This window comes from Mastacembelus armatus, chromosome 2, assembly GCF_900324485.2.
Source record: "Mastacembelus armatus chromosome 2, fMasArm1.2, whole genome shotgun sequence".
NCBI lineage: Eukaryota > Metazoa > Chordata > Actinopteri > Synbranchiformes > Mastacembelidae > Mastacembelus > Mastacembelus armatus.
In genome coordinates, this window is record NC_046634.1 from 651,175 (window position 1) to 862,150 (window position 210,976).

General features: G+C 42.8%; 20 protein-coding genes across 29 annotated transcripts in view; 9 read left to right on the forward strand and 11 right to left on the reverse strand.

Moving 5' to 3' along the window:
* Positions 1 to 10,197, forward strand: part of chrm4a (cholinergic receptor, muscarinic 4a) — a 13,286-nt gene extending 3,089 nt beyond the window's left edge. The window contains exons 2-7 of the mRNA XM_026301700.1: positions 6,664 to 7,262; positions 7,483 to 7,637; positions 7,789 to 7,990; positions 8,096 to 8,185; positions 8,289 to 8,558; positions 9,952 to 10,197. Of these exons, the coding sequence (XP_026157485.1) occupies positions 6,664 to 7,262; positions 7,483 to 7,637; positions 7,789 to 7,990; positions 8,096 to 8,185; positions 8,289 to 8,558; positions 9,952 to 10,197 (1,562 nt within the window). The remainder of the gene's footprint in view (positions 1 to 6,663; positions 7,263 to 7,482; positions 7,638 to 7,788; positions 7,991 to 8,095; positions 8,186 to 8,288; positions 8,559 to 9,951) is intronic.
* Positions 10,198 to 18,140: 7,943 nt separating this feature from the next.
* Positions 18,141 to 23,170, reverse strand: LOC113127270 (midkine-B-like). Its single transcript, XM_026301701.1, has 5 exons — positions 23,087 to 23,170; positions 19,714 to 19,793; positions 19,255 to 19,422; positions 18,722 to 18,904; positions 18,141 to 18,402 (listed from the first exon to the last, which is right to left on the reverse strand). The coding sequence occupies exons 2-5, from the start codon at positions 19,790 to 19,792 to the stop codon at positions 18,374 to 18,376; spliced, it is 459 nt and encodes a 152-aa protein (XP_026157486.1). The 5' UTR covers position 19,793; positions 23,087 to 23,170; the 3' UTR covers positions 18,141 to 18,373.
* A 2,108-nt stretch (positions 23,171 to 25,278) lies between these two features.
* LOC113127572 (diacylglycerol kinase zeta-like) lies at positions 25,279 to 59,039 on the reverse strand. Of its 4 annotated transcripts, XM_026302265.1 has the most exons (37): positions 56,231 to 56,372; positions 50,944 to 52,174; positions 49,356 to 49,464; positions 49,112 to 49,207; positions 48,431 to 48,508; positions 47,997 to 48,059; positions 46,844 to 46,900; positions 46,688 to 46,756; positions 46,503 to 46,574; positions 46,285 to 46,401; positions 46,102 to 46,173; positions 45,859 to 45,957; positions 45,625 to 45,707; positions 45,487 to 45,547; positions 45,216 to 45,330; positions 44,954 to 45,090; positions 44,757 to 44,835; positions 44,519 to 44,574; positions 44,337 to 44,399; positions 44,182 to 44,255; positions 43,656 to 43,767; positions 43,271 to 43,357; positions 43,064 to 43,176; positions 42,870 to 42,970; positions 42,021 to 42,100; positions 36,479 to 36,545; positions 35,139 to 35,179; positions 34,408 to 34,550; positions 33,725 to 33,808; positions 31,376 to 31,465; positions 31,124 to 31,180; positions 30,562 to 30,611; positions 28,370 to 28,410; positions 28,140 to 28,260; positions 28,015 to 28,051; positions 27,802 to 27,901; positions 25,279 to 26,658 (listed from the first exon to the last, which is right to left on the reverse strand). In XM_026302265.1, exons 2-37 carry the CDS (start codon positions 51,927 to 51,929, stop codon positions 26,542 to 26,544), a joined length of 3,927 nt encoding a protein of 1,308 aa, XP_026158050.1. In that variant the 5' UTR covers positions 51,930 to 52,174; positions 56,231 to 56,372; the 3' UTR covers positions 25,279 to 26,541. The 4 variants fall into 4 exon arrangements, with proteins under 4 accessions (XP_026158050.1, XP_026158053.1, XP_026158052.1 ...); XM_026302268.1 differs by lacking the exon at positions 33,725 to 33,808 and having other exon boundaries at positions 56,231 to 56,373; XM_026302267.1 differs by lacking the exon at positions 47,997 to 48,059.
* Positions 59,040 to 69,900: 10,861 nt separating this feature from the next.
* Positions 69,901 to 70,926, forward strand: cryaa (crystallin, alpha A). The gene is made up of 3 exons (XM_026301928.1): positions 69,901 to 70,098; positions 70,317 to 70,439; positions 70,717 to 70,926. The coding sequence occupies exons 1-3, from the start codon at positions 69,901 to 69,903 to the stop codon at positions 70,924 to 70,926; spliced, it is 531 nt and encodes a 176-aa protein (XP_026157713.1).
* A 769-nt stretch (positions 70,927 to 71,695) lies between these two features.
* Positions 71,696 to 74,957, reverse strand: hsf2bp (heat shock transcription factor 2 binding protein). The gene is made up of 9 exons (XM_026301950.1): positions 74,822 to 74,957; positions 74,547 to 74,629; positions 73,829 to 73,964; positions 73,497 to 73,600; positions 73,220 to 73,369; positions 72,922 to 73,066; positions 72,669 to 72,786; positions 72,363 to 72,466; positions 71,696 to 72,227 (listed from the first exon to the last, which is right to left on the reverse strand). Exons 2-9 carry the CDS (start codon positions 74,604 to 74,606, stop codon positions 71,992 to 71,994), a joined length of 1,053 nt encoding a protein of 350 aa, XP_026157735.1. The 5' UTR covers positions 74,607 to 74,629; positions 74,822 to 74,957; the 3' UTR covers positions 71,696 to 71,991.
* A 45-nt stretch (positions 74,958 to 75,002) lies between these two features.
* Positions 75,003 to 79,568, forward strand: ankrd10a (ankyrin repeat domain 10a). 2 transcript variants are annotated; one of them, XM_026301989.1, is made up of 6 exons: positions 75,003 to 75,270; positions 76,285 to 76,437; positions 76,537 to 76,628; positions 78,431 to 78,651; positions 78,779 to 78,859; positions 78,966 to 79,568. In XM_026301989.1, the coding sequence occupies exons 1-6, from the start codon at positions 75,073 to 75,075 to the stop codon at positions 79,349 to 79,351; spliced, it is 1,131 nt and encodes a 376-aa protein (XP_026157774.1). In that variant the 5' UTR covers positions 75,003 to 75,072; the 3' UTR covers positions 79,352 to 79,568. The 2 variants fall into 2 exon arrangements, with proteins under 2 accessions (XP_026157774.1, XP_026157775.1); XM_026301990.1 differs by having other exon boundaries at positions 78,969 to 79,568.
* A 602-nt stretch (positions 79,569 to 80,170) lies between these two features.
* Positions 80,171 to 83,266, reverse strand: ccdc14 (coiled-coil domain containing 14). Its single transcript, XM_026301988.1, has 9 exons — positions 83,156 to 83,266; positions 82,502 to 82,557; positions 82,328 to 82,403; positions 82,145 to 82,217; positions 81,957 to 82,061; positions 81,419 to 81,883; positions 81,003 to 81,299; positions 80,825 to 80,927; positions 80,171 to 80,679 (listed from the first exon to the last, which is right to left on the reverse strand). Exons 1-9 carry the CDS (start codon positions 83,177 to 83,179, stop codon positions 80,292 to 80,294), a joined length of 1,587 nt encoding a protein of 528 aa, XP_026157773.1. The 5' UTR covers positions 83,180 to 83,266; the 3' UTR covers positions 80,171 to 80,291.
* Positions 83,267 to 84,187: 921 nt separating this feature from the next.
* Positions 84,188 to 89,576, reverse strand: ddx4 (DEAD (Asp-Glu-Ala-Asp) box polypeptide 4). Its single transcript, XM_033325500.1, has 22 exons — positions 89,517 to 89,576; positions 88,715 to 88,745; positions 88,540 to 88,588; positions 88,360 to 88,407; positions 88,225 to 88,281; positions 87,839 to 87,898; positions 87,648 to 87,697; positions 87,546 to 87,564; positions 87,417 to 87,470; positions 87,265 to 87,303; positions 87,154 to 87,189; positions 87,017 to 87,055; positions 86,793 to 86,935; positions 86,381 to 86,533; positions 86,150 to 86,304; positions 85,864 to 85,993; positions 85,605 to 85,771; positions 85,359 to 85,504; positions 84,965 to 85,064; positions 84,617 to 84,887; positions 84,360 to 84,455; positions 84,188 to 84,265 (listed from the first exon to the last, which is right to left on the reverse strand). Exons 2-22 carry the CDS (start codon positions 88,733 to 88,735, stop codon positions 84,188 to 84,190), a joined length of 1,911 nt encoding a protein of 636 aa, XP_033181391.1. The 5' UTR covers positions 88,736 to 88,745; positions 89,517 to 89,576.
* Positions 89,577 to 91,784: 2,208 nt separating this feature from the next.
* On the forward strand, positions 91,785 to 98,333 carry ube3a (ubiquitin protein ligase E3A). The gene is made up of 11 exons (XM_026301479.1): positions 91,785 to 92,072; positions 92,690 to 92,734; positions 94,099 to 94,403; positions 94,518 to 95,770; positions 95,860 to 96,004; positions 96,087 to 96,292; positions 96,399 to 96,563; positions 96,686 to 96,841; positions 96,937 to 97,010; positions 97,099 to 97,242; positions 97,343 to 98,333. Exons 1-11 carry the CDS (start codon positions 91,996 to 91,998, stop codon positions 97,461 to 97,463), a joined length of 2,691 nt encoding a protein of 896 aa, XP_026157264.1. The 5' UTR covers positions 91,785 to 91,995; the 3' UTR covers positions 97,464 to 98,333.
* Positions 98,334 to 101,729: 3,396 nt separating this feature from the next.
* On the reverse strand, positions 101,730 to 104,663 carry LOC113127581 (cyclic nucleotide-gated channel cone photoreceptor subunit alpha-like). Its single transcript, XM_026302283.1, has 6 exons — positions 104,578 to 104,663; positions 104,289 to 104,345; positions 103,763 to 103,981; positions 103,578 to 103,679; positions 103,387 to 103,493; positions 101,730 to 103,311 (listed from the first exon to the last, which is right to left on the reverse strand). The coding sequence occupies exons 1-6, from the start codon at positions 104,661 to 104,663 to the stop codon at positions 101,954 to 101,956; spliced, it is 1,929 nt and encodes a 642-aa protein (XP_026158068.1). The 3' UTR covers positions 101,730 to 101,953.
* A 2,345-nt stretch (positions 104,664 to 107,008) lies between these two features.
* On the reverse strand, positions 107,009 to 112,619 carry atp1b1b (ATPase Na+/K+ transporting subunit beta 1b). Its single transcript, XM_026301994.2, has 6 exons — positions 112,352 to 112,619; positions 110,214 to 110,342; positions 109,311 to 109,466; positions 109,017 to 109,201; positions 108,786 to 108,869; positions 107,009 to 108,688 (listed from the first exon to the last, which is right to left on the reverse strand). The coding sequence occupies exons 1-6, from the start codon at positions 112,440 to 112,442 to the stop codon at positions 108,428 to 108,430; spliced, it is 906 nt and encodes a 301-aa protein (XP_026157779.1). The 5' UTR covers positions 112,443 to 112,619; the 3' UTR covers positions 107,009 to 108,427.
* Positions 112,620 to 124,753: 12,134 nt separating this feature from the next.
* ddrgk1 (DDRGK domain containing 1) lies at positions 124,754 to 128,101 on the forward strand. The gene is made up of 8 exons (XM_026301619.1): positions 124,754 to 124,942; positions 126,249 to 126,401; positions 126,660 to 126,781; positions 126,865 to 126,966; positions 127,058 to 127,180; positions 127,275 to 127,313; positions 127,389 to 127,494; positions 127,677 to 128,101. The coding sequence occupies exons 1-8, from the start codon at positions 124,855 to 124,857 to the stop codon at positions 127,835 to 127,837; spliced, it is 894 nt and encodes a 297-aa protein (XP_026157404.1). The 5' UTR covers positions 124,754 to 124,854; the 3' UTR covers positions 127,838 to 128,101.
* Positions 127,565 to 131,616, reverse strand: cars2 (cysteinyl-tRNA synthetase 2, mitochondrial). The gene is made up of 15 exons (XM_026301611.2): positions 131,328 to 131,616; positions 131,179 to 131,229; positions 130,976 to 131,093; positions 130,821 to 130,892; positions 130,627 to 130,732; positions 130,449 to 130,529; positions 130,208 to 130,337; positions 129,967 to 130,100; positions 129,775 to 129,842; positions 129,587 to 129,653; positions 129,364 to 129,502; positions 129,054 to 129,177; positions 128,806 to 128,904; positions 128,501 to 128,719; positions 127,565 to 128,418 (listed from the first exon to the last, which is right to left on the reverse strand). Exons 1-15 carry the CDS (start codon positions 131,582 to 131,584, stop codon positions 128,323 to 128,325), a joined length of 1,761 nt encoding a protein of 586 aa, XP_026157396.1. The 5' UTR covers positions 131,585 to 131,616; the 3' UTR covers positions 127,565 to 128,322.
* On the forward strand, positions 131,594 to 135,797 carry atg3 (autophagy related 3). Its single transcript, XM_026301618.1, has 13 exons — positions 131,594 to 131,725; positions 131,819 to 131,917; positions 132,043 to 132,084; positions 132,161 to 132,210; positions 132,391 to 132,461; positions 132,635 to 132,742; positions 132,915 to 132,967; positions 133,499 to 133,583; positions 133,685 to 133,719; positions 133,808 to 133,960; positions 134,051 to 134,178; positions 134,371 to 134,439; positions 134,575 to 135,797. Exons 2-13 carry the CDS (start codon positions 131,846 to 131,848, stop codon positions 134,654 to 134,656), a joined length of 948 nt encoding a protein of 315 aa, XP_026157403.1. The 5' UTR covers positions 131,594 to 131,725; positions 131,819 to 131,845; the 3' UTR covers positions 134,657 to 135,797.
* A 121-nt stretch (positions 135,798 to 135,918) lies between these two features.
* slc19a2 (solute carrier family 19 member 2) lies at positions 135,919 to 140,197 on the forward strand. Of its 2 annotated transcripts, none has more exons than XM_026301614.1 (6): positions 135,919 to 136,220; positions 137,453 to 137,857; positions 137,935 to 138,181; positions 138,282 to 138,474; positions 139,370 to 139,511; positions 139,609 to 140,197. In XM_026301614.1, the coding sequence occupies exons 1-6, from the start codon at positions 136,098 to 136,100 to the stop codon at positions 139,768 to 139,770; spliced, it is 1,272 nt and encodes a 423-aa protein (XP_026157399.1). In that variant the 5' UTR covers positions 135,919 to 136,097; the 3' UTR covers positions 139,771 to 140,197. The 2 variants fall into 2 exon arrangements, with proteins under 2 accessions (XP_026157399.1, XP_026157398.1); XM_026301613.1 differs by having other exon boundaries at positions 135,921 to 136,220; positions 137,300 to 137,857.
* Positions 140,198 to 140,804: 607 nt separating this feature from the next.
* Positions 140,805 to 142,524, reverse strand: arl6ip6 (ADP-ribosylation factor-like 6 interacting protein 6). The gene is made up of 4 exons (XM_026301622.2): positions 142,155 to 142,524; positions 141,881 to 141,934; positions 141,627 to 141,759; positions 140,805 to 141,497 (listed from the first exon to the last, which is right to left on the reverse strand). The coding sequence occupies exons 1-4, from the start codon at positions 142,384 to 142,386 to the stop codon at positions 141,404 to 141,406; spliced, it is 513 nt and encodes a 170-aa protein (XP_026157407.1). The 5' UTR covers positions 142,387 to 142,524; the 3' UTR covers positions 140,805 to 141,403.
* Positions 142,525 to 142,858: 334 nt separating this feature from the next.
* On the forward strand, positions 142,859 to 151,957 carry arhgap1 (Rho GTPase activating protein 1). Of its 3 annotated transcripts, none has more exons than XM_026301617.2 (13): positions 142,859 to 143,098; positions 145,901 to 146,147; positions 146,373 to 146,465; positions 146,667 to 146,754; positions 147,110 to 147,241; positions 147,914 to 148,000; positions 148,465 to 148,563; positions 148,694 to 148,801; positions 148,932 to 149,008; positions 149,691 to 149,768; positions 149,886 to 150,014; positions 150,164 to 150,267; positions 150,392 to 151,957. In XM_026301617.2, exons 2-13 carry the CDS (start codon positions 146,024 to 146,026, stop codon positions 150,557 to 150,559), a joined length of 1,287 nt encoding a protein of 428 aa, XP_026157402.1. In that variant the 5' UTR covers positions 142,859 to 143,098; positions 145,901 to 146,023; the 3' UTR covers positions 150,560 to 151,957. The 3 variants fall into 3 exon arrangements, with proteins under 3 accessions (XP_026157402.1, XP_026157400.1, XP_026157401.1); XM_026301615.2 differs by having other exon boundaries at positions 142,868 to 143,098; positions 146,367 to 146,465; XM_026301616.2 differs by lacking the exon at positions 142,859 to 143,098 and adding an exon at positions 143,244 to 145,795 and having other exon boundaries at positions 146,367 to 146,465.
* A 2,322-nt stretch (positions 151,958 to 154,279) lies between these two features.
* On the reverse strand, positions 154,280 to 159,730 carry LOC113127222 (chloride intracellular channel protein 4). Of its 2 annotated transcripts, none has more exons than XM_026301609.1 (6): positions 158,593 to 159,730; positions 156,426 to 156,535; positions 156,054 to 156,179; positions 155,847 to 155,953; positions 155,284 to 155,465; positions 154,280 to 155,156 (listed from the first exon to the last, which is right to left on the reverse strand). In XM_026301609.1, exons 1-6 carry the CDS (start codon positions 159,694 to 159,696, stop codon positions 154,995 to 154,997), a joined length of 1,791 nt encoding a protein of 596 aa, XP_026157394.1. In that variant the 5' UTR covers positions 159,697 to 159,730; the 3' UTR covers positions 154,280 to 154,994. The 2 variants fall into 2 exon arrangements, with proteins under 2 accessions (XP_026157394.1, XP_026157395.1); XM_026301610.1 differs by lacking the exon at positions 158,593 to 159,730 and adding an exon at positions 156,686 to 156,904.
* A 2,634-nt stretch (positions 159,731 to 162,364) lies between these two features.
* On the forward strand, positions 162,365 to 170,253 carry rcan1b (regulator of calcineurin 1b). Of its 2 annotated transcripts, none has more exons than XM_026301620.2 (4): positions 162,365 to 162,930; positions 168,862 to 169,035; positions 169,151 to 169,310; positions 169,504 to 170,252. In XM_026301620.2, exons 1-4 carry the CDS (start codon positions 162,805 to 162,807, stop codon positions 169,686 to 169,688), a joined length of 645 nt encoding a protein of 214 aa, XP_026157405.1. In that variant the 5' UTR covers positions 162,365 to 162,804; the 3' UTR covers positions 169,689 to 170,252. The 2 variants fall into 2 exon arrangements, with proteins under 2 accessions (XP_026157405.1, XP_026157406.1); XM_026301621.1 differs by lacking the exon at positions 162,365 to 162,930 and adding an exon at positions 167,069 to 167,701 and having other exon boundaries at positions 169,504 to 170,253.
* A 2,876-nt stretch (positions 170,254 to 173,129) lies between these two features.
* Positions 173,130 to 176,314, reverse strand: urp2 (urotensin II-related peptide). The gene is made up of 5 exons (XM_026302284.1): positions 176,218 to 176,314; positions 175,038 to 175,316; positions 174,804 to 174,838; positions 173,463 to 173,622; positions 173,130 to 173,257 (listed from the first exon to the last, which is right to left on the reverse strand). The coding sequence occupies exons 1-5, from the start codon at positions 176,312 to 176,314 to the stop codon at positions 173,226 to 173,228; spliced, it is 603 nt and encodes a 200-aa protein (XP_026158069.1). The 3' UTR covers positions 173,130 to 173,225.
* Positions 176,315 to 210,976: the final 34,662 nt, after the last annotated feature.

Consider the following 210,976-nt stretch of genomic DNA (forward strand, 5'->3'; position numbering starts at 1 on the left):
TGTACTTCTGTTGTCATCTTCTAGCCTGTAATGGCCTAATTTTTGATGATGCTGCAGCTGCCATATTGCCTGCGAGCTGGCATCAAAATGGGCACGGAGGGATACAAAGTTGGAGAGAGAGGGTAGAATGTACGGGACTTAAAAGGGGGGCTGGGGTTGTGACAAGAGACAGAGGAGGATTTCTGCCAGTAGATAGGACAGCTAGTCTGGTGGGATTAGAGCTGATTGTGCAAACACCGCAAATGTTTTTGTATATTCCCTCATCGGACATGTTGTGTTATGTTACATTACGTTGCCAGGCAACCTGTTTAATTGAATCAAATATCCTGTGAATTTAAAATATCCTGTGTCTGGTACTTACACTTGGTATGTAGCAATTCTTATATGAAGCCTGAAAATTGACGTTGCACTGCTGCACTCATTAGATTAAAAGTTTCTAATCTAGATATGGGGGATATTAGTAGCTAATAACTTCCATTGTACGCTGCCCAGACACACAGAAATATGCACTAATGGAGACAGAAATTCGTTTTTTTGTTGTTTTTTTTTGGTACTGGACTGATGAACTGTAGATAAGGTTAGCTTCAGTGGAAGTGCACCCATCACAGATCTCTGATGCGACACAGGGCAGGAAATGCAACTAAAGTCATCTCATCCTCTTCCATTAGACCTTATGTTGCTGGAATTGCGCGGATGGTAATCACAAATCAACATTTATATGGCATTAAGTGCTTCTTGTTCAAATGGCTTAAGATTACACAAAGTGCTACAAACAACTATTTACCTAGTAAGAGTTATAACCATTAGGCATTTCCAGGCTGTGGTAAAATCATTATTATGTCATAGTGCCTGACAGGACAAACATAAACCCAGTTTTTAACAATGCTGGCTCACAGCTACCGACCCTCTCCAGGGCTGGCTTGTGTTATTGTTTTGTCGGTTAAACCCGTACACAATGAAACACAGAGCCAGGGTTTTAAGATTTATACACTCTGGAGGCCATTTTGGAATGGGAACGGCTTAATGTGGATGGACTCAGGGAGGTGATGCTGAATCGGTGCATAGAATATGATACGACAACCACATTTATTATTACATTCCTTTATTTATTTACTGTTTTGGTTTTATTTAGACTCAACTTAAACTCAATTTTTTAGTCAAACGTGGTTTAACCCTCTAAATCTCCACCTAATACCTAAAAACATTTATTTTACCTAACTTTCCTTATTACCTAAGGAAAGTCTCTTGCCAGTGCTGCGTCTGCCAACAAATCTGCTGCTATGAATGATACTCACACGAGGCCCATTGTTTTTCGACACAGCACGTAACCAAAACATTCACGCACAATATCAGCTGTCTCTTTAGCTGAAGTTCAGTTTGACACATGTGGGGGAAAAAAACAGCAAAGGCAGAAGAGGAGTGGTGTGTCTGAAATGAGATGATATTTTGAAATTTCTGTTTTGGAGACAATTGGTTTTGTGCCCGGGTCCCCGATTGCTGAATTGATGATGACTCAGCTGTACGGTGGCAGCGCAGGCTGAGCTCTATACACTATCCGTTCCGTACGCCCGCCCGATGACAGCTTTGTGCTGAACATCGCGCTTGAATAATGTGTTGACTCTTTCGGTAACAGTGGGGACACACATTAGGAATGTGCCTTGGGGCGAGACCAGCGATGGGAACAAGTTGAACCAAATCTGTTGCTCTCTGAGTCAACAGTGTTGACAGATGACATTTGAAGATCCTAATTTAAAAGGATAAGTCTGGTGATTTTCTGTTTTTCTAGCACTTGTTAGGGGTTAGGGGGTCAGGGCTAGGGTTAGGGGGTTAGGTGTTAGGGTAAGGGGATTAGGGGTTAGTGTCGTCTCAAATGTAGTCTAATGCCCCCTTGTGGAGCTGGGCCAAAATAACAGGGAAGGGCAGAAAAAGGTTAAGCATATGGAGCAGAGAAAGAGGGGCTGGTGGTAGAAAGGGAGAGAAGCTCCATTACGCTGTGAAGGTGTCAAATAGAATAGCTAATGTTGCTAGCACACACACTCTTGCACACAGAGCCGTACTCACACAGGGCGCTGCTGGCGCAGCACTGTGAAGTATGGATTGGCAATGCTATGATGTGCTTGGAGGGGGGGTGCAAAACAAACACTTTTCCCTCCCTCACCCCCTTTTCTCTCTCTCTCTCTCTCACTCACACACTTTACAGTTTCAAAGTGGAACGAGAACAAACCAGTGGCTTGACCAGAGGGGGGGACAAAAAAAAAAAAATAAGAGAGGGATGTCAAGAGAAAAGGAGAGATGATCGCAGACCAAAAGAGGAATGGAGCGAGGGTGGGGGAGAGCGCAGATTCCTGATCACAGATTTATCAGACTTTCCTCTGACCCTCAGTCAGATTTTGTCTGATTGGATTTTATTGTTCCATCAGCTGAGAAGTGTAAGAGCCAGTGCTAAACAAAATCCAAGACTTTCTTCGCTGAGCCTAACCGGTTAAACTGTGGGCTGTAAAACTAAACCGAAAGAGGCTGCGAACCTGCAAAACTGCAGCGGGGTGATAAATATTTGCTGCTTTGCCATTGCTATTTGGACCCAGTGTTAATACAAAAATGTATTATTGCAGCTTTAAAACACCCTTCTTTGACAAGATTGTTCTTTAAACCAGATGTAAAATCCAATAGGCTTCCTTAATTGGCTACTTCAATCATAAGGGTGTTTATCCGTCCTAGCTATGAGTCGTAAAATGGAGAAAGCAAGAAGGTCATAAAAACTGCGTGAAAAATGTGATAGAATTGCATTTCTGGTCGAATGTGAACATCTCTTGCACTTTAAGAGATAGAGATGTTCATGGGTCTAGTCAACAAATCCATGAGCTTTAACCAGCTCAGTTATTTGACCGTTTTTGGTATAAAACTGATGGTGCATTCTTGCCCATGGCTCCTCACAGATCCCTCCTAGATCCATGCTCCTCAGAGCAGAAATGAGAGTTCTGGGATGGAGACCTGGAGGAAGCAGGAAACAGGAAACTTTCTTTCACAAAGTCTAGTTACAAGATGACGTGTAAACGCCATATTTCTGCCGTTTTACCCCGAGATCATCGCAGACTGTACAGTCCTGTTTGAGTATTTCAGACTTCTGAGCTGTGTTTTGACATTTAATAAGCTTTAAACACATAAATCAGTCCCCCCAAACTGAACTTAGTCTTTCATGAAACAACACACCCCTTGGACTCAATCCCCACGAGAAGGGCCTGAAAGCGCTTGTGGGCCGCTGTACCTTAAAAGAAATTCAGAACGGTGTGTGGGAGATGTTGGCAGCCTGTGGGATGAATGAACAAGCACTGGATCAAAGTGGCGGAAGCCAGAAGGAAAAAAATACTGCTTGGCTTACTGCTTTCTGTTGGAGGGCTTCGGATGATGGGACCTCCAGCAGAATCTCAAACTCGAGACCAGATTCTGTATCTATGTTTAAAACTGAATCACTTGGGAATCGTTCAGGGAATTGATATCTGCCACTGAAGCATAAATCAGCAAGATCCTCCTCAGTGACTACTGCCAGGATAAAAACTAACTTGAACCTGTGCCAAACAAAGTGAAAAATGAAATGAAAAATGCTCTGCATCTGTGATAAGAAGTGGCCTGAGTAGGTTTTAATGCAAAACGGATTTTGGTCCAAAACGAGCACCAACATTTACCTGTGCCGGTTAATCTACGCAAAAACACACTGCTGTTTGCGGCTTAGGCGTGTGTGTTTCCTTTGTAAAAAAGGAGTATTATCCTCTTACAATGTGGCCATATGAAGACCTTCTATCTTATAATTCTTTTACAGCAATGAATCTTGTTTTACTTTTCTGCTTTAAAATACCATTGATGTTTGGTTTTCTTGTACCGACAGAATAATAATTTGCTGGTGATTCTGAGAAAACAGGCCTTGTTTGCACTAATGGGCTTCAAGGCTTTCTGCCCACAAAATCAGCACGGAGGGCCGATAATTAGGTAGATACCACAGACTGTGTAATAATGGGACCTTTAGTAGACCGTTAGTGTGGGTTTGTGGCCCCACAGGAGCCTGTTTGCTGAAAACTTCTGCCCTCCCTGAAGACCATTTTGCATTTCTTCCGCTTCCTGACCCTTCTTTTTAAAATGTAACATGTATATTTTGCAGTCGTCCATCGAGAAAACGAGAGGATGTTCACCTCAGTGTGAAAACCCGACAAGGAGCTGTGTGGAATGAAACAGCTACAGTCGTATGATTGGATATAATGGCTGTTTGAGATGTGTGCTGGCTACTGTGTTGTACTGTAGATACACAGTAAATGTTCTAACAGTGTGCTGGCCCCAGCTGCTGGAATTCTATTCCTGTATAAATGAGTGTGTGAGATGATGCTGATGAAATCAATGGAAATGTGCCTCTCGTCTGCCTGTGTTGTATATTTTATAGAAAATCTAAGCCAATTCTTCTGAGTCCATGGGTGGGTCTTTGAGATAAAATTAAAATGTCTGTTTCATCTTTTTATTTTTGGAAAGAGACATGTTGCACAGGAAATCTACAGACGAAATGTGTAAACACCTACTGCAGGCTGATAAGGATAAGGAGAATATTGTTTTTCGATAGTGTGAGCAGCCTGTGATTAGTGTCAAACACACAGTTCTACAGAAATCAGTTGGTTCGGTCATGGGAACTCAGTTCATTTTAGCTACAGTATGAATGGATTAAGGCAGCACGGTGGAAAAGTGGTTAGTACCCTTGCCTCAGAGCAAGAAGTTCCTGGGTTTTCAACCCATCAGGGCCCTTTCTGTGTGGAGTTTCGCATGATCTCCTTCCACAGTCCAAAAACATGTATGTCAGGTTGATTGGTGACTCTAAATTGCCCATAGGAGTGAGTGTGAGTGTGTGAGGTTGTTTGTCTCTATGTGGCCCTGTGATGGACTGGGGACCTGTCCAGGGTGTACCCCTGCCTTTCACCCAGAGAGAGCTGGGATAGGCTCCAGCAGATCCCTGTGACCCTGGTTAGGAATAAGCGGGTATAGATAATGGATGGATGGATAAATGGATTAATGAAAAGTTCCTGAATAACTCCAAATTGAGGACTACATAATATATAATGAGAGTGGGACACTGAATCAGTAGCATATGTGGAAGAGAGTAACAATCACTTTCATCATATAGTACAACTGACTCAACTGTAGTACTAATTAAAGGTGCAATAACGAGTGTCCGTTGGATGAGAATGGTGGAGCAGGATGACGGCTGTGGCAGTCTGCAATTATGTTATACCGTATTTTCGGGACTGTAAGTCGCACTGGAATATGAGTCGCTTTTAGCTAAAACAGCCTAAACATCCCAAAAACATATATAAGTTGCTTCGCGTATCTAATTAGCTGTATATTATTAGCACGACAAGCCAGAGAACTAAAAAAAAAAAGCATGACTTATAGTCTGGAAAAAACGGTAATTATCAAGTTCTGCGTGTATAGCTGTGAGGGCTGTCTGGAGGGGCGATAGGAGTCGGAGAGAACTAAGGAAGTGATTGGTGATTATTATTATAAGAAACTGCCATTTTAAAGCTAGTAAGAGAAACAGGAGGTGGTTGTTCAAATTAGTATATGGAGTAAAAAACTGGCAACCCGGTGCCTAATTATAAGGTACTTTTGAGCAGCTTTTATATAGTTTACATTCTGCCTCCATTTAGAAACACATGCCACAAGCTACTATGCCTCAACACAAAAATTAATATAGCAGAAATTGTTTCTTAACAGATGGTCAGACAAGACAGAGCAGCGATAAATTATATAACAAGCGATAAAATTATATAACAAGCCCACCCTGCTGGTGACAGGGTTCTTTGTGGTTACCACCACCACTAGCTGTTATTTTTTTTTACTAATTTATGCCTGTTCTCAGTCCTTTAGGTTCAAATTTCAAGCGTTAGCCTGATGTTAATATAGTGAGTGTTTCCCACAATGCTTGTGGGTGAATGAAAAAAAGGCTTGCAGCAATGTCATTAAAAGGTTGCAAATGTTTGAAAAATGAAGCCTGTGTGCGCAGCATCTCTACAGCGTGTGTTTTCTTCCTACACTGCAATGCTATCAGAGCCTGCTCGTCCCCGTTAAATGAGTTTGCATATCAACGGTGGATAACGGCGTTGACTCAGCATTTCGTCGAAAAAAAAAAAAGCTGTATACTTAAACTGTGGCCTAAATTGAATTCACAGCTCAGACTGGCTAGAGGGCATGCATGAATTTTCAATACGCATGAAGCTTTGAAGTAGTGTTAGCAAAAACACACACACAAATATACCTGATTACCATTTTGTAGAAATGCATTAAAGCAGTTAATTTAGCTTCAGCTTGAGCATTTAATTCAAGCATTAGACTGGTTGATGTTATTCTAGCCAAAAACAAACAAACAAAAAAAAAAAAAAAACAGATCCAATCCATCGCGATGACCGGTTCCAATTCTGTTCCAAATTGGTTTTTTTTTTATTATGTAAGACTATTATTGATATTTCATTATATATTGTAACTTTGTTTGATGCTCCGTTTTCTTGCATCAGTTATTTCAAAGTTTGAATTAGATTAATTTGAACAGTAGCTGCTATAACAAAGATGATTACTGCCGTTGTATTTGCTGTATTTCTCTGTGCCTTCTAATTGATTTATTTCTGTCTTCAGGGTCATCAGTCAACCAATCAGCCGACCTGTTCTCCAACAACACATGCAACGTGTCCTCCAACGATTCAGCATCCTGCTCTCCTGTGGACGATGAAGTCGGGACAGGAAGTCCATACAAAGCTTTGGAGATGTTTTTTATCGCCCTGGTTACAGGATCACTCAGTTTTGTGACTGTCACCGGAAATATTTTAGTCATGCTCTCCATCAAAGTGAACCGCCACCTCCAGACTGTCAACAACTACTTCTTATTTTCATTAGCATGTGCGGACTTGATCATCGGCGTGTTCAGCATGAATTTGTACACGGTCTACATCATTGTTGGCTACTGGCCACTGGGGCCGGTGGTCTGTGACTTGTGGCTAGCTTTAGATTATGTTGTCTCAAATGCCTCGGTGATGAATTTATTGATCATCAGCTTCGATCGCTATTTTTGCGTGACCAAACCCCTCACCTATCCAACGAGAAGGACGACTAAGATGGCGGGCCTAATGATCGCTGCAGCATGGATCCTGTCCTTTATCCTGTGGGCTCCTGCCATCTTGTTCTGGCAGTTCATTGTTGGACAGCGAACAGTGCCACCTGGAGAGTGTTACATTCAGGTAGAGCATGTAAAAGTTTAGGCTGTCCACTGATATTGTGTTTCCCTATAGCTGTAATGTGATGTCATGCACCACACCATCATTTTGTCTCAAGTACTCATAGATTCCTTTAATAGAAAATGCACTAAGCAAAGACAGGATTTATTTCGTCTGTACAAGAGTACCTAAAAAAACAAATGACTGTTTAAACATCCTCTGACAGGTTTCTTTCTTTCCGCAGTTCCTATCTAACCCTGCGGTGACATTTGGGACGGCTATAGCAGCATTCTATCTTCCTGTCATTATTATGACAGTCCTGTACATCCACATCTCCCTGGCCTCCAGGAGCAGGGTCTCCAAACACAAACCAGAGAAGAAAGATAAGAAGGGAATCAAGTAAGAGCATCAAATAAAAGGAATTATAGCGAACCTGGTTCCTGAATGCAGATATGTAGTTTTTTTTTCATCATGTAAAGAAAAAAAATCAGTTCTTTGCTCCATTAATTTAAAAATGCTAGTGATTAAAAAAATGCCATGTTTTTCCCAGAACTCCCAGTTTGATGAAGAGTCACCTGCTAAAGCAGAACAATAACAACGAGACCAGTCCTCAGGCCAGTCCTCGCTCTACTCCCAAACTCAGTCTGGACTCAACTACCACTGCTCTGGAAGCGGTGAAGAACGGCAGAATGGATGAACCAAAACCCGTTCAGCTACAGCCTCCAGCACAGCCCAGTCCGGCACTCACACAGGTACTGCCTCAAGACATCAGTGTCCACTGGATACTTTGTACTCTGTGCTAGATGTATCTGATCGCTTTGTGTATTACCCTTCCAATGTGTAAATCCTTTTCCTAGGAGGAAAAAGAGAGCTCCAATGATTCGTCCACAGCTTTCATTCCCCCCACAGAACCAAAAGACAACACCAACAATGAGGTGATAACTGAGGTTGGTCCTTCAACTTTCTTTGTTCAGCCGTAGTTGCAAAGCTAAGGTGAGGTGAAGGTGAAGGTCAGAATTTCTAAAAAAAGCTTTTTTGGTTTTGTTACAGGTTGCAACAAATCCAAACCCAGTTGCCACAACAACAGCAAATCCCACCTTGTCTAAGAGCAGCACAACCTCCAGGTGGTCCAAGATAAAGATTGTAACAAAGCAGGCCGGGAACGAATGCATCACAGCTATAGAGATCGTCCCACCAGTGGAGGGCGCCGAGAGGCATTCGATCCCCATCAGCCGTCCTAGGACCGTGGCAAGAAAGTTTGCAAGCATTGCTAGAAGTCAAGTGAAGAGGAAAAGACAGATGGCAGCCAGAGAAAAGAAAGTACGTTATAGCCTGAGACATGGGTGTCACACCACAAAGTGTAGCATGGTCCAGATGACATCATTACTGATCACACACAGAAAACAGCTATACGGTTTCAAATGACTGTCTCTACGTTGACAACTAGCATTTCTGGTGACAGATCACCATCATCCAGACATGAATCGGTCAGTTAGTATACAATCAGCCAACCTGATGCGCATGAATTATTTGATAATGACTTTATTCTGTGTTTGTGCTAGGCTGGACCTGTTTTTTAACACTATCATTAATTTTTACATCAAACAGAATTTCCTCTTGCAGGCTCTACAGCCTTTAAAGAACCTGATGTGTTAAAACAGAAAGCCTTGTTTTTTAGAGAACTGAGACATGGGAGACCTCGCATATACAGTAATAACCTTTCCAAGTATATACTATGGAACATGAGTATTGTCCTGTATTGGTAAAATAAGTCAAATAAGTAGAAATGAAACATGAAGCAGCCTTTTATAGAGATGTTATACAGACAAACCTTTATGTAGCAAAACTCCATAGTCACCAGGATCTTGTGGAGTGAGCACAAACTACCACACTCCAGTGAATTCATGTGAGTTGCTGTGTCTAGGTTGGCTACGCTTTGCGAGCCCAGACGCTAAGGCTCAAGCTGGGGCGCCAATCTAGAGGAGGAAGCGCCAGAAGCAGAGTGAGAGGAACCGGAAATGGAGCAGGGATAACCAGAGGCAGAGTCCGAATGGGGGTCAGAGGGATACAAACAGTCAGCACAAAGCAATAAATCAAGAGGAGCAGGCGAAGCAATGTGAGGCTTCCATCCCTAATCCGCGTTCCCTCTCTGTCTCTGTAAACAAACACATAACTGTATGAATTAATAGAGGCTAGATATTTTTCAGTGAGAATTATAATCTGTCTCTTCTTAAGTCCTCAACTGTTGGCTTCTGAAACTATCCAGACCACTCAGGATATGTGCAGCAGCAAAACGGGCTTCCCAAAACACTGGAAAAAAAGAAGCAGGTTACCATCGGCCATACAGCACTAACTTATAATGGCGTTGGTGTAGATACAGCACAGAGGCCCTCAAACTTGAGAGCACTCTCCAAGAAGACATGACAGAAAGGGGGAGGACAAGGTCAGCAACCACTCCAACCATCATCAGCCCTTTCTGCATTCTGGTGCGGAAAGTGCAAAGTCTCTCACCGCAAGAAACTTCGCCCCCAAAATGACAAAAACCGTTCTGACAAAGTAAAATCAAAACAAGATTAGTCAAATCATAAATACATTAACACATCTTAAACAAATCAACAAATCAAAATCAAAGACAAACCAATGGCTGCTTGGAGATTTTCCTTTTGTAGGTTTAGCTCACGCTTCCTCTCGCTTTTCTTCCCATTCTCTACAGGTGACCAAGACTATCTTTGCCATCTTGCTGGCTTTCATCATTACCTGGACGCCGTATAACGTCATGGTGCTGATCTCAACCTTCTGCCAGTCCTGCGTCCCCGACACCGTGTGGGCTATTGGATACTGGCTGTGTTATGTCAACTCCACGATCAACCCAGCTTGTTACGCACTGTGCAACGCCACGTTCAAAAAGACGTTCAAGAACCTGCTGCTGTGCCAGTATAAAAATATAGGCACAAGATGAGATGGAAAAGGAGACTGGATGGGTGGGATGGATGGGGAAGGGGCATACCACTAAGAATCGGGGGCAGAGGAAGGCAGAGGAAATATCCCTGACAGGTGAGTGACATAGGGAAGTGTTCCTTGTGGACGACCTACTGGGGTTTATGCTGACTGAACGACGGTCAAACCTGCTGGTGCATACAGACTCAAAGTGAAATGTGAGTGTACACCAGGGATTCTTTAACTTGCCCAGCCTCCCTTATGATGCAACAAATCACAATCACAAATCACTGAGTGGAAACATGTTTTCATAGGCACAGGGAAAATAACAACAGCAGTGGCAGAACAGGCATTTATGTGAGCAGAGTAGTAGATGTTGAGGATAGAGATGATTAGAGGTACGGACTCATGAATGGGTGCATCTAACTGACAGCACTAATGACAATGTTTAACAATAGTGCATGGCCGAGGAAGGGGGCTTACTAGATAGCTGGGTGGATGTAAGGGTAGACACTGTAGCAGCCAGATCGGGGGGGTCTTTAGTGCATAGGATCCACCCATCCGTTATCTATACCCGCTTAGTCCTATTAGCCTATCCCAGCTCTCCTTGGGTGAAAGGCAGGGGCACACCCTGGACAGGTCACCAGTCCATCCCAGGGCCACATAGAGACAAACAACCTCACACACTCACACTCACTGCTATGGGCAATTTAGAGTCACCAATCAACCTGACATACATGTTTTTGGACTGTGGGAGGACTCCGGAGTACCCGCAGTAAGCTCATAGCAGCTCATTGTAAATAACATTGTGCTTCTATACATACAGCTTTACCACCTACATAAATGTAGCGGGACATTTTTGATTCCAGTTAATAAGGCGGTAAAATAAGTTTGACAACCATCGCTGTTCTGCTTTCAATGCAGTTCATTTGCATGTCATTAAAACAAAGCTGCGTGTCCTGAAAAAGCCTTTTTTTTTTTTTTACATCGCTTTACATCATTAGCCCGCATTTGGAAGCTAACTGTTTTTCTTGAAGTATGAATGAAAACAAGATGATTACTTTACACCAACGACATAGTTTTAAACCACCTTCTGACATCTTCACTGTTCTTTGAGCCTTACAAGCAGTGTAGCTGTAAATACTGCTCTGCGGGACCCAGCGGAAGAAAAACACAGCATGGGTTTATTAAAAACATTCATTCTAAATGCCCTAAGAAAGATTTGAGTTAGATCTGAAGCTATTTTCTGGTCTTGAGTTATGAGACCTGCAAATGCAGCGCTGATCCTACAGGGCTCGGCCAATCAGAGAGAAGGATCATTGATTTTCATGCATTTGTTCTGTCCAAATCCAATGTTTGCCCAGATGGTGGATTAAATAAAAGTAGAAAAGGTCTACATAATTAGGGCTGTGAGGTCCATGACTGTATGCAAATTTCATGAGAATTTATTTTCACAATAAAACCCAAATTCCAGTGGAATTATTAAGTCAGACTGCTCCTTAAAGCCTCTTTTAAATTCAAGAGGTTTGTGCACTTCGAAGACACTGAGAAAATCAATACTCTAAACTATTTTTAAAATTATTTTTTAATACGCATTAAAACACATCATATATATTTTATTTTTTACACATTTAATACATCAATACTTGGGGGGAAAAAAGGAGTGCAATGCCAGTTGTTGGTGTTTGTCTGGTGAGAACAGACAAATTCATATGGCGGGTTTCGTCCCCAGCTGCGTCGTGCTATGAAAACCTGCAGCGTGTGAACGCAGCACAACATGGAAATCTGCAGGCTGTGCCGCGTAAGAGCGCAGTGCCGTTACGCAAGACTGTATACACGTATACATTCAAACATAAACAGTTACGAATAACAGACACACATATTAACGTAGGCGCAAACACACAATATAACAGACGCAGAGCGATAATAAAAACAAATTTCCTAACCTTGTCAAGGGACTATAGCGACGTTTGTTGGAGCTGAATCTTTTTTGAATCATTTGAATCAATCATCTGAATCATTTTTAAAAAACTTGTTCCTCCCAGAACAGTGAAGTGGATAAGACTAGATTTGCGGACCTTGTTGTTGAAGCGTCCATGTGCCGTCCTGACACTTGTAACTGTCCTGATGGTTGTTTGAAAAGTTGTCAGGCTGTTTATTGTCCGCTTTTCTTTTCTTTCTTTCTTTTTTTTTTTTTTTTTTGCCCAGCCTTCCTTAGTTTTCCGCTTCCTCCCGGCTAAAGCTAACGTTAGCGTTAGCACCGGGACCTTCACCGGCGTTCAGCACCGGGTCTCAGAAGTGTCGGAACTAAAACAAACAAGAGTCCATTCCACATTTTTTTTCTGGTGGCAAGAAGCGAGTGGAGCTATTTCCTTATATATATTTTTTAGCGAGGCTAGGCTAGTTCGTGGCTAACACCATTAGCCGCCTTTGTTTACCGCCAAAACTACCGCCAAATTCAGAAACCAAAATGACTGCAAATTACACTTGTCTAAGGCTAGTGGTGGTGTTTGTTTGTTTGTTTGTTTTTCATTTTCATGTTTTGTTTTGTTTTGCCAAAAATATTATTTAATTTAAAAATGAAAGAAATTTAAAAATGTATGAGATGTTAGCCCCGCCCAAATAGTTCCAATGTAAAGTTTAGGAACTTTATGAAAGGCCTCACAAAATTCTTTCAATTTTACATTCAAAGCACAAGAAGCCCTTTTTGTCTTTTTTTGTTTGTTTGTTTTTTGGTTAAAAAAATAATAATTTAATTGAAAAATTAAATTAATATTAAAATGTGAGATATTAGCCCCGCCCACGACGACGGTTCTTAAACTTTATATTGCTTTTATGAAAGGCCTCACAATTCTTTCAATTTTAGATTCAAAGCACAAGAATCCCTTCAAAGCTATTGAAAACTACAGACAGGACTGATTGGTACTTCAGGGGCCAATTAGATTTCAGTAGGGCCCCCCCAGTGCGTGTATTTTGGACTGTCTATTGAGAAACCAGTGCGCAGTGTGTGGAAGGGCAAAGACAAGATGCCTAGAGGGTACCAGGGAGAAAAACATCAGGATTGGATGGAATTACAGAAGCAGAGGAAGGAATTAGGGAGACGAATGATGAGCTAGTAGGGCAGAAAAGTAGGGCATGGTGGGAGGAAATACAGGAATCCCATCTCTAATGCTCACACTGCAAATGCAGCAAAAAAAAAAAAAACACTTGAGCCCACAATAATTCACAATAATTAACTACATGAATGCTGTTTTTCTTGTATTTCAAAATGAGTGAACTGCGTTTTGGTTTCAAATGGTCGGAATATTGTGCAGGCTTTGGGTTTTCTTAAGGACACAGTCATTATTCGTGCCCAATGAGGATTTGCACCGGGTCCCTTTTAAACGCAGCTAACCCATCTGTGAAGTGAAACATCTACCAGTCAGCCAAAGGGCTGAAAAATCTTTCACGGCTCAGCAGGACTTGGGCTGGGCTTCTGTCTGCTTATGAGGTGACTGTCAGCTTAGCATGGCTCAGGATCCTGTCGAGGCCTAGTCAAGCAACTATTGCTCACACTAAAGAGAGAGAGAGAGAGACAGGATGCAGAAAGAAAATCATGTTCATCCACCCGGGGAATGTGGACGAATGACTAACACGGGGGACATTTATCAAACCTCACGGACTCCTCAGTGAGCGTGTCTTGTTCCCCAACGCCGACCGTTTAGAAAAGGACTATAATTCAGAATATAATCGTGCAGCTGTCACATTCTGAAAAGAGGAGATGAAGTGAATTCCAAAGAGGCGTTAGGAAGGGAAAATATTTCTCTTTATTGTCACTTGTTCCCAGTACGACAGACACCGGAGACCCCCGCAGGAAGGTTTTAGGAGCTTTGGCTAATTCATTCTGTTCCCTCCCTCCTGCAGTACCTCTTCATTTAGTCGTTATCCTTTACCACCTCGTCACATTTTCGTTCTCACTCCGCTTTTATCTCACTTTCGTCTGCTAAATCGTGGCTGTGCAAATTATGAAATGCAGATCTTTATCTTTTTGTTAGTTTTTCCCATAACCGTCTGCATTCTGCATTGTTTTCCCCCCTCATTAGGAACCGCGAGCTCGTTCCCGCTTTTTAAACTACTTCAAACTTTACATTTTATCGAGTTTGTGACAGCAATTTTTTTTCATTGTTCGTCTTCTCACAATGAGATTACAGAAATAACAACAACTTGGAAATGGCTGCTCAGTGTTGATGGGAAAGAGTGAGTAGATAGGAAAAAAAAGGGGGGGGTGGGGGGAGGATTGTACTTCATTGTTAGGACAACATCTGCAGGAAAGTGATTGGCAGGGAGAACCCCTGGTTGCTTATAGCTGACATGCTTAATTGACAAGACGTGCAAAATAAATGAATGACAGCAGCGTTTAAGGAAATTGGGCTGACCGCCTGACTGCTTTACTGACTGAAAGAATGAAAGCCTCACTAGGCACAATATTCATGTGCAAATCCATCCATTTTATTAAGCTAAATTAAAGAAAAATACCAGGCTGTAACAGAGAGGAGAAAATCAAATTCTTCTTCTTTGGTGAAACTGTCCCGAGCATAGATTCGGATCTTGGTGAAGGTGATGGGAAGAAGGAGCTGCTTGGTTGTGGTTCTGGGCAATAGCATGGTTTTAAAATCCAAACAGTGTTATCTTGGTGGACAGCAGCTTTGAGCCATTAGGTGTGTGTGTGTGTGTGGTGGTTTAGTAGTGAAGATCAGGGCAGTCTGACCCACAGGGAGCATGAAGCGCTTTGAGTCTGTGGGTGTCCAGTAGGTCTAATAAGTGTCATTGAGGTTTCACAGCGGAACAAATTGGCTCCCACTTCCAAGGAGCACTCTCCTGGATTGGTCTCTCATCCAAAACCCGGGACTCACGACTACAGGAGGAACATGACTTTGTGAGAAGTTTGAAAAAATATATATAGGTTTATTAGTGCCAAGGACGGAGGTGGGTGACATGAGCTGGAGTCACCACAGGCGAACAAACAAGCCTCTCTCTCCCCATCCATCCCTGGGTTTAAAAACACTGTGCCCAAAGAGCAGCCCCAACTGGGAAGGTCACTGTCCTTTATCCCTAAAATGCCTTAGTCCCTTCTTGTCAATGCCCCGGTAGTGTGAAACCAAAATATCTCACATACACTATCAGAACTCTGAAGTCTGTTATCTGATGATAGCTGGGAACAGGTTTTAGCTCCTAATCAGAATGTATTCTCCTTGACATGAACAACGTTGTGCCAAATTCTCCTCTTTTATTACTCGAATCCTGCGCGAACACCTGCGTACATCTACATTAGGCCTCAAAACCTTTGGTTTAATTTGGCACTTTACATGTAAACAGTTTTTAGGACCTATAACTAGCCACAATTTAATGTATAATACAAAAGTAGTAGCTGCTCACTAGTTGAAAACACACCACTGTATTGTCAAAAGTGCATAGCTGTAAATACACAACACGGTAAGATTAATTCCAAAGAGGAGTATTCTTTCAGAGTATACAAAATACTTTTACCTCCAAATGTACAGAGCATGTACTTTATAGTGATCTCAAGACATTGTGAATTGTAGTTTGTTTTACTTTTTTTGTCAGAATATTACTATTAAAAATTCAACTAAGTGGCATCAGTGACATTTTGAAAAGCAAAATTCATTTTTCATCCCTGCGTAAATATGTTTTATATTTGAAATAATGTAATATAAATGCCAAATTAAAGGAAACAACCACGTATTATGTCTTATGTAATGTTTCCTTTATGTTGGTAGCATCTGTATATGTACTGTTTATGCTTTAAATTTATACCCAAACGCTAAATATTGGGATTCTGGGTACTGTTGATTTACTCTTTTTAAACACTGAGTGCTATTACAGGTGTACGTCATCTGATGGTTTTTCATCGATTTGATTTTTTTGTCTGTATGCTGCTGTATGGCTCGATTTCTACTTTCTCTTCAACTTTTCAATGTGAAACGGTATTTAAATAGACTCATCGTTTTCAAATCTGGCAAACACAAAAAGCTACTATTACTTTTCGAATGAAATGTACTGAAAATATATGAGAAACAACTTTGTGTTGATACAGAAGTGTAATGCTATAATAAAGAAATACTGTTGAAGTATGGTATGTTGTGTGTTTTAAGGCATAAACATATAATATGATTTGATGTGACATATGATTTGCATTTATTCAAACTATGTCATGATTATTATTATTTCAGCATCAAGGTTTTGGAAACCAGAGACAGACAGGCCCCTACTGTAATCCCGTAGTCACACCGTAACCATGGCAACGCAGACGGAAACTACACACATCATTTATTCCAGTGTTGACACCATTGAATCGGAACGCAGAGATCAGAACATGAGAGCTGACCTAGATTGGGAGGAGCGGGTCGTTAAGGATCGGAGGGAAGAAACGCAGCGTGCAGCAAACACTCGCAAATCATCACGGGATAGAGAAGCAGCTGTAGTGATCGAAGCTGAGAGAAAACACAGAAACAGGACCCCCTGTCTGTGACATGAAACCTGTCTTATTACAGGACTTTTTTAAAGCCCCAAACCTGACTTCCTGTACACTGTGAGGAGCAGAATGAGCAAAGTAAAACCAAACCTCTGCCCCTCTCACACACAAGATACAACAAGCTTTTCCTCCCAGGTCTCTTAACAATCCAGCAATTAGTGTTATATTCTATATCACACCAGGCGCTCCCCATTGATTCAACTGCATATACGGTACATGCAGTTTGACATATATCAAATGTATTGAGTGAATTTTTTTTCCCCGCGGGTGAGGAGCAGACAGTAGGAGGTGATTACACATTGGCCTGTGTATTCAAATATTTACTGGATTTATGTCTGATTCGAGATAAATTACTATCTAGGTGTCAGTATCTATCTAATGAAATTGTTCAGTAGTCAAATGGGAACGTTAAAAAAAATCCCAATTGGTGGGATGTTTTTCTACCCTAGACTGGCAGGATTGATTTTTCAGAAAGTTTCACTTGCTTGTGCAGTCAGTGTGTAAACAGCCCTTTTTTTTTTTACTTTTAGTCACGTCCATTAGTCCCTTAGTGAGGAATCTGCAACACAGGCTTTTTTTTTTTTTAAATCACCAGCAAGGTCCTGCTCATTAGTAAATGAGATAAATTGTCCTTTGGGCTTCTAGCCTGTATTAGTCTGCGAACCCTGCCAGGCTTCGCCGTGGCCTTGTTGAAGAGGGACCACCTCATATACTCCAGGCATCTTCACTATTCACTTATTATGGTTCTGATCTTCTATTTTGCTCCTTTACCGCCCCTTTAAGTCCTGTTCTTACACTCTGCATGGGTTGTTGAATTGATTGTCGGTTAAATATTTTCTGAAAAAAACCCCCCAAAAAACAACTGGGGATCAAACACGTGGAAGTTTGCGGATGAGTCAGATCGTTCCTCATCATTAAAAAAAATAAAAACATAAAAGATTTCAGACGCCCCAGACTACATGTGTGGAACCTCAACCAAATGTAAATCAGTGGCTGAAATGAAAACGGCAGAAATAAAGTTGCTGCTGCAGGCAGCTGCTTATTTATTGATGAAAGCTTTCTTCTCCCACGTACATCAAAGGCAGTGACGTGCCGCTACAGTAGGTGTGTGCACGAGAAAGACTCGATGTGCAGATGGTGTATGAGTTTCACTGCGACAACGTACAGCGTACCCCTGTGCATCATCGACCCATCATTCCCACTGGTTACTGAGACCCGTCCAAGCATGTACTATAGAGAGTACTACAGGTGAACATGTCGTTATTCGACACTTCCTCTTAACAAGACTGGGAGGTATTTGGTCACAGTATTGGCAGCCTGGGGTCTATTATCGATCAAACCCTTTCAGACAAGGAATATAAAGCAACACTTGCAAGTCTAGACAGTCTAGTTTAAAAGTCTGACACACACACAAAAAAAACCAAAACACAATGTGAGAGTATGTAGTTAAACTTTAATAGGCAAAATAAAAATTGGAAATAATACCACAGCCACAAACCCACTACAGGAGAGAAAGAATAGCCGATCTAAAGTGGGGAGAAAGAAAAATCTAGAGTGAATTCTTATGCATATAACGTGAAGTCCACGTGTAGACTTCTCTTTTCGGTTTTAAGAGTCACGTTTGTTTTTGGGGCCACTGCTGGAGAGTCTTCTATGCAAACTGTACCTAGTTTGCCTTGCCTTTTCTCTTCTTTCCTGGAAAACACACACATACACACACAGATAAGCAGATATGTTACTCACAGCTAATAGGAATACGACATTCCTAGAAGATTTTGGTACATGTGGTTCTCAGTAAAATGTCTTGACAACTATCAGATGGATTGCCGTGACATTTAGCACAGACGTGAATTAACTTCTTTTGCAGAACTAAAATAGTAATAACTTAGGTGATCCTTTGACTGTTACCTCAATAGGTATGTTGCCAAAGCACAAAAAAACTAAAATATGGCTCTAAAGAGCAAAAACACATCACAGTTTGTTTTTTGTCCAGCGGTGATGTTGTCAGTCTAACCTTTAGTTTTCGTCTTTGTAGTTTCTGTTTTTGTCTTTGTCTTTCCAGGGCAAGGCTTGTTGTGAAAAACTGTCTCCTGACAATCTGCATTGTGCAGTGCCACCCTCAGCGTCCCTGTTCTGGTCCGCTGGCCGCTGCTTGGGTTACACTCTCCCCAGCTACCGAACCGATACTTACAGTCAGCTGAAAGAGAGAGATGGAACAAACAACTTCCTGTTTTACATTGAATTACATTTTCTGGTTTATTATTGTGTGTGTGTGTGTGTGTGTGTGTGTACACACGCCTTTCTATGGTTGTGTGGACACGTTTTACTTTGATGCCATTCTTGTGAGGACATTTTGGCCAGTCCTCACAACTTCAAATGGTTTTTTGATGGTTAAGACTTGGTTTTAGGGTTAGGGTTAGAATTAGGTTTAAACTAGGATTAGGGATCCCCAGACCCCCAGGTTTAGGGTCTGGGGAATGCATTATGTCTATGAGTGTCCTCACAGCTATAGTGAAACATGTCTGTGTGTGTATGTGTGTGTGTTACCTCCAAACTCTTTCTTCCAGTTGCAAGGTACTCTACACTTCATCCTCTTGGTCTGCTGGTCACATGACCCCTCTCTAAACCCCGCTCCGCAGTCCCCGTTGCTAGGGACACAGTTGCCATAGCGCCAGTCAGTGCATTCTGACCCAGACTGGGCGGGTTTGGTTTTGTCTGACAACAGAATAACAATTTATTAGGAAGTTATTTTTGATGTGCATGGTTTCAGTATTATTTCAACGTGCAATCCACCATTACGTCATCCATCTCTATAATTAATTTCTATATATTCATATTATATACTATATTATATAATATACTCATATTAGCTGCTGGTGTGAGAGTAAAACAAAATATATGTATAATAATAAAATAAAAATGAGATTTGGGCATTAATTTAGTATTTATTTTAACAAGAAAAGTTTGAAAAAGAGAAAGCAGGGAGGTAGAAAAAGAGAATCATACCTTTTTTGATTTTCCTTCCAGATACAGTTTTGATGGTGACAAGAGCGACAAACAGCAGCAACAGCAGGGCGGCCCTCATCCTACAACACACAGCCATGAGGGAAATCAACATGAAAAAGGCCGGGTATCATTGTTGACGTTTTGATCTGATCTAAGATCTGTTGATAGGATCTTCACTTTCAGGGTTTTGCTGGACTTTGTTGTCGGGGTTTAGGCCTTTCTCCAAACCAATTTATTTGGACATAAGATTAAAAAAAAAAAGGGCTAGCAGAAAGCTGTTTTTTCATTCCACAAAACTCTTTCATCTTCAAGTTAAGGCTTCAAACTTTCCAACAGGCATCATTAGCTATCATTTGCTTCGCCTCAGTAGCCTGCAGGACCAGACATCTACTGATCCACCCCAGGCCTTCCCTGTTGAGGTGATGGGATCAGTCATCCTGAAACTAACTAACCCCCCCTCCCCCTCTGAAACTTTTGTTTTAAAAAGTATGCCATAAAATCAACACACAAAAACAACGTGAGTGGACGTGATGAAAATTTTGTCTGTTATATCCTACTACATGCCCAATGTCTTCAAAATCCCAATATAATTCTGAGGGACCCGATGTCCTAATAAGAAGCTCAGAAGAATTGTGCTACAGGTTGTTTTTTTTTTCTTCTTCTTCTTCTTTTTAAGTCGGTGCAAGCAAAGCCGGTGGAGCATGGTGAAGTGGAGGTTTCTCTTTCTCACACACACACATACACACACATACACACCAGGCTGCAATTATGCGCTGCTGCTTTAATAACCTGTCCAGGGACTGGAGTTGAAACGCACCGCAACGGCATCCCTTGAGGAAACGCTTTTCCAGAATCAACCCAAGTAGCAGCAACAAATGGGAATATATATATATATATATATATATATATATATATATATTATGGCAATAAAGCTTACATCATCATAAAGACCAAGAGGAATGTTATGTATAGCTATATACTATATAATTATATTGTTAACCTGTTGCAGATTTAATTTTAAAAGGATAGAAGTGTTTTTAAATTCACTTCACATCCTTCGAATTCACTTTTTTGAGTAAGTGCCATTGGCCAGGCACTAAAGCATTTAACTGTGTCGGCAGGAGCAGTCGGGCGTAAAGATTTATTGGTCTAAGTCATATGAAATTACTCAGATATGCCTTAATTAGCAAAAGCAACAGCACCCGCTGCCCAGTCACACACAGCGGTTAAATGCCAGGCTTTGATTTTAGAATTACACAATAATAATGGGAAAAAAAAATGGCCAGACAGGAGATGTAGCTTCCTCTGTGTCTGTGTCTTGTCACTGCAATACAGAAGTCACACCAGAAAGAAAGAAAGCACCGCCTCGAGTGACTCTCTCCTCTCTGCTCCAAATAGCTCCGTCAGTGCCTAGAGGTCCATCTGCCATAAGACATAACGGGGGAAAAATGTGGAAAGTGGAATGAGTGAATCAGAGAGAGGAAAGGAACAAATGAGCAAAGTCCTAGTGGCCCTTTAGGAGTTAAGGAGTCTGATTTTTTTTTTGTAACTCCACTGGAATCATCAGGACAGAAAAAAAGAATCACTGATAAATTATATCTAAAGTTTGATATGTGATGGGTCCAGGAAATAACTATGTACTCTCAGTTGGTATGTTGGCATGGTGCACAGCGGTTTCCATGGATACCATGGCACTACAGTCCGATGCTGCCTTTGCTGTATAAAAAGAGGTGCTGGCATCAGCGTTCCAGAAATCCAGTGAGTAGAAGTAGGATCTCAATAAATAACCTTTAATTTGAACTTCTCCAAAGCTGGTATTTGAGAAGAGACACTGTTTTTATCTGACAGGAGCCAAAAATACACACAAACATTTGTGCGAACACGACACCTCATCATAAAAGGGTGATTTGGATTCTTTTTTCATCTGAAAAGACCACTTTTGCTCCCCAGCCACCGAACTTTGGAACCTGGGCTCTGGAGTCCGTAATTAGGGATTTTGAAAAGCAGCCGAGTGGAAATGTCTTCTCACTGGGCCCTGTGTGACCTACTAACTACACCGATGAGACAACAGGGAGAGACAGGAGGGAGGGAGTGGGGGGGGGTTAGTACAGGTTTTGTGCTGGACCAATATGGGCTGTTACGGCCTGTGAGGAGAACAATGCAGCAGCATCTGGAACGGGCTCGATATTTGCAACGGGACTCCAATCGCATCAGCCCTGGTAATTTAATTTACTGAGGCAATACCCGCTGGGACTCTCGAGTTTTTTCTCCTAGCAGCCACTTCTCTCTGATGTGGGAAGCTCGGATCCACCATGAGTCGACGCTTCCTCCAGATGTTGGGCAAAAGAAGTGGGCGACTTAGGCCAGGTCAGCATGTTTTCCGCACAGACAGGAGGGGGGATATGGGGTAGTTTTATTTTGCCTCTAAGGCCGTGTAGGTAAATGGGCATAAATGTGGAGGAAGGTTTCAAATTATTATGATAAAACCAAATAAAGACCTGGTTCCCCTGAGGGGTGAGGCCTCTATGTGAGAATTGGAAGTAGTCCTCTTAAATGTAATTCACAGTTGACTGGTTCATAAATATTCACTTTGGCGGCCGGGGGGGGTAGTAATTGCTACATTGCTCTCCACTCCGTCTTTCGGATGCTGCTGAACCTTCCTCCCATGTGGCTGCCCTCTCTCACACACTCACACACACACACACACACACACACACAGAGAGAGAGAGAGAGAGAGAGAGAGAGAGGAAATGTTCCACATACTTACACACCACAGCTACTTGTATCAGCAAGCAGGAAGCAAAAAAAAAAAAAGTGCTTTCAAACCGTAAAATATACTACAACAGCGCAGTTAATGCTGCGCCTGCACACCAACGGGTGTCCGGATTTCCATGCCCCCCGTCCGACAGTATAAGCACAACACGGTCACACAACCACACACAAAAAAAAAGCAATGTAGTTTATCAAAAAGCTGTCCTTGCAAGTATTTCAAAGTTAAAACGCAGGGGGTGGGGAGAGGCTGGGATCTGACAAAGATTCACAAAACCCAAGTAAAAAGAGCTTGGAGAAACAGGGTACAGTACTGCTTTATCCATCAATCCATCCATTAAACAGAGTAAACTGCTCAAACCTATAGTTTTATGCATTAAATACACCACATTTAATTGATGTACTGAATGACTTCAGGAAAAAAGTGTATTTGAGTAGTAGCAGAGGAAAAGAGTGTTGATCTAACATTTGGAAGAAAGAAAAAACTTAATGAAGATGCTCCAACAATTATCTTTTAGCTCTATAAAAGCACAAAGCAAATAAACTTTAAGGAATTCCGAAAAACCTCATGTAAAGAAGGAGCTGAAATGCAGAGAGCACTTACTTGTTTAGCAGTTGTCGGAAGAGTCACTGGGGAAAAAAAAGTTGTGGCTCACTCTTGTTTCCCTCCTGCCCACCCAGCCCCTTTGTCTGCCAAACCAGTTCATTCTGGTTGCTTTAGCCCCACTGACCCCACACCCTGGAAAAACACACACTCACTATCAACCACACACACACACAATTCACTGAGACAAAAGAAGTGACTCACAGGAGTCCACAGATGTAGGCACAGACCTGTGTAGTCCGCCAGGGCAAGAAAGCCACATATCTTCATCTCATTGCTTATGTGCTTAACGCTGTTTAAATCACTTTTACTTGCACTTGGTTGTTTGTTTGTGTGGATCCGCATCAGCGAACGGGAGAGGCAGTGGTTGCAGCACAGACGGAGCGATGGGGTGGGGGGGGGGGGCGGTTTCTTGCTTTTGTTCTTTCTTTTGATCAGCGTATATCTTGTCTTATGAGAAAAGACAGAAATCAATTCACGTCTCCGCTTTCATCTTATACCCAGAATGTGGAACTGATCTACATCAAGGGATAGCAGAGACACAAACAAAGAGGGAGAAAAGAAAAAAAAACTAATTCTGAGACTGTAATGTATGAGAAAACCCCTTTGACTTTAATTTCAATTGAAATAAATGTGAAACTGTTGAATGGCATGTAAAAAACCTATCACTCAAAGCAATCACCCCTGAACCGTGGGAATGTGTGGGAAAACGGGTTGTTATTGTTACTGTAGATATCCCACGCTGCATTGGAAATAATATTGTTGATCAGACTTTGTAAATGAGCGTTAACAGCGGCTGGCGGTGTGTCACAGCCCCTGATCAAAGTCACCAAAATATCCGTGGCGCTATAACGCTGGGGTTATTCATGGGGAATTAAGCTTGCACTTGTTGAAGGGGGAAATGAATGGCGATTTCACAGGAAAGCTAAATACTTTTGTAGGCTGCATCTGTAAACACATGCACAGCCAGTCAGCCGGAAGAAGGAGTCCTGCAACAGATGTTAGGGCCCCCACAGAGCCCTGATCTCAACATCAACACAGTCAGTCTGGGATTACATCACCTTCAAATCGGAATCTGGAGCCGCATGTTTAGACGTACCTATTGGTTTTAAAGCAGTACCAACATATATGGATATGTGGAGTCAAGTGTATCCACTCACCACATGTGTCCTGTGTTGTTCCAGATGTTTTTTTTCTTCCTTTTTGTTTTTGGTTATTCAGCCCTCTGGCCGTGCAGATGTGTCCCAGGACATCAGCACCACTCTGCGCAACACACATTCAGCATTAACACTATGTCTATGAGCATTTTTCAGTAAAGGTTCACACAGACACACACACACCCAGCTATCTTTGTGAGGGCACTCAAAAGACATAGACATAATGCTTTCCCTAGACTCTAACCCTAACCTAAACATAATTCTAACCCTAACCCTAAAACCATGTCTTAACCCTCAAACAGGAGTCTAAAAAAGTGAGGACCAGGAAAATGTCCTCACTTTGTCAAAATGTCCTCACTTTGATAGAAATATGCTAAAAATGGTACTCACAAAGATAACTATACAAGTACACACACAAACAAACACACACACTCCAGAATTAGCATACACCTCTCTGCAATGCAGTTTCCACAAAAATAATTATAAAAACAAGCTTAATATACATACTTTCTTGAAGGAGGACTTACTGCAGGGCTGTGAAATTAAGACTGCATTAGTCTGAGCTATGTGGGCCTAACAAAATCTAAAATTTAAAAAAGAACATTTCAATTTAAAAAGAGAACTACAGTACAGCAGTGGTGCAGAATACAGTGATATTTTCATGAATTCGCAATAATGTGACCATTTGAAGCCTACAAGGAGCTTTGTGTTCTGAAATAGCTTTGTACCAACACGGTAATCACTCCAGAGGATGAAACAGAAATAATTAAATGCGAAACTCAGCTTTGGTAGAGCATAATCCCATATTGACAAAAAAATAAATAAAAAAAAATCTCAAACACACGGCATGTCTTTATTGTCTTCATATTGATCTCAAAAACAAATCATAGAAAAGAACTTTAAAAAGTGCAGAAATAGAAAGAGGGGGAAAAGAAAAACAATTTCACTATTTCACACCGATGCAATAAACATGAAAGAATAAACACTACATTGGCCACAGGTAGAAAAAAAAAATTCAATGCAGACCAGGCAATGCACGAAACAAACACATTTAATATCCTAGAATTCACATGCAAAACAAAAACCATAACAATAATAATAATTAAAAAAAAGGCAGTGGGGTTAGTTAAGTTGAGACTTTTTGGTTGGAGCTGCTGTGCTGATTCAAAGTCAGAGCATGTTCTAATAATTCACCGTGCAAACCAGATGTCATTAAATCCTAAAAAAGAAAAAAATAATCTTGCCTGACTGAAACTTTTCCCCTTAACTATGATTAAAAACAGGTTGGAGATTGGTTCCCTTGCTGCACAGCAGTTGCTTTTCATCAAAGTGGCACGCAGATCTTGGTTATGTGTCTCGGAATCGGAATGGTTTCCGATCACACAGTGGAGGTCGGGATGTGGTCTCTCTGTGCCTGCTTGGACAGCACGCTGAGAGACCAAATACCGGGTGGGGGATGTAAAAGATGTTTTATCTTGTCAAAAACTCCTAGGGCAGTGCAAAATCTCTCGAAGAAAAAGCATCATTATCAGCTGAAGACACGAGACTGGGATGGAAAAGAGAGCTTTTGAGTTTAATGTTTGGCTTTGCTGCGGAATCCAAACGTTTTCCCCCAGCGTCGTCTCGCAGTTTCGAAACGATGGCAGAATAATTTGTGTATTTTTTTAAATTCACAGCAGACATTCAATCGGTACAGGCACAAGACAATCGTCACTTTGATTATTCCATATAAATTATCACTAGAATATGTTGATATAAGTCGTCAAAATACAGTATGCACAATACACCGATAATGTACGGGTGAGGTAAGATCAACCAAAAGGTTACTTCCAATTAACAAACAGCTAACGGTCACCAGGTATTTTTGGTCAGTCCAACACTTTGGTCCAAATGAGTTCTCTTCATCTTGACCCCTATGAAACCTGATACTGGTGTTTCCCTATTATTTCACCGTCCCCTGAACTTAACACCGTCATGTCATGTTTGGTCAGGTATTTTAGAAGCTAATGGTCTGATTTTTATGGATTCATTCATGGTCGCCAGAGGATGAATCTGATGTTTTATTTCTTTTTTCACCTCCCATCAGCACAATCACTGCCGTAATCATTGTTAAACATGTGTTCAGAGATCAGATTTGGCACAGTCTCGTTCTCAGTCTGCAAACTGGAATCTGCATAGCCGTTCCCCCATACCCCCTCTCTCCGCACAGGCATCAGACAGCTGCCGTCGGTCTCATCGTGACGAGGAAGGAGACAGAGGTTCTTCGCCCGTGTCCCATTCATAAAGAATTCAGGAGTCTCAGACAGCTGTCTCCTGATCTTCTCTCTGAATCATCTGGTAATGCTGCCTGTTCTCCAGATAGGCTGCCAGTTCAGCATCGTGAGCCTTCTCGGCCCTGTTCTTCGGAGTATCGCCCTGATGAATGAAGACAGACAAAGGATTACAGAGACATTTAGGTTTCAACTCCATCCTTCTTTTTCTTTTATTCTATTTGTAGCCCAGCTTCATTTCTCTCATCGCAATTTTCCCTGACCCGTGTATTATGTGTATTACGGTGCCTTCGGTTTATAAAAGATCGCCGCCACTTGTGGCCCCTCAACTTTACCAGGCTGAATCGCCAGCATGTTGTGATGGGCGCTGGGTTACCATCAAGTTTAAAAGTCTTTTAGATTTTGAGTATTAAAAAAAAACCAAAAAAAAACACGTTAATCCTCACTGGCTACAATGACCAAGCTCTGCGCAGCTGTTGGTGTTATCATTAAATTCTAAAAAGTGTGCAACAGCGTAGCTCCCGGGCCAGCTCAGCTGCATCCGTGATGAGTGCTGTTACTGTTACAAAACCAGCACGTGAAAAATAATAGCAATTTGAAGTGAAATAAACAACACGGGTCCTTGAGAGGAGACGCATACACAGCACATACTCTCCTCTAAGTGGCTGTTTATGGGATGAGGACCCCACTGAATCACTTCCAGACTTTAGAACAGACTCTAATTAGCTGAGTCCAGTGTTCATGTGTGTGTGTGTTTGTCTTTGGGGTTCTACCAGATTTTGGAAACATTCCCAGAGCAAGACAGTGAGAGAGATGAGCAGAGGGTAGCGTGCAACACAACTACTTTCTAAAGCCTCCGCTTTACATTAACCATCTAGACAGCGAGAGACCCTAAGTGGTGTGTGCAGAGAGATGTGTAGATGAAACAGAGTGCTTCAGAGCAAAAGTCCAAATCACAGTGTTCTCGTCTCGAGTCATTTGTCTCTGGCTGTGTTTCTCTCCTCACGCTCTCCGTCTCTCTTCCTCCTATCCTCTCTCTCCTTCTGTATCTAGGTCATTGCTGAGTCCAGACAGTTAGGAGCTTGAAGCCTCCGTGGAACAAAAATGAAAGAAGATGCATCACACACACACACACACACACACACACACACACCAAGAGACAGCCACAATGGTAGACTTCACCAGAAAACCTGACCTTTTACATAAACAAATCCAAAGCGCTATTGTATGTGGCGATCACTGCGGCATGACCAGAGAATCAACTGGCTGGTGGACTGGAAAAACCCACCTGTAGGTCTGTTTTCATGAGCGAGGCTCCTGCTTCCACCAGGTAATGGCAGATGGTTCGGTGACACAGAGACGCGGCTCGATGCAGGACCGTCTCCCCGCTGGTCAGGGGTACAGGGACAGAGGTAGAGAGATTGGGGGGGGGTTATTGTTTATTGTCCTTAAAATCTGGCACGCCTACAGCAAGTATGTTATTTAAATTGACTTTACTTACTGTAGTTTTTCTGTGACATCAAGCAGGTCATTTGGAGCTGGAAAACACACAGACCAGACCAGTTCACTCAAAACTTAACAGATTATAATATAGATCAATTGGGATCGGATGCTGGCGACAGTCACCATTGTCGAGGATGTAGCGAACCATCTCTTTGCTTCCTGTGCTGACAGCGTGGTGAAGCAAACTGCAGCCCGATTGGTCCAGAGCTGTGAGGTCGGCCCCCTTCAGGTGCAGGTCCTGCAGCTTTTAGTGAAACGGGAGGTTAAAACCAGAGCGCCAAGAGAACCATGACTAGCGACAGGAGAAATATCATAACGTCGACGACCGAGCAGTTAATGGAACTGTCGCTCACCTTCTTTATGTCTTTGTTCTTCACACACTCGATCAGCATCTCTAGCATGAGAGAGAGAGAAGGAAGGGGAGGATGTGACTTGAGCACATGGCACCGGGGCATTTTGTCTGTCCCACTGTAACTGATGTGAGGTATTTGCACTCTTTTGAGAAAAAAAATGAAGTCGGGAAGGAGGCGCTGACGCAGAGGATTAATGATCTCCACTAATCCCGACGTCTCCCACGTAACAGCAGGAGTTAAAACCATGTTTCCTACTATTCATATCATGCATTGACCAATCTGACTGGAACTAGTGTGGCTGCCGTGGATCAACACGCCTGCTCGTTCCTTTAGAAATGAAAAGGAATACATGTATACTGTGAAAGATCAGTTTTATCAGTTTATTAGATGCACCTAGGTAAAACTAACCCGGTCCAAATGGAGGCTAAAAACAAGTCCAACAAACCACAGTCGAGTCGACACAACAGCTCAGCCCTAAATGACCTCAGGGACGTTTATAATGTTCGGATTTTGTTGACATAGCTGGTAATTCAGTTTGATGTTCGCGTTTTTGATGAAAACCCTGAAAATATGCCAACAGCAAACAGCCATTATGGGATTACGAGTATATCCAGTACCAGCCGGCGAATAAGACATCGTCATAATACTGTCAACAAAACGCGCATTGCGTTGTTTATGTCACCGGGCCGCTTGGTCCAAACGCATGCTGCGCGTATGGCAGAGGCCGGGCCGAGATATGAGATGAATGTTTATTAGGCTGACCTCAATACTTGCTCCAGCTCCCCCTTCTCTCTAAATAGCCGAGTCCTAATCCAGTTATGTTTGGCTTAGTGAGACAGAGAGAGAGGGAAGAGAGAGAGGGAAGAGAGAGAGGGAGAGCAGAATTAAGAGCTTTTGTGGCTGCAAGACAAATCAAAAACAACGCACACGCGCCACGAACCCCAACACACACTCTGAATGTAGGAATTAAATAATTTAGCCCAGGGAGGGAATTAAGCATGAGAGCAAGAGAGTGAGAGTAAGAGAATATGAGAGACGGTCTTAAGACATGAGAGGAGGGAGGCGGGGGGGGTTTATGAAACCATAAGGGACTATGCATTGACCTGCCCCACTCTTCCTGTCTTTCACAGACATAAATTGGGCACAGCGTTCCCTCTCTCTCTCTCTCTCTCTCCTTCACACACACACACACACACACACACACACACACACGTCTCTTGCACCATTGAACTCGTCAGTTTGATGCCGTCAACCTGTCTGACCCTCACGGGAGCTGCCAGCGTGCGGATGAGAGGAAGAGGACGAGTGTTACAAACAAGGAGACGCACATACTGTCAACAGAAAGGAGCCAATTCAGGCGATGTCACGCCGGTATCTGCTTCTTTTCAAAACGACTTACGCAAACAAAGCGAAACGTCACCCTTCCCCCCCTCCCCTCCGGCTGTCTGTAACTTCGTCAACGAGCGCTCAGGTGCAGTCGCCGCGGCAACTTGTCAGCTCTTTCTGATTGGCTGCTTCAAAAAGCCCTGCTACCCCATTCATTTCAATGAGAAGTGGAGCAGCAAGGACTCAGCAAAATGTTTGAAGGATGGCCTTGGATTCTTTCAAGTTGCATTCAAACGTTCACCTGGGGAGGCTGGGCAGGCTTGGCTTAAATTCCTTTATTTCCATTTTAAGCATACTTGTGTTGTTGAGGCACATTTGCTTTAAGACAGAATAACTTTTAAAAGTGTCCATTTTTCAGCAGAACGAGATTGAATTTGATTGAATTTCCACAACTTTCATCACCGACACCGAGAACTCAAAAACTGAGTTCGCTTCGAAAATGCAAAAAAGCAGCACGCAAACTCAGCACCAAGAAAGAAGCGAAACGGATCCAGGTCGTGAAGCAAAAACAAGATGAGTCCCAAAGAGAATAGAACCACAACGAAGCTGACAGAAAGAAGAAAGCTGTGGGTTCCCACGCAGCCTCCCAGCACGCCACATTTGCGAGAGGAGACAAGAGGTTGAGGAATGTGTGTCTCCGTCTGGATACCCAGAAGGCATCTCGTTTCTCCTGTCAGCTCGTGCTGACATCATTTTATTTGGGGTGGTTAAGGTTAGGATAAGGAGTGAGGGAATGTCTTATAAATGAGGGTGCTCACAGGTATTGAAAGTGTATGTGTGTGTGTGTGGGGGGGGGGGGGTGTTACCTTGTTGGCTTTGCTTTTCTGTTTCACTCATCTTCTGACTATTTTCCTGTCTGGAGAGAGGCCAATATAGACAACCATTATTAGTCAAACAGATTGTAACTTATGCCTCTTTTGCATCACACAGTTTTAGTGCTACTCGACTCGGTTTTGGTGATTTTTCATTACATTTGAGTAGCAACTCAACATGAGCCGCGACCTCCTTTTTAGGTAGAACCACTGTGTTGTTCGGCGAGTAGCATTAGCCATTTCCCTCACTAAAGACTATAAAAATGGAAAAACAAACAGTTGCTGTTTTTCAAAAATTGCGGGTTTTTGACTTTTGTGTCAGACCATTGTCGGGCGTCGCGCTGATGACTCTTCTAGTGACGTTGTCACTCCTTGGCCAATCAGTGGCTCACAGTCTTTTGACGTAACATTTTAGTATCGGCTCGGCCGAGGAGGTACTGAAAAAGTACCCGCTTACCAGGTACTATCCCCTAATGGAAACCCTGAAAAAAACCGAACCGAGCCGAGTAGTGCTAGTGGAAAAGCCCCATTAGACATGTATTATAATCGCACTGACCTGGGTCTTTGTTTAAAATCGGCGCCAGTTGTGTTGGAACGATGTATGCAACCAGCCCTGCAAAACACAAGGCAGTAACAGCATGACGATAAAACGTTACAACACAGGGTTAAAACTGTAAAAAGACTGATAGGTCTCGTGGTAGTTAGCACTGAAATGCTATCACACATTCCCATCCTACTTATTGTACCTGATAAAGACAACAGCTTGAACATGTTAAAACAGCTACTATGGAGTGTGCTGCACACTAACCTGCTGAGTTTGCTCACCACAGGTGTCATGTCGTGTGTCAAAGCGTCGGACGCGGAGCTGTCGCTGTTCACTCGCGGCCTCGGGCAGGAACTACAGCCAAACATAGAAGAGACAAAGTCAATGAACGATATTTTCCTGTACCGAGCTCAGATATTCACTGAAGTTCTCAGCTTCCACGCAGCTCCAGGAGTGCATGCACGACGTAAATCTATATTCCTGAGAATCTTACTTTAATATCCCAGTTAGGTTCTTTAAAAAACATATATAAAATTGTGGAATGTGGAATTTTCACATAATGCACTTATGAAGGTGAAATGATGTAGCCTGGCCCTGTTCTCCCTTAGCGAAAGAACATGGGTCTGGAACCCCTGTCATAGAGAGTCTTTTCCTCCAGCTGAGCCGGGCCAATCACAGCCATTTATCTGCAACAGGGCGGGCTTTACGCTCCAGTCGTTCAACCAGATTTAAACAAGTCTTGCACATATGCACTGACTCGCTCATAACGTTTCTCAGTCCCAAGTCCGAAAATCTTTCTACAACAGTCACTTACTAACATCTCTACTCTACTGCATGCATCATATCCTTCATTTCTCTGATTGGTTTATTCTGCGTCCATTTCCCCTGCCCCCTGGAAATCGATCTCACCCGAAGAGATTCCAGACTAATTCTTTGTATACAACAGAAAAAGAGTTAGTCTGGCTGGCCAGGCTCTAAATGATCTTGTCTTGGTGTGTGTTTAAAATACTTTAGTGACACCTGCAGTGACGCATGTATATGTGATGTCTAAACTCACCCTAATGTCCAGTATCCTAAATCTCACAGAATTGGTCAAATTCACTACGTTATTTTTTACCTTCTCCCCCCCTAAAATATAGCTCAGTAATGTTCCAAAAAAATTTTCTGACCTGTTGGGGGGGGCTAATTGTGTCTGCTCAGATTTTCACCTGATGCTGAAGTGTAAACCGACGGTATGTGAACTCATCAGCTCTAGAATCAGTTTAAAAAAGCAAAATGTTTGGCGTGTAGGTGTCTCTCGCTGTGTTTTGTCAGATAGACAGAGGGATGGAGGGAAGCAGAATAGAGAGAGGTAATTATAGTGGGAGGAATAATGTCCACCTCTGGCCCTTGCGTGGGCGAGCTGCTGCACTGTTTGTGTGAGAGCACGCGTGTGTGCGTGTGTGTGTGTGCGTGTGCACGTGCATGCGCGCGTCCAAGTACAGTAGATTGGTATGACTTTCGAGTGCTCTGACATTCAATTTGTCTCTCCATCCACTGTTTTTCCGACACACTCTTTCTCCTAAACCCATCTCTCCCTCGCTCCTGCCCCTGCCTCCTGGTCTCATCTCTCCTCCTCATCCTCCCACTCGGTGCACTCAGCATTGCAAATCAGCCCGCCAACACACACACACACACACACACACACACACACGTGCACTCATGCTAACACACACACACTCACATAGCCAAAGGGAAGTGTTGTTAGGATCAGTAGGTTGTGTTGCTGTACCTGTTACTTTATATACTCCCTCCCTTGTATTCTGCATGCTAATCTTTATATGCTTTGTGTTTTACATCAGCATCGGCGCCACAATAAATATCCTTTACTTTTTGCTTTTATTTACCAGCAAACGTTTTGTCTGCATTGTCGTTTCAACAGCTGAAAAACAAAAGTTCTTCAGAAAAGCTTAAAGTCAGAGGGCAGTGAATCATCTATTCCAAATCAAACAACATATTTGTGAGGTATTCTGAAAGATTTTTCTCTTCAGTGGGAAGCAGCGCGGTCGAGTGCCATGGACGAACACGGGGGGGTGCACAGGGTGAGGAGGGCAGGGGGAATTCAGAAGTATTTAGCGATGCAAACATATTACTGGTACTAACTTTCCCCCCCTCCCGAATGTGTTTCCTGTACTGTACTGTCTTCTCGCGCTTAAAGAGCATCCACAGACAGCTGCTCCAACAGGCTGCGCTTAGCGAGAATTGAATCTGTGTGTGTAAATATGGTTAAAAGGATTTCATATTGGGTTAGGGCAAACAGAAATAATGTGTTATCCACAGGAGAGCACGCAACCGTAGCTCCTATTATAATAACACTTGGCTGTTTCTGAGCAGGAACAGAAAGTGTGAAAAAAAAAAAAAAAAAAAAAAAAAAAATTTGCATTCCTCTAGCAATGCAATTGCATTGCATTTAGAAAATATTATTTATGTATTAAAACACCTACGCAGGCATATACACAAGCGTGTGCACGCACATTCGGGGTTTGCGCATATTTGAGCCAAGGTGTTCCCATGGTACCAAGCATATGCACCGATGTCATAAAGCAACGACACACACAGACACAGTGTTTCTACCTGGGAGCAGTGGATGAAGGTGAAGGAGACGAGGAAACAGGGTAGACAAATACTTGGTTGGAGGTCTGATTAGAGGCACTTTCCCTGGGGATCACCAAAAAACAGTACATATTACGAAATGTAACATAGCACTTCCTCATTTCGTTTTTTTTTCCCTTTCTGAATTATAACAGCATAGAAGTGTTTGAAAGAAAACAGGGAGAGCCTTGTGATTGAAGGGAATGAAAGCAGTGAATGTGATTCGCCACGGTTGTCACATTGTCTAACATGCCCAGCTCTAGCATATGATAATGTATTCACTCTGAGCCCACCCTCCTCCTGCCAAGTTTTGCGCCAGGAGCTCCGGAAACACGCCCGACCACCGAAGTGGGCTTGGTCTCTACGTTTTCCAGCACCTTTATTTCGGATAAGAGGCATTTAAAAAATTAGTTCAATAATATCTTTCCTTAGGTTTCCAGAAGTTTGAGTATGGTGACATGTGGCCCACTTTCCTGCAGGTATCTGTCAAACACATTTGCAGACTGTGAAGGGAGGTGATTTTTTTTCCCCCATCTGTGTTTGCATGAAGATTATATGCCTCTGTGTGGAAGAGATAAACTCATTCTGGAAAGTCACAGCCGTCCACTGCTCTGTTTCCACTGTGGGGTTAGAAAATCAGCCAAGTGTTTTTGTTGCTGACCTACCTGCTGTTTACCAGGCTGGAGGCGGGGTTGACCAGGTCAGGCATGGCTGAAGGGGAAGTGCCTACTGTTGTCATAACAACGAGCTCAGGGTCCAGGATGAAGATCTCTTCCTGGGAGATTTCTGACACGTAGTTGAGATGTTCCTGGCAGAACACGAAACACGGGAGACTTTCAGACTAAGCACAGCGAAGTATTGTGGACTCAGTTCCTCAGTGTCTTATGTTTCTTTTTTAATTGCTACAATTTTAATTACAAAAAAAAACTGTATACACACTAAAGTAAAAATTATTCCATAACCGGTCGGCTCTGAAATAGTCCAAGCTAAACTAGGAGATGGATATAAACTACACACAGCATCCAGGTGCAATAGTAGAAGCCCCCTGTGGTGTAGGAACCACTCGTCAGCATAATATGCCAAATCGGCTTTCACCACTCTGACAGAAGGGATAATTAAAAAAAAACTAATTCTGCTCATGATCGTGAAACTGCGTACGTCTGCCAGATCACCAGGTGAGAATCAGCCAAAACCAGAGGAAGGATCTGGGCCAATGTTTTAAACACCCTGTACGTCTTTACGGTTTCAGTTTGATTCGTTCACTAAATGCTGTTCTCCTACTGCCAGAAATGTGCCCCCAAGAAGAAAAATTCCACGCACACACAAAAACTCAGGCGTCTTACATTTGAATGTGTAACTAAAAGCTTGAGTCCGGTTTGGTGGAAGATGAACATACCTGTGCTCTGTCTATCCTGTAGAATCGATCTGCTGTTGTAGCTGAAGAGACGAACAAAAACACAAGGTTAAATAGGCTGAAAACTTCGTCAGGGAAGATGCTGATGCTACTATAGGGTTGAAGTGTATTGTCACATGGTGTAGGTTCGCTGATGTCACCAGTTCACTGATGTCACCAGTACAGCATTGAGTGAAATTTTCCTTTAACCTCTCACTAAATGCGTCTCCCTTCTCTCTCTCTCTCTCCCCCTTTGTGAAGCTTCTGCATCTTTTTTGACTCTGGTTCTCGGCTAAATTCCACCAGGACTCAATCCAAGAGGATTGCAGTGTGTGTGTGTCTGTGTGTTGATCACTGCAATGTGCAATGCCTGTTCTTCCTCTGTGATATTTTTGGTAAGCCGCTGTATATCATTAATATTCATGACATTCAACCCATAAACGGGATCCGACAGAACCTTTGCTTTGTTTCACCACTTCTTCAAAAAGTCAGCTTTCACACGTGTACTCCTGAAGATCACTTGCTAACCGGCTGTGATACCCCCGCTTTGACCTTAGGATTTAAGGTGCTGCTTGATGAAGCCGCGAGTCCATCTCAGAATGTGTGTTAGTATCAGGAGGAGAAGGAACAATGGCGGTGCGGGCAAAGCTCACAGTTTAACAAGACTGAAAAGGTGGGGCTATGGAAAAATAATGAGCTGTGCAGGTTGTTCCTCTGCCAGCTGCCTAATATCACCAATGTCTCAGCTTCCACACAAACTGGTATTTACCACCAGCTGCTGACAGATATTGCGTTTTTCAAAAATGGATGTTTCTGCATTAGAGATGCATTGTACTGTAGTGGGAGAAATTCCCAGACAAATTAGTTAGTAATCAAACTACCGTACACCTCCTGGGGGCCACTAGTGGTCTGCCTTCTGGCAACACAAGCTGCTTTATTACACTATAAACTGACTTCCCTGCATATAAAAAAAAAAAAAAAACAGGATCTGTTTAAGATTTTGTACCCTGAAGGTGTAAGGTGGGGGTCATTTCAGGAAAAGTACTTTTGAATTCCTGCTAAAAATGTTACAGGTGACACCTGACTCCGCGGGGGGGTATGAAGTTATTATGGCATGTATTTTCTGATCTGTGTGACATTTTAATAGAGTCATGATAGATTCAATTAAGTACAGAAATACAACATCATCTTGGGTGTTCAGAGTTTTTACAAGCTGACAGCATAATAACAGTGAGTGAGCTGGCAGTGTGGGTGTTATTGCAGGGTTTAATCTGTTACTTCCATTTGACATTTAATTTAAAGATTTTTGGATTCATGGTGCAAAAACAATGCAATGTACTTACAGTCGAGGAAACACCACTTTGGAGATAACCTCTGTGAGGAAAGCATCTTCGGCTTGGCTGCTTCCTCCTGAACGACAGAAGAGGGAGATTACACTACTGCAATAACTAGTGATCCATCAATCTACAGAATAAAAGGGCAGACAAGCAAATAGGAAGGCTCAAAGAGAAGAAGAAATAGATGATTGGAACAGAGGTTTGACTTATTTGGGTAATATGTGGTCTGTGTAGGTCTGAATATGGCACACAAGACCTCTGTGGTTGCTTAGTATCTGGGTTCTGATTCAGCATTGAAGCTGATACAGATTCAGCTTTAATCAGCTTTGTAATGTTTATCTCAGGAATACACTTCAACAAAGTTGTCCACACCTATGTGTCACTTTTTACTCGCCTCATTACTGCATGTTTTTGGAATCTTTTTTCTTTTTAAGTTTCTAATTAGTTCAGAAAGCTGCAGCAAGATCAAAAAACAGGCACCGTATTAGCGAGATTCCTGCCTCCCTGCCTGGGCTGCCTGTTAGCTGTAGGCTGAAGTTTAAAACCTTTTTCTCTGTTTACAGAGCACTAAATGGTCTTAGCCCCGCTTCAGTCTGTGAAGTCCTGCCCCCGTACCACACTGTCAGACACCTCAGATCCTCCGCCCGTCTACTCCCATCTGTACACAGATCAAGGACTAAATGCCATGGTGATAGAGCTTTCTCACCAGACACCGCAAAACTGTGAACCTCTCCTCCTCCGTCAGTTTGTCTCGCTCCGCTGATGTTTTCAACTCAGACCGCCTGACCTGTCATTATTTTTGCACATGTCCATATGTTGTTGTTTTTTTTTGCTGTAAATTAAACATTAAGAAAGTAATGGTGCTGCACTGTAATGATGTTACATTTCCCAGTTTGGCCAGTATACACCAGTTGCAGTGTGTATTTCCCCTCATTCGCAAGTAAACTTCACCCCTTAGAGATGTGAGATGTCCAGGTTTCGCAGACCTGGAGGACATGATTAACAGAAACCATCATTTTTCCTTTGATTTGACAGAGTCACTGGGGTGAGTGAATCAGCTTCTGAATGATCCACTGTGGAGAGAAGTTCCAGTAGCTGCTTTTTCCATTAATATTACAATAGATGAGAATAAAACCTGTAACCATGGCAACTGGACAAAACAAAGATGGAAAAGCTGCGGCCTCAAAATGTTCAGAAGGCTTTGAAAACCAGTGTGACAAAAGCTAGACTAAAACTACTAGAACTATTGGAGTTCAGCTCTGCAGAGAAGTGACTGTAAAAAAAAAAAAAGTCAACTTCCAGTAGATGTGACAAGAGCCAAACAAAAGTTACTTTCCTTTCAGCTGCAAAACCTTTCCCGCACTCTATGACAGGAAAGGCTGGCTGAAGTAAACACCTCTCCCATTCGTCTGTCTGTACTCATCGGGTGCTGCTGTCGAGTCGAGCGGCAGCCTCGAGCCGAGCAAAACGCCCGCGGGCTTTTACAGCAAACCTACAAACAGAATCAAAAGCTGAACTCGTCTGACTGACTTCTCTCCTCTTCGCCTTCTTTCTTCTCCCATCTCTTCTCCATTCACTTGTTCTTCTAACACATAAAGTTGTTGAGTTACAGCTTCTCCGCTACAGGCAGACACTAGAAAGCCTTCTGGGGCCTTGGTCCTGATTTGTTCCGACACCCGGAGATGTGCGTGTTATTTATCAAATGGGAGCAACAACCCGGCAGAGCAGCTGACCGGTCTCTCCAAGTGTCAGTGCTAAGATTGTGCCTCTCTTTTCCTCAAATTTTCTCTAATAATCAACGGGCCGTGGCAGCTGGCTCCACTGGAGTCCATGCAATTTTCACAGGCCTCTTTCACACCTCCACGAACAAGGTACAAAAACACAGGTCAGGACTTTGGTGGAGGAAAGAAAAGCGAATTACATGGGCTGGGGCAGACCTTATCCTGATTAAAAGCCTGTATGTTTTCATGTTTTATGACGGAAAGTACTGAATATACCACAATAAATTTTTAAAAAGTCCAGTTTTTTTTATCTCCTACGCAATCCCAAACAGCACCAGCGAACATCATCAGTCACCAGAGAGCAGGGAGATCAAACGTTCAAACACACGTTACATCATTTCGGTTGCTACGCAACACAAAGCCTGACAAACAACTCGAATGTTGTCTTCTCAACGTTACTGATCTAATCTGTATAAAAAGAGTGTAGTTAAAAATATCATTGACAGAGTTAGTGTTGCTCTGCTTGCTGTGGAAGAGAAGCTCATTGGGAAATGAGAGAGTACATCAACAGAAACAGCTTCTGCCTAAAAGCCACACGTTCAAGAGCTACATGCACTTAAGTAATGGGATTACCTCTGCTTTTCAACAGTGTTCCGATATATGAAACACCACATAATTTAGACAGACATTTTTCTTTTGCAGGTTAAGGAATTAAGACCCAGAAAATAAAGCTCTGCTGGATTAAACCTGATTACACTGCCATGTATACCAGTGTTTCACCTGAGGCTTTTTTTCTTTCCCTGCAGTGCAGTGCTGTCGTGAGAACGGACTCGTATTTACACGCGTTGGCAGAGGAATAGCTAAAAACAACCTTAGAGTCGTTATTGATAGAGTTATTCATATTTCCATGTGTGTATGTGCGTGTTGTTTTTATTTTTTTGTTTTTTTTTTTAAACCAGGGGATTTTGATACTCAAAGGGCTCCAGAGCCAACCACATGGTTGTAGTAATAAATATCTCCTCTCTCCTGACCTACCTGAACCTGAATGCATCACAGATGAAGGCACAAACACAGTACATAACAGAAAAGTTATCTCACATTTATCTCAACAGCTCATAGCTGCCTTTCAGAGCCACATTTTCATGTCGGGGCAACAACCTAAAACAAATCAGGGGTCCTTTGGTGCGCTAAATCCATTACAGTGACACCTGGCAAGCATGAGAATGCCGCTAAATACAGTAAATAATAAATATGAAACTGCCAAGTGTAATGATCACAAGAAAGTCCGGATACCACAAAGGTTAATGGTGACAGCGTTTTATAATCGGGATTCGGTTTCAAAAGTAAAATGCTCTTTGAGTTTAATGTTTAGATTTAGGTTTTGTGCCTGTTCCTGTCCTCTGCTGACTGTACAACAAGTTACCTTGAACACAACACACAAAAAAAAAGACTTCAAACATTAGAACTGTACTGTGAAATGTCTTTTGTAAAGCCGTGTTTATGCTTTGAGAGCTACTCTGGGCTTATTAGGACCTCAAACAGTCTGCCTCATTAACCGTGTGTGTAAATAAAGGGACAGTGAAAAATAAAAGCCTACCTTTCAGTCGCTAAGCTCTTGTTTTAACCTCTCCAGACTCAACAGCCTCTGAACAGAGTAAGTCACCTCAAGTCGGTACATCTGCAACAGCTCACGATGCAAAAACCTCACTATTAAACTCAGGCTGCATGCACACAAAACAGAACATAGACGCCCGCTGACACACAACATGCAAAAACCTCCACAGACGACAGTACATGCATCATGCTGAGACAAAAAAGGGAAACTAATCTCCGTGGAAACAAAACTGGATGTGAGTTTATTTGTTTTGTACGAGATCAAAAACTGCTCAGATACATCGTGTCATCTCAAGCTGTGTTTGTTGCTTTGAGTCCGCTTAGGTCTGAGAGGATTTTTGTTCCTAGACTTGCAGCAATTTAAGAAGTGTTAGTGAAATGTAATGTGGTTCATTACAGATACCGGTAGGAATCGGTTCTGTGTTACTATGGGTTACCACTGATCTTTAAAGTGCCTGTAGGTGTCAGTGGTCGTCTGTCGCTATGTGTCAGCTCTGTGATAGACCTTTCCAGGGCGTACCCCGCCTCTGGGCCAGTGTCAGCTGGGATTGACTCCATCCTCTGCACAGATGCAAATGAGTGTACTCAGAATGGAAGGCAGCTTTGACAAGGAGGGGACCCCTTTAGAATTAGCTATAGCTTGGAAAAACTACATAGAAGTGGCTTCTAAGAAAAAGAGACCCAAGCACACAAACCTGACAGGCAAGTGCACGAGCCAGAGGCACAACAGGCACTCACTGAAGTACTTTGCAGGGCTTTAAAGTATCTCTGAGTCACAGGATTGCAAAGGGAGAACTCCATCATGACCATCGGAAACACAGCTGCAAAAAGGGGCATCAAAGAGGACTGTGGATCAAAAGGGGCAAATCCACAAACCACACATGGATTCAAGCTGGTTCCCGATCTTTTACAGCTGGACTGACAAGGTGAGACAGTCTGACACTAAAAGACCTGAAACGGTGGCAAGCAGGGAACTTTTCAAGGTGAGAAAAATACCAATATGTGGTGGTACATGTTCTAGTCTTTCCCGAAAAGGAAAAAGAAACATCACAGGCTGAACTAAGCAGACCGAATAGTTGGATGACTACAGATCTAAGAATTTATATATATATATATTTATTTTTTTAAATTAGTCCTGCACTCTATCTCTAAGGGTAGAGGCCCTATACCGCTCCAGCAGTGGCTGTTTTACTGACATTAATGACTATGCAGTATAGCGAGTGTAAAAGACAGACTGGAGTTGTTTCGCTTTTCTCCCAAGCCCGCTGTCTGGACTTAGTCTGGCTGAATATAGCCCCGTTCCGACACATAATCCATAACATCGCCGGCTTCGTTTTTCTCTTAAACTAATGGCCTTTTGTCCTTTCAAAACGTTCGTCTCCGTTTAAACAGATGCTCAGTAACGACTGAACATGAAAGGACCATGATGGATGGAGATGAAACTCTCATGTGATATTTAAAATCTGACACACAAGACAAAGTCCTTTTTTTTTTTTTGTTTTTTTGTTTTCAGAGCCTTGGTGACTTGGAAATGACTGATATCGTGATTATTATTTTGAAACTAAATAACTGGATAAACGGAAAATCTGTTATTTGTGGTTATAACTAACAGGTGGAACATTTAGAGCCCTGAGGAGCAGGCGTTTTCAGCTGTCAGTCACTATCAGCAGCACTGTTTTTTTCCCCCACAATCCACCACCGGATGCAGACAGGAAGCTTCACTCAGGAGCTTGACGGTCTGACTTAAAAAAATTGGCAAATCGGGAGCCTGTTTTGGAGTTTACAAGCTACCTGTTCAGACTGACTGTTACTGTCATGCGTGGGAATGTCAAAGGGTTAGTTTCCCGTGTGCCTCTGAGCCAAACAGATACCACACTGCAAAGTCCGTCCAGCTACCAACCTGCAGTCCCAAGCACTTAAGGGAGGGATGGACAGAGCAGAAGTCCTAGAGAGGAAGATGTGAGCATAGGAGAGTAGAAAGGTCCAGACATTAAGAGATTAGATACATGTACAAAAACACACACACGCACACACGCACGCACGCACGCACACACACACACACACACACACACAGTGCCTAATTAGTTTTGTTCCAGTTTAAATAGGTTTCTGCTTCTTCTCCCCTTTCTTTGCATCACTGCCTTTTTGTTCCTTTCGTGGCCTTATCATCCCTACATCCCTCCGTACCTTCTTGCCTCCCCTCTCCTTCTTACCTCTTGCAAACGCTGGATGTGTTCTCTGCAAGTTTCCAAGTCGCTGTCACCGGGAACCACGATCAGTCCCAGAGGAATCGCTGGGGATACAGAGGAACAGGACAATTATCCAACAGAACTGCGACAGCTCCTTAACTTCAGCCCTCGGGACCCCCGCGAGTCCTGCTAGTTTCGATCCCGGACGTCTAAAAGTAGCGGGGGCTGATGCAGATGTGGAAATCCACTAAGTACATGAATGCATGTGCAATACCAGGAACCAAAAAAGAAAAAAGAGCAACATGTTAACACATAGGTGTAACACATGGCTGCATCAAGACTGTAATTTACGATCCACATCTTTCTGAAATAATGTTATTATAAAATTATTAATATATTACACAAACACATCCACATCAGTGAGGGATAGGTCTCAGAATACTGCACTGTACATACAAATGACATGCAAATCATAGAAAGCAGAAAGGTTAGAGTATTATAAAATGTGCTGTCTCCAACATCATGAAAGGTAACAGTGCCACCCTGTGTCCAAACCCTGAACTACAGTGGTATGACTGCATTTGTGTAATTGTTCCTAATGAGAGAGAAACACAGAGGCAGGTAGAAGGGGGGAGCTTCCAGCTTCTGAGGAGAGGGATGTGGAGACAGCTGAAAATGATCTTGTTGACCTTCACGTCACTGCTCAGGAAATGAACAACAAAGAAGAGATGAGAGTAAAGACTACACCGACTCAAGACCTGACTGCAAACACTATTCAGCTCGTCAGAATACTTGGATCTCTTTCTGCATAGTCATTTAGGACTGGACAATTAGCAATGTCCAATACGTGTATCAGAATGTGTGTTTCCTTACACGCTTGTCGTAGTTTGTCCTTGTCATAGTGCAGAGCCTCGTAGTCAGTCATACTGATCCTGTTTACTCTGATCCTCAGCCTCTCTGGGACTGGCTGCTGACTATGACACAAACAGGAACAGACCACTTTTATCAAAGGGAATATTATAAGTCATACATGTTTGTGTGTGAGTGTGTGTGTGTGTGTAACTTACTCATTGAGGTGTGGTAGTGAGGTCCGTCGTTTGGTTTTCTGAACCATGTTGGCCTGGTTTCTGAGGCTGATCCGGATCACAGAGGGAGCGAGTCTGCACGGCTCGCCATCCACCTACCAAGAATACCAACCAATCAATCAATTCACCCTAACTGCTTCAGCTGACGTTTTTGGTACTCATCAGGTGTACATACAGTAGAGTACGTACCTGTACTGGCAGAGGTTTCGTAGTGGTGAGGGTGACTTCTCGACACTGGTTTAACCTCTCGCCATGGCCTCCAACCTGGAGAGTAGCCTGTGCGGGCACACACACACAAACATACACACAGAGTCATGTAACCTATACCTACCCCTAACCCTAAAACCAAGTCTTAACCCTCAAAACACCATTTGAGGTTGTGAGGACCTGCCAAAATGTCCACACAAGAATGGTATAAGAGTAAAACGTGTCCGCACAGTCAAATTGCAATTATACTAATTATCACACGTACTGAGGAAGGATTACATTTATATTAGTAATTAAGACAAAACAGACTATGAAACTTTCCTTCCCCAGTTACCATGGCTACCAGTATACACCGAGAGCTCCATACCAGTGAGGTCATGGTGAAGCCAATGACCTCGATGTATCCATCATCGTGACGCTGAGGTTCAAAGTCGTGATGTTCACTGGGGTTTCCCCAAGGTGTAGTGCCTGCACAGTACCTGTGGTACACATCATATACACACACACACACTGCATCATCGCAAGTATCGGTGCCTGAAATACACACAACACACACATACACTCTCTGACATTATCATTACCAGAAACAGCAATTACACTCATCATCATTTGATTTGATTAAAGCTCCTTATGAGTTTACAGTGACTGCACTCCACTGGGAGTTTACAGCACATCAGGGCCCCGACGCTACTCATGTTCACTCATTTAGCAACAACAATTAACAAGATTAAACAGACAATCTGTCAGAAATGATTTGCGTAATATCGAGCTCATGGCTGCAAAGAAGGCACCCATACACACAATTTAATATTCCACCAAAACCAATGCATGCCCCCTTCCCTCCAGCCTCCCGTTGCTAAGTAGTGTTATCACTGTTAGCGGTACTGACTAACCTGGGGATGTTGAGGAAGACCAGACACTGCAGCTTCAACTCCTGAACCTTTGATGTTAAATCTGTGCCGTCACACTGGAGACAGCGAGGGAGGAAGATGGAGTGACTCTGCATTTTTCACACCAATGACTGACTGTTTGATTGACAACTACTCACCACCACTTTGATGTGCTTAGACAGGTCTTTGGAGCTTCTCATCAAGAAATCTGAGAAGGCTGTCTGAATGAGAGATCCAGACAGACATGTAAGCTGGATTCGCTCATGAAACCGTAACAGGAAGGAACCATCTTCCACTGGTCAGGTTCACACACTGATCATTAACATGAATGCGCACTCACCCCAGCGTAGAACATCTTATTCCTGAAACGGCTGTTAAACTTCTCTGGGTTGGCCTCTAAAACAGTGACACACAGAAACAGTGTGTAATTAAACATTTCAAAACATATGTAGCGAAATAAAATAAGGGAAATAAGTTCCCAGATCCAACTATTAATGTGAACACAGTATAAAGCATAATGGGTGAGTATATGTGTGTATACCACTAGCGTTTGTTTTTCGTTTTTAATTTGCATGTACCTCTTGATTCGTGGAACTCTAGAGTCACATGGGCATCAAATCCAAGGCTGAAGTAATTGTTGAAAACATCTAGAGGAAGCTGAGAGAGCATGCAAACACAGCAGTTGAAGGGTTAAAGATGCAGGTGTGGCTAAAAGTGGGTGGGGCCAAAGGTGGGTGTTTTCACAATGTTCGATGCTTTTCGCATGTGAACTGACCTTATCGGTCTGTTGTTCGTCCGGTTCAGTCCCTGCACTGGGGTTTGGTTCAACCTGAAGATTCCACCTGTCTAGCTGAACCACAGCTCCATCCTCAACATGGGACAGGATCTTAGACAGAGGTTCATCTGTGTAGCCCTAGAACACAGGATTTTAACTATGAAGGGGAAAAGCCACTTCCTGCGGCAGCTAACTGGACTCTCTGCTTTATCACGCATTTCAGTTGTCTGTGGGTTGTGTGTTTGTCATTGTTTGTACACACCCCCCCCCCAGTTGAGCGTCCTGGCGAGGTCATTTCCCGTTCCAAGTGGTAACACGGCAACGGGAGGCTGAGGGTTTAACGCCAGTTCGTCGAGGCAAGATAGGATCCAGCCCACCTGTGGTCCAAACCAACAATACATGAAATCCCAGAGACAAAAGGCTGTGTCCATCCATGCATAAACATAAAGTTTTCATTGTCTATTAGTAAATATTTGTTGCTGCTTTTAGCCCTGTGTTTGTACTAATGCTGCGTGTCTGTGTGAATTCCTCACAGTGCCGTCTCCTCCACAGGCCAGGATCCTCAGGTTGTGGACTTTACGATACAGCTCCAGGCTAGAAGATATACACTGGTTAATGGTTGATGCATGGAGATGTTTCCTAGCGTCTGTTTGTGCGTGTGTGAGACCTACCCCTCTTTTGGTCCTCCTTGGGTCAGGTCAAACACCTGTCTGGGGTTCAGATACCACATGAGGGACTGCAGGATTTTGGTGCCCTGTCGGACAGAGAAACATGATAAGGGCCCCAAGCACCGGTCAGACAATAAAGTTATTTGTACTTTTAATGTTGTTACTGACTGAGTGGCTGATTAACCAACTGGCTTTAAAAGTTGTGGTTTTAGCGACACTATAACTGTTCCTGAATACCTGATTTCCTCCACTCTTGGGGTTGACAAACACCAGCAGCGGTTTCATCAGCGGCGAGGGGATGGGTCGGATTATGAACGGCTTCCACTGTCGTCCTTCCTGTCAGAGAAGAGGATGATGTGCTCAGATCCTCTACAGTAGAGCTTCAGTTATCCATTCTGGTTACCGGGTTTTCAAAAACTGCAGTTCCCATTTCCAAATAGGCAGATTATTCTGACTGCTGAGCGGCGTTTCCATACTCACCTCTGCTCCTTTCTTGCTGCTTTTCCTCTTGAACGACGCTCTCTTCTTCTTCTTGCTCGACTTCATGGACGACTGTCAGGGACACAGAACAAAGGCAGTGGCCGCAGATCGGCGCAGGTTGGCGGGTCACACGTGTTTAAAAAGACGGAAACCCAATTCAAGAGTGGCCGAAGGCGGCGTTACCTGGTTGCGTCGGACCCGAATGATCCATGTGGGCGGAACAATGAGGGTAGCGTGAGCTCCTATTGGACAAGCCTCCTCTATTTGCTGCAGCATAAAGCAGGACACCTTGTTGTGGTACTAAGGAGAGAAACACAGTATAGCAAATATTTACTGAGAACTATAAAACTGAAAGAATGTGGTTCATAAAAACAAAAAAAACAAAAAAAAAAAACACTCACAGCTTGTTTGCACCAGGAGCAGCTGATAGCAACAATCTCTTTACTGTGGAAAGCAAACTTTTGCTGGAAGCCCTACGCAGAAAAACAAGAACAGATGTTCTATGTATGAAAAAGAAGAACATTAAAAGGGGTCAATAAATTTAAAAAAAAAAAACAAAAAACAAACAAACAGAATTGTCACCCACCTTCCCGCATTGTTTACATTTGCCTTCTTGCCGTCTCCGATGCACCCAGTGGTGACGCACCACAACGGGCTGAGTACAGACAAATGACAGGGATTTTTAAACTCCGAATCGATGACCACTCACGAACACAACTGAAAAGAGATTTCCAGGACTCACCTCTCGGATGTTCCTGGAGCCTGATTCCCTGAAGGAAGGTTTACACCTGAAATTAATCTAGAGCATGGGAAGAGGGAGAGCAGAGAGGTATAAATACACAGATGATAACTGGGTATCTAAATCTGATACACGGATCACACTGGGTACTGGGAGAGGTTGTAAGGGAAAGAACGCGGTGCTCCAGAATAGACGGCTGGACATGGACACACCTGCAGAGCTGTGATTGGAATTCTTCAAAGCGATCAGATGGTATGTAAACAGGAAAAGAGGGCTCCACCCTCCAGGGGAAGCGGTGTGATTGCCCACAGAAAGGAAAAACCAGGAAGAGAACACCACTGGAGATCTGTGGATGCCAGGCTGAAACACTCTTACTGTTCTCTCTGGCTTTGGGAACAAACATAGTTCCGCTCATTCCTACAACATTTAGTTCTGCCTTGCATGTCACAGACCCCGGTGGTATTCACCTTATTATAATCAATAATATTTCATTATGGCCATTAGTTTCCCATAAGCAGTATTGATGAGCGATAAGGGTAACAGATTGAAGAAATTTAGGTTTATGGTGTCAAAAGAAACTTTGTTTTCTTTGGTTCTGAAACTCAAATCCACAAATACATTAATGGGTCCAGACTCATATTGTTCAAATCTCCAGAAATAATCTGAAAACTTTCAAAAATATCAAGTATGTCAGAGCAGATCCTGGAAAAATGTGTATGAAACGAAAATAAGGTGTTAGTATCACACCGTGCCCCAGATAGTTTATTACTCTTTAAAATCACCAGACCCGACCCGCTAGACCTGCCGGCCTTTATCGCACCACTCTGCGCATCAGCAAAATGAGATGAGGAGACGGAAGATTCTATGTGATTTAAGGAAGATGCAAGAACAAAATTGGGATTTTTTTTCTTTTTTCCCCAGAGGGTGCGTGTCAGGCCTGGATTAGAAAGTAGATTACCCACAAATCTGTTTGCCCTTAGAGAATACGAGCTCTCTCTGTCTCCCCGAGATTCTTTGTTTGGTTGGTTTTTGAGAGAAAACGGCAATATCATGTTAAGCAGTGGTGTCCAGACACCCCCTGCGGTCTATGTGTTTCTGTCGGATCGAGGGTTAGTGGTCAGAAGACAGGAAGCGGAAGGAGTTGTGTGTGTCTCACTCTAAAGCTGGGGTCATTGAGGTGCATGTCGGCTTCCAACGAAACGGCACTAGAGCTGGGAAACTGCAGGTTAGACAGGAGGGTTAAACAGTTAAACACAACTTGACGTCCTCTGCTACACAAACGAATCAAACGGAAACGAAGAATCAGCTGAAAAGCACCCATCCCTGGATTCATTCCTCAGGGTTTAAACTAATCCTCCTTTTCACTTGTCTCTGAAACTCATCCTCTAGGACTGAAAGTTTAATCCTTGCCTCTCTCTCACCTTTTGTCCCTCATGAAAAAGGGTTTAAACGTCCTTCTTTAATCCTATCTGTAAGGTTTTACACCTGCGTGTTTACGTTTCTTGTCTTCCCGAAGCAGATTTAAAAATTAGACATTTGGAATGCCTGGATCAGTCCAATCGGTAAAAAAAAAAAAAAAAAAAAAAGTACCTTTTCCAGTTGTTCTATACAGATGGTGTGGGCGACTATCTTACAGGCAGCACACTTTCTTCGATTCACTGACTTTTGCTGGAAAGAAAAGAAAAGAGAGGGGGAACAAGGAAAAACAACAGGAATTAGGAACAAAGGTGGTACAACTTGAATTATGACCACAAGTAAAATCTGGCAGCTTGGAGTGATTTTTTTTTTTTTTTTTGAAGGGGCAAAATCTGAGGTAATGACGCATCTCTGACCACTGGGGGTCACTCTTGAAAAAGGGAAATGCTGTTATGTGACACCACCGCAGACGCATATAAGACTGGACATCAGACTCAATGAACACCGGAAGCATCAGCTGCTCACAGCATCCACTGGGAATGGGTCAGAGGTTATTGATCGGGAGTCAGCGGATGACCGGAGACAGATCAGGGAGGAGTTTTGTAATTGGGATATACAGATCCTGTTTAGTTGCTGGAGATGGAGGATAATCTAACTGAAAAAAAAAAAAAAAAACTTGGCAGTGAAAATACAAACATACTGAAGAAAAACATAATGATTGCGAATTACACTTTACTGTAAACACTTGTAGGAATCTGTGTTCTTAAGAACGCAAAGAGGGAGAGAGAAGAGGGAGAGAGAAGAGGAGGGTGGGAGGAAGGGAAAGGGGGGAGATAATCAAAGGGCGATACTAACCAGAGCTCTGGCAATGCAGTGTTGCTCTCCGACATAACAATAATCTCCAGACGCATTCGTCTCAAACCAGATATGATCTCCATACACAGCTGACTCCTACAGAGACAGAGAGGAGGCTCAGAAGGCAGGCCTAGAAGGCTTCATTGTTTTGGTATTGATCAAATCGTATATGACCCACAAAACCATTCATTCAAAAAAAAAAAAAAAAACTATTAGTGCAGATGACATTTGTGCGTTTTCTCACAGTCCAGTCCACAGTGCTGCGGATATGTGCTTCTGGGTCTGTCCTGCTCAGAGATGATGTACTGGGTTCACAGGACAGATGGTGCAGGCTGGACTTGGCTATCGCTTTCCTGGAAAGACAAAGAGACAGAAGACTGTGAACGCACCAATCCTTAATATTCACAAATGCTCTGTATATGTGTGTACAGCTCAAATGCCCTGAGAATGGCACCTAAGCTAGATGGACCACTAGCTTAGTCCAAATTACCAAAAGCATAATAAAAAATACTCATTTAAAATATTGTGTGAATTCAAATGTCAAAATGCCATGACTCCAAATTGAGATGTGAGATTGATGTGAAAGGCGTCAAATGTGTCGCATTTCATGCGACACGGTCGTACATATGACACGGAGCAGAGTCACGCAAATCAGGCTCTCGGCTTTGCCATGAATAAATAAATGAGGCAAGGTCATCAGCATACAATGAAAAGAAATATACTTAGAAATAAATTACAAAGAACTATAAAATACAGTTAATAAATAAAATTGATAGAACACTAAATATGAAAGCCAGTCATCACTTCAATCTTGACTGCAGGTTGGAACATTATAGGATTTAGTAGGCCTACTAGATGGTGCAGAGGGTATACTGTAAAAAAGCAGCATCATATGACGTCAGATTAGCCACAGCACTGCCCGTAACAGACACCCTGCTGTAACACAGTGCTGTGTTGCAGAACAAATGCTCTACAGTCAGGCTGAAGGTGTGACTTTTACAGTGAGTTGTGGCATCCTGAAGGTCTGAAGACTGTAACAGCTGTGTAGAGGTTTTCCTGATTTAAAAACTAACTAAATGTGAACAGTAAAAAAAGGTTTCCAGTGATTCATCAAAAAAATAACAAAAAAAAAAAAAAAAATTTGTGTGCACTAAATTGAACAACAGCAAAGAGCCCAAGCAGAAGGAAGGAGTGTGCCAACAAAGCTTCCAGGTTACATATCTGTCTTACATTCTGACATATCCTGTGTGCTGCATGAAAGGTCAGAGTCACCACAAACACATGAATATCCCCAGTAGATATCACAGAAAACTGAGTATTAATTTTCAGGATACCTTGTAATACAGAATCTTATATACACTCTCTCTCTCTCTCTCTCTCTCTCTCTCTCTCTCTCTCTCTCTCTCTCTCTCTCTCTCTCTCTCTCTCTCTCTCTCTCTCTCTCTCTCTCTCTCTCCATACATACACACACACACACACACACACACACACACACACACACATATATATATATTAGCCCAAAATTATTCATACCCCTGGCAAATTCTGACTTACAGTTACTTTTATTCACATGCCACTTTTTGTTCAAATGTAAATAAAAAATGAGTAATAATTTTTTCCACAATTATGCCTCTTGTACATCATCTTATTTTCTTCTGGGAGACACCTGTGTCATTTCTAATCAAGAAAAAAAAAACTTGCTGGTTGAATAAAAGTAACTTTAAGTCAGAATTTGCCAGGGGTATGAATAATTTACCCATATATATATATATATATACAGACGTTGAATGTTTATGTGTGTGTGTGTGTGTGTGTGTGTGTGATCTACATACGACAGGAAGTTCTCCCATGTTTCCAGATTAGGATCATAGTATATGGTTCCCTCTGGTCCCCCAAGCGGTGATGAGCAGCTTTTACGGAGAGCTGACCCAGAGGAGTCCGGATCTGTATGAGCAGCACGATCGTAGCTCAGACTTGCCGAGGCCAGACTGGGGCTGGTTGTGGAAGTCTGGATTGGTTTAGTTAAAGAGTCGTGACCTTGACCTGAACTTCGACGGCTGTATCTGCCGTAAACTCCGCAACCTGCGTCGCTGCTCTGTAACACAACGTCTGCCTGAAAGAGGTGGGAGGAGTTTCGTCTCAGACATCGAGGAGGGCGGAGAAAGGGGCGGTGTTTGATGTTTTCTATAACCACTGCCTGGGTTAAGTGCATATGAGCCGTAAGCTCATCTTCTAAGACACCAGTTCTGTTCTCCATGTCTGTATCACTCCCATCCTCTCCATCTGACTCAGAACAGGAGTACTGGGAGACATCTAGTTCTTCCTCTTCCTGATCTTTCACATCGTTGCCCATCTGGACTACACTCGCAAGTAACATAGAGGATCCAAGCAAATGAGATTCGATGGATTTTACTCTAGATGGACGTCGGTGTCGCACTGCCAACCCACGATGTATACAGGAGATGGCACCAGAGGAGCGACGCTGAAATGCCCTTCTTCTTCTCTTAAAAGCTACATCTGCTCTCCCAGATCCTCTTCCAAAATCTCCCACTGTCTGACTGGAGTTTGTTATGGACTGTCGCTTCTTTCCACTGGACACTAGTGAGCCAACACTGGGGCGCCTGCGCTGGTCAGCACTAACCAGAGGTAAACCAACAGAGGAGCGTCTGGACTGGACTAACGCTACAGAGGGCAGGCCAACGCTAGATCGCCTCCTGGCTTTACTGGTCTGAACAGCAGGGCTAGGAGAGCGCATGGCGCATGGCTTCTGGCTTTTTCTGCAACGACGGAAATGACGCTGGAAGAACAAATCCATCATGGCTCAGTCCAGTATGGAAGGTGCTAAAATGATATGTTGCATATGATAAGATATGCTTAGGTCTTATCTGACCTCTCCAACACCTAAAGGTTAACATCAGACATATGTTCACGTGATGTTTTAACAAACACCTCACAGGAGATGGCATCCATGACAACTGGGTTTCCAGTATAAGACGATCCAGCTTTTGCAAGTCCTCTACGAGTCCACTTCCTCTCCTTCGCTGCAAACTTCCTTTAGAAATGCTGAAGGAGCAAATGGGTTGTTCTGTAAATTAAATCCATGTTGTTCCATAAATAATGACATCACCAGAGAGAACCTATATCTACAAACCTGTTTCCTTCCAAGGAAATAATAATGGATTACTACCAAACCCCCCAAAACAAAGTCTAATATTTCATCCAAATTAATTCAATTACTGGATTGACTCTATGACTAATGATCTAACCAGCTGATTAATTAGATTGCTGATGCAGTGCTGTCAAAACTGGTATGAACCAGTGGTCCCGTTCACATGTTCTTCTACACTGTTGCAGGCACAGTTAGAGAAGAGTTGGAAAACATATTGGAGCATTTAGCTGGTGGAGCCCAAAACTAGAGCTTTAAGAAACTCTCCTGAATAAACTCCCTTTTAGTATCAGTACAAGTGTTGTGTTTACATAGTCCACAGTGAGCAGAGCTGTGATCCTCAGGCCAAACCTTAAACTGCCTCATGTCACTCATGTCCCATTTTGACGGGGGAGGAGGGGTTTTTTTGCAGGAACTCAAAACAGTTTCCTGCAGTTAGACTGCAGGACACTCCAGTATTTTTAAATCATCCAGCATTCAGAATGCAATCCTGCGCCGCTTGGGTGTGATTTTTTTTTTTTTTTTGGCTCCTAACACACCGAAAGATGAGTGAAACACTGAGGTGAGATGGCGTGAGATAGAGAAGCTAGAAAAATGAAACTGCAGATATGAACACAGATAAAGTCATATGAGCCTGTGCTTCTAAACAACGTCAACGTAAAACAAATGCATTAGAACATTTTTTTTGTCTGTTGCTCTGAGGTATTTGATAAACCAATTTTTTGCTGAGTCTCAAAGTATCCCTTTATGCTGTGGCTGGCAGAAGCATTAGCTAAAAGGTGAACCGAGAAAGCACTTTTTCTGACTCCACCATGAAAACTAATCCGAACCCTGTAGCCTCATATCAGACCAAGGCCACAGAGTGAACTATAGAGCGAAGCTTGCTGATTTGCTACCAATGTTAGAATAAATGTTGTGTTACTGTTGTCACTGAGGCAATCTTTCATACAGAAATGAAATAAATTTGTGTTGGTGCTTTTGCATAGACTGAAAAATTTGGAGACACTATTTTTTTTTTTTTTTTTTAAAATGGGAAATAACTGTCATACCTCAGCCTTATGAAAAAATGTTTGATGTTTTGCAAGACCTAAATAGACTGACTTAGTTTAGGCAAAGTAGGTGAACTTGAAACTATATTTGGTCTCTCTCATACTTGTGAGAATATGAGCTTTTTTTTTTTTTTTTTTTATTTGCATGTGATACATCAAAGGGGCCTGAAAGTGCAACTGTGCTGCTGGCTGCAGATGCACAAATATAACTTATTCTTTTAACCGTCGCAGCTCTGTGTCAGTAATGCATCATGATGCAAAAATAGTTTACGATAAACATGACACATTAATTAAAACGCTGCAGACCGACAATGTCTTTAAATACAATGTAGTAGTAGAATCTATACTGCCTATAAATGTGATGAGAACAACAGAGCTTTGTGGTCATAATGAGTGGAAGGAAACAAACAGATGATCCGCTCCAAATTTGTTTCCATTGTCGGGGCCACACAACACACTGCTGCTGACCACACGACCACAAACTAACCGAACTCAGTGAAACGGCTGAGACTGTAGAGCAGAGCACGAGACAGCTGACGTGGCGTGATCAGTGCACAACAAAATATCACACAACGTACCAGGTGCCAGCAGAGGCGAGAACTCAGCTTCTGAAACCACCGCACATTCTGAGCGTGCAATCAGCCCTCTGACACCTCCGCTCTTCGCGTTAATCCCACCGCTGACATTAAACAGACGAGCGCTCGGTTTCCTAATACTCCTCTGTGTAAAGGTCAGGGGTCGCCACGTTGATGACTGGCTTTCATAAACTCATTTTGAGCAGTTTTAGGCATCGGAGCTGTTAGGACGAAAGCATGTGATGCAAGCTTAGCAGAGATTAACTTTCCTTACAGTTTAAAACTGCTTTTCTTCCCTGTGTAACCCTCCTCTTTGCCAAACACCTCTATTATAATTCTGTATTACCCCCCCCCACCCCACCGTGTTGGAGTTGTATAACAGCTGTCTTCTACAATGATAATCCCCTACCATAACAAGGAAGACTAAGGGACAGATGAGATGAGAGTACTAAGTAATGAAACACTACCCACCTGAGTGGGTATTTGCATGTCAACACAGCTTAACGCTGAGAAAACGCAGAGATATTTCAACCTGAGAATATGTTTTCAGATACAAAAAGGATCAGGCTCAGGGGGGACTGCCTGGATGAGCTTCATGGAAAGGATAAAAGCTTTTTTGTCAGTGCGTCTGCAAGTGTGTGAGGCTATCCAGTACTTCGTGGCAGTGGATTAAATATTTACATGAAAAATAGTAGCACCCCATGCAAATACAGATATGTGAAAGACCATTCCACGGCAATGTGGTTTTCCTCCATGAGGTGACACAAACCATGTCCCCTTGTGTACTGTAGCTCTCTAGAGATCTAGAGAGGAGCCTGAGCCTTTGCACCTCTGTCAGACTCTGACGTTAGGAAGGATGCATACGTACTTCACTTGTTCTTACTGTGACTGACGTGATGTTTGCCTCAACCTGATTCTTCCACTTAAGGTAGCGGTTACTTTTTCTTTCTTTTTTTTTTGTCCCAGAATGCCTTTCAACAATCTCTGAGGTTCTGTGAGCTTGGCTGACAAAGGGGGTGGTAGATGTATTAACACAGCTGGATACAGAACAGTGACTCATCAGCCTTGCTACCAATTTGACCCACTGGTCATTGCTCAGTACGGCTAAATAAAGAGTTCCCTGCAGCCACTAGGCCACCGTTATAAAAGAACCAATTCGGCATAAAATTGTGCCCTCAGAACATGTGTTACTCCCACAGAAGGGAATACAGATTGAACAGATACAGCTAGAAAAGAAACACTGAGCAGACGTCGTCTCTGCAGAACATTAACTGACAGCGGATTACATTTGCTTTCCCTACCATGAAGCCTCCATTTGCATTTTTATCTATTTACTCTGCTGAGGAAAGATAGGTTAAATACTGAAAAAGTCAACAGTGTCCTGAACGGCTTCTGTCCAAATGGCAATGTGCTGTCGACCTAATAAATAAAATTATAACAAGCACAGTCTTGATCAGCATAGGCCCCAGGAACTCTGTTTACAGGTATTTCCAGCACCAGAGTAGTTAAGACGATGTATGAGGACCTAAACGAGAATCTAAACCCTAATGAAATACCGTTGCAGCGATACTACAATGCACACGCGTACCTTAAAGTAATCATATCCCTTCACTGAACATTAATTGTCACTGTTCACCATCTGGCTTCCTTACAAATCCTAGAAACTATATAATTCTACTGCAAGAAGCCAGAAATCACTAAGTAAAACCAACATTGACAATAAACTAAGCAGCTGCTCCTTGCAAATTGCTTATCTTGGGCCCTTTCCAAAATAAGCTAATTACAAGGTTGGAAGACCACTCTGCTTTTTCACTCTGCTTTTAGTCTCCATTAAGTCCCTTGAGCTGCTGAACGTTCCACTATGTTCCTCTGTGGCCGTGTCTTATCCAGTGTTGTCATCTAGGCCTCTGCTTCAGTGGCTTCTGTAACTCCTTGGAATCCTGCATTTCTTCTTTCTGTGCCATTTCTGACAAGGTGGTCTGTACAATTTTGACATTTACTGACAAAAGATAAGTGATTCTTTCACTAATAAAGTTGTGGGAAAACACCAAGATAGGGTGACAGCATTGGCAAGGTTCCCTCTGATCGCACAGCACAGCACTGCATCAGCCCACTAACGTTGCTTAGGTTCACTTCCACAAAAGTTGCGGACTAAACTTATTTTTCCATAATCCAACTCGACGACGAACATCATTAATTGTAATCCCCCCCGCCCCCACATTTGAAATGAATCCTTGCTAAATGCAAACCCCCTCAGACTGCAGTCTGATAAATAAAGTACACGTAATCTTTATCCTAATAAATCAATGAGAATGAATGAGGAGCCGACCTGAAAAAGGAGAAGAAAGCTATCCATCCATGGTTCCACCCGTCTCACTCATCTATCTATCTGCCGAGCTCACACTAAACCCGGGTGAGCTGCTGGGGAGCAGAGAGGGGGAGAGGGAGAGAGAGAGAGAGAGAGAGAGAGGGAGAGGGAGTGGCCCAGAGACAGAGCGAGCCTGCAATGCCTGAGAGACGACTAAAATAACTTGGTGTACTTCCTTGACAAGCCGAGCGCAAAACTGTTTGATAAGCGTTACCACACATCACACGCTGTGAGAAAGAGGAAACAAAAAAGGCTCATGAAAGTTAGAGTGATATCACTCAATGAGCTGAGTTGCATCCCCCTCCATCTGCAGCACGCTGTTCACGTCTGATTCAGGAGTGAATTACAGGGATCCAAATACAATCACTGAAAATTACTAAGCATACTGCTTACAGAAATACTGTATCGTCTTTACCTTGTGTGCAACTTTCTTTAAAAATTTGTGTTTTTCCATCCATCATCTATACCTGCTTATTCCTAACCAGGGTCACAGGGATCTGCTGGAGTCTATCCCAGCTCTCTTTGGGTTAAAGGCAGGGGTACACCCTGGACAGGTCACCAGTCCATCACAGGGCCACATAGAGACAAACAACCTCACACACTCACACTCACTCCTATGGGCAATTTAGAGTCACCAATCAACCTGACATACATGTTTTTGGACTATGGGAGGAACCCAGAGTACCTGGAGAATACCCACATGCAAACTCCACACAGAAAGGTCCCTGACAGGTTTCAAACCAGGAACCTTCTTGTTGTGAGGCAAGCCACCATGCTGCCTACTGTTAACACCATTTTCTCCTGTTTTGCTTCCTAGCACTGCACCCTATATGTACCCAGTGCTTACCATTCCAGTGGACACCTGATTCATGCAGTAAGACTGCCCTATAAACAGTGGGTTGTAGTGTAAAGAGTCAAAGGAGAACAACGAGCAGTTGCGTCATTCAATCCGATTATTTTTCAGGAAGAAACAGGATAGTTTGTAATTTCACCGTGGTAACACCAGGGTCATTCATGCTGTATGCACATGCAAAGTCTGCACATGATATTCTGGCCTCTGAACAGGCACCAGCCTCTAGCGCTGCACCGTGATCCCTTGCTTCCCACCCATGAACGTTGACAACTGTTTATTGGAGTGTCCGGCCGAACTGGGAGGGGGCGGCCGTCATCGTTGCCGTTGGCATGACAGCTGCGCCCCCCACCCCATTGCCGTGGGAATTGTGTCCCTCCCATTTCGCATGATGGGTAGCGACCCACTGGCAAGGTTATACACACAATCAACACACACACACACACACACACACACACAAATCTAATCCTGCCCTGACTCACCGGTACATCAGGGAAATATCATTGTGGGAAAAACCCAAATGTGATAAGTAAACCTTGAACAAAACAGTGATCTAAAGTCTGCTATACTGGAAATGTGCAAAACCCCACAGGTGTCAGAGAAGGTGGGCAGTGTGTCTGAGGATGTTGATGTGTACTGTATGCGGGTGTATAGGTAAAATTCGGATGCTGGCACTGCGGTTGTCAGCCCCTGCCTCAGATCCACTTCTGAGTACCATACATCTTTTAATATCCTGTTTATTCAGGGCAAAAGGTGGAGAGTCAGCCACCAGCTCCACCTGCTGGTCAATTTTAGGTATTACTTTGGATCTTGTTTTCACTTATTCTGTCTTACCTCCTGGTGAAGAGCTTGAGCCCGGTAAAAGACTTGGAGCAGCCAGTCAGCATGTCTTTCTCTTCTTCCACGCAGACTGGTGGAGACAAGGAGGAGGATGGAGAGAAGCTGGAGGAGGAAGGTAGGGAGGAATTAGAGGAGGAGGATGCAGAGCTGAAATCTCGATCACCTCCTTTTACATTTAGTGACGCTGCTCCTTCTGTTTCCATTTCTGAGGTTTTGTCTTCAGCCGTGCCACCACGGGCCTCCAGTCCAGCTCCATATCCCACATCGGCGTCTGCTCCAGAGCTCGGATCCATGACAGACGAAATGGTCGGTTCCTGTGCTCTCATGCCCCGTCACATTTTGGCAGGACAACCTTGCAAAGACTGCAATATTCTCTGAAAAAAAGACTCCTTATATGACTCTGGGTATGGGTGTGTGTAGGTACGATTCGCAGAGTACTGCACCTAAAGTACCACACTGAGACCAGTTCCAACAGTATTGCAAGCTTTAGTATGAAGGTTAATTAAGAGTTATGTTTAAACAAAGTTAGGTACTAACCATTTTTAAAAGTACTTAAGTACTATCCTGAGTGATGAATGAGTTACTACTGCACAAACTATGCTAGGACTTCAAATATGGCTACAAAGCCAATAATCCATGTGCTAAACGTCTTTTACAAGGCACACAAGGGGTGTGTGTGTGTGTGTGCGTGTAGATAAGGATTAGTGTTGAGTCCTGAAAGAAAGATAATCCTTCCCAGCATTCCTCTCCACGTCTCCACTCAGCAGTAATACTGTCAGCAGCAGTAGTATCGGTGTCAGTCCAGAGGTAATCAAGTGTTCCTGTCAGTTAGAGTTCACTCTGTTCTGCTTGTTCTTCAGCTTTTCACTCTTCTTCTTCCTCCTCCCTTTCTTCTCCTCCTCCTCCCTCCTCCACTAACTTTAGATCCTTTCCTTGAGTCCTCCCCTTGCCCTCTCCTTTTCTTCAGTTTCTTCTTCACCTTAATTACGCTCCATATGAGCCGGACGTTGACACACACACGCACGCACGCACACTTGCACACTTTTTGTAAACAGACACTGATCCTCTGCTACCCGCCCGGCTAAAAACCAGGAAGTGGGTAATGACAACAACAAGGGACCTCTCTCATAGCTGCCCTGCCACATGCCTGACTGAAAAGCTCTCGCCGAATTAACTTTGGATAAGTCACTTCGCCTGAACGACAAAAACACGGAAACCAGTCGCTGTGCAGTTACAATGAATGAAAAAATAGCATCTCGATCAGAATCTCCAAAATCAGTATAAGCAGTGCAACAATTTGGAATGAGCCAAGAAGTGCAAATATAAACAAATATAGAATAGTAACAAAGATTTCTTTACAAATAAATAAAAAATAAACAAACAAAATATATAATAAACAAAATATAAAAAAACATACATAAACTAAAATGATCTAATTATTTTTAGTCATGTTGATCACACTGCATCCAAAAAATATATGTTCCGTTGTTTTTGCGGTTGGATTACGTATATAGCAATTATTTTGCCAAAGTCTAAATCTTATTCTAAGAAATTCATTGGATCCCATTGAATATTTTAAAATGTGTATTTCTTTGTGCTTAGGAGGAATTTTTTGAATTTTGTAGGTAATTACTGGAACTGTTAACAGGATGTCTCTGAGAAAAAAATGCTGGAGTTGGGTTAAAACGGACTTTGCTAGGGCTTCTGGACCTTCGTTGTCATGGTTAAAGTTAATAATTACAGTGAAATGCTCCCTCAAGGTTAGGGTCATGGTTAAAAGAAACCAACACAGACTATCAGCAGGAAACGGCGGCCTCCTGTGCTGAAGTCCCATATTTTGTTGAATCACCCCACCTGACCTCATCCCCACCCCATCAGCGTGCACTCTCTGTCACACTACTCTGGAGCAGTTCACTGTCACACTACTATCCCCCCCCTCGTGTCTCTGACAGAAAACACTCCTGTGGCCAGTAGAGGACACTCTCGCTTAAACACACGGACATGTTCTAAAGTACATTTCTGCCCTGATTAGGCGGCGTACGTCCCCACACACAAGCTCAAAGCTGGTTCCGGTGCTTTTTTAAATGTCCTGTTTTTACAGATATTTTACTGCAACATGCGGAGGTTGTGTGAACTGGTATTCCTTATGTGGCAGACTGACAAATTCCTGCAGGGAATACTAAAAATAGACTGCCTATGAAAAAACCTCTTTCGTGTATTTAGTGAAAACAACTTGTGTAATTAGAATCATACTTTATCCTGGATCCTTTATGAATTATCTGTATAGTGTAGAAAAAGAGGGCAGCCTGGACAGAAATCTCTTGTTGTTATTATGGTGCAATGTGATTATGGTTTCAGTCCCTCTGACAGACCCCATGCATATACATATACAGACACACACACACACACACGCACACCTGCTCCTCTTTGTTCTGTTATCACTGTTCCCTCTCATCCGTCGCCCACTCAGTATTTCCATGACAAATAAAATGCCACTCGACAGCACGACACAGAATTCAGAGAGATCCCTTTTAACTTCCCAGCACCCACAACTGACCTATTTTCTCGGTTTCAAGCTCAGATTTGAACATTAACTCTAAACCCGAGTCCAAAGAAAAACAATTTCCCTAATGAGTTTCAGAAACTGGTCCACAGCAATGAGCTCTTCCTAAGCTGACAGGGACGGACATTTTACGTGGGATAACAGTAAGTGGGAAATGTAGGACATGAACATCAGAAGCGTAGCGTTCATGGTCGTTTTTCCACTTTGAGCTGTGGTGATGGGAACTACGGATAAAAATGCATCCGTCCATCCATTAACCGTGCTGCTTATCCTGAAGGGGGTCACCGGGGTGACGCTGCCGATCCCAGCTGACGCTGGCCGTTCTAGATAAAGTAGTGTAAAAAATATAGAGAGTGCTACAAAAATCAAGCCTGTACATGGGATATTACCAAGCCTGGGGTGGAGCAGTGGTAGAGCTGCAACACCTACATTCAATGCTACCCTTTGTGCATACCGAAAACTATGCTGAGTCTGTGAACTCAAGGAGTTTTGGACGCGTTGGCTTCCATCTGGCGTACGGTTACGCAACTTTCTGGCAAGAGGGAAGAAGCGCATTGTTCCTGCCCTCCTACTCGGTAGGATCATGGGTGTATTGCACAAGGCTGAGGGGAAACCACCACAGATACTAAAGCATCAGATGGCAAACACAGACAGTAAAGAAGATTAAGAGGCTAAAAGCTGCTAAAAAGTTCATGGCAACTCACATGGTTTTACTATTTCCGGAGACTTATGAGCAGTTCAAGTGCACAGCTTATACTGTGGGTGGCACTAGAGGAAAGACCATGAGGTAATTTGAAAAAAAAACTTCATTCTCTGCAGATCACAATCAAAAATGCGATGGCCTCCACAAACGGGCTATTTTTATTACTTAATTTGTGGACGCAAAGTCTGTTCACTCATGGTCGTCTTGCAGACAGCACATCTGTCTACTTTCACAGAATCAACATCATCCATCATCTATACCCGCTTATTCCTAACCAGGGTCACAGGGATCTGCTGGAGCCTATCCCAGCTCTCTTTGGGTGAAAGGCAGGGGTACACCCTGGACAGGTCACCAGTCCATCACAGGGCCGCATAGAGACAAACAACCTCACACACTCACACTCACTCCTATGGGCAATTTAGAGTCACCAATCAACCTGACATACATGTTTTTGGACTGTGGGAGGAAACCGGAAACAAGCTCAGGGAGAACATGCAAACTCCACACAGAAAGGCCCCTGAATCAACATCATTTTATTCCAATTACTGGGATCATTGCCAGGAAACAAGCTTTTAATGTCCTTTTCTTATCAGCCTCTCTCAGTTGTAATGTTATTTCCTCCCAGGACACAAAACGCATCAGGGCACAATCACCAATACCCCCCCCCACCCCTCAGACTCGCCTGCTTCACATGTTGATCCAGCATGTTAGCCAAAATGTCATCGTGTTCCTTTAAAGCTCATAGTGATTCACTTTTCCATTTCTAACAGCGTGTGGTCGGGACAGATTGAAGCTTCTAAAAACCTCTGCTGATGATTTTTTTTTTTTTCAAACCATTCCAGCTGACGATAAATATATGAGAAAAAAAAAAGCCAGTTCCCTCTTGATCTCACACACACACACACACACACACACACACACACACACACAAGTGCTGCAGTGCCATAGATACAGCTGATCCTTACATAACTCCTCTAGTGAGTCAGGAGAATTGACAGCTGTGCCAGCTTGCCTCACCACCACCACTCACACACACACACAATCCCCATCTGGATTACTGATTATACTGAACTATGTTGAGATTATGCCCAGTGAAATAAGAAGCCATCTGATGTCTTACTATCTGACCTCCAACACAGCCATGGAAAATGGCCTTTTCTGAAAATGTTACAGCTGAAATGTGACACCAGCTGTGACATTTAAAAGACAGAAACCCAAAAAAGACAAAAAAAAAAAAAAAAAAACAGGAATCTGTCATCCGAAGTAGGGCAGGAGAAGATCCGCACTCATTATGTAATGTGACATTCAGTGCGTGATTCAGTTCAATATCACAGATGAAGCTCAAAACGAAATGTGCCACTGTGACACATGGATCAGGACAATTAAACAGTTCAGCGTTCAGCAGCAACAGTTTCCACTAGCTGCTAATTCGATCTGAATATTCATCATCATCTGCGTAAAAGTGTTAAGAAATGATAGGGAACGCATCTATAGCAGGCACAGAGACTCGAACTTCATTCAGGGGGTGTGTGCGGAGAGGTAGAGGGCAGAAGGAGAGGCCTGTTTACGACAAAGGACCACAATTCAATTAGAGGGGCCGAACACACCACCAGTTCCTAATGCTTCATTCACTTGGTGAGAGAGGGTTGTGTTGTGTGTGAGTGTCCTGAAACAATACAGCAGGAATTGTGACTTATACCCTTCCAGCTATACCTGCCAGTCCCAGACTGCTTCCGGTGAATGAAATGTTCAGAGTTAGAAGAGCTGGAACATATTTGGCTGGGATCCACTACAGAACCAGGAGATAATTCCCACCTCGGTTTGGAAACTCGTCCAATTTGTCATCTGAGCCTGCAGTAGAATTCATCTCTGTGTGCTCAACACACATATCTTCAGGCGGTGTTTAGGCTGGCTCGGCACAGATCAACAGCTCATATGTTCCCACACCCAGTTCCCATCCTCCCTAGCAGTATGAATGACATGTCATAGCTTGAGCTAAACTAAAACTGATCTTAATCTCTTCACCTCAGAAAAAAAGAACCAGGAACGTATAAGATGATGGTGACACAGTATCACGGGTGGCCGAACCTCCTGAGACAGTTTCTGGCAGAACAGGCTAGCAGGAAAGGTCACATTCCACATTTTTTTTTTGTTTGTTTCTGTCTAGTAACTGGATTTCATACCTGTAGGACACCTGCTTCCTGAGGTTCAGCTGGAGAAACTCTTCCTCCATCTGGGACACCGACAGCTCCTCCTTCTTCTCCTTCGCTGCGCCCACCATGTCCTTCTCTTCTGGTACCTAATATAAATGCAAAGATGAATTCCTGTTTTTCAAATACAGCTTTCCAAAGCAGGTTGACTGAGCCCAGCTAAATAAACAACACACGTGCACAGATTTTTAGGTGGGCTTGACAACAAAAAGGTGGTGGTGGTGGTGGGTGGGGGGGTATAATATTAGTATAATAATAGTATAATATTGTGTTACAGGTGGGGTAAGCAGCCCTTAGACGCACCCACCTGACACCTGCAGAGCTCCAGGGTGCGCTTGGAACTCTCCTCCGCGGCGAATGCGTCCTCCTCCTCGGCCACGTCCTCCAGCCCAGGCCGCTCCACCGCCGGAGGAGCGGAGTCTCTCATCATCCCTGCGGTCTCAACTCAAGTCCCCTCTGTGGTTTAACGATTAATAACGTTAATTAGTGGGAGAGCTGAGCTCTCCCACTTATGTTATCTTCGCTCTTTATTATTTTTTTTATTATTATTATTTCGCCCTTTTCTTCGGTCGCTATCTTCTTCCAGACGCTTTGGGCTAGAAACTCCGTTCAAACTTCAAAACGTGCATCTTTCAGAGGACTTTCCTGCTATTACTTTTCTTCTTTTTATCTTTTATACTTTTTCTTTTATTCAACTTTTTTCACCTTTTTTTTACAATGGTTTTCTATGGAGAAAACTATCAACTTCCATGAAACTTTCCTCTTTATTTGAGCTTCCCAAATCGTCATACTTTGGGCTAGAAACGTCATTTCAACTTTAAACCGGTCTAGACCCTTTAAACTTTTAGTCTTTAAGTCAGCTTCTTGATATCTTTTATACTTTTTGATTTCTGGCAGTTTATATTTTAGGGTGTTTTTGCTCATTTTTCAACTTTTCCATTGGTGTGTATTGCAGAATCCTCTAGCAGGCTAGAGCGTGTGACGTCACAGCTAGAGCGGGAGAAGCTGTTAACTTTATGGAAAATTTTTCTCTCTAACTCGCCGTCACGGCCACAATTTTGACTCTTCATACACCATTTTCTCAAAAGTAGTAGAGATTTTTGTCCTCTTTCAGGCAATGCTTTTCTTATTTTCATAGGACCTACGGTTTTTTCGCAACGTGGCCAAACAGACAGAGAGTGACTGCTCAATCTCTCATTCACTCCCATTCTAAAACCGTCGTAGGGTTTTGGGGGAAAACGCAAATGAAGGCTGTTTCTAACTCGCCACCAATCGTTCATTTTTTGGAATATCTTCACAAAAAGCAGATCAGTCTCTTCGTTGAAGCCCCCTGGCACTGTTAGTGAAAGAATTATTTCGATAGGTCTTATAGTTTTTCTGTAGTCCTCCGTTGTGTGAGGTGAAGTTTTGTTAGCGTCTCATTCACTCAGCGTGTGTAAAGCGCTGTGTCACTCCCCCTCCCACTCTGGGCTTAGGTCACCATAGCAACAGATCAAAACAAAGCATTAGCATAACAGCGGCTATCTGTGATTGCTAATTAGACTGACTGGCTGCTTAATGTCAAAGCCAGCTAGCCTAGCCCCGTTAGCTGGTGTGGAGCCACCGAGCTATATATATATATTGGCTGCTTAAACCCGACTGGCTGCTTAAAACCCTCTGGGGTCGACGCAAGCGCCGGCGCGTTTTGACGCATCGTTTCCTGATAAGGCCGAAACAAACTGAAATTACTCCGTCAATTCTGATCGTACAGATAAAAGAAATCTATCATTCAAATCTGGTTTTAGTGGTATACCATCATAATAACAGCAAAACGTTGTGCTTTTTTTAAATAAAGAAAGCCGACAGGGTGCGATCTCTGCCTTGTCTGTCTCTGCCATTTCTCTTCACAGACGCGTAAATAAAACAACCAGAATCTCAGCGAATACTTGGCTCCTAAAAATAAGAATTATATGGCTAGAAAGCTTGAAATGTTTTCTTTTGAGTGAAACAATTCAAGTCGAAAACAAATCATCACTTCTTATTTAATCCGTATGAACGTAAGGAGAAGTCCGTTTTTTCCCGTCTCACCTCATTATAGGTAATGCGACCCCCCCCCCCCCCTTGTACTCTGTTCACTGTTCACATGTAAATAATCTCAGGTGAACCAGGTAAATATGTGCACACCCCCGAGAAATGACATGAAACGTACTTCTTTCACTTCTTACCAAGCACTTGGCTCCTGGCAGATTGCCGTAGGCACCATTGTTGGCCTTGACGTCTTCACTAGGCAGGACATGTTCACACCCTTTATCCCCCTTTATTTGATTATTTTAGTTTGTTTATATTCCTTTTTTTATACACACATACATACACACACACACTCACCAACCCCCCAAACAAATAATTACTTTACTTTTCTACATGAAGGTTGATTGCTTTATTACTTTATTAATTACTTAATTAATTATTATCAATTTGTATAATTTAAATAATATTAAATGTAATAACTTTAATAAATGCTGTAACAATTTAATTTCCTCTTGGGGATTAATAAAGTACTTCTTGTTCTTCTTCTTCCTAGTTCTGTCTTTCCTCACCTTTCTTTCTTACCTTCATTGCCTTTCAACCAATTCTTATTCATCCTGTACTTTCTTATCTGTCTGTCTTTTTCTTCAGTGTCCCTCTTTTGAGTTCACTTGATAAAAAGCTTTGTTGATTGGTGTAACAACTGTCTAAAGCTCAATATTAAGAATACCAGAGAACTGGTGGTGGACTTTAGGAGGAGCAGGAAGACCCCAGTCCCTGTCTCCATCCTTGGAGACGAAGTAGAGATTGTGGACTCCTACAAATACCTTGGAGTCCACATTAACAACAAACTGGACTGGTCAAACAATACAGATGCACTCTTCAAGAAAGGACAGAGCAGACTGTTCTTCCTCAGGAGACTCTGTTCCTTTGACGTGTGCAACAAGCTACTGACTATCATCAAATACAACTAACAGGTTGGAGTATGTCCATCAACTGGACATTCTGAAGGCTGTGGCAGAGAGGAGGATGATGGACAAAATCAACTCCATACTGGACAATTCTGCCCACCCACTTCATGAGGATCTGTGGCGAACGGAAAGTTCATTCGGCCCCAGACTAATTCCTCCTAAAACCAAGACTGAGAGATTCAGGAAGTCTTTTGTGTCCACGGCCATAAGACTCTATAATTCCATAATATAAACAATAACACAGACACACACCACATACACACGCATGCATGCACGCACACACATACACGCACATGCACACACACATACACACTCCAACTCTCAAAAACAAATTACTTTACTTTTCTACATACACGTTGATTGCTTTATTAATTACTTTATTAATTACTTAATCAATTTGTATAATTTAAATAATATTACATTTAATAACTTTAGTAACTGCTGTAACAATTTAATTTCCCCTTGAGGATTAATAAAGTACGTCTTCTTCTTCTTTTCATGCTTACTTCCTGCCTTTTTTCTTTACTTTCAACTTCATTTTCCTTCCTTTTCGTTCAACTTCTTCTACTTGGTCAACTTCTTTGCTTCCTTGGCACTTTTTTCTTTCCTCACCTTTCTTTCTTACTTTCCTTGCCTTTCAACCCTTTCTTACTCATCCTGTACTTTCTTTTTTGTCTGTCTTTTTGTTCAGTGCCTCTCTTTTCATGCTTACTTCCTGCCTTTTTTCTTTACTTTCAACTTCATTTTCCTTCCTTTTCGTTCAACTTCTTCTACTTTGTCAACTTCTTTGCTTCCTTGGCACTTTTTTCTTTCATCACCTTTCTTTCTTACTTTCATTGCCTTTCAACCCTTTCTTACTCATCCTGTACTTTCTTCTTTGTCTGTCTTTTTTTTCAGTTCCTCTCTTTTCATGCTTACTTCTTGCCTTTTTTCTTTACTTTCAACTTCATTTTCCTTCCTTTTATTTCAACTTCTTCTACTTTGTCAACTTCTTTACTTCCTTGGCACTTTTTTCTTTCGTCTGCTTTTTTGACTTCAAATTACTCCTCGTATTTTTCGTCAGCGTATCAGCTCTCCCACGTAATTTCTTCCGAAATTACCTTTTCTAGTTAGACACTGCTGTTCCGTCGACCCGGCTCCCTTCTGCTGTGTTCTTGTATTTTTAGAACTTGCTATTTCGGTGCGTATTTAAAAGAAGCTCATCCCCATCGCACCACGCAGGAGGACACGTAAAACGCCGGAGTTGTGCCCGTGAATGTATGTGTGTGTATGTGTGTGTGTGTGTGTGTGTGTGTGCGCGCGCGCGTCTGTGTGTGTGGTGAGTCAGAACAGCTGATCAGAAATAAAGAAGCGAGCAACGAACTGTCTGCCCATGAAATCTGAAACACACTGATGAAAAGTTGTCGTCGGGTGAGCACTGTTCTGCCCCGTCATCCAACCAGGTGCTGCAGGAAACCACAATTCTCTCTCTCTCTCTCTCTCTCTCTCTCTCCTTCTGTCATCCACCGAATAATACAACCGTGACTCTAATAACGTGCAACGGACTCACACTCATGATGCGTTCACGTCTTCACTACGAGCTTGCTTGCAAGGTGTCTCCGTCATTCTGTCCCCGCCCCTCTGATGAAACAGGACAAACTTCCTGAAGTCCCCCTTTCTCGAAGATCGTTTAAATAAAATTTCCCAAGTGATGCTTGTCCTTGCTCTCCATCATCTGCAAAACAGCTGCAAGAGGTGCGTTTAAGTCTACAGACTTAAATCCATTTCTGGAGGTTGCGGGTTCATTTTGACACTAGAATCCAGTCTTTTGAAAGTTTAAAGGGAGGTGATATAATGTCCGTCCAGCAGGGGGCAGCAGAATACAGATTTTTGACAGCTATCATAGCTTGCAAATGAGTTTTTCCTCCAGTTTTCCTGCAGATCACTTCAATTGCCTGTGATGGACTGGTGACCTGTCCAGGGTGTACCACTGCCAAAGAGAGCTGGGATAGTCTCCAGCAGATCCCTGTGACCCCAAAACGTAATAAGTGGGTACAGACAATGGATGGATGGGTCACTTCAAGTGCAGTGGTATTTTTAAGGCCATCTTGCACAAACAGCATGATTAACCTTCATTTTTACCTGTACACTCCATCCCAGTACTTAACAGTTGTCGACAGCACAACTCTAGTTCCCCAGTTGACTTCTGTGATGAGGTTTGTTTCTGATGAATCAGGTGTCTACAAAAATATGAGTTTTTGACAGCACTCTCCATCAGCATCACGAAAAACCTTAGAATTTTCTTAGTGGCTTCACAAAGACAAAATAACTGAACAGAAAGGAGCATGTCCACAATGCGTGTTGCCAAGTCGTTGGCCAAAAACTGCTTTTTAGAGCCATTGTCTGGCCCCCCATTGAAAAAAAAAGCCACAGTGCTGACTGCGCTGAACCATAGCCAGCTGTACTGCTTCTCCATCCAGTTCGCAGCACTTAGCAAACCCCAAACCCCAACAACCTTCCCCTAAAACACCCCCAGCCCCAGCTGCCTGGCCCAGTTGCTCTTGGCCTGTGGCTGCATGGAGCAACTAAGCCCCTGTGCTAGCCGGCCAAAGCCTGGTGGGATTAGACTAATGCAGGCGGCGGGAAGTCAGTGTGGTGAAACAACAGGCATGAGAAGCCACCCTTCTCTTTACATTCGAATTCACTCCCTTTTTTTTCCACACTCAGCTCTCTCCATCCTCAATGTAATGTTTTTTTTTTCCTTTCCAAATCATTTGGTATAATTAGTCTGATGTGACACCTTAACCAAGGTGGTCCAATTTATTGCCCTACTTATTTTTTTCAGTTTAACATAAAACCTGAATGGCAATTTTTTGAATGTTGCTATTCTTTGACATGAGAACTCTCTACTAGTAAAATGTTTGCACCTCATGACATTTGTTCTCACTTCTGGTCCGCCGTTGTTGTTGCTGCCCTCTGTTCAGCCACACAGGCAGAACAATAGAGCGCCATTATGTCACCGACCGGCCGAACAGACGTGTGAGAAGCTGTCTGATGCATTGACACTTAGGTAAAATCTCTGTGTCTTTAGTTGGCTTCCTGATCTCATTGTCGCTGCCGTGCCCTCCTCCTCCCTCCTGTGCGTCCGCCAGGGTTTGTTTTGGCAGCCCTGGGTGTCTGGTGCATGGGTCGCACCAGGGTGTGAACCCTTCCATCCTCAACCCTGATTTTGCTGACGGGGCCCAACTCACCATGAGATAATGCCATTCAAGAGGGATCGTGGCTAAAGCCTCTCTTTCTGGCTCTCAGGTATATAAAGAGGAGGCAGCCTGGGAGCAGAGGACAAGGCACTCTGGAAACATACTTCACCCAACGCATTTCATCATCAGTCTGTTCTCTCCATCTTGCCTCTCGCCTCCCTTCGCCCACCTGCTGGACTCCAAGCTGAGCAGGTACATCCGCTAACCTGAGCCAAGCCAAGCCGAGCTAGACCAAACCGTCTCAAGTCACTATGGATATTGCCATCCAGCACCCCTGGTTCAGACGTAACCTGGGCTCTGTCTACCCTGGCAGGCTCTTTGACCAGTTCTTTGGAGAGGGCATGTTTGACTACGACCTCTTCCCCTACACCGCCTCCACCATTAGCCCCTATTACAGACAGTTTTTGTTCCGCAGCTTTTTGGATTCTTCCAACTCCGGCATCTCTGAGGTAATAAGAGCTTACTCGCTCCTGTAGTTTGGAGAAACATGTAGACACTTAAGTAGAAGTTAAGAATATGTATAAGAATTGTTTAATCTTAAAATATCTTAAAATTTCATTCAAGTGATCTTAATTTTTTTTAAATTCTACAACTAAGAGAGGTTCAAATTCTTCTTCTTCTTCTTCAAAAAAAGAATCTATATTTCGACAATGTATGTGTCCCCCAGGTGAGGTCTGACAGGGATAAGTTTACAGTCTACCTGGACGTCAAGCACTTCTCTCCTGATGAGCTCTGTGTGAAGGTCACTGATGACTGCGTGGAGATCCATGGCAAGCATGGAGAAAGACAGGTTCCTCTCTTATACACACATCACCTTTAAAATAAAGTTAATAAGGCGAGGGGTCAATGCATTGGGTATATACTATTTAAAGCGACTTAATCAAGAATGATGACTTAATCTGTAACAGCAGCTATGACACTTCAAGTGAAAGCTGTAAGTTCATGTTACCAATAGTTCTAGAACCTCAAGTGTTGTCTTTGAAAAGTATTTATGGCCATTAATTGAGTGAACTGTTCCTTTAAGGATAAGTAATATCCTTGCCTGGACTGACCCTGCTGTATTTCAGGACGACCATGGCTACATTGCTCGCGAGTTTCACCGCCGCTACCGCCTCCCCTCCAGCGTCGACCAATCAGCGATCACCTGCTCCCTGTCGACTGACGGTCTGCTGACTCTGACCGGGCCAAAGGTCTCCGGGGGCAGCGAGTCCAGCCACAGTGAACGCAGCATCCCCGTCACCCGCGACGACAAGCCCAACGCCGCTGCATCCTCCTAGAGGCCAAGCGCCGGGGGTTGACTGAGGGTGGTGGAAGGGGCTCTGCCCGCCCAGCAACCTGCGTCATAATTTTGCTTTCTCTTCTGTAGCTTCCTCTTAGCACATTCTTACAGTACTATTAGTATCACTGTTTTTAGTTTAACAAGAATATTCCCATGAGGGTGTTTAAGTGTGGGGCAGCTGGAGTCTTTAAGGTGAAAACCCATCTAAGGACAAGACATTCGCATGATCTGATGCTTCATCATGATGGTACACACGGTTGGGTTTAGGTTTGGAGGTATATGTCACACATGTCTTGTCCAAGATTTTCAATCAGTGAAATTCTCTTAGGCCCCGGCTGCTGCCATTCTTGTGCTGACTCTTTAAACCCTCTCTCGTCTTAAATATACCCTGTACCGTAGTCTAGGCCTTGTTCAACGGATACCTGCTCATTACTGAGAAGTCCATGGTAAAGAAACATATAATAAAAGTTGTACGATTAACAAAAGGCAACTCTGCTGCAGATTTATTCCATTGTTCTGCTAGTGGGGTGGAGGGTGTGGGTGGGTGGGGGGGGTCAGAGGTTTTAAAGCCAGAAAACAGAAAGAACATGCTCTGGAAGAATGCAAACATCATCTTTAATATGTATTTTTGTACAAACCTGTATTACATTAAGTTAGAAAAAACAGTGTAGACACAATAACGTGAACGAATCTGAAGCCCCAACAATGAACAGTGCAAATAAAGCAAATATTTGAAAAGTTTAGACATAAAATGTACTTTGCTTGAATTGACTCTTTAGGTTTAAGTGGAATGAAATGAATGAATGAAAACTTTCCTCACTACACTTTTTTTCCTCCTCACTTTGCACATAAAGCTAATGTGACAGGGAGGGAAGTTAACACAGGAGGAGAACTGGACTGAAGACACTGAATCCCCCTCAGAGGCTGTTCTGTTTAGATCCCAAACCCTGGAAACACACAAACACTCCCACACTAAGTCAAACTTAATTCATTATTTTAAATTTGATCCCCACAAGTCCATTTGTGTCTTTGACTCTAGCTTCTATAGACCTATCACAACCAGTCAGGACCAGCCTAAACTGGAACTGATTTTTACCTGTTGGAGGGCCTGTAGATCCTCCAGGGTCTGCTGGGCAGCCAGCCTCAGGCTTGCTTGCGCACTGGATGTGAGCTTGCTGACACGAGCCCGGACATCTGGATGCAGCAGAGATGAGCCCACAAGAAGCGGTGCCACCTCCTCCTCCAACAACACCGATTGCAGGAGACGCAGAGAGTGAAGGCACACTTCCCAGTCTCTGTCTTTCAGGGGAAACACAGATCAGTGTCAGTCTGGAGGCTCACATCTGAATTTTTTTTTTTTTATTACAGGGACACGGACTATATCACACTGTGACGTTTTTCACTGACAGCCAACTATCCTTGCCTTTTCCATACCATCCAGCAGTGTCCAGATGAGAGGCAGAAGTCCTGGATTCTCACTGATGTACTTCAGTCCTTTAACGCTAATGCTGACATTGTACAGAGCCATCAGCATCAGCCTGCAGCAAAACATCAGCATACTCAGTTTTAATAAAACTCTACTGTGTGTGGCAGAAGTACAGCACTGACACCTACTGGACATTTAGTTTCTAACTTTTCTTTGGTCAATAATCAGAATTCATTCAGCAGCTTTCGGTCCATGTTGCATGAGAATACAATGAACTATATGTTTCATGTTATTTGTCATATTCTACCACATACACTTTTAGTTTGGGGAAGGCACCAGGCTTCATCAGCTCCAGCATCTTCATTAGAGTGTCCAGCAGGACGTGGGCCGAGCCGGAGAGGACGTCCCGCCCACTTGCGACTGCCGCTATGTCTGATTGATGGGAAACATAGGAAGGGAGGATATGAGATCCACACCTGAAATCATATAAGCTGTTCTGACCCAGTGTCCAGTGTCCAATTAAGGGTCAGTGATATAAAAAAAAATGTTCACAAGCTTTTAACTCACTAGTGATGGTTCCAGCCAGAGCTAGCACAAACTGGTGCTCCTGGGAGTTGTGGTCCTCAATTTGAGTTTTCACCTCGTCATCCAGAGACTTGACAAAGCTCTCCAGGGTCTGAGCAGCTAGACCCAGGAAGGACTGCAGCTTGCCCTGCTCCGTCAGCGCAGGTGCATCCACACATATCAGACAATATGGCTCCACCAATCAGCTCAAATCACATTATGTCACAATTTAATATGAGAATGCATCCTGATCCTGATCATTATTTGGATGAGTTTATAAACACACACACTGGTGACTCACATCAGACAGCCATTGTGTGACTGTGTCCTCTCTGGCAGAGCAGCTCCACAGCAGGCCGCAGGCTGCAGACCCCAGACCAGAGCAGAAGTCTGCCTGTTGCTGTAGGTCTGCTCCACTCTGCCACAGCTGCTCACGTAACAGCAGCTTTTCCTGTAAACACACAGCAAGGAGATGTAGTAAAGTAATGAACCTGTTGGCTACGTAGAGCGGAATCTCCTTGACCTGTGATTTTCCAGACATGGGAGAAAAATGTATGCCATGGTTAAACATTTATCACCTCTTTCTCCTTCTGACACACATTCTGTGCTGCATCCAGTCGGGACTGAAGGTGCAGACACTCCTGTCGCAGCTGCTCCTGTTCCCGTGCATGATGTTCAGTCACTACACAATTAGATTTATCATAGAACAAAATTTACATGTGGATTTTACATGCAGACTGGAGAATATAAGGTGTCTGTATAGAGAAGAAATTAAATGATCTATCATGTGTTAGAATACCAATCCAGTTCGGTTATCAGTCAGTGTCTGTATAATAACTCTTGCTATTTTTGTCTTACAGTTACTAGATGACGCACACAGTTAACAAGGTTAGGTTCAATGGAAGCGTACTTGTCTGAGCTGTTCGACCTTTATGCAGCATTTGAATCAGGTCTCTGTTCAGAACTCTGGGCAGGAACTCTCTCAGCTGCATGACTTCTGTGGTTAACTTCTCTAAATCCCTTTTCCTCACTATGACAAAACCATCCTGAAAGAAAAAAACATGCACACATCAATCTGAAAACATGCAATATGTCCAGTTTATATTTTTTAGAAGTACAATCCCTATCCACCCACTAAACAACATACTGTACTGACATAATTTTTGTTTTATTTGTTTTTTTTTTTCAGGTTTTTAGTAATTTATACACTAGTTTAAAATTATCAAATAATTCTCTGGCAAATAATGGGTGATTTTAGACCTTTTTTATGGGTGCTCAAGCACCTACATTTTGTCTAAGCACCCCTAAAAAATAATAATAATAATTTATCGTTCAACCTATTATTACTAACGTTAGATTACTATACTCAATTAAAATACTGTAACACTATAAATCAATATGGGTCCATTTATACCTCTTTTTAGATCATAGATCTGTGATTGGATGCTAAGCTTGCTTTGTGTTTGACAGCACAAAGAGACAGAGAGCAGGATGGAGTCTGCAGAAAGAGCAATGTCTCGTTCTGCTGAGGGGCTGTGGCCCCCTAAAGGTCTAATCCTAGACTCACCCCTGGCAAATAATCACTGTGTTGTTTATCACCCTCTGAGGCCTGTGTAGCTGTTTCCTACCTCAACCTTTGCTCCTTTCCTCCCAACCGACGACTTCCCGCCTAATGAGCCCGCCGCCATTATCCCCCTGATTCTGTTTTTTCCTGTGGGATTGTTAGCATTATATGTTTCTGTCAAAAAAAAAAAAACTGTAATAAAAGTACACCGACAAAATGAACCAGAAAGCCTAGCGTCCTGACACAGTTAACGCTAGCTGAAAACTATTTCCATGTTTAACGCAACGGACGAGCCAAAGTAATGTTTAAAAACCATTAAATACACATTAGTTGACTTACTTACAAGTGAAGTCGCCCTCCGACCTATAGAGGGCACAGCGGGAAGATAGTCCCGTCCGGTTTTAAGTCTAAACCGTTTTAAGCTAATGAAATATCAACTCCAGTCCGGGTTTTACAACCCTCCAGTCGAGCTCAGGCTCCTTATCCTCTCTGTTCTTTTTTTTTTTTTTTTTTTTTTTTTTTGAACCTCAGTCTGTTCTGTGTTGGGGGGGCCGGGAACAGTGAGGAGTAAACGCTTTCACAGTTCACTCATGTCTGTGGGACTAGAAGAGGACTTCTCCAGCGACGAGGTGTTTATCAGCCGGTTTCCGATCCACCGCGCCTGTCGAGATGGAGACATTGGAGCTTTGGTTTCCCTGTTCGAGCAGCTCTCAAACCAGGCTCCTCTGACCGCCGAGGACTCCTGCTACGGATGGACTCCCATACACTGGGCTGCTCACTACGGACAGGTAAGGATTTAGTTACTACATATATATATGTTAATATCTGGAAGAAAGAAAGTTAAACTCTGCTTTTGTTGCTGGTTTTTCTCGTCCTTTATAACTCTATAACCACAGTAACGTTATACCATACACTAAAATATTTTCTGCGTGTTATATGTTGCCCTAATAAAGTTATGTCCGATTGTTACCTTACAATAAAGTTTTATAGGAAGAAAACAAAAAAAAGACAATAATAATAATAATAATGTCATCGTTTCTCGAGTTTCATTGGCTCCTGCGCAGCCAATGGCTATTCAGGCGCCAAAACGGTTATAGGAAACAGGAAATCGTAATGTGTTTGTTTATTACGTTATATTGTTGCATATGTTAGCTAGGAATTCATTTGTATTGACAATAATACATTATTGCCTGTATTAGTACTCACAATACATACATAACTGTAGCCCTTCAGTTCTTGTTATCATGATATTAGTGTCCTTACATATAAAAACAACATCCACTACGCTTTATGTATGTATATATGTACAAAAATTTATATTTCATGTGTTTGTTACAGGGCAGCACTGTGGATTAGTGGTTAACACTGTTGCTTCACAGCAAGAAGGTTTTGGGTTCACAACCCATCAGGGGTCTTTCTATGTGGAGTTTGCATGTCCTCCCTGTGCTTGTGTGGGTTTTCTCCAGGTACTCTGGTTTCCTCCCACAGTCCAAAAACATGTATGTCAGGTTGATTGGTGACTCTAAATTGCCCATAGGAGTGAGTGTGAGTGTGTGAGGTTGTTTGTCTCTATGTGGCCCTGTGATGGACTGGTGACCGGTCCAGGGTGTACCCCTGCCTTTCACCCAAAGAGAGCTGGGATAGGCTCCAGCAGATCCCTGTGACCCTGATTAGGAATAAGCGGGTATAGATAATGAATGGATGTGTGTTACAATGGTTGGTGGTGAATTATTTGTTTATTTGTTTACCAACAGATGTTTTAACCATTCATTGCCCCTTATTGTGTGTTTCTGTGGTTACAGCTAGAGTGTGTGGTTCGCCTGGTGCAGATGGGCTGCGAGGTGAACACGTCGACCAGCCGCTTCAATCAGACGCCGACACACACCGCAGCGTTTGGAGGACGTCCCCACTGTGTGGTGTGGCTGACTCAGGCCGGAGCTGACGTTAACAGGCAGGTCGGTCCTCCGACACCACATTTAAATTGTAAATTGCAGTGCTGTATTGGTGGTATCCTTCTTTATTAGCTTCATAAATGGACATTTTAACGTCTTCAGGACTTCGTAGGGGAGGCTCCCATCCACAAGGCAGCTCGGTCAGGTAGCTTGGAGTGTATCCAGGCCCTGCTGATAGCAGGCGCTAAACCACAGTAAGTTTCCCTGCAATCTGATCTGCGTGCAGCAACACAGCAGCTCTGTCTTGCTGAATGTGAACCACAGCAGCACCTACCACACTCCTGGTAACAATAATTCACATTTTTACTACTGAAAGATCCACTCAGTGATCTTGATGGAAAACCTTCACAGCTCTCCGTCGGCATCTGCAAGCAGTTTCATTTCTGCGTTTTCTGTATTTTTGACATAGTTTGATCAAATCTAACATAAATCACACAAATCTGACATTTATATATCCTGATTAACCACGAGTCCTCTGCATTTCTCTACTTTCTACAAACGCAGACATATTTCTTAACATAGTAGAGGCTGTGCTGCTGTGGTGTTTTTGTCTGTTTTCTAGTACCATATTTTCTGGACTATAAGATACACCTTTTTTTTTTTTTTTACTCCTCTGGCTTGTAGTGCGACTTATCTGTCTATATTTACAGTAATTTTGTAAAGTAGTCACTAGCGTTAGATGGCACTCTTGGCTCAACTGAAGATAATGCTGAATGGCTGTAAATCCTAGTGTAACACAAGTGAAAATGCAGCCCAAAGGAAAGAGCTATTCTACAGAATTTAAAGTGAAGGTAATAAAGTCTGCAGCTGAAAAACTTTGGAGTGAGTGTCAGCATTCAGACAACCTGAGAGAGGAGGAGGACATGTGGCTTTATTTATTATTATTAACGTTATTTAACGTTACTTGACATGTATGACTGAATTTTGGAATGCACTTCTCTTTGTTTTATCTTTATAGGCTAATTTATACTATAATTGGTATAATTAGAAACGCAACTTATACAATCAACTTATATATGTTTTTTCTTTTCAACAAAGTTGTTTTTCCTAAAAGCGATTAATATTCTGTTTGCAGCTTATAGTCCAGAAAATACGGTAAGAACTAATGTATTGCTAAAGTCACATCAGTCACAGTTAATGATTAATGTAATGTGAATTGTGTTTAGAATTTGCAAAAGCAGAAAAGCTCATGTGTCTCTGTTTACATGTGGTACGCTGACAACAAGGCGCTGGGTTCAATTTGTGACATTTATACAATTAAAAACTGGTATTGCATCAAACTTAAAGAGAAATCAAATGAGCAGGCAGTGGATTTTGGACGTGGAATCAGTGTCAGTAAATACGCATCATGAGCTTTTCGGCCTCTGGGACTTTTAACATTCAGTGACAGTCTTTAATGTGACACCGTTTACATTTGCTTTTGGATCATGTGCTGTATGTTAGAGACAAACGCCCTGCACATTCTGATGTTTTGCAGCTATTGAATTTGAACATGATTTTTCTCAAGTAATCCCAGAAAGAGGGTGCAATCCAAATAGGCACTGCAGAATCTGGCACGCGTGCATCAACGAGCGTCTTACAGTTGTGGCAATGAGTGTTCACTATCGCTTCCTACAGTTTCTGCAGCTGGCAAACTGGCGAGGTATTTCCTGCAGTGATTGGTTTCAATGCTAAGACAGCTCTGAAGATAGTCATTAGTCATGTGTAGATCTGCATGCTTAACTTACTGTTTTCAGACACTGTACCTGACTGATATCTCAGTTAACAGATTGTATTCGTTTAGCAAAGTGAATGTCCTGCAGAGGGAGATTGTCAAGACCACTACAAATTAGATGGTGACATTTTTTTGATGCCATGATCATCTCTCCCTGCAGTTTTTTAGTGCCTATTATTTTCTGGCTCACGTCTGATCAGAGACAGTCAGGGATGAGTGCAGGATGTTTTGAAAGCCCCACAGGAAGCGGTTTGTCTCACCCAACCCCCTTTTCTGTCCAAGTTTAAGAAACACCAGCGGGCAGACGGCGGCGGACCTGGCCCGTGCTCACGGCTTCCCCGACTGTTTTCACTTCGTCGCTGGCGCCCAGAAGCATCTGCTGCTCCAGCTCGGTGGGCTCCACATGAGCGGAAGCACCCCCTGCGAAGTGGGCCCACTCAGCAGGAAGAGGCTAATGACCACCGTGGACTCCGGTCAGACGAAGAAAGCCAGGAGGACTGATAGTGAGAAAGACTAATATTACCACCCAGCTACATTTCAAATCATATAAATAAATAATCTGACTACCGGCTGTTATATGATGTCATTTCCCATGCGGCTTTCTTTATCATTCTCTGTCCACTGTTGCAGATGTGTTGGTGCAGATGCACAGCAATGGAGATGAGGAGGGGGAGATCATGAACACGGACTCTGTGTACGAGCTCAACTCAGGTGGGACTATAGCTGCTTTGTGGTGGTTTTTTTTACTAATAAAGATGAACTAAAGTCACAAAATTGTAAAATATGTTACTTTCGATTTTTTTATTTTCTTAAAAAGCAGACTATGACACCAAAGCCATCACTGACAGCCATCATCTTACATTGCCTAATGGTGTCCAGGACCACCCTGAGCCACTCAAAGGTCTCTCCTCACCATTAACCCCTCCAGCCAATCAGCAGACACCGCCTCCGCCTGCACAGCGCTCCTCAGGCGACATGTGCGGCTCTCTGCATCTGACCGGCAGCCCCAGCAGCTGTGGGTCCCACCAGCCGGCCTGGTGGGGGCTGGTGGGAGCAGACTGCGGCAGCTCCCTGCATTACGGACACTACCACGGCTTCGGGGACACGGCGGAGGAGCTGACCGACATTAGCAGCGGCGTCCAGCCCGAGCGCAGACACAATCAGGCAGTGGCCGGCCCCGTCCACCTCTACCACGGCTCTTGAGCGCAGGGCTCAACCTCCGCAGCCAGCCTCCTCGTTACACTTTCACTAAACATTTAAGGGAACACTCACATCACGATAAACTGACTATTTTCAAAATGTCAGACTGCTCCTTTAAAACCACAACACCTGTTGCGCAAATATTTTAGACAAAATGAACATCAGATTTGTGATCTGTTTTCTCTTTACTTGCAAAGTGTTAACAGGTTTTCTGTTTGACCTTTCAGCAGAAAAACATCCCAGCAGCCCCTGCATGACCATCGCACTGTGTTTTTCTATAACTTTCCTAAACTCCCTGTCACCTTTACACCCCTCACTATTTCTTGTATTCACAACCCTGATCTATTAGTATACTGCTACTGCTGGTTTGTTTGCACTATAAATGGCTGTCAGGTTGTATTGCGTGGTGCTTTGTGTTTGTGCGTGTCTGCGTGCTCTCGGAATGTAGCCTGATCCGCCATCCTTCAGCAGGAGGGGAGTACAACGGCACTGAAACTCAAAGCTCCCTGCTGGCCTTGATCTACCAAAGGGAAGATGTTAAGGGTTTAAGTGTTTATTCATTGCTTTTCATTTGAAACCGTTGGTTATTTATGTTTTTGTGCAGACGAATGTCTTTAACCTGAGCTGTACTGTAATTCTGTAAAGCTTACCGTAGGCTTTTTGGCGGTCTTTTATAAAACACTATGTCTCTGTGGGAACATGCACTGTGTGCCAAAAAACAGGCACTACTGCATCTTACAGTGGTTTTATAGTATTTAAATTTTGGCTCTTTTCCTAATAAAACCTGTTTTGCATTTTCTTAAAGAAATGGTGTGTCTTGTCAAATGTTAAAAACGCTTTATTTCTATCTTAAATATCACATCATAAATCATCCATTACAGCACACAATATCTCATAGAAACACAATATACAGAGATAAGCTCATATAGAAGCTTAAGCATTGTCACCTCCTCAGATCTAACTGAATAGTCTTCCGCAGGCTGGCTATGCTAGCATCCAGGGCTGCTAGGCCGTCCCTGAACGCCACCTCGTCTCTGGTGTCAAAGGTCGACCCAGACATCATGCTCCAGTCGGACCACGCAGACGCCACATCGCAGTCGGAGAGTGTGGAGACCGACTGCCGCCTGACGGGGTGAGAGGCCAAGGCCACCGTGGGTTTGTCACCTTGCTGAGATCTGATATCTGTATGTGAAAATATGTCCCTGGGCTTCGTTTGCTCTGGTGCGCTGTGTGTGGGATCGACCTGGCTCAGAGACATCAGGTACTGAGTGATGTGGTCTGCAGGGGGTCCAACCTTGGAGCAATCTGATGGATCCCGGCTCTGAAGGATCCTGAAACAGCCAAGAACAGAAATACAACAAACTGTATCCTTGACGTGTCTAGAACATTATTGAAGTCCACCTGTCTTTAAAAAGGTGTTTGAATACACTCTTAAGCCACCTGCGTTCACACAGAAACACACACACATGCAGCAACCTGTTAAGATTTCCTATCTCCTCCAGTCTCTGTTGGGCAAGTGCAGCCAGCTCACTTTTCTCTCTCTCACTGTCTGCCAACCTGTGTCTGGTGGCTTCCAAGTCTGCAAAAAAGACCACACAGCGTCAGAAAAACCAGCAAAAACTGTACACTGCCCAACCACACGGTAGAGACGAACCTGCCCTGATGGCTGCGTTCTCTGCTTCTCTGTCACTCAGCTGCTCCCGTGTGTCCTGAAGGGCTTTCCGTAGTTCCGTTAGGTCTTCCTGGATCTCCAGCAGTCTGGACTGAGCGGTGGTGAGCTCCTCCTGCAGACTCAACACTGTGGACACGAGTGGGCCCGTGTCGGTTGTCTCCTTCTCCTTTAACTGCTGGTTCAGAAAACTCACAGCCTGACTGGCTGAGCCACTGACATTAAACAATGGTGGGGTCACAGCCTGCTCCAGACGACTGAGCAGCCTCTCTGCTACGCTACCTGTACCCACACACACACAAACGCACAATAGATTTAGCTCCATGGCACGAGCTGAATGCAATGCTGCAAATGTTTTGTTATACAGGGAATGAAAGAAGCGTACGGTGTCTAAAGGCTACCTTGTCCGGTGATCAGAGCCTTGAGTTCTTCCAGCAGATACTGCACTGTGTTAATGTCCGTCTCCCCACAGTCCTCCCTGCTGTGCGTGCGCTGAGCAACATCACCGGCCTGTCCAGTCTCCAGGTGCATGTCCGACATCTTCACGGTGCAGCTGTGCATGTCCGTGTTGGTGCTCTGGGTATCGATGTCCCTCACCGGGACCTCCTCATCCTCTTCTTCGTTGCAGTGTGAGCGTGGAGCTTCAGAAGTTGGTGGGCGCTCAGTCTGACGGAGTGACGGTGTGGAGGTCTGCGACCGAGGTGGAAGGGTGGAGGCTCCGGGCTGGGGTCGAGGGGTGCAGGGAGTTTGACATTGTTTCTGAGGGGGATGAAGCTTGACTCCCGCATGTGCAGCTGCAGACCGATGTGCTGTTCTCGGAGCTGAGCTGCCATGATCACACCGGCCTGGCTGAACGGTCCTCTGGCCTGGAGGTGGAAATGAAAAGTCCTAACACTCTGACTCTTAAATAGCAAAGCTCACACATGCACACACACCTACCTGTCTTTGTGGGTAGTTTCTTGATGGTCTTCTTCCCCAGTGGGGTGGATGGTCTTAATTTGACTGCTCTAACCACCCCAGCTCTAGGAAAGCTTGGAGAGGCTTCTACACACACACACATTTGTATGTTATTATGCCAGAATAGATTTTTGGCATTCTCAACTTTACTTGTTATAAACTCCTCTGACCTGCCTGGTCGGCCTGAAGGATACCACTAAGCAAGGTGGCGCAGCGGTCCAGACCCTCATGGAGAGTAGTGACCTGAAAGGACAGAACACAGGTGGGAGCCCCACAAACACATTCGGTTCCACTCGTCTGGAAGTCTCCTCTTGTGTCTTGTGTACGGACTGTAAACCAGCTCATTTAATTACCTGGTCTTCAGAGTCTGTGGAGTACAGAGAGTAGGCTGGCTCAGGGCAGTCTCCTGGTCCAGGTTTTGGATTCACTCTAATGACACACGTCAGAGGAGCACAAAAACATACAGTGGATATACAAGAAGGATGTAGAGTAAAAAGTTAAAAACTAAAACAGCCTGATGGACTCACTGTCTCCTGGCCTCCTGCACTTTGACCCCACCTGTCAGCCTCCCAGATGTCACCACCTGCCAGTCACAACCAACAACAATCATTCTCAAGTCTGTTTTAAAGTAATGAGGTATCTGGACATTTCTGTCCACATCGGGATCTCTGTGTGTGGGGACCGAGGCAGGCATAAAAACGTGGCAGTTTTGGGGTAAGGTGGAATGTACTTGTATCAGATGGGTCAAGTATTTCCACGCATCCCATAATCTGAGCTCTGCAGGAGTTTTAGTGCGATGATTACTGACTAAGAATAATTCCAATATGAACTGTGCAGTACACAAGATCAAAACTGTCCCAGTGTAGAACTCGGTGTCTTTGTCAAGGGACAGGCTACAAGTCGTGCTCGAGTATAAGTTACCTTAGAGTTTTGATGGACTCAAAATTACCATTTAAATTACAGGTGAGAAGAATTTTTCCTCACCTTCCTACTGCTTCCTGTCTCTGCGATGCCATGTTAGTGTTTACAAGTCTGTTATATATCTTTTTAAATTGTATGTATATTAATAGTGATGTGTGATAAAACTATAATAAAAATCAATTGAAAATATAACTGCAATAAATTACTCACTTCAAAATAACTTTAAGACATGTTAACAATGTCATGGAGTTAGTACTTACCTTGCGTTTAACGATTCGTTTCATTATGGACTGACCTGAAGATTGCTGTTTTTTGTCAGATTTTCAGTTTTAAGCGTTGTTTCATTTTTACTGCTTCCGGTTGAAACGGACGTTTGCTTTAAGAAACATTCAGTTGACCAATCGAATCGGTCCAATCGTAATAACGCGATAAGTGACGTGCGGCGCGAGCTGCAGGACCCGGAAGATTTTGTCAGCATTAAAAACGAAGTATTTTTAAGAAAATAAAAATTAAATCGTAATCGTCCTTCCCGGTATTGTAGCAGTCTTAAAGTTATCTTAGCTCCAACTAAATTTCTTTCAGACGTAATTACTGCAGTTCTTACGTCTGATACTGCCTGTTGCTATGGAGATGACGCTGGCCTGCATATGGGCGGGAAAACAAAGCTTTGCAAGTACAAAAAGCAAATATCTGACATTTAAATTGTATTAACACCTGAATAAGATCTTGAAATTTTATCACTACTGAACCGTTTTGAAATTAGACCAACAGCAATGCTATGAATAATGCTGGAATTCAGGGTCTTTCTGACAGGGGAACATATTGTCATTCAATCCTTTCAGACTTGGCAACACTTACTTTGCTTCTTTAATTATCAAATGCTTTTGGACACTTAAGGCTTCACACAGCTGACAATAAAACCAAGTTTTGTGTTGAACATGTATTTATTTGCGACCTCCATTTTCTGCAGGAAACAAAATAAATTTGGAACATTCTTAAATTCTCACAATTAGGCATACTGTTTTCTTTATTAACCATGTTCAATTCAAGCGATGATGAAAACAAAAACACTATCTTTTCATACTAGACTGCTCAGCAAACACTAATAAATTGTAGTGAACATACAAAAGACCTGGTTTCTGTATTTGACATCTCACGTTATTTTTATCATTCTCAGGCCTCAGACGACATATTTATTTTGTTTTAAACAAAACCACTTGTACAACTACAACAAACCGAACATGAAAATAAATTCGAGTCGAGGCTGTGTGTGTGTGTGTGTGTGCTCCTCTCTATTCCCAGTCATCATCTTCAGGTGCAGCTGGAACGGGAGGCTGGCTCGTCACGCTGCTGTCTTTAAAAGCTCTTCCCTGTGGACACTGTGGATAGAGAACAAAGTGGCGTCACAGGGATTCTCAAGAAAAACCGTAGGAAATTATAAAACCAAAGGGTTGGTCCTGTTACCTTTCTGGAGTCAGTGGAAGCAAAGTTTTGGAAACTTGCGGTGCTGGGGCTGCTGAACGCGTACTCCTCTAACCATGAAGGCACTTCCTGCTGGGCCTATTAATTCGATTCAACAGGTAGAAACAAGTAAGGGTGACACTGACTGTGCTTTAAGTCCTATATGGCTATACACTGACTCACACAGATGTGTAAAATTATTCCCATTGCCGATGAGTAAATCAAAAGTGTGAATGATTATGAATGCGGCGACATCTTACCTTGGCCAAGATTGTGACCAGGGAGCGAGCCAATTGGCCATCAACATCTGGGTCGAAGAAGGAAACTGCCCTCCCGATGTTTCCACAGCGGCCGGTTCTCCCAATGCGATGGACGTACTCGTCGATGTTGTTGGGGAGGTCAAAGTTCAGCACATGCTGCACATCTGGAATATCCAGCCCACGAGCCGCTACAGAGGTCGCCACCAGGACTGGACATTTGCCAGAGCGGAAATCCACGAGGGCCTTCTCTCGCTCCCGCTGCTCACGGTCTCTACAAGACAACACAACAGGGTAGTGTCAGCATCACAAACCAAGCAGGAAATAAAGATGTGTCAGCACATCGCTCACCCATGAATGCTTGTAGTTGGGAGCTTCTCCTGGCACAAGGACGTGGCTATAAAATCTGCTTGTCTCTTGGTCTCCACAAACACCATGACGCGTTCTGATCCTGCAATCAACACCAGTGAAAAGTGACAATACACATCTAATTACATTCCACTTCGGGCCAGTACTAGTAAACTGTCCACAATTACTGCAAGCATGCTCCTGAAGTAATAGCCTCTAAACTTTCAACTGAATGTATACAATTGCTGAACTTAGAAACAACTTTAACATTGGAATTATTATTATTGACAAAATAGTGAGCTTATTCACTTTATCTAGATTTTTTTTTCTCTCAACACTGAAACCAACAGATTTGGAACAGCAAGCTAAAAAGTTTAAAAAAAAAAAAAAAAATTACCGATGGTCTTGAGAAAGTCAAGGAGCTGCTCCCTCTTGGAGAATTTGGTGACTTTGACAAATGTCTGCTCCACATCAGTGCAGGCTCCGCCCACCACACCCACAGCCAAGAACAAATAGTCAGGCTTGAGGAAGTCAGCCGCCATCCTGTAAATACACGGGTTATTATTGGCATATGCTGATTAGAAACCCAGCTCACATGTAGAACAGCTGTGCACACGGTGTATGGTAAAAGCCGGGATCAGACCTCTGGATGTTCTCAGGGTAGGTGGCACTGAACATCAGAGTCTGACGATTCTCTTTGGATGGCATTCCCGGGGAGCCCACCAGGCTGCGCATGTCAGGCTCAAAACCCATGTCCAACATCCTGTCAGCCTCATCCAGCACCAAGTACCTCAACTTACTCAAACCAACCTGCAGCACATAACACCATCCAGTACATCTTTAAGTCTCTCACTCAAGACTGTTCAACTTTGATGTTTACATGAATAAAAAAAATAGTATACCTTTCCTCTTCTAATCGTATCCAGCAGTCTACCTGGTGTTCCACACAGGACGTTGCATCCCCTTGACACTTCTCTTATTTGATGTGCAGTGCTAACGCCACCATAAACAACTACTGGGCGCACACACGTCCTGCAATAGTAATACATAAATAAATAAATAAACAAGATCAGAAGCCAGGAGAATTTGCACCATCATAAATCTTTCTCATTTGTGGGTGTATTTAACATCTTTTAGAGCATTGAAGGGCTTCATTAATTATTTGTTAAAGCCAAAGTCTCAGAATACCCAAAGGAAAATTTCCTGGCTTCCACGTAAATCTGGTTGATTAGCTCCCTGGTTGGGGCCACGATGATGACTTCAGGCTCCTGTAGCTCGCTGAAGCGGCTGGCTGCCACGCCATCCGCCATCAGCTGCTGCAGAATGGGGAGCAGGAACGCGGCCTGGAGGAAGGACGGACGAGACATTTAAACTGTGCCCGGACACTTCTAGCAAGGTGCTTACTCTCGGTCGCCTCACCGTTTTACCAGACCCAGTCTGGGCACAAGCCATGAGATCTCTGCCAGCAGAGATGATTGGAATGCCGTACTTCTGCACAGGAGTCGGCTTCACATAACCAGACTTGCTGATGTTTCTTCTCAGGGACTCGCACAATGTTGCCTCATCAAAAGTCTGAACACAACAGACAAAACACAAACCAGTTCTAAAGGAGTGTTCACATTCACTGGCATGAAGCCATCTGAATTGTCCACATTTTAACATTTCACCATTTAACACAACTAATCAAAGTGCCCATTCATCACAACAAACAAATTCCTTACTGTGTCTTACGTAGCAGCTACAACAAAAAGAAAAGTGGGCAATCTTCAAATATAATTCCTAAGCGTCTACCCACTAATTAAAGGATCTACTGAATATGAGGACTTTATACCATGATAGCCTGTGGTGGATTGGGTCCACTGACATCCACTATAATGTCATCGTACTTGTCGAAGTTGATGCCGGTCTCATAGTGGGCAAAAACCGATTCCTCGTCTTCAGGGAGAGTTGGAGGAACATAGGTGACCCTCGGTCCTTCCGGCCAGAAGGGAGAAACATTAGCTGGATCATACTGTCAGACTTGATATATTCACAGTCAACAGTTTATTAACTTACTGTCACCCTCTCCTGCATCTTCCTTTTCTCTGTCTGCCCCTGTATCACATACATGTCAATTAGAGAGTGACTCCAAACAAACAAACAAACAAACAAACAAAAAAGCAGTACATTTGGAAGTGAATAGAACAATCAACCTTGAGAGAAGATATCTTCATCTTTTCCACGGTAGCCTGCAGTAACAAAACAGTCGCTGGTTACAAATATGAAATAACTCTTCCAAACGAATTTGATGATCGGTCATTTACCTCCTCGGAAGCCTCCTCCTCTTCCACCCTGGTCCTTGCCTTCAACACATTTTCAACCATTAATCATACGCTTTTCACATTTCAAATAAAGGGGTGCATTACTATATATATATATATATAAAAGAAAGCTAAAATCACAGTCATTCAAATACCTTGCCTGAATCCTCCTCTGCTGCCTCTTCCTCGGGGTCCTCCTCTAAACCCTGGTCACAACATATAATATTCAAACAAGCATTTACACACAGACGCTTATTTTAAAAAAAAAAAAAAAAAAAGTCAATTTTCAAATACTCCAGTCACCTCCTGTGAAAAAAGAAAAAAATAATAGCTTTACACTAGATGAGCTCAGAACTGACCAGATGCTGGACCAAACACATGAAAACGTTACCATTTACTTCACTCCGATCCATTCTGCCAAATCCGCTGTCACCTCCTGAAAAAAAAAAATAAATATAAATACACACACACACACACATATATATATATATCCTGGTTTTTTTTTTTTTTTTTTTTTTCCATAAACGCCATTCAAAGATTTTATTAGAAACCTACTAACTTAGAGTTCATGGCTCACCTCGGCCTCCTCTGCTTCTGAAACCACCTGTTTCTCCTCCTGTATTGCTCAAGTCTTCATCTAGAAAGAAAAGGTGGAGAAGGATGGATGATACTGAATCTCCAAGGCTTGTTTGGTTGTAATAAAGTCTGTTTCAAAATCAGATTTTACAGTATTTGCTGCTTTTGAGGCTCAAAAACTTTAAATGTTTAACCATATCTGCCCATTACTACTTGGATGAACCAAAAACTGAGCACCTTAGGATCTATAAAGCAAAGTTGAAAGAAACAAAGTGAGTTATTTATGCCAAAAGTATAGTTTTAAGTGTTTTAATTGCCTGATGATGTGCCGCTTCGACCATCACTAAAAATCATTTTACTCATCAAAGTAATGGGAAGAACGGGCACCTAGTGAAAACATGCTTTTAAATCCTTGTCCCCTGGCTCTGCCTCTTCCACCACGACCTGAGAAAAGCAGGAAAACATTCATTATAAATGTCCACTAACAGAGAAATCATCTTTGCTCATCCTTTCTACACTTACCCCTTTCACATATACCCCAATCGGTGTCCCAGGAATCTCCTTCGGTGCCTAAAGACAGTGTACACATCCAGTAATGCTTCATTTTAACTTTAAAAACACATGCAGGCTGGAGGAAAATCAATTTTAAATGTTTGAAAACATTCAACACAAGGGAAAATGATCCCAGAGCAGTAAACTTACCTCCGCTTGTGGTGCTGTTCATTAATGAGACAATACTAGGACTAGTTACCTGTAAACATGGTTATATATAAATCAGGTTGCACATCTTCTTGCTCCAAAGGCAGTAACAACAAAACTTGGACTTAACTGACAAATGACTAATTATCCTTGTTGAGCTGTCAGCAAAACCACTTACCGGTTCTTCTTCGATGTCCATTTTTGCTCACCTGAAGACACAAGACAACATTCAGATATTTTCAGGTATAATAACTATAAGTTACCTATGTGTCTTAATAAGTACTGCACTATATTCAGTTGAAATCTTCAACTTTTATAGTGTTTTTAAAAAAAAAAAGCCTTCTCTTAGTAGTTTTGTCATGATTTCTCTGAAATGTTTGGATGTTACGGCTCGTAAGACCCTCCCACAGAGACTCGGCAAGCAATCAAGCTTGTGTGTGCATTTATCAACACGGTATATTGAATTTACTGCCGCGTGTCCGAAATACCGTTAGCTAATAGAGTACTAGGCTAAATAATAAATTTAATAAAATAAATATGCAATGTGTGAGATTATAGCATCGGTTTTTTAACTAAACCCTTTCAAAATAAATCTGCAAATCCTACCGCGTAACTAACCAACACCGCAAGGTTAACGTTAGCTACCAACCACGTGCTTTTTCCAAGCTAGCCGCTAGAAGCTAGCGTTAGCTGAACTCCAAATTTAGCCAAAACGCGGGTGAACGGATTAAGACATCATAAACATGCAGCCAACATGCCCGGTTCACGATTAACACTTTAATTACTCCTAAAATACGTCGACTATTTGCAGCCATGCTTGATAAAATAGCGTTAGACCACCTGCACCTGAAGCTAACACCGTTGCTAACGTAACCATTCCTTCGCTAACCTAAACGGGTACGCACTGAGCCACGAACAAAATAAACCTCCCATTAAAAACTTATTTTAACAATAGCACTTGTGAGAAAATACAGTCATACTTATCAAAGCTTTGCAAGTAGAATATAACTACTACTGCTTTGTTGCTCCGCTCCGTCCCGTCAAGAGGTCGTATGCAAATGAGCACATGACCTGCTGCCTAGGGTTGCCAGCTCCGCTGTTTTCCCGCCTACCTGAACCGTTTTGCAAGTACAACTAAACTAATTAGTATGAAAATCATAAGCAGCAGTCAATTTTTTTCTGTAACTGGCGTAAACTAAAATGATTATCATGCTATAACTTTGAATAACTTAAGACTTATTATTTCTGCAGCACGCTGACTTAAGCCCCATTCAAAATCCATTTATTTTTCTTTTAAAACTTTTATAACACTACATATATCTATCTATCTTCCTTTGCTGGCTCATTGTTTGACTGACCTGTGGCTGATACTGATAGTGTATGATCTTTAACATAAGCACACAATACTTGGTGTCAAGGATCTCTAAAATATGGATATAATATAACCTGGCTGCACTGGTTCCTGTGATCTGTACTTTACAGTGCCTTCAGTGCCCTCTGCTGGACAAACTATGACCTTAAATATTCTTGGGCATTCTTGTGTTGTGAATTTGATTTTCATATCTGCAGGCATAGAAGCTTATGTTGGCACAAATGTGAACAGTCAGCTTGTCAGTATATCTGCTGGGCTCTGTGAGAGAGTCCCTAGCATTCCTATCACTGACTGATTAAAAAGTGTATTGCTTGAAATATCACACCTTGGCAGCAGAGTCCATGTAAATGTCACAGTTTAGGTGAGTTAGAATCATGAACTGGCCAACTATTCACATGCATTATTTTATCACATTTACTGACCAATAGCAGATGGTCCCTCCAAGCAATAAATAAATAAAAGTAATAATAAACTGAGAATTTCCCAGTAATTTTATGCTTTAATTTGAAAGGCAGCTTTTGATCTCTGAAGGTCTGATGTGACAGAGGCAAGTAGGGGGCATATTTTATACTATGAGGCAGGGGATACAGTTGGGCAGAAGTAAAAATTAAAACTATATGGTAATATAGTGCTTGAAGCTAATGTGGTGATGCCAGACGAGTCCGGTTGGATGAACCTTGACCTCTTCCCAGTGGCTGATGATCGCACACAGCTGGTGTGTTTGTGCGTTTCTCACTAGAAATCAGAGGTACTGAAGTGAATAGTTCAATTCTTATCATTCACACAGACTGATCGCCTTCATTCTGATAACATGCAGAAGCATCAGAAGCAAAGATGTATATAATCTTTGACTAATTTAAAATAAAACCATAACCAGGAACATTAGATGTTTGTGGATGAGTTCATATTCTTGTTTATAAAACCTCTACTTGGTATGATAACATTCCAGCATAGGAATGCTGGTTGTGTTCATATTGCACAGGGACAACCTACCAGAGTAATCATATTATTCCATATTAGAATATAGCCTTTGAAAATATGGGTAATGTAGTTCTGTGACTACATAGGTAGTGGGTCCTCTTTCACCAAGGCATCTATGTTAGGGTTCCGTGTTTCTACAGTAGCCCAGAATGGACAAAACCAAAAACTGGCTCTAGACAGGGAAACTCATTTTGTTCACCACCAGTGTCGCTAAATCTTTCACATTTTACACATTGTACCTTTAAGTACAAGTGAAAAAGTAGTAGCAACAAAGTCCAGTTCACCTAAAGCACAAAAAGCAGAAGTGCTTATTGCTTATAGCTGTTAATGCACTAATGTCTGTATGATTTTAATGTTGCAGCTGGTAAAGGTGTGGCTGTTGCTTTATATGCTGCTGGTAGCTTGTGAACTTCAGCTAGGGATCACCTTATCTGGGGCAGCTCAGTGGCTTGGTGGTCAGCAAAAAGGTTTCTGGTTTGAAACCCATCAGGGGTCTTTCTGTGTGGAGTTTGCATGTTCTCCCTGTGCTTGTGTGGGTTTTCTCCAGGTACTCTGGTTTCCTCCCACAGTCCAAAAACATGTATGTCAGGTTGATTGGTGACTCTAAATTGCCCATAGGAGTGAGTGTGAGTGTGTGAGGTTGTTTGTCTCTATGTGGCCCTGTGATGGACTGGTGACCTGTCCAGGGTGTACCCCTGCCTTTCACCCAAAGAGAGCTGGGATAGGCTCCAGCAGATCCCTGGGACCCTGGTTAAAAATACTAAATAGGATTAATGATAATGGATGGGTGGATAGAATAGATCACGATGTTTATGATGACTCCAGTTCCTTCTTGCCTTATGATCCACTCCGGCCGGTCTTGTTGCTAGACCGCAGTGCATTGTGGGAAGTGGGCTGATGGCGAAGTCAAGATGGCTGTGAACCTCGGGCAGAGCAAAGAGCCTGCAGCAGGAAGGCCGTGAATTAAGTTGTGGATGCAAAATCTTTCGTTGCGGGCCGTTCAGACTGAAACCGTCGCGCTGTTGAAGTTGTGATCGACACGAGGAGGAGTCCGTACATTCACAAACAGCAACAGAATTAACAAACAACTGAGGATAAAGTCTCGTATGAATTCCGACGAGAAGGAGGACTGTGAGTGTGCGCCACCACAGGCCGAGACTAGCCCAGCAGGAGGACCCGATAGGTGGGCACGTCAGGAGGAAAGAGCGGGGATGCCGGGGGTGCTAGGAGCCAACACTGAAATAGCTAGCTAGCCGTTGCTGCTAGCTGGTAGCTGTTCACATGTCCAAGCAGACTTCATAGCGGACATTTGTTGATTTAAAAAAAAAAACAAAGCTGTTATTAACGCTACTTTGAAAACGCATTTTTTACGTAAATAATAATTAAAACAAGACCAGCGGGTAAGCTAGTTTGAGCTAGCTAGCCTGGCAAATCAGCGTCAGGATGTCAAGACTCCTGGCAGTTCTCTTGCTCCCTCTTTCAGACCGAGGGTGTGGGATTGTGTTTACAGTAACAAGGGATTGTTATTACCAATATCTACAAGTTTAGCAGAATGCACTGTCTTGACTGTGACCCAAATCTCGGTTGTTTCCAGCTACAAGACCCCGGACTCTGCTCTCTGGCTAACGTTAGCATGTGGTTTTCCTTTCGTTGCTAGGGCACACGCATTTGCTAAATCAAAATATGGTCTAATGTTGTCCCAGAGTGTCTGATATAGCCAGTTGTTGTGAATAATGTGTCAGCACAGGACACAGTACCCTCTACTGAAGCACTAATCGTTACTGTTTGTTGTTCAATTAGAGAATACGAGGAGCCTGAAATAGAAAACCCAGAAGCAAGCCGAATGTAAGTTAAACCCTTTTTTTTTTTAATTTTTACTACTGTCCCGGTTTTGGACTGTGTGTCTTTGAACATGTATTGAAGATTGTTTTATTTATTTTTAACAACAGTAGACTGATTTTGGTTTTTGTTTGTGCTCACTTCTTGTTTTTCTCTCCTTCCTGTTATAGCCCCGTTGACTGCTATGCTTTTACCCATGTTATGATAAATACATGGTGGATGGGGTGGTAATGTTAAGAACTTTACATTTAAAAAAAAAAAAAGTAAGAAAGTAAGTTGTTGGTGTTGCAGTGCTGAGTATTAAATTGCACTGGGTTTACTGTATTTTCTGGACTATAAGTCACACCGGATTAGTCGCTTTTTGAAAATACAGCCTTGTTGAACAGAACAAAATGTAAGTAAGTCACATTTCTAATTATAGTCTAAATTAGCCTATGAAGAATGTAAGAGACATAAAGAGAAGTGCATTACAAAATACAGTCATCTGTGTGATGTAATGTTAAACAACTCCAACATCAGGAAAAAGGTGAAGCAGCGTGTCCTCCTCCTCTCTCAGGTTGCCTGAATGCAGACACTCACTCCAAACTTTCTCAGCTGCAGACTTTATTACCTGCACTTTAAAGTCTGTAGAACAGCTCTTTCCTTTGGGCTGCATTTTCACTTGTGTTTCACTAGGAGTTAAGAGTTTAGAGAGAGCATAAGTGTTTTTACTTTTTCACCAGTCTTCAGTTGAGCCAAGCATGCCATCTAATGTTAGTGACTACTTGACAAAATTACTGTAAATGTACACATATAGGTTGCGTTGCTATACTTACCAAGTTGTCAGAGGAGCGTGGAAAAAAAAAATGGAAGTGCGATTTATAGTCCGGAAAATACGATTTATCAATTTGAACCTGAATAAATGACTGGTGATGATAGTGCCCCCATCCATAGGGAACTAGGTGTCGCTGAATGGTTTACAATGAATCACTGAATCAGTCACAGGATCTCAACCAAGTTCAGCTGAAGTTTTTCACACCATCATCATCATCTTGACACTAAAAGCGTAAAATGAAATGCTGAAATTGAAAAAAGCTTTAGCAAAAATACTTTTTATGTTTTCTGTTAAGTTTATACATTTATTCTGGCTTGACAAATATCAGATTTTTTTTTAATCCAGAAGTTGATTTATGATGTTCTACTTCCATATGCTGCATTTATCTCATATGGAAGTTAATGAAATTAGAAGTTTACTGTTGTATGTCATCTTCAACAAAAAAATTTCTCAGGTCATAAACAGGAAATTATTCCCATCACTGCTGCCCACAATGACAGAGTGATGTCGTGATGGCTGGTACTCACAACCTGTTGTGCCTTATACCCGAATGCAGGAAGCGAGCAGCTGCCAAGCATCTAATAGAGCGCTATTACCACCAATTAACGGAGGGCTGTGGGAATGAGTCGTGCTCCAACTCATGGTGTGCCTCATCAGTTGGGTTCAACCGCATGGATAACAACACGGCTGCGGTCAAAGCCCTGGAGCTCTACAAGGTCAATGCCAAGCTATGTGACCCGCACCCCTCGAAAAAAGGATCTGCTTCAGCCTACCTGGAGAGCAGCGCTCACGGTAACTCCGCCTGTGGTCACAGGAAGATGAACCATAAAGATGTCCACTCTGTCCGGGATAATTTCAAAGGTGAGTTGATGACAGGAATTGCTGATGAATGAAAAATAGGAGAATATATGTGTGGTTTAACCTGTTTTGTTTTCCTTTCATTTTTAACCATGCAATGTTTGGTTCTTTGTGTAGATTTAAATTACCTGACAGAGGAGAAAGTGTATGAGATCTTGGACATCTGTGGAGAGAAGGAGGATTACTCACCCCTGATCAGGGTAATCGGTCGGGTGTTCTCCAGTGCGGAGGGCTTGGTACAAAGCTTTAGGAGGTCCAAGCCTCACACCAAGGAGGAGCTCAAGTCCCTCCAAGGTAAGGATGAGGACAAGGACGAGGACGAGAAGGAGGCAGCAGCCTGCTCTGCTACAGCCATGGAGGAGGACACCCCTGCCTCCTCTTCATCTTCAAGGCTTGGAGAAGGCTCCTCGGGGGAAAACGATGTCCAAAAGCTGGCCCCCGACGAGGTCTCAGTGGACATTGAAGCTGTGCGGCGGGTCTATGACCGCCTGCTGTCTAACGAAAAGATAGAAGCCGCCTTCCTGAATGCACTGGTCTACCTCTCACCGAATGTAGAGTGTGACCTGACATACCACAACGTGTATTCACGAGACCCAAATTACCTGAACCTGTTTGTGATAGTCATGGAAAACAGCAACCTCCACAGCCCAGAGTACCTGGAGATTGCGCTTCCACAGTTCTGCAAGGCCATGAGCAAGCTTCCGCTGGCAGCTCAGGCCAAACTGGCACGGCTGTGGTCTCACTACAGCGCAGAGCAGATCCGGCGCATGGTAGAGACCTTTCAGCAGCTCATTACATACAAGGTAATCAGCAACGAGTTTAGCAGCCGCAACCTGGTGAATGACGACGACGCAGTGGTGGCGGCCACCAAGTGCTTGAAGATCGTCTACTATGCAAACGTGCTTGGCGGCGACCTTGACATGGAGCACAACGAGGAGGAGGACGAGGAGCCCATCCCAGAGTCCAGTGAGCTCACCCTGCAGGAGCTGCTGGGCGAGGAACGGCGGAATAAGAAGGGTCCCCGGGTGGACCCGCTGGAGACAGAGCTGGGAATCCGCACCAACGACTGCCGGCGGCCGCTCATTCCCTTTGAGGAGTTTGTTAATGAGCCTCTGAATGAGGTGCTGGAAATGGACAAGGACTACACTTTCTTTAAAGTCGAAACTGAAAACAAGTTCTCTTTCATGACCTGCCCTTTCATCCTGAATGCTGTCACCAAGAACCTAGGCCTGTACTACGACAACCGCATCCGCATGTACAGCGAGCGGCGTATTACTGTGCTCTATAGCTTGGTGCAGGGCCAGCAGCTCAATCCCTACCTGAGGCTCAAGGTGCGACGAGACCACATCATCGATGATGCTCTGGTCAGGGTATGTATACGCCAGTTCAGTATGTACAAATTAATGTCTTTGTTTTAACATGGTGATGTGCTGATCTGTTTCCCCATGCTTCTCTTTAGCTGGAAATGATAGCAATGGAGAATCCTGCAGACTTGAAGAAGCAGCTGTACGTCGAGTTTGAAGGAGAGCAAGGTGTTGATGAAGGAGGTGTTTCCAAAGAGTTCTTTCAGCTGGTGGTGGAGGAAATCTTCAACCCAGATATCGGTAAGGAAACACACACAACAATCTGGCATTTAGTTTGCAGAGCTCAGAACTTAGGTCATCAGGTCATCTTATCCACTTACAGGTATGTTCACATATGACGAGCGCACCAAACTGTTTTGGTTCAACCCGTCATCGTTTGAAAACGAGGGCCAGTACACTTTGATCGGCATCGTTCTTGGTCTGGCCATATATAACAACTGCATCCTGGATGTCCACTTTCCTATGGTGGTCTACAGAAAGCTGATGGGCAAGAAAGGAACTTTCAGGGACTTGGCTGACGCCAACCCGGTAAGAGCTGCCTTAGCAAATATTCTGATTGCGTGTTAACTTGCAGCACCGCCGGAGTTTATTCCCAGAAATATCGCTAAATTTGATATCTGTATGTGCTGGGCAGGTTCTGTACCAGAGTCTGAAGGAGCTGCTGGAGTACGAGGGCAGCGTGGAGGAGGATATGATGATCACTTTCCAGATTTCCCAGACGGACCTGTTTGGGAACCCGCTCATGTATGATTTAAGGGAAAATGGGGACAAGATTCCAGTCACAAATGAAAACAGAAAGGTGAGTGAAACAAAAAACACAAATAGAGACATTACCAAAAATTAGCTGGAAACATCTTGGATATGAAGGGAAAAATGTTGCTGTTGGGGTTCTGACATTGAATTGTCTCCGTTGATGTGCAGGAATTTGTGGCCCAGTATGCAGAGTACATGCTGAACAAAAGTGTGGAAAAGCAATTCAAAGCGTTCAGGAGAGGCTTCCACATGGTCACCAACGAGTCGCCGCTCAAATACCTGTTCAGACCGGAAGAAATCGAGCTTCTCATATGTGGAAGCAGGGTGAGATCTGTTACCACACATTATGTCCGTAAGTTGCTTGAAAAAGCTCCCATGCCTAATTTCCATCTGCATTTTGTTCGTGTCATCTGCTGCAGAACCTGGACTTCCTAGCACTTGAAGAAACGACGGAATATGATGGCGGTTACAACAGGGATTCTCGAATAATCAAGTAAGAAAAGTGTGTGTTTGTGGTTACAGTTAGAAGGTTTGCTGTATTCTGAAACGTTACCACCGTTGGATGTGTGTTTGCGTCGTAGGGAGTTCTGGGAGACGTTGCACTCGTTTGGTGAGGAGCAGAAGCGCCTCTTCCTGCAGTTCACCACCGGCACTGACAGAGCCCCCGTGGGCGGGTTGGGCAAGCTAAAGATGATCATCGCCAAGAATGGCCCCGACACAGACAGGTGAGCTGGTGGAGTTTCATGTCGATGCGTTTACAGACATTTAACAGAATCAGACATATGAGGAAGACTGACCAGCTGTGTGTTGTTTGGGTCTTGGCAGGTTACCGACATCTCACACTTGCTTTAACGTGCTGCTGCTGCCGGAGTACAGCAGCAAGGAGAAGCTGAGGGAGAGACTGCTGAAAGCCATCACTTATGCCAAAGGGTTTGGCATGCTCTGAGCCCCTGCTCTGAACACACAGCAAACGGACTCCTTCCAAGAAAGCCCATCAAAACGCCCTTGCCCCGCCCTTCCTTTATCAGACACAATCGAAAAAGGCGATGAAAGACAGACCAGAGTATGTTTCTAGGAAAAGCAAGTCAATAATAAAAGAGGGGAAACGGTTCCAAAAAGAGCGCTCTAGTAGTTCTTTTACTGTGCCTGCATCACTCAACGTCAGTCAGTGTAAGCACAGGGACCTCCTGATCAAAGCAGCCACCCCCACATCCACATTACTACATGAATGTGCCGCAGCCTCCACATCTTTTTTTTTTTTTTTTTTTTTTTAAATGTACAGAGAGGATCATTTTCCTTATTATTTATTGTAAGGTTAAAATGGGTTATTCTACATGTCTGGTTGTTGTAGAGGTTTTCCTACTTGGGAAAGGTGTTGGGAGGGCGGGGTCAATATTTAAGGAAAAAAAAAAAAAAAAGCAAATTTGGCACGACGCATTAACAGATCGAAATAAATCCAGTGTGTTCAACAAAAATATGTCAAAGTAGACCCAAACTGTTGTTAACGTAAGCCGACAGAAAATCTAGATTTAGCATAGTCTCTGCTATAAAATATTGTATTCTCCACCCCAAAAATAGCTGCTCAAAATCATCGCTCATTTGTTTCTGCCAAGTCCATGTTTGATCGAAGTAAGCTTTTTGGAAAAAATCACTGTTATATTTGGTCCAAAATGGCACATTTCAAATTAGCTTTTTTTTTTTTTTGGTTTTTTTGTTTTGTTTTGTTTTTGGGCCTTTTATCCTTCCGGGGGAGGGGGAACAGGGATACCACAGGTTAGACACAAAATAAAATCTTTGTCAGAGCTGTGTAAGTGCACTTAGACATTTTCAGAATGTTTTTTTTTTTTGTTTGTTTTTTTTTTTTTTTTTTGGGCCACAGGTCTCCCTGATTGTTTAAAATCATTTTATTTCTTCCATGTCTTCCTGTGTTGACGATTATAAATAAAAACAGTATTTATGTATCAGTGCGGTTGGACGTACGACGCCGTATTATGCACGTTTTGGAGGATGTACACAGGTAGACTCGTCACTGATGACGTTCTCAGATAAAAAACATAGAGCTCTTCTTGTGCCAACCAGTCAGTAGAAAAGTAAAAGCCCAGTAAGACTTTGTGTAGTCTGTTTCAGGCTTAGTGTTGTATAAATAGACGAGCTCACACTGCTCGAGTCTCTGTTCACCAGTGGTCCCCAAAGGGGGATGCTGTCTCCAGACCTTTTTAACTGTCACTGACTTAAGCTTTGTTAAATTGTAACCTTTAGTCTGTTTTTACCGACGTCTCCGGCTGTGGTTACACCTGGCATTTTAACACAATATGTATCCTGATCTGAATCACCTTAAGTGTTTCGAGTTCATGCCACATCCTGGTATGAGCAGGGGCGGCGCACTGTGATGGATTGGATGCAGGGCAAGTGGGATCAGCAGCCTGAGCACAATCGGAACAAAGCGACTGAATTTGTCAAATCTGCAAAGAAGCAGAGTCTCAGAGGAATCCTTGATATGTTTCCATCAGTTCTTCCTTTATTGTTAGAAAATAATGTGCGTGTGTGTGTGTTTGTGGGGGGGGGGTACGGTATGGACACATTTAGATTTGGAACTGTCATTCATTGAGAATGAAAACAGGTGTAACCACTGCCTATAGTAAATTATAGTAAAGTCTAACAGAAGTGTTTAATACTTATCAATTGAAATATAAACTGTGAAATCACCCCACCCCCACAGGAAACAGGAAAATGTTTTCTATGTTTTTATTTTTTTTTTAATATATAGTTTTCATTCAGTTAAATAGGCTGTAATTGTAAAGGACTTGAGAGATGTCTCCATGTTTTTGCACACAAACCCCATTCACTGGTTTAGTTTTTTTTTTTTTTTTTTTGCTTTTTTCATTTCAGAGCCCAGCATTTTTTTTTATTTTTTTTTTTCATAGGTTCACACTGGGCAGACACCCAGACCCAAGGATCTACAGTTGAACCAAATTATTTCAACCACTTATTTGAAAGCGAAAACAAACGGGAACCATCTGAAATGTCAGTTCTGATGGTTAATTACATAACTGTGGTTAATGTAGTAACAAAAGCTAGTAGCATGCATTTAAAGGAGTATTTTAGCCCATCTGCTAAATACCATGCATACACGTGTGTATTACAACCAAGCATTTTGCAGTTAAGAAGCTGTTTTAGAAATGGACATTGCATGCATTCGTTGACTTCCAGTCTTACAGCAGCCTTGATTAAGTTTCACAGTGAACATCGAAGTCTGCATATTCCCTTGGTTTTACATGGAACTTCAGTACCAGACAATTTACCAAAATCATGGCAGATATGATGTTCATTGTGATGGATTACACAAAAATCAATGGAAGCCAAGTAACCCACAAATCAAAAATTGAAAGAAACTTGAAAACACCTGTAACATTTTACTTCCAAGTAGGTGGTTGAAATATTCTGGGCCCCAGAAAAACTGTCCTGTTAGTTCCCCCTCGTCTTCAGATCTCCGCTAAGCCTGTGAGGTGCCCCTAATGATCCACTAAACTCCGGGGTCTCACATCGCCGCAGCACTCAGAAACCCGGAGCCATTCTTTATGTCCCTTTGCTTTTATTCCCTCGTCTTCTTGGGCTCAGCCAGACCTGGGCAAAACGATGTTGGAGACCTTTCACTGCTTGTTCTAGCCTTCACCGGAGTCGCTTTGGAGTGCCTGAAAATGTGGACAGACACTGGACTGTGTTGCGGAGTCACTACAGCATCTTTTTCTTTGTGTGATTAACAACTCATGTTATACCGCAGTAACCCTCAATCATGTGGAAGGTTAGAGCAAAGGTTAAAGATTGCTTATTGAGCCCAGGTCTAGTCTCGGCTGTTCAACATTACTTTGTACCTCCGTTTTGTAATGCTGTAGATGCTGCTCACCTGGACATGTGAAAAGGTTCTAGAGCCCGTTGAAGGTAAAAAGTGAAAAGTCAAGCTGATCTTGGAAAGGGAAGCAGTTTTCATAAAATGGTTTGACTCAACCGTTACATTCTCAAAGATACAAACTGATGAAAGGCTTAAAAGTATCCAGTGTTGTGAAAACATGCTAAATAAAGATGACTGCTTTTTTTCCAACTTGCACTGCCTTATAATGCTGATTTCGAGTCCCCAGCTTCTTAGTCCTAACCCACGTTGAGCTGTTTGTAGTTGTAGTTGGCCCCACAGGACTAATGTCACATTACCTCTGTCATAAAATTATTTCTGCTGAATATGTATATCATATGTGTATCTTGCTTCTCCTCACAGCAAGAAGGGCCTGTGTTCGCAACCATCAGGCCTTTCTATGTGGAGTTTGCTTGTGTGGGTTTTCTCCAGGGTACTCCGGTTTCCTCCCACGGTCCAAAAACATGTACGTCAGGTTGATTGTGACTCTAAATTGCCCATAAGAGTGAGTGTGAGTGTGTGAGGTTGTTTGTCTCTATGTGGCCCTGTGATGGACTGGTGACCTGTCCAGGGTGTACACCTGCCACCCAAAGAGAGTTGGGATAGCCTCCAGCAGATCCCCGTGAACCTGGTTAGGAATAGGCGGGTATAGATAATGGATGGATGTATGTCAGTAGCAATAAATGTATGTCAATGCTAACAAGTCAACCTTTTTGGACCAGTTTTTAATGGCTTTCCCAAAGTATATACAGCCAAGGCTTTGAGCTAAATGCTAACATGAGAGTAGCAATATTGCTGAAAGTATATTGATTCAAAACCAAACTGAAAATTTAACTAGTGGGTGGAAGAAGTCATTATAAAGGGAGGTATTAATATTAAATTTGATAGCAGTCCATCGTGGAGCTGTTGAGACATTCAGCCTGGTAATGATCAAGAAAAACCAGTATTGGCAGGATTCGTACTTTAAACTCCGAGCTATTCCATCAAACAGATGGCAAGATATTACATGACATTTGACCACACCTCTGTACCCAAACCTAGAGTGTTGCATACTTAAATCAATGTATAATACATATTGCGGGTCTAATAAGACTGATTTACACTAAATGCTTTTATTTGACTTTTATTATGAACATCTGAAAAGAGTTTTACTGCTGAGACTCTAAACAAATATGACACAAATGATTTTTACTCAGTGCAAACATGTTTTTCTACAAATAAACAAATAAACATGACTGAGACCGACCACGTATTCAGTACTCTATCGCAGTACTGGATAATTTTTCTACTTTCTCACCAGGGGCACAGTTCAGTGGGTACTCAGAAAGTACTGTGGTACCTTCTGCATATGTTTTTTATGAGGATAATCAACTTTAAAGACAGGTTTACTATTGTACCACAATAATGAATGGAGTGCATCCCTGTCCAGCTGCTGGTCAGATGCCATTTGGTGCATACGAGTCCTTGAGTTCCCATGGGATGACTTCGGGAAGTCCGTAAGTCTAGTGGTAGCTGTGCCGAACCAAGTTCTACTCACTGTCCACTCTGAGGCCTCTGACTCGATTTGATACATTATCGAGCCGCTGCTTGAGTTTCCGCTGGGAAGATTCATGCTGCTTTTTCAGCTTCTCAAATTTGGCCATCATTATATCAAAACTGGCCATCATGTCATTTACCTTTTCCTCCATGTCTTTGGCATCACAGGCAGTGACCAGCGACTCATCTATGAGATTATCTTTCATCAGAATGGCCCTTCCCTTCTCCTCCAGTGCATATTTAGCGTCGGGATACTCGATGAGTGCTTCCACCAGATCATCCTTGGACAGGGCAAACAGATCAGAGTAGCCCACACTTCGGATGTTGGCTGTTCTTCGGTTTCCCGCTTTACTGCCCTTGATACCAAGGATGCTGATTTCTCCAAAGTACGCTCCGTCACTCAGAACCACGAACTGGGTAACCCCGTCGTCTGCTACTACGGCCAACTTTCCCTCTTTGACGATATACATTTCCCTGCCGATGTCTCCCTTCTTACAGATGTAGTCACCAGGGCTGAAGACTCGAGGCTGAAGCTTGAGGACCAACTCAATAAGCAAACCTTCTTCACAGTCTTGAAAGATGCGCACTTTTTGTAGGGTCTCCAGATGTACGTTGATGGCTATCTCAGCCTTCAGCTTGTCCGGCAGATACTTCAGCACCTCCTTCTCATCGCAGGTTTTCTCCTCAGTCCACAGGTAGTCAAACCACTTCACCACCTTTGCCTCCAGTTCTTTGGAGACTTTCCGAAATTGCATGTACTGCTTGATGGAGTCAATCGTAGACTGGAACTCTACGCGTGCAGTGTTCATGTTGGAGATCATAGCACCAACGTTACCTACGATTGTCGCAAAGATCAGCACCCCAATAAGGAAGTCGGATACTACAAAAAAGTATTCAAAGTCTCGGACTGGTGGTGGTGTCTCACCGATAGTGGTCAGGGTAAGAGTGGACCAGTAAAAGCAGAAGATGTACTGTCTTTTCAGGGAAGAAAAATCAGGATTGCTAATATTTGGATATACCCATGTGTCTGAGCCAAAGCCAAGAATCTTGGAGATCTCAAAGTAAAGGCAAGCATTCCAGTGGATAATGATGATGATGTAGAGTACAAGATTCCCAATTCGGAAGATGTTGGGGAAACTAGTTCGAGTTTCAGTACGGTCGAAGAACTCAAAGAGTCGGGCTAACCTAAAGAGACGGTTGAACCTCCACTCTGGGTTGTTGATTCCAATCTTAAGGAACACAATATCGGTGGGAATGATGGATATGACGTCAAATTTGAATTGCCGTGTCTTCATGTACTTTTCTTTCAGGACCTTTTCATCCTTTACAAGAAGTCCTTGCTCCAGAAAACCTGTTGACACATTAGAATATGATTAACACTGGCACTCTAAATTTCACACATTCAGCACAAATTCCTGTTGCTGACCTGTCCTCGTTCTCACAAAAATGTCAATGTAATAGAGGATATCTGCAGTGTAGTCAAGAGCCATCCACGTGTTAGAGTTTTTATCCTGCAGTTCGTTGAAACAAGACCTGCCAGGAAGCAAAAAAGGATGGTAAATATTGTGAAACGACATTAATGTGAAGCACAAATACAAAATGCAATGAATTTCAGACCTGGCCACCAGGAACATCAGGTTGTAGAACACTGGGAGAGCTATTGTACACAGCCAGTAGTAGTACAGATCCGTGGCAGGGTCTATGATCCACACCTCCTTTCTGAATGAGTAAACAAGGTATTATGAACAACAAGAATATTTAAATTTGATCCAAAGTTGTAGCCATAAAGAAGCGGCATTTACGGTTCTTCCTTTTTATCGTCCTTCTTGTCGTCTTTCTTATCATCCTTTTTGGGTTCCTCCTTCTTGTCATCTTTCTTGTCGTCCTTTTTAGGTTCCTCCTTCTTGTCATCTTTCTTATCATCCTTTTCGGGTTCCTCTTTCTTCTCATCCTTTTTGGGCTCTTCCTTGTCGTCTTTCTTCTCGTCCTTTTTGGGTTCCTCTTTTTTGTCATCTTTTTTGCTGTATAAACAGATGGTGGGGGTGAGGATTTTTTTAATCTCGTTGTCATGCAGGAATGTCTGAGAACCTGAGGGGGGTGCTATGACACAATACATCATGTACTGCACAGAAACCCAGGACAGCAAACAGGGAACGTGAATTTCAGATATAAACACTTTCATATGACAAGAAAATCATATTTCATAAAACCGAATTGCCTCTAATGCCTTTTTATGGAATATAAATGCACTGGAACTGATGGTTTCGCTGTCTCTTTTTAAATGCGGTGTGATTAAGGGTGTGCAGGAGGATCCATGTATCATCTTACCCATCATTGTTGTTGCAGTTGTTCCTGTTTCCTGCAGCCAGGGGCCAACGACCATCACTGTAAGAACAAATAAGTGCATGAATCTGGTCTCCCGTGGTTGCCCTTTATTTTATATGATGAAAATCCTGAGTCCTCGTGCATTTCGCATGTCTAAAAACTCAACAAGCAGACTTCCAGGGGGGATTTTAATACCCATGTCTCTTCCTACCTCAGGGTTAACCTTCAGACACTCCAGCAGTGTGGTGCTGCAGTGAGACTGGATTTGGTTTAAAGAGGGCGTATAGCTCACCTGCCTCTGCTCCCCATGTTGCCCTCCGTCCTCTGGCTGCTGAGGCCGGATTCCGAGGGGCCAACACTGCTCCTCCCAAAGTGCATCACGTCTGACAGGCCTTGGCAAAGACATCCAGATTGTTTACAACACTCACTTGTTCACATGCACCCTGTTCATCGTGGTGTCGTCTGTATCTCTATTTTGGTCATGACTTCACACAAGGCCTATGTAGACTCTACTTTAGCTAAAAGAAAACACAATTTAACAATGAAAAGAAGTAGATCCTGCAGGAGCAGCTCCTGTTTTAGCTCAGCCTGTCTCTTCTTCAGCACTGTTAACTCAAATCCTTCTCTCCCAGATTACATCGGCTAAAATTAGATTTTCAGCTCTGTGACTTGTTGAGGTCGCATTCAGTGGAAATTATTGTTTTCTTGCAATCACACTGTGACATTAACAACAATCACTATCTGCTGTGTAAAGTGAGTTTACCCGAGTCCGAGTTTTGAAGATGAGTAGCTCCTGACAGCTCGGAGAGAAATCAAAGGGAGCTCTGACCAAATCCCATACTGCTCCTTGTTTGTTCTTCCTGCTTCACATCCAAGTGGGGACCCGAGAGTAGAACTGAGGACTCATGGAGTTAATGTTTGTCTTCTAACTAACACTTGGAGAAAGCAGAGCCTGTGGTTTTCTCTGCAGGAAATCTTGCCCCTGCTGTGGAGGAGATCCTTCAGTTCATCCACCCGGCACAGGCTGAAAGGCGGAGGAGGAGCAGGAGGAGGAGGAATCAATAATTTTCTATACCTTTAAACTATCTGAGAATCTAAGAGGACTGTAGTAATATAAAAGTATATCAACCTCACTTTTTTCAAATGTTTCAAAACTACAAAAGGTGAGAGATTTCATCATTGAGAAGAGCAGGAATGGTTGGGAGAGTCAGGGAGCACCTCTTTATTTATATCCCTTCCAGTCTGAGTAAATCCTCTTAGACTGTGTGCAGCTGAAGTGAGACATCAGACTCCACCTGCAGCCCTCAGAGAGCAGTGACGAGCAACCTGCCATCACAGCGAATGTGTGCGTTGTTGCTGCTGAGCTCAGACTGGGGCCAGGGGGCAGAGCGGTATTAGTTGCTCTTAATGAGACCGGAGTTGATGAGTTGACACTGGTGATCACTTGCTGATGTGCTGAAAAAAGGCAGGCAGCTGGGACCAGGATCAGTAGCTGGTATAATTAAATGACTGTAGGTGCCAGATAGTAACTCAGAAATAAAAAAAGTGGATTTAGAACCGCCGACATGGACTTCATTCATTTTGGCCTGTATGTAGTGTCTCTCCCTGGTTGCAGTGCTAACAGACCCAGAATACTTCTGTGGGAAAACCAACTGAAATAGAACAACACATGCAAATATCTCTTCAAGGCCCTGTGTCATTCTTTTCTATGAGGAATAACTTGTTGATAAATGGAGTGAAAAGCTTGGGGATGGATCACCAGACAGCTGTCGTGTTAAGTCAGGATGAAGACTGAATGCTGGGGGTTCAGTCCCTGTAGATCAATCTGGAACAACAGTTGTTATCAACTCCCAGCGCTGCTGATGTATTCACAGACTCGCCAATTAAATCAATTACAGCCACACCTCTTTGGGCCTTCCCACGGGAGCACTGGTGTCGTGCTGAAAATGCTTGCGTCACCTGCTGGGCTCAGTTTGAGTGATGGGAGCTCATTTATCCCATGAAGCACTGCTGCCCTCTAATGTTCAGAGGTAGCTATATTTTAAATGTGTCTCAAAAAGGTTAGCAAGACACATGGACAAACATGTGGAATAATACAATAATGGTTTTTTTTCCAATTAGGTGATCTCATGTTGTGGGTTTGGAGGGGATGAATTATGAATGAGAGCTCTCCTGTGACAGCAGGTGAGACCAAGTCTGGTCCTCCTTAACTGTGTGCCTCAGTGTTCAACGGAAACACATTGTCCTGATAGCCTGATGCTATCTCACCGCTCCATTTACTGTTATCTGAAGCCCCGTGAACGGACTCCCCAGCTCCCCTTTCTTCCTCTCAGTCTGTACCATCTTCATCTTTCCAGCTGTACTCCAAAGTCTTCATCAAAGACATATACTGTGCATCAAGTGTTACGTTTCTCATGAAAGATATTTTTAATGAGACTCATCTGGAAACAGAAACTTGATTTGGCTTTTCCACCTGAGCCAGTAACGTCACAGAAAATGTTTTCACGTTATGCATCGTGTTCCAGCACTGAAACACTCACATCCAGGATGCAGTGTTCTCATTAAAGCTGCACCCTTCCAGAAAATGCAACCTGGCTGAGAGAACGAGATCCCCTGGCTCATCCTTTCAGAAGCATTGAGACTGTCTGAAACCACTCAGTGGATTTAAGGCAACCCTACACAGAACGACCACAGTGGAGGAAACACAAAGAGAACACACAAGAGAAAGGTCCATTATGATTTTATTTTGTTTCTAACTCTGATTAAATGCCAAAGGTGGATGAAATGATGGAAAAGCTGGCTGATGTTAAAAGTTGAGTGTTTTACATCAACATCCTATGGAATATTAAAGCCAACATCATTGGTCTTCTAAAGCCTTGAGCTCTGCGGGAACTCGTATCTATTTTGAATTGCATGAACATTGCATGAGTCACTGCAGATTGAAACTGCTCATTCTACACCAAACTACATTCATGGGCCGAAAGGCGAACCAACAGTTAACTATTGAAATGATGCAAGGCAAGACATTGACTTCAGCACTTAACATGATGAGATCCTAAAAACGAGAACGGCATCGCTTCTTATAAAGACTCTCTTCAACTCGTCGCTTTGGTATTACATTTATACATTACAATATTCTGCAAAGAAACAATAAATGTACAACTGTATAAATATAAAATTCTTCCACTATGTTTAATGGCTAAAACATTCAGAAAGTTACACCACGATGTTGTGATGAAAATCCAGCAAAAAAGAAAAAAAAAGAACAACAAACAAACAAACAAAAAAACTTGTCTTTAAAAACTTGAGTTAGCACCGTTGCCTTTACAGAAAGCCAAAGTGTCTAACAGGCCGGACACGCAACCCTACATTCAAGGCAGAACGCATGGAAACCAAGTAATAAAACCCCTTCCCACATTTAGGCAATTTAATAACGCACAAAGAAGAAGAAGAATAAAAGGCAAAGTAAAAAGGGTCTTCTGTGATTATATGTAAAAGACAAAGTAAAAGAGGAAGTAAGTTCCTTGGAGTGCAGCCTTTTCTTTACACATATCGGAAGATTCGTTAACAGGAGTGAGTGTGTGACGGAACTGCTAAAGCTCGCTCGCAGAAGAGGAAAAAAACAACAACAAAAAAAAAAAAAAAAAAAAGGAAAACGGGCGCGATTTTGGAAGGACCCGATTTTTGCGACTAAGTGCACACTCCAAAAAACATCTACTGAAACCACACAAGGCAGCAAAGAAAGATGCAGAGGGGGACAAACACAGGTCGCTACACGCCTGAGATGGAATTACACTTTACAGTCATCAATGAGCGATGCCCCATGGCTTGTGGAAAAGTCTCATTTTACGGCAGAATAAATAGTTTTATTAGACCTATTGCTACTCTTCCTCTAAATTACACTAACGCTAGATGGAAGTGTAGAAGCTAGTGATGAAAGCAGTCAGATTACACGTCGGTCCCCTATCAGGTTTTCTCCTTCATTATTAATTCAAGACTAGTTGTGATTGACTTAACCGCTATAGCCTACTCCTCCCATTTACCACCTCCTACATTAGACTAGGATTAAGTTAAAGACACGGGGGGGGGGGGCTAAGGGAAGGAAGGGTGGTCTAGGGAAAGTGCTATGGTCCTGGCGTTGGTCATAAAGTGTTGATCTGGATCTTGATGTCAAAACGTCCCTGGTAGCGGTCCTTGTCGCTGTAGTCGATGTTGTCTCCGAACACTTTGCACTCGATGCGCAGTTCAGTGTTCATGGTCAGGTTGGTGAAATGCAGCGCCACCAGCGGCTGCAAGTACTGAGGGTGTAGCAGCTTGCCATAGTAGGGGTAGTACTGCAGCGGGAAGCCGCCCCCGATGCCGTAGTACTTGATCTCCCCGATTTTACCAGCGTCCTCCTCTTTCTGAAACGATGGAAAGATACCAAATGTACGGAATGAGAAATATTTTAGCGAATTAAGAGAAATTTCGTACTTAATTTTAAAGAAAATCAAGGTGTACCTTGTTTGTGCAATAGAGAGGGATCACATTGGGCTGCACCTTGTATTGTGCTTCTTCAGGGATACTTTCATTAGAGGTAGGAGGCTGAACACAGAACACAACTTGTCAACCAACTTGTGACCCATTCCTAGCCAAATGATTCTTGTGGTCAATTTCTTGTAGCAACCAACAATATACAGTTAGACACGACATTTAGGCTCTTTGTCCCGCAACAAAAACTCTTTAACTTACCCTTGGACGGAAGTTGACAATCCTGTTAAGCTTTACAATCAGACAGGGCTTGCCATCCTTGAAACCAAATTCGCGGTCCTCGATGCCAGAGCAGGGTCCCAGCCAGCTCCTGGAGAAACGGCAGGCTTTCCTGGTGCCCACGTCGCTCTCCAAGTCACCCCGGTTCTTATAATCCCCGGGCATATCTGGATAAGGGGGCAGAAGGTTAATTCATGTTAGAACTCATTATTAAAAGAGCCTGAAAGTCTGAACTATCAAATCTGGCAACTTCTTTGAAATACTTTTAAAAGCTACCTCCGCAGTCCTCAAACTTCATCTGGTCTCTCTGGTGCTCGTCGTCATATTTGGCCAGGAAGTCCTTAATGGCCTTGATGTAAGGCAGGTAGGTCTCCACGTCATTTACGCTGAAGGACACTTCAGCTTTGTCTGATCGTGGGGTGTGCGTAAGGCCTGCAGGGGACAGCAGATCGGTTGATTTTAGAGCAGCAATGAAAACACATGGTTGCCCCCAGCCTTCAACCTGTCAAACGGTGGCTCAGCTTACATGTGATTCACACATGCCCAGTTGTGGGTGCTGGCCTTCTACGCCTTGGCAACCAGGCTGTGGTGTGTGCACACATGGGAGGCTGCTCTGGGACACAACAGCATTTAACAGCACATCTAGATTTCTGATTACTGTCTGTGCAGGTGCTTCTTTGACCTAAGCATGATAAATAGCTAACACATCACTCGGTTTTTAATACACAGACCTTAGAATTAAACACATATCATTCATCTTTGGGTTGTGTGTTTGTCTCCAGATACTAAATCCCACATCTAACCCTGTTTGGGACTCGCCGTCACACGTTATAAGTCACCTGACCACACTGTTGCGCATGTGCATTCATCTTATGACTGATGAAAAACAACCATCTCATGCCACGTCAGTGATGAGGCGCCCGCTGATCCGCTGAGCAAGCACCGGGAGGTCACAGCTTGACCCACAGACCCACTCAGGAAGGCTTAGCTTCTGTTCTAACCATTGTCACGATATCCCGTTCTAAGCAGACCATGACCCCAGCTGCTACTTTGTTTATTTGCCCATCACTGAGGAGCGTGTTTATTCAGTTTTTCTTTCAGAGCGCCTGCAGACGACCTTTAGGCTTATCTGCACGACAGCTTCCCAGCAGACAGGAAGCAGGTGTTAAAAGGTCTTACCAGGGGGTGCGACTCTGTCCTGCCAGGTGGGCTTGTAGTTGCTCAGGGTGAGCAGCATGGCTTGGATGGTGCCGATGAAGATCCCAGCCAGGCAGCCGTAGAAAATGACATAGAACAAGAAAATTTTGACTGTGGAGGAGAAAGAAAAACACACGTGTCAGTACAGCTTTAAGTTAGCAGGCCGGAATACCACACACTACGTAAAAGGTTAATGTCAGACCTGCCGGACTGTGAGGAGCTGTCAAAACAGTAAAGGCTGAGTCGGTACGAGACCTACTCAGCTTTGGAGCAGCATCGTGCAAACTCTTGCCAGCAGTTATGCAATTATGGCCTTGACAATGTCCATAAAAGGTTTTCTTGCCCTTTACACGTTTTATGATCAGGTTTTTTTTGTTGTGCAACCTTAAAGGGCGCTAAGACGAACGAGCTCACTCAAGCGTTACTAAGTTGTGACGTGATTCTATGTCAAATAATGTGTGTGTGTGTGTGTGTGTGCGTGCGTGCGTGCGTGCGTGCGTGCGTGTGTCTGAAAGGGGCAGTAGCGACAAAGTCCACTCTGATCCTACAGAACAGCCGCAGGTCTCGGTGTGTGCACTTCGATCCTGACATGTCCTGTATGAAAAGGTGGCAAAGGAGAAAGCTCTTCTTCTTCTTCTTCAAAAAGAACCTCACATGACATCTCAGCGTACAGAACTCGTGTACGTCCACCATCGGCGTAAGGGTTTACACAAGTGACATTCAAAATAAAACAGTGACAGCCACTGTTTTCACAGGCTTACAGGAATTCACCTGCGGAGCCTGATGCATGCAAAGGCTGTAATTACCCAATCTGGCACAGGGCCCCCACACCCCTGCTCCAGGCAATTTTTAGCAAGAGGATGTTGTAGAATTACAGTTAACAGAGGGTTAAAAGGCTATTACCTGCACTGCAAAGCAATTAACCTTCCAGCTTAGGAAGGCAGACGTTAATCTAGTGGTTTCGCTCCATGAGACAATGACAATTAACAATTAATACGCTATTTAATTGAACAGACAGGACATCCAATCAAAGCTTATGTCCTATACTGTCTTTATCTTATATTCCACTCGTGTGTGTAAAACATGTAGAACCCACTAATGGGTTCTTCGTGGGTTCAACACCCAGCCTCCCATTAATGTGGTCCCATATTATCCTGATGTCCTTCAACGCGGCACTGCGCATGGCACATTTCCTAAATGCATCAGCATTTTTTCAGATGACCTCAGAAGGACGAATATGAGGTCCCCCCCCCCACCCCCACCTTGAAGCTGCTGCTCTGCGCACGCACAGAGCTCCCACTCAGCACACATGGTGCCCCTGAAACTATATATATATATATATATATATATATATATTTTTTTTTTTTTTTTTTTTTTTTGTAACCCAGGTGTTAGGATCTACACAGGGACCGAGGTGCATGTGCGTGACATTGAGAGAAGGCGCAAGGACATGCGCACTGCCGCCGCTTGGAGCAACGAGAGAAGAAGGAAAGGTCGAGCGAGTTAGTCAGTCAGGGAGCCGTAAGATTTCAGCGACATCTGATCACAGGAACCCGACACGGATCGATAAGTCCCCTCTCTCTCTCTCCGTTTCCGTGCAGGAGGCCGCCGTCACCTTGACTCACCTTGGACTATGATGCATTTTTAACCCTTTGCCTGCCCGTTTCCAAAAGTGAGAACAGGACAACTTGACGTCCCCCCCCCTCTCCCCTCTCCAACCCTCCCCTAACAACAAACAGACACTGTGGATCAGACCGGGATCCAATCATTAGCTCGCATTGCGCCTGTCTGACTGCAGCGCAGCGTCCACGCTCTCTGAATATACAATAGGAACTTGGTCTCTAAACCACGCGCAACACGAGCTTAAATTGCTTAATTTGGAGCGCCGTGTCTTTCTGACGTCGCCTCAACACAGGAAACGCATGAGGCATGATGGACACAATCATTTCTGTGACGCAACAACAATGAATCGCGTGGCCGGGTTTGCTCCTGAATGCAGCAAAGTCAAATCAAACAGGTGGCGAGAAACACGACTCGACCGTTCGCGCGCTCCTACCCAAACGGGAGCGCGCAAAAAAATTCCATTAAACAACCACGAAAAGAGCCGAAGCGTTACTCACACCAGCTGCCTCCTGTGCGTCCCAGCAGCTCCCCTTTCTCCGAATTCCAGAAGAACTTCTTCCACCCGCCGTCTTCTTTATTTGAAGGCATTGTTTTAAAAAAATATTATTATTATTTATATCCCGCGAAAGGTAGGTTGTTTGTTTGTTTGTTTTTTCTCTCTCTCTCTCTCTCTCTCTCTCTCTCTCCTTCCCCCCGTGTCGTTGTTTTCGCGGACCCACACCGTGTGGCAACCCGTCGCAGGAGGCACCCAGCTCGGTCCGCTGCGAGGCTCCCCAATATAAACCGTTCCTCGCCAACTCCGCCCGAAACTCTCAACAAGTTACCTAGTGGGAGGGCGGAGCGTCCGCGGCCAATTGGGGGAGCGTGGAGGCCGTGCGTGGCTCTGACGTCAGGAAGATGGACAGAAAGTCTATAGAGGCAGGTATTTAACATAACATATCTAGGGGCTGAGCTTTGCAGATATGATTGTGGAGGAAGGGAAGTTAGTCAGTGTCTTCAGGTATGATGGTATAACCCACACTGTCTCTCTCTATCTATCTATGAAAAAATAGGTTTTTCCATTTTGTTCCATGTTCCTCCTATTTTTTTTTTTAGTTATTTATTAATTTTGTTTGGCACATCACCTGAAATACCCAATCAGATCCACTTCAGATCTGATTGATCTGTTGTGTCTGCTAGAAATTTTGGCTCTCACACAGAAAATATTTAGCCGCCTATGGGTCCTCAGAATCATTCCTGCCCCCCCCTCCCCTCCTCCACATACCCACTACCCCAGCAGCACCCCTATTCCAGTGATCCATCAGCCACTTGTCATGATTACAGAGCAAGCACCGTGACACCAGGCTGTGATGCTCAAGGACATCCATCTAATCTAATGGGGTTGGAAAGTGTCACAGATCGCTGATGTGTAACAAGTCTCTGTTTTGTTTTGATTTTTTTTCTTTTTTGGCTGATTATCGAGCACACACAACCATTACAACAAGGCACACTCGGATTACAGCCAGTGCGCCAACCTGTAATTCTGATCGAAGTCTCAAACAGTCATTATGGCGCAAACAATGCGGTCATTTCATCCACCCTTCACTTGCTGGTATCTGTTCCCAGTTTAATTCACTGGGTGTCCTGTGTTGTTGTGTGCAGTGGAACCCCCCCCCCATCCCACCTCCTCTACCCCGCCTCCCCCTTTACACCACAGGGATAATAAGCTCTAGTTACACAGCATTGCCAAGTATACACATAGTTGAAACCTGTAGATCCTGCCTTCGGCGGCCTAGAATCCCTATCTAAAGCCGGCCCAAGGGCAGTTCTCTTGTGCCCCAACTTTCTGTCTTAGATGCAGCAAATAATCTAATCTACATTAATTCTGCAAACCCCCTGCTTAACAAATCTGCCCCTGACTCATGCAGTACAAATTTACTTTTTCAGTGAGTAATGATTACAGCATTTCCAGCATTGGTATATGACTATATGCATAAAACCACTCAGCAATGCACAGCCATCTTCCATCTTTTTAAGCTATGTACTATATGTGTACTATGTATTTGTTTGAGTGTAAACATGTTTTTGTAGGTGTCAGGATTAGGTCAGGATTATGCTCATGAGGGTTTTGACCTCTGAATATACCCTCAAGGACGAGACAAGCCCCGGTCTCCTGCTCGCAATCAGGTCTCATCTGTCCACACGTGTCAACCACCTAACCCTGACCACACATAAACCCACTGTTACATAATGGGGCTGAAGCAAAATGATCCTTCACCACAAATAATAGCTCTTCAGTAGTACTCAAACGGGTCTGATTTACAATATAAAAGATCAGCGACGAGGATCGTCCTACGCAGAACACAACGCCTGTCAGTGAGGAGGCGGATGCAGAGAGGGACATGCATAGTAGGCCAGTTGGAGAGTCCAGGTAAGCAGGTACAAGAAGTGGATGGTGAGAATCCTGAACCTGAATTTAGATCAAAATGGACTAAATTGGCAGTGACCATGCTCGTTCGGTCGTCTTACAGAATAGGCAGAATAGAGCCGTGTCCAGATTTACAATCCACCATGCAGCGATTGGTCATGTGCGTGTGAGGGAGGGAAACGGGCACTTGCCATACAACTGTTTTCACTGCTTTTCACGGGTACAACCAGGTGCAGCACCATGACTGTACTGATTTGAGCTTGTCATCACATCTATCTCCGCACTATGGAGGCAGGCTTTTCTTTTGAGCGTGGCCACCTGGAACAACTATAAACACTTTCGCCGTGATATCCAAACAAACAGTGAATGCATCTTGTTTACAAGTATCGTGCGTTTACCCAAAGTGTGATATATTTTACACCACTGTACCATAGAGCTCCAGTGTTGTCCAAAAGCCCACATCAGTGAGTCATACTGCTGCACTGCATGTTACTGCAAATACACACACTGTAGTTTATTTTAATGCAGTCTCACATACATCACCCTGCTCCAACAAATACCAAATATACGGCAGCAAATGTGGATTAATGCATTATTGGAGACAGTTCCCACCACTATTTCCTCCTGTTTCTTTAATATTTCTTGAAAAACTGCAGCGCACTGCTGTTTTAGGAAACCTGTTTGACTTATTTAGTACCTTTTCTTAAAGTGTTTCTAGTAAAGAGCAGATGCTCGTCATACCACTCTTCAGTTATCCCTCTGCTCTCCTCAGCTTTTTTGTGTCTTTTAGCTTTGTACGATTTAGTGAATACAATCCCACAAAACAAATCAAGAAAGCAGTCCTTTACAAATATTTTTTTACTGCGTATTTAACAGCAAATATTTCATATTACAGTCGTAGTGTTGAGTCCCATCTATCTGATCTGATCTGATCTAATGATTGTTGAGATGCAGTATATTTGCCTGGATCCAAAACTGTATATAATTTGCATGACTACCCTGCTCGTTTCCTGTGTTCATATGCCAGAGTTCAGGTGAATGTAACCCTCAGCCTGGGATCACAGAGGCAGCGTTTATAAAGCAGCCAGTGAGCCAGAGCCTGCCATTTTCCTAATGACACAGCCTGTCGTCTGACAGCGACCACACCTCGACAGCTGATGTCTTTTGCCAGCTTGTGTACACAACAAACATGTGTATGGTGTAAGGGTGAGTGGGGGGGAAGGCGGACTCAAGGTGAAAGTGAGTCTTCCTATTTGAGTCCGGCACAGGTCACATGGTCCCTGTTTACACAAATGAAAGTTTCTGTATCTGATGAACTCTCACCAACACTTTCACCTACTATGGCTTTGAGCAGCGTTCATGAGTGGATGATGAACCTTACTTGTAGTCGATTTTAGATTTTTTTTTAGGTCTAATTAAGTAGACCTACATTTAACCTCAGCACCCCTAAAAATAATAATAAATATATATATTAATAATCAAGATAAACTTTTGCAAACTTGGAGATAAACAAAATGCAGGTTAAAATTGCTTTATTATTGATTATTATACATTTAATAGCCAGAAAAACAGTCTTGATGTTACACAGATGGTGGTGGTGGTAACACTACAAGCATAGAAGAAGAAGTAGTTAAAGGTAAATGTCATTACGCCATTAAAATGACAAATAAGTTGAAATGTTAGCATTAAAAAAATCGGTAAATTACCGATGAAGGATGGAATATGTAAAAATGTAGTATTGTAAAAGAATCTTAGCAAGCTAACATATTGGCTAACGTTAGCTAGCCTATATATTGGCTAACGTTAGCTAGCTAGGCTACTTGCACACCTCCCAGGTAAGGACCGAATTTAATTATTTTAGTTAAACAGGAAATGAAATAGAATATTTGAAAACACTAGTATTATATTTTATGTTTATCTTAACCAGAAAACACTATATGGCTAATTTGTATACGTTAACATATGGCTAATTAGCAAAATACCAGGAAGTCCCAGGTGCAAAACGTTAGCACTAATGTTAGTCTATTGGAGTAAGTTGTCTCTTTAGACAACCTGATCCCAGGCCTGTCATATTAATTGTGGTGGTTGTAGTTATTACTCATTGTAATATTGTGATGTTATAATTACATATAATTATAATCATCACTTACAGGTATGTCAAGTTTGATTGCAGTGCCATATCTTGTGTAAGGTGAAAGTCCAATGAACCACAGCCCTATTGTTCAGGTTTTCATAATCCCCACAGTGCTTTTTATTCTTATAGATCTGGGATTTATGGTATATTTACAGTACACTTATAGACAAGTTGAACCATTGGAACAAACCCTCATTAATTGGAAATTCTCTTTTTTTCTGTTTTTTCTTTAAGCAAACAGCCAGGTTAAGGTGACAGAATAAGGTTTATAGTTTGTTAGATTATAATTTCTGTGATTGGTTATGTTTGCCTTTAGGTTGGGAGAAAGAGGGAGAGACTGCACGATGGAATTGGTGGAAAAAGAGAGAGAGCACAAGAACCAGATGAGAAAGTGGACAGGTAGTCAAGACCGCATAGAGCTAATGCCAAGGCCCTAAAAGTCTGATCCTAGAACCGCTCCTGGTTGTAGCTGCTACATGATAAACATCCTGTTTGATGAGAACACAATGGTCAGTCTCAGCTCATTGGCAGAATACCGCATTACCTTCTTCCTGGAATCAATTGGAAATTGGCTGTGAAAGTGAACTTTAAAGGACCATATGGATGTTGTTCCTCGTTTTAGTACATTTACTCCAATTCATGGTCTAACTCTTAAAAAACATTCAAGGAAATGTGCTGGTTTGCTGTTTTACTTAAATGTAGTTCTTAACAGAGAGTATTGGACACTTTTTAAACTCAATAGTTAAGTTAAAGCTGCTGAGTTAAACGCATGCCAGGGCAGGACCAAAAGCCAAAACTGGTGACATCGTATTTAGGGCGACAAATTGGGAACGTGGCTTGTAGGACTGTAGCACAATTACATTATACTTTAATATTTTGTTTAGCTGGAAGGAAAGAAGGGAGAAGGTATATGTGTCTTTGTATGTGTCCACAGCCAAATCTCCTGACCTCAGCTAAATCGTGCACATTGATCTGCAAATGTGATATGTACCTGTTTATAGTTGAAACACTGAAAGGAATGCAATAGAACATGCAGGATGCAGGATATTAACAAATGGAATATTTGCAGGAGCGTACTCTTGACATCCCATCAAACCATAAAATCTTGAAAGAAACAAAATGCAAAATTTCAAATCTTCCTCCTGCGGCTTTAATACGTAATGTACTGCACATCTTTTTCAAAAAGGCTTTTGTGTGCATTGCATCAGATCTTCTGCAAATAGTCAGCACTTCTCTCACGCTGTTTTGCACAGACCACGAAAGTAAAACTAACAGACCGATCTAGGGAACTGGACTTGTTTCTTTTTGAGTGCTCTGCGAGCCTAGACTGAGCGTAAAGGACGCACGTGAACGCAGTACTAAAACAGTAGTATTATTTTTTTGTTCTGCTACGCTTCTTTTAGATAAACACCGGAGCACGTTAATGGAAAAAAAACCACTTTGGCTTGCCTTTTAACTTTTCTGTACTACATGCTTGAAATCCTTTTGTGAGTCGCAACTCAAGGCCACACCATAATGCCCCAAAGGTCAATAATTGACAGAGGGTCATTATGGAAAGTTTGAATGTCCTCTCTCATAGGCACTGGTTAATGTGTAAAGTTGTGAAAAGAATCTGTGGCTGCATTTAACTTGGTCTGCCTAAGGCCTGAAAAAAAAGGAAATAAAAAAAAAAACACTTTTGAATGAAGTACAAAAGATATTTTCAGTAAAAACAGTAGCGATAATTGAGGGTTGAAGACCAAAATATGTAGCGAAGATCACTAGTTTGTCCATTCTGTGAAGCTAACCCATCTTGATGTTGCTGGAATTGAGTGGAAAAGATGATCTATCGACCACTGGCTGTACAAATCATTCAAATATCTAATATGCAAATCCTGAATCCTGAGTTATGTATTAGGGTATGTGAGAATATTTTATATTTTCCTTATTGTCAACATTTCCCATGTGCACAGACACCTCTGTATGTAAATGTTCCCCCTAGTATTACCTAATCCCCTGAAGGCATGTCATGATGTCACAACAGGGGGCTCCAAACTTGTTCAGTTCAGGCCACTCATCCAAAATGACCACTCTTCTAGTTGTATGGTGTAATATACCCTCTTGTGAAACTTTGAACTGGTTACAAATTAATCCGCATCTCACTCATATTTAGCAGTAGTACAAAGTTTAGTACTCGCTCCTTCCAATAATTCACGCGATGGTTAATATTTGAACTAGATAGATAACCTGATCTGCAGAATTAGACTGCGTCTCTTCGAAACTGGCAACGGCTCAGCACTGTACAGTCACACTGTAGAGGTTATGAATTGCTGACTCTTTTTGAAGTGAAGGCCCGGTGTTCAGTGTGAGTGCGGTACAATTACTGTCAAAGATGAAACTCTTCAGCATTTTTGAAAATCTTTTTTTTTTTTTTTTTTTTTGCAGTCTTACCCAAAGTCAGTTGATTGTGGACTCAATTTCCATAGCACTTATTTGAAGTATTCAATTCCACCAGTCATCACAGAGAAGTGGTCCATTATTGTGCTTCCCTCAGATTTATCGTTATCTAGAGTATCTGGTAACTGGTTCCCAGCTGTATCGCTGAATTGATCATACCGACACAGTGATACGATATTAGAATGGAAGAGTTTAAGATGTTTTAACAACACTGACTGAAGTGTTTCCTCTCTGTCTCATATTGGAAAGGCAGAGTGCTCCCAGTCCTGCACCTGTGTGCCGGCATCAACGCTCTGGTCCTGTGGAGGAGCAGTGAGAACTACTATTAACACTCGTTGAAAGGCAAAACAGAGTATTTGGCTGAAAACAAGAGCAAAGAGAAAAACTAAAATCTGTGGACCTAAAGCCACGATGTCCTTGAAACACAAGGTGAAAGCAAGACACCCTATCACAGCACTCTGACCCGCAGTCATCGAAAACACACAACCATTAACAGGCTCTCGATAATATAGAGAATATTATGCTTGGAGAGGGGTCACACCAAGTCCTGGTCACTCACATTCTTCCAGTACTCACCAAGATCCAGCCCTGTACCTACTATTGTTTGTTACATTGAAAAAGGGGTCTTTGTCATAAACCAGTGCAACCAAAGCTGTCACGGCATCAGCCTGAACTAACTTTGCATCAGATTTCACTTCATGGAATCAGACAATGCTTTATTTGTTTAACGAAAGAGAGAGTTGTGAACGGATCAGAGGATTCAGTGGACTCATTGTTCCAGATCACCAGCCAGTCGCACACTGTCAACAAAGCCTGCTTTAAGAGCAGGACAATCTGCCTCCGCCCTGCCCTTCACCTGTCTGCTGTCTTGAGGGGAAGTTCACTGATTTAGTATTTCACTTCCACAGAGCTGGATGAGGGTGGACCACTGTCTTTCCGCATGGGTTTTTTTCTGGGTACTCCGGCTTCCTCCACCAGTCCACACACACACGCAGGTTAAGGCTGATTTGCCGAGATGTTCCAGTCTAGTAGGATGCCTGGTGTCAAATATCCAGAGCCAGAACTGGGTAGTTTCTGTTATTTGACCCTGTCTGCTGGCTTTTTTCGGAGCCCTCACTCTCATGTCACAGCCTTCATCAAAGAATGAATCTGGCAGCGGTTCAGTCCTGTGACAACCAGCTCCATGTGATTATTTGACTCTGCACCTCCAGGGAAAACATCAAGAACTTTCCTCAAATTTGATGTAAAAAGGAAAAACCGACTCAAAACAAAAAATCAAAATGTAAAGTAAGCAGATCTTGTACAATCATTATCACTGAGAGTCTAGTATTCCTTGTAACAAAGTAGTACTCTTGTAAAATACCCAATACTGTACATTGTTTTATGTGTCATTATATAGATTAAGACATCAGTAACTGAAAATATCCTACAAAATCCTGGTGGCATCAATGAAGTGAGGTAACACAAAATACATTTTTGAATATTTGGATTATTTTGTACACACACATGCCCATATATACAGTAAATATAATAGGAAGTAATATATTCAGAGAATTCCTTCTTTAAACTCAAACCAAGCATATTATATAGTATGTCAGTGTTTCATGTGGGCACAGGGAGGAGAAATGCTCTCAGCATGCTCTGACTAATGTGTTGCGACTGACTGATGTGGCGAAGCTTTGAACGGCGCTGCGACTAATACGCCATCACCCTACAGTAAACGTTCAACTTTTGTTGTCGGTGAGGACATGCCGGCCCCCTGCGCGTCATCGAAGCAGACCACAGAGAAGCGGGCGACAGGGTTGATCCTTAAGCACTTGGATTTGTCTCATCGTGTAATCTTCTGAAAACACTGCGTCTCACTGGTGAAGATTTCCCATGCAGCTCAAAATGATACAGCAGAGAATATCAGCAGGAAGCGAAAACAATCATAAAAATAATTATAGATGATTATAGGTCTGAGGCGGCGTAGACTGTGTGCGATACTGGGAAAAGGTGGTTCTGTTTTTTTTTCTGTAGTCGATAAAGTGTTCAAAGAAAATTGGAATAATACTGGGAAGGCTTTTTAACAAATGGAACAGAAGGTCCAACCTTCAACCCCACCCCTAACAATGTTCATACAGGCCCTGACCTTTACTACCATTAAATCCAACTCATACTGTATGTTTCCCATTGCCTGTGGCTGAATAAACTCCCAAGGAAAGCACACACAGTACTTAATATTGCCATACATTCACACTTAATAATATATTCACATATGGCTGTGATGTAAACCCTGTTTGAATGCTGCATCACATTCTGAGGTACGAAATGAGAGTGGTAAAATATATTACAGGCTAATGTATTTATCTGGTGTGTGTTTCATCTGACTTTTGGATAAATAGACGAAGCTATTTTAGCTGTGGGGGATTTATGATACAAACATTCCATCTGACTCTGCAGGTGTGTCCCATTTCACTTATTGTTGCACCTTTTTCTTGCACAGGAGTCACCTTGTCCCTGCAGAGCAATACTACTCTCGCTCTCTTCCTCTTCCTGCCTCTCTGGTCCAGCCCCTTCCTTGCTACGACGTAACCCTTTGCATCTGCACGGTCCTACACCTGAACAGGTGGGGGTGGAGTGGGGGGGGGGGGGGGGGGGGGGGGTGGAGTGGGGGGGGGGGGGGGGGGTGTAGACATGTTCTCAAAGCTACTTCTCTTCTGTATATTGCAGTATTACCCTCTGTCCCACGAGAAAAACTGCAGCAATCTCCACCCCCCCTGGATCACCTGAGCGGTGAACCAGGAAATAAGGACTTTGGCAAGTATAGTGCCCTTCAAGTGCTCACCTTCAACTTTAGACTCTCTCATCTGTGCATACATTCTCTGCATACCATAAAATTATATCTACCAGGTAAGATGATAGTTATTATCAGCTTACTGACTGAACACCATCATGCTTTTCTGTAAAGCAGAGACCTGGGTCCTCTCCCCCCCCCCCCAAGTCTCCACAGTTTCTCATCACAATGTCTGCTCCAGGACACACTGCAGTGTCATTGCAATCAGTGGGGTAAAGCTCTGGCACACACACACACACACACACACACACACATGCGTCACGAATTGTTATCACTTACAACAAAATATTTCCACACACAAGACGAAACGTACACATACACATAAAAAAAAAGAGAGATAGAGTGAGAGAGATCATCAGACTGCAGTGGGTGCTCCAGAAGGAGGCTTTGTCCTCTAGATGTCACCAGTGACGGAAAAGTACCGTCACAGCCAGCGGAGCCTCACATCCTTGTGTGGGAGAGGGGGATTAAACGATTAGCCCATCCTCACTTTCATTTGCTGTCTTCTCTCCCGCTCTTCCATTTTTATCTGCTGTTCCTCTGGCTGAGGAAACCGCTGACTGGGACACATTTTGCTGCACAAGCAGAGAAGAGAATGACTTTACTGCACAATCCCATATTCAGATACAATGTGGCATGGTGTTACATTTATAGCACATCACAGTGGCTGCCGACGGAAAACCTCCAACACGGTTTCCACTCAGATGTCACATCTTTCCTCATTTTGACAAGACTTAAAGCTTTTAACAGTTTAACATCCTTGAAGTAAAATATGAATATAAACAAATGAGTAACATATAATTTCAACGTACACATTTTGAGCTGGGTGACCAGCATGCGGACTAGAGAAGCCACAGATTGGACCACCGACCCTTTGGTTCTTGACCAACCTGCTCTACCTTCTGAGCGATAGCAGCCACTGTAAAAGTATGGATGTATTTAGCATTCATAATTGGAGAGTGTTATTTTCGACTCATTACCTCGGTTTTGTTTCAACAGCTTCCTCTGGTTTTCTAATATTTTCACTTCTGTATGTATTCTGCTTAGTCTTACATTTTGTAGAACTGGTCATTTCCACATCCGATCTTCTACAAAGTTTACTTTGAATCAAGGTCAATATAACTCTGCTTCTGCCTTCAGTGAGTGTATGTTGCAGTTCTGTGACAGCATTTTCTGTCACGATTGAGTGGAAATGCTGTGCAGTAGTGGATGGGCTGCAGCTTTGTGAATGCAAGCTCCCTTCTGACTTGATGCATCAGGTTCAGCAGGTTCATGTGAATGAGGCCCGTGTGTGAGAGAGAGCGAGACACAGATGGAGAGAGCTAGAGAGAGAGAGGATGCTCCTTGCAGGCTGTTCACACATCCATATTAGAGTGGGAGCAGTTTAGGTGATGCCCGCAGAGGCGGCGTGCCTGCCACCTAGTGAGTGTCAGCCTGCACTGCATGTTACCTGGAAGCACCACAAATAGACCTTTTCTACTGTAGGAACTTACCAACCTGTAATTGGACTTTATAGTCTATCATGATCTTTGCTCATTTCCTGTTTTGGACTTTTATTTTGAAGCCAGTTTCCAGTCCCCTGGTCCTTCCCTTATCTCCGGCAGATTGATTCCACTCATTGGCAATTGCATTGATTTCAGCTGTGCCTTGTTAGCCGTCCCAGTTTAGCTATATTTATCCCCAGTCACTTTCTCCTGGGTGTCAGTTTGTCTTTTGGTGTTGACTTTGAGTGGTCCTATCAGATTCCTGTTTTTCTACTTGATTCTGGTGCAATTCATCACCTGCCTGCCTCAGTCCTGTTTTCCTCTTGCTCGTGTCAAGTATTTGCCTTGCCCACCAACACCTCGGAGCAAGTCAGCATCAGTCCAGGTTTTCCCTCCGCTCCTTTCTCCCCTCATCTATTTGGCACCATGTACTAATCCCTGCCCAGTTTAGTGTTACTTCCTTTGTTCACTGATTCTGCTCACTTACTTTAGCCCGTACATTGTAATCTGCCTTACTTGGCTTATTTCTCTTTGCATTCCTTAATAGATTTTGTTCTCCATTGGCTATGTTGCACAGTTATGTCTTGATTCTGTGTCAGCTCAGCTCTCTCCTTAATATTAGCTCCAGCCTTGTTCAGCTGCTGTTTATTTCTAATCTTAGATTTGCCTCTGCTCAGCTCCTTGTTTACCACCAGCCTTGGGGCCTACACTGCCCTAGTTTAGCATCCCATTGCACTTCTGTCCTGTTCTCTGCTCACCCACAGCTGTAGTTGTAGTTCCAGTTCCTCCTTGTAATTCTTAGTTCCACCCTCTGTCTGTGCCTCTTCACTTCTAATTGAGGTGTCAGGCTAGCCTCTGTCTCCCCTCTGCTTTAGTTCTCTGTTTGCCCCTTTCAGTTTGTTTCATTAGTTCTTTTTGTATACCTTTAGCTCCTGAAATCAGTTTTGTCTCAATAATTTGACCCGTCTCTGTATTCTCTCTGAAATCTGTTCATTCTTCAGTCAGCTCCTGTGTCAATCCTGTGCCACCCTCCAGATTCCCTGTCTCCTGTAGGTTTTGGTCTGTTCCGGTCACTGGTTAATGCCCCTGAACCAGATCCCGCTCCATTCTCTGCCTCAGCTTCGTCAGCCCAGGCCTTTATTCTGCTTCTCAGCTCCAGAGCTATTGCTGCAATAAAGTTCTTTTAAACTCTTCCATCTGGTTTGTCTCTTGCGTCTTGGGTCCTAAACAAAAAATGGACACCGTCCTCTCACTTTGGAGATGTGTTCCAGGAGCTCCATTTTGGTACACCTACAACTACGCAGCTATTGTCCTGAACAAAGTATTAAGAGGTCTTTTTCTTTTTTTTTCTTTTGGTAGGATCCTTAACGATGCAACCAACGATAGTCTTGTCTTGGCAGTCTTGTCTTGTAGAGATCAGCTCTGCAAATATGCCATTATTTCCTTTTTGAAATGTACTTTCTATTGTGCTTATTTTATAACCATGCTTGCGTTAAAAAAACGAAACATTCCAATGAACAAAGTTTAAGTCAATTTAAATGTTTTTCTGTGGTTTTACACATTCCCATACAGCAGGGGGCGGTGTGCACTATCTTCAATGTTTTCGTGAATCCGCTAATCAAGAACAACACGGGTTTGTGCGGTTGTTACAAAGCGCAGGAGGCGCATTTATTTGTAGCTAGTAGTTTATTAGTTAGTTAGCTATGGATGTAGCGCTGTATCTGGTAGCTGCTGGTATCCTCATTGTTCTCATTTTGTTTGCGTTGAAGGTGCGGAGGCAAACACAGGAAGGTGAGTAGCCAAAGAGCTAAACTTAGACGCAAGCGAGCTATGGTTGTTAGCTGTTAGCATGACGTTTACCACGCTGTTAGTTTCACGTTAGGTGGCTTTTTGATACGGTGTGATTATTTCTGACGTACTTGTGAATGCTTAAGGGTTGGAAGGAAGCAGCTGTTAAGTCTCGTCAGTTGTGTTTCAGACGATTTGAGGCAACGTCAGCTTATAGCTGTTAAACTACGGAAGCTGCAGTGGGTCAATTGCCTGATTTCTTTTTGTGTTGTTGGCAACCAGTTAATACTGGTGCTTTACCTGCCGGAGTATTGATCAGAAATTCTCCACCTTAAACCTGTTCTAAGTACTGTATTTTCCAGACTATAAGTCACTTTTTTTTACTCCTGACTCGTAGTACGACTTATATATCGAAGGGACTCATATATATATATGTGTATATATATATATATATATATATATATATATATATAGTTTCATTTTGTCTAGAAAACTGAAAGGCCGCAAAAGTAAAAACACTTACTTTTGCTCTAGACTATAACACAAGGTTAATTTAGACTATAATTAGAAATGTAACTTATACACAAAGCGATTTATACATGTTTTTAAAATTGACATACTACAGAAAATACAGTACTTAAGTACAATTAAAATCAATTTAAAATTAAATTAAAAATCTCTTTCCTTGACCTACCTGAGTTTTTGAAGGCTGTACTGACTTTGATTATCCATTAATTTAGTTACACACTAAAAATAATGTGCTGGAGTTTTTTTAATATATGTAATTTGCTATTTTCTTATACTTGTGAAAGTTATACCTTTTGTAAATGTTGAATTTGACATAAAAATAACCCGTAGACTATATGCAAATAAAGTACTACTTTAGGTAATTGTTTTTAAGCATTATACCCTAAATGGTACACCAAAGAAAGTTAAAATATAAATTAATCAACTGAAAGCCATTATAGCAGGGGATATTTTATCACACGATGTTCAGATTTATGTGTATGACACCTTAATTTGAAGTATTTTGTAACTGCATCCGAAGCAATTAAACACTGATCAAGACTCAGAAAGTGCAAATACACAGTTTAAAATGACTTTAGACCCAGGATTGTGGCCACTAAAGACCTGATCAGGATGTCCTTAGTGGAGCCCCACTTCAGAATGAAGAAATTATTTTGTTTTTTGTTTTAAACAGATGCACCAGTTTTCACTTCAGTTCCAGCTGGTTCAATCTGGTGTTTTTTTTTCCTTTGGGATTTTGAAATGTTTGTTTTAATATGTCAAATGTGAACTGCATGCCCAGCTGATGAGGAGCAGCGGCGCGATGTGTTCCGAGCAGCAGCAGGGGCCCCTCAGAGGGCAGCAGAGGAGCGAGGGGCCGGCATGCCTCGCAGGAGGAGGAACCTCGCTGCGGTGATGGCTAACAGACGACCACAAAGAGAAGCTGTTGAACATGGTAAGAACCTGAACCTCAATTATAACTTTGTTTACCTGTATAATGTAAATGTTAATGCTCATATCCTAATTCTGACTGCATGGAATAGAAATGTCCTAGTTAGCCTGAGATCCAGCATAACAGATTCCAGGACTCTGCGACTAAAAAGAAAGTATTAATGATATGTGTCCTTTTCTGTCATGATGTACTCGTATGTGTGCCACAAGCCAAATTAATGCTAGAGATTGCAATGTTAGTAAAGTGTATACTTGATTTCAGAGGAGGAACGTGTGGAGGAAGAAGAGCTGGACCAGCAGCACCCTTTTCAGGGGATGGCAAAAATTGGAGCCAAGAAGCAGAAGAAGCTGGAGGAGAAACAGGCTAAGAAAGCCCAGAGAGAGGTGAGCCACACCACGGACTAATGCTGAGCTGGCTTAGAGTACGCAGCTAATGATAAATTAACAAAAAAATATTTCATTTTCAGGCAGAGATGGAGGAGAGGGAGGAAAGGAAGAGGATGCAGGAGCTCAGAGAGCAGGAGAGACGGCAGGAAGAAGAGAGAGAACGACGGCTGGAGCAGAAACAGGTCTCACGCTCGGTCCTCACACGCAGCTCTGTCCTCGCTGTGCGTTCCTACGAATGATGGTGCTGAGTGTCTGTGCTGCTGTTTTATTTAGGAGGAGGAGGTGCGCCGAGCCAAAGAGGAGCAGGAGAGACAGGAAGAAGAAGAATACTTAAGACTCAAAGCCTCCTTCACTGTAGAAGAACAGGGAGAAGAGGAGCAGCTCACAGAGGACCAGGTTTGATAACCGCCGATACAAAATTGTTTACATTTAGTTTTCTGTCTTTTGATATCATATTTAAAATATAAATGTTTGCGTTCTTTTCTTTCAGTCCCGCAACCTGCTGCAGGAATTCATCCAGTACATTGAGGTGAGACAGATATGCTCTACACATTGGAGCCTGTATTGAAAGATCTGACCTTAACAGTGTCCCTTTGTCCCATAGTGCTCTAAGGTGGTTCTACTGGAGGACCTGGCTTCTCATTTTGGGATGAGGACACAGGATGCTATCGCCAGACTCCAGGACCTGTTAGCTGAAGGGTTGCTCACAGGTCGGTGTGACCCGAGCTGGTAATAATGTGTCGATCAATCAGGAAAAAAAAGGAAAAAAATCACTTGCCAGTAGTTTTTTGTGGAGGTTTATTAAGTATTCCTACTTCCAGTGAAATGTCAAGAGTCCCATCACAGAATACATTTATACAACGTGTTGTATTTTGCTTTATGTTTCCTGCAGGTGTGATTGATGACAGAGGGAAGTTTATCTCCATCACTCCAGAAGAACTGGACTCAGTGGCTCAGTTCATCAGACAGAGAGGTAGGATCTCCATCACAGAGCTGGCTCAGGCCAGCAACGCTCTGATCAACCTGACACCGGAGAGCCGCAGCACCGCCTGACAGATACCTGGGCCGAAGTCTGAAAAAGACCTGAACTCAGACCCATGTGAAGATTTCAATTATCTGTGAAAAACATAAAATTCTGTTTCATGTGCTACTGGCTGGTGTTTGATGCCCGATGGTATTATCTCATGGACTTTTAGTAACACCACAGCTCAGTACTGCTTCTTCACCAGCAAATGTCACACTTGGGGCAGACTAGGACTTGTGTCAATTCTCTAAAAGTTTAAATAAACATACAGTGACGCACTGTGTATGACATTACATATGCAAAACCATCAATGTGGTTTTACTGCAGATGACCGAGACAGGCAGGTCATGTGAGTACTTTGTATTATTAATATTACTCCTAGTTTTTCTGAAACAAGAAATATGAGAGTTCTGGATTGATGACAGGCACATCAGGTATCTAACTTCCAGTTTGTGATCAGGTATTTGAGGTAAATTGAGTCCAAAAGGCTAAAATGATGACGTATAGATGAACTTCAGCTAGATGGCTCCTGGACTTCATTGTGGATTCTCTGTCCTCTCCGACCCTGCTTTCCCTCAGTTATCTCCCAGGTAGAGGTGGCTCCTCTGTCCTGAAAATATATCAGAGTAAATCCTGCGTGCAGCTACTTTCTCCGTATAGTTTTCATTTTTACGTCAGCCAGCCCAGCGTACCTTTATCACAATACCCAAAGGCGCCAGTTCATCTCTGAGGGTGTCGCAAGCTTTGAGGAGAGGGATCCGGTCCGGGTGGAGCCCAGGTTTGCCGGGGGTACCTGTGGACAGAGGGTCCTGACGAGGAGCGAGCGCGAATGCTCGAACTTCGCTTCTGAAACGAGTCAGCTGCTCCACGACGTTCTGCAGGCTTCCAACAGTGCTCGCCACGTCAGCCTCCTGCATGTGACGATGGAGATGAAAAACAAAATATGTGAGAAACAACAGTTTTACAGATTACGTCCCCACGATATCCTTTTTCTGACCTTACTGTGAAGCAGATCAATCCCGAAAACATCAAGGATATCAGTGATGTAGCTGACCACCGCTCCAAACACTGCAGGACTACGAGCCGCTCCATCCGACTGAGAACATACACACAGAGAAATTAGGTCATTCCTGCAAGATGTAACGCTTACACCGCTTTGAGATTTCCAACCGTTTGTCTGGTACTGGAACCTTTAGTCTATTTACGGTATCCCATGTGGGTGACGTGCAGGAAACAATGAGTTACCGTAGAAACGGGCCGGAGTTGGCAGTTTCCATAATAAACCAGATTCAGCAAGGTCCCGACGGCTCTCGGGGTATCAAAATCATCTGCCAGGGCTTTCATTATGCTGGATTTAGTCTCAGCCAACCTGAAGAAGTACATTACAATTAATACACAAATTCCTATATATTTTTATTAGTCTCACACAAAATGCACCCTGGATCCCAAGTACCAAATACTGCTGCAGGGCAACATCATAACAGGGAAGGTCGCAGATGAAGATTACAGTTAATCTCAACAGGAACGGACTGGGGAGAGAAAATGGAAGTTATACCTCTCCCACAGAAAAGCTTCCTGTACAGGTGGACACTGCAGCTGACCCTTCATGTAGGCCTGAACATCATGAACGAAGGTAGAGACAGTCGCCAGCGAGGCCCGAGCCTCCAACATGTTATCGTCGCTGTAGTCTATACCTGCGGAGACGCCGCGGCAAATCCGTTACTGTGTGATCACGCCACTTTTTCAGTTAAATGAACAATTGGTTATTTATTTCCCACCTGATCTGTATTTTGCCAAAAGGCAAAACATCCTGAATTCGTTGGCGGAGTAAGACTGCAGGAAATCCTGATGGAGATTAAAACAAAATGAGCCTTACCACAAACTTCAATATACAATACAGAAGGTTTATTATTTATTCCTGCAAACACTTAATCGGTTAGTGATTCATAATTCCAGGTGACTGTACCTTGATGGTGATATAGTTCTTTAAAGATTTAGACATTTTTTCTGCACTGCCTTTCAGGTGTAAGTGCCCTGCAAACAACAGAAACCATTCAGGTCCATACATGCACAGTTCCTAAACATTTACAAACCAGTGCCTACCTGATTTATTAGACCTATAGGGGGAAAAAAAATCTGGCTGGGGTGGTGGATTTACCTGAGTGGAGGAAGTAGTTTGCCCACTGTCCACACTGGTGATAGGCTTCACTCTGAGCAATCTCATTCTCATGGTGAGGAAAGGCCAAGTCGATACCTCCGGAGTGGATATCCAGCTGACTCCCAAACACACAGCTGAAACAAAAACACAGCACCAGTCTGAGGGGTCACGTCAGCCCAGGGATGGACTGACACAGCACAGGTGGCTAAAAGAAGCAGGCGTGTTCTTGTAAAATCCAAACCTAGCGATGGTGGAGCATTCAATATGCCAGCCGGGTCTTCCTCTGCCCCATGGAGACTCCCAGTACGGTTCCTGTGGTTTGGACCGCTTCCACAAAGCAAAATCCCTCTGGTCTCGTTTATGCGAGCCACCTGGAGAACAGTGCAGTTTGTTGAACATTAGCGAACGATCAAATATAACCTGTCTAATATAGAACCAGCAGGGCCAGTAATCAAAAGTGTGCCTGAGTCTGATCCACTTACCGGGCTCTACCTGAGACTCCACAGCACCCACAAACCTGCCGTACCGGTCACCGATGGACTTTATGTCAAAATACACGTCACCTGCAAACAAACAGGTCCCAATATGTCAAGTCAGATCCCTGGAGATGCAGCAACTATTCCCCTTCACTATCAGATCTAACAGTTGCTGTACATTCACCTTCTGTTGTGGCGTAAGCGTGTCCATTTTTGACGATTCCCTCAATAAACGCGATGATATGATGCACGTTCTCAGTGACTCTTAGATAGACTGCAGGAGGAATCACCTCGAACACGGCCACAGGACATGAAGACACGTTTATAGCCTTGAATGCACTCAGTAATATAAATTTCACTCACAATCCAATCACACACCTTCAAAGACAGCATGTCCTTCTTGAATTCATCCTCATAAGTTCTGGCTATGGTGGCTGGAGAAACATCTTCCTATGAAATAAGGGGAAATACTTTTATTTTTTTAAAGGAAACACCAAAGCTACTGACCAATCCCTTGTCTCTTGCGATGTTACCTCCCAACTCCTTTTGATTATTTTGTCATCGATGTCAGTGATGACCATGGCGTGGATGACTGTGATCCCGAACAGCCTGGACAGAATCCTCTGCAGGATATCAAACCTGACATAGGAGCTGTGAAGACACATGACATGGGAAGTGGTTTTTGATCAGACACCTGTACAGGCTTTGGCTGGTGCATAGTGTTTACAGTCATTACCATGCATGACCCAGGTGGGCGTGGTCGTACACGGTGGGTCCACAGCTGTACCTGAGAGATCACACACACACGTGAAACTGTAAGATTACCAGGACACTGTGACTGTAACGTGCTGTGCGTGTTAAAGACCACATAAGGATCTCCCGTACCAGGAAGCTACTCCTTCCCTTTCCACAATCAGAGGCTCTTTCTGTTTGGTCAGGCTGTTGAAGGTCTTGATACCCGTGTCAAACCCGCTGGGGGTGGTCCATTTCTTCCCTGGGACGCTGCAACGGGAACAGTGGGATCTGGATTTTACGGTGTCTCCTGCCGGAGCCGCCCTCAAAACCCCGCGGAGGACCCTGACTTCCCGTAACACCGCCCTCGTTGGGTATCTCCACATACTGAATCCGCACCACCGGCTCATTAACTTTAGCAATTAGCAGCTTCAATAACATTTACGCGCTGTTTCGCCGTTTACGTTCCTCACGCGCATACACGTCAACTCCGCGCTTCTCGCGAGACACCGAAACCGGAAGGGCTCGTTCGCATCACGTGATTTACTCTGGTAGGCACTTACCTGAGAGTAGCTATGTGAAAGTAATAGTAAAAAAAATAATAATCAATCTATAATTTGGACTTGACGGTTTTTTTTTTTAAGAAGACCCACACCCGGGAACCGATCGCGATGCAGAACGTGATCAACACAGTGAAGGGCACGGCTCTCGGCGTGGCGGAGTTTCTCACTCCGGTGCTGAAGGTAAAACTTAAAACATTTTTGCTAGCTTGTTGATAGGTGGGGGCTGGTACGAGATGCTAAAAGACCAGTCAGATCGATGCTAATACGGAATAAACGCTAAAATTTGGTTTTGTTGTCAATCACAGGAATCGAAATTCAAAGAGACTGGAGTCATTACGCCAGAAGAGGTGAGAACACATTCGCCCTCAGCTCATGTAAACACTCAGAACCTGCAAATGTCTAATCCTCTTTTTTGTGTTTTAGTTTGTAGCAGCTGGAGATCACTTGGTTCATCATTGCCCCACATGGAAATGGTGAGATATATATTCTTTAGCTTTCATTTAAGCTTTAAATCAAATATGAAAGTAAACCTGTGGTCTTAGGTTTAAAGGACTGGGATTTTTCACCGGCATTTTATATTGGACTGCAAAACATAGTTTGAGATAAAATCATACATTTTTATGTTAGATGTTTGTGATTGCGTCTCCACTCAGGGCCACTGGGGAAGAGGTCAAAGTGAAACCATATTTGCCCCAGGATAAACAGTTTCTCCTGACACGCAACGGTAAGAGCCGGATCCTGATCTAAATGTAAATTCAAGCTTGCTAATTGGAATGCACCTCTAATCTCTTAGTCCATTTTCTTTTTGGTGGTCGCAGCTACATCATGTGGCTGTAGCACAGTGTCTTTGTCATACCGAATCGTTGTGTGTTGACTCTGTGTTTTTGGTTTGTGCAGTTCCCTGTTACAAGCGTTGCAAACAGATGGAGTACTCGGATGAGCTGGAAGCCATCATAGAGGAGGATGACGGAGACGGGGGCTGGGTGGACACATACCACAACTCAGGTTGGTATCCAACATCCATACATCGCTTGTATCCTGAGCAGGGTGGATCGGCACAAAGAAAATCTAATGACGGTTCTGAGTGAAATTATAAACTAAGAACATTTTTTTTGCACTTTTGATTTATTGAAAACAAAAATAAGATCAAAGTACAGCTGTAAACATGTTTCCACAGGTCTGGTAGGAGCCACAGATGCTGTACGAGAAATTTCACTGGACAATAATAAGGTACAACTCCTATATATTTTCCTTTATGTTCCAGTGGATTGCAAAATGACAACAAATGTAAAATATAGGTTAATGTAATGTTTTAGTTAACTCTCAGTGTTCTTATAGTGTAATTTTTGAATGCAGCAGGTATATCCAGGAACCAGGCAGGTTCCAGGCAGGCACAGTTAGAGACCAGATGGTGAACATAGTGGAGGAGCACTAGGTAGAGACAAAAACAGCTGAAGTTGAGGAAATAGTCGCTACAAATGAATGATCATGTTGCTCTGTGATTGCTGGAGGCCTAACTGAGGAAAATTAAGGATGAATCCGTTTGGTGTTCACGGCATGTTTCTGCTGCCCCCTGGTGGGCAAATTATTGCAGGTTTAAATGTTTTCAATCAGCAGATAAGAAATGTTATCCAACAGCTATAGCTGTTAAAGGGTCAGTTCAACAAAATTACAAAAAAAAAAAAAGATTTACTTCTGGAGATTTACTTCCAAGTTACTTCTGGAACCGTTTTGCCTCACAAAATTCACAACTTCCTCTAGGACAAGAATATGAACGCCACACCTGCAGCGTCTTGTGATGACGAGGAAGACGACGACGAAGACGGGGAAGCAGCAGACATGGAAGGTACATCTTCCTCACATATTAGCAGCAGTGAAGTATTTTGTCACTTTGTTTCTTCCAAATGATCCTCAGTGTAACTCATGTTCATGGTCCTGGCTTTCCAGAATATGAGGAGAGCGGCCTGCTGGAAACAGATGAGGTAGACACAGACCATTGCAGCACATTATCTGTTGGGTATCCAATCCTGTGGATCCAGCTAACACTTGACACTTGTTTCCTGTCTCTAGGCGACACTGGACACCAGTAAAATGGTAGACACTAAAGCCAAAGCAGAGCCTGGGAGTGAAGATGCCATTCTTCAGACTAGAACTTATGACCTGTACATCACGTATGATAAATACTACCAGACCCCTCGACTCTGGCTGTTTGGATATGATGAAGTATGCACCTAAATTTAGAAGCCCTAGAACCCACATAGACTCAGCAGTTAAAAAACCATCAGCTCATGAAGTTATTGTGGTGTCTCCCAGAACAGGCAACCGCTGACTGTAGAACAGATGTATGAGGACATCAGCCAGGACCACGTGAAGAAAACGGTCACCATCGAGAATCATCCCCACCTTCCTCCGCCCGCCATGTGCTCAGTCCACCCCTGCAGGTGAGAAACACAAATTGGGGGGGGGGGCTTTAAATTCACACATGCGCATGGGGATTAAGAGCTTGTGAATGTGGGTTTTTTTTTTTTTTTTATTCTAAGAAGGAGACTGTGTTACCAGGTACATTTTAAAAAATGCCATTACTTTGTTGCAGAACAAAAAGAGTCTTTGGCTTATCCAACCTTTACTTTTAGACATGCTGAAGTGATGAAAAAGATCATTGAGACTGTGGCTGAGGGAGGAGGAGAGCTGGGAGTCCATATGTATCCTTTCTTTGTTAACCACTGTTCCTCTTTCACTTGAAGTGTTTCATGCCAGCATGTTATGCTCAATGTTGTAATTTCCCACTTCTAACTTCCCTCCGCGTCCGCCCATGTTTTCTTAACTGAGACGTTCAGGTACCTTCTGATTTTCCTCAAGTTCGTCCAGGCCGTCATTCCCACTATAGAATACGACTACACGAGACACTTCACCATGTAGCTCCATCGGCGCCCGCCTGCCTCTGCTAACGCGACGTCTGTACAGGTGGAAGATCGTTGATTAGATCTGGTCTGCTTCGATTACAATCAGTCTGTGGGGAGTGTTGCTCTGAGACACTTTGCACGGGTGCAGGACATGGGGAATGTTCAATGTATGTGACAAAACGCTGGAACAGGTTTGTTTTCCATGAAACCCAGACTCGGATAAGACGGAATGTGTATGTGGATGTCAGGATCACTGCTGGCCTAGCTGTCGCATGAACCCCTTTCGTCAAATATTGTCTTTTTTTTTATTTGCCTTTAGAAAAGCAGAAATAGGAAACAGCATCGTTATGAATTACTGATTCGCGTACTCTCGATGCTAAACTTGAAGATACCCCCCCTTCCAGTCTTTGTGCTACGCTAGGCTAACAACGTCATGTGAAGTGAAACGAAACTGACATCCCACCTCTCGACCAACTCTGGGTAAGACTGCAGACAAGAGTTCTTTTTAAGAAAGCACTGATGCTATTTATTGAAACTCAACCCCATTCCACACCTTGCTTCACCCCTTCAGATGTAGAGTCCCCCTTTCAGAAAATGAATTAACCCAGGTTGTATAAAGCATCAGAATTTGATGGGCTCTGGAAAACAGGCCTGTTTTTTTTAGCGCAGCGTTGATCAAAGCTTCTCGACCTTTAACTATATTGTTCCCATGCTTCACTACAGCGATTACTGCTTCCATTTGCAGGAGACGTGGCTGTAAAATCAACTCTTTATGCCGGTTTGTCTTAAAACTTCAGTTTCTGAATGTCTGTACGACCCAGCCCCTTTCCCCTAATTATGGCTCTTGTGGTTGGCTTGAATACTTTTCAGTCTTGCTGTCACTACATACTGCGTGAGAAGAGCCTCTGGGTGAATCCCGCAGTGAATTATTGGGCTCGTTTTGTTTGGCTTATTACGGCAACATGCGTCTGACTGTATTTGCTGAGCTAAATGAAGTGTCTGCTTCAGTATTTCCTCATCTGTTGGTTGGGTCTGATATTCAGCCTCTGTACCGCCTGTCGGTCCAGTCTCCTGTTGTAACTGCTCAGTGGTAACACTTGACCATTTTAAAGTAATGCACATTTATCAATAAAGTTTCCCATCTATTGTGAACAGAATGCTTTTTTTTGTATGTGTGTTTTCTGGTGTGGAAAGCTGTGATCTGCAATGATGGCCTTCAAAATACACTTTTTTTTTTTTTTGGGAAAATGGTTGAAAAGAAAAAGATTTTCTTAAAGATCTTATGTTTTAATAGTTTAGTTTGTTTATATCCTTGTAGCAAAGCTGCTGTTCCGCGGTACAGCAGGTGGCGGTAGTGCACCCGGAGGCTCGTTGGAGCTCGTTTATTCACGAGAATAGAAGAAGCGGTCAAGCTGCTGCCTTTGGTCGGCGTGGAGGTCTTGTTGTTCAAACCGAAGATGTCTCTGTTGTACCCCACTCTTCTCATGTGCGTGTACGGCTTCTTTTCCAGCCTCCGGCCTTCGGAGCCCTTCCTTACCGCCTACCTGATGGGGCCTGACAAGAACCTGACGGAGACTCAGGTGAGTTAGCTTCTTGGGCTAAAGGCCACTGAGCCGGTGACTTCAGCGCTGACATCTTACGAAACATAAAGAAGGCTTTGAACTGAATATTTATTCATTTCCTTGGCACCATGCAGACTGATACCAGTGATAATAGTTTTACTCATGCGCGTCATACAGTTAACAAAAATCTCAGTCTACCAAAGCACATAAACAGAAGTTATATTTTGAAAAACCTGTAATTTTATGCATTATCTTATTTTTTCCAAAGTTTTTGTTGACTTTGAGAGTAAAACACTTTTTTAGACTGACGTTTTTTTATATGTCGGTTGCGTGGTTCTGTGTGAGTGGTTAGCGTTGTTGCCTCACAGCAAGAAGGTTCCTGGTTTGAAACCCAGCAGGGGCCTTTCTATGTGGGGTTTGCATGTTCTCCCTGTGCTTGTGTGGGTTTTCTCCAGGTACTCTGGTTTCCTCCCACAGTCCAAAAACATGTATGTCAGGTTGATTGGTGACTCTAAATTGCCCATAGGAGTGAGTGTGAGTGTGTGAGGTTGTTTGTCTCTATGTGGCCCTGTGATGGACTGGGGACCTGTCCAGGGTGGACCCCTGCCTTTCACCCAAAGAGAGCTAGGATAGACTCCAGCAGATCCCGTGACCCTAGTTAGGAATAAGCGGGTATAGATAATGGATGGATGAACTTCCCCTTTAATCCTATCTCTGTAAACCAGGACTGGATGGGCCTCAGTGTGTTTTTATGTGATGTCCTTCCTCCATGGATGTTTTCTTAATGTGCTGTGACCAAAAAAAAAAAACCTGTTTTAACACACACCAGGCCCAGGCAGAGTAATCCTCCATGAGAAGTGGTCAGCTCTTTTGGAATTTCTAGTTAATCCTAAAATAATGAGCTCTATCAAGTAAGGAGCTGGCCTGATTAAATTGGAAAGAGAAGCTTTGATTAAATCTGCTTTTTTTTTTTTTTTTTTTTTTCCTTGAATGGTGTCGCCACAGGTAAAGCATATTAACAAGCTGACCCCAAATACTGAAAATACAGGTGAAGACTCTTCTACAGAGGATTGTGAATCTTTCTCTGTCATCTGCAGGTGGTTAATGAAATCTATCCTGTATGGACGTATTCCTACCTCGGGTTGTTGTTCCCCATATTCCTGGCCACTGACTACCTTCGTTACAAGCCTGTGTTGGTCCTGCAGGCCACCAGTTTGGTACTTACCTATGTTATGCTCTTGGAGGTGCAGGGCTTGATAGCCATGCAGCTCCTGGAGTTTTTCTTCGGGCTGGCCACAGCCTCGGAGGTGGCCTACTACTCCTACATCTACAGCATTGTGGAGACTGAACACTACCAGCGGGTGACGGGCTACTGCCGCAGCATCACTCTGTTCGGATCAGCTGCCGGATCTTTAACCGGCCAGCTCATGCTCTCCGTGGGCAAAGTTCAGCAGCGCCACCTGGTCATCGTCACCCTGACGTCGGCTGCAGCAGCCTTTGTTGCTCCCTGGTTTCTGCCCATGCCCATGAGGAGCTTGTTCTTCCACAAGGGTTGCGGAGTGGCGGAGGAGACGCTGAACAGCAGCAGATCCATCATGAAAAGGACACAGGATTCAGAGAGCGAAGAGCCTCTGAACAGCCAGGACACTTCTATGGTGAGCAACCACTTTGTTAATGAGCGGTTGCATAAAACAAACACAATCAGTCACTTGGTTGTGTTTTACTGTTGCAGTTAGCCATGGCCTCTGAGGTGGGAAATCATAGGACTGGTCTTGTGGAAGTGTTTCGGATGCTGTTTGATGACTTCCTGCAGTGCTACAGACAGCGCACCCTTCTTGCCTGGTCGCTGTGGTGGGCCCTGGCCACCTGCGGCTACCTCCAGGTCATCAACTATGCTCAGCCACTATGGGAGAAGGTTCGTCCATCCCAGGAGTACGAAATCTACAACGGCTACGTAGAGATGCTGTCCACGCTGCTAGGTGAGGCTTTCGTTTGATGTTGACATCTTCTGATGTGAATTGAGATTGTTTTGTCCTTGAAGTGATGTATTCCTAACAGCTGTTCTGTTCTGGTCCACAGGAGCTGTGGCGGCTCTTCTGGTGAGTTACCTGCCTATATGCTGGGCTGTTTGGGGGGAGCTGGCTCTGTGCGTCCTATCCCTGCTCATGGCCGTGTGCATTTTCGTCATGGACACACTGAAGAACATCTGGCTGTGCTACGGCTCGTACATCGTCTTCAGAGCCACATACATGCTGCTCATCACTGTGGCTACGTAAGTACAGTCGATCAGTTGCGATCTAAGTTTTATTTCCCAGGAACCATGAGAACCACACGGATTTTAATTTTAACAGTGTGTCAGATTTGTGTGAATATTTGCAAAAATCCAGATGGAACCAGTAAAGGCAGGAATATGAGCAAGAGGAAGAAGCTGAGTTCAGTGACAGCTGCAGGGGGAAGTCAAAAAAGACTAAAAGGAGAGGAACTGCATCAAAACCACAGAAAATAGAGACAAGTATCCATCATAGCATGGAAGGGAGACTGTATCTCAGTGATAATACCTCTGAGTGTGAACATTGCATGATTATAAAGGATTTTGCAATCTCCAACTACCAGACCCCAGTCCAACTCCTTGCTTTACCAACCCACAATGGGGACAAGGCCAGGAATCTCTTCTCTGAATAACAAATTCCAGTTTACAACAAGTCTATCTTCAGGCGCCGAGACACTGCAGTCTTCACGACTGGGCAGTCTGACATCAAAGGTTGCAGTGACCTGTGACATGAATTACTACAGTTTATTTTAGAGACTGTTTCCGTGGTCACAGGCAGCTGCAAAAGGAAGCTTGTGTAACTGTAGTTCTGACTGCAACAACCACTGACTGTAATGCCTAAACACCATGGGGCTCGCTCTCACAGTTTGCGTGAATCAACCTAAAGGTTTTTGTCGTGTTCTGATGTGAGAAGTGTGGGAACACCTTAGCAAAAAACTAAGATGAGCCTAAATAAATATTATGTTTCCCCCTCTGTATTTTTTTTTCTGATTATTTTGCAGTTGTGAGAGTATGTGGGTGATTAGATGTCATTTTTCTGAAAGATTATTTACACTGTTTTACTGTCTATGAGATGGGGAGAGATTAAATGTTCCTGGTGATGTTTCCATGTGGTCAGATATCAGGTTGCAGCCAGTCTCAACATGCAGCGGTACGCCTTGGTGTTTGGGGTGAACACCTTTGTGGCTCTTCTGCTGCAGTCTTTGCTCACTGTGGCGGTGGTGGACTCAGCGGGCCTCGGCCTCGATGTCTTCACTCAGGTGAGGAAGCACAGGAAGCCCTGATTTTCCTCTGTAACTTAAAGCCATCACTTCCAAAGCGCAAGCAGATTTTGATTATCCTGTTTGTTTCCCTCAGTTCCTCATTTACGGCGGCTACTTCACGCTTGTTTCTGGGGTCTTCCTCCTCGCTGGGCTTTGCAAACTGGCCTCCAGCAGGCGCTCCAAACACGACGCCCTCCCCGGCAGCCAAACAGAGTCTGAGTCTCCTCCAGCGAGCGACCCAGGCTCCTGCATATAGCACACAAAGATGCTGACTAGCGCCTCACACTCTAAAGTGTCACACAGTGATTCTGCTGGATGACCTCCAGAAACCTGCTCATCCACAGGTTCTTTATGGTGTCCCAGTAGATTGTGACACAGTAGAGGGTAGAAACTGAACAGTTTAAAAGTCAGTCTGTGGCAAGACTGCAAGCTGCTCACTGTCTTTGCACTAATTACAGTAGGATGCATCAATCCAGTTTGGCCACCAGGTGGCAGAAGAGCTGCAACGCAATACGAAACAAGCTGATAAAGCACCTCCTTTACACATCAAAGAGCCCTTTGATTTAGTGTGAGCTTTGATGATCACAGATGAACAACCTTATCTAATAACATGCGCACAATATTTCAAATGTACAGAAATCCATATTGTTGAAAATAATGCCTTAGACTTGAGGTAAAAAAAAGAAAAGAATTGGACAAAGAACGGTACATAATTATTTCTGCTTATGTGTCTGGCACCAGCCAAAACGGTGTGGTTTTTATATATTTTTTTAATTTCCTCCTATTGTTTCAAAGATTGTCATACGGTACCTGCCGAGTACTGATACCGATGAACTGCATCGGTATCAGGCTTGGATATATCTTTCGTGAATCAGCACAAAGCTACTGAAACTTGAATTGTTTGTTGTTGTTGGTCGTTACTGCTGAAAGATTTTTTTTTTTTTTTTTTATTGAGCCAAATCACAAAAAATAATCTCATGGCACTTTACATAGAAACCTCACTGTAATTTGAAAAGTGCCTAAAAGTATCACAAATACTTGAACATTTTTTTAAAATATTATTATTAAATAAGAACAAACCTAAAATTGATGACGTGTTTATCTGTCTCACCAGACTTTTTGTTGTTTGTTTTTGCAGAAGTGGTGACCAAAATGGTTGTTTTCAATCAACCAAACTATGAGTATAATCTATACAAAAATACTTTTAAGATGCGGTATAAATAATTTTGTAGCATGTGTAGAAAAGTGTTGAGCACTTTTTTTAAAAAATAATATCAACAACTACAGCACTCTAATCAATTCAACTTTTATTTATTTCATAAATTCTGTTCATGTATTAATACAAAATACTGATAACAGTGTTGAATTATGTAACCATCACGTATAAGTAGCACTTTTGCAGTACACGCTCAGGACGAATTGCAAAGGCAGAGGCTTGTTTGGTCAATACAGTATGTTTGAGATATTACATGCACATGAAAATCAAATGTGACAGTACTAAATTATTCTCTTGAGTGTTTAAAGAATTGTTTTAGATGTAGAATAGAACCTCTCCTTTTTTCCCCCAATAAAGGTTTCCAAAGTATTGTTTTGGTGTGCAGTATTAAAGTGTAAAATTAGGTACAAACATTGCTCTCTATGCAATAACATAAAAAAAATATTATTCATATTTTTGTGTTCCGTTTGTGTATTTTCTAAGCTGACTTGAGATTCGACTTAGAAGTGTTTCATTTATATAAAGTGACAAGTGGTGACAATTCAAACACCCACTTCTCAGATAGCAATCGGTACAATTTAAATCAATAAATTCCAGGGGTTAAGAGTTGGATAAAGGGTTAGGATAAAGGTGGGTTCAAATTAGGGGGAAGTCTCCAGTGTTTTGTCCTCCACTATATGAGGCTCCAGATGACGGCAAGTGTGGCCATGATGCCATTGAGAATGGCGACACCATAACCCAGGTGGAAACCGTGGCCAGATACATCTCTAGAAGGAAACACACATAAAAACAATTGATCCCCGTTTTTCACATTTTGAGGCTGTCACCTGGAGTAAACCGCCCCGACTGGCTGTAAGAGATATATTTGCTGTAAGATAGTTTGATAAAGTATTAACCTCAAGTGGGCCAGTGCCAGTGGTGTGGGGAACACCATCCCAGGCTGGTACGAGTCAAAGTAGGCGAGAGTCCATGAGAAGGCACAACAGATGCATCCAACGAATACTGACAGCACCAGGATGCTCCAGAAACCTAAACACACACAGAGAACTTATTTTCACACGTCTGATCCACAGTGGGTCAGCTTTAAACTGTACGAGAAGGTGATGGAGCAGTCAATCTGACCCTAAATGACCAAATTGTGATCTCTCACCCAAAATCTTTACTTGGGTCCCGTCCTCTCCTCTCACTGTCTCTGCCCGTAGCTCTGAAACAGTCCAACCACACTGATCAGCATTTTCTCTGCCTTAACAATGTAAAATAAGTTGTTGCATGTAGTAAGTTGAAAATACTTGTGTTCTATTTCCTGTTGCAAAACCCCAAATAAAATACATGTTTGACTTCTTTTCTGAAGCCCTTTAAAAGGTGGCCGTGCGCGAGACACGCACGACTATGCGATACACTTGTACGCATGCGCGCGCATTTACCTTTTAGTATCGGATAGATTAACGCGCAGAAACAACCGACAGCGGCCACAGCCAGGACGGAGCCCAGTACCGACAGCGCGACGACGGACCAGGGTTTAGACCCGCTCCGGTTGCTAAACGCCGGTCCCGTGAGACCACCGGTTTCTGGACGTTCCGTGTCCTCTGGCGAATATGAGCCGTCGAAACTTTCTCGTAAAACGTCCCTGTCCGTCACACTCCTCGGCATTTTCATACTTTTAAAAGTTTATGTAACGGAAGATCGTATGGGTGTATTTACATACTTCAAAATATAAGTCTGATCACTTTTGTTAAGCTCTACGTAGTACACACTAGAACCGAACTAGGTTTCTTCTTTTGCTTTGTTCCAGGCGCACTTCCGCACAAAGAAATTGTCCCTTAAGGTGTTCCGTAGGTGTAGTTTTAGTTTTTACCTGTGGTTATGGGTGTAATTTCAGCTTCATTTTAAAAACAATACTAATATTTAACAAATACTTTTGACTTTTTGAAAGACAAGTGATTTTAGATAACTACGTTGAAGTAAAGCACATCTAGTATTGCATCAATCGTGCAATACTAGATGTAACATTAAATTAACATTAATTAATTATTGATGAAATTTCATTCATGTGCATTTTTTTTAGTATTGTTTCTTCCCTAATTATCTAGAAAAGAACCTGAAAAGAAACGTACCAGTAACTAATAAAATAAGAGTCTGGCTGCAGCTGCGGTTGTAATTCTTCTTCATAACCACCAGAGGGCGCGCACGTAACGAGCTTTTATTTTGCTAAAAACAGCGCAACTTAAGCAGAGACGCATACGTTTACTTTGAAAATAACAAACCGGAAAAGGCGTTGTTGCTGTTTCGTTGCTGTCAACATCGGGCACCAAGTCATAGAAGGACCGCGAAGCTTATCGTGTAATCGCGAAGGAACTGCACGATTACGGTAAATAAACGCTTCGCAGTTTTGGTGCCGTTTTATAAAACTCACTTATGGAGGCAGAAACACAACCGTGCCGTGAACCTTTTTGGAGTCGTGACGTGATTTTTTTTTTTTTTGCGGGGGGGGGGCTAATTTTGTCGAGGTAACGTCTATTCGTTTAGCTAGCTGACTTAAATCTCCGTCTTTAGCAACGCGTTTCCGCACAGCACTGGAGCATTTCATAAAGAGATGTCGTTGCTAATTGCTAACATTAGTGAAAATGAGCTAACTTGCTAAGGCAGTTTGCTAATGTGCTTCAGCTTATTTTTTTGACTAAGGTAACTGTTAGCTAAGTTAGCTTTTTAAAGCTAATATAACTTCGAAGCTTTTTAAATGTTGTGTGTAAAAGTGAAGAAACTCATTTATCCGAGCGCTCACTTGTTGCTTTTATCAGCGGTTAACGTTATAAAAACAGCTAATGATAATAATCAATAGCGTCAGTGTCTCTTGTATGGGGAGAGCGGTTCACCAAACTCCATTTAAATATTTGCCACTTTAACGTGTATTTGGTTTCTTGTCTTATGTTTGGTTTTTAATAAACACTTTATCGAATTTGCCCTCATATACCTGCCGAATTTAAGACGTCACATATTTACTGTCAATGCGATTTACATTGTACACTATAATGTGACCTGTCAGTGCATTTTAGCTGTCTGTCAGCAGCTCCTGACGAACAGCAGTCTGGCTGACAGCAGAAATGTACTAAATAAAAAAATACCTTTCCTGTAGACACATCAGGAAGAATTACAGCTAATGTAATGTAATCTAGAATATAGGTTCCTATGGCAGGACGTTTCAACATCAAATAAGTCGACAGGATTCACATGGAAGATGTCTATAATGTGTTTATGACTAGTCACAAGTGTAATTTAAGATATCTGCAATGACATTTTGCCTAGTAAAAATTGCTCATTGACTTGAATGGAGAAACTGCTTTAAGATATCTATAATTAAATTTTGACTATGCACATTGTGAATTACAGATATCTACAATTACATTTACTATTTACATTTGAGTCAATGAACAGTTCTTGCAAGTCCAAATGTCAATAAATTACAGTTGTCTTAAATTACAGTTGTGACTAGTCATAAATAAATTACAGATGTCTTAAATTACAGTTGTGACTAGTCAAATAAATTACAGATGTCTTAAATGTGAATTCTTTCGGGCAAATAAATGCTAAAAAGGCGAATTGTGAGCAGTCAAAATGTAATTTTAGATATCTTGAATTAGAATTGGGACCAGTCACAATGTAGTTTTGACCAGTCAAAATGTAATTTTAAATATCTGAAATGTTATCTCAGATAAGTGAAATCCATTTGATGTTAAAACGGCTTGCCATAGGTTCCTGATGGATTTGGAAGTATAGACGTGAATGGTGCATACTGTATGTTTTCATTGAAACTGAAGCTAAGATAGTGCCTTTTCTCGAAGATTGAAGAAATATGTTTGTTCATGGTCAGTCTCAACCCTAAGACCATTGTGGGTTTTTGCTTGTGTTATCTCTGTGGTAACAGAAAGAGAATGATTGTGAGGGTTTTGGTCTGCAGTATAGTTTTCCTGGAAACCAATCTCCAGCCCCCTGGAGGACACTTTGCCTAAGCTGCTTTCCTCTACAGCTCTGTGATAGCAAAAGGGTGGGGGGAGGGTGTGTGTGTGTGTGTGCGCTGTCACCGCTGTATCTATCTGTAAACCGTTCATATGTACACACAGTGGCTTTGTGTGTGTGTCGACAGAGCTGAACTGTAACGAGATCCTTAAACTCTCACACCTGTGAACAGGTGTTGTGGCTGGGCACCGGATGCAGTAAATCCTTGAGGAAGCAAACGGGCTGTTTTACTGCCTGACTGATTAGCTGACTGACTGCTTCATTGTCCATAGGGATGTGGGTGTTAAATTGGAAATATAGCAATGGTTAATGAGGTTAACAGAGAGAGCTGGTTTTTGTTTTGGTTAGTTACCTAATCAGTTTGATCATGGAAGATTATTCTTGATGTTGGAAGCTGAGGTGTGGGAAAATAATCTGCAAGATCTCACAAGCACATACACACACAGCAGTGAAATGTGATGCTGTTTTCTGCTCGTTTCATTTACGACCGTTAACCGCACGTTTGCGTTCGCCAGATCTCACAGTGAGGCGATGTGTCCTCATCCTCCTGCTTTGGCCTACGCCAGGCCGACCTGCTGTGTTCAGGAGCGCACAAAGCAGGAAAAGAGAAACATCCAAAATCCGACCCTGTGTCCTCCCTGATGGCTTTTTGATTTTCACTATCTGTGCGTGTGTACATGCGTGTCTGCGTGTGGATGGTGAGCAGCAACGAGCTGACTGCGCCTGTAGGTTAGTGTTGATATTTATTTAAAGCAACATGCTGTCAGCCAGCATAATGTCACGTAGTAGAAAGAGAACAGAGAGCCTTCGTGTGTGTGTGTGTGTGAGTGTGTGAGATAGAGAGCGAGAAAGCAGAGGAAATAATTAGGGGTTGGCGAATAAAAGAGGAAGTATGAGTGTATTGAAAGCGGCGAGGGAGTTGATATGTGAAAAGTACTAGAGATGCAGCCGTTACATTATGCCATTGGCACAGACTCACTGATTATACAGCAGCGGAGATGTTGTGTTTTTTGTTGGGTATAGATTTTTGTCATCCAGAATTACTTTAAAGGTCAGTAACAGATTTTTTTGACACACCGTTTAACTGGAAATAACTGATCCTGAAATTGTTTTTGTTTTATCTTTGAAGTGACGCAAGTGTCTCTGTCTCTTGCAGGACTCTGTGGAAGTCGTGGCTTTCCGAGTCCAACAGCTTGTGTGCGTGTGTGTGCGTATCTGAGGCATTTACCGCGCAGCGTGTGCGAGTGGGTGCCTGTAGCGCCAGTCCGCAGTGTGCGCGATGTCTTCAGAGCTGCTGGTAGATTTGAGCGAAGAGGTTCCGACCCCGCAGTTAGAACAGCTGAAGCTAGCCACGGTCGAGGACCAGCAGTGGCCCCCTGATGAGTCCCCACTCAGCAAATCAGGTGAGAGGGTTTGGAAAGCACTTACAGCCCTTCCAGTAACACGCCTTTAATTGTTTTAGTCATAAAATTCAAACCTTCCATGTGTTTAGATATTAACTCTTGTATAACATTTGTATGTTTTATTAAAGGTAGAGTACTGGCTCTGGTATTATTATTTCAGAACAAAAAAAAGGGTAATTTTCCAAACACTTAAGATACTGGACTGTCTTTGTGTGTCAGAGACAGATGTCTCCCAGCAGTTCGATGCTGCCTCTCCCCACCTGCCCTGGGACCATCCCTTTTATGACATCGCCAGACATCAGATCATTGAAGTGGCAGGTCAGTCCTCCAATCACAGCCCTCATTTTTCTTTGTGTAAAATTTGTAGGCTGAGGTGTAGAATTTGGATTGTTTTTATTTATATATATATATATATATATATATATATATATATATATATATATATATTTTTAAGCATAGGGAAAGTTGTCTGTTTTTATATAAATGATGTTAAACCCCTGCCTCCCTGTGTGACTTTAGGTGACGATAACTTTGGCAGGAAGGTGATTGTGTTTAACGCCTGCAGGATGCCCCCGCAGCACCAGCTGGACCATCACAAGCTGCTGATGTGAGTAAACAGTGATCGGTCGAAACAGAACAAACAAGCAGAAGCAGAGGGAAGGATTCTGTGAGACCTGTTTTAAAACTATAAGAGGTGAAAAGGTTTGTTTGAAGTGGATGGAATTTTTATCCAGGTCCTTGGTGTGAAACAAGTCTCTTTGAAGACTTATTCTGTTTCTGAGACGTCTACTAGGGGGAAGTTTTTTTAAAAAAAAAAAGTCAGATCAGCTTCTGTGAAAGGAAACAAGATGCCTTTTCAGCATTCTTGTTTTTTTTAACCACATCGCCTGACAGCATGTGCTGAAACACCAAGATATTTGATGAAACAGGTTTTTTTTGTGTGTGTGTTTGTTTTTTGCCAGGTATCTTAAAGGAACACTGGACCAGTACGTGGAAAGCGACTACACTCTGATCTATTTCCATTACGGGCTGACCAGCGAAAACAAACCGTCTCTCAGTTGGCTGCGAGACGCATACAGAGAGTTTGACAGGAAGTAAGCTCCGTCTGCTGTGTTTACCTTCATTACATCACAAATGACAAAAGACTCTAGGCTGCTACGCAACAAGCAGACACACCTTTACGCACACATGAGGGTGGTCTATCCTCAACACAAATATGATGTTGCCAGTAGAATTAGGGTTTTTGAAATCCCAGTTCGCACTACTCGGTTCTACTCGACTCGGTTTTGGTCATTTTCCAATACAATCAACATGGGTAAGATCGCCGTACCACGGACGTGCGAAACTAACATGACGCCACCAAGCACAGAAACATCTGCACCTCCTCGTAGGACCACGGTGTTGTTTTGTGAGTACCTTTAGCCATTTGCCTCGCTAAAGACTATAAAAATGGCGGTCACTGTTGTCAGTTTTTAAAAATGGCGGGTTTGATTCTTGTGTTGGACACGGTCATACTCACTCTACGTGAGTATGACGTGACATCACCTGGCCCGCAGTTTGTTGACGTCAAATTTTAGTCTCTTGGAACCTCAGCCAAGCAGGTACAAAAAAAAAGTACCTGGTACTAGGTATTATCCCCTAACGGAAAACCCAAGAAACCAAGTCAAGCCTAGTCGAGTAGAGCCGAGTAGTGCTAGTGGAAAAGCCCCAATAAGCAGCTCCAAAGATGTATGGTGCTTCACAATATCTTCTGTGCATGTGTTCAGGTATAAGAAGAACATCAAGGCTCTGTACATCGTCCATCCCACCATGTTCATCAAGACCCTGCTGATCCTCTTCAAACCCATCATCAGGTGCTTTTAAAAATTTCAAATAACTAAACATGTTTTTGAGCATGACGCTCCACTTCACAGGTGCTGATTAAATCACTAAGATGTGGCTGTAGTGCCATCTAGTGGCAGATGTAGAAAACAACTCTGTAAAATGTGAAGGGTTGAAAATGTACCGTCCATGCTCACCTGACCAAGAAAATGTATGTTGCTTCACAGCGAATAGTCCAGGCATGTTTATGCCCCGAAATTTACCATAGTGTTTAATCAGCAGTTCCAAACTTTTTTTAATTTACTACTGTATCAAGAAAGAAAAGGAAAATCGACTAGACAATTGTGTTTCGCCTTGTTTAAACTGGTAACCCTGCATTTATGAATATAGTCATCATTTAAAATTCACACATTTGCTACAGCAGCTCATGTGAACGATAATATACCTGAAATTGAAACCAGTTTAAAGCTGATTGTCTCTCTTTGTCTCTGTGTAGCTTTAAGTTTGGCAGGAAGATCAACTATGTGAGCTACCTGAGTGAGCTGGAAAACGTAGTGAAGTGTGATCAGCTGGTCATTCCAGCCTGTGTCAAAGAGTAAGAGGCAAAAATCCACTTTGAAATAATACACAGTAAATATTTGCATTTTTAGAATTTATACACACTGTATTTGTATTTTTTTTTTTTTTTTTTTTTAATAACACTCTACCATCTGCTCCCTGTTCAGGTACGACAACAAGTTGAGGGCGTCTCTTAAACCGACCGCTCAGCCTCCCATGTCTCCTCCTGCCAGCCCTCCCCTCCCCAACCAGGTGTTTGGAGTGTCACTCGCATTGTAGGTGGTTAAATCAATGATACTCACATTTGCTCTAAATATTAAATGTCATATTCTTCTGTATTGAGCTCTGGTGTGTGTGTGTGTGTGTGTGTGTGTGTGTGTGTGTGTGTGTGTGTGTGTGTGTCAGGCTCAGACAGAGGAGTCCAGATGGCGATCCAGTCCCTGTTGTGATGACAGATACCATTACCTTCCTTTCAGAGCAAGGTAACTTTTCTTTTGTCTGTGAAGATTCTCAGTCGTCCAGGTGAACATATCTGGAGGCTGAGTTAGGCAACTGGACTTCCAGTAGTCGTGTTGAAACATTTCACCACTCACCCGAGTGGCTTCTTCAGTCCAAGGGGAAGTTGGTCAGAGATCTCGAACTTTCTCAAGTTTTCTTGTGGTGCTTGAAACAGAAACACAGTGCAGTGACAAAACTACTAAAGTTTACTCACAAAAATGATGGTCTGGGGACACACTAGAAGATTTTATATCAGATTTGCCCACAATAACCAATGAGAGCAAGCAGCCCAGAAAACGTTAACAAAACGGATGTTTCGTACTTTTACGCCTCACAAACATGGGTAGCGATCAAAACGACACCAGCGCCAGAAGGAGACATGCTTGTTGTAATTATGTTGTAATTATGCCACATATTGTGTAAGACAAACCACAGCAGGGCCGACAATGAAAAGGCGCGCGTCAGGAAGTCACATTTTGATCACGCGAGTTTCTGTGAAATCTCGTGTCTATGGAATTGCACCTGCTGTTTGTTCCCACAAACAGCAGGTGGATGGTCTCTCGGTCTTGTTGAATTATTTAGTCGCCCACGTTATTAAAATCAGTGAAGATTTTCAAATCATCTAGTGTGTCCCCAGCGTTAGTAGGAAGTGTCGTGTTTTTCAAGGTTTGGAGATCGAGGGGATCTTCAGACGGTCCGCCAACGTGACACTGGTGAAGGACGTCCAGCTCAGGTACAACTCAGGTATGACCATCTCTCCTCCCAGGTGGTTTGTATCTACATGTGTTATTTACATGCGTTTAAATTTGATACATTTTTCCTCTTTCTCTCTTCTTCTTCTTCTTTGTGTGTGTTTTCCAGGTGCGACCGTGAATTTCAGTGAAATGGAGGACGTCCACTTGGCTGCTGTGATTCTGAAGACGTTCCTGAGGGAGCTGCCGGAGCCTCTGCTGACCTACCAGCTCTACAACGACATTGTCAACTTCACCTGTACGTTCACACGTTGTTCACTGCTGTTGTTATTTGTGTTGCTAGAACTCGTACAAATCCCATTCCTGACGTTTTCTCTCGGAGGGAGGTCTAGGATCGGTTTAATTCCGCTCTGATTCTCGGTGATGTTTGTGTTCGGTGCGTTGCAGCTGTACCCAGTGAAGACCAGGTGACGGCGATGAAGACGCTGATAGAGTCGCTGCCAGAGGAAAACCGCATCTCGCTGCGATACCTCATCACGTTCCTGGCTGAGGTACGGCAGATAAACTCGAAGAAGCTTCATATAACAACAGTCTGTTGGTTACCAGCAGCGTCACACCTGTGTGTTCTTGTGTGTGTGTGTGTGTGTGTGTGTGTGTGTGTGTGTGTGTGTTTAGGTGTCAGCCAAAAGTGAGGTGAATAAGATGACCAACAGTAACCTGGCTGTGGTGTTTGGTCCTAACCTGCTCTGGGGGCGGGACAACGCCATGTCGCTCAGCGCCATTGGGCCAATCAACAACTTCACCCGAACCCTGCTGGACCAGCAGCATCTGGTCTTCACCTAAACCCCTGTGCCCTCGCCCCACAGCCTCTCTATCAGTCGGAAAGCTGACACCCTGCTTCTCATACAGCATTTAGTTCAAAGGTACTTCTCAACCAGCAGCACTTAGACCAGTCAGCTCCATCTGCTTTTCCATGAAAACATCATACACTGCGGACCAATGGCGTTTAACTTTAGTCCCCAAGCAGTTTTTACATTCCGACTGGCCTATGAGCAGTGACCGCATTCCCAAACAACCCTGTATAAACAACTCATAGCACTACAGTTCTAGCAGCTATCAAGTAGTCACTTTAGTCACTTTTGGTCCGACTGTGGAGAGAAACCCCGTTGTGGGAAACAGTCGCAAAGTCTAAATAGCAAGTTAGGTCTTTTTGCTGCTTTGGTTTTGCCTGTGATAAGTAAACTGAGCTACCTACCAAGTGCTAAAAATGTAAAGTAGCAATCCCGACACATTTTGTTACAGCATTTTATTGGGCCACCAAATTCTAGATTTTTCCTGCTGGATATGTTGCAAAGCTGTAAAATCCTCCCGTTTAGTCCCTCTCGTCATGCTCCGAAATACTGGACCCTTATGTTCCAAGTGGGACTCGGACCTGATTGTTAGGTTAGTGTGCTATAAAGTGCTGTGACTTAATCTAGGAGTGTGTCTCTCTGGGCATAAATGCAATCAAGTGCAAATATTTATGAGCTCGGTCCCAGTGCGAACGCAGCGCTGTCAGTCGCGTCCCCATTAAAAGTCTCAGGTGAACTTGTAGTCGGTCGAACTCGGTACCAAACATTGTGGACAATCTACGAAATGCTGTGATTAAAAAAACGGAGGCTGTGCGACTCTACCAGCCAAGCGTTACGTGTTAGAAACCCTGCTGTGGGGATGGAATGAGTGCTGGACCTAGTCCTGGTTTAGGTTTCAGACTGAAGACTCACTGCTCTGTAATATACTGTACTAGTTCATCATAGTTTGTGTGACCTTTCTCCCTCCCTTACAGCGTTTCACTTCAATATTGTATTAATTCATTTAGTGGAATTGACTAAACTCTTCTCATTATAGTAACTGTAATTTGGGGATTTGTTTTATTGTAGCATTTCATGGTACCTGTTCTTTTTTTTTTTTTAATGGTACAGGATTAACAGCTGACAAATGATAAATAAATCCCCCTTCCCCCAGGGATTTCTGGGTGTTGAAGTTTTAAAACCTTTACGTTAAGCAGCGATGCCCAGCGCGTGGTGAGAGGGGCTCGTACGCCTGATCATATGAAATCAACACATTTGTACCTTTAGTTGCCTTTGTTGTGCCCCTAACGGAGTTTGTCCAAGTCGTCCGACAGTTTCTGGGTGCTCGCCCTGTCTCCAGGGCGTCCAGCCCCGCGGCCTGTCACCCAGATGTAATCCACAACAAACTGGGCAGTTTTAAAAAAGGTTCATCACCACTGAGCGTGCTTAGTTTTTCTAACCACGCAGGTCTGCTGCTATGGTACCAGGACTACTTGTCAGCACCCAAGTATTGTTTGTATTTTTTTAAGCTGAGTATTAAAATAGAAAAGCGATGATGCCGTGCCAGAGCTGTGCGGTTCTCCAAGATTAAAGGCCATATTCACACTACAGCCATGGAGATGTGTGAGTTGGTTTTACTGTAATTCCGATCGTTTATGTGCTTGTTAAGGGAACCAGTGGTAGTGATACGCTGGACTGCTTTCCTGGGGCAGCTACTAGGCCAGTACTAGTGAAAGGGTTTTATTTTACTGTTGATAAAGCTCAATGTAGACCGAGCCGTCCGTCAGCAGGTCCAATCCGCTTGCAGTTTTCCCGCCACATGTCAGAGCAGTTCCTGCATTTATTGTTTTTAGTCTTTCTGTTTTTTTTTTCTTCATCTACTGATCTCTTGTACTTTCCAGGCCAAATATAATTTCTGCAGCTAACCACGACCCAATTCTGAGATGCGTCTGATAGCTTTATTTTCAGCTTTTTACTTTCCATTCCCAAAGCCTTATTTTCAAGAACTTTTTTGCCATTTATCTCCATATTTTGCTGTTCCAAAGCATTGTATTGTGTGTCAAATTAAAAGTACCTAATTTTCAGTTAAGAAGCTCAGTGGACTTGACCCCAATAGTTGTTAAAAAAAAGGTATTATACAGCATGCATATTTTTGAAGAAATTACCCTTTTTGTTTTAGTGACCCTGATCAATTTACCTCCTACAGTCATGTGGCCAAATGCTGTTAAATCAGTCTTTTATTTTGTTAATGGCCAAAATACTAATAGTAGGTGAATCTTAGTGTTGTAATGTGATGATTCGTAATGCAACGTGACTGAAAAGCATCCAAAAGATCAGAGATTTAGTGTGAGTGATATTTTTAGCAAAAAAAACAAAAATCTAAATGTTGTAACTTAGTCATGTCAGTGTCGTGGTAATTGACATGCTATTGGTTTATGTGTGTGTGTGTGCGTGTGTGCGTGTGTGTGTGTGTAGATCTCTGAACCCAGCACATTTAAATAGACAGAATATGTCTAACTTGGGGTTTTAATAGCGAAATCATGAAAAAGTAGGGCTCCTGCCGTTAAGGTGTGTGTGTGTTTGAGAGAGTGTGTGTGTGTGGTGGTGTTGTCAGGTGAAATCATGATTTTTGTTGTTTGAAATAATGAAAAAGATTCTCTCTTTAGGTCGAAAAAAGCAAGTATTTTCTCAAACTCCATTCAAAACCTCATAGAAAAAACTATGAAAATAACATGAAATCAAAGGGGATTTTTCTTAAATAAAATAATGAAACTGATTTGACAACAGCAATATGTATGTTTATGTGTGTGTGTGTGTGTGTGCATGCTCGTGCCTTATTTGTTTCCTCCAAGTGATCATGTGATTAGCCATCAAAGTGCCAGCGTGCCCCTTCTGCCATAGATTACACCAACGCGAGGTGCGTTCAACTAAGCTTCGGTGTTCGTGTGTTCAGAGCAGTGTATTGCAACCTGAAGGCAACACACAGGGAACAGTTGCGCTCGTGTCCAAACTCCTTGGCTTGCTGAACACACCCCGGCTGTAATGACTGATCACAGGCTTGTGAAGTTCCAGCTCCGTAACTTCTCAATCTTCATTAACACATTTTTGGAATTATTCTTATATAATAAAAGAAATATATTGTTTTAGATATAAAAGTGCACCACAGTTTTTTCAACCAAGTATGATTTCTGTTTCAGTTTCTCCGTATCTCTGCTGATCCATTACAGCCCTGTCTAATCTATGGGTCTTTGTACTGTAGCTGTTGTCATGGTGACATATTTCTCTGTGGGAGAACAAATTTGATTTCTAGGCTGATTTATTGATACTTATAGTGATTTTATTTTCTTAACTTTTTTTTCATGCTTTACTTTTGATATGTTATGGAACGAAGTCTTAAATATGTATGATATAATGGAAATATGCTGTAATATCAATGTGTGCAAACAATAAAAAAAAATGGTGGATGAAAGCTTGTGTTTTACTGTTTTTCTTTGCAGCTGAACAGGGCCAAAGTTGGTACCGCCTTTCAAAATAAAAGAACTGATTAATGAAAAAGTAACTCGCTAGGTAGACAATACAAATTCACTATGAGAAACTGTTCTGAACCGAAGATGAAGGCAGACAAAAAAAAAAGATCAGATGATGAAAACCACAAAAAAAAAACTGAAGCCACATAGTGATAAAATCAGTTTAATAAAGATTCCCTCCACCAGAGGGGGACATAAGGCCGGAACACAGTAGACTGGTGTGAGGGCTGGTTTGGTGCCAAACGCTCAATGGCTGACTGAAAAATCACACTAAACTACTCCTGCCCGATATTTAAACAATGGGTTTTAATGAGATAACGCTGCATTCAAGGGAACAACAACAAAATATTTCTGTCAGATTTAAAAATAAAATGGGAGGTCAATGTTAACATAAGGCTTTTATTCTAGTGCTGAGTGACTACATATAAATGAATGTATAAATATAATCTATTATATATGTTTATTGTATTGTGAGGTGTTTTTGCATTTTCAGATTCCCGACGTAAATTCCGATTCAAATTCAAAGACAATCAAGTCCAATTAATTTGCTGAAGATGAACAGTGATTTCTAATACTGTGACACTAACAACTGTATTTATTTAGTTTCTAATGAACTTGGCCCTGCCATTGTCTAAAAAGTTAGCAAATATAAATCAGGAATTAATTCTGCAAGCAAACCTGTAATCTAAAGATTACTTGTAAAATGATTGGCATAAAGTGGTAGTAGAGTAGCTCGCTGTGCAACCCAACCCGTGAGAGCACACACACATGCACATACATACAGAGACATAGACTTAAAAAAGAGTTAATAGATGTTTTAGGCTACAGTATCAGGCTTCACTCAAACCCTTAATTTCTACTCTTCTATATTCTTTTCTGTATTTTTCATTTATTCATCCCTAATCTTCCCCACTCTTGATCTCATTTGATTTGTTTTGCGACATCCAGGTATGCAAATTTGATCTCCCTCTCAGCAGGACAGGTGCTGGTGAACTCCTCCCTCTGATAGGCGCGGTCTAAGTACCTCCACACCCCGATCATCTCTGCGGGAATCTCAAAGCCGCGGTATTTCTTGGCTACGACCTAGAAACAGAAAAATGTGGACAGAATGGGGTCGACAGGAGGCTCGTAACAGTCCAAATACTGCAAAAAAAAAAAAAGAAAAGAAGACCATTCTTTTCACTCCAATGTGGAAAAATCCGAAACAGACCTTGATGATGTGTAGTTTAGGCAGCAGGTTGCAGTCGGCCAAGGTGAGCTCGTCCCCATCAAGGAAGCTCCTGGAGGACTCGGGCAGGTCTCCTGAGGCGTAGGCGTCAATCTCCTCAGACAGCGGAGTCCTCAGGAAGTCATCAAGACGTCGTAAAGACTTCAGCAAGGCTTTCTCTAAGGCTGCACAGGCAGGTGGAATCAAATAGTTGCAATAGTCAAGAAAGCTTGATGTTTCTAAGTTCTCTCACCACAACCTCACCATTACTATCAGTATCTAGACCAGGGTTCTCTAAGTCCAGTCCTTGAGGTCCACGGTCCTGCTTGTTTTTCAACTATCCCTGCCTGCTGATTATCTGAAACAGGAGTGTTCAGCCAATCAGAAGCTGCAAGGGCAGGGATAGCTGGAAAAGAAGCAGGACACTGGACAGTGGACCTCGAGGACCAGGATTGAAGACCACTGATCTAGACGTTATAAAGCTAAACTCATTAATGTTTGGCCACTTGGGGGCAGCAGAACTTCATAAATTCATAAGCTCTGTCCTTACCCAATCCCTCTCTTACCGTCATTGGTGTCTTTTCTCTGGTTTTTGATGTAAGCTGAGAACTTGGCAAACACATCTATGCCGGCCGTGTTGGCTTCAAGATGTTTGGGAGCCAGTTTGGGGTAGCTGGTGTGGAAGAGAAATAAGAAAAGTCAGCCTACAGTTGATGGGTCAACATGTTGTACTGACTGGCCAGTGATATGCCAGTGAAAGTGTGTTAATGTACCGTGGTGGGGTGAGTTTCTCCTCCAGGAACTCCTCTATCTTGTTGACATCGACCTTGACCTCACCATTAAAGGTCACGAAAGGGGGGTTGGTTCCTGGGGCGAGGGCCTGCAGGTCAGCCGGCTTCCTGACAACACAAATGATCAATAATTATTCTGCAAATCAACAAAAAAGAAACACGAAGCACTGATCTCTGTTCTGTTTCTCAGTTATTTTTCAAAAGACTTGAAAGTTTGGGACTTGGACTCGACTTGGAGTTTGCTGGTCTTGACCTGAGACTCGACACTGATGCAGACTTGACACTTGAGATTTGTGAATTAGTCCCACCTCAGGTGCATGATATGAAGGCATGTACGTGTGTGGTGTGTATTACCGTTTGAGGTCGACGGTGGTGACGTTGAAGATGACCCCTTTAAGCCACAGGATCATAAAAAGCCTCTGGGAGAACGGACAGTTACCGATGCTCTCGCCGTCACTTCCCGCCTACACACACATGCATGCACATAAAGAGACACACAAGATGCTGCCTGAGTGACGTCTGACCATCTCCAAACAGCGACACATTAATCATACTTAACCTGCAATGCACAGATACTGTAGGAAAAAAACCAAGTGAGGTTTTTAATCACTTACCTTGACAAACAACTCAATGGTGGGGAAGCCGAGTTTTTTAACTGCAATGTCATACCAGGACATGGTGAACAGTCTGGGTCAACAGTCCGGATGGGCTAAAGGTTTTTGTGAAAGCTCTGCTAAAAACACTTATCTATCCACTAATTTAAAACAAATAAAGGTTTTTAGTTCAGATATAGTATAAACCAGCAGCTGCGTAAAGCACCACGCATTGTAATCTGACTTGGGGTCAGTTTTGTGTGAAGTCTGGAGGCGGGTAACAGTGTGAGAGTTCCTTCATTTTTCAGAGGAGTGGGTGGCGATGGAATCTCTGCTCCATCGCAAATATACACAAACAAATACACAATAAACCCAGTGTGAGTGTGTGTTAAAGCAGGGATGGAAAGATCTCTTTTTTTTTTTTTCACACCTACAGAGGCATTAGGTGTGGATTTCATCCGACCTGGATTTTTGTTAAAGGTCGACCTTAGATATCTTAGAGGCCTTAGATGGCTTAATGGTTAGCACTGTTGCCTCACAGCAAGGGGAGTGTGTTTGTCTCTATATGGACCTGTGACGGACTGGTGACCTGTCCAGGGTGTACCCCTGCCTTTCACCCAAAGAAAGCTGGGATAGGCTCCAGCAGATCCCGGTGACCCTGATTAGGAATAAGCGGGTGTAGATGATGAATGGATGGATGGATGTTCATGATGTGATAAACTGTGATGAGTCAAGCCTCGGTCCATGTTGTGTTTGTTTCCCATCTGTTCAACTATACATACGTGCGGTAGTTTGAGGAATGTGTCTCCACTGCTTTGCCCAGAGCTCCCAGCACCAAACAGCAGGCTAATCAGCTTACAGAGTGAGAATGTAAGAGATTAACCCTGCATGCTATTAGTGCCTTAGACATGGTTCCTAAGATACCAGATGGATCCTGTATTCTAGGATAACTATGTCGAGATTAAAAAGTCTATGCAAAATCCTGGCTATTGTCTAAACTGCATCCCTCAAGTGTTTGTGGAGTCCAGCAACACAGAAGGAGGCTTGAACCTTTTCCAAAATATTTCCATCTACCGTATCGCAGTGTGCGCTGCCAGCAGAGTCCCTGACAAAGGAAGCCATTGTTTGATTGTGAGCTCCCCATGGGGAACAAGCTTGTTGCATGTTCATGTGAAGCAGCTCGCCGATATTAGTGGGAGGGTGGGGGTGGGAAGTGGGGGGTTGTGTTAAACCTCTCTGCTAGCCCTTTTATTCTCACTTCAGTTAGGAATGTGCTGCAGAACCGGAAATCAGAATGCACGTATAGTTTAACCACATGCATGCACAGGGTGCACCTAATTATGTCCAGTACCTTCAGGACTGCATGCGTGGAAGTTACCGTGGTTACCGATGGATTAGGATGTCACAGTCCTAATGGGATAAGGTAAGCAGATCAAGGCGGGGTGCATCCCGCACTTGCTCTGCATCACACCTGGAGACAATGTCTAAGCGAGAACAGCATCTATCACATCACACCAGTAGGGGCAAACCCTCAGTATCTAACAGAACTAAACCTTAACTGACAGTTGAACAACAGATCACTAGCAACAACTGAGCAAAAGGCGACAGCCTCGGTCTGGACTCCCTTGATGGTCTTGAAGACATTTTCACTTCCTCTCAGAGAGGTGAAACAGCTTCAAGAAGCTCAGGCCTGAGTCTGGCATGGTTGCTGGGGGTCATGCCGGATTCCTGATGAATGATGCTCCAAAAGTGGTCCATGTCCGCTGATCCAATGTTGTTGTCGGACCGTGGACAAACCCTCATTTCTCACAATGTATTATTGACTCAGGTTAAACATATAGTAGATTAAATATACAGTGTATCTGTGTGTGTGTGTGTGTGTGTGTGTGTGTGTGTTGAAGATGGTGCACATACATATGGCTCATTACCTTAACGTATAGTGAGATCTCGTAGTCCTGGTCTTGGGGTGTTGTGCTGTTCCTGCACACTCGGGGCATAGGGCTCTCTGCTTTCTTATGGAAGATCGGTTTCACCTCGTCTTTCTTCCCCTCAGTCATCTCCTCCCTCTGGGGGATATATGAATGGCCATCCTCCAACAGCACCACTCGCTTTTTCTTCACCTGCTCATCCTTTTTTTTTGGCAGGGATTCGTCTTTGATCACCGATTTCAGCTCCATTATCCAAGCCTCCTTCCTTGGCGGAGTTTTCTCTTCTGGCGGTACTTCTTTTTTCACCCATTCCTTCTTTCCCCTATCGGTTTCCCAGATGTTTTTATTCACAGGCTTTAATTCTTTCCTCCAGGCCTTCAATTCTGGTTCTCTTTCTTCCTCTGGTTGATCATTTTTAATCCAGTCATTATCTTTTTTCCTGGGTGACAACACTCTTGCTGTCCCCCATCCTTCTTTCCTGAGTGGTTGTGGCTCAGGGCACAAGATGCCATTCTCTAGTGCTTGCTTCAGTCCTCTAACTCTTCCATTTATGTCCAGTTCCACCTCTTTTGGCTTCTCATTGTTCTCTTTACCAAGTTCGACCTTCTCAACTTCCAGCTTTTGACATTCTTCATCCTTAGTCTCTACAGCACTGTCTTCAGACTGGGTTGTAATGGCGGCAGGTTTTTCTTCTTCAAGTTCATTAGTCTGACTCTCCTCTATCTCTTCAATCACATCATCTAAAACAGTCACAGGTTCTTCAGCCAACTCTATCTCTTCCACCACAGCCTCTTCCTCTGCTCCTCCTCCCATCTTGTCTTCTACAGCGGCCTGCTCTCTTGGCGGTTTGCTTAAGTCTGTTCCTGCTTCTTTGAACAGGTGCAAAGGATGTTCGTGCACATCACCATCACCTTCATTTGTGGACTCGGCTGCTGGTTGGTTCGGTAAAAGTTCACCCCCTTCCTCCAGTTCAAAGGCCTCTTCCACCTGGTCCATATCCACATCTTGCTGCGGATCTAAAGGTACATCCTCTACACACTTTGCTACTGGTTCTGGAAGAGTCACAGCCTGGTTTTCAAACTGAGTGATATGCTCTTCCTGCATTTCTTTATCACCCCTTCCTCCATCCTCTTCCTCACCTATGAACTCTCTAACATTTTTGTCTGTTTTTCCCTCCTCTTCTGTAGTCTTTCCTCCCCCATCCATTGCTGTTAGGGTATTAACCCCAACCTGTCGCACTCGCTCTTCCTCCTGCTCCTCCCGATAGATCCCTGCCAACCTCGTTTCCTCAACCTCTCCTTCCGTTTGCGACCACTCTTCAGAAGGTGCTACCTTCTGATTTGCTTTTACCTCTAAGTCTTGAACAATATCTGAAGCAGACATGGAACACTCCTCTTGTTGCGTGATGTTGTTATTAATGAACTCAACTTCCTCTTTACTGGATTCTGAGTTGTTCCTCTCGACGTCTTGATTATCACTGGTTAATTGGTTGGTCTGATTGGTTACCACCTCAATTTCACCATTTGTACTGAAAGTTATGCCACTGTTGCTGACAGTTGAGGTTTGGCATAGGTCATCTTCAGTGTTGAACTTCTTATCTATACCTGTGGTAACAGGGGTCACATCTGCTGTTGGGTCCTTAAGGATTTCTGTCACATCATTGTTAGCAGAAGGAATAACAGCTTTGGTTTCATCGGTCTCGTCAGTATATGACTGTGCAACCTTTCCGGACTCCTCTACATGAATACTTGATTCCTGAACATCCCCTGCTATCGATGTCTCGTGTTTATTTTCTACATGTTCCCTGTCTTCTTCTTCATTTTCTCCATTTTCGTCTAATATCTGCTCTTGATGTTTCTCAACTTGTTCCAATGCTGAAAGGGGACATGGGCTTTTGTGCTCTTCATCCGCTACTTCAACTCCTGTCTCATCTTTTTCTTCCAGTATTTCATTTCCTTCTTCCCCCTCTCCAATTTCACCATTTGGTAACAGTGTAATGCTCACTTCCTGTTTTTCTCCGCTTTCCTTTTCAACTTGCCTCTCTCCTTCTGCCATCATCAAAATATCCTCCCCTACCTCTTCGGCTAGTTCTACCTCCTCATCTTCCTCTTCCCCCTCCTCATCCTCTCTTCCTCTCTGGGTATCCAGGTCTGAGCAAATACCTAGTGGGCTGTGGATGATGGCACCATTTGACAGGTCAGGATTTGGGCAGGAGCCAGACTGAGCCATTGGGAAAGTTTGAGGAAATGATGAGACACTTACTCAGGAACAATGACTGCCAATTCGCAGGATCAGCATGCAGTTGCAAACAGTATGTATGCCTTAAATTGCAGAATGGTTCCAGTGTCTGAATTAACTTCAAAATGAAATCCTGGCGTTTCCACGAACACTAAGGTTTACAAAATTGTTAAATAAACCCAGTAATCCAGAAAATACTCAAAAGGTTTCTTTCAGTCTGCGCAGTACTCCAAAACAAGAGGCACAGAAAAGTGTTTCCAAGGTCACAAGAAGACTCGAATCCTGAAATAGATCCCAAGCTGGATGATTTTTGGAGGAGTCCAGTTTTCCAGATGCAGTGCAAGATAGTTCTGAAGATGTTTACAAAGTTCAGAAGATTGTGAAAAGTCTGTACGAGTCTGGGGTCTCAACTCCACAGCTCTCCATACAACTATGCATATTATTCAGATGTACAGGTTTAAGGGTACAGTCACTCTTGAGTCTTTACTTCCTATAGAGTTCTTGAATCTGTACTGTGCCTTAAGCACAGCTAGACGTCAATAAATGCAGTTTACCTTCTCTCTCTCTCACTCTCTCTCTGGAGGATTAAATGGAAGCTGATCCCCACATGACCAGAAGCTTAAACCCCTCTGCCACCCGGGGACCAGCACCACTTGTGCCGAAGTTCTTTAAACACGTACTCGCACACACGCACGCACACAGACACAAAAACATGTATGGTTGTAATGTAACTCAAAATGTCAGGCATTTATAGTTTACAGCATGAAAAAACATGTTTTTTAAATTATATTTCCATTCTTTAATTGTTAACGTCATTTTGTAACTGAAAATGTCCTGTTAAAAACAGCTCAAAACTTTAATTTCCAAAAGAAACTGGACACACACCAGTTCTATTATTTTCCTTTCTGTCTCTTGGAGTCCATCTATCACTGTATTCCAGTCTACTCTCCACAAAACGTTCACTGAAGAAAATGTCAACAACTAATTAATTTACCGTATTTTCTTTTGGGCTGCATTTTCACTTGTGTTATAGTTTAACATGAACATAAGCATTTTTTTTAAACTTTAAAGTGGCATCTAACACTAATGACTAGTCGACAAAATGATTGTAAATATACGCGTATAAGACGCTTCGCTATATAAATCCAGAGGAGTAAAAAAGTGTGATTTATAGTCCAGAAAATACGGTAAATGTAAACTTAAGTTAATATGCTGAAATATAAATATTTTTAATAATCATCTATAATGACCTTCCCTTTAATAGTTACTGTCTGCTGTTTGAGACAGCAGTTTGTTGATACACAAATATCTAAAATAATTTCACTGACATTAAAGTACAAGCACATAACTTATTTTCATACACTATAAATGTGAAACAGCCCATAATATTTTAGCCCATAATTTTTTGCTGTTATTTAACCACTGAGAGTCAACTGTTTGTGAAGTGTTTTACTTGGAATCAAAAAATAAAATTAAACTTTAAAATGCAGTCATAAACCGGAAACGCCCATAGCTGCCGAATAACGTCATTTCCGTTACCCTCTGCCCTATGCTAGTAGTTAACATTATCCGAAAGGTTTGTTTGTTTTCAGTTCATATTAGAGAATATTTTGGTGTTTCGGTTTAAGACAGCACCTGCTGACAAACGACTGGTTTCGGCCGTAAATAAGTGAGAGAAGAAAATCGCGGATTATCGCGTGTGTCGCTTGTTTAGCGGCGTCGTTTCCGATTCCTAGTTGCGGATTGTTAAACCAAGCTCATAAAACCATTAGCAGTTAGCATCTGACGAAGAACAGCTTAACTTCACATTATTATGAAATTACAGCTCGACCGGTGCGTATGGCGGAAATAACAGTCAGCCGCTAGCTCGGTGTTGTTATCCTGCTGTTTTTGGATCTACGTTGCTGGACCCGGTTCTGGTCCTGGGTTTGCAGAAAAACAATCGGAAAATAAATAAATAAATAAAACATCGTGATGCACCAGATCGAGAACGGCAGTGAAGAGGAGGAGGCGACGGTAGATGTTCAGTTTACTGATCTACCGAACGCCCTGATCGCCTGCAAAGTACCGGAGGATTTGTTCAGTGGGGGGAGTCTGAAGGTAAGGAAACCTGAAGCCTGTCACCAGACTGATCGTGTCACTATAGTTTTCTAAAGGTAGTTTCCCCCCACAGTCCAAAAACATGTATGTCAGGTTGATTGGTGACTCTAAATTGTCCATGGGAGTGAGTGTGAGTGTGTGTGTGTGTGTTGTTGTTTGTGTGTCTATATGTGGCCCTGTGATGGACTGGGGGCCTGTCCAGGATGTACCCCTGCCTCTCACCCAAAGAGAGCTGAGATAGGCTCCAGCAGATCCCTGTGACCCTAAATAGGATTAAGCAGGTAGAGATGATGGACTTTTATTTGACAAAACTCTTAAACTCAGTGAGGACTTGCTGTGGCCCCAGTCTTGAAAAGCTGCTATAAGTGTAACAAGCCACTAGATGTCACTGTGCTTGCTGTTTTGAAAAAGTTGGTATTCCATAAGTTGGCAATAAGACGCCTTTAAACTGTCCATTAGTTTTGTGGATTTAAGGGCGTGGATCAGTGTCAGTGGACTAGATCCCCTGTTGATGGTAAGAAAAAGGGGATTGTGTCTGGTGCCGAAGATTTTCACACAGCAATGCATAATTTTAAAGGGCAGTACTTTTAGGAGAGCCTAAAAATACAGTTCATTTCATTCTATGATCATATCCTTCCTGGTTTAATTGTTAGATTCAGTGTGGCTTTTTGAGATCAGATTCGATTGGAGGAAAAATTTAGGCCAACCTTTACGTACTCCAGAATTACAGTGGAGTCAGTGGAGGGTGTGGCGGTTTGAACAGTCACTATGTTGATTGTTGGTTCCTGTGTCTGTCTCTGTTTTTGAGGTGTTAACAACAGAGAATAATAGTCTCCACACTGGAAAAAACAGACTCAGTGGAAAACACCCAGACACACAATAGGGTACTCGTCATGTTCTCTAGCATATTTCAACCATAGTGTTTCTTTTCTAAGGAAAAGAGCTTCACCTACTTGAAGTCAATTTGGACCTAATGCAGCGCAACTATAGTGGACCTCTATGGTTGATTCACAATTTGACAATTCTTATCATTTCTTGGTTTCTCTTAATTTCTCCATATAAAACCTTGAAACGCAAGGCATTGCATGAGACTAGCCACAATAGTATTCAGGGACAAAAGTGTGGCAATCCTGACAGCACGCGAACGCAACCAACTGCTGATGCACACAATTTAGCAGCCACATGAACACAGGGAGTGGTGAGATGAGCCAGCGTTCGGTGGCGTGTTGCAGAGTTTGCTGACGCTGATGGAAAAAAAATGGGGAAAACAACAGGGGAGAGTGGCAAAGGGCAACCGGTGAAGAAGAAGTGACCTCCCTCCCCCTCTCTCTTCCATACCTTCCTCGATCTTGCTGCTTTTCTGCTGGGCATCTGCAGGGGAAGTGAGGGTCCGCCACGGTGCTGCACAGCAAAATATTCTGCTGAGGGTGTTGGAATCCTTCTTTCATCCGGGCTGCTTTGGTTCTGTTAAGGAATGAGTGCACTTCAGCGGAATGAATGTTAGAATCATTTACACCTTAACAGTTGTCATTGGGGCAGCACGGTGCATAGTGGTTTGCACTGTTGCCTCACAGCAAGGGGGCCCTGGGTTCACAACCCAGCAGGGGCCTTTCTGTGCGGACTTTGCATGTTCTCCCTGTTCTCCCACAGTCCAAAAACATGTATGTCAGGTTGATCGGTGACTCTAAATTTCCCATAGGAGTGAGTGTGAGGTTATTTGTCTCTATGTGGTCCTGTGATGGACTGGTGACCTGTCCAGGGTGTACCCGTCAGGTCTCTGGTGTCAAACGTTCAACACGTCAGTGAATGAAAAGCATATAGATCAGTGTGATCACAGCTTAAGTATGTCTGATCAGTACTCTCCTCCTTTGTTCAGTGTGATTTAGAACGCATTTATCTACACTGCCCTTCACACACAATGTGAATTATAGCTGGTTAAAGGCCACTGCCGAGGAGTTTCTTCCACATAGGTCAGCGGAATGATAGAGTGTATTTTCCAAGCAAGTGTTCCCAGCCCCAACCGGGCATTAGTAAACCAGCATGGAAGTACGGATTTAGGTCGGGAAAAAGAATTGATGTAGGTCTGCAAAGTCAGGCAAGTGTCACGGATTTTTCCAGTGGAACACACCCACGGTGGCAGCTGTGGATGAGACACTAATCGCATTCCGATCTCGGTTCCATTATTTTGATTAAAATCAGGATTAAATGCGTGATTAGCAGCGTTTGTGTTACACAACTGGATGAGCAGGTTCAACACAGATAGGTGGATTGAAGGGGTAGATAAGAAATGACAGAAGCTTGGAGCATGTGTTATCAAGTCCCACTTTTTTCCTCCTGAGGTACAGGATTTTATTAAAGCCAAGAAGAAACCTGTCAGTGGAGTCAGGTTTTCCGTAAAGTGGTGGCTGGGTAAATGAAAGTGGGATTTGTGGCAGGACAGATTACATAAGTGCCCAGAACAGAAAGTAGCTGTTGTGTGTCACTGGAATTATACTTGAAGAAACTGGAATCCACCTAAAATTTGAAAAGGGGGGTTTCAGTCCACTTCTTAGTGGACTGACTTGGACATTGATCACAGTCCAGACACAAATTCTTCTTCATCTAACTCTTAGATAAAGTGAACACGTGTTTTTCCTTTAAATGAAAAGCTACTTCTCTCGAGGTTGGGGGGGGGGGGGTTACGTTTAGGTTCTGAGTTTAGTTTGAGCGGCTGTGCTGTTGCCTGCCTGTCTCTCTAGTGAGACAATGGAAAAAAAAATGGGAAGATGAAACAAAAACATAAGGATGGAAAAATGCAGCGGGTGAGTGTGCACACTCATTTAGCGCCCACAGCGTGCTTGAGGTCTGGAGATGATTAGCACCTACACGCACATACCCACACGCTAATGTTTAACATCAGCAAACACATCTTACACGAGAGCATCAGTTTTCAGGAGGCTTACATTTGCACCGCTTTATTTTTCCATCCAGTGCGCACACACACACACACACACACACAGGCACAAACAGAGGACCGTGATATTAGTTATTTTAGTTTGCATTAACAAGTCTAAAGTCCAGTAGTTTAGGTTGGGCACGATCTAGCCAGACCACCTGGTAGATGTCAGTGCAGGTTTAGCTTCCTTATTGACACAGCAGCTCGCTGAAGTCTGTGTTTACACTCGGGAGGTCCCTGAGGTCAAGCTTTGTAAGACTCAAGGCAAAAAATAAGCTGCTTTGTATGTATGCTGTCACAAAGTTAAAGCTGGATTTTCAGTGCGAGACTGTGTGGAGGGTTAAATGCACCCAAAGCGGGTCTGTACTCTGCCCCCGCTGTTTTGTTCCTTTCTTCCCAACCAACGAGTGTTTACGTATTCACAATGCACAGGTGCGAACGTTCGTGGCAGCGTAGCCCGGGCTTGTTTTTCCAGCTGCCGGCTGCACACGCATACATACACACACATGCTCACACTTCAAGCTCTCCGCTATTAATACCTCATAAAAGCATGTTATCAAACTGCATACTTTCCGTCAGCGCCAGCTCTCTCCCGCCTCTCACTTTTTTTTTTTTTTAATCCCCTCATCTCCTCATCCTGCATTCTTCCTATCAATCTGTGTCTCTCTCCGTTTTCGCTCCTTTTTTTTCCACCTGTTCCTGCCAATCTTCCCTCTTTGTCCATCAGCTGCTGTCTCGCTTTGTCTTTCCCTGCCTCTGCTTCATCTATATTTACTGAGACTGACATGTTTTCCACGTGCTTCCTCTGTGCACCCAGCGGTCAGGAGATAAGTCTTTAGTGTATGGAATGAAATCAAGGTGAAAGGCTCTTTGTGCCATGTTTTCCATTCAACAAAAGAATTTTTTTTTCTGCGTATAAATGCAAGAGAAAGCTGATTAATGCGTCAGTTTGCTCAGTGGTGATGTCATCATTTTCCAGTCTCTCTCTCTCTCTCTCCTGTCTGATTAGTCAGCAGTGGCTAGTGTCTGTCACTAGAGCGATATGAAGGGGAAAAAAAAAAAAACCTGGTTGCTCCTCCCCCTTCCACAGACGATTGGCTTGCAGTGAATGAACGGATGAATGGGACCAGGAAGAGGAGAGGGAGGGGACTATGGAATGCGTCATCGGCTGGCAGGGGCTCATTTAAGCGGCTGTGGAGCAGGAGGCGAGAGAAGGAGAGAGAAAGAGAGAGTGGGCCGAGAAGAGACTGACATTTTTGTCTCTCCACACCCAAATCTCTGGAAAATTCCTTCAGTTTGCAGGCTGATGCAGAGCTCCCTCTCTCACACCGACTGCTGCAACGAGCAATAACTAGACAGAGTGCCAGAGAAGGAACGGGAAACACTGAATGACCTTGGAATGTGGGTTAGGAGGGTATGTCCTGTTGACTGACGTGACTCGAACGTAGGGCAGTGTGTTTCTAACGCTGTGGACTGGTTCACTGTGAAGACAAAAGAAGATCCACGTGTACGGAGCCGGAGCTGGAACAAAAAGCCAGTCCGTTTCCTGTCCGGGAGCATCTGTTACTTCCTGTATCACCTGTCACCCTGGGGAAGGCAACGCACCTCCGACCCCCCCGATTCCCCCCTTCCTCGTCATCGCCATCGCCGTCATCGTCCTCGCCGCCGCTCAGGACCATCTCCGCTTCCTGTCGCTCCCTGACCTCAGGTTTCAGGTGGAAAAGGTTTCGTCTTCCGGGATCGCCCATCATGCACATCAAGACCACCAAGTGTAACCGCTTCTGCCTGGTCGCCTCAGTGACTAGCCAGGAAGTGTTCAGCCGTCCCGAGGCCCAGGTAAAAGAGCGGTCTGCTTCTGGTGCTCCTTTAGTCAAGCAGGATCCTTGAAAATGATGCAATAGGTTTATTTAGGGAGTAGTAGGGAGCAATCCACCAGGTTTCCATCTGAGGGCTATGTTACTCCTTCCTGTTTTGACTTCCCCATGACTCACTGCACAGATCCAAGGCCGGCGTGCTGCAGTGCAGTCCAGAGGGTTCAAAGTGCTGGCTGATCACTGCAGGATAGAAGCTTTTTTCTTTTATCCAAACATTCAAACCATAATGAATTGTCATTTTTAAGCCCACCTAGTGAAAACCAACCTGAAAGCCCCGAAATTAATCTTTTCCAAAATACTCATAACTCCATCTTGTTTTTGAACCAGTTTCATGTGACGTGACCGGTTGGAACTTGCCATCAGGCAGCTAACGTGAAGAGAAAACAGCAGTTATCTGAGGCAGGGAGTCATTTCGTGACTGTGTTCTGCAGACATGATCATTATGTGGGAAAACCTGCAGTCCAGCATCGTTGTAGCTGGGGTCATCATTTTGCCTTGTTGTATACACACTGACCTACTGAGTCTTAGGCTGTGATGACTGGGTGCTCGGAGTGCAGCTAGATGGTTTCTGCAAGGGCAGCTGGTTTGTTAAATAACTGGATGGATGCGTGCGTCTATGCGTACGCTTAACAGGTTTCCATAATTTCGGATATGGTGCCACGTTGAGCGTGCACATTAATGGCCTTTGGACTGGTAGCCATCGCTCTTGATGTGTAATGGAAATGGTGGCCAAGGTCAGGCGTGTAGTTGATTTTTTTTTTTTTTTTTTTTTTTTTTTTCACTTCTGTCAATAATTCCACCCAAAATCTCCTTCTCTGACGCAAGACAGACACACACACACACACTAACACACTGTCAGAACCATACAGGCTGCATGCTGTCTTGAGCAAAGAGGAGAGACAAGTACAGCGCCTGGTAATAGAGGCTATTTTTATCATTTTTGTTCATAGCGATTTGAAGTCCTGTAACGTTTTTCATAGCCGCCTCTGGCTCACAGTGTTTAGTATTTTTAGATGGAACAAATCCAGTGGAACAGGAAGAGAGGTGCAATCATCATTTCTATCCCTTCCCCTCTTCTCTCCACTCTCCCACTTCCTTTCCCTTCCCTCTCTCTCTCTCCAGGCTAGTTTTGAGGCCTTGTTCCGCTCGTTCGACCCGGAGGTGCAGTTCCAGTACTTCAAGTCTTTCCGGCGGGTCAGGATCAGCTTCAGTGATGCTCTGGCTGCAGCTGAGGCCAGACTGCGACTGCATAAGACCGACTTCAGCGGGAAAGAGATGAGACTCTACTTCGCCCAGGTATCAGGCGTTGAACTTTTTCATCCTTACTGCTTTGATGAAGGTTCAGTCTCTCTTGCACCTTAGCAAAAGCAGCAACTAACCGAGACTCGCATGTGTCCTTTTGGTCCGGTAGTCCGTCCACATAGGGAGTCCTCGCCTGGAGCCTCCTAAGCCAGAGAAGCAGTTCCTGATCTCCCCCCCTGCCTCCCCTCCCGTTGGCTGGGAACAGTCTCAGGACGCTACGCCGGTCATCAACTACGACCTGCTGTGTGCCATCTCAAAACTAGGACCAGGTACACTGCATCCTCGAATTTTATTTCTGTCTCGGCGTAAGCCTGCTGATGTCAGGGATGTTTTTTTTCCTAAGTCAAAGGTTTTATTAAATTAAAAATAGCTTTACAGTAAATAACCCGCTGTCACTTATCAGTTGGGTCTGGGCCTCAGTGAATCCTCCCTTGTGACGGCTCTTCTCTGTACGATTCCCAGGGGAGAAGTACGAGCTCCACACTGGCACGCCCACCACCCCCAGCGTGGTCGTCCACGTCTGTGAGGACGAGGTTGGTGACAGCTCTGCCCCCGACGACAGCGACCAGGACGACAGGCCCCGCCCACCGAGGCCAAAGATCATCCAGACGCGGCGCCCCGACTACACCCCCGGGGTTAAGCAGTGAGCTGTAACATTCCATCCTAATGCGATTGATCAAGAGCTGAAGATGCTCTCATCAGTTTTGAATGTTTGGGGACTTTGGGCAAGCACCCAGGGGTGCTGCAATGTCCCGTACATCAGCATTTCATAAGATGGAGAGAGAGAGAGAAAACATTGTGTCCAATGCTGCATTCATGTCCCATGAGGAAGACAGGAAATATGAACTTCCTAGTGAAAAGTACTCATCAGATGATATGTACTGCTTGTGGAGGTGAAACTGACGGAAACATTAGTTTTAGACTGTGGAATGTAAAACTAATGTTTTAGTCAGAGTGTTTGAGATATCATGAAGTTGGTCAGGTGCATACATATAGATTGTACAAGAGCATCAGAGTGATCTGGATCTTAGACGTTTTCCCATGGCGTGAATGCAGCTTTATTCTGACAAGCCATGTTTACGTTTTCCTCCTATAGAGTTTGGGATTTGACGGACAGACAGAAATGGGAAAAAAAAATTTTTTTTTGATTGAATTTAAACATAAGTTTATTACTGTTTTTGGTAGGCTGCTGTATATTGCTGTTGCTGTAGAGAACAGATTTTTTTTTTTTTTTTTTTTTTTTTTTTTTAGATCCCCTTGATTTTTTTTCTTTTTTTTTTTTCCCGTCATTACCTAACGTTCGATGTCTCAGCTTCACCTTTGCAACCGTTTTGGACTAGTGGATGAGTAGTCTAGTGAAAGCACGCCTTACTCGCCTTTTACAGAAAGTTTTGGTGTGTACTGCTTCCGTTAAAACATTATTCAACAAGGAGGAATTTGCACTGACTCACTGTAATGACCTCTGGCAGTATTATGGGATTTTTTTTTTTTTTTTTTTTTTTCGGCCTGTCTGTGCTTTGGGTGTAGTTTAGCAAATAACTTGCTATTTGACATTTACTAGAGCTAAAATACAATGGTTTGAGCTTTTTACTTTTGAATGTATAGACCACACCAAGCCGTTCATCCTGTGGATTTCAAATGCATCAACTGTGGTGTTTTGTTGGTTAAAAAAAAAAACAAAAAAAAAAACATCAAACAAAACAAAACAAAAAAACAGGGCTAACCTTAGTTCAAAATTGGTAACTAAATGGTATTTCAGAAAAGAAGTCTTTCTACAAATCTGTGTGAGTAAATACAACTGAAGCACTGTTATTCAACCGGTAACTCAGGGCCACCTCTAGTGGGTCCTTGTTTGATAAGAGTGCTTGTATGTTTCACGGAGATTAGTGTGCTATCTGTAGTTAACGTCCTGTTGTATACAAATATACAAATGTTGTATATTTGTTGTATACAAATGTTTTTAGCATGTATAACAATTGTATGTAGGAAAATACGCACCAGGAGCATGTATACGTGTGTGTGTGTGTGTGTGTATGCGCGTGGGTGTTATGTCTGTTCAGATGTGTGTTGCTTTCCCATTAGCAGTGAGCTGCCAGCCTGCTGCACACACAACTCTCTTTAGTGTTACAGTACAGTTCCGTCACAGGTGTAGCAAAAGTGTCATAGACCCTGAAAATACTCCCATTAGGCAACAGACCAACTTCCAATACAATGTGTTTTAAAAGCAGTACAACAGTGTAGAAACTAAATTGTTGCTGGAAGACGTCAAAAGACACATCTGGATTCTGTGATTGCCATTAGGTTTTCTGATGTGTTCTTCTTAACGTTTGTTACTAACAGTTTTGAAACTCTTCATAGAATAATTATTCGCTCAGACAGTCATGGAACATCTATGATCCAAAAAAATAATCTGTTTTAAAATTTAGCCTTACAAATCTCCTGTCCCTTAAATTTAATACAGCTTCCTCAAGCAAAGAGAAGAAATGGGATATGCATCCTGTACAATGTAACATGTGTGTTCGTTTGATTAGAAGGTGGAATAAAGTCATTCATTTTAGAATTTCTGCTTATTATTGGTTACTGTAGGGTTGTGTTTTAGGTGTGAAGGAAAAAAAAAAGTTTGTGTTTGCTTTTTTTTTTTTTCCCTCCGTGATCTTCATTCATTCAGGGTGATGGGAAAACGTTTGCTTGTGGAAGCAGCACTGTGAAAACAGCACGCCAGACATCTCACCTGTCCCCTCCGAGACAGCTGGAGGTCACATAACGGCTCTTGTCACCTAAGCTCCTTTTGCACTACTGGTGTTTTAAGTTCATTTATGCTGAAGAATAATGTATTAACATGCTGAAAATAAAGTCTCGACTATTTGAGCTAACGCGTCTGCTAAATGTTCTGTTAATTGCAAAATGACATTATTGCAAAGATTTGCTGTTGTGGTAGTAAATGTTCAAAAGGTTTTGTTTTTTCCTGACTGTTCATAAAGCAACAGCACCCTCTGCTGTTTGGATGTGATGACACCTACAGCACCTAATATTTCCAGGCAGCCTCCCATCCAAGTAATGAAAAAGCATATACTTTGTTCTCTCTTATGGGAGTAGCACACAAACATGAGGCCTTATGCAGATGATAAACCCTTTTATTCCAACTGGATATTTGTACTACATTTAGTATGAATTATTTTTTTCTCCATATTACTGAATCTTTGTCACGACTCTTTGCTCTAATAATCCAAGAAATGATTGTACGTGCGTGTATATTTACCACATGCGCATGTGCAGATACGCACACCCATCACCGGGGTGACAGCAACAGTGACCCCCCCCCCCCCCCCTCACCAACTATGGAAACCCTCTGAATGTAATGACCCAGAGTTTACACATCCAGATGGCAAACACACAGTGCCATAGAAACATCCAGAGGAAGAATGTCCTGCTATTTTAACTGTGCTGGAACTGATAATGCTCAAGAAGGTTTGTAGTGCAAAACACAATATCCACAGTTTGGGAAATACTGAAGTTCATCCTTCAGTTTCCAACAACTGAAGACAATATAGAAATATAAAAATATAAAATATCAATCTTTATTTGCCCAGGTTTTTTTGTTTTTTGCCGTGCTACAGATGAACTTTATTTTAAATCTGGTGCACACACATCCGAAAACGGCATGTGTCTGTCTCAGGAACACAAAAGGTTAACAGGTATTTGTTCATGTGCACGTCACTGGCACACATCGTCGTCTTTGATTTGTCAGTCTTGTTAATTAAAGAGTGGAGGAAAAAGTCCAAGTCAAGGCTGGCGCCGGTGTGTGTGTGTGCGTGTGTGTGGGAGGGTGGGAGGGCAGGGGGGTTCCCAACACCACAGCAACAGTCTTCAGGCACCCACAGGTCAGAGGTGTGATGGAGGCTGGAGGGAGGGACAATGGTTCAGTGTCAGCCTCTGAAGGCCTGTTATCTTTTAACATTTAGACTTTTTCACAACCAACCAAATTTCAAAAATATAATTCTGCATCACTAACTTCAGATTTTTGTTCAGCTAAAAATATTTCCTGAAAAAAACATTTGTCATATGGATTATCCTACGCAGTTTCACAGTAAGTAGCTAGGGAAGTAGCATCACTGGGCTGAAGAGTTGCAGGACAGGATGGGAGATGTTGACATGTTGAAGGGGACACCAGCAGACAGAGATGATTAGTTCTGGGAGCAGTATTTCCAGAAACAAACTGTTAAGAGAAGAAAAATGAGAATATTTAGCTCATTATCAAATTTGAGTTCCATCATAAATATATTTTTTATTGGAATAGGAGCACTTGGGTCCTCCAAAGGGCCTACAAAGATTACACCTGCTGGAAGTGATCCATCCTACTGCCCAAAAAACATTTCCACACTGCTGCAACACATCAGCCAGTTAAGGCCCTCGAATTTTACCTCTTTTGTTGGTCTTCTTGGGCTGTGGCGAGAGAGATTTCCTGAAGTTTCGACCTGTCAGGCTGGGAACGACAACATCTGAGCTGGCTCTGGAAGCAGTGCTGTCAGCTGCTGCTGGGGGTGCTGTGGTGGACTTCTGCCCTCCCTCAGCAGCAGGAGGCTTTGACCACAGAAAACAACATGAAAGGATTATGAGGAGGTGGAGCGAGAATACTGAACTGCCCGCATCCTTGAAAAACTTTCAAAGTCAGTCCAAAAACATTGTTTTGTAGTTTTATTGCTGTGCTGTTTTTTTGATGTAATTTTTTTTTTCTAGTAATTTTATTCAAAAACAAAACAAGATATTAATTTATTGAAATGCCACTTCTGGCCTAATGTGTTGACAATTAATAAAAACAAATCAAAGTATAAAATGAAAAATGTAGAGGTGCGAAAAGCTCAAATATAAGATACTAGAATCAGAAAAATCAGAGATGCTTTCAATAGCAAAGATGGTTTACTCCTTTAGAAAAGGGCTGAACTCTGCTAGAAGTGATACAAATTTATGTTTGGTGGTTTCCAAATAATAAAAAAATCAGTAAATTGTTAAACATTATCAATTATTATTATTACATAGAACAAACTGCACACAAATTAAAAATAAAATTTAACGTTTTACACCTCCCCTCTTTCTCTTCTCTCTTCTCTTTAAACTGCCTTAACTACTTCTCCTCCTGGGGAACAGGGGGCGCTGTGTTAGCGTCTGTCCTGTAGCCTGACGACAGTTTTCAGAGAAAATATGAAACTAGTCTAGTTTGAACGATATCAAAATGGAGAGAAATGCTAAGAAAATGTTACTAACTTTAGATTTACAAAGAAGGACAAACTTTATGATACGAAGACTCTCGGGGAACCGGATAACGTTAGCATTAGCCGGAAAGCTAAAGCTCAAGTTCAGGCCTCATTCCCAGGTCGCCATCGTCAGACTCCTGTAAACATCCATTATGTCCGCTTAAAGGTAGGACTTTCCTCTTATTTCCTGTTTAACACATGTACTAAACTTTATTTTGTTTATTATTTATTGTTGATACTCTGGAGCTAGTTTGTTTTTGTAGCTAACTTTTTGTTTTTTTTGTTTATGTAGCTAACTTTGTGGTATGTGTGAAAAAAGTCACTTAATGTGTAAATTATAATTAGTTAGATTTTCGAACAGCAAAATTGTGTTATTGTTTATTTTATGGTCTTTAGGTTTAGTCTGCATTCATTCAGCTTTTTTAAATTGTTTTGTTAATTGTGGTCTGTGTTTATGTTGTGTCGTGTATGTGTGGAAGTCTGGACCTCAAATACTTGACATGAACTTACTGATTTGTTTTTTTTTGCTGAATTTCTGCCATTTCCTGTAATGAAAACAAAACAGGTTTTAGTGCAAAGCTCACCTGAATGTGGTTATTATTATATTGAAAAACCTGTACAGGGTGATTTTATGGGTTTCTGCCCAGTACATGTAGTGGATTTTGTCTGACCTCATCTTTAACCAGCTAACATCCATAAAGTCTTTAAAATCACTAAGCAGGCTTAATGAGTTAACCGTATTACCTCGTGGCATGATGGTGATCCGTGAGCTCAGTGTACTGTTAAACATCCTGTGCAGCTCTTCCAGGGCTGAGATCATCTTCAGCATCTGGGTGCGTTTATCTGGACCAGTCGTCTCGGGGTTGATCCTCAGCCGCCCAGCACTGGTGCCACCAGTGATGGACCTGACGCTGGTTTTGTCAGCGCTTTTTGTAGTCCCATCCACTCTTGCTGCTTTGGCACTCCAAAACCACTGCCTCAGATATTGACCTGGGTTTAGTGCCAAAGACTTCCCTGGTTCACCTGACGTATGTGTGAGATGTGGAAGGTTCACAAAGGAAGAAATATATTAAGGATGGTGTGGTGCTGCCTAGTTTTAGGTTCCTTTCCTTTCCTTTCCTTTCCATTCCTCTGACTAACTAAGATGTGAGTCTTCAATTTGCTGAGCTTTTCAGATTTCTCTAGTCTCTACTCCTGCACACACACACACACACACACACACTTACACATGCATACATATTTCTGTGGGATTCCACTGCCTTTCCTGTTCCTAGCAGAGTTGCCACGGGCCTTTCAGCTGTGACGTTTAGTGCTGTATGAGCTGTGTTTGTGTGTACGTGCAGAATGACGCATTGGCTTTATGCAGCAGCAGCACAGCTCGGTGTCATTGCGTTTAGTCAAAATGACCCGTCCACCCATGCGCTCTCATGCTCAGAACGAGAGAATGTTGGGGTCAGATGCATGTCAGTAGGTCAAAGCAATCCCGTTCAATTCAGCATGGACATCTTAGTTTCTCGCTGTTACACTGTTGTCTGATGATATTTTAACACCTCTCCAGTTTAATCTAAAGCTCTTAAAGCTGTCTTACATTCAGAAATAACTATATAACATCCGATTATGTTATGCACATACAGTGGGCAGTGAGTTTGACATAATGTACACAACTTATTTTCTATTTTTCCATAGTTAAACAATATTTGCTTATCATTAGCACCTATGAGCTCAGTCATTCTGATAGCATCAGTATTGAACGTAACACAATGTTTGTCAGAATCGTCCAGTATCAGTGTTTTGTTTGATCATAGGGTCGGGCCTACCAGCAATGCAAATTTTATCTACCACCACAAAAAGCTCCATACTTTCCAGTTTCCAGTCTGGCTAGCTCCTCAGAATTAGCCGCTCTTCCCCGTTGAAGTTTCCTTACCTCTCTCAGTGGGTGCTGCCTCCACTCCCACCCCAAGAATCAGCAGCATCACCATGGCAAAGGTCGTCACTGACACTAATGCTGTTCTGTTAAGCATTTCGGCTGTAGGTCTCGAAAGAACAGTGGGTTATTTACGTAGTGAAGTTCAGGGGTCAGAATTTTTTTTCTATAAGACTTCTGGTACGCAAGTTCTCAATCTTTGTTGTTTCTCGTCAACATCCGATCAGATCTTGCAGATGGTGTTGGGGGTTATTTAAAGTTGGTCCTTAGCAGCTTGTTTATTCCTCCTTTTTTGATCTTTTGAGTTCTTTTAGTTACGTGGTCTTGGAAGTTTTGTTGATTTCAGTCCTCAACAATCCGATAGGTAAAGAAGCGTTTCTTCTGCTTTTCAACCAGACATTGGTATTCGTCTACTTTAGCTCCACATTTGCAGTTGAATGTTTTTCTTTCTATCTGTACAACAAAGTCAGCATCTCCGTTCATTTTCCATGGATGCGCCTCTTGAAGAAGGCTTGTCAAGAGTATGTTGGATGCGTTCCTCTTCCTAACACACCCAACCGCTCTTGCCTTTATAAAACGATTTTCCCCTGAGCATGTGACTGATGGCTCATCAGCAGCCAATGAGTGGCCCTTGAAGCTCTCCAGCACCTTCCTCTTCCTCCTCGGTGGACTGGTGACATTTGGGGAGTTTGGCGGCGAGCTTTGTGTGTTTGGATTCAGAGCTATCGTTTTGTGAATGTGCTGTGTATTTAGGCATGCATTTAAATGTACGTGTGTGTGTGTGTGTACGTATATGTGTGTGTGGCCCCCGGCTGTATAAGCAGTGATAAGGTGGCTCTTAATATGTTTGCTCAGGGGCCACAGAAAGAGAAAGGCCGACTGACGCACGAGGGCCTGGAGACACACTGACTGCGCACGCACACACAAAGCACACAAATAAAACATTCAAACACTGAAAACGAAATAGCAAACTTGTGTACACAAACACGCACACGCAATTTGGGGGGTCACAGTTTGAACTGAGAAGAGAGGTTGGAACAGACACACACACACACACACAGGCTGTAAAAAGAGGCGTGGGATGGATATCAAAGGGCACAGAAAGGCCGAGAAGACCAAGTGACAATACACCAAGAAAGGTTTTTGCCTTTTCCTTTGTTGGTCATTGTGACAGCTAATCCCCCGGGTAAAGGAAATTGAGAGAATGACGCTGGAACGCCACCACGTCATCTGTCCATCCAACATGCGTGATGGACAAATGGAATAAAGATGAATGAATTTGGACGCTGATGTCAAGGAGTTTGAGAGGACAAAATTCTCAGTACTGCACAGTGAATGATATGAGGTGTGTGTGTGTGTGTGTGTGTGTGTGTGTGTGTGTGTGTGTGTGTGTGTGTGTGTGTGTGTGTGAGTTGCTGGGCAAAGCGAATTCAGCTTCAGAACATCCACTCTGAACACCCCCCCCCCCCGTCCTACTACAACCGAGTGTTCACTGTGTGTCTTTGAGCAGTTCACTAAGAGAAGGAAATGAGAAGCAAAATTCCACACAAGAAAAAAGCAACTGCTCAGAATAATCCGCAGGTCTCACTGTCAGGTTTGATCAGGTCCACTTTTTGGGTAGAAAAGGTTGTTCAGACCAAGGCCTGACACACAGGAAGACACGGTGCTGATGTTTTCTGTTCACATGCCTGCTCCAGATTTTTATTCAGCAACCTGTAGAGGGCAGCCTTCCTCTATGTGTACCCTCACAGTCACAGAGGTCCAGTGTTGTGGGTCCTTAATCGTGAAGCCGATTGATTCATATTGCACATTACAAATTAACTTTTTTATGAAGCCTTTCTTAAATATAGGCTGCTTCACAGGCTATAAGTTGCTGTATTTCAAAATAAAAGCTTGCTTTTCTTAGGAACCTCTGAATGTAATAAATTAAAATTTCCTTTGTTGTTAATGGATGTAGTTTTGACTAACATTTATCAGGCTGTCCAAATTAAAACATGTATATGAAATAAAAATTAAAAGCAACCTGCTCATGCAACTCGTGGCTTTAACAAAAAATAGTTTTCATTGACACCTTTAGAAAAATGTGTACTGTATGGGAATGTTGTGCGATATCATATTGCACATACAAGAAAACTAAAATAATAAATCACCAGTACCTCTGAATAACAAAAAAATATTCATCCAAACTCAGAATCTGTTACAGATATCAAAACAAAAGTCCTGCCATTTTACTCTGAAAGTCTACTGTAACAAAACAATGTGAGTAAAAAGACAAAAAAAAATATCCAATGAAACAAAATGAGTGATTTATCTTTTTTGGAAAATGTTTATTAGTATAAAAGAGAAATTGTACCTGCAGTCAATTTACTCTCTGTTACATTCTTTCATTCACTCATTCTTCCTAAAATACAATGTAATTGAACGTTAAGTATTACCTAATGTAGTGTAGGAAAAGATGCACCTACATGATGCATTTGTCATAAATACTAGATTAAGTAAGATTAGTTTATTAATAATTTCTAGATTAAGTAAGATTAGTTTATTAATAATTTCTTTTCATAACAATTTCCACTGTATTTTAATTTTATTTTTACACCGCCATTAATTTGTAGAACATACGTTGAGTTTCCAGATTATTAAACAGTGACTTTTGACATGGCAGGACTTTTGTTTTGACATATTAACACCTATTGTGTAATACATATCAAGATAAAACATATTCATATCTTAAACATATTAATTTATGAAAATAAATGATGACTAAAAAACAAGACATTTATTTTAATAATAGACACATCTAAATGACTCTTTATGTCCTGATATGTGACAGAGAGCCAGATTGGAAAAAAAAAAAAAGGCCCAAAGAAAGTGAGAAAAAGAGGAGGGGATAGGAAAGAATAGCTGGGATGGAAATAAAAGAATGGAGGGCTGAGTGATGGCGAGGAAGAGGAGAGCACCCATGGGAGAGTGAGATGAGAGAGGGAGAGGAGGAAGGTCAGAGATGGGGATGAAGAGGAGAGAGAAGGAGAGAGTGGGCAAAAGAGAAAATGGACAGGGAGGAAGAGTGCGTGCAGAAAGAGAAAGCTGGCGGTGGGAAAGAAGTGTGTGTGTGTGTGTGTGTGTGTGTGTGTGTGTGTGTGAGAGAGAGAGAGAGAGAGAGCAGGAGAGCGAGAGAGTGATTTGTTTTCAGTGAAAGGTGAGGCCACTTAGCCGAGGCGTAGAGCTACAGCGGAATCTATTACCATGTGTCAAAGGAAACACGAGAAGGGCACGACCTGACTGTGTGCATGCGTGTTTGTGTGTGTGTGTGTGTGTGTGTGATCACGTGTGGGTTGCTTTTGCAAGCGTGTGAATGCGTTTGATATTACAATGAGAGTCCGAAACACAGAGAGAATATGGACGCGCATGCCTGCTATGATTAAAATGATAGCTACTGTATATATGTTTGCGTGCGTGCATTTGTGAGTTATGTTATGGTTTTGCTGCGTTTTGGTAGATAGAAGCATTTCGATTGGTGGAAGGTGAAGAGTAGCCTGTAAAGAGTAGCCATTTGAGCCTAAAACATTGCTTCCATGCCGACAGCATGTTGCATGTCTTTGTTTGATCGTTTCTTTTCGTGTGTTTTTATGGATTTCCTGGGTTTTATACGAACTTGATTACCGGTGTGTTGTCACTCTACACCTCATGGATTCTGTGGCTCGCCAGAGGCCAGTGTGGTTCACTGGGGGGTCTTGAACACTCTAACCACACTGCGTGAATATATGTGTGCGTGCGTGTGTACGTGTGCTAAAGCCGCAGGCCGCTGGCCATCTTCTCCGTGTGTGTGTGTGTGTGTGTGTGTGTGTGTGTGTGTGTGAGAGACAATATTTCATTGCTCCTGCACACAAGTTGAGGCGGACCAAGCAATCCTTGTCAGACGCTCTTCACCATCCTTCACTTTCATCAGTCCAAATGCTCTTATACTTCCTTTTAAGGGTCTTTGATTTATTATTCATTGTCAGACTTCCACCACAGCACTAGACAAATGTATTGCACATGAGTGAGGTGTATTAGATTTTATTATTATATTCTCCACAGTTCGGTTGTTCTTACGTTCTCTAATTTACTTTGTGTTCAGCATCTTGGGTAAGATAAGCCGGACAGTCTAAATGACCTTTTGACTTAAGTATCTCCTTTGCAATGGAAAAGATTAGAAGTTATATTCAGTTTCTAGATTTATTGTACAGCTTCGAACACAAGACAGATATTTTCATCAGATGGCTTTAACCTAACTCCATAGAGATAAGCGACTCCTGGAAGCGAATAAGTAGTGTAGAGACTCTTTCCAAAAACCTCAAGAAGGAAAAACCCAAAATAAATTGCCTTGTTGTATTTGTTCATTTTATAGCCTGATATTTCTTAAATCAAACATATTTACCATTAGAAGCCAGATCTGTTTAATTTGCTTGTCAGGACCGATGTTTGAGTGATGCTTGTACAGCCTGGGAACACAGATGGACTTTCAGGTTAAGGATTCTGGATCACATCATGACTTGAGCTCCTGCTGAGGATATTTGCGAGCTTGTGGAGCTGCAGTGTCAGCGTTTGGTTGTACAGTCAACACCTCCATCGGGTTTGGACCAAAACAAGAAAAAAAAAAAGAAAAGGCGCGGAGGGGAGAGGAGGTGGAGGAGGCGATGGGTAGATGGATGTGAAAACGAGTAAGCGGACTGACAGTCAAGGGAGCCATTGATCCTCCTCTGTGCTCCCTCCATCCCATGCTGCTCTCCATCGGCAGAAGACAGATAGTGTTGAGGTGGCCTGTATTGGATTTATGAGTTAATGGCCTTGCCAGGATGAGACAGATGGAGAAATAAGGAAGAGGGGAAAGACAGAGGGAGGGGAGGAAACGGAGAAGAAGAGCAAGAGGTTATCTGTGGGGAGGGAGAGGACAGAGTGGAAGGGAGGGGACGAACAGTTGAGGACTGCGGAAAAAAAGAGAGAGAGAGAGAAAAGTACACCACCCGTCAAAAGTTGGGACACACTCTCACTCAGTTCAATGAGGAAGTGGTAGTGTAAGGTGGAAGAAGTAAAAGAAGTGAAAGAATTGTGATTGGTTTTGTTTACAGAGGTGGAAGAAGTATTCAGGCCCATTATTTAAGTAAAAGTATCAATACAACAATACAAAAAGCAATGAAACGGTGTGAGAAATGTTAACACTGCTAACAATTATTGGGAACCACTAGTTTAATCTTGTGGTTTCTGTTTATCTTGAAAGCCTATATTTGGACTGGTAGCGTATCTAGAAGAAGCGTATGTAGCATCGTAAGTCAAGTATCAGTTCCAGTTTCTAACTTGGCCATGGTCGTCATATCCCTAAATCTAAACTACTGTTACTGATTGTATGTACTGATTGAGCTAATGAAAGTAGATCCAGAGATAAAGTGGTGCAAGTCTACTTAAATAGGTGGCTGTTTTTAAAAAAAAAAAAAAAAAAAAAAAAGACAAAAGATTGCTGCCATTCCAGAGGCTAGATTACCTAAGATTGGGCTGCGTTCACAGTATAGGATTTGTCTGTCTGATCGTTTTGTGTTGAAGGCTCACATTGATGTCTGTAATGGGGTTTTTCCACTAGAACTACTTGGCTCGACTCAACTCGATTTTTGGGGTTTTCCATTAGGGGATAGTACCTGATAGGAAGTACTTTTTTAGTACCTCTTCAGCTGAGGTTCCCAGTGAGCTGAGCCAATACTGAAATGTGACGTCGACAGACTGCTGGACAGGGAGTGACATCACTGGAAGAGTCATGAGAGCTACCTCCGACCGCATCCAACACGAGAATCAAAATCCTGGCATTTTTAAAAAACTGGCAACAGCGACTGTTTGTTTTTCCATTTTTCTAGTCTTTAGCGAGGCAAATGGCTAACGTTTCTTGCAAAACAATACCGTGGTCCTACGAAGAGGTGCGGACGTTTCAGGTTTGCGTCACCGTGCTATGACTGTCCTGCCCACGTTGAGGTGGTACTCAACTGTAATGGAAAATGACCTAAACCGAGACAAGTAGAGCCGAGCAGTGCTAAAACTGTGTAATAAAAAAGTTTTGCAAGTGGACACATTCAACCGACCTGATGAAAAGTCCGACTTACTAAAGTTAATTTATTTAATCCTGAGGAGAATGTGAATTTCTGTTTCAGTCTGGATCAAAGTAATGGACTGTGAAAAGCTGCAGTCCATAAACTGTGCTCTAAGATCATTGTTTTTCTTTATTTTCCCTTTCTCACAGTTTTCAACGTTTGAATATCATTAAGTACAATCACATGCAAGGCTTCTAACCTTTAATACACAAGGCGTCCTCCTCCTTAATGACATTTATTCCAAGGTCGTGACTTTTACTCTGCAGGGAGTGATGAGTGTTGTAATCTGTATCAGTTACCGGGTCTGCTGCCTGTGGTTCTATGTGCTGGTGCGTATGTATGTTGCAGGGAGGATGGGTGGGTGGGTGGGTGGGGTTAGAGTGGCCAAAGACTGTAATGATAAAAAATATGATTATTAATAACATTAAAGTGAAGTGTGTTTACTCCAGGGAGATGATGTAGTGCAGATTTGTCCTCCTCAGGTCAGCCCGCAGCCATCTGTCTCTTAGTCCTGCTATTAAAACATATGAATAATACGCTTATGCATGCACAAAGTCAGCTAGCGGTTAGATACGCAGTCTCTCCCCCCTGTCCCTATGTTCGTTTATGTTCCCCTGCCCTCTCAGCTGACCTCGAATGACCTGTGCACGTGTCTGTATTCCTCCGCATCTACGATTCTCCCCCTGTTTCTCCATTGCTCCATCGTTCACTCGTGTCTTTTTTTTTTTTTTTTTTTTTTTTTGACATCCATGGAGGAAAATTAAAAATGTAGATCTAATTGGAGGGGGGTTGTAATGTGATCAGGATGACAGGGGATCAATGGAGACTGTCACACGCACATACATGCACATTGATGTATGTCGTGTAAGGGAAGTATGGATGGATGGAAGGGGGAGAGAAAGGAGGAGAGGACGTTAGATGTGTTGGCACGCCAGTTTTTTTTTTTCCTTTCTTTTATTTCGGTTGAATTTTTTTTTTTTTTTTTTTTTTTTTTAAGACATTTTTTCAATCTGCAATCCCACCACTGTCTGCATTTTTATGTCAGTATCTACCCAAACAAAGATTTTAAGCAGAAAAAGTGAGTTAGTTAGTGAGGACAGGCCTGTTCATGCTTTGCAGTTTGACTCCGCGACTCAACCCGATATGAATGATTGATTGTACTTGAATGATGACATATGAATGATTAGTCAACATTTCCATTGTCTGAGATTTATGGTGCAGATAAAAGTTGGTGCAGTGGAAACCAGGCGTGACCTTGGTTCTTAAACCCTGAACTCCAACCTGCTGCGACCAACCCGATCCAAATCTAATCACACGTCAATCATTAACCATCCACCTATCATACCCACACACCTGCATGACTACATATACTGTACATACACACAACGTACACATGTTGCACCTGCACATTTCCCATTCTCGCACAAATGGTGATTTTGCAAACGGAGCATAAATGAAATATTGACCCAGAGGATTCATGCATACTCAACACTTTATGTGAGCGATGTATGAATTAGATATGCTAATGAAGCTGCACAGACTGTCAATAAGCAATATGATGATGATATAGAGGAACGGGATCAGGTCGTTCGGAAGTGACAAACACAGCCGAGCATTTAGGTGATTCATACCTCCAAATCTTTCTGACATTCTCACCATTCTGGTGGCTCGCCTCTGAGGATGACAGTACCGCAATAACTTTGCAATAAGTGTGGCGATCTCTTACCTTTTAATGCAACACCATTATCGGGTCAATGTTGTAATTTGCCCAAGACTTTGATTTATCACCAAATTTTTGTCATTCCCATCAGCCTCAGCTGTCCTTAGTGGTTAGTTCTAGTTCTGAAAGTGTGCGCTGTTAATTGCTGTTTGTATGATTCGTGACGGCAGGCTATTCAGCTGGCCATCTAGTGTTGGGATGGCTGTAAACAACTTAAGATGGTTAAAACATACTTCTCAAACTCCATTTGAGAAACATACTCAAATGGAGTGTTTCTCACATTGTTTTTTATATATTTTTCATCTGTTGTTTTGTTTTTCCAAACAACACGGGACACCAGCTTATTTTTCTTATATACGTCTGACATCTTTGCCATAATTTATATCTTCCTAACTTGTGTCTCTTAATTCTTCTGGAGTCCCCAAAACCACATTCTCATTCATCATCATCAGTGAGCTGGGAGGAGGAAAAATGTGTATTTGGGCACTTTAGGATACTATAAAAACCACAAACTTTACTTTACCCTAGCATAACTCACTGCGAAAAGTTTTTGTCCAGTCATAACTATAAATTCAGAAAATTGAAATCAGTTTTTCAGTTTGTGACCCAAAATACCTTTAAAATGTTTGTTATTGTACATTAGTGTATACTATACAAACATATTAGTTAAGGATTGTATTGTATTTAAGTAGACACTCTTGGTTTGGAATGAAAACACAGACATCCCTGTGTGTGTGTGTCTGTGTGTGTCTGTGTCTGTGTGTTGGCTGTGGATTTTTGTGGGTTGTATAAATCGTCCGCTGACTGACCACTGTGTGTGACCACAGTGGTCAGCTTAAGTGCCCCCCCTTACCACCACCACTTCTCCACAACCTAACACACACACACACACACACACACACACACACACGTCTTCATTAACAAAGAAACATTTTTATTGATCTGGTCTACAGCTGTGCCTCATGTTACAGCAAAGAAATATGTATGGGGAACACTAAATGGGTTACACACACACACACACACACACACACACATGCACACATGCACAAAATGGACACAGACAGGTTGTTAGTCTCACACACACATACTTGTCACATACACATTCACTTACACTGAAAAGGAAAACATACAAACACACTCCTTCCTCTCACTTACAGACACACACATCCAGTGACTGGTCTGTGCTAAGCAAGTTAAGGTTAGTGAATTAGTATTGACCAGCTCCTTACAGCATTATCTGTGGCTACAGCTTTGCCACTGGTGTCAGAACTGCTAACATATGTGTGCATGACTTTGTGTATATGTGCACAATAATATTTTTGTCAAGAAACAATGATCTCATAATCAAGTTAAAATTTTTCTGTGTAAATTCGACCTATTTGAGTTTAGAGTGAAGGTTTCTTGGTTTTTCTGTATATGTGTGTGTGTGTGTGTGTGTGTGTGTGTGTGTGTGTGTGTGTGTGAGAGAGAGAGAGAGAGAGAGAGAGCGCGTTCGAGATCCTTTAGCATCATAACTGTCATAGAAGAGGTCCTCCTCAAGTCTAATGCAGCCATCACTCATACACACTGGCAAGCGGTCTCATGTATGTGTGTGTCTGCTGTCATTTCTGGTTTTTTAAGAAGGAGGATTAATCTCAGTTTGCGTGGAATGCAGGACTTCCACAGAGTGAATGAATGCAGAAAGAAGAGCATTGACTGAAGTCACACTAAATGGCAGAGCCGTTGTGTTTAGGGTTCAGGGCAAAGCCTGGAGAAAAGGGTGCCCCCCATAGTCTAACACTTCCACATTATTAGGTCAGATTGCTTCAACAGATGCATGTATTATTTCTACTTCCAAAAGTCAACATTGGTTTTCTTTCAGCCAATGCTACAACCTTAAACCAATAGGCTGTGACAAATGATATACAATGTTGGGTTTCTTGATCTTGGAATTAGTAACTTATCTTTTATCAATTACTCTGACATCTCGATCCAGAGCATTCAAATCTTGTGGTGACAACCGGTAAGCTTCATTCACTGATGAAGGCTATGAATTTCCGTTGAAAGCGGTGGAAAAACCGGTGAATGGACCTTAGCAGCCTCATTTGTCTTGTTGTCAAGCTTCATTCTTGCCCTTGGAAACAGCACTTGACTTGTTCTTATTTGTTCTAGAGCTCTCAAACATGCAACATGGTCCTCTAAAGCAGATGGAGTTCGCTTATTCCAAGAGCTCAATTTGTCGTAGAAATGTCTGATTTTCCATTCACGACCAGGGATGCAGAGTTGAAAGGTGAACTTTGACCTTGGACACACCGACAAAACGATAATATCACAAAGCCCACTTTCTGTTGTATTACATGACCTTTTTTTGTTAGGCAGGGTCCTTAGTTGTATGAGAAGTCTGTAAAGCGCTCAGAGAACCTCACTTGGGTGATGAAGGTTGTGTGCCGCGATCGAAAGCCCAGGAACAGCAGTTTGCACGGTCAAGGATGAGGATTTTTTTGTTTTAAACCTGGAAATAGTAGCTAGATTAACATGTCTGCTTGTTGGCGTTTTCTGGAGCTTTCTATCACCTCACACGATCTTCATCAGGAGATGCATTTTGCTGCGTTGTTCTGACACGGTGTCATTCACAGGAAACGCTGAAGTTCTTTCCAGATCTCTGATGCCCTTTACTGCAGTTTTCTTTAGATGTAGAAAATTCAGCACTCGTTTTGATCACATTAGCCTAATGCTTGAAATGTGAAATGTAACATGAGACACAGACTACAGTACAATCTCTATATGATAGATGCCCAGCACTGGACTTGGGCAGTCATCCGTCAGAGCTGGCACAGCTTCAAAACCTCAAACTATGACACATGTCAACCACAATCACACACACCATCCACCCTATGCACACACACACATACACAGAGTCGCTCCTGTCTGTATGTCCATAGCAATAATACATCAGATCTACCTTCATTGGAGCAGAGCTAAAATCAAACCGCATCCCCTCCCCGCCCCCCCAACTCCATCTCCTGCACACCCACCTCACCCCGTCAGCCACGGCCAAATCCAATCACAACTCGATACTCGCCGTGATTGATTGGCTTCCAATCCAATTGAATCTCTCTCAAATAGAGATGGAAGAGGAGTGTCTCTGTGTGTGTGTGTGTGTGTGTGTGTGTGTGTGTGTGTGTGTTTGAGGGGGGGCGGGGGGGCTTTGCTCAAAGCCATTAGACATTGGCACTGGCAGGAGGGTGAGGGTGAGGTTGGGGGGGAGGGGCCAGAAGAGAGAAAAGAGAGATGGCAGGAAAAGAGAAGTAATTGAGCGAGATTGAGGGCGTGCGAGATAGAAGAAGACTGAGAGAGAAAGTGAGAGAGAGAGGGATGTCCATAGATTTGCCAGCTCCCATTTAAAACAAGAGACAAGTGGGAAGTGTGTGTGTGTGTGTGTGCGTGTGTGTGTGTGTGTGTGGTGGGTGGGGGTTCGGGGAGGGGGGTTCTGTGAGTCTGCCAGCTCCTGTTTTAATTGCCTTGTTAGAAGTTGACTGTAACTGTAAACTGCAAAAGTGCTTGGAGACACCAGGGAGGAAAAATAAAATGTCTCATGTTTCTCTCTGTCTGTCTGCGCTGTGTTAAGCAGCAGGCAGACGACATACACTGGCTTTTTATTGGATATTGCATCTGATTACACAGTTGTTTCAGAACAGATCTATACTACACTGGTTGGCTCTGGTGATGGTACAAATAAGTTACTGTCCCCATTAGCGATTGAGCTAAATAACTGGCTAAATGACAGTGAGCTGGATGGGTGTCCCCCCCCCCCCTTTAATAACTGAATGAAATAATGTCTATGAAATGGGTTTCCATAAGTACAGAGTATTGTTAATTCAATATTCCTGTTTTAGTGACTTTTAATGGACACCATTTCCCATAAGCCCCTGAATCATATTTTTGGAAGTCTCAGTATTACATGCATCATGCGTCTCCATCATGCAATAAATGTGGACTTTCAAAGAAGTGCGCCAAGTCACTGGTGGATAGTGTGTGTTTGTGTGTGTGTGAGAGAGGGAGAGAGAGAGATGGTAACACACACACACACACTCATGGATAAAAAGCAAGGGTTTCTGCTGATAATGAGGCAGATTTGACATCGCCCTCACCGGGACGCGGTGTTTATTTCTCTGCCTCTTCCTCCCGCAGTTCCCCCTGACCACAACTCCCTGTGTCCTGACAAACCAATAGAGAGAGAGAGAGAGAGAGACAGAGATGGCGAGGAGCTAGAAAAAAAAAAAGTGGAGAGGTGAAGAAAGAAGGAGCAGCCCACAGACCACATAATGGTTGTGGCATCAGTTATATGGCTAATACACAGCGAGAGAGAGAGGGAAGACTTCTGTCTGACTACTGCACGTCACCAAGCCTTCCACATGTGACACTGTATTTGATCCTAGCGTGAACCAAAAACACAATACATGACTGGAAAGTAAATTCTCATTAACATATAATTTGCAATTTGGGCACTTTGCTGACGCCACAAGTGTTGATGGTGTCAAAGTGAAGTTGAGTGGAAAAATGTGTTTTTGCGGGGACTGAATACGCCGCGTGCTGATAAAGCCGTGGGCTATATCTCACAACTCTTACAACACCTCCTCATATCTGTTACGCTCGATGCTCCGCCATAAAGATTAGACACTTCTCTTCAAAGTCCACTGGTGTGACCAAAGTCCAGAGGTTACTTCTCCCTGGTTAACAAGCCTGAGCCGAGGCGCCGGCGTGCATTCCTCTCCTCAGGAGACCAGCACAGATGAGGTGAGTAAACACATTTAAATACTTTTTAAAATCATAAATCGAAACTCTTTTTTTATTTTTTCCTTATTCTGCAAAGTTCAAAATGTGCAAAATGTTCAGGGCTCATGTGCGGAGAGGAGTCATTGATTTAACCTTCCGGGAGTTATATAGTGATCTGTTTGACTCTAAACAGATTAGCAGCCAGCCAGTGGGCCACACAATCAGTCTCAATCCTGAGCTGCGTCGGGATGTTACTAGGTGTTAGTGCGGACAACATGAGCTCAATCCAATAATGTCTAGATGCAGCTGAGAGGCCTGATGTTAGCGCCCGCTCACTCACACACCCTAGCTGTAATCTCTCTGCAGCTAACAGGCGACTAAAGTCTGTGAAGCGGAAGACGAGTTTGTAGTGGTTCTGAGAAGAATATTACAGTTTTTTACAAAGTTTTACACTCTCTTCATCCTTTTGGCATTTTTGTGCATCTTATATTTGTAGAAGTATAGTTTTTAGAAGTTAGTTGTGTGGCCCTACGATGGCTCCAGCAGATCCCTGTGACTCTAAATAGGAATAAGCGGGTATAGATGATGGATGGATGGATGGGTGGGTAGTTGTTTTCAGGCTCCAGTGTAGTAGCTGTTTCTTCTCGCCTCTATTCTTAATGCCAGGCTAGGTCAACCATGTGTATTACAGCTTTTCTTGAAAGTCTCCTTGTGTTCTCTAGTTTCCACCTTTTTTTCCAGCCCTCTTTCTTTTCAATTTGATCAATCCAGCTTCTTTTTCAGTCTCATTATCTCTTTTTCCACCCCCTCCTCCTCCTCCTCTGTTGCCTTCTTAGCCCCCCCCACCCGTCCTTACCTTGCTCTATCTATCCCTATCTATCTTCAGGTGTTATCTGTCCGTTTAAAGTGGAGGGCAATTAGGCCGTCACTCTCATTAATAATACATGGTTAAGCTCGTTAATTATTTACTTTAATAGCTGATTTAAGTTTCCCAAACAGCCACCAGGGGAGACTCTCTCTCTCTCACACACACACACACACACACAACGAGGTCACTCTCTCTCAAAGGTGACAGATGGATTGAGTTTCTCTTGCTCTCTTTCTGATCTTTTATCCTTTTGTTTTCTTTGTCTGTGTGTGTGTGTGTGTGTGTGTGTGTGTGTGTGTGTGTGTGTGAATATGCACCGAATGCAATTCTGCAGCCGTAGATGGCGAATCATGGTCCCCAGATCAATACAGTTGATTGAGAGTAAATGAAAAGAATCCAGAGGCTACTAAACCTGAGTGTCACCATGTCTATGTGCTTTGTTAATGGGGCTGCAGGCATCAGGGAATACAAGTGTTTTGGTTCAAGGTGGATGTCTCAAGTTCACATATTATATAGGAGCAGCTGGTTTATGAATCAGTAAGAGGAAAACTCTTCCGTGTATCTTGAAGCATTCTTATACCTTTCTCTGTCTGCTTTGTGTTTCTGTGCAGGTGAGCGTCAAATGTCATTACTGTGAAGAAGCTGGCCGGGAGTGCCCACACACACGCACACACACGCATGCACGCACACGCACGCACACACACACACACACACACACACACACACACACACACACACACACACACACACACAGACAGACAGACCGCTATTGTATTTGACAGTGACGTGTCGCTGTCAGTAACAAGGATTCATCCTGTTGTGTTGCTGAAGGCTGACAGGAAATCACTGTTACTGGGGGCGAGCGTCACCTGAACACACACACACACACACACACACACACACTTACCGTTACTGTGGTTGGGTACTGGAGCTGTTCACTGTTTGTTTTTATGGCTTCCTGATGTTTTAGGATGTAATTTTGTTAACATGTGTTAGATGTGGAATTAAAAGTAAATATTTATGCTTTAATCATTCACTGGTGATTCTGTCTTTATTTATTTTTAAAGGTATTTTAGCACAAATTAAAGATAGTAGAAATGTTATTTGTCCAAAAAAACAAAGTAGAATTTCAGTTTTACAGTGTTTAGCAAAATTTTATTTGCAGTAATTGCAATAAAATTCAAATTCATTGCTTAATAAATGCATTTAAATAACACGTACACTGTCAATACCCAGAGTGACATCATCATATGTGTGAATACATTTTATAATACCCCAACCACTTCGTAAACAGGGCATTTATAGCTGACATCAGTAGGAAAGGACATCCTGATGTCGCTGTCCGTGGTGCTGGATAACCAGCTAATGTAACTGGCCAGAAACGAAGTTGTATACTGTACTAAAAACATACTGAGAGAGAAATAATACACACTAAGACACTGAGTTCTGAGAAAACACTTCTAAGCACTGATTAAAAATCCCCTACATAAGTTAAAACTTAGTGATTCTTTTAACTAGAGCTACAGATGTCCATGTACCAGCTGGTTAAACTTGTTGGGAAGCAGTCTTTGTACTTCAATATCACTAAGTTAAAAACTGGATTCTAATTGCCTTCAATTACTGTGTACAGTCCCCAGTCAGAGTCTGAGAGTGTGCTTGTTGGTGTGAGCTCACATAACAACTGGCCGTCTGCTTAAAACTAAATCCGCCAACACACACCCTCCCCATTCCGCCCCTTAGCCCACAGTGATTCGGTTTCACCCGGCTAGTTTGTAGACAGGGCCTGGTGTGTGTGTGTGTTTATTTACCTGCCACATTGTACTTTTACTGCACTAAGCCCTTCACTCTGACCCTGGGGAAGTTTCGTTCCAAAACATACACACACGTTTGCATAAACGCATTCACACAGTGTTATAGGACACAATAAAACCTCTCTCTACGTGCGCGCACTCCCAGACCCCCGTGAGGCCTCCCGTTAGCTCTCGGTTAGACGTTTGCTCGTGACACGCTGGAGGAAAGGCGGCCCAGCGGAACTGACTATGGGAAAACACAAACAAATAACAGCAGCCAGATGCCAAAACAGCAGCCAGAGAAAGGAGGAGCAGAAACTTAGAGTGTTACTGGTTTAAACAGAGAATATTAAGAATGAAATGGTCCATATTTTATGTCAAACTGAATAATAATGCTGTATCACATATAACCCCTAATTTTGTTACTTTACTACCAACTTCATAATATATCTTTGTTTCAAAAATTGCAAATTTCTAAGCGTATCTTGTGTTGGCATATAATTTGTTCAGTTTTTATCTGCCAACGTTAGGGTTCAAAACTGTTTTGTGTTCCAACCTCTAGTTCTTCTTCCAACTTCAAAACACAACATTATTTCTTGTTTAATTTATCACAGTGGAGCTGTTGTAGTAATTCAGTTTTGCAAGCAGGAGAAACCTTACCATTGTCATTTTCCTCCGGCTATCTTCGAATTTCCTCTTTCATCGCTTCCTCTGTCTGTCCGTTCAATATAGTTTAACCTCCATAAACAATCCCTCCTTTTAAGATTAACTTCTTTTTCCATACAGGTAATGGTCCACTCTATTATGATTTAACCACGTCCCTCTGGTGCATTATAAAGTAATCAATTTGAGAATAAGTTGAATGGGGAGATGACAAGTGAGGGCCTTTATGGAAGGGTGGAATTCCCTCCACGCGTCAGGTAGTCTTGCTCATTTTTATTGGTGAGTGAGGTGCTTTAAAGATGAAGTCACCTCCGAATATCAGAAGGCCATTGATCGAAAATGAGTGTTTAGCTTCAGGTTTTGAGACTATGTTCAGAAAACTGACTTCAGCTCCTTCCAAACATTTACTCCCAAAGTTAATTCGAGACCCCTGTGTTCCATGAATACTAATATCGACTTTCAGAGGCACAGAAGTTGCTTTTATTAGAACACACACACACACAGACATGTTGTAACGTACTTATATTGTAATAGTCACCGGGGATTGGCTGAAGAAACAATCCGTGCCGAGCAGAGCAGAGTGTATCACAGCCATCCAGAAATGGTTGAAAAGCGGCCGTGGAGATCTATGTGGATCCTCTTGGGTTCTTAAAGATTTCTGCTCATATTTCCTTCCAGCAGAAACTGATATTTTCATACAGCAGTCAGTTTTTCTGCTCCCCATGGAGCCCTTTCCCTTAAACAACCCCTGATAACAGTAAAGTTACAAGTCCAAAAAAAAATAAAAAACCTTTACCTGCTTCCCAAAAACCAAAGAGGATCGGTAAATCTTTGATCATAAAGGGGGGATCTACTGTAAGTAATCTTATCTCATTTTTGGCTCTTTACTGTATAACCTGTATATACTGAAATCAACATGCATCCTATAAGACAAACCCTCTGAATTCTTCTTTCAGAACTTCTACTTTCCTGACATCATGGAAGTCCGGGCTGCTCCGAAGTACAGGATGCAGGGACCGCAACAGCATCAGCCAAATGTTCCTGATGTTGCTGTGGTAGATTGAAGGTAACATAAGACACCAGTGGATATCATTTGTATTTTTGGATGCTGTACAGCAGTACAACCCATTTATTACACACACCTATCTTTGCCAGTCCCTGAGGCGAAAGGGCCAGTGGTGTCAGCTATGCTGCTGCTGATTGGCACGGGCTAGTGCATCTGTGGTGTAGGTTTGTGTTTACACTGTGTACACCTGGTAGTATGAAACTATGTGATTAATTACAACTAATGTCTTGGCACCAGATGAGGTTTTCTGCCTCAGATTAACTTTATTCAACTCTTGTGGGTCTTATAAGGTGGGCGGCCATGCTTAGGTCACGTGACCACTTGGAAGACAAATGGGTGTCTTGTGGTATCCTTATCGTCCAATTTCTGCAAGAAACGTCCAAACGCCAACCTTAAAATTCCACGACACTTGCTACTAACTGAAGGTAAAAAACTAAAGTTTGCTGGGTCAGCGTCCTGTAAATTCAGCCTCTTCCGCAGCATGTTTTGTTCACAAGTTCAGTAAATGGAGTTTCTTTGTGACAGGGAGGGAGGAGAATTATTTTTCAGGAAACATCCATCAGTAGTTGAAAAAATGAAAAGCACAGAAATGAGATTTCCAGTTGTTTTCTTTGATAAGGGCTTACTGTAAGTTGTAATTGTATAAAAGATGTTTGCAGACTGGAGGACTCACTCTGTCACTCTCGCCCTCTTCGTCCTTCACTTTCTTTTTCTTCATTTTTCCCAACACATACACGCGCACTGTATTTGTGCAGTCTTGATCTTTTTACAGTGACATTAAAGCAGAGCAGCGTCTCCTCTCTCTACTCAGACCGACTGGGACTTTAAGTGTATTGTTGTCTAATAGAAAGGCTGGAGAAGGGGGGAGGGGTGGGGGTGGGTTGGGGTGGGGGTGCAGTGTTTGCTGGAAATGGACTTGCACACAAACACAGTCCATCAGTAATCACTAACTGAAGACACTTCGGTAACACTTAGAGTGGCTTTAATGTATCATAATGCTACAAGTGCAGGATGAGTGGATCATAATTATAAACACTTTGAATAAAAGAGGAGGTAGAATTCTTAATGTCACATCTGTGTGGTTCATAATTTTAAAATGAAGCTAACGTTATATTTTAAGGCGTTTAACACATTTCGAATCTGTCCGCATTGTTTAACTCCCGGCCTATGAAAATTAGAGCTGCCGGCCGGATCAACTAAGCATCCTGTGGTCTTTACTGCCGACAAATGTCCTATTGTCATGGAGATGGTTCAAATGCCTTCACATGACTAAAATTTGGAACTGTTGTCACATCATGATAGTTGGTTGTTTATAGGTGGAGGGTAAGCCCCTCTCTCTCTTTTCGAAGATCTGGAGTCCACTGGCTCTTGGTCCATGACCTTTGACACCTGCTAAGTACATGCTGACAGTCAGTGTCTCTTGTCCAGGCTCCATATGGTTTTAGCGATGTAGCGTTCTGTCCAGCTGTCAGGAGGAAACGTTCGTCTTAAATGTTAACAGTGATAAAGTGACTGCAGTATAAAATTTAAAAATGGGATCCTCTGTTTTTTATCAGAGCACTGCTGAGCGTAATGTAATTAGAAACTGTTCATACATCTGCCTTCCTCAGGTGAAACCAGGCCATGTGATCAGCCCAGTCTAGAGTAGGGGGGAGACGATACTTCCTGGCTCTCATATCACCGTGGCGACCCACTATAATTAGACCTATCAGAGGAATACTTTGCCAGACCAGATCTATAATCACAATTTTTACAGATTAGTCATGTTAAAGGAATCAAACAGGACTGAAGGGAACTTCATCGTCTCTGCATGCAGCCCTTCAACATATCTTGTGCATTTTGAAAAAAAATTCATCATTGCAGTGTTTAATCAAAAGCATCATGCTGTGTTTTGACATTTTTGGGAAATATCCTGAATTTTTCTTTCTCAGTAAGAGTGAGATGACAGGGTTTATATTCCTCCCATTTACAGGGGTGTAAGTTTAGATCTATAGGTGGTTATGGTAGTTCTCATAATAGTAGTACAACAGAAATGTACTATGTAAATCAGATAGACACCTGTTACTTTATGATGAAACATTGTATTTGTATCTTTACTACAAAGAGAACTATTATTGTGAGCACAGTCAAGCTTATACAGACTTATACTTTGGAATTTCCCCCAGCTTATATATAAAAACCAACAAAACACAAGAAAAGTGAGGAAAGTATGATGACATGTACAGGAAGTGGAATATCATAAAAATATCTGTATAACAGCCTTTTGAAATTTGTGTTATCTAACGAGCTGGTTTGCTAGCATTGCTGTAGGCTGCTGTAGTTTTCTGTGTCATACCCTGTTTGTAATGCCTTTTTTCATCATTACCATTTCATTCTGTGGTATTCTCTGCTGCCCACATCATCACTCACGTATGGAAGAGCTACCGAAGTCACTGCAGCCCACAAGGAAACGCTGATGGTCACTGTGGTCGCACTGCATGTGGAAAGTCCAAGAAAAGGCAGGAGGAAAAATGAAAACAGAAAAACACCAAAAAGCAAGAAAAATGAATGGAAGAGGCAGAAAAAAACTATACAAACTGAAAGGACGGAGAGGGGTAAGGGGAGGAAGAAAGGTGGAGAAGAGAGGAGAGAAGGACGTTAACTCTCTCTCTCTCTCTCTCATCTTGTCAACAGACACCAGAGTGGACTGCAGTAAAACTGGACTTTAATTACAGCAGAGAAATGACACTCGATCCAGGGAGATCAGGTCACATCAGAGAGAGGAGGAGGAGAAGGAAAAAAGCTAGAGGAGAGACGAGGGGAGATGGTGGAGGAGAGAGTGAAAGGATAAAAAAAAATGATGTAGTAGAGGTGGAAAGAGGAGGGAGGAGGAGGAGGAGGAGGAGTATTAAAATGACAAAGAAAATGAGGAGGGAAAGTGGAGAAGGAGAAGAAAATAGTGATGGGAAGTGGAAAAAAAAAATACCAGGGGATAAGACAAGCAAAAACAAACCATTCCAAGAAATAAGCTCACACCCTAATTCACTTATTCCCTTTTCCCTCAATAGTTTCCTCTAAAGTGAGCCAGTTAACCATACAATGTATCTGCGCATTTGTTAGGTTCCACATACAAGGCAGTGTTTGTTTCACGCAGGAGGCACAACACACTTTCTGTCCTAGTGTGCAAACAGCAAGCAGTCGGGTTACAGGTTGTTTGTGTTTTAAACCAAATGAAATTTGAGGATAAGTGTGTCAAACGAACTGAACTTGATATTAAAACTGCAACAACTGGCGCCGCAAAACTGCAAACGACAAGCGTCACTGGTTTCAACACGCACACATTCCCCTGTCTCCGTGCACGTGATTTTGGCACCCCCCCCACCCCATTCTATGAGTGTTGTGTGCTAAGCAAATGTTGATTCATTACTGACTTAATGTGTACGTGTGTGCGTGTGTGTGTGTGTGTGTGTGTGTGTGCGTGTGTGTGTGTGATTGATGTTACTGCAGAGTGCAGCGGTTAGCATTAAAGCGCAGCCTCTCGGGTTCCGTTGGTGTCAATACCAGCGGCATCACAGGCGACGATCAGTGAGCTGTCCCACCGCATTACTCTCACCGCACAACAACTCCTCTCTGCTTCTTCTTCCATCTCTCTAATACTCGTCTCTGCCCACTCGTTTATTTAACTTCTCATAACTGTCACTTCCTGGACTCTCATCAACTACACTTCTTCAGTTTAACGATGATGGGAACGTGAAACTCTTGAGATGACTTAACATTTGGTACCGGACCCAAATGCATGAATTATGACCCCTATGACCTTCCACCCAGTGCTGCCCTAAGGTTTTAGTTTCATTTCAGTCTGCAAAAAATATATATATAATTGTTAGGTGTGGAGAACGTTACAGCCTGTAGGAGCTTTTGAAATGAGTGAAAGGAGAATATTAAGATAGTCACTATAATACAGCTTTAGTGGTTTTCCATACATTGCAACATGTACATCACAATCAGGATGAGGCAATACAGAGAAATGATTAGACTGGAAATCCACCTCTGTTTCACCCCATCTCTCTTCCCTTCTCCCTCTCTATCATCTATCTCTATCTCTCTTGGCCTCCTCCTCTCTCCCTGTGTTTGTGTCCTTTGCCCACTGCGGTGGTCTCCGGTTTCCTTAATGGTTCCCAAGATGCACTGTGGCTTTGTGGGAGCGGCAAGGCGCAAGGGAATGTGTGTGTGTGTGTGTGTGTGTGTGTGTGTGTGTGTGTGTGTGTGTGTGTGTGTGTGTGTGTGTGTGTGTGTGTGTGTGTGTGTGTGTGTGTGTGTGTGTGTGTGTGTGTGGGGAGCGACACATGAGAGGTTTTCCGTCAGCAGCTAGAGGCTGAGTGAGCTGCTTCAAAGGCACTTACACACACACAGTGACACACAAGTTTGTACAGTTTTCTTTGTGAGGACCCTCGCTGATGTAATGCATACTGTACATTAGGCCATTTCATAACCTTAACCATCACAGCTACTGTAAATATCTAAACCTAAACCCGATTCTAACCTAAACCTAAAAGTCTAAACCGTCAAAATCCACATATTATGCAGCTGCATGTATCTGGAAAGTGCTCCATGCTGCTACAGTACTTTCATTATATTTTTTTCATTCTTTCATGTGATCAGATCTGATCTTAATGGACTAAACAGTAGCAAACGCATCCCACTAAAGCTCAAGAAATCTACACTCTCTATGGACCCTGAATGCCTCCAGTCTAGAGTGGTCAGAGTGCAGGGTGTTAGCATCTTTCATTATTATCATCTCCCTATCTTAGACTCGGAAATAAACAATTTCATACTGATCAGAAAAATGTGTTGATGAGTAACCTATGTCACAAAGTCCGTTATATTCCCAGTAACATTAATCCACACTTAAATGCTCATTTACCCTGAAACAAACAAACATGCTATCTATCTATATCTATATCCTATCTAGGCTAAACTAGCACAGCTAACTACTTCTTTTAACTTGCAGTTCAGCCAGTGTCCCAGACACTGTCCCAGACAGTCTTACAACCATTTCCTTTCATCCTTTGTAAAGGAAATGAAGAAGACACCAAACAGAGAGAGAAAGATGAGGAGAAACTGAAGAGACGAAAAGGACAGTTTCTGTGTCAAGATGGAAGAAGAAAGGTGAATGCTTACTTTTACCCCTGCCAATAATAACCATGTTAATGTTTTGCTTTAGAACTTACTGTAGGCTTAGTTTTTATCTGAACCGTATGAAATGGTTTAGTGATTAAAAATCACACATACAGTTGCTTTTTGGATTTTATAAAGAAACTTGAAGTTGGTCTATTTTTGAGAAACTAACCCTTAATGATCATGCACAACATTCATTTGTTGTGTTTGTTAGTTGCAGCTTAGGGAGGACAAGGGAGATGCATTGCCATCCAAGACAGAAGCCATCACAGACAGAGAAGAAGAAAAGTCAGCGTCTACAGCAGAGTCATGTTCATGGACAGCTACAGCAACAACAGATTGGACCGATCGGAGGACGAGAAGGAAGCAGGATCCTCTTTAGGTAAGTAGGTAGGTTTTTTTAAAATCTTTTACATATAATAGTTGATGAGAGGGATAACCATTGTCGATATCTGCCCCCCAAAAATTTGGGTTTTTGGTATCCACTGATGCAAGAAATGTGAGATCTTCTGAAAATCCATGCAGGCATTTAGGGGTTAAATTGATTTACCAACATATTCATTCATCTATTATCTGTTCCGGCTTATTCCTATTTAGGGTCACAGGGATCTACTGGAGCCTATCCCAGCTCTCTTTGGGTGAAAGGCAGGGGTACACCCTGGACAGGTCACCAGTCCATCACAGGAGATTTACCAACATATCTTTGAGAATATTTCCAACTGTCGTTTTTGAGTACATTGAGCATAACCCTCGCCATGACAACTTTTTATTTTCATAGCAGGCCCCAGATTCTCTCAACATCCGACCAATCAGCTCACTTTTTATCTGTCAGTGTTTTATGAAAATTGTACAGATTCAGCACAGTTGAACGTGTCGGTTGGTATTTGCACGTGTGTGTGTGTGTGTGTGTGTGTGTGTGTGTGTGTGTGTGTGTGTGTGTGTGTGGCGCAGCTCAATATGTTTGCTCAAACTAATTAAAAGCCAGTCGGCAGCGATGGCGACGATGGATGTGCTTTTAATGATGTTTGCGGCGGTGAATATGCAAAACGCCACCGGAGCGCGGATTTCATAGCGACAACTTGATTACCTCATTGATTTTTCATCTAAAGGGGCATCAAATATGAATAAATATTTGTATATTAGTATGTGAGGGAGAAAATTGGTGATGTATAGTGGAAGTCAGTGAGATGCAAAGGTGTGCGCAGTGACCCATGTGTTTATGGGAAGGTGCCATTTGTGTCTTTCTGTGGTTGTGAGGACCAGGACAAGTTTTAGACTTGGACAGTGAACATTCTGGCCAGTCCGAGTTTTATTGTGTGAATTAGTCGTGGGATTCAGGATAAAATGAAATCCATAGGAAAACAGTGTTGTATAATGTCAGGTCTGATTTAAAAAAAAAAAAAAAAAAAACCTTTGTGATGTCATTCATTAGTTCATCTTTTGCTTGGAGACTAAAACGTTAATGAAAAATCTGCATTAGAAACTGAAAATGCTGAGGATAAAAAGATTGTATCTAGCTGCATTATGGGAAGTGAAGGATGCAAGATGTTATCCACTCAAGCATGATGTGTGTTACCAAAGCAGCTATGATTCTGTTTTTTTGTTTTGTTTTGTTGTTTTTTTTTTTTTATACACTGATGTAGCCCTTATTCCTGAGTCACACATCACTTTTCACAGGCCTGGGAGGAAGTGTGAGTGTGTGTGAGTGTGTGTGTTTTACAGCTAATCTTGCGGTCGTGTCAAGCAGCAGCCATTCTGTGTGAAACTTCAACTTCTGCAAATTGGGCGACGGGGTGCGTCATACATGACGTGACGCAAATTCATGTGAACGCGTGTGAAATTTTTTCGGCGGATGGTTTTTGGTGCACCGTTGACGTGGAGATGGTAACACTGAAACTGAAAAGTATTTCTGCAGGACACAATACTACAGAGGTTTAGAGACACATGAGAGATCGTTATATTTGCTCAGATCTGCATTATAGTGAGTTACAAATATCTTACATGCTTACATTATTCTTATACATAGGGATTCATGTGAACAGTTATGAACTCATTAACATTATATACTTGTTACTCCTTTTTAGGTGCCCAGTATGTATTAGTATTTTGCAGTTTGTTAAATTTAAGACAAAATTTAAAATGTAAGTCTCATTATTAAATACCTACTGACAAAGCTGCTAAGTGTCAGCTCCCCCCCCCCCCCCAGTCCCCTGCCTGGTAACTCGATGCTGAAATATGTATCTAAGGATATTTAATAAATTATGTATCTGTTATTTACTAATGGGCCTATCGACTGCAGAGCCTGCCCTGCCTGATAGGGTGATGGAGAGAGAGAGAAAGCGAGAGAGAAAACTGGAGAAAGGGATGATTCAGGGACACGGAGAGGCAGAGAGAGAGAGAGACAAGCTTTAAAAGGGTTTCAGTCGTCCCTCAGGGAGGACATAGTGATGCCATCACTCCCTCTTCTCTCTCTCTGTGCCCTCCCCAGTCCATGTGAAAACCGCTCTTTGTCACATTGGAAGACAAATAGTGATGCATTCAAAACGTTCATCATAGTTTTGCAGATCATACAAAAGTCTGCTTTTCAAATGAGTGACGCACATCAATCTCTGGATGTCACAAAGCCACTTTCTCAGATCTCAGGATGGGCACTTCCCCAGAATTCCTGAGCAAAATCTGACGGCGGAGCTTTCAGTGTTTACGCACCGAAAGCTGAATAGCTCTATTGTCTATAATCAATTAGAAGAAGTTAGTGTTACAGCTTTACAGTTAACCTGTAATATTATAGCTTAACATAACACCAATGCTATAAAGTTTTTATAAATAGTCTGGATAAAAAAAAATGTCTATGAGTAATCCTATTTCAGATTTTGGCATTTATTTTAAATTTCCCAAATCCCTATACAGTAACTTACAATGTACCTCTACAAAGGTTGCTTCATACACTGTAGTATAGAAATGTTAGAAACAAATTCCACCATGTCAGATATTCACAGTGACATCAGAGAGAGAGACTTACCAGTGGACATAATAATTTCTAAAAGACAAGGAGGCACAAAATTTCCAAATTTTGGATGGAGTTTGGCATTGCGTCTCCTGGCACTCCGAAAAGCTCCAAACAGCATCAAAGCTTTGAGATTATAAATTATTAAAAAATGCAACTACAGCTGTGCCTGGAGTCTGTGTGTCTGTCTCGTGTGTCTTCGTGCGTGTGTGTATGTGTATATGTGCATGTATTCCTTATCAGCATTGGATTCAAAGCCTTGTGGCACCGAACCTGGGATCAATGGGCCTAGACCAGCAGACGCAGTGTGCGAGTGCGAGTGTGTGCTGTATGTCAGTGTGTGTTTGAGTCTATATGTATGTCACTGCTTGTCTTTAAATGTAAATGTGTGTGTGTGTGTGTGTGTGTGTGTGTGTCCATAGTGGAGCCAGTATATGACCAGATAATGTTGCATATTGGTCCAGTTGCAGAGAACTCAACCAATATGCATCTCCAATGCATGACAAGGCTTATCTGTGTGTGTGTGTGTGTGTGTGTGTGTGTGTGTGTTTGTGTTTGTGTTTGTGTTTGTGTGTGTGTGTGTGTGTGTGTTGGTCAATATATTTGATTGTTCCAGTAGCTGTATTAGTGTAGTGGAAAAACAACAGAGCAGAATTTATTTGAGGGGCAGCAGACAAGGAGACATGCTGTCTGTGGCTGCACACACACACACACACACACACACACACACACACATTGTATATCTTTGTGCTGCTGTTGTTTCGTTTTGTTTGCCTTTCAGCCTGCATCATATAACTGTCAGTGCTCACAATAGGCACAGAGTCACCGCTCACTGCTGCAAAACACACTCGCTGTTTGTTGCCCTGACTTATTTTCCTTTTCCTGTGTGAACCGAGAATCCGCGAGCAGCCGCGCCACACTTCATCTTGCCTCAGAGCTCAAGTGCAGAATCGGCTCAGTGCAAGAACATAAAAAAAACAAAACAAACAAATATAAAAAACCAGAAGAATCATCGCGCATAGATGTGAGATGGCCTACCTACCTGGCTCCACCAGTTTCGACAATTCTCTCTAACTTTTTATCACGTCTTACCATGTCCCACCCCAGCAAAGAGCAGCTACTCGGCAGCTTGTACGGCTCAGGCTAAACTACAGTAGCTGGCCCGGTTGGGTATAACCCAACTCCATGTGTACATCAGCCCGATCAGTGATCCAACTGTATACATGGTTCCACTTGTCGGACCAGTAGCCAATGCTTACTAGAAACAGGATATTGATATTTGGCTTCTAGATAAACAACATCATCTGATGCAGGGCCAAACCTTGGTCTGATATGCAACCAATGTCCAAGGTAATTTTTTACTTTGGCAAAATATTTTAAGTAATTTTTTTCCAAACCTCTCTAACAGTAAATTAAAAGCTGTACAAAGAAATGCTGCATATGTGATGCTACCTGTGGTTATGAGAATTATCACAAACTCTGCCCTCACAGCTTTTTTGTTTCGGTTTTGCAGATTGTACTTTTAGTCTCAACATGTTTTTCAGGTTTATTCAGTTTATTCATGTTATGCTATCTGTGGCCTGTAGGGGTCACTGTAGGCCCCATCCATGCAGCTTAGCTGGGCCACAGGCCTTACTGAGTAAACTACTACACAGCTGGACACACACAGGATGATTCACTAAAATCAAGTACTATGGTGCTTGCAATATGAGTCAACACACACATGAAAACACACACACACACACACTGGTGAAGAAACATGTGTTTCTTCCATCCCACACAAAGTTTAGTCAAGTAAGTGATGAGTAAGAATTTACAAGAAGGTGACTGGGTGAAATAGAGAGAGAGATGGGAAAATCAGATACATAAAAATTCTTTTATGTATGACTGTGAGCGCCTGTCTCTGAGAGCATAATTTCTTTCATTTGAACCAGCCTCAATTTGTAGTTGGTATTTGTGTGTGTTTGTGATTGTGTCTGTGTGTTTTCTTCCTGAACAATTAGCTAGTAGCAGCTCGCTTAATATTGAAAGCAGATGTTCAAATTGCTTAACAACTGGATATTCCAGTAATACATAAAAGCTCCTGCCAGGATTGTGCAGTTGCATTAGGAAATGCAAAACCACTTCAGGATCGGCACCTTCCAGAAATCCTGCTGGGACTTGTATAGGTCCCAAAACCCCACATTGACCCCCCCCATGATAGAGATATAGCAATTTTATCTTCATTTTTGTTTGCAATCTGAATGAGAGATTTGAGTTTTCCCTGGGATGAGCATCCAAAGGGCAGCTTACTTAAATTTAATGTCAAATCAAACATATTGTTGTTGAATAACTATAAATAGAGTAAATGTAAATGAAAAAAAATCTTGTTTTTCTTGTTGCCTTGAGCAGTAACTTGACGACAGGCCAAAATTAAACTTGGCAGTTGTTGGGTTCATCTGCCCTCCGCAGCTTGTATGTGTAATCAGCTAAAGAGCTTTTGTGAGGAAAGAAGTTAAGTGTGATTAGGGTGTTTCTGTAGTACCCAGAAACTCCAACAGAGTAAGACATCTTCTCTCTGTCTAAGATCGTGTCACATTCGTTTCATCTGTCACATTCTCCCTGTTTATCTTTCATATTTTTATCAATAGCTCTAAAATTGAAATTAAAATTAGATAGTTTTGAAATAAAGCTCAGTTTTGGAGCTGTCTTTCATACACATTGCAAATAAAAGAAGGCCACATTGAAAAGAGGAAGTAGAGTCAGTGGAATACACACACATACACACATACAAAATCTACATAGTGGTTTACAGGAGTTTATAACACCTGCTTGAAAATTCAGTCCATTAACATATTAGTGCACACACAGTTATGCAAGCAGAAAACAGTAGCGACTGGAAAAAATACAGAAAACAATATGAATGAGAAACATGTTACAGATGGATGAAATACAACAGTATCTGATTATAATAGATGTTATTATGGAAAAATACAAATCAGGCACCGTATTAGCTCTGTGGTAGATGGTGTCTAGGTAGAGATGTTGATGGACATGTTTTGCATTAACAAAAAAACAAACTCTTAAAGCACTCACACATCACACACACACACACACACACACACACACACACTCACACTTCTGTTGAAAAGAGGAAGAGTACGCTTTCAGCTTGGGTTTCTTAACACTACATTGTTTGTGTGTGCGTTTGGGTTGGCCCAACACTGCGGCAAGCCACTCACCACAGACCTCTTGGCAGTCAACCTGTGGCCTCAAAACCCCTTTCACCACTGTGGTCTGTGAGTGCGTGTGTGTGGTTGTGTGTGTGTGTGTGTATGTGTTAGCAGTTTGTTTTATCTTTCCATCTTTACACTGGTAGCACTGGCTGCTGTGGCTAAATGGCATATTAAAAGCAGAATGCAGACTGTTTTTTTTTTCATGTAATAATTGAAAATACTATCTTTACATCAATATTATTAATAATTACTTTAGTAGTGTTTCTTAGACAGTTAAGTTGAGAAGAGAGACAAAGTGAAAGATGCGGTAATGCAAATGAACAGCCTGTAGCTTGGAACCATTTTTTTTTGTTTTCGGAGTTAGGATTCAAATGAGGGCATTAATAGGAACGATGGAATACCACAGTGTAAAGCAATATCAGTGTGGAGCCCATTTTTAGCTGAGGCTGCAGAATTTGCTATTAGCTTAGTACATTTGAAATGAACTACTTCAAATAGAAAAGCACGCATTTTAATTATAGTGTAATTCAAACAGACAAAAGTGAATATGTGTTTGTATGAGTGATAAGTCTAAGTCACACCAGTTGGACCTGGACTAGAACTTGCCAAGTGCAGGCTAAATAATAGTCATGTCCCAGTCTAGTTAATGAAGTTTCTGATTCAGCAATTTCCTGGCTGTAATGTACAAGAAACCAAATCAATTCATACAGTCAGAATGAAAATCATTCGGACTGTGACCTGCTTACTGACTCGGTGGGCCACACCAGTAAGAAAGAACAGGCCTTTGAAGATGTACGGTATGAGTTGGCCCAACTAACACTACTTGGCTTCAGCTCACAGAGAAACCATCTAGATGTTCAGCACAACTTTGATGCGACATATGAGAGTCTGTTAGTCGTCACAGGAATTGAGGATGATATCTGCAGTATCCCGAAGGAAGAGCATGATGCGAAGAGTCCACGGTAGCTAATCCTTGGAGCTACTGGACACCACCTCACACCTGAGGGTATAAGGTTGGACCCTATCAAGATCAAAACAATAAATACCACAGAAGGACAACATAGCAGACGCCGCACAAGCCCGAAACACTCCCACCGATGTAGAACACAACGCACACATGAAATTCCTTACAAAGTCCCTTTTAAAGCAGGCTGTGGAGGTGCAGTTAAGTCAAGTATGGACTGGATTCACAGACGAAAAACACCAGTGTTACTCTACTGATACTGAAAATGATTTCTAAAGAGTTGTAAGAACAACGTCTTGACCTTATAAAACCAATCAAGCAGCTCCCGAAATCCTTCCACTTCAGTTGGTGTCCCTGAGGTGTGTTTAAATGTCCAGTCGAGAGACATCAGACAATATGATATCGCAGCCACCTGCTGCTCGTCTTAGCTCCTTTTACCTGTAATTACCCAGCACGCACGAGCGCCTGTGTGTGTGCACTGCTCGTATAATTACAGTGTTTGAGGTAGCGTGGCGATCTTGTGTCAGAAAACAGTCAGCAATTAAACACGCCAGTGATCGGGTTGCCGCACGTGCGTGTGTGTGTGTTGCTTGATAATTAGCTGAAGCGCCGTGAATAGCTTTGATGTAAAAACCAGGAGAGGTGAGAGGGAGAGAGGGTGGACAGATGCAGAAGGTGTGTCCACGCCAATCACGCAGCAAAGCAAAGCGGTACACACCGCTGGCGTGTTTGCTATTGTTTGAGTGACTCTGTGTGTGTGTGTGTGTGTGTGTGTGTGTGTGTGTGTGTGTACACGTGTACGCGCATGCGCACGGGTAATGTTGACCCATTATTCCTGACTCCGCAGCTGTTTGTTGGTTCTAGGGCAAATTGTCATCATGACTGCTCTTATTTAGCCACATCAGTCTTTTTAGACACAATCACACAATCAGTCTGGCATTCATTTTATGTTTTTAAAAAATATATAAAACGTGTATAGAGGTACCATAGAAGCAGGCACTTTTATAGGGTATGTAGAAGTGTTCCTGTGTGACTGTTGCCTCTGGAGTGTGCGTGTGTCGTTTAGTCATTAAGCCATTAGTGACACTGCATCACACACATCAAATACTCAGCTCGTAATACTGTCACGACGTGGTTTAAACTAACACACACACACCCACACACTCCAAGATGATTACATTGTCGCAATAGCGGTGGTTGGTAATGTAGTCATTAACACACAATATACAGTAAGTGTGCTATCCAGTTGTTGCTTTTAAATTCAGCAATTATGTCATAAACTCTCTAAGAGTGCAGTCCAACCCTAAAAACCGCAAACGTGGTCGTTACATTGTAAGCACACACACACACACACACACACACACATTCATGTTGTGAACACGCCATCTAATCTGCATAGGCTTTAAATTCAGTAATCATGTCATAAATGTCAACCTGCTCTGTGTCGTAATCTTAAGCGAGACATCAGTGGAGTGGGTCGTCAGCAGCGTTAGCCCTCATTACTGGAGGAGGGCCACATGTCCCCCCTCTCCCCGAGCCGTATATCCGTCAAGCCGGTGGTTCCTCGAGGGGGCTGTTGAGCAGGCAGAGAATGTTAAGAGGAAATGTGTCATTTTGTTACCCAAACAGGCAACCATCAGGCTCTACTTTCAGAGGGATATGGGATTTAAACAATTTTTTTCCAACCATGTGCCGAAGAACCTTGATTTGATACGTATATATTTCACTCGATTAAGGAGAAGCTGACATACAAGGCCTGTGATTGACCATCTGAGGTTTGCATAAAACCAAACCCAGTTGTCTGTAAAGCATAAATATAGTACAGTGGTGATTCATAACTTCCTGGTAATATGCAAGCAGTACCTGCTTATTGAACGTGCCAGTATCTCCACTGCTCTGTGTTCTTGGATGTACGGTAGATTTGAGCTGCTTTTGAACTCAGCGGAGGTTTTTATTACAGTGAAACCAGTATTACCACAGTATTTGGGGATGTGAAGTTTATGGTGCGGTGGTTTCAGAGTGATGCAGAGGGTCAATGAAAGCGGCAGCGACAGTCGGGGGCCCATCAGGATTTTTGTGTGAATAAAAGAGTCAAGAAACAGAGCTTGTGCTCGTGTGGTTGTCGCACGAAAGAGAAAAGTGAAAAATGAAACGGGCTCTAATGGAAAATGCTCCATTTTTAATTTGTTTTAATGATCTTTTTATCGGCAGTGAGCCATCACTGGAAAATGATGAGTCACATCTGTTGTGTCACAGTAGTTTTCAGTAATACACTTAGGTCTTCAGCGTGCTCTTGATCGTCCCATGTGTCTTCATTCGTCTGTGCAGAGACAACACCACTGGACAGAAATCAGTTTATTGAGCAGTCATCCGTTGACCCGTTTCCACCTGTATTAACCTGTAATCTGCGGAACGCTTCAAATAACATGAATGAATAATATCTGGAAAAATGGTGACGTTTTAATTTAATAAACTGAGTAAACGTTTTCTGCTATAAAGTGGAAAGTAGGTAGTTTGATTTTATTCACAACTCTTTCTACAACTTAATAGAAAAGCAGGAACCCTCGAAATTTTTATGCTCATTCATGGAGCAAACAACAAGGGTCACTTTGATTTTACTACTACATTCGTCATTTTGTTTTGTTCAATTTCTGTTACCTTAGTGAGTGTACTTGCCTCTTCCCTCAAATCCTGTATAAAACAAAGTTATTGCGAACGTTGCGGACTTGAAACTTTTCCTCAAAAGGTCAAATGTATACATAATAATGTAGAATAAAAGAAAACCTCTTTTCCAAAAAGAGCAAACAAACAAAACCTTTAACACACACATACATACACAAATTCACTCCTGAAAATCACACGGGACCAATTATCAGAGCTTTGCCAGAGCTCCAGCTCTCTATACTGGCGCACAGACACACGCACTCACACAGTGAGATACTGTAAATGCTCAGACAGTCATCACCTCATTAGCCTGAGATGGCAGAAAGCTTCAGTGCGTGTACTGTGTATGTACTGAATCGTGTCCATTTACCGTATACAGTGGCTATAATGGTGTCCGGTTCAGACTTCAAACCTCCAAATGCAAAATTCCAAGTAGAGGCCATATTGGTGTGTATACAAAGGGATGTAGATGTCAGGTTGAGTGTATCAGCACTATGGTGACAGTGTGACATAAAATGACATACAAGATCTTCTTAAAGATGCTCATTAGTTTCATTTAAATATCTGTTCAAAGACAAATAATTATCCATATATTTTTATATCACAAATTAAACGTTTTAAAGACTGCAACAATGAAAAGACTGCTTATACATGTCAGTAAAATGTGTGTCAATCCAGCACAAAAATCTGTCACCCCTGTGACAGATTCTGGCTGGCCCAGCTAGCTTGCGGTAGCGTCTCTACGCCATTCACTGTCGCTTTGCTTGTGTCACATCGTTCGTTTCTCTGATTGGTTTACTCTGCGTCCATTGCCTCTGGAAATCGATCTCACCGAAGAGATTCCCGACTAATTCTTTGTATAGAATAGGAAAACAGTTAGTCTGGCTGGCCAGGGTAGCCTTTGTGATCACTGGTGTGTGTGGAGGACCAGTGCTTCAATACAGAAGGGACTGATATAAAAGAAATAGATGGGACTTCTGACAGCTGCCAGACTGAACAATATGTCAGACACAACACATGCCTGTGGAATGGCAGCGCCAGGTGCCTGTGATTCAGTCTGTGTGTGTGTGTGTGTGTGTCTGTGTGTGTGTGTGTATGTGTGTGTGTGTGTGTGTGTGTGTGGGTGTTTTGCAGCATGTTTTCCTGTGGTTACGTGGACACGTTTTAGTTGAGTACCATCATTTTGACTGGTCTTCACAGCTTTAAAGGGCTGTTTGAGGGTTCAGACCTGGTTCAGTCGTAGGTTAGGGACAGGGGGTAAGGGTTGGTGTTAGATATTTAGTTGTGATGGGTAAGGTTAGGGTAAAAAATGCATTATATCAGTAGGTGTCCTCACAACCATAGAAAGATAAATATGTATGTGATGTAACATATTCCAGCATCTCAATGCTCCATTTGCATGTATGTGTTTGTGTGTAGAGTGTGTGTGTGTGTGTGTGTGTGTGTGTGTTCAGGAGGTGGTGTTTTACTGGAAGAATCCCCCTCCTACTCCTGACTCATCAAAATGGAGGCAATGGAATCTCCTTCACATCTCTCTGTGAAACACACACACACATTTTCACACATCATATCCCTAAATCTTTCTCCAATTATTTATGTGTGTGTGTGTGTGTGTGTGTGTGTGTGCGTGCGCGTGTGTGCGCGCGCGCGTGCGTGCGTGCGTGTGTTCTTCTACAGTCACACACATAGACACACCTCTACAGTTATGTTTGTGCCATCAATGGAACAAAAGAGGTCTTATTGGTGCTCCAGGAACAGCGCTGTTCAGACGATGCCTCATCATTGACATCTGCTATACTGACAAACACACACGCACCATTCAACGGGATGGCTTAGCGATCGCTCACCCATGACATCATAACAGCTTAGTGGAGCAAAAGCATAAAAAGCCAGTGAGTGTGTGTGTGTGTGTGTGTGTGAGACTCCTGGTAAGTGATCTGACCCCCCTGTTCTGTTACAGACAGTTCTGTTTAGCCCCCCCGGTGGTAAAGGGTGGTTCTAACATCCTTAACATGAGAATGAGGGTGACTAACTGCGTTGATTAGTTTCTCACACTGACCAGACAGCTGGCCGACTCAGAGAACATCCCTTTTTTCTGTCTCTTCGTGGCCTCCCTTCCTCCTCCATTTCAGCTGTTTCCAACTCACCTCACCTCCCCTCTGTCTTACTTCACCCTTAACACTCCATGTATGTACAGCACAGCAAACGAAACTTTATACGTGCTTGGAAGGACAGTCTGTGTGAAGTAGACGTGAACAGAGTTCTAAAATTTCAGAAACACCTGCAATATTTTGTAGATTTTTATGAAGCTGCCATCTTGAGGCCAGAAAAATAAAATTTAGTAAAAGACAGGATTCCTAAGTGGGTTAGCCCTTAGCTAATTAAGAAAGTCTTTTATTTTTTATAATAACAGTGGATCAAATAAGTACTTTTTGCATAATGTGGAATGTGTCAGTCCTAGTGACAGATTCACAGAGTATTAGCACCTTGAGTTCTACAGAGCTTTTTAGCCTTTTTTGGTTAATTGTTTTGGATCCCAGCTGCAGCAGGCAGCTGTTTTCAGAGAAATAGCAGTAAAAACCCTCGAGCACGGCGACTAGCTGGTGAACACGGTGAAAGATTTAGCAGCTGAACAGAAAAACAGAGGTCACGATGCGCAACTGTTTTGCTAATTTGGTCTAGTGTGTCTAGTAAATGTCATATGTCAATCCTGTGTTTTCTTTGTCGCGCCGGTGAAAAATATGTACCGTAGCTTTAGGCTTTAAATAATCCTATAGACA

Excerpts from the sequence above, each read along its gene's own strand:
- LOC113127270 (XM_026301701.1), bottom strand. The coding sequence starts at position 19,792 with ATGAGGGCCGCCCTGCTGTTGCTGCTGTTTGTCGCTCTTGTCACCATC. Across the intron at positions 19,423-19,713 it reads TGGAAGGAAAATCAAAAAAG|ACAAAACCAAACCCGCCCAG; the intron begins GTATGATTCTCT and ends TTCTGTTGTCAG. Across the intron at positions 18,403-18,721 it reads TACAAAGACGAAAACTAAAG|GAAAGAAGAGAAAAGGCAAG; the intron begins GTTAGACTGACA and ends TGTGTTTTCCAG.
- LOC113127572 (XM_026302265.1), bottom strand. The coding sequence starts at position 51,929 with ATGATGGATTTGTTCTTCCAGCGTCATTTCCGTCGTTGCAGAAAAAGC. Across the intron at positions 49,208-49,355 it reads GCAGCACTGTGGACTGGACT|GAGTCAGCTGTGTATGGAGA; the intron begins GTGAGAAAACGC and ends CTGTCTCTGTAG. Across the intron at positions 43,768-44,181 it reads GTCTTCCTCAACATCCCCAG|GTACTGTGCAGGCACTACAC; the intron begins GTTAGTCAGTAC and ends TGTGTACCACAG.
- cryaa (XM_026301928.1), top strand. The coding sequence starts at position 69,901 with ATGGATATTGCCATCCAGCACCCCTGGTTCAGACGTAACCTGGGCTCT. Across the intron at positions 70,099-70,316 it reads CCAACTCCGGCATCTCTGAG|GTGAGGTCTGACAGGGATAA; the intron begins GTAATAAGAGCT and ends TGTGTCCCCCAG. Across the intron at positions 70,440-70,716 it reads GCAAGCATGGAGAAAGACAG|GACGACCATGGCTACATTGC; the intron begins GTTCCTCTCTTA and ends GCTGTATTTCAG.
- hsf2bp (XM_026301950.1), bottom strand. The coding sequence starts at position 74,606 with ATGGCGGCGGGCTCATTAGGCGGGAAGTCGTCGGTTGGGAGGAAAGGA. Across the intron at positions 73,601-73,828 it reads AGGTCGAACAGCTCAGACAA|TGACTGAACATCATGCACGG; the intron begins GTACGCTTCCAT and ends CTAATTGTGTAG. Across the intron at positions 72,467-72,668 it reads GCCTTCCCCAAACTAAAAGT|GCTGATGCTGATGGCTCTGT; the intron begins GTATGTGGTAGA and ends GTTTTGCTGCAG.
- ankrd10a (XM_026301989.1), top strand. The coding sequence starts at position 75,073 with ATGTCTGTGGGACTAGAAGAGGACTTCTCCAGCGACGAGGTGTTTATC. Across the intron at positions 75,271-76,284 it reads GGGCTGCTCACTACGGACAG|CTAGAGTGTGTGGTTCGCCT; the intron begins GTAAGGATTTAG and ends CTGTGGTTACAG. Across the intron at positions 78,652-78,778 it reads GAAAGCCAGGAGGACTGATA|ATGTGTTGGTGCAGATGCAC; the intron begins GTGAGAAAGACT and ends CCACTGTTGCAG.
- ccdc14 (XM_026301988.1), bottom strand. The coding sequence starts at position 83,179 with ATGAAACGAATCGTTAAACGCAAG. Across the intron at positions 82,558-83,155 it reads AACGAATCGTTAAACGCAAG|GTGGTGACATCTGGGAGGCT; the intron begins GTAAGTACTAAC and ends TGTGACTGGCAG. Across the intron at positions 80,928-81,002 it reads GAACGCAGCCATCAGGGCAG|ACTTGGAAGCCACCAGACAC; the intron begins GTTCGTCTCTAC and ends TCTTTTTTGCAG.
- ddx4 (XM_033325500.1), bottom strand. The coding sequence starts at position 88,735 with ATGGACATCGAAGAAGAACCG. Across the intron at positions 85,772-85,863 it reads ATACGATTAGAAGAGGAAAG|GTTGGTTTGAGTAAGTTGAG; the intron begins GTATACTATTTT and ends TATGTGCTGCAG. Across the intron at positions 85,065-85,358 it reads TGACTTTCTCAAGACCATCG|GATCAGAACGCGTCATGGTG; the intron begins GTAATTTTTTTT and ends TGTTGATTGCAG.
- ube3a (XM_026301479.1), top strand. The coding sequence starts at position 91,996 with ATGAATTCCGACGAGAAGGAGGACTGTGAGTGTGCGCCACCACAGGCC. Across the intron at positions 96,293-96,398 it reads ACTTGGCTGACGCCAACCCG|GTTCTGTACCAGAGTCTGAA; the intron begins GTAAGAGCTGCC and ends TGTGCTGGGCAG. Across the intron at positions 97,243-97,342 it reads AATGGCCCCGACACAGACAG|GTTACCGACATCTCACACTT; the intron begins GTGAGCTGGTGG and ends GGGTCTTGGCAG.
- LOC113127581 (XM_026302283.1), bottom strand. The coding sequence starts at position 104,663 with ATGCACTTTGGGAGGAGCAGTGTTGGCCCCTCGGAATCCGGCCTCAGC. Across the intron at positions 104,346-104,577 it reads AACATGGGGAGCAGAGGCAG|TGATGGTCGTTGGCCCCTGG; the intron begins GTGAGCTATACG and ends TTGTTCTTACAG. Across the intron at positions 103,982-104,288 it reads AACTGCAACAACAATGATGG|CAAAAAAGATGACAAAAAAG; the intron begins GTAAGATGATAC and ends CTGTTTATACAG.
- atp1b1b (XM_026301994.2), bottom strand. The coding sequence starts at position 112,442 with ATGCCTTCAAATAAAGAAGACGGCGGGTGGAAGAAGTTCTTCTGGAAT. Across the intron at positions 110,343-112,351 it reads ACGCACAGGAGGCAGCTGGT|TCAAAATTTTCTTGTTCTAT; the intron begins GTGAGTAACGCT and ends TCTCCTCCACAG. Across the intron at positions 108,870-109,016 it reads TTGTCAACTTCCGTCCAAGG|CCTCCTACCTCTAATGAAAG; the intron begins GTAAGTTAAAGA and ends TTCTGTGTTCAG.
- ddrgk1 (XM_026301619.1), top strand. The coding sequence starts at position 124,855 with ATGGATGTAGCGCTGTATCTGGTAGCTGCTGGTATCCTCATTGTTCTC. Across the intron at positions 126,782-126,864 it reads CTAAGAAAGCCCAGAGAGAG|GCAGAGATGGAGGAGAGGGA; the intron begins GTGAGCCACACC and ends TTTCATTTTCAG. Across the intron at positions 126,967-127,057 it reads GACGGCTGGAGCAGAAACAG|GAGGAGGAGGTGCGCCGAGC; the intron begins GTCTCACGCTCG and ends TGTTTTATTTAG.
- cars2 (XM_026301611.2), bottom strand. The coding sequence starts at position 131,584 with ATGAGCCGGTGGTGCGGATTCAGTATGTGGAGATACCCAACGAGGGCG. Across the intron at positions 130,733-130,820 it reads AGGACATGCTGTCTTTGAAG|GTGATTCCTCCTGCAGTCTA; the intron begins GTGTGTGATTGG and ends GCCGTGTTCGAG. Across the intron at positions 130,338-130,448 it reads GGAGTCTCAGGTAGAGCCCG|GTGGCTCGCATAAACGAGAC; the intron begins GTAAGTGGATCA and ends ACTGTTCTCCAG.
- atg3 (XM_026301618.1), top strand. The coding sequence starts at position 131,846 with ATGCAGAACGTGATCAACACAGTGAAGGGCACGGCTCTCGGCGTGGCG. Across the intron at positions 132,968-133,498 it reads TTTCACTGGACAATAATAAG|GACAAGAATATGAACGCCAC; the intron begins GTACAACTCCTA and ends AACTTCCTCTAG. Across the intron at positions 133,584-133,684 it reads GGAAGCAGCAGACATGGAAG|AATATGAGGAGAGCGGCCTG; the intron begins GTACATCTTCCT and ends CTGGCTTTCCAG.
- slc19a2 (XM_026301613.1), top strand. The coding sequence starts at position 136,098 with ATGTCTCTGTTGTACCCCACTCTTCTCATGTGCGTGTACGGCTTCTTT. Across the intron at positions 137,858-137,934 it reads ACAGCCAGGACACTTCTATG|TTAGCCATGGCCTCTGAGGT; the intron begins GTGAGCAACCAC and ends TTACTGTTGCAG. Across the intron at positions 138,475-139,369 it reads CTGCTCATCACTGTGGCTAC|ATATCAGGTTGCAGCCAGTC; the intron begins GTAAGTACAGTC and ends CCATGTGGTCAG.
- arl6ip6 (XM_026301622.2), bottom strand. The coding sequence starts at position 142,386 with ATGAAAATGCCGAGGAGTGTGACGGACAGGGACGTTTTACGAGAAAGT. Across the intron at positions 141,935-142,154 it reads AATCTATCCGATACTAAAAG|AGCTACGGGCAGAGACAGTG; the intron begins GTAAATGCGCGC and ends GGACTGTTTCAG. Across the intron at positions 141,498-141,626 it reads CTGGCACTGGCCCACTTGAG|AGATGTATCTGGCCACGGTT; the intron begins GTTAATACTTTA and ends GTTTCCTTCTAG.
- arhgap1 (XM_026301615.2), top strand. The coding sequence starts at position 146,024 with ATGTCTTCAGAGCTGCTGGTAGATTTGAGCGAAGAGGTTCCGACCCCG. Across the intron at positions 147,242-147,913 it reads TACAGAGAGTTTGACAGGAA|GTATAAGAAGAACATCAAGG; the intron begins GTAAGCTCCGTC and ends GCATGTGTTCAG. Across the intron at positions 150,015-150,163 it reads CGACATTGTCAACTTCACCT|CTGTACCCAGTGAAGACCAG; the intron begins GTACGTTCACAC and ends GGTGCGTTGCAG.
- LOC113127222 (XM_026301609.1), bottom strand. The coding sequence starts at position 159,696 with ATGCAGGAAGAGCATATCACTCAGTTTGAAAACCAGGCTGTGACTCTT. Across the intron at positions 156,536-158,592 it reads AGATCTCACTATACGTTAAG|GCGGGAAGTGACGGCGAGAG; the intron begins GTAATGAGCCAT and ends ATGTGTGTGTAG. Across the intron at positions 156,180-156,425 it reads ACCACCGTCGACCTCAAACG|GAAGCCGGCTGACCTGCAGG; the intron begins GTAATACACACC and ends TTGTGTTGTCAG.
- rcan1b (XM_026301620.2), top strand. The coding sequence starts at position 162,805 with ATGCACCAGATCGAGAACGGCAGTGAAGAGGAGGAGGCGACGGTAGAT. Across the intron at positions 169,036-169,150 it reads TGAGACTCTACTTCGCCCAG|TCCGTCCACATAGGGAGTCC; the intron begins GTATCAGGCGTT and ends TTGGTCCGGTAG. Across the intron at positions 169,311-169,503 it reads CATCTCAAAACTAGGACCAG|GGGAGAAGTACGAGCTCCAC; the intron begins GTACACTGCATC and ends TACGATTCCCAG.
- urp2 (XM_026302284.1), bottom strand. The coding sequence starts at position 176,314 with ATGCTTAACAGAACAGCATTAGTGTCAGTGACGACCTTTGCCATGGTG. Across the intron at positions 174,839-175,037 it reads GATCACCATCATGCCACGAG|GAAATGGCAGAAATTCAGCA; the intron begins GTAATACGGTTA and ends TTTTCATTACAG. Across the intron at positions 173,258-173,462 it reads CAAGAAGACCAACAAAAGAG|TTTGTTTCTGGAAATACTGC; the intron begins GTAAAATTCGAG and ends TTCTCTTAACAG.